The 288358-nt window shown below is 37.7% G+C and overlaps 7 protein-coding genes and 2 pseudogenes across 13 annotated transcripts; 1 reads left to right on the forward strand and 8 right to left on the reverse strand.

Annotated features, from left to right (window-relative positions):
* Nucleotides 1–7032: 7032 nt before the first annotated feature.
* On the reverse strand, nt 7033–12788 carry dio1 (iodothyronine deiodinase 1). Its single transcript, XM_051653561.1, has 4 exons — nt 12316–12788; nt 8392–8535; nt 8106–8305; nt 7033–7705 (listed from the first exon to the last, which is right to left on the reverse strand). The coding sequence occupies exons 1-4, from the start codon at nt 12668–12670 to the stop codon at nt 7640–7642; spliced, it is 765 nt and encodes a 254-aa protein (XP_051509521.1). The 5' UTR covers nt 12671–12788; the 3' UTR covers nt 7033–7639.
* Nucleotides 12789–14151: 1363 nt separating this feature from the next.
* LOC127415071 (zinc finger protein GLIS1-like) lies at nt 14152–143675 on the forward strand. Its single transcript, XM_051653560.1, has 11 exons — nt 14152–14296; nt 14473–14772; nt 55597–55786; nt 58529–59831; nt 90785–90946; nt 96666–96776; nt 98924–99065; nt 110394–110550; nt 137820–137980; nt 141987–142145; nt 142529–143675. Exons 2-11 carry the CDS (start codon nt 14517–14519, stop codon nt 142660–142662), a joined length of 2775 nt encoding a protein of 924 aa, XP_051509520.1. The 5' UTR covers nt 14152–14296; nt 14473–14516; the 3' UTR covers nt 142663–143675.
* Nucleotides 143676–147477: 3802 nt separating this feature from the next.
* Nucleotides 147478–154198, reverse strand: LOC127415203 (elongation of very long chain fatty acids protein 4-like). Its single transcript, XM_051653844.1, has 8 exons — nt 153825–154198; nt 151228–151337; nt 149598–149785; nt 149311–149391; nt 149035–149091; nt 148827–148941; nt 148449–148576; nt 147478–147991 (listed from the first exon to the last, which is right to left on the reverse strand). The coding sequence occupies exons 2-8, from the start codon at nt 151283–151285 to the stop codon at nt 147824–147826; spliced, it is 795 nt and encodes a 264-aa protein (XP_051509804.1). The 5' UTR covers nt 151286–151337; nt 153825–154198; the 3' UTR covers nt 147478–147823.
* Nucleotides 154199–154333: 135 nt separating this feature from the next.
* On the reverse strand, nt 154334–160497 carry mutyh (mutY DNA glycosylase). 4 transcript variants are annotated; one of them, XM_051653105.1, is made up of 16 exons: nt 160430–160497; nt 160080–160197; nt 159832–159959; nt 159651–159690; nt 159495–159568; nt 159369–159410; nt 159192–159263; nt 158454–158567; nt 158245–158342; nt 157997–158141; nt 156234–156324; nt 155942–156124; nt 155349–155494; nt 155009–155158; nt 154750–154791; nt 154334–154676 (listed from the first exon to the last, which is right to left on the reverse strand). In XM_051653105.1, exons 2-16 carry the CDS (start codon nt 160186–160188, stop codon nt 154512–154514), a joined length of 1599 nt encoding a protein of 532 aa, XP_051509065.1. In that variant the 5' UTR covers nt 160189–160197; nt 160430–160497; the 3' UTR covers nt 154334–154511. The 4 variants fall into 4 exon arrangements, 3 of the variants coding, with proteins under 3 accessions (XP_051509065.1, XP_051509066.1, XP_051509064.1); XM_051653106.1 differs by having other exon boundaries at nt 160398–160480; XM_051653104.1 differs by having other exon boundaries at nt 160080–160485.
* A 2453-nt stretch (nt 160498–162950) lies between these two features.
* LOC127415368 (armadillo-like helical domain containing protein 1) lies at nt 162951–166373 on the reverse strand (annotated as a pseudogene).
* Nucleotides 166374–170307: 3934 nt separating this feature from the next.
* Nucleotides 170308–180748, reverse strand: LOC127414827 (guanylate kinase-like). Of its 2 annotated transcripts, XM_051653161.1 has the most exons (9): nt 180654–180748; nt 178019–178134; nt 177891–177932; nt 177355–177432; nt 174113–174209; nt 173467–173605; nt 172048–172132; nt 171873–171958; nt 170308–170922 (listed from the first exon to the last, which is right to left on the reverse strand). In XM_051653161.1, the coding sequence occupies exons 2-9, from the start codon at nt 178128–178130 to the stop codon at nt 170890–170892; spliced, it is 672 nt and encodes a 223-aa protein (XP_051509121.1). In that variant the 5' UTR covers nt 178131–178134; nt 180654–180748; the 3' UTR covers nt 170308–170889. The 2 variants fall into 2 exon arrangements, with proteins under 2 accessions (XP_051509121.1, XP_051509122.1); XM_051653162.1 differs by lacking the exon at nt 177355–177432.
* A 2792-nt stretch (nt 180749–183540) lies between these two features.
* LOC127414912 (E3 ubiquitin-protein ligase RNF220-like) lies at nt 183541–230935 on the reverse strand. The gene is made up of 16 exons (XM_051653308.1): nt 230857–230935; nt 228675–229425; nt 227302–227309; nt 200424–200544; nt 196972–197017; nt 196791–196883; nt 196335–196377; nt 194762–194805; nt 194085–194196; nt 188629–188719; nt 188433–188521; nt 188298–188351; nt 188087–188168; nt 185046–185154; nt 184194–184268; nt 183541–184014 (listed from the first exon to the last, which is right to left on the reverse strand). The coding sequence occupies exons 2-16, from the start codon at nt 229307–229309 to the stop codon at nt 183943–183945; spliced, it is 1674 nt and encodes a 557-aa protein (XP_051509268.1). The 5' UTR covers nt 229310–229425; nt 230857–230935; the 3' UTR covers nt 183541–183942.
* Nucleotides 230936–273140: 42205 nt separating this feature from the next.
* LOC127415212 (DNA methyltransferase 1-associated protein 1-like) lies at nt 273141–284062 on the reverse strand. Of its 3 annotated transcripts, none has more exons than XM_051653858.1 (11): nt 283928–284062; nt 283380–283487; nt 281365–281456; nt 280965–281163; nt 280600–280758; nt 280260–280427; nt 277896–278081; nt 277255–277326; nt 276645–276717; nt 276153–276439; nt 273141–274256 (listed from the first exon to the last, which is right to left on the reverse strand). In XM_051653858.1, exons 2-11 carry the CDS (start codon nt 283476–283478, stop codon nt 274197–274199), a joined length of 1395 nt encoding a protein of 464 aa, XP_051509818.1. In that variant the 5' UTR covers nt 283479–283487; nt 283928–284062; the 3' UTR covers nt 273141–274196. The 3 variants fall into 3 exon arrangements, with proteins under 3 accessions (XP_051509818.1, XP_051509817.1, XP_051509819.1); XM_051653857.1 differs by having other exon boundaries at nt 283380–283512; nt 283928–284060; XM_051653859.1 differs by lacking the exon at nt 283928–284062 and adding an exon at nt 283764–283883.
* Nucleotides 284063–285790: 1728 nt separating this feature from the next.
* LOC127415369 (obscurin-like) overlaps nt 285791–288358 on the reverse strand; it is a 20204-nt pseudogene continuing 17636 nt past the window's right edge.

Raw genomic sequence — 288358 nt, forward strand, 5'->3', positions numbered from 1 at the left:
GATATTTTTGATACAACATCAGTATCAGAAGTAATAGATCCTAAAGTATCGATACTACCCCAGAGAACATCACTCCACCTCGCTGCTTGATGCTTCGCTGGTGAATGGGCCGCTTCAGCATCCTGATTCCCTGCAATGCTTCGGCAGGAGTTGTGTATCCTCATCAGAGCATGTGAGTGGAGCGGTGATAATTTCACCTGAGCGGAGAGCGCCTTTTTGAAGACTCCACACCGCTCGCCCAACCCAGAATGAGGTTATGGAGCTCAAACATTGTTTTAGTGAAGTTGCAAACCTTATAGCCTAAATAAATGCAAAGATAAGAACGAGGAAATCGAAAGGGAGTGTGGAGAGACCGTGAGAATTAGCAAATATTCTTTTTGGAATCGTATGCGTCACATTGCCAGAGAGCATGAGGCTGTGCTACGCGAACATGGTAGTGCAGCAAAAGGTGAGCTAGTAGGCTACACTTCTAATCGATAATAAATTAATAATGTATCTTGTTGTTTTGTCAGTGCAGCTGCCAGCTAGATGCAGGCCCGGCGAACATTAGAGCACCCTCAACTGAATATGTAAATTTAATAATACTGTCTATTGGCAAAGCATTTTCCTTTTAATCCCGGCGAACACACAAAAAATCCCTGCATCAAAACCAATAAACATGTATGATCTTGCAGATCAGTGTGTCCTAATTTGCAGGTGGAGCATTCTGGTTTTATCCCTTCACTGAACAATTCAGCATTTGATTAGTAAAGACAGTGGATGACGCTACCGCCCCTTACCCCAGCGAGGGCGAGGGCCATGTACGAGCCACTGACAAGGAGATGCTTCGCATCCTTTCAAGGGCGGTCGAAAAGCTCTATATCGAGTGGTCTCCTCCAGAGGAACCTACACAATCTCGCCTTGATGAATGGTTCCTGCAGTCTAGATGCTGTCAAGCGACCGTGTCCCATAGATCTTCCACGTTCTTCCCTGAAGTTCGTAATGAACTGTCAAAATCCTGACGCATGCCCTATTCAGCTCGCCCGTGCAGCAATTACATCCTCTCTAATGTGGATCATGGGGAAAATGGTTATGCCTAACTACCCCCTGGCGGTAGTGCCACATCTCTACCTGGCGAGTAGCAGGGCGTGGAACTCACTAAGCTCCTCAGATAAATGAACGAGCAAGACTACAATCCAGAGACGTTGAAAGAGCTCCGCACTGCTAAGGACGTAGTGCTGCGAGCCACGAAAGTCACTGCACAGGCCATTGGCAAGTCAATAGCAACCTGGTGTTTTTGGATCATCACATCTGGTTGACTCTCACGGAAATGTGTGACATGGGAAAAGCCACTCTATTTGATGCTCCGGTGTCTCCAGCCGGCCTTTACGGAGGCTCTGTGAATAGAATTGCTGAGCGCTCCCCTCTTCCCCACTGCTGTTTGTCGGGAAAGGAATATTGTTGTTCAAAATGTTGCTCAATATGTTGTTTTCTATGTCTCACATTAATCACATGCAGTAAAGTTTGCACATTATGCACAACAGCTCTCCAATGGTGAGCGGCCCATTATATCATGTATGAACATGCAAAGATTGTAAAAAGAGTACAGACTCTGTTGATTTGATCTCTCTAATAAGACCACACTACTGCTGGCTCTGGCCTCAGTAAAACGGGATGGTGACTTACATGCACTATCAATTGACAATTCATGTCTTGAGTTTGGCCCTGGTCTTTCAAAAGTCACTGTCAAACCCAGAAAAGACTATGTGCCTAAGGTTCTAACCATGCCCTTCAGAGCGCAGGTGGTTCACCTTTAAGCCTTCTTCCCTCCTCCATTTAATTTGGATGAGGAACAATCCTTGCATTTGTTATGCCCTGTGTGGGCGCTACACACATACGTTGAGCGCACCTGCCAGTTCAGACTGTCTGATCAACTCTTTGTGTGCTATGGAGGACGCACAAAATGAATGTCCATCTCCAAGCAAAGACTTTCTCACTGGATTGTTGATGCGATTGCCCTGGCTTACGAGTCGCAGGGTAAGATTTGCCCAGTTGGTTTTAAAGCACACTCAACTAGAGGCATAGCCTCCTCATGGGCATGGATGAACAGTGTGTCTTTACAAGACATATGTTTTGCAGCAGGATGGTCTTCTCAAAACACATTCGCAAGGTTTTACAAACTAGATGTAATGTCTCTCTGTTCACAAGTCCTCTCTGTTTAGAGTGCTTGCTATTTCGTTTACCAAACGTATACTTATGCCCCTCCCTTTAAGTACAGGCTCCCCATCATTTTACACAACCGCCTGCATTCAGGCCGTTATAATTTACCATAAAGTCACAAGCACTTTGATTATAAATAAACTTCCTTCCTGACTGGGTTTGTGAAGGGGTTAATTCATACTATATGACTATAATTCATATATCCATTCTGAGTGCTCCCCTCCTGGCCCAACATGAGGGTCACTCACAGCGGCATATTCATGTCGGTTGCTATTCCGCGAGACTGCGGTGTGATGTTTCCTCTCTGGGAGGTTATGTCGTGTAGTGCGGTGTGATGGGATTCTGTTCCCCATATGCGTTAGCAGGACGCAGTGTCAAGTGTATGGAGTCATAAGGGAATGTCTCGGTTATGTACGTAACTTCGGTTCCCAGAGACGGAAGGAACGAGACATTGCGAATACTGGCCGCACTACAAGACTCAGAGTTCTTTGAGGTGTGAGCGGTGCGCTTTTTGTCCCTCAGTCAGAAAATTCTGAGGAATGGTATATGCGCGCCTGCTTTTATAGCGGACAGCTTTGCGCCTAAAAGTGTGGGGATCAAACACCATAGCCAATATTAGAATATTGCCGCCATTGTAGAGGTTTCAACTAGGTCATGTGGAAGGACATTCCCCATATGCGTTAGCAGAACACAATGTCTCGTTCCCTTCGCCTCAGGGAACCACGGTTACGTACGTAACTGAGACGTTTTCACTTCACTCACTTACGGTGTACACGGTAGCTATGCAGAACCAGCCCCTCTGGTCTGTTTTCCTCTCCTACGTTCACCATGCACAGAGCTCTTTCCTCACCTCTTCTGAGAAAAGAGGCAGCATCAAAGTGGTCACTGTTCAGGCAGGCTGCCAGGAAGTTACATACCAGCTGTAAGGCACAAGTACCTGGAAAGAGCTCTACAGTATGTACACAACCAGCTGCCACCTGGAGATGGAAATAGAGTGGTGTTTAATTTAAAAGGAACAGATGCGAAAAGCCAAAGGTCTCCCTAAAAAACTGATAAAGCTTTCATTTCTCAGCAATTCTTCTGTGTCTGCTTCTTTAGCTTTCAATAGTTCATGCAAGCGTGTGGAACATTCACAAAACTTGGGATAAGGTTTCTTGCCAAAATGAGATGTCTAATGCTGCGTTCAATTCAAGGCAGATGTGGGATATTCCTACTTGATATCTCCGATCTCCGACCATTTAAATGCATTCCATTGCCAGATGATCGGAAGATGACGTTTAAGGAAACAAAACTGTAATGATCCCGTTAGCTTAGCAGGTGTTTGTCTCTCACCAGAGACGTCTCCTAACAACCCAATTCATAAGCAATTCTGCAACACTAGCATTTGTGCTACAGGTGTACGATTATCAAAAGAGAGTATAATTGATTATGATCTCTGCTAACGTTTTTAAACAAGCTTTAATATCATGTATTGTATATTTATTGTTTAATAAAAGTTAATGTATACCACTTATTTTGTACATTTTCCTGGGTGCCGACATGTTTGTGTGATGTGTCGCACCTGCATCTCGGCAAAATCGGAGTTAAAAATTTCCGCACGACTTTCCAAGTTGGAATTCCGACTTCAAGTGGCGTTCTCTCAAGCGGCGAAATCCGATTTTCCGTGTTGAATGGAACGCAGAATTAAATCAGTTAGGGTCTTTAAGCAACAGCTGCAGATGGGGCTACGGCAACCGGAAGTAAACTGTTCAACCGTCATATCTAAGAAATTAAAAAATCATTAAGCTACTATCCTACAGGATGGTGGAACAGAGCATTCAATCATTCAAGTACAAAAATGTAATTGAAAACAGCGAATGAATGGTTGCTTTTAGTGTTACATGATAACACTGTCAGAAGAAGAGTTGCTATTCTTGTCAAGTCTAAAACCTGTATATTATTATTAATAATATTATAGATTTTTTTTTTATTCAAAGTGTATTCTAACCAAACGTAGTTAGTACATATTTAACATACTGTATGTTTGAGGGGAATGTGTAGGTTACTTACTGTGCTGACTTCTCAGCATCTCTTATAAAACATAACAGTTTCCTATCTAATCTGTCATGTACTCTTGACTATGGCAAAGTAGCGATTCTCCTGTAATAGTCATTTACAGTACAATGTCAGGGAGAAGCGGGTTCCAAGTTGCGCATGCGCATAAGAACATAGAACGCCCTCGCTGTTCTTTTGCCAGCTGTTGCCTAAAGTCCCTATCAGTTCTGTCTACTTTGACAAGGTGGTTTCTAGGGCACTATGTGTGGTAAGTTAGGTATAGATCTATGTCATTCCTGACTAATACGATGTGAGAATCATGACTGGGAATAATACGAACAAGGCAAAGCAGTCCTACTGATTATATTGGCTTATTGCAGTCTAATTGGTTTTCCAATGCACCATCTTATGGACACCTCTTCTTGCTACATAATCCTGTGGAGGACAGTGGGCTATCATACATTTAATGGAAACAGAAACTTATTGCAAGATGCAACATGCAATATAAGTCCAGTGTTTAGCTGCAGTGTTAACACTTAAAGCTTGAGAACTGTTCAAACAGTTAAGATAGCCTATCAGGGTCAGAAATGCCCGCAAACTTAATAATGTGAGGGCCAAAAATGCCCTCATGATGAATTTACTGTTTTGTTTGGATCATCTGATATATTTTATTCTAGGGCTAGTTAAAGATATCATACAATATATGAGTTGATGCTGATTAAATTGTATAGGCAACACCTAATCACTCAGATTGAAAATGGATTTAATGAATAGATTAAAGGTATTTTTATATATATTAAAGGATTAAAGAAGTTTTTAAATCGTTAGAAAAAATGCCACCGAAAATCAACTTTAGGGGACAAATATTGAAATTGTTAAAAATTTTAACAAGGTAGCCAATTTAGGCCCCTATCTCTTAGCATATCATTGCTGAAATGTGAACTACTGAAATTTCATGTCAAGTTAAATTGCAAATACAACTCCAAAATCCTATATATTTCATATATACACTTTATTAGGTACACCTGTACACTATGTATTCATGCAATTATCTAATCAGCCAATCATGTGACAGCAGTGTAATGTATGAAAATAATGTAGATACAGGTCAGGCGCTTCAGTTAATGTTCACATCAACCATCAGAAAGGAGAAAAAATGTGATCTGCAGACGGAAACGCGTAGATGATAAAGGTCAATGGAGAATGGCTAGACTGGTTCGAGCTGACAGAAAGGCTACGGTAATTCAGATAACCACTGCAGCCTCAGCTTTCTGTTCTTGGCTGACAGAAGTGGAACCTGATGTGGTCTTCTGCTGTTGTAGCACATTCGCCTCAAGGTTCGACGTGTCGTGCATTCTGAGATGCTATTCTGCTCACTACATTTGTACAGAGGTGTTATCCGAGTTAATGTAGCCTTTCTGTCTCTGTTTTGGCACCATTCTAAATAATCTCTAGAGACTGTTGTGAGTGAAAATCCCAGGAGATCAGCAGTTACAGAAATACTTAAACCAGCCCATCTGGCACCAAATATCATGCCACGGTCAAAATCACTGAGATCACATTTTTTCCCCATTCTGATGGTTGATGTGAACATTAACTGATGCTCCTGACCCCTATCTAAATTATTTTATGCATTGCACTGCTGTCACATGATTGGCTGATTAGATAATCACATGAATAAGTAGGTGTACCTTATAAAGTGGTCGGTGAGTGTATATTTCAATATATGACACACTGACCATACTTTTACTGTCCTTCCCATAGGTTTTTTTGACTTCAACGTGAAACATGTTCCTACCTGACACTAATCTATTCAATCATATCTTAAATTAATTTTATTGTTGCTGTTATTATTGTGTGGCTTGGGAGAGGTCAAACTTAAAAATGTTATTTGATAACAGAGCAGTTAAGAATATACACCATGGTTGTATAGCATGAAAATATATAGGCCAATGACACATTGATGTACAGGGTTGGGGAGTAACGGAATTCATGTAACGGGATTACATATTTAAAATACAAAATATTACTAACTGTATTCCACTACAGTTACAATTTAAATCTTTGGTAATCAGAATACAGTTACATTCAAATAGTATCTTGATTACTTTGCATTTTACTGTCATTTGTTCCATTTAATATTTAGTCTGTTTAGTTTGAAAACATTTATCCATATAAATGATGCGATCCAAAGAGTGTTTATACAGTGGTGAAACACTTTCTTAAGATGTGTTACATTCATATGAGCAGACGGTGAAGCACGTTTGGAGCAGCAGAAACAGAAATAAACCTTGTGTAAATTGTCATGTGTACATTTAGCTTTATGCTAAGCTACAATACTATATCTAGCCATTTTACATGGACCTGTTACCAAGCACAATCGTATTTTTATTTTATTTTTTATCAAGAAAATCCACGTCAGATCATATTTTTCTCCCCTTTTCCCTAAGACCTTTGATATTAGTGCAAAAATCTTATTCTTGGTTTGAATTTTTCTACTGTCTTTCTGTAAAATTATCTAAAAATCCTTCAAACAAGATCCTTTTGCTTTATTTTGTTTTAGAAGCAACACTGCATAAGATAATTAGGCTTTTTTCAGAGAATGTATTTTTAACATGTGTATTTTGTCTTACTGCAGATTTTTTTATAGTCAAAACAAGTGAAACAGTGCTGAAGAAGTAATTCGATTACGTTACTGACCTTGAGTAATCTAACGGAATATCTTACAAATTACATTTTACAGCATGTATTCTGTAATCTGTAGCTGAATACATTTTAAAAGAAATCCTCCCAACTCTGTTGATGTATACATAACTCTTTATTTAAATAGATGTTGGAAAATCTGTATATTTTGTGAGCTCAGTACTTCGTAGTCTTGCTCAGAACTAATGACTGAATTATCAGTTTGCAGGTTACATGTTTACCCTACAAGCGTCATTTACAGTCACAAGTTAAACTGTACAAAACCAGAGAAGCACAGATGTCGTAAACAATCTCTGATAAGAGACATTATATGATTAATGAATTACATGCTGGAATGAAAATCATGTATTTGCATTGAGACAAAAAAAATATATAAAACACTTTGGTATACAGACAGATTAGGTTTTGTATCAAATATATATCAGCGACAACAGACATTCACTAATGATGATGTCCTAGGCCCTGCTTATTTCACATTCCTCCTTGTTTTAAACATTAAGTTACAGAGACCAGCTGGTTTCATCTGTAGCCTTCACAAACAAACACAGAGATTCAGAGAATTAGTTTGGGCACTATACACATTCAAGAAATCAGTACAAACCTGTAAATGCAATCATGGCCATAACTATCATAATTATATCTTGGAATTTTTTTCTTTCCATTTTTATTCTTTCCCCATTTTTCGCACACCCTCCTCTTTTGCTTATTTAATTTTCTCCAGAACTTTGCGAATAGCTGCAGGACTGTACCCCCAAGGTCCAATGCCACCCTGTTAGGAAGAATAAAAAAAGTTTGTGAACAAGTAAAATGTGGCTGAAAATCCATATTGTGGACTTATTTCTTGTAAATACGCTTGTATATTTAAAATATACAATACGCGAGCACTCAAAAATGCAACAAAAGCAAAATAAAAGACTCAAGTGGCTATAAAACCCTTTGACCTGGTGTTCCTGCCATGCTGTTCAAATCATTCCAAACCTTTCACTTCTATAAACACCTGAAATCTACTACTGCAAGAGGAAGAGAGTGTGTACTGGCCAAGGTTCAGAAATTCCAAAGCCTTCACTAGCAGCTATCTACTGCTCTCAAGAGAGTTGTTATGAGGTTTTAGAGGTATAAATATCCTGTACCGTTTACTTCAAATTTTCTCTCTATTGCAAAATACTTACTTGATAGATAATGTTCCCACCCTGAAGGACATAGAGTCGCTCAGGAAGGGCACCGTACTTGCTGGCAGTGATGTTGGTCATCTCGTCCACTACAACAGGACAGAGGGGGTCTTCTTTGACTAGGACCTGGGCTGCAGCCAGTCTTTCCTCCAAGCTGTTATGCACACTGATGTCTACATTGTTTACAAAGGCCCAACCATCTATGAGAAACAAACATTTAACTCAGTCACATAACATTTAGTTCCTCCTGGTTATATAAAATGTTTTGCAACATTATTGTCAATACCAGTCGCATGTGCCTCAGCAATATAAACAACAAGGAAATCTGCCACGTCACTGAAGTCCTTGACAAGTTGTTTGAACTCATCAAGTTTGAAGAGAAATGGGGGTCATGTGCAGCTTCCAAAACTCAGAACAAGTGGACGGTTACCTGTGAATAACCACACTAAGACTCAATTACAACAACAAACTACAACAACAACATTTAGGCCTATATACAATATATGTTATATACAGTATATGGTGAGGTGAAAATCATATAAAATCATTCAATTATAATTTCATAAAATGTTTAAATTACAAAACATTATTAGCATAAAATCTGAGTAAAAAACTGAATAAAATAAAATGTACATGATTTTCAGAATGTATGATCCATGATATCCCTGAATTGATTTGATATTCCAAAAAGCACACTGTGTGCTTCAATGGAAACTAGGAAATCTTAAAGGAATATTCTGTGTTCAATACAAGTTAAGCTCAATCGACAGCATTTGTGGCATAATGTTGATAACCACAACACATTTTTTTGACTTGCCACTCCTTTTCTTTAAAAATAAAAAATACAAATCTGGGTGACAGTGAGGCACTTACAATGGAAGCAAATGGGACCAATTCGTAAACACTAAAATACTCACTGTTTCAAAAGTATAGCCACAAGACAAACAATATGCGTGTTAACATCATTTTAGTGTGATAAAATCGCTTACTAACCTTTTCTGTGTAGTTATAGCCAATTATACAATCTTTAAGGTGCAGTATGTAAGATTCAGAAACCCTTGTTATTAATGACACCTGTGGCCGTTAAGTGAACTGCAGCCAGCTACACATTGCTTGTGCTCGTGCACACACTCCACAAGGACACCATGAACGTGATTCACTGGCACCGTGCTGACAGATGAGGTAGCATAATTAAAATTACAGTTATGATTGTTTTACTACAAACTTTGAGACTAAACTAAAACGACTTGTCATCTAACATAGCATACTGATACACACATACAGCTACATACTACCGAACTATACCAGACTGTTGCACTGCACTGTTATGTTGCACTATTGTATGTTTTGTATGTCATATGTTATACTACGATCAAGAAACCAGCGTAGTTGCTTAAATTTATCCTTTTAGTATAAAGAGAAGATCGTTGAAATTATTTGAAAGTTACAAAGCAAGGTAGCTGCAATTTGTCAGCGTTAGCAGGCAAGATCAAGTTAGCTAAAATTACACAGATCAATCCTTATGGCACTATATTTCACATGCTTTGCAGTTATGTAAGCTTACCTGTTCAATAAGAAGAATGCCAATTCAGGGTCGATTTTGATCCCCAAAACCGAATGAAGGTCCCTCCAGAAATCAAATGCCCTACCGTTGTTCACTCTAGTTTTCGCTCGACCACGATCACGTTCCCGCTTAGCCAGACAGGATTCAGTAGATAAATGTTTTTTTTTTTTTTTTGGCTTACTCAGAGTTTGTGTAGGAGTCGGTGTTGTGCTGGGAGCCAGACATTTGCTGGATTCCATCTCTAAGATAACGTTACCTAGTGTTGCAGTTTGTTGTCGCTGTTGAATAGTGGTAGAGAAGCTATTACTGAGGCAAGGCTCTCGGGAGCGCGCATAAACGTCACATCCTTTGGATTTTCCCGGCAAAAGCGACCCGCTCCCTTCGCATGAAAATCAGTCTACAGGCTTTCATAGGCAACCTAGGAAGTCCAGGAAGGGCTCATTTTTTAAGTTGCGTCACAAGTCCTTCACACATTGGCAAAAAAAGGCGAATATTACATGAAAATGGTTACAAACTGCACCTTTAAAATGACTGTACAAATTACAATTTAAACAACTTTACAGCTCAAATAATTTTCAACAGAAGAATTAATGGAAGTGTTTTTATAAAATTATAAGCTTCACTTTTCTGCCTTTAAACCCTCCAAAAATTGTCCCCATTCACTTCTATTGTAAGTGCCTCATTGTAATCTCGATGTTGGCATTTAAAAAAAAAATTAAAATTAAAAAAAGGAGAGACGAGTACATTTTTGTGTTAATCAATATTATGGCACAAATGCTGTCGATTGAGCTTAACATGTATTGAACCCGGAATATTCATTTTAAGGTGCTGTACCAGCAGACATGCCCCTCTTTCCAAAACACCACCCCAGAAAGAGTGTTGAGACCAAGTGCATCTTCTCACGGTTGTCAAACACACCAGTAGCAAAATAGCGCCCTCAGCTGACAACTGTTATGAATATGACATTAAATCTGAATATTCCGCTTCAACTACAACACTATAACAACGTGCAAGATTAATGGCAGGCAGAAAGCACATCAAAGTCTTCTGACTGGCTGATCAAAGGATGTGTCCGCAGCCCGCGGTCACATTTTTTAATTTTTTTTATTTGCTGTTTACAAAGCCTTGTGCTGTCACAGAGACCAGTGAGATATCTCAGGACACTTATTTCAGTGATATCTTTCAAGGAGAAAGAAATTTTTTTGCATACCATTCAATAGCCTAATAATAATAAAATAAAATGAAAATCGCTTGAAAGAATAGTTCACCCAAAAATGAAAATTCTCTCATTATTCACTTACCCTTATGCCATCGCAGATGTGTATGAATGTATTTCTTCAGCAGAACACAACTGAAGATTTTTAGAAGACAGAGCTCTGTCAGGTCCTTATAATGGAAGTACATGGGTGCCAGCACTTTGACGGTCCAAAAGTCACATTTAGGCAGCATAAAAGTAATCCATGCGACTCCAGTCGATCTATTAATGTCTTCTGAAGCAAATCAATAGGTTTATTTAAGAAACAAGTTGATAATTAAAATGTTTTAAACTTTAAATCGGGGCTTCCATCCAGGGCCCAGATGCTGTTTGAAATGGCTGAACTCTCACATCAGAGACTATGGGAGAAATTGGAACATCCAACCAAGAAGGTCGCACCCAACGTTCAACTGATGTGGAAAGGAAGTCCCGCCTTACGGAAGTGGAAGAGCCAATCACCTTTTAGATGCAGACATCGCCTGTCAATCAACTCGAGAATGGGCATGTGCATTAGCAAAACAAGCCATTAAAATGCCGTGTTTCAGTGTAATCTGAGGTAAAGAAGCACAATTTATGATACCAGTGCTGTTTGATTTGACTGCTTATTTGAAATATGTCGTCTAAATGTAAGCTTGGCCAACAGTTTTAGAGATTTCGGTGTTCCCCCATTCAAGAAGACAGGAGCTGCACTGTCATGACTGGGAATATCCTCCAAAGATGGAGCGTTCCAAAGATGGCCGACAGTGGACTGACTTGCTAGAGAGACTTTGTTGTAAATAAGTGCCACTTCTGAATTCTCGCGTGAACTCGTCGATGCGCTTACGTCATGCTTCGCATCAGCTGCTGGCAGGAAGCGCTTTTAAAAGTTAATAAAGTGTAATTATCGATTTATTTTTTACACAAACATATCGATTTGCTTCAGAAAACATTAATTGATCGATTGGAGTGTGGATTACTTTTATGCAGCCTAAATGTGACTTTTGGACTGTCAAAGTGCTGGCACCCATGTACTTCCATTATAAGGACCTGACAGAGCTCTATCTTCTTCCAAAAATCTTCATTTGTGTTCTGCTGAAGAAAGACAGTCATACACATCTGGGAAGGCATCAGGGTATGTGAATAATGAGACAATTTTCATTTTTGGGTGAACTATTCCTTTAAAGCACCTTTAATATTATGTTAACTTTTGATAATGATCTAGTAATACTGTAGAATATTAGATAGGCTACTCCTTGTTTATTTTACTTCGTAATTTCTTAAAGGTATTAAGTTTTAAGAGTATTAAATTTTTCACAATTTTAAAACTTTTTTATATTTATTTTTGTATTGTACAAATAAACAACACAAAACAAACACCTAAAAATGTGAATATAAAACAAATTAAACTATACCTTTAAGAAAACGATAAATACTCGTTTTCTGTCCATCCATGGTAATAACAGCTGTGTCTGGAGCTGCATGTCCCTCAAACGCATCCAGGCCCAGCGAGCACCAGTTTACGGAGAACACTGTTTTAATGAACGCCAAAGACAAGAAAGTCGGACCCCAGTCTTCGTATTTGAATTTGGGATTTTGGGTCATCGTCGATTTCTCTCCAAGTTTAAGGATGATTTTCTTTGTCAGGCCTGGTGATATGATTGATAAGATTTTCAACAGGAACATCTGCACGAGCGCAAAGCAGATCATGGCCACAGCTGATAAATACACAAAAAGTTTTCTGAACGCATATCCAACTGAGGTCCCCATCGTGAGATGTTTTCTGCGTTCAAGCGTAGTTGTGTCGGTATAACTTGAGCAACGGTATCGAAAACCTTTAGTTTTGTTGTGTCAATTTTCAAGGGGCGAAATTACGAATCCTACTGGACCAAGGGGGAGCTTATAAATATGAATTATGTTACGTTGACGTAGCTTCTCAACCAGTTGCCAACGTCTCAGCAAATCAGCAGGGCCTACTTTAAAAACGTCACGCAGCGTAATTAATATTCATGAGCCAATCCTTCGCCATAGTGGGATTCACAACTTCGCTATCCATGGAAAATAACAAGGACATCCCCTTCAGTTCACTACCATAAAGTGAAAATTATGAGTGAATAACAGCCGTTAACGTGACAGTTAACTATTAACTGAGAGAAATGACAATATTTGGGCGCTTTTAATGCGACAAAATGTATTCATTTGTCTTTCTTTAGCTGGATTTTAATTAGCCTATCGATTATAGACTGTAGATGACTGGCTGACAAAAAGTTGTTGGCTAAATCAAAGTAGCTATCAGTGAACACTGATCTTTTCAGTATCACCATTCATCAAAAATAAATAAATAAATAAATATAAATACACCACTGACACAGAACACTGCAGAATTGCAAAGCCGTTATAAATAGTAATTCAGTCCACAGGACGCCACATACAGTACTGTGTATATGTGATGCCCTTTTTAAAAGATGCTCTTGGTTGTTTATGTATTTTTACGTTTTAATGTATGTACTTTTCATAAAAATAAAATAAAATAAAAAAGTCCTTTATATCTCAAAAAGTAAAAATACTGCTATGATAACCTCGCTGGTATAGGGATATATTACATTTGAATATCCATATCCATCTTGAGCAAACGTGACTGAAAGGTACCTATTCTCGTTTTTTTTATAATGGTTTATAGACACTCTAGCCTAAACTTTACCTGAAAACTGCTACAATAATCTCAGCTAACGCGTAGTTCTTTTAAATGTCCATAAGATGTCACTGTTGACATGTTTGATGACAACCCTTCTAATATTCTTGCCTTTAATTTTCCTCCATTCACTCTGACTTTTTAATCACATCTCGTAAATCGTAAAAGTAAAAATGATTTATTTTTTTTAATGTTTCTGCCGCATCCTCCAGGTAATTAACATTTATGTAACATTTATTATTGTCACTGACCTGTCTAGTATCTACTCTTAATTATATTGTTTTCTCTATAATTATTAGTCCTACCCAACTTGTCCCTGTGTGATGATGAAGCACATTTATATAATTCCCTGTTTAAATCTTTACCTCCAGTATTATGTTGGTTGTGAAATTGCGAATTATTATTCCCAAAATGAAGTGGCTCGGAGATTCCATTCACATCGCATACATCCAGTTTGCTCACTATTGGTACCGCCCCTTTCAGCACCGAACACTCATTGGAACGTCGAGCTGTCACTCAAAGCAGGAACGCATGTTTTGGTTTTCAGAATTGATGCTATAGAAAACTCATAAAATTGCAGCCGAAACGGGAGAGAGGATGTGGTCGTTAAGAACACATAAAACAGCTTGTTGGACGCAGAAGTTGAGAGTCATCATCAGTCTTTCAAAATATCCTATCTTTCTTGCTTTGGAGGGTTTAAACAGGTATGTTTTAAATATCCACTACAACATGCAAGAACATGTCTTGAATAAAATGTTTTATTGGCTAAATATGTATAGCCTATTATCTATTTATTGCGTCAGAGTCCTCTATAGAGAGCTATACTAGTTTGTACCTTCAATTGAAGTTCAAGTTAATGGTGTTTTCCTTGATCCCACAGGTAAAAGAAACAATATAAAGGACTATTCGTATTCGAGGACTGACATGCACACTTGGAAGTCAGAGGTCCAGATGCAGAAATCTGCAGCTGTCTTTGGGATGGTCAGCCATCAGACTGATTTCACCGAGTTGACTTTCTCCATGTTCAGCAGCAAAGCAGACATCTGCCCGAAACGCGTCTCTGCTGACGGCTGCGGATCGAATCCCGCCTCGATACAGATGCGCTGCGGAGCTGAGGATCTCAAACTGCACGCGCATCACACCTCCAAACTTCAGCGTTTCAGCATGTCACCTGGAGAAGGTATGTACCAGCGGGTTTTTACACACGAAGTATGTTAACAGATGTAGTTTGTCGACTTTGACAGAGTTTTATATATATATATATATATATATATATATATATATATAAAACTATAATAATAGTAAAAAAAAAAAAAAAAAAAAAAAAATACCACAAAAATACCTACATGTAAACCTCAATCTAATTAACATTTTTAATTGGCTTTCTTGATTAAAACCAGAATCAGACCTACCTACGAGTAATTAAGAATGCCATATATAAAATAGCAATTGAAATTGTATTTAGCATTAGTCTAAAATGAATTTTGTTCATAAAAGTTTCTGTAGCCTAACTTCTGTCCACTGAACACCGGTGACAATATGACAGTCTCTTTTTAAATAATTGTATTTGTTTATTTATTTTTGTTGTGTGATTGACAGTCAGCCATGATTAATGTCATTTGACTGAAATTAGTTTATTTGAAGCGCTCATGTCATGTGCGGCATAAACTAAAATACACTTAAAATTTCGGAAGTGTATACACTTTTTATCGTAATTGTTTCAAACTGTCTCTATAAACTATACTGCGCGTATTAATATGTGGGTGTTTTTATGATTAAGAATAATAACGTATAAGGCCACTTAAAAGCGCAAGTCGCAAAAGTGCGCATGTCTCGTCGCGGCTGCCTTGTCATAATTTTAAATTCTTCATCGTTAGAGACTATTGTGCCTTGAAAAGTGTGTTAAATGTGCAAAAAAGAGCGAAAATGTCGTATACATACGTATTAAATAACATTTTTCCCACTTCATATTGTTAAAGCTTTATTAAACTTCCAGGCACAAGTAGTTCATCTTTTTTATTTGAAAAAAAAAAAAAAAAAAAAAAAAAAAAACATTGATTTTTAGGGTTGTGAGTGCAGAAACTGAATAAAAGCTTTCAAAGAAGTACAGTTAATAACAGAAATACATGAATTAATCAAAACTTAATTACATTAAGAAGTACATTAATATCACAGCATTTGATCCTTTCACAGAGCTCACAATATGCAAAACATAAAGAGTATTGTGGCAGATATTCAGTACTGAAATCATATGGCTTGACTGCTGCTGCATTCATTTAGTCAAAAAAGTATCTCCATACTTGCATTTCACTATTCTGTGAAACAGGAAACATACTTTATTGATTACATTCATTGTGTGTGCATATGTTTTTGTATGCATATGTGTGACATGGACTTTTATTGTAATCCATGTTAGTTACAATTAAACATGCATCCCACTAGCATGTGCAGTTGGCCAGAAACAGTGCTCTTTGGTGTTGGGATGGGGTGGCCACCCTGTTTAGATGATGTTAAAATGGCATGGGATTGTGGGGGCCGGCACAGTTAACCACTTGCCACAGCTTATGATTATACAAATCTGACTTATATTAGTAATCATACCTTGTCACAAAAGGCTCAGGGGGGGGTTTGATTATGACCTTTGCCTGCCAAATTCAAACCAAATGTTTTTAAATGTGTCTAGGCATAAATGGCTCTGCAAGACGCCCCCATGCAAACCAAAGAGAATCATTTATTGTCTCTGGGATCCATTTGGTGAACAATTATGTTTTATGTATTGATCTGTGTTCAGGTTTGATTTATTTTAAACTGACCACTCAATTAGTTGTTGGGGAGGCATTTGACATGTTGGAAAGAGGAAACTAAATGAGAGACTTTTGGTGAAATGTTTACAAGCAATGGATATAAGCAAAGACAATTGTTGTGTTACATGCTCTTTAGGGCTGCAACTAACGATTATTTTGATAATTGATTAATCTAACGATTATTAGAACGATTATTCGACTATTCGGGCGATTATTGCAACGATTAATCATTAGCTCTTAACCGATTATTCAGCTTGTGCCCCGACTTAAAAGGTTGTAATAAACGTGCTTACTAATAATGAGGACAAAATCATCTTTCAAAAATACCTCTAAATGACATTCACTGAATTAAAGGGAAAAAATACTTTTTATTAAGTTTAATTCAGTAAAGAAATTGTTATCAAGTGTTTTTGTCTTGTTTTCCATTTAAAATGGTCTAAAAATCCTTAAAACAAGATACATTTACTTGAGAAGCAACATATAAGATATTTAGACTTGCTTTAAGAGAATGTATCTTAAATATAAGTGTATTTTGTATATAAGTGTATTTTTTTCACTTGGTTATACTTCTGCGAGTGCAGTAAAGACAAAATATACTTATATTCAAGATCTATTCTCTAAAAGCAAGTCTAAACATCTTATATGCTGCTGCTCAGGTGAATGCATCTTTATTTAAAGGATTTTTAGATATTTTAAAATATTTGTATTTTTAATATTAACATTCTCAGATAACAATTTTTTCTTCTGCAGTATAGTTCCTAAAGCAAATGTACATTGTTTTAAAGGAGTTTTAGATATTTATATTGGAAAACAAGCCAAAACAAATCAAAAACGTATTTTGTTGCAGTGACTACACTCACAGACATTTTGTAATATTGTGATATCACACTTTTTTGTTCACTTCGATCCATCTTTAACTCACAAAAGACAAATGCTCTCTTATTAATAAAGCTGCATATTGCCGTTTTTCTTCACGATAAGAAATGCACAGTGACATATATTATGATTCAATAAGTCACAAGCCATCATGTTATAATCTAGCTGCATTAAGTGTGCGCACTCGAGGGATGAGCATCCCTGCGACAGAGTATGCCTCAGCCGGGTGCAGTTTCAATCTCTCCCCCTTAGATCGGGACATTCGCGCAACTCATAGAAGAGGTGCTGGCTGCACAGAGAAATGCCAGTATCGGAGTTTGTAGATATTTACATGACCTGCTTCTGTATTATTTGAACTTTAATAAAGCTATAACACATTAAATATAACTGCATTTATGATGTAATGCCAGGGTCCTTTAAAGAGCTCCGGCTCCACTTATTCCACAACGAGAGTGCTTCTGTATTTATTTATTTTGTATTTTTGTATTACAATTCTTACATACTTTGCGATCTACATTACCTGAAGCTGTTCGGAAAGTTTAGAGTGCATCTGGACTGTGAGCTGTCTTTTCTTCCTCTCCTCAGTCTGGCACAAACTGCAGTGCTGCTCTCACGTGTCATCATTAGAGTTTAATGTGATCTCATATTATGTTAAATGACATCAAACGACAATTCGACAACGAAAATTTTTGTCGACAATTTTTTATTGTCGACGTTGTCGATAACGTCGACTAATCATTTCAGCCCTAATGCTCTTGTTTACCTGCTGCAGACCATATAAATAAGAAATATTGTCTTATTTTTGTTGTTAACATATATGACTTGTTTCAGAAGCCATTAAAGGGATTGTTTGCCCAAAAATGAAAATTCTGTCATCATTTACTCACCTTTACTTCATTCTTTCGTTGAACACAAAAAATAGATGTTAGGCTGAATATTAGTCACTTTCACTGAATGGAAAACAAAAATGCAATGAAAGTAAATGGTGACTGGGGCTGTCATACTGACTAACATCTCGTGTTTCATGTGTTTCAGGAAAAATAAAAAGTCAAATTAGTTTGGTCACATGACGGTGAGTTAATGATGACAGAATTTTCACTTTTGAATGAAATATCCCCTTATTTTATTTTTGAAATGTTTGAACATAGTGGTACTCATAAATCACTCTGTAAGCAAGGGAACCAGTTTTGATTATGTTTCTGGAGCCATAGTATGTTAATACATATGCTGTTTGGCTCAGACTGGTAAGCAATCTTAGCCCCCTGACTAAGATTACCCTTTTTTATCTTTTTTGTTGCTTTGAAAATGCCTGCGTAAAATGTGTTTTTTGACAAATATTTTATGTAGCTGCTGTCTGTGGTCCTCAGCACATTTGTGAGTACAGACTAACAATAAGTCAGCATTTCGGTCCTGTTAAAAAGGGTTGCTGATCAGGTACTCATTCCACTTTCAGTAACTGTGATGGCAGAACATGCAGATTAGAGATTAAATACGACAGCACAATTTAAAAATAAAAATATATTTTTATATATTAAATATAATATAAATAAAAAAATAATGAATGCTCCAAGAAATTCCTCTATAAATTCTTTTTAAATTTAATGGTAATATTTATCTTTTTATTAAATAAAAATGTGTTTTTCACACATTGTTGCACAGGCTTTAATTTAAAGTAGTGCTGTGGTTAATTTTCTGGGGAACTGATTGCTTTAAATTAATGTTTTGAGAAATACATTTCTATTTTTTATGGACATTACTGAATTATCCAGAACAGTCCAGCTCCCAAAATATCGTCTGTTTAAAAGTGACCGACTGGTATAGGGTTTTCAATGGCTAATGCAAATATGTGATATTGGCTAATAAAATGTAATTATAGTAACTGAGATGTACACCTATACGCTATTGACCTGTTTCATGTGACGTCACTGTATGGTCTTCAATGTGCTGCGCTGTGGGATGTGGCAAAAGCCGACAACATTTTTGTTTGTATTTATAAACCATGAATAGGTGATACTGGTGTTTACTTACCATATAGCCAAAATGTAATTTTTCTTTCAGTAAAGTTTTATCTTTTAAGTGACATGGCTTCATTTAGCCAGTCAAGCAGTGTTGAAGGGGGAGAGCAGAGATAAAAACACTTGTGGGTCTTTGCTCATTTATTCAGACATGTCAGTTATATGTACACATGTCAGTTATACTTATAACATTATCGATTCAGATACAATTTAACTGGAAATGCGCATAGGACGGCAAAGGCCATTTTTGGCAAAAGGAACTGCAGTTTAGGCGGACGATATATATACACATCATGCACGTGCAACAAGGGCGTCAGAGAACTATGTCTCCCTGGGGATCATGTCTATTACCGTATACACACATACACATACGCACAAAACGCATTGGAACATTTTCACCAGCAATTAAGTCGTTCAATAAGCCAGCCAAGGCATTAGTTACATTCTACCATGTTCAATATAATTGTTCAGACAAAATTGTTATAAAAATGAACCCATATTATAAAACATTAAGCTAAATGTCCCACCTGTTACTTGAAGACCCCAAATGTGGCCTTGCGCTCAGGGGTGTTGCTCATAAATGTCTTCATGAGATTTTCAATATCCAAGGTGTCAATAATCTCCATGTGTACGTGCATTAATCTAATGTGTGAGTCTTTGCTAGCTCATGCTACTACTTTGTAGTCAAGTCTTCAGCCATCCCCAGCGATTATACAGGGAAGAATAAGTGAGGTATACAACAACAACAACACAAGCGATTCATTTTAAACATAAAGTTAGGGAGACAGTCTGTTGCTCAGAGGTTTTAGTGCCATCCCCAGGGCGACGAAACACAAGATCACTAAATCGCTATAGTTTTTTTTTTTTTTTTTGTAAATTATTATAATTTCAAAGGATGAGCTTACACATGAGTAAAGCACAGTATTCTTCTGAAGCAAAAAACTTAAGATTGAGGATTGATTCATTTGTTTTTATTCATATAAACTGTAATAATACACTACATTATTAATTATTAAACAGTAATTATACAAAAGCACAATTTAATCTTAATTTATTGTCAAATTACTGTTTCATTGTTAACAATCACTTTTATTTATTTATTTATTTTTTTTGCTTTTGTGAAAATAAAAAGGGTTCTCTTCAGTTCGGCAGGGTCCTGCCCACAAGCATGACAGATCTCTCTGAAATGGGACGCTGTTTTTATGAACACAAATGACAGATATACTGAAAGCGAAAATTGTATAATATACTGTATATATACTGCATAAATACAATGAAATATATGAAATCTCGTTGATACTGCTTTCCAGTCTTGCTCACTAGGGGGTGCTTCAAGACCCTCAGCACCCCCCTTCCCACGCCTTTGTAGGATGGTGTTATTCATAACACCCAGTATGTCATAACTTTAACACATTGTAATAAATAAAAAAACACTATAATGTGAATATATTGTATATATTTAATGTGTATATACTAATGTTAGTCAATAAACAACACATCATAAGCACATCATGAAGCACATATATTATTCACACCACCAGACTAAAATGTAAACATATTTGATATATTCACTCTGCCTCGGTTGCTTTCTGTGTATTCTTCAAGAGTTAAAAGCAGGTCTTACATTCATACAGATGGGATCATCACAGACATTTTGTAATATTGTGACCAAATCAGAGCAGAAAACAACACAAACATTTGTAACTTCTGAATGAGAGATTAGTTCCGGTAGGCGTGTGCACTCGCCGGTCACACTTCAGACATATTTAAATGTCCGCGAAAGTCAAATTTGCAAATATTATTCTGACCTCAGACCTGTATACATCTTTCATGGGACTTTGCATGGATCAAAAGCATTTTTTTCGGTTGTTCTTGATATCGTCTTATGGGTGTTTTTCCATTCACCTCCATTGTTTCCTCCTGCTGATGGTCACAAATATGGCGGCTGGGGGGAAAATGTGATGTCACTGAAACATTTCAATAAATTTTTATGCAATGTTTACTTGAAATTCACTAAAAATATTTAAAAACAGCAATTTTCTAATTGATCAAATAATCGAATAATCTAATTTTCTAATAATCGACTGTTGGTAGATTTTGGAACTGACACAAGTGAGAGGCTAAAGCTTTTGTTAATTGGCCAAGGCATTTTGATAAACTCAAAATGGCCAAATATTGGCAGATTTATCAGCCTGGCTGATATAGGTGTATAACTTCTTGTGACTGCCTTGGCTTTTCATCTTTTCTGTAGATAAGTCAATTACTGATTTGTGTTGATTCCTTGAATCAACAAATTGTCACCATCTGAACTGGAGGAAAATAATAATATGGTAAACTGAATATGCTAATCAAGGATGTTACTGAGCTTTTGAGATAATCTTAATTAGAGTTGAGGCGATTGTTCGTGCTTGTGTCCACAAATATATTTTTGAGCACAAGGCAAAACTCTGTTTCTCAGACATACACCCACATTGAAGTGCTGATTCATCTCATGAAAAAATTAGTAATGACTCTAAAGGGAGTCATTGCTTTACTGTTACAGGTTTCTATGGCAATGCATCTACTCCCACACACATATACCCACTCAGAAACATTTTGTCACTCTGTAAAATGTGGCATTTGCACTCAGAAGTTGAATTCCTGTAAGATATAGAAGGTTCCTGTGCTTTCCTGGCTGATATTCTGGACTTGTAAGGATGCTGTCATTATAGATTATCACAATTGCTTAAAAGCCCCAAACTAATCCTATTGTGTTGTGTCATCATTCATTTTCATTGTATGGAAAAAGATGCAATGAAAGTGAATAGTGACTGAGGCTGTCAATCTGCCTAACATATCTACCTGTGTTCACCAGAAGAAAGTAAGTAATTGTGGGTTAGAACAACAGAAGGGTGAGTAAATGATGACAGAATTTTTATTTTGGGGTGAGCTGTTCCTTAAGGGAATGGGAGAAAGTATTTTAACATATACAAAATGACACACTTCACCTTTGAAGTACATTCAAATGACTTATAGATGGATGCTTTGACAAACACCTTTATAATACATGCAAATAAAACAACTAGCCTTAATGTTGATTGCTGTAAAGGAGTGTCGTACAAAAGACTGCTTTGTTGTAGTTGCCTTTACTGACTACACTAACAAGGTAAAAAAAAATGTTGACGTCAGTAGTTGCATCAGCGCTAAACTGCTATTTGGACTGCGCCATTACCTGTTTGTTCAAACTGCTCTCCCCAGAGCGTGTTTCATTTGTTTCTCTTGTCTTCTCTAGGCTCTTTCTCTTGCTTTCACTTATTCCCACATATCCTCCTTGACTGTGACCCACGTCTTTTGGGGAACTCCTATGACATCAGAATGAGGCATGGATAAATTGATTATGTGGGAAAACTGTAATGTTTGCAGCTTGTTCCATTGATGTACAAAGTCCTGAGGATCATTGTGTTGTGGTATGGCATCACTGAGCAAACCTTTAATGAGTGAACATTTCTCAGTGTCAGTCACCAGGCATTTAAGAGCCAGCTTGCTGTAATGGAAGCCATTGTATCATTTCTCACAAACAGGTCTCAAGAGGATTTGCTTGACTGTTGATTCAGCTTCATTTGGTTTGAGCTTATTTTCTGAGAGAAAGATGCGGTTTGGAGAGACATGATCTTTGGAAAGTCTAAATATATGAGAAACAGAATATTCAAAAGTGAAAACATTTCAGAATCTAATAGACTTAGAGTAGCACTTGATGAAAAATACTCCTGTGGCTTTAGAAGATTACAGCATCTGACGGTAAATCGTTGTGGTAATACTTTTTCAAACAATCTGGAAAACCTCAATGTATTTAATCAATTCTAAGGTAAAACATAAAGACATCAGAGACCTTTATTACCGTTTGGATTATATCTACAGTTTATGATTTTTTAGAGCATCTGTGATGTCATAGCCCATGTCCAGTTTTGTTTTATTTATGTTTGAGGGATTAGAAAGGCTAAGGCAAAGCAACGGCCTGAATCATCCTTTATTTAAAGGGCACTAGAGCCCTGCCAATACAACCCTCAAACCAATAATTCTGTTAGAAAATATTATCTGGTTTGAATAAGTGTTGAAATATCTCTGGAATACCAGAGGAAATGTGCTCTGGACCTGGGCTTAAACGGAGGAAAAACAGAATTGGCTCTGATATGTCATCATAAAATGTATTTTTAGCTTGGACCTTGTCTTGAGAATCACTCATAAAAATGCACCCAAACTCTCCAATCTTTTTCCCTTTTGCATTTTGATATAGGAGTCAAATTCCTGCCTCAAGTGAAATGGATCTGATTGTTTTGCCTGCTCTGTCTTTCTCCTTGACTCCGTACTGAGATGAAGGGGCTACTCACTCACACCCTGTGCCAGGGGGACATGCCACAGCTAACCGCACATCTACACGGCCCAAATTACTCATGCATTTTTAGACGGCAGCAACTCTGTCTTCAGGCTCCTTTGCGCATATGACTGCACACACTGGTGGGTTTTTGATTTACATTTCGACAGTGGCACTTGCTGTTCTTGGCCCTGTGCTTGTTTGCTTCATCAAAGAAAAATCCTCTTTGTGGCGGTGCTGATCGGCAATCCCAAAACGGTCACAAGAGCCCCGGTTTCCTGTAGTAGGACACTTCATGATTGCTAGGTGGCCGTGACCCCTTGTCTCCCCTGTGGAGGACCATTTGAGTCAGGGGTCCAGTGGGGTGTTTATTTTCTGTTAAAGCTGACAGATGGTGATCAGCAACCAATACAGCTGTTTTTTTCTTCTCCGCCCACTTTATGTTTAATAGAACATAAATATGGAGACCTAAACCAGTGCCAAGTTCCCTGGTGGGTCTTTTATTAGAATAAGTATTATTCTTTTATATCAAGAAATACCACAAAGATTACAGCAGATTCTCAGTATAAACAAAAGCTCTCTCTGGCTGTACAAACCACACTAATATATACAGAGGACATAGTGAATGTAGACAGATTCATAAGCAACTACTTTTCTGCCATTCTGCCAGTCCTTAGACTTTGGATACACAGTGAAACAGCTTTTTACAAGTCTGGGCACGTCAGCTAACCAGCAGCCGGCCAATCGAGCTCTGGCTTCATCTGAGTGGTCAAAAACAAACGAGCAAACACCGATGCACTGAGTGCCATTTTGTTCCTTCATTAGCGGAGAGCAGAAATTATTCCAGTAGCGCTCAGTTATATTCTCTCTGTTGTTTGAAACACTTATCGTGCCAGGAAGCTGTCATGGGGCAGTGCCCATTCAGCCTGCTATCTGATTGGCTGGAATGACCCTCAAGGACTATAAAATACAATATAAAATCTAATAGTGCAGTTTATATACTTTATTACTGGTTGTTAATAAAGCGCAGGGTCCTGGAAAAATTAGTTATTCTCTGGTCCTCTAGTGATCCAACACCAGCCGAGTGTAAAATTACATTATGCTCTGGGATTTCTGAAGGCTAATAACCTGACATGGGCTCTGAATGCAGATTGTTTAGAATAAAAACACTTCGCTTTTATGAACAGATCTGGATTATTTGACGGGAGTCTTTCGTCTTTAGTAACTTTGAAGGCTATACCTTTTGTATTTGGGCTGTTTGTGAATTGTGTGCTACTAAGGTGAAAAATCTTTATTATGTATTTATTGTCTTCCACTGACTTTTGGTCTAGTAAAGTCCTACATCCATTCCCAGAAACTTGTGGAAGAAAAAAAAATTAAATGTCATTAAATTAAGTGTCAATTAAACTTGACCCTTTTCAATTAAAAGGCCAAAAAAGGAACTGACAGATATGGAATAAATTTTCTGTGCTAGACAGTTCATTGGGAGTACAACAAATACCATTAAAATATAATTCTATAAAAGATGTCTTTATTTTCCACAAAAGGGTCAAATATTTTTGCCTATGCTGGACATCATGGAATGGAGATAATAATTTTGTGCCATTACACAACATCTGAGTGTTACTTTCAAACAAAACCAATCAGATTCTTCAGACCTCAAGGCCTGCAAGTTTTTTGTTTTGTTTTTGTTTTTTGCATACAGGTAAGGGCCACGAGTCGGCTAACAACTGACTAGTCGATTACTGAGGTTGACCCATTTTTTTTTTTTTTTACAAATATTTTGACATTTTTAGTAGCAGTGCTGTTTTTAACCATACACATGCAAATGGATGTCTTTGGCTGTTGCATTACAAGTCGTGCTGTTTTTGAGCATCTCGAGTCATGAGCATTGCACGGTTTAATATCATGCAGCACTATGATATAGTGATTGATGTATGTCTTCATGAAATCAGGGACACTGCACTCAAAATCCAATCAAAAGTGGTCACAGGAGATGCATTTGAGATGCATGGTAATACCAGGTGTAAACAGCAATATGTCTTGCCTGACCACATGTGATGGGATCACCCATCACACCAGGTGTAAACGGGGTAATTTTTTGTAAAGGTCCTCTAAAAAACTTTTGATCGGGTCTGGTGAATCCCAAACTGACCTAATTTTACAGGGCTTCCTTAAGACTGTTTAACCAACTAGTCGTTCAAACAACCCACTGACTATTTGATTTGAAAATACGTAGTTTTGTACATCCCTAATCCAGCCTTTGCAGAACTACGTAACTGTCTACAATCTCAAATCGTTAAGCTTTTAGGGTTTTTACTTTCTGTTTCCGTCATCGGCTGCTGTAGGATTACTCTGACTTGAGGCATGCTCAGAGCGAGGTTAAAAGAACAGAGAATATTATTAAACTTTTGTCTGTCAGACAGCACTATCGTCTCATCTCTACTCAACGCTCTGGGGTATTTACTCAGATCTAAAGCATAAATTGAAATCAGCAGTTTGGCAGGTTAATATTTAGAGAAAAAGATGGCAGCAAGCGACAAGAGGACACAGTTTCCCACCACTCAGATTTGTCTGATCCGTTTTGTCCTCATCCCTCCTATAATTGTTATTGTATGGGAAATTTTCTGACCAAGAATTGGTATGTGCTCTGTTAAGCTTTACATTTTTAACACTGTGGGTTACAAATGGTGAGTCGTGACTGAAAAAACAATCCTAAATCCAAATGACAAAATGCAATTAATCCATTTAATAGTGTATAGTTTGGATAGCAAAATAAATAGGCTTATAAACCTTTGTGAGGAGAAAATGCTTCCCATATATTTTGTTATTGATGACAAAATCTGTGCATCCAATCAAACTACAATATTTTGGTACAAATTGACCTCTCACTTGTCTTAAGCTGATAAATCTGTTAAGCTGATTAAACACACTTGTAATGCATTACAAAATGTATGTTTTCCTATTCAGCTTGAATGTCATGTTAAATGATGAACATGCCATGTTAATAATTCTAGATATTTTTGGGACATGTTGATGTATGCAGCTGGTAATTTTAAGAAATGTCAGGGGGTTTTTTAGCCCTTAAAGGCATACCTCGGGTCTTTAGTTGTCCATACAACTCTTTAGTATTCCTCAATCTTTCTCTTATAAATAGTGTAACACACACTCACAAATATATATATATATATATATATATATATATATATATATATATATATATATATATTTCCCGCATCTCAGAATAGCATTCTGAGATGTTATTCTTCTCACCACAGTTGTTCAGAGCGGTTATCTGAGTTACAGTAGACTTTGTCAGTTCGAACCAGTCTGGCCATTCTCTGTTGACCTCTCTCATCAACAAGGCATTTCCATCCACAGAATTGCCACTCACTGGATGTTTTTTGTTTTTGGCACAATTAAGAGTAAAGTTTTGAGACTGTTGTGTATGAAAATCCCAGGAGATCAGCAGTTACAGAAATACTCAAACCAGCCCGTCTGGCACCAACAATCATCCATGTGATTATCTAATCAGCCAATCATGTGGCAGCAGTGCAGTGCATAAAATCATCAGTTAATATTCACATCAACCATCAAAATGGGGAAAAAATGTGATCTCATTTGGACTGTGGCATGATTGTTGGTGCCAGATGGGCGGGTGTGAGTATATCTCCTGGGAATTTCACACACAACAGTCTCTAGAATTTACTCAGAATGGTGCCAAAAACAAAAAATATCCAGTGAGCTGCAGTTCTGTGGATGGAAATGCCTTGTTGATGAGAGAGGTCAACAGAGAATGGCCAGATTGGTTCAAACTGACAAAGTCTACGGTAACTCAGATAACCGCTCTGTACAATTGTGGTGAGAACAACAGCATCTCAGAATGCTATTCTGAGATGCGGGTTGGTACTGTTTTGGTGGCTTGAGGGGAACCTTCACTTTATTAGGCAGGTGGTTTTAATGTTGTGGCTGATCGGTGTGTGTGTGTGTGTGTGTGTGATATATATATATATATATATATATATATATATATATATATATATATATATATATATATATATATATATATATAATTTAAATGGCTTAAGTACCCTAGATATGCAATAGTGTTGTTTTGTTTTTTTGTTTTTGTTTGCGCTTCCATAAATTACATTTTTGTGATTATTTAATATCTAAGATTACTACCACAGAATATCTATTTCTTTGTTTATTACAAGAGAAATGAGTACCATATTCATACAAATAAATACTATATCACTTTTATTTTTTGTGCAACAATGGTGAATTATCAGTATCCCATGTGCATGTACACATACATATCATATGCTATTTGTTGCTCAAGGTGGTGCTGTTGTTTCAGTGATGGACTTGATTTACATTTGGCATTGCTATTTGATGAATAAACAACATGGAAGTAAACTATAGCAAGTACAACACATGAACAGTGTGATTTGACTATTGTCATTTTGGTGTACTACTGAAATTATGTAAGTTTTGCATCCATTTAGACTCAATAAGAAAATACTTCTTTAGCTTATGTGTAGCTTATGTCTATCTTATGTGTTATGTGTAGCTCAATGTGTTTGACAGCCACTTGCGTCTCATGAGGTTTCAGTGTGAAAGTAATGAAGTAATGTTAAAGTACTGTTAGAGTGTTTGGTGAAGTTCCCTTGCATTTAAGGGTTAAAGGACATTTTCTTTTTTTTTTTTTTTTTTTTTTTACTTTTGCACACTAAACCAGTTTTTTACTGTGTAGGGTTGCTGCTTGATGTCCAATGAAAAATCTATGACCTAAAGCAAAACCGGTTGAGAATCACTGGTTTAACACACACAGAAAAGTTACCAGAATCCCTAATAAACTGTATAAGATATGGCTGCAACAGTGCAAGAGAAAGAAGAGCATTAAGGGAGAGAGACTAATGTGTCCCGGCCCTTTAACAGGCTGAGAGGAATTTGAGGAATGAATGTTGACTTCAGCTTTTTACAATTTGCACTGAGTTTGCTGACTTATCACCTACCACAAATATTTCCTCCACTATTTCACCCTTTGAGCCCTCACCACAATCTCACAGATGAGTTTTCCAGGGGGCAGCCCGTGCCAAACTTTCCACTGAAGTCACCCCTTGTGTGTGTGGGCGAGAGAGAGAGAACACACTCATCATGCTGCAGTAAATGTACCATGAAAGCTAAGATACTTCTCTTGTGTTTACATGGCATCAATTCCACTGTCATATGTGCCATTAATATGAGAAATAAGACATGCCATTATGGCAGACTTCATTTTGCTCAATTTTTATTTTTAGCTGGGCACACTCTTCTAGAATTAAAGACTAAATCCCTTTTTCTAGTACAATTTAGATCAATATGACTGTATCATCACGTTAGGCACTTAAAGTTCTCTAAGGGATGCTACCGTTGGCAGTCACAGGGAAGAATATCAACAATAACGCGTAAAAAGATCGTGGTGCAAATACGGTAAAGGGAGAAACAGGAGACGAACAAGAACAAGCAATAGCGAATACCCTTGGAGAGTTCCAGGTCACGGGGATGCCCGTCCATAAATGACGGAGCGCAGAATATGTTTTGAGCGCATCTGTCATGCGTAACTCTCATGTCTCATGCACTTGTGTTTCCTATTGAATTAACACATGTGAAGAAGGTTATACATTGCTGGAAGTTGTGGAAGTGGGTTGTGTGTATGTTTGTGTGTGAATGGAATGGCTCATGTGTGCTTTTGTGCGCTCAATATCACCGTGGAGAAAGTGGAAAAGAAAATAATCTCAGCCTAATCATAACCAGGTCACTCTGTTGTCCAGGCCTTGCCTGACATTTATGGCCTTCCCTTGGCTCCACACTCACTCTTTACCACAAACCCGGCCCATGAAGCTACGCTTCACCATATAACTGATTTGCTGGCGTTTCTAAATCTACACATAAAGCAATGCCTGACTTCACAAGGCAGCTATTTAAAGAAAAAAGATGACGTAACAGGAGGTTCTTATATATCACTGACAGTTTCTGACAAAAATTTTCAGAAGAGGGAAAGTCTGGCTTGAGCTGTGTTATGTGTTCTGAGTCATAGCATTTTGGATTTTCAGTTTTCTTTCTTTCATTCTCTCTTATTTTGTCCTTTTTTGCTATTTTCTTCATTTTTGCCCTAAAAAAGTTAATGAGAATATGTTGACTAAGACAAATAAAAAAACAAAGCAAATCAGGGAGTTGTGAATGATGTTACAGCTTTACCGTTTTAAAAACTTAAATGAAGTAAGGAAGCATGAAACTCCTGACAGCCAGGTGCTGTGGACTTGGCCAATGATTTTGTTTCCCAAGCCAGCTGGAAAATGAGTTGCAGAATTTATCTGCACCCTTTTTCCTTGACAAATTATTTTATTGTTCTCGCACAGTTGGTTTGCATTTATTCTTCTGGCTAATGGTGGGTTAAGGCAGAGCGATCTGCTTTTGCCGTGTTACATTGCAAAACGCCCCAACTGGGGCTGTTCCCGCAATGACAAAGCGTATTTGCTTTTAAAGTTGACAGAAAGATAGATTGTCAGTTTAATGCTAGCCGAGCCTCAGGAACTTGTGGTAGAAAGATTCATCAGAAGGGATTTTCTGATCTCCTATGACTGCAAAATAAAGACATTGCATTACAATGCAAAAATCTTGTAAAGGCATAACCCTTTTGCCCTTTTGCCCAAAGGTCACATCTTTTGCATGGCTTAATTGAATTACAAAGCCGTTTATGTTATAGGAATTTTGCTGCCCATTGTAGATGAGGAGATAACGGCATTATAACTGTCTGCTTACTGCACTCTACCTGACCTGAGCACAGTAGATGAGAGCTAGGCCGCTAATCTTTTACAAATGCTACTAGTCTCCAAGACCAGGCTTTCTTGAAGATGACAGAGTCAAAACAGCCTGTTTTTCAATGAGCCTCCACTGAAAATATGCCTGAATCAAACAGTGACTAACACATACCTTCTGTCTAGAGGGTTACTCTGGAAATGAAAGAGCCTTAGTGGAGATGTTTGCTATGTATCTGTTCACATTCATCTGGATGAACTGGTTTCTCTTTAGAATTGGCACACGTATTTACAAGGATGTTACAGAGTGGAGACAGTGGACTGCTCGAAGGGTTGTAACATCATAACAAGCTAACTACATACTGAATACTGTGCGGTATGTACTGTATACTGCCTACTTTAAAAAAAAAAAAAAAAAGGTGACAACAGTATTCCACGACAAACCTTTCAAAAAGTAGTATGCTACATTGTTATCACATGACTTCATTACGTTTAATTCAGTGAGTGGGGTCCAGTTAAATTACCATTATCCAGTAAATAACTTCCGGTTCATCCATTAAACTGGAAATGGAAGGTCAAGTGGAATGCATTGCAATGTGGAATAAAATCAGAGACATCATAGGATGAGACGGTCACTCATATATATATATATATATATATATATATATATATATATATATATATATATATATATATATATATATATATATATATATATATATATATATATATATATGAATGGGAGAAATCGTTGTTCTGAAAATGGCAGCTAAAGGAATGGAAGTCCCGCTTTACAGCATTAGCTGGATTAGCCTGAAAATACTGTTGTTGTTTTTTTTGTTGTGTGTATGTGTGTGATTTACAAAAGCACAATTTATGAAATCATTGTTTTAAGATTTTATTGCTGATTTGAAATATGTTATTTGATCGTAATCATGACCAACCATTTTAGATATTTTGGTCTTTTCTCATTCAAGTACACAGAAGCATGCAAAAAATGAGCATACAGTGCACAGTATATAGTACTGTTTACTGCAGCAATGAGTAACAGTAGTTTAGCTGTTTGCTATACCGAACATAGCCAAAGATTGATGTCAAGAGGAAGTACTTAAGGGAGAAGAGATCTGTGTGCTAGTTGGGTGTATCCATTTGCATCCTGACATTTCTTAATATGACTTACAGCATTTAAGCCAAATCAGTCATTAAACTAGCAATCCCCTCTTTGTAGGGTTATGTCATGTTTTGACAAACTTATCAGAGAAGGATATGGGTGGAAATGATGAAAGACACACAACTTCATTTGAAAAGCCTTTTCGTTCCCTGATGCCTGTTTCGAGAAGGCCTTTTCGATTCACTACATGTAGCTTTTGAAAGATGTTTTTCATTCCATGTCACCAGATTGTTGCCAACCACACATCTTGAAGAGGACTTGGAGTTGTATTTTCATATGTTCTCCTTGTTTAAATGGGGTTAGCCACATCTTCCGATCACTTTGTGCTTTAATTGACTCCATATAGTTTTGACTTGACTCCAATGACAAATGGAAAGATTATCTCTCAGGATAAGTTGATGCCAGAGAAATTCAGGCATTCCAGCAATAGTCTTGACTTGCATAATAACATTCGGTATAAATTAGTTGGGGTACTCAAGTTCGGACTCGGATTCGATTCCGAGTCACGAGTCCAATTTTAATGGTCTTGGACTTGTCACGGACTCTGATGCATTTTTACTCGGACTTGACTCAGACTCGAGCCTTTCGGACTTGGGATTTTTCCAGCCAAGTCCATGGCATTTGAGATGCAATGAAAAACAAACAAACAATAACGTAACATAGGGTCCTCTTTTTCAGACCTGAAAAAAGCGTCCAGTCGGGATTTCAAAATTGCCTCTAAATGTCCGGGATTAGGCTTTGTCTTCATATTGATGTGCTCTTTACATTTAGTCATACAGTTATTATCATACATAAGTTTTCATGCGTATATGTCCTTACGTATGTGTAACGGGTAAAGGATGGGCAAGGAGGAGGCGGGAACCGGCTGAACAATCAACATAACTTTTATTGCATAAATTAACTTAAACAATGAACATAAACATAAACACACACAGCGCGGCTGCATGTGTGTCTCTCTCTCTTGAACTGGCATCTCCGGCTTCCCTTTATCTCCCTCTCCCACTGATGAATTGACCACACCCTCCTCCTTGTCACAGTATGCTTATTCTGGCTGAAAACGGCAGCGCAAATTCATTCAAAGTACTTTTTTAACTCTCTCTCTCTCTCTCACCCGCTTGCATGCTGTATATGTGTGGAAAGAGATCGCCAGACCTGCTCTTTCACTCTCATCAAGAAACATCAATAATGTAAGTAAACTTTTAAAAGTACATTCCCCAACTCTGCAAATTATTAAATAGAACACGTTTTGTCAGACACACTTACTATGCAGTAATTTCTAACTGAAAATGTTGACTATATCGAGACAAAATCAAATTTACTACGTATCAGGGATATTTAAACTAATATGACGGATGAAATAGACCATAATGGAAATTGTGCTAGAACTCAGTCCATCACATATTTGTAGTTCAACTTCTGTATGTTACCTGTAAAGCTGGCAATTGCTTTTCAATGGCAAAGAAGTCTCTATTCACCTATTATCCATACTAAATATAATATGAAAAGAGCAAAACGTCAGCCCAAGGAGAGTTTGTCATAAAAATTGTATCTTGACATAAGGGAAGTAGGCTACACCTGGACACAGCAGGAGGACAGAAAAGTGTGAAGTATAGTAGTATAAAAATAAATTTTTAATGGTATCTGATCCTTTCTGTTTTTATTTTATGTTGTTGTATTTAATTTTATGGCCATTATTAAATGTTTTAATATTACCATTTATTAAATGTATTAAACACATTCAATGTATTTAATTAATTACATTAAATGGATTTCACCTATAATTTTAGATAAAACTAAACTAAACTGAATGGACAAATTGAAAATGAAGTTGAAATAAAAACTAAATTAAAATAATAACTCTGGTTGTAATGACTAACGCAGCTTTCACTTTCTTTTGTCTATGTCTGAGTGGAGGGGAAAAAGCAACAAATAATTGAAATGTCAACAGAACGGAATAAGAAGTGTGTTGAAGGACAGTTTTGTCTTCATACACCTAAAGCATATGCTTTCATTCTTAAAGGTGCAATATGTAACAATGTTCATGTAATATTCGACCTATTTTTTGCCAATGTGTGAACGGCTTGTAATGCAACTTAAAAAATTAGCGCTTCCTGGACTTCCTAGGTTGCCTGTTAAAGCCTGTAGACTGATTTTCATGCGGAGGGAGCGGGTCGCTTTTGCCGTGAAATCCAAAGGATGTGACGTTTATGCGCACTCCCGAGAGCCTTGCCTCAGTGCTTCTCCTCCACTATTCAACAGCGGCAACACTAGGTAATGTTATCTTAATGATGGAATCTGGCTCCCAGCACAACACTGACTGCTACACAAACTCAGAGTAAGCCAAAAATAAACCAAAAAAACGTTTATCTACCGAATCCCTTCTGGCTAAGAGGGAACGTGATCGTGGTCGAGCAAAACTAGAGTGAACATCGGCAGGGCATTTGATTCCTGGAGGGACCTTCATTCGGTTTTGGTGATCAAAACCTACCCTGAATTGGCATTCTTCTTATTGGACAGGTAAGCTTACAAAACTGCAAAGCATGTGAAATATAGTGCATATAAATATCTCGGGCCGCTTTTAAAAAATGCGGTGTCAAGTTACAACTCTGAAGAGGAGAAGTTCTCGATCATGGACGCGATTTTTTTCACCCATCTGTGCTATTTTTAGTTGTTGGTGTATGAAAACATGATGGAATGATACTGGAAACTGGATGTGGATGTGTCTTTAGCATATTTTATCATATCATACCAGTCATAATCAATTCAAGCTTTGCAAAGGAACTTTTATTGAAGGATGAGGCAATTAAAAACACTTGGAAGTGATCACAAAAACCGTGAGTAAACAGTTTCATTAATGAGTATTTCATATGTCACGACTGTGTGATAGTTTATGGTGCTGACACCCTGTTTACACCGGGCGCGTCTGTTGACGCGACACGATCAGGGTCCGAAATTAACACCCGTCAAGTGCCAAATGCACACTCGGCATGTGATTTTTACCTTTCTATCAGTTTGTGTCAGTAAAATAATTTTACATGTTCCAGCTGTCTACACCGGGCACATTGACACTAACTTTCTAAACCGTTTATTTGTGTTGTTGGCAGTGGTAGCACCACCGTGTGCAGCGCAATATGGAATGGATCTGTTTACTGTTGGCGTAGTGTGACATGTCGCAACGGACACTTCCATAGTAAACAGCATCATTGATAATAATGGGTTCTATTGCTTTTGACGTGACTCTCGCGTCCGGTGTAGACAGGGTGTGAGTGTTAACAGTTGTGCTTGAGATGAACAGTTTAATATATAAGAGTGCAATGTGTTGGATGTGCTTTATGTGTAAACCCTGACATTTAGTTTTATAATGTTTTGGTGCTTATTCATTTTCTTCTGATTGAGTTTAAAAAATGGCTCTATTTGAGGGGCTGCACGATGTTAGCCAGTCAGAACAGTGGGCGTTTATGTTGAAGTTTAAAGGAGGAGCTTAGGCCAAAACCGAGCGTTTCAGACAGAGGGCCAGAGACAGGGTGCAAAATGATCATATATTACTAAATTATGACTGTTTAATGAAAAAAAAAAAAAAAAAAACTTTACTAACATTATCAGTGGACCTCAGGGAAGATTATATGACTATAATAAAAGATAATTTCATTACCCCTTAAAAGGAATAGTTCACTCAAATGTAAAAATTCTCTCATCATTTACTCACCCTCATGCCATTCCAGATGTGTATGACTTTCTTTCTTCTGCAGAACACAAATTAAGATTTTTACAAAAAGATTTCTTCGCTCTGTATGTCCATACAATGCAAGTGAATGGTGACCAAAATTTGAAGCTCCAAAAAGCGCATAAAGGCAGCATAAAAACAATCCATACGACTTTAATCCATGTCGTCTGAAGCGATCTAATCGATTTTGGGTGAGAACTGACCAAAATGTAACTAATTTTTTACTGTACATCTTGCCATTTGCAGTCTCTAGGCATGATCAAGATTTCAAGCTCAATTACACTTTCTAGAGCTTAACGCATGCGCAGTGTTAGAGTGCTGATGTCAAGAATTGTTTTGAAAAAGGAGTTACATTTTGGTCTGTTTTCACCCAAAAACGATTGGATCACTTCAGAAGACATGTATTCTGAATACATGTATTACGGATGGAAAAACACAGGCTTCTTTGGTAATGTATTCTGAGAATATACAGTCTTTGTTAGGGACCACTATTCCTGATTCTACCACTGGTAGATGTCTGACGATTGAAGAAAGAAAGAACTGAGAAAGAAAGTCATATGGGTTTTGAACAGTGGCGGGCCATGCATCTAAAATCTTCATGTATTACACCACTGGAATTTTATTGATTACTTTTATGCTGCTTTTATATGCTTTTTGGAGCTTCAAAGTTTTAGTAATTATCCACTTGCATTGTATGGACCTACAGAGCTGAGATATTGTTCTAAATATCTTTGTTTGTGTTCTGCAGAAGAAAGATAGTCATTTTGGGGTAAACTATTCATTTATTTATTTTTAAGCTATTAAAATGATGTTAAAAGCTTATTTCATTACAGGAATGATAAATTAGTGAGTCATTGAGAGAATGAGAGATGGATTCGAAATGTGTGCTTGCAGCTGTTAAGTGTGTTGAGAAGTTAATATTTTAAGTCATTTTTAACTAGATGTGCCACTGTAAAATAAGTGCTTACCTTCATTTTCTCCTCAAAGGTCAGTTTCAAAGTCACAATATGCACATGCATGACCTTGACTGAACAAACAGAAATCTGCATAAAGGAAATACATTTAATATTTTTAGACCAAACCATACCAGCAAAATATGGTCACCTATAGCATAACAACACAAACTACTGTAAAATAACCTGGTTGTAACATGTCATCAAGGCTTATTAGACTTGCTGATAGACAGGCAGTTACATTGAATGCTGACTTGACCACCAGCTGCACTTCTCAAGCGTTTGTGAGGACTGTGGTTGCCAGCTTTCTACAAGCCTTCAAGAGCTCTGAAGCAGGAACCAAGTCAGAAATTGGCTAGCGTATCGTTAGGATATGTACACTGCTGCCTGCCAAAACTCACTCATTTAAGAGCACACAAAAAAGGCTGAAGTAACCTGCAATGGACTGTTTTTTTTTTTTTTTTTAAACCTGTTTACATTAGACATGATGTAAAATGGCAAGAATTCATATCTCACCTTGAATTTTGCTTTTGAAAAAACAATTTTGTTTTTTTGTTTTTCTCGCAAAGGAAACAAATATTTGCATTTCAAAGCCATTTCAGAGTGAAATGAAAAACAGACTCTATGGGTTTGGAGTCTATTTTGGAAAAGTTCTGGGATGAAATGAATATGATTTATAGTTCATAAACGTGTGGCTAATGCCAGGTTGTGTGAAAATGTTGAAGTTAAGTCATGCTTACAGCCCTAAGAGGGAAGAAAGGTCTATATAAAAAAAAAACTAGCTAACTGATTTTCAGTGCTGTTTAGAATACATAATCCAAAGTCCTCAAGAACCAAGAGCTAATTTTTTGAGGGAGCACCAGTGTCAGTCCTGACTCACTTATTAAAAACGTAGTTGTTTGTTATATACAGTATGTACAAAAAGTTTGTTGGTCTGAACTTGACAGCCAGTGATCACCATGTATTTTCATTGTATAGAAAAGGGCAGCTTTGACATGATAAAACCCCCCATTGCATGCCAATTTTGAACAGATGATGATGGGTAGATGATGGCAAATTTGAATTTTATAGCAAATGATCTGCAGAAGGTTCGACTCGATTGTACTGAATAAATTTAGACATGTGAATGGGTGATTTCTGCCACAACAATTTAGACAAACACTTTTAACCACAAAATGATCAAAGATACAAATAATGGTAACACTTTACAATGTGGTATTTGTTGGCATTAGTTAACTACATTAGTTATCACGAACTAACAATGAACAATGCTTTTACAACATTTATTAATCTCAGTCAATGTTAATTTCTACATATACTACTACATTTTTCAATGACAATTTTAATACTAGTTAATGCAATTTGAACTAAAATAAATAAACAATGAACAATTGTATTTTGACAAATTAACATTAATCAAGATTTATAAATGCTGATAAATATCATTGTTCATGGATAGTTTGTTTCCAGTGCATTAACTAATTGTATAAATAGAACCATATTGTAAAGTGTTACCCAAATCATTCTTTGGAAGTTACATTCAAAATCCACATGGCTCAAAAATCTTCGGGGGCATGTAGAGCTCTGGATCAGGAATCGAATCGTAAACTTGTTAGTTGAGCCATAACTCACAGTGTTTTGTTTTAGTGACGTTGTTTACCACATGTAGTAAAGTTAAAAACAGAGAAAATAGCAGGGCCTCTGACCTGCTGAATGCTTATACAGTGAAAATAGGCTTGCTCTTAAAGCACGCTGACGGTGGGCCCTTCTCCACAGCTGGATATGACTCGCTGTCTGCATAAATAGTCCTTAATTTTACACCTTCCTCTTCAAATCCTAAAGCTGGACTAAGATTGAAAGAATTTCCATTAAAATCCCTCCATGATGCCCTGCTTTTTTATGCATACCGCCCCTGTCTCCCTTCTCCTTTTTTGGGTTCGTTGGCCCTGATTCCTCAAACCGGCAGCCAGTGTGTTATTCCTGACCTGGGGCTCCTGTGCTGACTGATGCCCTACCGTCTGTTCTCCTCTCTGGGGACGTCTGTGTTGTGAGGGCCCCGTTTGATGTTTGATGTATATTGTCTAGTGATCTGTCCCCTCTCAGGTTACCAGGGGCCTGAGCGTGACAGGAGTTGGGGGGGGGGTTTAAACGGGGGTCAGTTTAGAGTGATCCTTTGGTTTGTGGGGACTACACTCCACAAAACAAAAAGAGTCAGTGTGATTCATGCCATTAAGAAAACACAGTTTCACAATGAATAAGACACCCTATGCCTTTGAGCATCATACATTATGTCGCTGCTAACTAGTAATACAATTGACATTTTAAAAACTCATCCACGCACGAAAGCCAGAACTTGAAACGACACTTAATGCTCAAGCAAGCCTAATTTTAACTGCAGCATGACTGTTTTGTGAAATGAACATCTCCCGAACAGACATTCAAAAATCATAATTTTTCATATGAATCTATCAAGGAGGTCTATAATACCTGGAAAAATCTATCTAATAATATTTGCGATTTAAATGTCGTTTTCATCAGGGTAAACTGTTATGCTGCGTTCCATTCAAGTTGGATGTGGGATTCCTACTTGATATCTCCGACCATAAATGCATTCCATTCCCCGATATTTGGAAGATGACATTTAAGAAAACAAAACTGCAACACTCCCGTTAGCTTAGCAGAGGTTTGACTCTCATTAGAGATGTCTCCTAGCAACTCAACTGATAAACAATGCTGCAGCGCTAGCATTTGTGCTTCAGGTGTACGATTATCAAAAGAGATTATAATGTTTTATACACCTGTTTCTGCAGGCATTCGTTAAACAAGCTTTAATATCATATAATGTGGAAACAAACTCATTTATCGATATTACTTAATAAAGTGAATGTTTATCACTTGCTTTGTATATCTCCCTGAGTGTTGACATGTTTGTGTGACATCATGCCCCTGCATCTCAGTTGAGAATTTCTGCATGAGCCTACAAGTTGTAATTCTGACTTAAAGATGCATTCCATTGCACTTTTCCTAGTAGGAAGTTGTTAAATCCGACATTCCGAGTTGAATGGAACGCAGCACTACTTTTCAAAACTTGATCTGACACTGAATGCTCAAGCAGCCTAATTTACACTTAGAAAACTCCTGATGTTGCTATAACAATGCAAAAAGCACTTACCAATTTGCTTGAAGTGAAAATCAGTCCTCCTTTCCTGTTTAATAAATTAAGCAATCTCACGGTCATGCAGAACATCTCGTGTTTGTAAATCCATAAGGATCTCTTTCTCAACGGCAATACCAGCAGTGATGACAGCCGACTGTTAGCAAGATCTCGCACTCTTCGCTTTCAAATTACGTACATCACTTAAAGCGTGATTGCGTCACTCAAGGCCAGCTAGAAGGCCTCGACCGGGACATATCCTAAAGATCACACCCACCAAGAACAAATAAATCAATCTGATTGGCTGATGAATCTGACAATCTGACTTCAGTTGCTCATTCATTTGCACTGTTGAGGGATTCTGAAGAAATTCTGAAGGCCTGACGGGTGGAGCTCAAACTCGCGCTGCTTCGGCTAACGAGTGATTTGTGAAACAGTTGTCACACTTTGCTTGTAAGCATCAAGGAATAAATTCTGACTGGATAAGCTTCATTTTTCTCTATTTGTTTGTAGATTAAGAGTGGAAAGCGATTAAAAATACTTAGGCAAAAAGGTGATTGAGAATGAAAGGATGAAAAATATTTATTTATTTGGCATGTTAGGCCAGCAGAGAAGGCTTTGCTGGCCCTGAGAAATCGCCACTGGTTTTAAACTACATAAGGGTCAGAAAATAATGACGGAAATTACATTTTTCATCACTTTAAACAGTGACCATTGACCATGCTTACATGCACAAGAATATTCTGATTTTATTCTGAATTTGATCACATTCCCATTATGAAAGTCATGTAAATATGTTAAGCTAGTTGCAATATCACTAAATTATGGTTCCTAGAAATCCGAATAACCTAGTGTAAAAACATCCATTGGAAAATAATATTCATCTACTTATATTTGTCCAGATGAAAGTAATTCTGGTTGTTACAAGACACAGACTGCAGTAAAAAGCCGAGCGACTAAAAAAAAAAAAAAACGAATTTTGGAGTGAGGAGGGAACAGATCTTTTATTTTATTTCATTTTTTTTTACAAAAAGTTAATAAATATATAGACAGATGCAAACATCTTAACAGTCTCATAAGCTACATTTATAATTTATATAATATGTTTAATATCTTTATAATATGTATACAATTATAATATGTTGCACTCTTGCTTTTTAATGTGCAGAATGACAAAAAATGCATTGTAATAAATGACGAGGGTGAGCATGTCTAGTATTTCCAAAATAAATAATGTATGTCTCAGTTTATTCTGGATGTGCTGTACTATATACAAGAATATTTAAATATCAGTGAAGCATGCAAACATAATTTTCGAAATAACTAAAATAAAGGCTTAACCAGATACTTAAATAAAATAAAAAAAATGATGTGCATGAAAACATGGTCATTGATTTGAACTCTCTCTGATGCAGTGTTCATATGAGAGAGATTCAAGAGTCAGTATGAACTTAATTTTGACGTTTATTTTTATGTTCATGGCTTGAATTACTTTATTGTGTCCTTCAAAGGCTGAAACAATCTTAGCCATGCTCATAATGCTTGACTGAGAGAGAGCTTTATAGAGACTAAGTTAGTTCACCATTGCGAAGGGAAGCGGAGTGCAGCCAGCACCGTCATCTGCTGTGAATTTGCAGATAACTTTTGTTTGGGGATATCAGTAGGGATTATGTTCTTGTTTCGACTTGAACTGGTCATCTCAGCACAATGTAATAGGAATGAGTGGGGCTTAAAGTGGGGGGTTTGAAATGGGAAACATGAAACAAGATGAATAACCAAATAAAAATAAAAGTCTTCCTTTTTAGAGAAACGTGGGGCCAAGTCATTTCCTAATCACCCAAGACTACTTACTACCTAGTGTGCGAGTCTGGTAGTAACATTTTATCCCATTCGCTGCCAGAGACTTTTTATACCAAATGTACCAATTATACAGAACGCTTTGAACGTCTGCTTCTGAAAGAAAGGTTCCATTATTTTTCCTCCACTGAAACAACCATAACAAAAATAGGAAATTAAATATGATTCTCTGTTGGGTCCATCATGTAACTGTCTGGTTTTCCACTGTCTAATAACAACTGTTCCCTTAGAGAATTGCAGGCAGCACTACACTGCATAGATAACGGAATAATTATTTTCAAATGTTGTTCTGTTTAATTATGACTCAATTACAGCCTCTTAAAAGCAACCTCTCGTTGTCAAGGGGGTTCCGAAAACATTCCTTGCCGCTCACAGTACTTCACAATTATCTATATTGTATTCACTGCCAGTCAAACATTTGGAGACACCACTCATTCTTTAGTATTATCAGTTTAGAATAATACCAAAGCCATCAAAATATACAATGAAATAACACAAATGGAACTATGGTGTTTTTATGGTGACAAAATAAAGTTACACAAATCAAATCAATTTTATATTATAGTCACCCTTTGTCTTTACCATAGCTCTGCACATAAGTTCTTGAGCTAAACTCTGTGCTACTGAAATTCGATCCACTGCCCCCACTGACCAAAGTGAGATGTGCTGTTGAACATATGGGCAAGTTTCAGAGTGAAATGTCCATAGAGGGGCGCCAAAAGCAAGTTGTAAAGCGAGTTGTTTTTAGTTGTAAATTATGTAATTCAGTAAAGAGGAATGTATATTTTATTTACTCTACCCCCAAACCCCATCCTTAAACCAAAGCGTCAATGGAGTAAAAATGTAATCTTAGATGGAAAACTAAAAATCCCATTTGATTATGCAAACAAAAAATTAAAATTGTGTCATTATTAACTCGCAAGCTGACAACCTTTAGTCTTTCATCGTATGGGGTAAAAAAGCGTTTTCATTTTTGGGTGAACTAACCCTGCTAGCATTAGCCTTTAGTGTGTCCAAACTTTTGACTGGTATTATATATTCATGAATTACATTTTGTTTAACCAAGTTCATGTTAATCCTAGACTATCAAACTCTTTAGCGTTCAGGCAAGTGTAATAGTGGATGTATATGTATAGGACAGGATAGGTGGATGTATGATGGGTGATATACTCTGCCTTGCAAGGTTACTCTCATGTTTGTGGATGAATTTGGCCACTGTCATTTGAGTGGCATTTCCTGTTATCTGCATTCAATCGAATTCTCTCACAGATTCAGCTTGCTTGTAAATATTGGAAGCAGCAAAATGGGAACTCTGTACTCACCAACGTGGGCCAATACGGTTGCGTATAGAGCGTGTATTTGGTGAAAGGACGGCCATTGCAGTCAAGACCCACATTGGTGGATTTGTGTCACTGCAAGAGCAGAGTGAAGAATTTGTATTTTGTTAATTTGCCTTTTATTTTCAGTTACTGAAAATGAACTAGGCTAATATGATGGCTAAAAGTGTAATGTAAAGCCCCCTCCGTCATATATTTATTTGACATGGCGTGCTGCTCGCTGACCATTAGCTGTAACAGCTAAGGAATGCACCAAATGAAAATATTAGCCTTGACTCATACAATTGAGGAATTTGTGCTTAGAACATTGGATACCTAACAAAACAGCATTTCACTTTTAATTACAAAGGCTAGTTTTTATAAGAGGGATTATGCGAGAACTGTATTATTAAGTCACAACCCTGACAACCTGATTTAATGTGAAAGGATATTTTATAAATTGAATTAATTTCACATAAGCTTCACAGGGAATACAAGAATATTTAAATATGACTTCTGAGGGCAAACAGAGAAACTGAAGCATTTTGTTCTAGAGGAAAGCTCTATTTCTGTTCAAACACGGGATGTTTATTTTGTCATAACAGATTTATATACTGTGGTTATTGTAAGCACTGACTTTAGAATGGAAGACAAATACACCAACGCATACAGACACAAAAATTAAGTTTCGACATGCATGTATACACAGACTGTCACATGTTTGCTTGAGTTGATAAACACACTGGCACATTTACACAAATGTTTTTTAAAGGGATAGTTCATCCAAAAATGAAAATTCTGTCATTATTTACTCTTATTGTTCCAAACCTGTATGACTTTCTTTTGTCCATAGAACAGTCACCATTCACTTTCATTGTGTGAAAAAAAGATGCAATGAAAGTGATTGGTGACTGAGTCTAACATTCTGCCTAACATCTTTGGAGGAAAGAAAGATGATTTTGGAACAACATGAGTGTGAATAAATAAAGTAAGTCAACAAGTAAATACAGAATTTGGGTGAACTATCCCTTTAAATCTAAACTGAATAAAGTAAACTAACATAATAAAGAAAAACAATGCAACAAGTTTCAGTGCGGTAATATCACAGGACCTCAGAGGTCCCAGAGTTCTTCTGTTTTAACAGAGCCCCAAAGAGCCGTCAGGATACCATAAAAGCCAGAACAGCAGCCTGATGAGGAACCCTGAGTTTTAATGTTAAAGCTGTACATTTTTACTACACAAGACACAGGAATGTACTGCAGCCCCACACTACTGATGCTTTTTACATTGTAATCACCCCAGTATTTCACAGTCTATAGACTTCAGTGGGCCTGATGTAAAATTGTTTCCAGTAACCTCACCCTGTGCTTAGACCATAAAATGAGAATGCCATTTATGAACCCATTTCATATTACTATTCATTGTAAAACAACCTTCTTGTTCTATTTTACAGTGTGCTATTTTTTTAAGAGAGCTGATGTGATTTAGTTCTTCTGGTGTGGATTGATGCTTCCTGAGACAGTGCAGGCTGATTGCTCTTTGAAGCCAGTGCCTCTTCGGACTATAGACATGTCACTAAGTCACATTGGTCTAAATTACAATTTAAAATTTTTCTTTTTTTTATGTGAGTGGTGCTTGCCCATGCAAAAATCACTGCCACCATGCCAGGGATTTATGAGTGGTTTCCAGGAAGTTCCTATGTGGTTGCTAAGGTGGTCTGAGTGATTTTTAGCATATTACAATGTAGTTGTATTCTGGGATGTTACTCACTGGCACAAGCCTAACCCCAAGTTTCTATTCTAGTCAATAGATATGGTTTGGATTCCTCCTCCAATGTAAATCTATTGGATTTTTGTTTTCTTTTTTTTCCTCTCCATTTTATTATTCAGCAGGCATACCTCTGATCGCTTAGAAAAGTCTGTATTAGCAAAAGCAGTGCAGAAATATAGATTTGGCACAAATAGTTTTGTGCCAAAGTTTAAAGGGTTAGTTCACCCAAAGATTACAATTATCTCATCATTTTCTCACCCTCATGCCCAGATGTGTATGACTTTCTTTCTTCTGCTGAACCCAAAGACAGTCTTTAGAAGAATATCTCAGCTCTGTAGGCCCATAAAATGCAAGTGAATGATGACCAGAACTCCAAAAGCTAAAAATGTGTTACATTTTGGTCTGTTCTCACCCAAAATCAATTCGATTGCTTCAGAAGACATGGATTAAAGTAGTATGGATTACTTTTATGCTGCCTTTATGTGCTTTTTGGAACTTCAAAGTTTTGGAGCTACAGAGCTGAAATATTCTTCTAAAAATCTTTGTTTGTGTTCAGCAGAAGAAAGAAAGTCACACATCTGGGATGGTATGAGGGTGAGTAAATGATGAGAGAATTTTCTAGCACATTAATTGTGTTAATGGCTTGTTAAAATCACTAACCCCAAGTATGAGCAGAAGTAATAGTAAAATTATGTGACAGTGGCGACATTTATGTAAAATTATATTATAATATAATTATCTAAAAGCGAGTTAAATGTTCTCTCAAACAGATGAGACATACACCTTAAACCTAACTGATAGTGTCATAAAAAGCAAATCTGAGATTAAAAAACCATTGAGTTTTTTAAGGTTGATTCTCTAAAACAAAACCTACCTCCCTACCCTAAACCTTAAACCTAACCAATAGTGTCATGAAGGCAGATGTGATATGAAAAACGCATTTGATAAAGCAACCACATAATTTTATGGTGTTTCTATGACATGTTTGTCTCCTTTGCATCGCAAGTGCAACACTCTTATCAGTTGAGCTACCGTGCAATGTAATCACACTTGAACAAGCTTGTAAATGTAGTCCTTATGTATTTAATGCAAAATGAAAATGTTTTGGCTGAAAAGTAAGGTTGCCACCTTCCAAATTGAAAAATACAGGACACCCCCTCTGACTGGACGACCTGAAACTTGTGATTTGTGTGAAAGTGAATAAAAGCTATTTTTGTTGTAGCACCTCTGTGTTTACAGATCACCAGGAAACTGCCGGAATGCATACAAATATTTTTTTTTAAATGTAGGTATAGTAACACAACTTGCCTGAGCAACACCACTAACATGGGCTCATCTCAAAGACCTAGACCTCTCTGTGAATCTTCCTTGCTTTAGTGAAACCACTTTAAGAGCCATAATGTAATGATAATTGTCGTAGGCCAATCATTTTTTATTTATTTATTTTTTGATAATGTTGATGGTAATTAAGATCTGATAGAAGATTTCTGCTGATGATGATGATGATTATTACAGCAGCAAGGAGAATTACTACGATGTTTCTGCAAAGGATGTCCTGAATTCTTTTGGTTTTTAAATGTTTTACAGGTCAGTTCGATTAATTTGTACTGTACGACATGATCTAGTTGCATTGTACCTTATTTGATCTGAGATGAAAGGGTATTCATCATGAACTAAGTCACCAATCCAAGGGCATAGATTTGGCCTGAACATTGAGGGGGTTGTAGCGTGAAGCATTTACCCATGTATTCATTGATCATGGTACAAATAATGAGGGGGTTGTACTTGAAAAGTGTGGGGGGGGGGGGGAATTGACCTCCTCCAACCCCCCCAGCACCCCCCCCACCCCCCGCCCAAAAAAATCTATGCCCCTGCACCAACACCATCCCTGGCACAATGGCCACAGCTCTGCCAGGTTATACAGTACCACCCTGACCCAGCCTCACCCACCGCTTACTGGAAACCAGAGCGATGGTGGTCCAAATCCACCCACATCAATCCACAGAGGACAGACTCGCAGGCTCCTCCAGTGACAGACAGTCACCAGCAGGTGGTGGCATGCCCAAGTGGAATCTAGTAATTATAATAAAGGTATGGAAAAAAACACTGGCCGTGATGTTTGGAAACACTTCAAGAAGTCATTGGCAGTGATCACAGTCAGGACTGATTATCTGAGTCCTGATCGTTTCTGTCTTTGCTAGGTGTGTGTGTGTGTGTGTGTGTGTGTGTGTGTGTGTACATGGGTTTGTAAATGAGTGTGCGCCACCATGGTCTGGAAATGGCCGTGCATCACTTTAATCACTGAGCCTTGATTTATAAGATTCCCTTGTCCAAGCATGCGGTTAAGTCATTGGACCGTAGGAGTGGTGCAGGCACTGTTTGGTATTTGTTTGTGTTTAGTAGTCTGCAGTCAGTTTCGGACTGTTTTAGGAGCTGAGGCTCTGATGAAACCAGCAGCCAGCTGCATCTGTCCCTCTCAGTACTCATGAGTAAATCATTCTTCTTTATTTGTGTCTGCGCTAATGAGCTAATTAACTCTTCTGTAGATTCCAATGGCGTTTGCTGTCAAACCTAGTGCAGCAACACACCATTTTCGAATTTGAATGCAACTGAGATTTCAGATGAGGAAGACTATCAGGGAATAGCGAATGAAATAATTTTTTGATATATTAAAATATATTTAGTTACTTTTTGACATATTAGTTCACCTTTTTAAAGGGTTAGTTCACCCATAAATGTAAATTCTCTCATCATTTACTAACCCTCATGCCATCCCACATGTGTATGACTTCCTTGCTTCTGCAGAAAACAAAGAAAGAATTTTCAGAAGACAATTTCAGCTCTTTAGGTCCTTACAATGCAAGTGAATGGTGACCAGACCTTTGAAGCTCCAAAAATCACATAAAGGCCACATAAAAGTATATAAAAGTATATATCCATAAAACTCCAGTGGTTACATCCATATCTTCAGAAGTGATATGATAGGTGTGGGTTAGGAAAAGATCCTTTTTTACCATAAAAGTGAAAGTGGAGATTTATTGTAAAAAAGGACTTAAATATTTATCTGTTTCTCACCCACATTTGTCATATCACTTCTGATATGGATGTAACCACTGTAGTCTTATGGATTATTTTTATGTGGCTTTTATGTGCTTTTTGTAGCTTCAAAGTTCTGGTCACCATTCTCTTGCATTACAAGGACCAACAGAGCTGAAATATTCTTCCAAAAATTCTTTCTTTGTTTTCTGCAGAAGAAAGAAAGTCATACACATCTGGGATGGCATGAGGGTGAGTAAATGATGAGACAATTTTCATTTTTGGGTGAACACTCCCTTTAATGTTGAATGAAAAATATATTAAGTTAAATAAAAAATAAAATAAAATAATAAAATACAAATAAAAAAATCCTTAGAAGTGAAACTCCATGATTTATCTTTATACATAAACTGCCATAACAAACCAATTTCATCCTCATGAAAAATCTCATGTTTGGTGGTGCCAATAATCCAGCAAAAAAAAAAAAAAAGAGTCATTTCAGTCCCTCGTAATTTAATCAAGTGTTTTATCATGATCTTACAAGACCGTGCACCTGTTTAAGGGAACCTTTCCCCAGACTTTATTTTTCATTTTGTTATACCCTCAGGTTTTCAATCAAATCTTCATTACTAAGCAAACAAATAAGTTCCGGGTCTGCGTGGAGACACAAATATAGACATGAGTTATGAGATTTAAACATGGAAAAAAATTATTATATGTAATGCACAACATCTGAACAGGACACTATAGTTATGTTGAAGAGCACAAGAGAATCCAGTATAAGCCCACTGATTAGGCGTCTGCTGACCTTTTCTCTTAGAATAAAAGAGAAAGAGAGGGAGAGTGGCATATGGTGGACTTCTAAAATGATTATTAAAATATTTATACTGTATGTTTTTAAAGATTTTCTACATTACTTAAAAACTATTAAAAAATGTATAGATCATGGTATGGATGTTGATTGGCCAATAGCTGTGCTTTATTCACAAAAGAAGTACACATGACCTCTTCACCGAGCTACTATTTGTATCATTACACAGCATATGAATATACTGAATATACAGAGGTGCAGCTTTAATTTAACCAAGTTAAGTGCTCACCAAAATCCGGCTCACTCACAGACTGTCATGTTCATTTTGATTTGGATGTGATAAGTAATAATGTCCATCCATTTCCACCAGTTTGACAGATGAAGGCCAATTCACTGCCTCATCTCACGTGACTTTTCGCTTGTAGTTTGTATATCCTGTATCCATATTTTGGATCGAGAATGTGGTGAGCTCAAGAGAGAGAAAAGAGACGCCTTGCTCTGAAACTTTATCCACTGGTTTCACTGTGAACAGTGAGACTTTAGAAAAATGAGTGCTTTACACACTATTTGATCTTATATTTTGTTATATTTGTTATGTTTTTGTACTGTCAATTATTTTGTCATCTGATTTTTTTCTGAGAAACTGCCCCTGAGATAGAAAGGGTGAAGAAAGAGGAGAGAAGCATGAAGGGTAAACAAAAAGACAGTGAGGAAAGCAGAGAGATGAAATTAGGCAATGAGGCAGAAAAAGACAAAAGATGAGAGAATAGGAAGAGTGTCAGAGAGTTAGCTGATCGTTATTAACTGGATAAGTGCTGATGCCATGATTTATGGCGCTAAAGTGGCCAGAGTAGAAATGTCACAGCACATTTCCAGACACATCTATCTTGCGGTTTTGGCAGATTGTTGTTTAGTGTGCTCAATGTTTGACACACATTAGAGTTGATACACACATACAGTACATGCGCTGGCATATACGCCCATATGAACGCCCCCTCTCGTCCTTTCCCTGAAGCCACCTCTTGTGCTACAGTATTCCTGCTAACACATGTCTTCAGACATCTGCTTTCCATTGCCAGCATCTCTGAAGACTTGAAAACATTAAATGCTGGCACAAGCTCGGTCTCGCTCCAACACTTAATGCTGCACTTAGGTGACTTGAAAGGCAAGAGGCGAGAATTGTAGAAAATAAAGTGTCACCGAAATAAAAAATCACCTGCGATTACCACCAATTACATTTAATAATGCCTGACCCATCTGCTGATCAGATGCACAGAGAGTCCACGTGGTCCAGTGGTGGGGTTATGGGTAGGGGGTTATGCTGTATTCTCTCCAACTGTACGGTACTGTACTGTAAAGAAAGCTTTGAAATCCAAAATGAATTTACTTTAATTCGCTACTTGAGCACAACAGGCTCACCAACAAGATGAGGTGAATCAAATACACAAGAGAATCAGTGTAGTTGTGCAGTGGCATAGCATTTTGTGCCATGGTGCTAATGTGGGTGGCGTGAGTTCAAATCCGGCTTGTGATATTTTCAGATCCTGTTTCCTCTTCACTGTTTTAACACAAAAGGCATTTATGTGACCCTTGTAGTAAATTTGCAGATGTGTCCATTAGGCTTGGGATCGATGCCTTTTTCACGCATCGATAATCGGAAGATATTCCAGATGATTATCGCTATATATCTGATATAAATTTTTCAGATATAAATAGGGCCACCCGTTGCACAATAGTCTTTGTCTTTTCAAACATGTTTCTCAACACAACTTTGGTAAAGTGTGGGCGGCAAGGTAACTTAAAGGGGGTCGCACAGCAGACGCGTCTCACCGATGACATAGCGAATTCTAAAATCGAAACAATTATTTTCTATGAAAGTATGTACGCACACCGCAGGCTCGATGTCTCTCGAGGCTGCTCGAAAATCTGCAGCGCCACGGAGCATAACTCGCATAGTTTTCCATTAATTTCGACCCAAATCATTATCAAAGGACAAAGATTATTTACACTAGCCATCAGTGGAAGCATGGATGAAACCTCTTCAAAGCTACATACAGAGAAATAGCATAATAATTTCTAATTGTTTAGTTTGTGCAGTTAAAACTGTTTTATACAATAACCTGCAAACTCATCAGCATCACTTTTGATTCTTGAAGAAGTACAAAAACCTTCATAACTTTTGTGTGTATGCGTCCTATTCAAGGAGCTCTAAAATACCGGTCCTGTGTTGTGATACCTGTGCCTTGCGACCTGCTTCAGTAAATGTTATATCACACCCTTGTGGTCTCCCAACGCTCTTATGCCAGACATTCAACAGAAGCCCAACTGAGTGAATTGGAAAGCACAAAAATTAAGCTTCTAATTTAAATGTTGGCTAATGTTAATATATAGATGCCTCAAAATATATTTAGATAAAGTAACGTGTCAATCAGTAATCGATATATCAATATTTTATGACATGCCTAGTGCCCATATACTGTACAAGTGCAGCAGTGTCAGAAAATAACTTTTGTATAAGGGGCAATATTTGCCCTGTGGAGTTGATTTTAAGGGTTATTTTTTACTAATACGAGGGCATCATTTTTTTCTGAAGATTTTTCTGACCAAACACACAGTGTCCCTTTCATTTATGTCAAATGTCTCAAAACCATACCAAACTGCTTAGGTAGAGATTACAATACAATACAATTTACATCAAAGGTTAGATTCATTCATGCATTCATTTCAGGGCATTTTTTGCTGTCTAATTTTAAATATTTGGGTCATTTTTGCAACCTGGTCTCATAGGATCACGTTGCTATAACCACATTTTTGCTAAATGATTTTTACATGTTCATTGTATCGCAGCAGTTCCCTGGTGGAATACACTAGACTAGAGGTGCTTAAACAACAACTATGTAAAACGGCAGATTATCAGTTTATAAACTTTTCCTCACACAATGCTATCTTATGATATCTAAACACTTTTACTATAGCTACATGACTTGTAAGGCGATACAGTATTTAGCATTTGCATAACGTTTGACTTCTGCTACAAAATGATGTGGTGTATTCAGTAATTGTATTTTTTTGGCCCAAATCTGGCCCAAAAGTTGTTGAGCGAGGGGGGGTTTGGGTGCGTCACTGTCCTTTTCTGCATATCGCTGCCCCCTTCGGCATATTGCGGCGCCATTTTGTGCCCCGTTCTGCATAATGCGGTGGCCCATTTGGCCCCGTTTCGTGGTCGGCCCTTCTGGAAAAGTCCCGGTTCTCCCGATGGCCAGTCCGCCCCTGTCATGAACCATGTAGTATCCTTTTGCAAAAATGTTGCCACAGTCACATAATTTTTATGATATCAATCTCTGTTTTTGTCACTTTGCCAACATGGGTTGGTTTGCCATTTTACATTTATGCATATGGCAGATGCTTTTATTCAAAACAATGTGCATTCAAGACATTCATTTTATCAGCGTGTGTTTCGCAGGATCTGAAGCCATTTGAACCCACCACCTTGGTGTTGCTAGCGCCATGCTCTACCAGTTCAGCTACAAGAACACCATGAAAACAGCTTTGATGTATGAAAACAGCTTTGTTATTTGCTCAGAGTCCAAATCCGTTCTTCTTCTGTATGTGTTAAACAATCGAGTGACAATGGAAGTGTTTTTCTCCCTCTGTTCTGTTTTTGGATGTGATCTATGTTCTTGTTCTTGTGTTTTTGTGAATGAGGCCAGCAAATCAGCCTGGTCTTCATCACAGAGCTCTGATTTGCCCTCAGGTGTTACTGGCACTGCACATCAGTGATCTATAAGATTGTCATTCCTAATGGCTCCTGAATGCTTGCAAGCCTGCTCCGTCCTTTACCCTAACTTGCATTTGGTCGTGGATGAGAGGTGAGAAAACCCTTTTGGACAGAACTGTGGAGAAACATCCTCTCTATATTCTGTCTGCTATCCAGATACTGATTAGAGCCAGCCTGTTGGAACTATCCTCCTTAGTTTGATTTCTCTGTGTGTGATGCAGGTGTGAAGTTTTGGAAAGAATCTCTTTTTCAGGTTTCTTTGATCGATATAAAGGCTTCTTGTGACATACTGTATCATTTCTAAGACTTGACCTAGCGGTAGGCACACATTCTCAAGAGACATGTGGTGCTCATGCAGGAGACACAGGTTTGAATCTGTTAATAATCTGTGGGTTTTACAACTGTTTGAGCATTAGTGCATTCAAACCGCTTTTCCTTTCTCCATCTTTTATCCCTGTTTTCACAACTGGAGCTTTCTGGGACTTCCTCATTTTGACCAAAAACCAATGCACAATGCCATACCCAAAACTGGATTCTCATAGCATATTCAGTTTTCCAAATGTGGAGAAGAGACTCGCCGTGACTAATTCTGTTAATGTAGCAAAGCATTGTATTCTAAACCTCTGCCATAATTCTCTCCATATTTTAAAGCAAGGCTTTTAGTGCAGACTTGGATCTGAATTGATGTAACTTGGCAGCACTTTTTTGGAGTTGGACAATGATATGCTAAGAGAGGAATAAGGAGTGTGAAGAATTCTGATGTCAAGAATTTTTGATGCAGAGCCATTTGCCTACTCCTTTGCAGGTTGTATGTGCAAATTCCACTGTTGCCCAAGAGTGATGATTGGGGAGGCACATCTAAACTTCAATCATCACCCTTCATAGTAGTTTCACTATTCATAATGTTTTGAGTTTAATAAATAACACCTCAGAGCTACACCTGTTGTTTCGAAATCCATTTTTGTGCCTTTTACCCCTCAAGATTCCTCGAATTAGCTGTTCCTGGGGCTAAAGAGACAACAAAACTGCTTTCACAAGCTGCCATTAGAGGCTAAAATTCAAAGAATCGTGTCCCAGAGATGATATTGGGCAATTCTGAAAATCTGTAGAACAGATCTGTGTTGAACATTCCTGTGGCTTCTGGCTGTATTCTCTCTGCACCTCAAATCAGCAGTATAGTTTACCTCCACTTGACTTTGTGGCATTTTGAAGGCTTCTTGTGTAACAGATTATCAGTTTCACATCAAAAATAGATTTGAAATATAGAATTTCCACTTAAAATAAGGGCACAGCATTATGGAGTACTAACAGACACAAGAACATTAGACGGTTTTTGTGTAAAACAAACTATTCCAACATCAATGACTCCAGATGAAGCAAGAGAACTTTGGCTTTTGCTCAGCGAGCGGTGATGTTATACACAAACACAGTTTGACATTCCAACTGTGGGATTGTTAAGCCAAGAAAAAATTATCCAAGATTTAATAAACAACCATTATTGTTCTTTGAATACTAGAATGAATGTGAAAAAGTGTGTTCCTTCTGTTTATAGAGTTGAGTGGATCCAGCATTTGCTTCACAGGAACTGCGTGTCTTATGACCTTGTGATTGCTCCACCTCTCTCTCTCTCTCTCTCTCTCTCTCTCTCTCTCTCTCTCTCATTTCTTCTTGCCTCTGAACACTTATTTCTTTGTTTCCCTTGTATTTTTGTTTAAAGTTGTGATTACTTGTCACTCTTATTCTGTTTACTTGCAAACAAAGCCCCTTTGATTTCCCTTACCTCGCTTGTCTTTGGTTTGGCTTTGTTCAAATATTTTTTTTTTTTAATCAAACCTCATTGGGTGTTACATTAAAAATATCATCATAGTGAGCAAATTAGATTTCTGAAATTAAGTTAGGAACACTTAAAATAAGATACGGTCACCCACACTGGAGTCAAAAAAGTGTCGAATTTCCTTAAAGGAAATATTTTCAAACATGGTGTAACATAATTATTTTGAGCTGCACTGTGTCACACTTTGTTTATTTTGATGAGATTTGCTACACTTGGTTTAAGAGTTCTCTTTGTGCAATGACACAGCATTAAGAGGATGTAAAAACTGACCCAGTGTGCTCAAAGATCCCTGTTTTGGCTTATTCTGTTGGGAAGATGTTTTCCTGGAAAGTGTCTTGGCAAGCATGATTTCATCAATCTCTTAGACACCAAAAGTATCTGGCTATGTTCATATTTCAGCATGGAATACTGGCTTACTGATAATGATACTGAATATGGCAGTATCTCAGTATATTGCATGATTAATTCATCGATTGTCATCTAGTTATTATATTGGAAATAATAATAGAAAATTATTATCTGACATTTTTAATTTCATTCTTGTTTTCCGATCAGATAATGAATAAAGAAAGAGATCTAAAAAATTGTAGTTGATATAATTTGTTGTTCATTTGCCACATTGAAAATGGAAAGTCAAGGCGCTTTGCATTATGTAATAAAGTACCCAGTGCAGTATGTTTTTTGTATACTGCATATTCTGGCAAATTTAGCTGGTCATCCATATTCTATGCATACTGTGCACAGTATACATACTAAATACTGCAGAAATATATTAATAATATGCTATTACAAACACAACCTCTGTTTCATTGCAATGGCATCTAATTTGTCTTGTTTTGACATGCATTTTTATGATTTTTAATCTTTGTTTTAAAAAAAATTGGCTTTTAAATGTAATCAAAATATCTTTGGTTGTGATGTGGCTCAAAGTATTGTAAATGATAGGGATGCACCGATGTATCGGCTTCCAATATTTATCGGCCAATTATTCACCAAATCAAAACCACGAAAATGCTGATATGAAAAAACAATGGTTTATTTATAATTAATTAGTAACACACTCTGTAAAAACTCTGTGAATTCAAATGCACAATACAGAAATAATAATATACAAAATATCTAGAAGGGCTTGCTCTAATTCTTATGTTAATGTGGAAAAATCACTTTGACTTCTGAGATATAATGCTGCATGATTGATTGAATTAAGATTGAAATTGCAACATGGCTTTAAGTGATTACTAAACCTGAAAAGCCTGCATTTTACACCGCAAAAACAGAAGTGCAGAAATGTTTTAAAAGTACAAAATAACTTTTTTCATATCTATCATCATATTTAGTAACTTTTAAAAAAAATATTTTTATCTTCTATTTATCTTTCACTGTGGCTTTTTTTCATTTTTTATTTTGGCCTGATATGTGTTCAACAGATCCAATTTTCAATGGAGATTATTTATAGTTAGAACAGTGAGAAAGCTTTTGTACCTCTTTGTGCATTCTTTAAGCATTCCTGAGTAAAACAGTGATCTGATGACAAAATAAAGTTAGTTGCAAAATATTGATAACTATATCAGTATCGGCCTATAGGTTTTTTGTTAAAATCGTTATTAATCGGTATCGGTACTGTCGACCAAAAAAATGTAATAACGGTGCATACTGAGTAAATGTTCAATCAAAAAATAGACAGATGGTTTAAAAATTTGCAGTTGCTACTGGATTGTTAGTATACCAATTGTATTTCTCACCTGTTTCAGTGAATGGAGGATGTATCTCATTCTGTTCAGAGAAGGAGTGCGCTGCTGAGTTAATAGGAGAAGATAGAACCTCACTTCGCTGTGGACAGAACCTACCAGTTCAGTCTGGAGCTCAGTATCATCACAGCACCCACTGTGAACAGCCCACACAGAATCTCCACCTGCAGGAAAGCCCCCATCAAGATGCCAGGTAAGACTTCCTAGCACATTTCCACACATCTTACTCAAAATGGTCTTGGATCAACATTCCTATCAAATAAATATAGTCTTATTCCTACCCTAACCCTAAAATCAAAATTGATTGGTAAGACTGTTGGGTAACACTTTACAATAAGGTTCTATTTCTTAACATTAGTAAATGCATTAGGTATCAATGAACAATATATTTTTACAGCATCTATTAATCTTGGTTAAATGTTCAGTTATAAAAATAAAAATGATTCATTGCTAGTTCATGTTAGTTTGTAATGCATAAACTAATGTAAACAAGTGCAATTTTTTTTTTTTTATATTTATTTATGAGTATATTTTGAAATAAACATTTACCAAGATTAATTTTTAGCAGTAGCACCACATTTTGAGGTTAGCTCCGTTGGTGCTACTGCTAACCCCCTTTAAAAATTACAAGTGTTAAACATTACTTAACCTAGGGTTAAAAATGACTTTGGCAAAATTATTGTTCAATGTATTATCCTTGTCAAGGCATTTTATGTGACTGGCAGACATTGTTATGAGGAACATCACAAGAACTTTATCGTATACAAGAGCCAACAATATTCACAATACCGAAATTCTGAGTTTGCTTAAGTATTACAAAAAATAGAGCAGAAGTTAAAATACAGAAGAGTAGAGAAAAGAGAGAACAAGAAAAATGATATTTTTTAAATATTACATACAGGAAATGCCTTTGTTTATGGTTATGTTTTAGTAAAAAGGGATAGTTCACCCAAAAATGAGAATTCTGTCATCATTTACTCACCTTCATGTTGTCTCAAACCTGTGACTTTCTTTCACAAAACAAAAGGTGTTTGGAAGAATGTTTGCCTAAAGGCGGCCGCACACTGGACGAGAAGCGCTAGGACACGGCACAGGTATTAAACACAGGGCACGTCGATGTGGTTCAGGTGGCAGACAGTACTTCTTGAAGAATAAACAAGGCTAAATAATGTATGTCCATTTATAATGATTTGGGTTGAATTTAATGGAAAATATGCAAGTTGCGCTCCATGGCGCGGCAGAAATGTGAGCAGCCTCCGGAGTCATATGTGGGCACCGCCGATGGACGCCGAACGGCGGCGATGTGCGTATATTCATAGAAAACAGTTGTTTCTAATTTTAGAACGTGCCATGTCATCCGCTAGACGCGACCCGTTACATTTACTTTCGTCACATCTTTTTTCCATACAATGAAAGGGAATGGTGACTGAGGCTGTCATTCTGCCTAACATCTCTTTCTGTGTTCCATGGAAAAAAGAAAGTCATACAGGTTTGTGAAAACATGAGCATGAGTAAAAATGACATTTTTTCATTTTTTGGGCGAACTATCCCTGTAAGAGCTTGCAGAGGGTTGTCATTAAAAGACAGAAAAAACAACCATTCAGCATAGTTTAAAATACAAAGCTGTGTGCTAGGATCTAATGAAGGCTCTCTAAATATGTGTAAAGCCTTTACAATAGCAATTTTATAGTCATGCAAATTACATTAAGAATGTAAACACATGCAAAGTCAGTCATTTGTTGTTTTATACAACTCAGTTGTGCTATGCGGAACAAGTTAAACACAGCAGTATTGATGGTGCTACTTGGCTGTATTTGTTTTTTTAAATGTCTGGGAAAAGAGACTGCCATCAATTTCTGTTGGCTTCTGTGCAGACACAGTGCAGTTGAAATCCATCGTTTCAGCGAAGGATGCTCAACAAAGCGAATTTACTCAGACATGCTGTCCAACTCTCCCAGTATTGTCGCTGAATGTCACTGCTGCAGCCAAACAGGAAGTGGTGAGCCTGAAAGAAGCGACTCATGACAAAGCTGAGGCTTCAGCTCAGCCAGTGTGCTAGCATTAGCGGTTTCCTGCACGGAGAGAACGGAGTGAAAAGAGGGCATAGACACATCCCTCACATGTTGAGGAAAGACAGAGGGGCCTTCTCAGATCATTCAGAAGCTTTGCACAAAAATCCATAATGAGCAAACTGACAGGAATTATTATGTGGAAGATCACAGCGACGCACTGGGAAATATGACCTCTCCCCCATACAAGGGGGCAAAGATTCCCACTATAATGGGCAGTATTGTAAACACAGAGCGTTTAGAGGCCCACTATTGTACCACCAAACCAGGTGACTTCTATTTAGCCCACATGTAGGCTTGGGTTAACCCCTATTGTGTCATCAAAGCCTGTCATACGCAGAGCATGACAGCTTGCCTGTATTCATCTTGCTCTTTTCTTATTTTTAAATACCCATTCATAACTATAGTTCAGACTGAATTTCCTGCATTATTTAATCATGGAATTGCTTGGGAGCATTTGTGGTGGATCTAACCTGTGTTTAAAGTACACCACAGTTGTGAAATCCATCCAGTAACTGTTTCATGAGAGAGCAGGGCTCATAAAAATACTTCTGATCAGCACAAAACAAATATAATGACCAATCATGACTCTAGACGGACTTACAAAATGAATCTCCAATTGAGACGCCTTTGGTCAAAGGTTGACAGATATGTTAGAGAGGGGAGTGTAGGTCAGCCAGGACTTGAGCACAGAGCTTGTCTGTTTCTGTGGTGTCTGAAAGTACAGCTTGTGGGAAGGAAGAGTTGGCAGAGCTTGGAGGAGCTCTGGCCTTTATCTTTCAACAAGCTGGGCTGCTAATATCGTCCTCCTGCATTCTGCCTGAATGCTGCTCATATTCCTCTGGGTGTGTTTCTTTCTCCCACAGGTCTGCTAGCTTTCAGACGGATCTCAGCTCATCCTCTCTACCCAGTGGATTCAGCTTAAGTGGGTGTCATGCATTACACTCGTACCCCATCAAACAGGAGGGCTCCATGGGATACAAACTGGGATCAGCACTAGGTGACTTTTCCGGAGGGCGAGGAGGGATGGGTGCAGGTCGTAGGGAATTGGACCGTCCGAGCAGTAGTGGCGGCGGCAGTGGTAACTTAGCAACTGCTCTGTCGTTGTCGGCAATGGCTGTGACTGTGTATCCTTTTAATAATGAAGATGGCTCCTCCCCGCTGGCTTTGTCCCCAAGCATGCGTCACTCAGCACTGAGCGCTAGCGGGCTGAAGAGACGCTGCCTCTCTGTGGCCTCCCAGTCAGCTGCCATTGCAGCATCAGAGGGAATCGATATTGCCGCCAACATCTGCTCCTCCCAAATGTCCATGGTGGCCTGTGTTAACGGGCTGCGCACCAATTCTTCCTCACCTACCATGACCACATTCTCTGGGACGCCCAACCACAAGCCGCTCCCCACACCAAGCCCGCAGGACAGCTGCCAGCTGCCGTCACCTTCAACCTGCCTCCTGCCCCTCTCCTCTTCATCCTCCTCCTCTTCAGTGTCATCAGTGGAGCAGTGTGAGGACATAGGCTCCATGCAGCCAGGGCCTGGCGTGGGCAGAAGTGATGGGCTTGTACGTCTCATACAGCCTGGTACTCTTCTGGACGGCTGTCAGCATGGAAATAGCACTGGTACAGCGACGCTGAAACAGGAACCTGTGGATGACTTCTCTCCAAGTGAGGAGGAGTTCTTTCAGCATCACTATCACCATCTGGCAAGCCATGGAAACCACCAGCACAGCCACCTCTGCAGTGGGCATTCCCACCACCACCACCAGACTGGCCCCACACGGCCACCCATGCCCCCTCCCTACCACCTGCACCAGTACATGGGCTCCAGCCCAGGAGCTCTGCTACATCTTCAGAGCCAGCAGTCTTCACCCTCAGGCCTGCTGGCACAACCCAAACCCACAAGCCTGGTAGAACAGCAGGTGGGCAACAGAGATGATGCCAGTGGAGTATTTAACGATAAGCAGACATGCCGCTGGATTGACTGCAGTGCAGCTTATGAACAGCAAGAGGAGCTGGTTAGGCATATCGAGAAGGTCCACATTGACCAGCGAAAGGGCGAGGACTTCACCTGCTTTTGGGCCGGATGCGTCCGGCGCTACAAACCCTTCAATGCACGCTACAAGTTGCTTATCCACATGAGGGTTCACTCTGGAGAGAAGCCAAACAAATGTATGGTGGGTGTCAACAGCTTACATATTTAATTGGCTGTCAAAGGTGCAAATGTTCTTCCCTGGCTAATTGTTCAATAATGAGTCCCTAAAAGGCCATTATGAAATTCATAAAGGCAATTATAACTGGCATCTCAGTGAGATGAAATGGCCTTGAAAAATGTATACAGTATTTTGGGCTGAATTGTTTTCATTGGAATCCTCATTGATTTTAATCTAAGTGGAAAGTCGGTGGAACCTGGTTCCAGTATAATTATTTTTAATTAACATTGTCAGTTTTTAAACATCAGCTTTTAAAATGTATTAGCAACAGAGCACTAATAATTCTTCTCTTATTCGTCTCATTAGGCTTTATTGTTCAAATCTCTTTATAAATGCCCCACAAAACTGTTTCACAAATCCATTTTTTGTCTATATGATTCAACAGTTGAATTTCTATGGAAATTCTCTCCAAGCATTTTTGTAACAGCCTTCAAGGGACCACCAATGCCTGTTTTCTTCGTAGTTTTTTTTTTTTCACAACCATATCACATGGCATGAGAAATTATGATTTCGACTGAAAGTGCAGCTAACTTTTCCATTGACGGGTTTAGGTATTTAATTGGAGCTGTAGTCTAGCTGTATAAATAGTGTTGTGGTGAAACCCAAGTCATCCAGGTAAAACTCTCAAATTCCACCAGTCAACACACTAATCAATGTCAAACTACCTCTTCTAACATTTTCAACCCAGATGGAAAAAGAGCTCCAACCCCAAATAAGTCCAAATACACAATTAGTCCACAATTTGTGTAGGGTAAAGCTATGTTTATTTTCTTAAGATCTCTCTCTCTCTCTCTCTCTCTCTCTTGCTTTCTCTCTCTCTCTCTCTTTCTCTCTCTAAAGAAATGATTGAGATCTTAAAAAAACCTACACATCTGTTTAACATAACTAAACAATGTGTGCACTTTAGCGTCCCACAAGTATTAAGCGAATTGACTCTTTATCCAAACTAAACACTTGGGAAAATGTAGTAGTCTATAAGAACTGAGCCACAGAGGAGATGACCAGCGTAATTCCCCTCTCTTGCTCAATCAGAGAATGTTTGATTTCTTGTCAGATATATTGTTACATATACAAAACCCTTCCCAAAAAGTCTTTTATTTCACTGATATTTAAACAGCTTGTTTTGAAGTCAGCCTATTCCTTCAAATCCCGGGATACCTTTTTGTATCCAAATAATCTATAAAGCCATGCCAATAGAAGACAGCTGTATGCTAATATGTAGAGTATGTTACTACGGTAACATTTGTATTAGCTAATATTAAGTAGTTCTGTTGAGGTTATTAATGACAACATTTGTTTATTCTTGAGTGGACATTGTTTTACTCTGCGCACAGAACAGCTGGACTGACGCAGATGTGATTAGATCTTGTAAATTCCTTCAGATGCTTGCCACTTCATTTTCAGCATTGCTGCGTACACTGCGGCACAAACTTTGCAGCTCTGGAAATAATTTTTGTGATGGTGTTCTTTCCCACTTGTTGCTTGGTTCAATGTTTTTGTGTATGTTTTTGTAATGTTTTTTAAAAAAATGAGAGTATAATCTCTTTCTCTCACTTGCTCTCTCATTCTTCTGTCTTGCTCTTTCTCTCGAACTGTCCCGCAGTGCTTTAAGGGTTCTGTTCTTACCCTCAAAATTTTGCCCAGAGAGTGTGGCATGATCAGCCCTGATGTCACAACTTTTCATGACAAACAAACACTCATTTTATTCAGGGGGATGCTAACCAGATGCTAAGATAGGAACAAACCAGTGTATTGTAGGAAAATAGCTGGACATTGTCGCTGTCCAATGAGGACCTGACATTACGTCACATACGGTCCTCCATTTTCAGGCAACTTCTATTTAGCATTTTTTCTAAAGGAGTTAATATGATTAATGTCGCAATTTAGCTTACATTTGTTTTATGACCTATAAATAGTAAAGAATCGTACATATTTCTTCTGCATTTCATGTCACTGTAAACGGTTCAAAGGAATAAGGAAGCGGGAGACGGCGATTCCGCTCAGGAATGACACTGTTTAAACAAACAAAAACTTGATCGCTTAACAGCGCAACAGTGCAGCTTCAATTCAACTCAAATAGTTCAGGTAAGTACACGGCATTGGCCAACACACACAAACAGCTTCTCAGCTGGGCTCTTTCTGGACTGCCGCTGTCTCCTTTCCTTAAAAGCCCCAATCACTCCTCACTGAAACACAAGACAGGTGTTAAGCACAGGTGGCAATCATTTTCCCCTCATTTCCCCCGCTTCATTCTCCACAGCATGGTGCTCGGCCAGGCCCTCGCCTCCACAGTCACTTTTCTTTGTTTTACATAAAATAAAATACAAAATTCAAAATATTCGATGTGGTCTCAGACTTTAAGACCCTACTGTATTTTGAACCATAAGTAAGCTATGTATAACTATTTTACCTGTCCAAGATTCTAAGGTGTCCTCATTTCAGAGAGTGTAATCTCTTTCTCTCACTTGCTCTCTCCTTCTGTCTTGCTCTTTCTCTCGAACTGTCCCGCAGTGCTTTAAGGGTTCTGTTCTTAATCTCAAAACTTTTCCCAGAGAGTATGTGGCAAGACCAGCCTTGATGTCACAACTTGTCATGACAAACAAACACTCATTTTATTTATTTATTTGTTTTACATTAAATAAATAAAAAATGCAAAATTATGTACTTGACTCTTTTACCTGTCCAAGATTCTAAGATGTCCTCATTTAAGCCTTGTGTCGTCCTGTGACCTCTGCAGGAAGAAAACTATGTCTGAGGCATGTCACATTTGCAGCCCATGTGCAATATTCAAAGATATTTTGGTATTTTAGCTATTTGTGCAGAGGAAACAGATGAGACAGCTAATCCCTTTATTATCTTTCCAACTGCCGTTTCCTCAGAGAGTGCATGAGGCACGATTCCCTTGCATCAAAACATAACACTCCCTCATTCCTGTCTCTCTCTCTTTCTCTCAATCGCATTCTCTCTCCCAGCTGTGCTGCATTTGATTTGTATCATGCAGCGCCTTGGCAGGAAAAAGTCATTATCACAAACACAGGACCAAGTTCTGACTCTCTGCTTTGTCACCGTCCATACCTGGACACGGTTTTATGCACCGGCACGTAAAACGCAGCTACATCTGCAAGCACTGAGCTCAGCAGACCTCTTAAAACTGCTCTGCGGAGATTGAGAGGCACTTTTTGGTTCACCCTCTCCAATTAAAAAGTGCCGTGGGCTGTTTTGTGGTAGTTGGACAACGGAGAGAGAAGGCATCTAAAAGGAAACAACATAATCTCACTGCAATATCCTGTTGTGTTTCATTCCTAATTCAAGTGTTGTTTTAGTTTATTGCTTTTTTGCCCCTCTTGTCTGCATTAATATTAAAAATATATCCAGCGACTGCTGCCCCGACAATGTCCCAGGGCTCTTATACGTCAATTCTGTACTGGAAGTCAACTTTGGATTTTTATTTTTGATCACTTAATCCAGTAACCTGAAATTCATGTAAATATTCATCAAAGCAGAAGTATCTTTTAAATAAAGCTCCTGCAATATTGCTTACCCAGTTGATCAAGTTTGATGAGCAGACCCATGTTACAGCATTGGACGTTAATGGTTGTATCTTGATTGAATTTCCTCTGGAATGTATTGATTTAATTCTATTACATGAATGTCTTAGCTTTGGTTTACAGTGCTGCTTGCACTGAACTTTGAGTATTTTTAGTGTAATCAACAAATAGATTTCTTGTCTTTTTCTGCAGGTTGTGTCTGCAATGACAGGTTTACATTTACATTTCCACATTTGGCTGAGTATTTTATCCGAAACGACTTCCAGTGCTTTAGTTTACTTTTGATCAGTTTGGGTATTCCCTAGAAATTGAACCCATGACCTTTGCATTAGTGGTGCCATGTTTTAACAATTTATACAGGAAAAGATTGCAATATGTGGGCTGTGCAGTTCTGTGTTTTATGTGGTTAATATGTGTTTACTACTGTCCTTAAGGGTCACTGTGCTCTCATAGTCATAATAACATTCTGAATTAATTCTTCTGAACTATTTTCAATTTTACTGTGCTACTTTGACTTTTCTTGCATCATCCATGCTAACATTTATTAAGGCATATGTCTGATGCAAATATGTCAGTTTATTGTGAAACTCAATGATTTATTTCATTTTTTGTCATCTAGTTTTCTTTTTTAAACACAACGTTTTTTTCAAGTGCATTTAAAAATATTTTAATGTTTTTAAATTTTGGTTGCTTTGTGACAGCAAAAGCATTCTGAAATCATCACTATATATAATTAACAAGATCAAATGTGTTGGGAGTGCAGGTTTTTGTAAATCATTTTCTATTAGTGTCTTTAAAATAAGTAATGATTCTGAGCAATACCATTTGCTTACATTTCTCATTTTCTTTATTGTCGCCATAATCATCGTAGACAGTTGGTCATTGAATATTTTCCTCTCAAAAAATTATGTATTTTTATTTTAAATCACGTTTTATAATGTTAACGGATATTGAGATGTACTTCCTGAACCACACCTTTTTGTTACTTCATCACAATTAAATGCAGAGCCACCCTCACTTGAATGAGAAAAGATGCATTAGTTTGAACAAACAGACATTTGCTTAAAGGAAAATTGGCTGAAACAACCTGCTGGAAAAAATATAGATCATGGAATTTCCTTTCCCCCCATTTGCTATTGTGAAACCGGCAAACGTATATATAAAGATTTATTAGGCTAATTTTTGGACGGGTGTCCAGAATTCTCCAGCAGCAGACGTTAAGACATAAGGCCCTTTGCATTTGCCAGAATGCCGTGTTTTTAGTAAATGGAGGCTTTTATGAGCAATCAACACAGATGCTTGGAGATGAAACGACTAGCGCCATTAGCTAATTAAAACGCACAGTCTGTGCATGAGCTGACTTTTTCCTCTGAATGCATGGTGAAACTCGAGCTGTCTGGGCTCTGCCCCGGCAAAGGCAGCAAGTGGCGTTGATACTAATGTGGGTGTACTAGAATGAGCTGCTGACATCCCTGCGCTGTCTACTTAACTTAGCAACTGCCAACTTGCTGAGCTCCATTATGCTAGCAGGTAGCACTGGTTACCTGCACTACATGCAGCAGCATAAATCGAGGACTGCTTCCTCTCTATATCCACTGCCAGTGATAGACTGGGTCTAAAAAACTGCCCGGGACCTAAATTGGCCCATCACAAGTTGATAATCCTCCACTAAATGCAGACAATTTACATATAATGCAGACTAATCCCTGATGTACTATGTAGTTGATACATATTTATTGATGTTCAACGTATTTTGATAAGTAGAGGCAGCATGTTTGACTACATTTTTTATTTTAATTTACCAGCTTTATTTGACCAGTAATGTATGTCGCTATGTCGGAACAATGTTGGAACTTTTTCTAACTTTTAAAGGTATGATCTTTTGTCATGGATGAGTTCATTTTACTATAAAAACTACGGATGTCCCAATACTTGTGCTCCGATACCAAAAACTGATAGCATCTGATGCACGAATATCATTACGTAAACATTCAGTGCACAAATGAAAATCCTTTTATGTCTTAGTGAGATTATTTAACCGCAAAAGCTGCTATTTATTTATTTTATTTTTTTGCTATTTAACAGTTTTTAATGATTCCATACATAAATCATACAAACATAACATAAAATACGGAATCAATTATATAGATTAAACCCCTCCCCCGAAACATTCCCCCACACCCCCCACCCGACACAAACATGCACAACAGTGGTCACTAACAATTAGAACATAAAAAATAACTATAATAATACAAAAATAAAATAAATAAATAAAACATTTAAAATATATATATATATATTTCAAACAACATCATCTATTCTAGAATAAATCTTATGGACTGATGAAAAGAATGTATAGTTCCTCCCAGATGGGTTCAAAAGTCTCCAAATATCTGTAAGACCAAGATTTTTTACACATCCTGTGAAGTATCAATGTTGCTCTAGGGGGCTTACACACTTTTGCTTCACTATGATCAAGGACTGAGTCCATCAAAAGATTTAAGTCTCCTCCCAATAATATATCATGAGGGGTGCCAGCAGCTTGCAACATCCCTTCAAGATCTATAAAAAAGCCCTGATCATCAGTGTTAGGTGCATAAATATTAGCCAAAATCAACCTTTGTCCCTGAATTTAATCTAAAACAATAATGACTCTTCCTAATTTATCTTAATCTGTTTGAGACATTTGAATTGTAGATGTTTGCTGCTCTTACTTGAGCCAGCACTAAAGAAAACATGTCCAAATTTTTAGCTTCCTGCGAGGAAAGATGCGTTTCTTGAAGAAACACTATATCATATTTCTTACGTTTAAGAAAAGAAATAACCTTCCTTCTTTTTATGGGGTGCCCCAACCCATTCACATTACACGTGGAGAGAAACAATCCACTCATATTAATATTTGACATTTTGACATATTAGAAAAAATAGATTGTGTGTCAAAAATACAATTATAAAGACCACGTTCCACATTGGTGCAACAATCAACCCCCGAACTTTCCCCAAAAAAACAAAAAAAAAACAGAAAAAAGTAAAATGTGCGCATTAACCCCGCGCACGACAGCGCCAACAAGCGTCCATCCCTCTAAACTCAAACAGTTCATGTACGCCTATGAGAGCTCCCGTGACAACTTTGCCGCCAGATTGCTCAAGTCCGGTGCTTCTATACAAATTTTGTGAGACATAATTACAAACAGAAAATATTCTATAAAACAAACTCCAGCCAATAAGCAGAAAAAACACATAAAAATGTGTAGATTGCCCCGAAGGTGTGTTCCTCCACAAAAAAAACCGTTTAGTTCCACTGGCAGTCAAACGAATGTTCAGCCGGTCCATTCGGTTGTTAAACATGTGCAACACATGCCCTAATCACTCCAATGACCTGCAAGAAATATTCCACAAAACAAACTCCAGCTGATAGGAGGCATAAGCACCGAGAACAAGCAGATTCATCCACAAGCTGTCCCGAAGAAATGATTCTATACAAAACAAACTCCAGCCGCTACGCGGAACCAACACAAAACGAAACGAAAAAGGCTTTCAGTTTCCTCGGACAGTTGAGTGTATGTTCAGTGAGACAGGTTCACTAGGCAGCAACATGAAAATCACCAAATGGCTTTATGAAGGTCAATGCTTGCTGGGGACATGTAAATACTTTATGGCCATTCTGAGTATCTATTCTCAGCTTGGCCAGAAACATCAGTGCAAAAGCGACCTTCCGTTGATGTAAGAGTTTCTTGCATTCCTTGAATCAATCAAGTTTCTCTCTTGTCTAATTCGAAAGTCTGGGAACAAGAAAATGCTGTGGTTCTTCCAAGAAAGCCTTAATTTACTCCTCGCCTCGCATAACACGAGATCTTTATCGGATGATCTCAAAAATTTGGCCAGAATTGATCGGGGCCTGTCTCCCTCAGCGGATCTGCGAGCCGGGAACTCTGTGAGCTTGCTCGATTTCCAGCTTATGGCCTGTTATATCAAGCAGACTCGGGAAGAGCTCGTCTAGGAATTTTGCCATATCTCTGCCTTTCTCATGCTCAGGAATTCCAACAATTCAGATGGTGTTTCGCTGACTACGATTCTCCAAATCCTCCAGTTTTTCCCAAACGCGTTCCAAATCTATCTTGGTCGCTAGCACATTAGCAGCTAATACCCTCTCCGATGACTCCAGATAATCGATCCGCCTCTCGACGTCCGACAATCTTGTAACCAACTCAGAGAATTTCGCCTCCATGGAAGTGATCAATCGATGTATTACAGCAAGATCCTCCAAGACTGCAACAACCTTCGTCAGCATTGCCAACACATTCATCAATTCACGCCGGATTTCTTTCAGTTCACCATCCGAATTAAATCTGGGGCTTCCGGCCTACCGCTGAGGGGAATCAGCTCGAGCACGTAAGTGTCTTTTAATATCTCCAGAGCCCGAGGATTTTGAATTCCTTGACATATTGTCTTCCCAAAACAATTAAGAATCAGGGTGTATTGAATCTTACTGGTTTGTGACACAAATATTATTAAAACTAGCAAAGTGCGCAGAGCTCGCCGTTCACACGTCCGACCCTCGCATGGCACCCATAAGACTCCAAAAGCTGCGATTTAATGAAATAAATGTTTAGTTTGGATGTGCGGCATGCTTCAAATGTGAGCACTTGAACATGTGGAGACAGTGTTGTGCCGACGCTGGCTGCACGTACCTTTTAATGCTCCACCTTGGCTCATAAAGGGAAAACACCTTCATGAGCATCAAGTGCTCTGTTTGTAGCAGCTATAAGTTGTATAAGCTATAGAATAAAATTCACTTTGTAGCTCGAGGCACATACATAATACATACTTATTTATTTAAATAGCAGCCTTTTGCAGTTTAATAATCACTTTGAGTCACGTAGCAACCAGCTTTTCCTGACTGAAAAGCTACCGTCATAGCAACACTGAAACACTGCAAAATAAAAGCTTAATTGAAATGAAAAAAAAAAAGTATATCACTATTGTAAAGTTATGTAATATTCACTGTATTACGACTATTACTACTACTACAAATAATAGTAAATCAATAGTAACTGTATTAAACTCAAGCAATATCTTACATCTGTGATGCTCTGTAGTGCAGCACTTTATTTGACAAAATATAACTCCAATGCTGTATTTTGGATTGTTCTGTGAGGTTCTGTATATAAGCACATCATCTGATAAAAAATAATACAATATTATGTTGAAAATTAATTGTTATATTTTCATTTGATTAATGTTTTAATGAATTAATTTATTTAAACACCATTTTGATGATAAAATTGAAATATATTGTTGATATGGAGGCCCCCCAGATATCCCCCCCCCCCCGAAAAAACAGATATCATACTCGGTATCGCGACTACTAAAAATGAAGTATTGGTACTCATTTAAATCTTTGTATATTTGCATTGTAAAGTCCATCCATGTTCATTGCCAAAGCTTTGCATTATGGGTGAATTGGTTTGAAACAGTGGCTAAGCCTCTACCTGGCTGGTTGTTTTGTTTTGTGCATTTAATGGGAAAGTTGGGACGAATTATTCCAGTGTAATCATATTGTTCATATGAGTTTTTAGAAATGTCATAAATCTCACTTAAGTTGTTGAGTCCAAGTTTCCAGATGGTACTGCTGAATTTGATCTCAAGAATCCACATGGTCAGAATCGTTTTTACAATTATGGCTTATAATTTGCAACCTTCAACTCACTAATGTTTCATCACATGAAAGTTACGGTTGAATTATGTTTAATTTCGTGATCAACATATCCACCTCCTTTTTTGCCTGCTGTCAGATTCAATTTGCGACTTGACTGTCTTTCCGTCATGCTAATAGCTAAGCAACAGAGACCATATGTGATACATATATTAGCATGATGAAACCGCTGGCATAAAATGTCTGAGACTTGTCAGGAGACTGATGTTTTGGCTCCGGAATGAAAGGCCTAGGAATTGATGGATCATGCTTGTTTTCCTTGTCAAATACGCCAGGCCAAGTTCTTGTCAAGCCATAAAAGGTTTCCAGTCATCCTGCAATCCAGTCACTCCTCTTCATTCTCTTCCTGTATTGATTGTACTACTTAAGCATTCGTAATAGCTACTTAATGCATAATCATTGAGAAAGCCTTACGATTTGAAGTATATTGCATTATGGGATGCATTTTATACAGCAAATTCACTTAAAGACTGTAGAGCTTAAAAATTGGGCAACTAGGTATTACAGTGTGATATCCATACTTGCTTTGTGCTAATTACACTTGTCTGGAATGCTATGTTTTGAGTAAGTAATTTCCCCTACATTTAATCATGTACCTGAAATACGAGGCAGTCAGAGGCTGATGGCCAAATTATTCTAAAATTGTGTCATAACTGTCCCAAATCCAAGAGTTTAATCAGTTTAACCCTGCAAGTGGGACGAATCATCTACTAATATATCGAGGGGACCAAATGCAGCTAATGCTTAAAGTTTTTTTTTAAATTACTTTTATCCAATACTCCCTATATAGTAATATTCATTTATATTAGCACCTACTTTTATTTGCTCATATAACTTTTTCTGTATTTACTGTAATTGTTTATAGTCTTTTGGTTTTACATGACCCAGCCATCTGACATTAAAAAAACTGGTGGACAGTGTGTCAAGAATATGTTAGGCTACTATAAAGTGAAGGGTTGCTTAATAAAGACAGAAATTTGGCCTTGTGTGTTCTGTTTGAACACTTGTTTCCTACACCTTTATCCATTTTTTTCTTTTTCTTTTGCCATTTATGCAACATCTTCTAAATATCTGCTATTTTTATCCATTGTTGTGCATTTCTCAGTCATACGTTGTAAAGTTTTGTATATGCATCGACTAGCCTATCGATTACACATTTGACAAAAAAGAGTATCTAAAGTTTTGGTTGCTAGCATAGTGTTAAACATATTTTATTAATTTTTAAGAGCTAATAGTGTTTTAAAGTGTTGTTTTTTCAAAAGTTGAAGTTTAGAGGTATTTGGCCCTCTTTAATCACACGATCTGTCTGAGGGTCATTCCTGGGGTTCGGTAATATTTCAACTTGGAAAATTTTGTTTTAACTGCATTTTATACATTTCTGAATACTCCACAACATTAGGCACATATTAAACCTCCAACAAATCATATTTTCCCACATCAGGCATTAAAGCCCTTTAATTATTTTGTGCTTTTTTCTGATTTGGACACCTTTTGCTCTAAAACCTGTCAAAGACTAAATTGAATTGGTTTGAAAAGGATTCTACACAATACTTTTATAAACTAAACTTACCAATTTAATGACTACAAATAAAATGACAGTTGTGTGTGTGATGAAGTTACAAATAGGCAAATTGTGTCTGTTGTCTCATTATTTTTGTTAAAAATGTTTTAATTCAGATTTTTAACTAAAACCCCAACTTTTTTGTGCCAGCCCTTACCATGTCAGGCTGTGCTCAGCAAACAATACATTGATTTTTAATTGTGTTTCCATTTTAATTATCCAATATTATCACTCTTTGTCTCAACCCCATCACTAGGCTAACCCACCACTGGGCTACTTGCACCCACATATTTTTTTTATCACTATGTACTGGATATTTCAAAGAATATTCAGGGTTCAATACAAGTTAAGCTCAATCAACAGCGTTTGTGGCATAATATTGATTAATTTCAACTCATCCGTCCTTTCCTTTAAAAAAAACAAGTTACAGTGAGGCACTTACAATGGAAGTGAATGGGGGCCAATTTTTTTACGTTAAAATACACGCTGTTTCAAAATAATAGCCACAAGACATAAACAATATGTGTGTTAACATGATTTTAGTGTGATGAAATCACTTAATAACCTTTTCTGTGTAAAGTTATAGCCAATTGTACAACTTTGTTACCATGATGATGTAATGTCAACAAACCCTAAAGCTCTAAAATGACTAAAAATGACTATTTAAACAACTTTACAGCTCAAATAATACATGAGTTTTAACGTGAAGTATTAATATAAGTGCATTTATAATAAATATTTTTTTGAAGTTACACTTTAAAGAGGTATTTTTGGCCCTCTGAAGTTATGTGTTTTTTTAATTTATTATATATATACCATTTATGCAACCTCTTCTAGCTGCCCTCTATATAAATTTTTTGTGCTTTTCAGCCATGCATTGTTTAATTGCGTTTTGTTTATGCATGAACTATCATTTACACATTTTAAGGGAAAAAACAGATTGGTGGAAAGTACAGTAATAAGCATATTTTATATATTTTAGTGCTAAAAGGATTTCTCTTTACACCTTAGAGAGGTAGTAATAAATGTTTGTACTATTCATTTAATATCTCATATACAGTATGTAATAGTACATTATTTATTAAATTTATGGTTTAAATGTATACTGGGCCATACATTAATGTGTTTAATGTAGATTATCTTCCTCATTTTCACAAGAGAGATTGTTGACACAGAGCTGATGCCAAATGCTAAACACTCCTTAAAATAAATAACAGTAGTCAGGGCACTATTTACATTGCACCCAGCCTTTCCGCAAGCATTCACCATAAACCCCAATGTTCAGGACTGAATACCCCAGTGTTCTCAAGATGGGTTTGTTGAGGTACGAATGAGCCCTGGGACTTAACAGCACAGAGAGCCAGGTTACAATCCCAAGTATCTCTCAAACCAAACCTACCCATTAAATAAACATTCACAAAACTGTAGCTTTATGGTGCTTCTTTCATCCAAAACCACGTCCCATCTGTGATCTGACCAGAGTCCAAACTTGGTGTTTCTGAGTGTGGGAGTCCTAGAAACACCAAGACACTTATTGACTGTGACACCGTTCGGTCTCATTTGTCGTCTGCTGTCACTCAGTTGGATGTAACCAGAGCAACCTCTATACCAAATCCCTTCCAATAAAATCTCAGTCACTGGTGCAGATTTAGGCTTCAGTAAGAATGTGGTGTGCTGGAAAGTTGCAATTTCGGGTTCCACATTTCATCCTGAGTGTTATGTAGAGCTCTGGCAGGCCGTGGTGTGCTATACTGCTGACTCACAGCTGGAATTCAACAGGCAAATTAGAGCTCTCCCCATGAAACTATTCATACCCTGCCATAAGAGCTGTCAGCATTCCATCAAGGCGCTTGTCTGTTTACATTGTCAAGTCTCAACATTCATTCCAACATTTGGTATGGAGGTACGGCTTAGAAACAGCCATCGCCATGATTAAACTGTGAGTGGCAGTGTAGCCTGCAGTTTCAAGGGCCTGTCACACTGTTAATTTCAATGCACCTAACAATTTTACACATACCACTGTTAGCAATATTTCTTGAGGGGGGCCTGGGTAGCTCAGCAAGCAAAGACACTGACTACTAAACCTGGAATTGTGAGTTCGAATCCATGGAGTGCTGAGTGACTCCAGCCAGGCTTCCAAAGCAACCAATTTGGCCTGGTTGCTAAAGTTGGTAGATTCCCATGGATTACCTTCCTTATGGTCGCTATAAAGTGGTTCTCACTCTCGGTGGGTGTGCCTACCAATAATACTTAATTATAATAATACTCTTTAAACTTATAACTTTCCAAGTGACTGTTGAAGGTGATGTGTGTAATTTGTTTGATGTTAAAATGTTTTAACCTTTTTGCTATCCCAGCTTAATATGCAGAGACAAATATAAGTAAGCCATATCAATATCAATACATTGCTGTGTTTGAGTATTCTGACCAGTCTGTCATGGCAACATAAGCTCAACCAACAGGGTGAGTTTGAAGCGGAACTATGTTTTTCAGATGAATGACAGATGGGGGAGAGTATTTTTGAAAAATTTTATTTATGAAATTTGGTGATGCTAGTGGCACAGAAATGACACCCTAAGTAACATTTTGCTCTTTTGGTATTACAAATCACATTCCCTAAATACTAGTTTAAAGGAATATTCCGGGTTCAATACAAGTTAAGCTCAATTGACAGCATTTGTGACAGAATTATGATTACCAATTAAAAATAATTTTGTTTCGTTTCTCATTTATAAAATAAAAGTTAAAGTGAGGCACTTACAATGGAAGTGAATGAGGCCAATTTTTGGAGGCAAAAATTTGAAGCTTATAATTTTATAAAAGCAATTACATTAATTATTCTGTTAAAACTTGTGTATTATTTGAGCTGTAAAGTTGTTTAAATGGTCGTTTACTGGGATTACAGGGTTTATGAGGTTATGTCATCATGGCAACAAAGTTGTAAAATTGGATATAACTTTACACAGGTACAGTTAGTAAGCAATTTTATCCCACTAAAATCATGTTAACATGCATATTGTTAACATCTTGTGGCTATACTTTTGAAACAGTGAGTATTTTATCGTTTACGGATTGGCCCCATTCACTTCCGATGTAAGTGCCTCACTGTAACCCAGATTTTTATTTTTTTAAAGAAAAGCAGGGGAGAGTCCAAATTAAGTTTTGTAGTAATCAACATTATGCCACAAATGCTGTCGATTTAGCTTAACTTGTATTGAACATGGAATATTCCTTTAATGCCTAATGCATCTTTTTTGTCACATTTTCAGAAATCATTCATTCTTACACATGGCACTGAATTTTTATCACACTCCAAGTAACATTTTGTTCCAGCACATGTCCTGGAAAGTGCCTTCTCCATGTGTTCTGATAGAGTTTTCGAGATATTGCAGTTTACTTTTTCGTCTGGCTGATTGTTGTTGTGCATTATGTAAAGATCATTAAAGGAATAGTTCATCCAAAAATGTAAAATTCAGTGATTATTGCAGATTTATTTTTATACAATGAAAGTGAATGGAGACAGAGGCTAACATTCTGCTTAACATCTCTTTTTATGTGCCGCAGAAGAAAAATATTTGACACAACATGAGGGGTAAATTATGACAGATAGATCTTTCATTTTTGGATGAATTATCCCTTTAAATGTTTGTTATTTTAGTGACAAATCATAGAAGACAAAAAAACGTATCTGTCTTTTTCGAAACAATGATTGCACTACTTCACTCAAGGTCTCATGCGGTATTCTCTGAAATATTTTATGTGACCTCAAAGCTCATGTCAAATTAGATCTGTTCACCCATTAAATTTGATTTAGAATGACAGAGGTTTCTGAAGCTATAAAGGATTCTATTTCTTAACGGACTTCAACATGACCATAAAGAAACCCTTTCAAATCTCTGTATAACGTCCAGCCATTGTTTCCACAGAAGTGAAAAATTATGAAAATAGCACGTTCTATGGCTCCTTGAAGACTCGATATTATCCACTTCAAAGCTTAAATAAAAGCAGAACAAGTGACATGGATGAGCCAAATTCACATTCAGCACGGAAAGCCAAAAATTAGATTAGGTCATGCAAAATGTAATGCGAAGATGAAAAATTAATATTACACCGCTTTCTAATAAGGAGAGTGTGTCGCTTGCAAATACCAAGAAGGGAGCAAGTGTCAGCCTCAGACTCATATTACTGCTTATGTAAACAAGTGCATGATGAGAAATTTCAAGTTAAATACTCCATAAAAATAAAAACATCTACTGTGGAATTATTAGTTAAGATATTGATTTCGTGTAAGGTAGACAATCTGAATGAAAATTGGATGTAGGCAATTGGCTTGATTATTCATTTTTTTACTATATTGATGAGTATCTTTTCTACAAATTCAGATTGTTTATTTTGTCCATTAATAGAATTGTTATGTTGTCCTCTATTTCTCTTTTAAATTTCATTTAATAATGATTTGGTCTGCATAGGTATTACATACCATTTATTTTCAGTGCAATACATTATGTGTATGATTCCATAGGATTTAAAGGGATAGTTCCCCCAAAATGAAAAATCTCTTATAATTTACTCACCCTCATGCCATCCCAGATGTGTATGACTTTCTTATTTGAAATTGTCTGTTGGTCCTTACAATGCAAGTGAATGTGACCAGACCAAAAATCACATAAAGGACACATAGAGAAACAGATCAATATTTAAGTCCTTTTTTTTACTATAAATCTCCACTTTCACATTTCAAAATGTGAAAATATTTGTATTATTTATAGTAAAAAATGATTTAAATATTGATCTGTTTCTCACCCACACCTATCATAACGCTTCTGAAGATTATTAAAGAATTAAACCATATTTTATGGATTTCTTTTATGTGGCCTTTATGTGATTTTTTTAGCTTCACAGGTCTGGTCACCATTCATTTGCATTGTAACGATCTACAGAGCTAAGATATTCTAAACATTTTCATTTGTGTTCAGAAGAAGAACGAAAGTCATACACATCTGGGATGGCATGAGGGTGAGTAAATGATGGGAGAATTTTATCTCTTTAAAGGGATAGTTTGCCCAAAAGTTATGTCATCATTTACTCACCCTCAGGTTGTTCCACAGAACAAAAAAAAAAAAGTCATCTTTACCTTCATTGCATCTTTTTTCCATTCAAATGCAAGTAAATGGTGACAGTCCCTAAAATTCTGCCTGACATCCCAACATTGTATTCTACAGAAGAAAGAAAGTCATACGGATTTGGAATGACATGAGGGTGATTAATTATGATAACTAAAATAAAAGTTTTGGGTGAAATAACCCTTTAATGATAAATCAAATGATGTATCAGTATTAAAAATGTGAGTAATTGGAAAGTATCCTGTACTGAACATGACCTGATAAATTGCCCTTTCACTGCAGAAAATAACAAAACTAGAGTGCCAAATGAGACTGAGTACTAAAGGGGAAATGCAACACTCATGCTCCCAAAAGACAACAATAGAAGCTCTCCATTGTAGTTGAGTTTCATCACATTTATGGAGCTCTGATCCCTCTGGGGCCGCGAATGTTCCGATTTTCAATCCAACTGTGATAGATGTCATGCGACTCTTCTACAGTGTAAACCAAATGGGCCCCTTAACTCAATTAAAGGGATAGTTCACCCAAAAATGAATATTCTGTCATTATTTACTTCATTGGAACACAGTAGGAGATGTTAGGCACAATGACAGCCTCAGTCACCATTAACTTTCAGTATGAGGATGTCATTCTGCCTGACATATCCTTTTGTGTTCCAAGAAAGAAAGAAAGTCATACGGATTTGGAACAAAATGATGGTGAATAAATGATGACAGAATTTTCATTTTGAGTTGAACTATCCCTTTAACACCATGCTAGCTTGACCTATTGTCCAACTGAACATTTTGTTTTCTTCATGAATCTGACAGAGCCTTGACGTCGAGGTGTTTGACTTGGCAGGCTGAAGGCTCTCTGAGATGTTTATTTGTTGTCAGGTTGGAGATATAGAGTAGCTTAGAGTGGGCATAAGACAGCCGCCAGCTGTGTCAACTTTCTTTCTACTTATACAGACGCTATGCCAACAGGGTGGAGGGTAAAAGGGAAAGAATTGGCCAGGAGGGCGTATAGCCTACGTATTACTGGGCGTATAGCCTATGTAATAAAGTAAGAGATGTTGTGAAATTTGGCCTTTTTTGGAATTCGATCTCAGAGTTTGGACGATGTTTGACGCAGATGAAGTATGGCATGACCTCGACAGCCAAGGTCCTTTTTTATTAAGAGAGATCATCGAGACACGCCAGAATTATGAGTTTGATTGTTGAGTTTAACTGCAGTTGTGCATGATATCACTAACAAAGTTCGGCAAGTGTAATTCCTATCAATAAATCAAGTATAAAGTGAAACTCGCACCAACATATTGAAGGCGACGTATTTCTCGCGCTGGCCAGTTAAAGAGGAAGTTTCACAGCGATTAAAGGTAAAGTATCTGTCACATTACACCATGCTTGTTCCACCACCGCTGAGAACGGAAGGCCAGCAGGTGTCAGTGATTAGATGGGGACTGACGACTCTTGGTGAGACATAGATCCCTGTGACGTCCATCGCCCTTGCATCAATCGCTGGATTTGCTCAAAGCGGCCCCTCCAAAGCCATGAACATGCAGCACATATCATGTTGAGGAGCTTCATTGCATTTCATGGTGTCCTGGTTCATGTTGCACGAAACGGGGAGATAATTGATGGCTTGGTGGTATTGTAAAGGCATCAGGCAAGTGTAATACTGTCTAATTAGCTATTAGAGATTCTTAGAACAGAGAGACTGAGAGGCTGGTTACTGGAGTGACAGATCATGCTTGGTGTCCATCAGCGAGTTTCCACAGTATGACCAGTGGACCTGAGAATGCCATTTGGCTTCTTTGGTGTTTGGTTTTACTCTTACTTTTAACAAAGAAAACACTGATTAAATAAATTTGACACTAAGTTAATGGCACACAGTCTTTAGGCTTATACTACTTGGCCAAAAGTATGTGGACTCCCAAACACTACACCCATATGTACTTGTTGAACATCTAATTTATTAACCATAGGCGTTGATCCCTCCTTTTGATGCTATCAAAGCTTCCACTCTCCTGGTAAGGTTTTCCACTAGATGCTTGAACATGGCTGTGTGGATTTGAGCCTGTTTAGATAGCATCAGTAAGGTCAGGCACTGATGTTGACGATGGGGTCTGACTTATATTTGGCATTCTAATTCATCCCAAAGGTGTTCAGTTGGGTTCAGGTCTGAGGTTTGTGCAGGCCAGTCAAGTTTTTCCACATCAGGTTCAGTAAACCATTTCTTTATGGACCCCGCTTTGTGCAAAGGGGCATTGTCATGCGGGAACAGAAAAGGGCCCTCACCAAACTTTTGCCACATCATTCTGTAAATATAATTGTATTCCATAGCTTTAAGTTCAAAAGTTTGAATAGGCCTACTTTTTTTTAAAAAATCTGAAATTAGCCTTAGCAAGACAAAAGAGTTGTCTAATTTTTTTTCAAAAAGATTAAAAATGTGTTTTCTGTCACAGAATTCTATTACACACAATACAGGATTTGAAGTGTGCTGTGGCTACATATCACAGCACAGCAATTCATCAGGGATACAAGTAACAAAGTCTTCGCCATATATGATGACTACCAATGATAGCAGAGACAGCACAGTATTTGGCAAGCTTCTTAGCCCCTTTTTTGACATCCCCAGAAGTTGTAGCCCTCTTACAACCAACCTATTTGTATGTCCTAAGCTGCCAAATATGAATACCAATAGTCTGCACCTATAACCCAGTTCTGAAATGATGTCCAGGAGTGATTGATATTTAATGACTTAATCATAAAAGCTTACTCTAAGCTATGCTAACTACTACAATACCAGGTGTATTGGCAGAAAGTTGAGAAAAAGTTTTTTTGTTAAGACAAAATTGGAAGAATTAACACGAGAGTGCTTATATATTCTTACTGAGGGTGGAATATGTTATGTTTTTTACTATAAGGTCAATTATCCTGTCATGACGTGACATGTGCAGTCCTTTGTAAGCATTACAGCCATTCAAGTTATGTGTTAAATCTCCTGAAATACATGAACAAACACTGCTGGACATTGTTAGTAGACAAATTAAATAAACTAGTGAAAGTGTTAAAAATGTTTTTGCTTTTTAGATATTCACAGGGCTGAATGTGCCAGAAGTTGAAGAAACACTCATACAGTATACACTCACTTAACACTTTATTAGGAACACCTGTACAGCTATTTATTCATGTGATTATCTAATCAGCCAATCGTGTGGCAGCAGTGCAATGCATAAAATCATTCAGATACGGGTCAGGAGCTTCAGCTAATGTTCACATCAACCATCAGAATGTGGAAAAAAATTTGATCTCAGTGATTTCAACTGTGTCATGTTGGTTGGTGCCAGATGGGCTGGCTTGAGTATTTCTGTAACTGCTGATCTCCTGGGATTTTCACTCACAACAGTCTCTGGAGTTTACTCAGAATGGTGCCAAAAACAAAACAGAAAACATCCAGTGAGCAGCAGTTTTGTGGACAGAAACGCCTTGTTGATGAGAGGTCAACAGAGAATGACCAGACTGGTTTGAGCTGTCAGAAAGGCTACAGTAACTCAGATAACCACTTTGTAATATTGTAGTGAGCAGAATAGCATCTCAGAATGCACAACACGTCAAACCTTGAGGCGGATGGGCTACAACAGCAGAAGACCACGTCGGGCACTTTATTAGGACCATAGTGTTCCTAATAAAGTGGTCAGTGTGTGTAGGTTCGGGATTCATGTTCACACTGACAATTACTGAGAAGATCCAGCATCTTACTGCATAGATACTGTAGCATCTTCACATTGTTTTTATATGATCTAGCATTAAGAAAAATTCCCTTCCCAACAAGATCCTTCTCTATTTTAAAATCAGAACATGGATTGTGTTGGTGTGTAGCCTAAAACATGGCAATGAAAATTCTAACTTAAATGATCAGATCTTAACTCAAGACTTAAGGTAGGAAGTTTTCTGTAATACAACCCCAGAAGAGTTGAGTATGCTTGAGTGTGCTTGGAGGTAATATACTTCCCTCAAGAAATTACTTTTACTAGGGAGGCTAATCTGTTTTCAGGATGTACCAAATGATGATACCTAGTTATAAATTCTGATTAATGTACCAAGTTTCACAGTTTCTGCCAGGGTGTGCAAACTTTTGAGCACAAATGTATATTGTCTATTGTGTATTCTATATATACTTTTACCTTTTCAATATTTATCTATTTTTTATTCAATTTTAATTATTTTTTAAAAGTCTTGTTGCTGTTTTTTTGTATAGTTGTGTACTGGAAGCTCCTGTCACCAAGACAAATTCCTTGTATGCGTAAGCATACTTAGCAATAAAGCTCATTCTGATTCTGATTCTGATTCTGAAGTGACGTAGAGCAAAGAAAGTTCATGCTGGAATTAAGGGTTAAGGACATCAGGAAGTAAGAGATCTTTTAGAAGCAGCAGTAAAGGCCCAAACATCATCTACGCAAGTACAAGAACGCAGACGCACCTTGCTACGCAAGCTCGATTTCACGTGTCGTTGCGTTGTGAAATGTGTCAGCGCTCAATTGTTAACACAACGCAAGTACACTGTAAAAAATTGCTGTAAATTTATGGCCAAATTCTTACAATCTACTGTGATTCTTAAATACAATAGTTTGCAGTTAAAAATGTTGCACAAGAGCAGGCTCACTGTGAAGTGACTCGTTTTACGGTAAATGGCTGTAGCTTGCAAGGCGTTAGGGGAAAATGAATATTCAAAATCATGATATCATCTTGGTGAAAGCTAGTGACATTTTGAAACCTATATTTTCTAAGGTCAGACTGAATGTCTGATCCTACCTTGCAAACGGCACTATATGTTGCAATAGTGATGCATTAAACAAAAACATAAAAGCAAAAACAGTAAAGGATATTTCAGCAAACTTATATCAGCAAATTGAGTGTGTGAAGTTTTTGATGAATTACAGCATAACACAAGTTGACAAGACACACAGAAATCAGCTCTCGGCACACAAAACACAAAAATGGTGACAATTAACAAACATGTTTTTATGTAAAAAAGTAAAAGCTGAACATTAAAATACAAGCAACTTAGACTGCAACAAAAACAACGTCAAAATAAACCAGTAAAAAGTAATTTCTTCATGCCGCAGTGCATGCTGGGAACTTAGCTGTTAATTTCAACAACCGTAGATAGTATGTAATTTGACAGCTATATGCTGCTAAATTACAGTTGTACTGTAGCTGTAAAAACAGGACCTAGCTGTTAATTTCAGCAACAGCAAGACACCGTTAATTTTACAGTATCTTGCTGGCAACCCTGCTGCCAGTTGTTTATTGTTTTTTTGACAGGAAAATCTTTAACAGTGTACACGCTGCATTCTCAGCATTGCCACAAAGAGTGCTAGAGTGGATTTTCTTCTGACATGGCAGACTCAGGCAGCAATTTGAGTTGAATCTTTCGAAAAATAGATACGACATTTTGTCCCCTGTCAATTGAAACTAACTAGTTTTTTCTCCTTGTCTCTCCACACTCCTCAACTATCGACTCATCTACCACATCCGGGCTGCATCCAAAAATGTATGCAGCTGACTTGCTGCCTAATCAGTTAATGGCTTAACTGACATCTGTTTTGAATGAATGGAACTCTTAAGGAAACTGGTCTCCAAACAGTTTGAAAAACACCTTATTTTCATCCTGCCGCCATATACAGCCTACGAAGGCAGCATTTTCCTGGTTTCGGACGCAGCATCGATTTTGTGGTTACGCTTAAAAAAATCTATTGCTCTCTTGTGGTCTGAGGTTTGTAACCACCAGAGCAACTCAAGAGCACATGTAATGTATGTACAATGGGACCATGCGTTGACCATGCGTTGGCCTAGCGCTCGTGTCTGCGTTTGCGTACTTACATGAAGTATGTTTTGGCCTTAATGGCTCCTTTTGACCTTTCATTAGTGAAAGAAGGCCTTCACCTGTGTCCTCTATCTCAGTCCTTTCCCTTTCAAGCAAATCTCAATCTATTCTTAGGTCAAAAGAAGATGTTAATATGTTAATGTTTTTAGTGAACACTGTGTCTTCTGGCTGGTAATACTTTGAAGGTACACCCCAAAACGATGCTGGGTTAAGTGCTGCCATAAAGACCCATATGTTTCCTGCATGTTCTCGATCAAGAGTCCCATATGTAGCGTAAGTTCCTAATGCCAGACTTCCACAGTGAAGGGGTCAGAATCCATAATATACCTTCAATTCAATTTTCTTAAAAAATAGAAGCCCATAACAGGGCTGTAATGACTGCGCAAGAGGCCCAATTTAGTCATCAAATGTTGCTTCCTGTAAAGGTCCCATCTACAATCTACATAGGTTTCAATCTGGTTTAAGCAGTGTTGCATGAGAACAAAAAGAGCTGTTCAGAGCAATTTTGTTAGTCATTTACATGACTACTTCCTCCACCAGTTTCTTCGCTCCCATCTGGACAACATTTGTCAGCTGAAGATTTGTGTACGCATCACATCATGTATTAATCAAATGTTTTGAAATTTTAAAGGGAACAGAGAAAAGTAAAGGAAACGGAGATTCATGCAAACAATCAAATGTGAATTCATTTCAGCTTCAAGAGAGTGAAATTTTTTTTTTTTAAGCAAAAAAAAAAAAAAAGAAGAAAAAAGACCTTTAATTCAAATTAGAGCTTAAATTTTCAACAGATGAAGTTGGCTGCTAAAAGGAGTGGCGTTTTGGATGTGGAAATGATATGTGTAAACTATGTAATGCGAATGTTTTAGCTAAGCTGTGTTTAATTTTGTACCCTGATGAAGTGCATGAGAAACCTGTCTCCCCTTAGCTGTCTCACTGAATCATATGGATATAATTTCATCCATTTATCCATTTACGTTTTTCTGCTCTTTGCTGTGGTTGCCAGGAGGCATTTGGAAAGAAGCAGATTAAAGGCACATGTTCACATTTGCCTGTAGTTTTTAGCCGCTCCGTCTGAGCTCCGCTGTTCTCCGTGCCGAAAGACGTGTCGGCGGTTTCTCTTTTACAGGTCACAGTTACTCCAGGCGCTCAGCAGTAAACCTCATAACACCTCTCATTCACCAACAGGAACCAGAACCAATTTATGTACAAGTGCTGATTATAGAAATATGCCAAAACCAAGAGATACAAACCGTGTTGCATATCTAAAAGTGCTGAAGCAATTTTTATGCCACAATGAATTACAGAAAACTTGTCAAACTGTAAGAAAACAAGTCATGGTGCTCATTAAAATTCGGGCACCCCTCGCCTTTTTAGCCCACTAATTACAAGTAATAATGTATTTAATGCTTGTTAGTTGCTAAAGGTTTTAATGTCAGACTAAATGCATGCCTGAGGGAAAGTGAGGTTGTAAGCAGTTACAGTATAATGGGGAAATATCTTTTATGTTCGAAAGCACCCTGAAATGTTAACGGGAACTGCAATGGACCTTTGAATCTATGGGAAAGAATGTGGCTTGAATGTGATTTCCATAATAAGTGCATTGAAATGTGTCCAGTTAGTTTAGTGAGCGAAACCCTCTGAAATCCTTATTTTCTCTTCCTCTCAATTCTTCATTTCAGTAAGTCACTCCATCAGAGCTCTGATGTCATCAAGCAACACGATGTGGTCTTAGTTTTTCACCGCAACTCAACGACGTGCAAGAATGGGTGGGTTGTATTCTACGCTGCACATGGCATCAAGGGTATTAATGAAGTGTTTTTTCTTCCGAGTGGCTGTGTACACCACTGGCTTTTAGCTGCCCAGTACCTCATTGGGCATATTCTGCCGCAATCACAGTTCATTTCCCACATAGTCATCAGGTTGGAGTTGGGCACTCTCCGCTGGCCTCTGCGGCTCATAATCATCTGTGATTGGCTCTATGCCCCTGACACAAATGTCAGACCGAACTATCACTCTCTGTGTATACAGCAAGTCCTGAGGCCCACTTTGGAAAGATGGCGTCAAATGCCTTACCACAGTCCACTTTCCTTAGTTATCACTCTGTTTACCGTCGGCCGGGCCTTCAGAGGGGAAAGCAAAACACGTTTATGGCAATTAATGTGATCAGTGTGCTAAACTGTTTACACAAATAAAATCAAAGAGTTTGTGGAGACTTAGGTGCTATCTTGGTGGTTTAAAATCCTCTGCAGGGTTTGTAGGATAAAATACACTGTTTAGTGTGTTTGGAATCTCAGTTTTCTTAAAGTGATAGTTCACTCAATTTGTTTTTAATTCTTGCATTATTTACTCCTCCTGTATGAATTGAATTCTTCTGTAGAACAAAAATGTAGACGTTAGACAAGATGTTAATGAGTAGAGGTCTAAAATGAAGTTCGAACTCGACCCAAAACCAAGACCATGTGACCTGACCTGACTCGACCGGTACTGTCAAATTTTAATCCCGTACCCAACTTTAACCCGAAATTGCTCACTCTCTTTATAATTTCTTCTCCAAGCAAGTAAATTTGTTGCAATAGGCAGTATTACATCATGAACATTGAAGGCAAAATTCGTAACTGTAGCCTATAGTAACATTAAACATAGACAGATTTAACAAGGCATCGCAAGCCCACCAAAGCAGAAGGGAAAAAACACAGGCTTATGTTTATCAAGCTCAAAAATGTTGCTGGATGCTGAAAAATCTGAAATCATGTTTAAAAGCATAACAGTCGCATGAACTCCTCTTTTTAGCCTGAACTTGTTCAAAATGTAGAATCTTTGTGACGCCTGAAATGCTTTTTAACTTGACACAGTATCTAGAAATGCGGTGGTCCTGCACGAGACGCTGAAAAAAAAAGAAAGACATGTCCATCCGGTGAAAAACGCACAAATAAAAATGCGCTCGTTGTAAACAGCCCTTAACTCATCTGTTCACACGTCTGTGAATGAGAGCTCATGTGCGAAACAAGTTACATAGGCCTATTTATTTTTTCATTATTTACAAACTCGAATCCAACCCAAACCCGAAGTCATACTTGAAAAACTGACCTGAACTCAGCCTAAACCCAACGGTTTGTCAGGTCCCGTCAGGCTCGGGTCGGCTTGCAGACCGTAAGTTAAAGGGATAGTTCACCCAAAAATAGAAATTCTCTCATCATTTACAGTACTCACCCTCATGCCATCCTCGATGTGTATGACTTTCTTTCTTCAGCAGAACACAAGTGGATGGTGATCAGCACTTTAAAGCTCCAGAAAGCACAGAAAATCATAGTAAAAATAATCCATACGACTCCAGTGGTTAAATTAATGTCTTCTAAAGTGATAAGATCGCTTTGGGTGAGAAATAAATCAATATTTAAGTCCTTTTCATTATAATTGTTTACTTCTGGTTGCTCTCCAAAGTGCATCCAGGAGGGGATTCGGTTTACGCTGCCTCTCACGTGATGTAAGCATGCTGGCATGTTTAAATGAAAGCAAAACCAATGATCATCCACTTGCATTTTATGGACCTACAGAGCTGAGATATTCTTCTAAAATTCTTTGTTTGTGTTCTGCTGAAGAAAGAAAGTCATACTCATCTGGGATAGCGTGAGGTTGAGTAAATGTGATAATTTTAATTTTTGGGTGAACTAACCCTTTAAAAGTAAATAATAGCAGAATTTCTTTTTCGGGTGAATTATCCCTTAAAGGGTGCTGTAAGCGATTTATTTATTTTTTCTTCAAGGAAAGGTATGCAGAAAATGTTCCTTCTGTCTGAAAGATATCAACGAAATAGGTGTCCTGAGATATCTCACCGTTCTCTGTGACAGTAATAGTGTTGTAGTTGAAGAAGAACATTCAGGTTAATGTCATATTCAGATTCATAACAGTTGTCAGCTGAGGGCGCTATTTTGCTACTGGTGTGTTTGACAACCGTGAGAAGATTAATTTGATCTCAACGCTTTCTTTAGATGGTGGTGTTTTAGAAAGTGGGGCTGTGTCTAATTTAATGGCACAGTCTTGTGGAAGTTCCACAATGGCTAAAATCGCTTACAGCACCTTTAACACTTCTGTCTGATTTTTATGATATTCATCTATACCGTTTCTATCTCAAAAACTTCACATTCCTTGGTTTACATTTGTGGGTGTTTTAAAAGATGTTAACAGCAGCTTTGAGGACCAGTTAGAGTAGAATTGTTTGGAAAGTCATGTTCTGTGCTTGGCAAATGCAGACATATTTTTACACTATTGTTAAAAAAAGAGCTGATTTCAGAATGGTATGTTTTCAAAGTGGAGAAAAATAAAATGCCAAAGACAGGACAAAATGGAGAAAAGCCAAGAGAGGAGGAGATACAAGGGGGCTAAAATTCCTCTTTGTCATGTGGATTAAACTCTGGCAGACTTCTGTGTTTGTATGGGATCCCAGAATGCATTGCTGTGTTTGTAAGGTATCCCAAAATGCTATGCACTTTGCTCCATTGGCAGCCGGTCTGCAAACTAATGGTGGGCTTTACACAATTAGCAAGCTTCTCTCTGTGGACCCATAAATTCAATTTAGTCTGAAATTTGTATTACGTTAAAGAAAGCACTGAAAGAATTATTATTTCCCTTATACATAAATACACACATTTTGGCACATTCATAATCACAATGTTTGTTTTGAAAATGTTGATTTTCAAGTCATATTTTAGGAGTCAGCTTTGGGGATATATCTCAGTGTGATATGCTAGTATGGCTTGCCTGGTTTTGGGAGATTTTATGAACTTCTGTGTTCTGGGTACATTCTGAGATGTTTTCATGCTGTGGAATAAAAAAATCGCAAGTTGATGTTGTGGGGACGTTCGGTAATGTTTTTGTGAGACACTGTCAAAAGTCCAGAGAAAGCATGTCTCAACCACTGTGTCATTCCATTGTGTGAGCTGATGATATGAAAGTGCTTGACTGACTACAGTACTTGTAAGGTGGTAATATATTCCTGAAAAATTCTGGTTTGGTGTTTTTCTAAACCCCTAAACCTAAATATTACAATTATGTAATTATTTCAACTTTAACCACTTAACATACACACTCCATTAAAACTTCAACATGATCACATGGGAAGTTGATATGTTGCTACCGAACATGTTGCAGTCCCATTCTGCCGAGTTACTGACAAGCGGCATCTCCCATCAGACATGTTTGCAAACGGGGTGCAGCAGTCAAAGACGTCCATCCAGCGCATAGAAAAAAAGGTCAGATAGACGCAAAAACACATTCAGTGTGAATGACCCCTTACAATGCAAAGGAGGTGTCGTGTTGTGTGTTGAATCTCGTGCACAGCTGACAGAAAAAAAGATGTGCACTCAAAAAGCAGCTCTGATGCAGAACTTAATTTACATAAAACCAAAGCCTAAAACCTATGCTTATCTAAACTTTAATACTATTCTTTTGCTTCCATGCAAGGACTGGTATTTCCTTTTGCAAATGGAAAACCAGTGTTGTTTTTAATCTACATACTGTATGTGTGTAACTATGAATATGTAATTCTGCTGGCCGATGATTTTGTTTGTATATTCCTTTTTATTTAATGTGCCATGTAACAGGAATTCTGTTTGCACAAAGATACACACACTGTATAATCCAGGTCACTCAATCCATCCTGACCGTGGCAGTCTAAGGTTTCGCACCGTATTAAATGGCCTTGCCTCAATAGCAAGCTCTTTGCGAGTGATTGAAGGAGACCAGAGCCCGAATGATGTTCTGAGGGCCCATTAGAAGAATGGAAGGCTCTCTCCTTCAGTGAAACTGGAGCTGCGATAGAAGCAGGGGCCTCAGTTAGAGGTCAGTGGACAAAGCTGCTATGTCAGGTTTCACTCTCTTTGACACCTCTAAGAGCTGCTACACTGGCCCATCAGAGACACCTGATTAGTTGTTGGCATTTGGGGGTGGAGCTAAGAGATAAGGTTGTATAGGATGTATAATCTAATGAGACCCTGAAAACACAAGAGAGCATGTACTGTGCCTTGCTATGCCTCATTACACAGATGCTCTGGAGATAAATTGTGCAGCATGGTCTGGTAATTAATTTAAGAGCAGGTGTAATTGGAAGGGGTGTGGCATAGTTCTCAGCCATCTATGGTCTATACATTAAAGGGATTCTAATTGACCTGATCAATGTTTACATGAAAAATTAGCTTATGAATCTGAAGTGCTACTGTATGTTTTTCTTCTGATTCAAATGCTGTTTGTATGACTGTACACATTATTTACACCGATGCACAGTAGCCACAAAAAGTATTTGAACTTTTATACAAAAAAAAAAAATGTTTTAATAATTATTTTAAAGGGATAGTTCACCCAAAAATTAAAATAATCTCATCATTTAATCACCCTCATGCCATCCCAGATGTGTATGACTTTCTTTCTTCTGCTGAATACAAACAAAGATTAAAGCTTCAAAAGCACATAAAGGCAGCTTAAAAGTAATCCATATGACTCCAGTGGCTAAATCCATATCTTTAAAAGCGGTATGATAGATGTGGGTGAGAAACAGATCAATATTTAAGTTATTTTTTACTATAAATCTCCATTTTCACATTCTTCTTTTGTTTTTGCCGATTCATATTCTTCGTGCATATTGCCACCTACTGGGGATGGAGGAGAATTTATAGTAAACAAGGACTTAAATATTTATCTGTTTCTCACCAACACCTATCATTTTGCTACTGAAGATACAGATTTTACCACTGGAGTCATATGGATTACTTTTATGCTGCCTTAATGTGTTTTTTTGGAGCTTCAAAATGTTGGTACCCATTCACATGCATTGTGAGGACCTACAGAGCTGAGATATTGTGTTTTACAGAAGAGCGAAAGTCATAGATATCTGGGATGGCATGAGGGTGAGTAAATGATGAGATCCCTTTAAGTCACACTTAGAAATGTACATTGGCGGCCAAAAGTTTGGAATAATGAAAAAAAGAAAAAAAATCATTTTTTGAAAAAAGTCATTTTTTGAAAAAAGTCATTTTTGATCAAATCTAGACAGGACCAATTCCAGCAGCCATCACTCCAACACCTTATCCTTGAGTAATCATGTTAAATTGCTAATTTGGTACTAGAAAATCACTTGCTATTATATCAAACACAGTTGAACGCTATTTGGTTCGTTAAATGAAGCTTAACATTTTCTTTGTGTTTGTTTTTGAGTTGTCTTTAAGAGCACCTATTATGGTTTTTCAAATATTACCTTTCATGTAGTGTGTTATATAGCTGTTTGTGAATGTAAAAAAATCTGCGAAGTTTCAAAAATCAAAGTGCACGACAAATGGAGTTATTGACTTCCAAAAGAAAGAACCGAGTCTGAACACCTGAAACGAGTCGTTAGTAATTCCAGACTTACTTCCTGTACTAACCTATGTAATTTGGTAACAAAAACCCGCCTCTGGTCTTCAATGGCTGCTCGCGAACAGCTTTGACCCACCCTCAAACACTACACTAAGCGGTAGACCAATCACAACAGACTGGTACATCTGACCAATCAGAGCAGAGTAGGCTCTCTGAAAGGAGGAGTTTAGAATGAATCCTTTAGAAAGGATCATTGAATGAGTCGTTTTTGACACTGGGAAAAAAAAGGTAATGCTGCAATTTAAATTATGAGCAAATAAAAGTGTTTTTTGACCTTGGATGCATGTAAATCTATTGTATGGGACCTTTAAAACAAAATTAGGCACATTTAAATACCATAATAGGTGCTCTTTAAGGTCAAAATTAGGTAAAAAAAAAAAATGGCAAAAAAGAAACAGCTTTCTCTAGAAACTCATTAGTCAATCATCGTTTTGAGGAATGAAGGCTAAACAATGCTTGAAATTGCCAAGAAACTGAAGATTTGATACAAAAGTGTACACAACAGTCTTCAAAGACAAAGGACAACTGGCTCTAACAAGGACAGAAAGAGATGTGGAAAGCCAGATGTACAACTAAACAAGAGGATAAGTACATCAGGGTCTCTAGTTTGAGAAAAAGACGCCTCACATGTCCACAGCTGACAGCTTCATTGAATTCTACCTGCACAACACCAGTTTCATATATACAGTAAAGAGAAGACTCAGTGGTGCAGGCCTTATAGGAAGAATTGCAAAGAAAAAGCCACTTTTGAAACAGAAAACCAAAAAGAAAAGGTTAGAGTGGGCAAAGAAACATAGACATTGAACAACAGATAATTGGAAAAGAGTGTTATGGATCTTAACCCCGTTGAGCTTTTGTGGGATCAGCTAGACTGTAAGGTGCGTGAGAAGTACCCGACAAGACAGCCACATCTATGGTAAGTGCTACAGGAAGCGTGGGGTGAAATGTCACCTGAGTATCTGGACAAACTGACAGCTAGAATGCCAAGGATCTGTAAAGCTGTCGTTGCTGCACATGGAGGATTTTTTAATGTCCTGACTATACATTGTGATCAGTTGAATGCCACTTTGGTGAATAAAAGTACCAATTTCTTTCCATAAGAGCAAAATCTGTACGTTATTCCAAACTTTTGGCCGCCAGTGTATGAATATTATTACATTAGCATTGTATTGCATAGCATAGCACACAATTAAAACTTTTCTTAACTTTTCTTAGCCATTTGTGCAATTACCTTTAACAAACTTGCCCCAAAGTCATTTTTAGTGAATGTATGAAGTCAGTTCCTCTCAAGTTCACACAGGTATCCTAGCACAATAACCACAGGTGTAGTTTATCACATTAACTATGGACATATGCCACTAACGTCTGACAACCAGAAAGTGTCAAAATACTTTTTGTCTTAATTTTGAACAGTTTATCTATTGTTTTATATTTTATAATTAAAAAGAAACAAACTTCTTCTGTGAAATGCTTTACTTGAAAAGTGTACATGGGCTGTCTTTCTTTGAAAAAATAAATGACCCTTGTTTTATGATTTTGTTTTCTAATGCAGTGACATTCATATTTTTTTAAGTGTCCCAATACATTTTGAGGCCACTGTATCATGTCAAGGGCACATCTTGAAAAATTATTTCATTTCTGTAAGCATTTGCATGATGTCGTTTATTAATGGCCCTTCCCGTTCTCTCCCTCAGTTTGAAGGGTGTAACAAAGCTTTCTCGCGACTTGAGAATCTGAAGATTCACCTGCGCAGTCACACAGGAGAGAAGCCTTACCTGTGCCAGCACCCGGGCTGTCAGAAAGCATTCAGCAACTCCAGCGACAGAGCAAAGCACCAGCGCACACACCTGGACACTGTGAGTAGACAAAAACAGCCAACTCTAACCTGTATGTCATAGCTGAAACCCGAAAGAAGTGATTCAAAAACACTCAAGAAAACACACACTGCTTTTTACTGACAAACAGTAAGTTAGACAGCATCCTGAAGGTAGACATTAGTCATAAGCAGGCCCAGACAGAATCTGCAGAATTCTGTGGAATGGATTTAAACATGGTAAAATGAGTTAAATTGACTAATTCCATTTCCATTTAGTGAGTGTACTCACTCAAAAATATTTTAAAGTCCTTTAAGAATTAAGCATTATGCTTCACTCTTGTCAGTGGTGGACCCATGTCATATCTTGCCTGGGGCACCAGAATTACCTCCAGATATTAGAGTTTTCCCATTTCCAAAATCTAAGTTTAACCCCTGGCAAAAAAACAAGCAAGGGACGGGGGTTTGTAGAACTTTGGGAATGTTCACACTTACGTTTTCAGTTGAAACTCAATCTCAACTGTTTTCTGTTCCCTGACGTCATATTTTTCCAAAGTATAAGGTACTAGAGAACATTTTCAAAAGTTTCTGTGTAGGAAAGCACCATTCAAGTCTGGTTAAGCAAAATAGATGTTTCAACTAAAAATGTATTAGTGCTGATCTGGTCTTTATGAATCACGCATGTTCTAATTCTGCTGAAATCTGTAGAGCTATTGCAAAGTTCTACAAGCCACGATTCTGTGTGGACCTGGATATGGGTGAAGAGCCTACAGTTTTTGTTTCAAATTCACAGCAAAAATCTCAACCTCTTGGTCCATATGGACATTACAAACAGACCCTTAAATGTAATGTTTGCTACATTTCTTTGACCCAGTTATTCATTTTCCATGCACAAAACTTGCAGTAGGTCACAAAAAACATCTCTCTATGGGTTGACGAGGGAAACATTGTTATATCACACGTCATTTAACACCGTGCTCCGTTTGTAATAGCAATGACACATAGCAGAGAGATAAAGAGAGAGATAGAAAAGAAAAAGAAACAGTGAAAAAGGCAGATGTCTTGTTTGTGTCCCATTCCCACAACTTGAGGAATAATAAAATTGAAGGAAAGCTTGATTTAGTCATTCCTCACTCTCTGTTCCTGGCAGAACTCTGCACTACATCACATCGCAGTACAGCTACCGCACTGCGCTACCACCACACTGCCATGGCCAATTAGCCCTTCGACTCCAGATGCCCAGTGCTGCACATTAGCACACCATGCACCCTGCCACAGCCTCCCCACACGCCTCATATACAGCGAAAAAATCACTCTGACTGTAATGATATTTATTCTTGACAGAGCTTTTTTCCTTTTTCCGTTCTTAACTTTCTCTTTTTCTGTTTTCAGTGTGTTTAGATGGCAGGGGGATTATATGGCATTGAACAGTGAAAACAAATAAATTCGCAGAGACTTGCTGCCCTGCGAGTGGCTTGTAAAAACAGCGTTATTTAGAGAACGAGGGAAGGTAGGAAAGGAGAACTAATAAAGGAAGCCTATCCACTTTCACTTTAATGACTGCCTCTGTTTTTGAAAAAAGAGAAATGTAAAATACATGGGAGAAAATTACCTCTGCATGTTTTGGACCAAAAATAATGTTTACCAATGAGAATCATGAGTTAAACTGATATACACTACCAGTCCAAAGTTTGGACACATCTACTCATTCTTTGTTATTATTGTTTTCTACATTTTGGAAAGATTTATATAGAAGTCATCAAAACTAGACATATATGGGATTTTTAAGAGAGAGCAGGGTGGCCGATAGGCTGATTTAGTTGTTATCGCAAAAAATAAACCGACAGGGTGATCAAGACTTCTATCACCCTGAAGGGGTTTATTTTGTGATAACAGCTTGCCGACTGTACATTATCCTGCTTATTACATGGCTATTAACAAAATAAATAAATAAATGGACATAAAATATTAATTTGCGTTGTAATTACGTGAGAAGAAATAAATCGTTGATCAGCTGAACTTCACTTCCAGTTTGCAACTGGTTCTGAGTTCTGTTGGTGTTTATTTTGTGAAAATGACCATCTGACTCATCATTATCCAGCCTATTACAAGAGTACTTGCCAAATAAATAAATAAATAGACATAAAACATTGATTTGAGTTGAAATTATTTCATTAGCTTACTTGTAGAGATCACAGAGTGATCTGAGAAGCAGGAAAAATGACTCGCAATTCCCGGATGACTGGTCTGATTCGTCTTAATCCCCAAATGTGCGGTTGTTACTTAGAGATATTAGACCACTAGATGGTGCCATTGACCAATAAGAATTGAGTTTTCCAGAGTGCCATGTAATATATATATATATATATATATATATATATATATATATATATATATATATATATATATATATATGATATTACACATAGTAAATGACATGTACATAATATTGCTAAAAATTACATTTAAAAAATGTTGTAAAACATTTTTGTATTTTTTGTATTACTATACATAGTAATCCAGTAACCAGGGATGGTATGTGTGCAATTCCATTTTCTCACATAAAGACTGATCAAACTAATTGCACTGTGCGAAGTGACTTTGACAGTAATAATGACCTTATAGATCATGACATTAGCGCACATGATGAACTTTCTTTCTTGTGCCGATCCAGTGAGAGCAGCTATCTGCTAAATGCTTCCAGTGTACACAGCAGCATCACTGCCTGCTTTCGTCACGGGCTGACCGTCACACAATATTCATGAATCAGAGGTACACAGTTTTGATTCAGGCTGATTTAAATGTACACTCAATAACTTTTGCATTTGTGGCATCTTGGACCTACAGTGACACCTAGCGGCATAGAAAATCAGTAGTTTTTAGTTACAGATGCGTTGTAGAAATTCACAATACACAGTCAGCCATGATTAATTTAATTCAAGAGTGATAGTGTCCAGTATCAAGGTGGTTACTGAGATTAAGCCAGTAGTATTTGGCTGGTCATGTGATTCTAACATGGCAGCCCCCCTGAGGAGACCTTCTCCATGTAGAACCTTCTCCATGTAGAATAAAACTTTTATAAGGTTACTGATATGACTGGAGTCTTCATCTCTTGTGATTGCTCATGATTTTATACCTATGTTTCAAAATTACTATTAATTTCTTTAGGAGTAAAACTTTTTTAATGAGGAAAAAATTGCTGGGTGCACCTTTTATGCTTGCTTCACAGAATGAAATCGCTGAATATGCATACGTTTTGTGAGGTTTGTGAACTAAATCTTTGAAAGATATTCAGTCTGCATTTTTGGAGACAGTATATGATATAATTTGTATTACTATTTGCCTTTTTATCATTAAACTGTTGAGGAGAGAGAGAGGAACTTTACCATAATGTGTCTACTCATGCATGTCTACTGATTCTGCGGTACTGTTTAAGTTATACGTTGTTTCATGGGGGTCTATTATCATGGTAACCCAATGGCACATAAAAACAAAAGTACTGTGATCAGTTATTTACATATCTCAGATGGCTCCTTCACATGCAAACAGGCAATTTTCAGCACCATCGTGGCTTGCGAAACTAATCAGCCAAACGGGAAAATGTATCTGCTGATTGGATCATTTAAAAATACCAAATATTGGCCAGTTTATCAGCCTTTGTGATCAAGGTCAAGGTCAAGGTTTCTTTATTAGTACCCGAGGGTAAATTTGTTGTGCAGACAGGAGATTCAGCAATCCATAGTTAAGACAAGACATCACAGCGATACAAATTCATAAGACATCAAAACATACTTTAAAACAAGTATCATTATAGTATCAAAATGGTATTAAAATATAGGGACTCCTAAAAAGGTCATGACAAAGTGCTTCTACACACACACACACACACACACACACACACACACACTCACCCACCCCCTCAAAAGCTTGAAGTGCCATGCATGGCGAAGTGCATCATCTCATACTGGTTTTGTTTAATAGTGCAATGGCTGCAGGTACAAAAGTATTCCTGTATCATTTAACCGATGGCAGGAGCGAATGAGCTGAAATTCGCTATGTAAAGGATGGGAACAGTCTTTAAAAATAGAGCTTGCCTTATGCTGCAGCTGTGTGGAGTAAAGAACTGATAGGTTGTGTTGAGACTCAACTATAAGCTTACTAGCCCACTTAACAATTTGGTTCAGAGAATTTTTATTTTTTTTCAGAAACAGGTTACCAAACCATGACACAAGGGAAAAGGACAAGATTGATTCAATAAAAGCCCGATAAAAGAGGGTCATCATGGTTTTATCAATGTGAAATCGGGACAGTTTTCTGAGACAAAACAGACGCTGATGTCCCTTTTTATGTACTGCCTCATAATTCTTCTCGAAGGTCAATTTGGAGTCCTAAGATACTTGTAGCTTTCTACACAGTCCACAGCCTGGTCTTTAATGATCGTAGTATCATAGATTGAAGCATGAGTTCTAAAATCTATGATAAACTAGTGATCTAGTGACTGATGTGGTCAACCACTAATCAAAACTATGAATTAACACAAATGGAATTATGTAGTGACTAAAAATATTAAACAACTTTAACTTATTTTTTATTTCTTGAGCCACCCTTTGCCTATTTTACTGCTCTGCACACTCTGGGCTTTCTCTCAACCAACTTCATGATGTGCCATTTGGGATGCGTTTTAAACAGTACTGAAGGAGATCCCATGTATGCTGGACACTTATTGGCTGTTTCCTTCACTATCTGTTCTAACTCATTGACTTTGTTTGAATTTATTTTAATTATTTTTTTACTAACATTTTCATTTTGTAAAGAAATTCTTAATAGACATTATTTAGAGGCTATTTTTCTACAAAACCCATTTCAAGCATATAAAAATTAGCCAGATCAAAGTGTTTTTACGATTGTGAGAGACATAGATTCAGTCAAGTGTGTCCAAAATGTTTATACCTGTAAACCAATATAAATGAGTATTTGTATAAGTATGCTTGTGTGACATTTACCAGAAAATCTCTATTCTTCTTTCCTCTACCTGTGTCCTCTCAGCTGAAAGGTAGGGTGCTGTCTTTCCTCTTCCACTATAACTCTTTACTCCATTGACACTCAATTTAAAAATGTAAATATTAAGGCTTATTGCTGGCTGATTACATTTTTGTTTTTGTTTTTTATTAAAAACATATTTATTTTGGAATTTAAAAGTAAAGTGTGTAATTTGTGTGCAGCACCAGCATTACCAAGGGGAATTGCTAAAACAATGACAAACAGGCTTCCCAAACACCATTGGGGTGACCAAAACCAACGCCAATGGTTGAATCAATGTTTCTGTGTTGGGCTGGTCAGGATGCTCAAGCAAACAGAAAAATGATTTGGAAGCGCCACAGAGCCACTTTTTTTTTTTTTTTGAGAAATCAACAAAAGAATAGCTTATTTGTCTCTGTACATTATTGGGGGATAATAGAAAATATTTTAACTTTGAAAAAATTACACACTTCACCTTTAATTAATTTGACTTGAGAAAAAACAAAAAAACACATCTGTTTTGGGAGTTACATTTTTTTTATGTCTACATTGTCATGTATTTTTGGTTTCCATGCCTGTTTAACAAAAATGTTCACCAATGACCCTTATTTCTTATAAAATATTATTATAACACCTCAGTTATAATTGCCTAATGGAATGATTAATGTTGTGTCTGTGTCCTCTTTGTGGCTAAACTGCATATAATTATGATTCCTAGACTCATTGTGCATTTCCTGTTTCAGAAACCATATGCATGTCAGATTCCAGGCTGCACTAAACGCTACACAGACCCAAGTTCCCTCCGCAAACACGTAAAGATCCACTCTGCCAAAGAGCAACAGGTGCGTAGGAAGGTAAGAATGACAGAACATCTCAATATTTGAAATAAAAATGTAATCTATTCAAATCATCTCATCAGCACATCAGAGTGCAATTAGCTCTTTGTCGAAGCTGGCTTTACCATCGGCCTTGAGAAAGTGGACATTTTTCATGGTCAATTGTGTCTTTATCACGGCTTGGTGCAGTTGGTTCTACTTAGGTTTGTCTTTGAAAATCATTTCCCCAACAATAGATAAATTCTGACCTTATTTCAGCATCTACATGGTAAAGAGTGCATTCTTCATTAAAGTGGGTAATTATAAGCAGAATAGCCTCATTGTTGCACTGGTCTAAATGAAAGCTGACTGATGCGTTCTTCTTGCTTGCCGTTGTAAGCGGAAACACATGTGAGCATGTACCAATGTTAATAAGCTGTGCAGTGTTATACCCCTGTGGCCAGATGTTGTGGGCCTATGTCAAACAAACACTCCCACTCGATCTATCGCAAGCCAGGCCAGTTAAAGCATGCTTTGGCAAAAATACTGAACCTCCATTACGTTCTATGAATAGCTGAGAGTACAAAGATTTTAACTGTAAGACATGCGTTTGTGTTTCTGCATTCGAGATGTTATGCTCATTGCATACAATTAAAATGCATTTGTTATATTTCTAATTTGCAAGTTTGTGATGAGGAAAATATAGAGATTTTATTTATTTTAAAATCTTATTTAATGAACATAAATATGAATAGCATAGATTACATTATACAACAGTTAATTAAAATTTAAAGCACCTATTATGGTTTTTAAATATGCCTAATTTTGTTTTAAAGGTCTCATACAATAGATTTACATGTATTCAAGGTCAAAAAACACTTTAATTTGCTCATAATTTAAATTGCAGCATTACCTTTTTTTTCTAGTGTCAAAAACAACTCGTTCAATGATCCATACTAAAGGATTCATTCTAAACTCCTCCTTTCAGAGAGCCTAATCTGCTCTGATTGGTCAGATGTCCCAGTCTGTTGTGATTGGTCTACCGCTTAATGTAGTGTTTGAGGGCGGGTCAAAGCTGTTCGCGAGCAGCCAATGAAGACCAGAGGCGGGTTTTTTGTTACCAAATTATGTAGGTTAGTACAGGAAGTAAGTCTGGACTTACTAACGATTCGTTTCAGGTGTTCAGAATCGCTTCTTTCTTTTGGGAGTCAATAACTCCATTTGTCGTGCACTTTTATTTTTGAAACTTTGCAGACTTTTTTACATTCACAAACAGCTATATAACACACTACATGAAAGGTAATATTTGAAAAACCATAACAGGTGCTCTTTAACAGTTAAAGTAAAAAAACAGTTAATTTGATTAGATGGATGGATGGATGGATGGATGGATGGATAGAGAGAAAGAAAGAAAGAAAGAAAGAAATTCCTTACTACAATTCGAGCTTTCAAAGTCAGTCTAAAAATCCTGAACACATATGGCCCCCCAAACTCTAAACAACTGTTGCATGTGACGCATGGTTACTCTCAGAACTTTGTATTTTAATGCCTAATGAAGGGAACAATCAGTCATGCATGCTAATTTCGATTGTTCACTAACAAATGGGACCTCTCCACCCCTCAGCAGCCAGTAACGGGGCGTCCCAACCTGTAAGCCGAACGAACGATGGATGTGTGAGTGTGGGTATCCCCTTTCCCTTGTCCCCTGATGTTTCCAATCAAAGGTTCCTGTTTGTGGTGAAGAATCGTTCCTCACTAAGCTTGTCATTTCCTACGCTGGGCAGTGGGGGATGTCACCACTGACTGATGTGTTTTATTTATGGAAAACTTTTGTTTGGGTCCCGTCCAGTTTACACAAGTGTGCCTATGTTCATTCTCTCCCTATCCTCATTTCTTCTGTCACGCCATTACACTCCAGTATAGACGTCACCGTACTTCAACACCTTGCACCGACTAGAGAGGCCATTAAAGTCTTTAGCAACAGGATGTTTAGTTTGTAATGTGAATTCTTCCTTTCAACATAGAAAACAAAATCTGTTTTGAGATCAGTTACTGTACTTTGCTTTGTGAGAATAGAATATGATGAATGGTGAAAATATCAAAAAATGGAGTGTGTTGCAATGTTAATACAATGTTTTGATATTCCTACCCTAAAACTTTCGCTTGTCTTTCTTTTTGATTGACAGCTGAGGGCCTGCCCTGTTTTAGAGCCAGATGCTCTAAACGAATGCCTGTCAATCCAGCATCTGCATGGCCCCGCCCCCTCACAGCACTCTCTGAATGGGAAAGAAGGACGGTCTCCAGTGCTTGGGCAGGAGATGTTCACAGGTACTTCTCACTTTATCCTTAATATTCACTGATCCATGTCAAACACCTCTTGTTTTGGAAGGATATGAAATGGGTGTGGTTTAAAAAAAAGAAACATAATGGATTTGAAGGATGGATATTTAGTTTCAATCATGGATTATAATTGTGTATGAAGTAATTAGTCGTGCTTGCCAAGGCAAGCATTACTATTATTATTGTTCATACTTAGGATTTGAGTGACCCCGTAATCCTACAAGATTAAAATTAAACTTTGGCTTGTGACTCATCCAAAACTGTTTGTGCTATGGACACAATCATGCCTCAAATCTTTCGGCTTGTTGTGTAGAGTTGTTCCATTACTTTTCTAAGGGATCAGACTCCCATAGACTTACATTAAAGAAGGGACCCAAGTCATGTCTAGGGACCTGAATATCATAGAGACTTAATAGGATAGACTCTTTTGACTGAAAGTTGATAACTAAGGGTTTTCTTACAGTAAGTGGTTTCTTGCAACTGGGCCCTGTTCCCTAAATATGGCCGGAGTCCCTCCTTCAATACAAGTCTATAGGCTGTCAGATGAAAATCTGAGATCTGAGCTTAGAAAATTAATAGCACAACTCTCCTCAACAAGCCAAATTATTTTACAATAGGTATCATTCATGTTTAATACTAAGATTAATACTTACAATTTGGGGTTTGTTCAAATCCCTAACACTGAGCAGTATCCCTAACACTTAGTAAGCACCACTAATAATATTTATAAAGCGATATTAAATGTGCTTAAAAAATTACTCTAAAGGTTTCTAAATTATTCTAAAGATTATGTTGATTGTAATTGTATACTTTAACTGATGAGATTAACTGCTGGTTTCCAAACCTTCACTTAAATTGAAGGGAGAAATTATTGTATATCTTGTATATCTATAGCATACATTACTGCGTGTTTTTGTAGAAGCGTATGCTCTTTCTAATTTATGTATCCTGGGATGTTTTGTGGAGATGGGTAGAGAGGTTAGTTCCCTCCACCCTACAATGTACCAAAACCCAGATGTGTTCAAGTGTGCATTCACTTGCAGAACCTTTTATGTGATCCAAAACCAATAAGCTACGATTTAACAGCTCAAATGGACATGACAGAATAAAGGGGATTGTAATGTTATGAAGACCATATGCTATGATAATATTGCAAACATATGCAATGCACAATCTGTGTTAGATGTGAATTTTCCCATGCTACTTCCAATGTTACGCAAGTACTGGAGGAGATTTACCTTAAAATACCCATATATGACTCATGACTTTTTTATTCAAACAGAGAGAGGTCAAAGGATAAAGCTTTGCATGTTTTGCATTGTGTTTGTTTTGCATTAGTTAAACCACAGTAGTTATGGCCCTCCCTGTATTTTGGAGGTAATTTGTCATATTCTATGGCTTATTCTTGTCTAAAGATTGCATACACACTACATGGCCAAAAGTATGTGGACACCATTGTTATGTGGTGGACTTTTGAAATGAGGGGGCAGAGTTTTTTGTTGTTGTTGTTGTTGTTGTTGTTTTGTCCAATGTAAATTCATATTTCAGTTACATTTGACATTTACTTAGTTTTCAGTTTAAATCCATTCATAAATCTAAAAGATCACAATATGTAAAAACATAGTCCTATAGTTTGTATGTTCATGTATGGTTTTCACTGATGAAGTCACATACTGCAGGGACTGATAAATGCACAGGCCTATCAGGCATTTGCCCAGGGCCTCTGAACAGCAGGGGGCCCTGGCGAGCTGCAGAAACTTTACATTAAACAGAATTTATTTATTTATTTTTTACAAATAATTATTATTTTAGAGTTACAGAGCAATGTCGAACACTTTATCATATGATTAGTTTTGCAATTGTTATTAATTAATAATTAGGTACCTTGATAAAGACTTGTTGCCGAAACGTTGGTAATAAAATAACTTGTAAGAGAGTGTGCAGTTATATATTTTTCTTTTGATAGTTTTTGTCCTAATTTGCAGCTCCAAACTTAAGATGTGAGTTTGCTCCGGTGTCTCTCTAAAAACATTTTTTTTTAAATGTTTTATAAATAATTGCCAATTAATAATAAAAAGGTCTTATGCTGCTTAGTCAGAGCCCTCTGGCTTAGTGGTGAGGAGCAGCTGGTGGTGGTGAGGGGAAATAATTGTGTTATACGAGTGTTAAGCAACACATTTTTTCAAACTAAACAAAATGAATTGAAAAACCACAACCAAGTGGATCTATTTAAAGAAAAACTAAAACAAAAAACAAAGCAACTTGCTTTTTGTAGTTGCTATAAAAAGAGAACTGGTGAGAGAACCGGACTTAATGATGTTGTGGAAGACTTTTCTTGAAGGAAAGCAATAAAGAGACCCATCAGCTAAGGTAAGAACACTTAATTTTACTGAGCTTGTTGATATGTTGTTAATGTTTAATGTATTGTCTTCTGATAGCACTTTAAATCTATAGTGGATACTGAAAATAAATGTAATAGTACATAAGCTGGTTTTTTTGTCTTATCTTTAAAACGCGGTGCAATTTGATGTGTACATTTCCCCCCGTCACGTATTCTTGTCATTAAATGAAGTTTAAAGGGTGATATACATGTAAACAATGCTGTGGAAAATGTGCTGCTATTGGTGACATCCATTCATCTACATTACACTAGAAGAAAGCACCCTGATGTGATAAAAATTGCTCTGATTACATTAGAATTAACAATTTCTACACTGCATGTGCACGACAGCACCGTTGAGATAAATAGAGAGATATTTGTCACGTTGTGACGTGCCACTCATTCCCAGAGTGGGCCCGTTAAGGCATCTGTGCCCAGGGAATCCCAACATCTTAATCCGTCCCTGACATACTGTACTTGCGTATGTGTGCAACAACATCTTTTTCAAAATACTACAAGAATGGCTGCTTTCATGTATGTTGGAAGTGACAGTTAAGTAAACGAACACCTTAGATTCAGAGGTGCAAGTTATGGAAAAGATTGTTTACGGAGCTGTACACAGACCTGTATATTTAAGAGTACGTGCTCACAAGAAACCGACTCACTGACACACCAGTGTTTTAATTCATTTCAAGTTCATTTTAAATTTGTACATGTCCAAAAGTGGAGTTGTTCTAGTTGGTTAGTTGCTTACTCTGTAAATATCTCTCTTCCATTTGCTCGTCCCATTCATAACGGTCTGTGGAGACCCACTGCGAGTGCAAGAGCATGAAAGGGCGGGCACTATCGCATTGATTTATTGACAGCGTATTGAACGAATCAGTGCAAAGTTGAGGCAATGTATCTCCTCACATGACTTTTCACCTGTACTCTGCGGTTCTCAGCTCACATTCACGCCACGCTTTAGGAGCTCAATATAATCGCAGTATGCTCAAGGGAGGTGTGAGAGACGCTGCCTCCCTCTGAAACTTTATCTGCTGGTGTTGCTGTAACACAGAGTTACATTGGAAATATGTCTGTTATACACATGAGCACTTGAGCTCACATTTCATTATATTTTATAAATTTTATTTATGTACAGTCGATTATTTTTCTCACCCAAATTTTTTGAGGAGTCACTGCCTCCCTTGCCTCCTTGGAGTAAACGCCACTGGTCAACACCTGGCCTGCAAAAACAAGCCTTACAGCAAGAAGGTCCCCGTTTCCAGTCCTGGCTCACCCTGGGCCTTTCTGTGTGGAGTTTGCATGTTCTCCCGTGTTCTCGTGGGTTTCCTCTGGGTGCTTTGGTTTCCACCATCAATCCAAAGATATGCAGGTCAAGTGAATTGTAGACTCTAAATTGCTGTAGGTGTGAGTGAGAGTGTGAATGTGTTTGTCTGTGTGTGTTAGCCCTGAGAGAGTCTGGCCAACTGTCCAAGGTGTTTCCCTGCCTTTGGCCAGAGAAAGCTGGGATAAGCTCCAGAACTGCCTGAGACCCTATATAGGACAAGCGGCTATAGAAAATGGATGGATGGATGGATGGAATATTCTGGGTTCAATACAGTATAAGTTAAGCTCAGTCGACAGGGTTTGTGGCATAATGTTAATAACCACAAAAAAATTATTTAGACTCATCCCTCCTTTTCTTTAAAAAATGCAAAAATTAGTGAGGCACTTACAACTGAAGTGAATGGGGCCAATTTTTGGAGGGTTTAAAGGCAGAAATGTGAAGCTTATAATTTTATAAAAGCACTCAAATTAATTCTTCTCTTAAAACGTGTGTATTATTTGAGCTGTAAAGTTGTTTAAATCGCTGTGGCTTTACTTAACATTTACAGATTGGCCACATTCACTTCCATTGTAAGTGCCTCACTGTAACCCAGATTTATGCTCTTTTTTTTTTTTTTAAGAAAAGGAGGAATAAGTTGAAATTAATTTTTGTGGTAATCAACATTATGCCACAAATGCTGTCAATTGAGCTTAACTTGTATTGAACCCAGATATTTCTTTCAAATGTTCAGCAAGCAGGGATTTGGGTTTCAACATACTTTTGGCCATGTAGTGCATTTGAAAATCAATAGTTTTCATTAAGATTTCATGAAAAGCTGATATTTGCAGAGTTTAGTGTAAAGATTCACACCAGAATACAAGTAGGCAAAAAGTACAACAGAACAGAGGTCTGTGTGAGAGTAATTTGAAGGACAATTGCAGAACTCCCCACCATTAAAGCAGCCCTGTACAAAACACACTTTGCACTGCAAAAGCTTCAATCACCCCTGACGCTCCTTGTGCCAGGGAAAAATAGAAGTCCTGGCTTACACCGTCTCTCATTCCCTCAGTTCAAAGAGGATAAGTTGTTGCTTCAATGTGCTTTAAATGTCTTTTGCCTGAAGGACCTGTTATGTGGCTGTTTGTTCTTGTTTAAAGGAGAAGTTGTGGTTGTAGCCAAGATGCCTGCATCTAATGTTCCTGATCATTCTGCTTTGTTCCATGGCCAGTAAAAAAAGAAAAGCGAAGTGGGGAAAGGGTACCTCTGTCATTTTGTAATTTGCACGTATATGCTGTAGGCCTGTGATGACTTGTGTATTTGAGTATGTACTGTATGTGTTTAGAGAAGTGTTTCTGGCTGCTCCATACAATTTTCTGCATTCTCTGGTTACTTGAACATTTGCTAATCATATGTTAATCGCACAATTGTGATTGGATGCGAAAGGATGTTTCCAGATTTCTATACTTTTTGTATCCTGTTGTATTTTTCATAATTTGCATTCACATTCTAGAAGGTGTGGTCTTTAGATAGATAGGTAGATAGATAGATAGACAGAGCCTGACCGATATGGAATTTTGAGACGATACCAATTTTAGAGGGGGAAAATTCACCAATTACCGATATGGTGGCCGATATAGTTAATTTTTGAGCTGGAATGAAAACAGACCTTTTCTATGTGGATTGTGCACTGATATGACTATGCAAAGGTACTCAGAAGGCTGCTTTCTTAAACATATTTTTATCAAAGAATATTTGACATTATTATTATACATTGTCAACAAATTCTAGAAATGAACACTGAGAAAATAAAGAATAAATAAAAATACAATAAATTGCTTAAAAAACATCAGTACAGTATGTTCAGTATCAGTCAGTTGCTGACCATTTAAATAAAGAATAAATTCAAATAACATAAATAGCTAAATAAACATCAGTACAGTTTAGTATAAGTTAGTTGCTGACCATTAAAATAAAGAATAAATTCAAATAAACTAAATAGCTAAATAAACATCATTACTGTATGTTTAGTATCAGTCAAATGCTGACTATTTTAATACTGCCAGTCAATTATTGGCAGCTTGTAAAACAAGAAGCATTTACACCCATTCCCAGATCTCAGTTTTATAAGTATTTACAGCTTCGCCACCTACTCTGCACTATTTTTGGGAGTGGCACGCACCCCCCTAAAGTGGCAGGTGCTTTGGGAGAGGTGATTGCTGCTTTTGGAAAAGACCATGAAGCATCAGTGTATTACTCCCTACTAATTCAGAGTCTGGGGGATGGAGCCTTGACTTCTCTCAAGAGAGTAAGGGAAAAAGATTTGAATTTGGTATTGGAGAATGGAGTGTGGACTAAGATTCTTAAAAATGTCAAGTCTGTATCTAGAGATGCAAGGGTTCGCCTTATGCAATTTAAGATTTTACATAGATTTTATTGGACCCCCTCTAGATTATATAGGCTTGGTCTTAAAGACACACCCACTTGCTGGCGATGCCAGTCAGAAGTTGGAGACACTACCCATGTCTTTTGGGGATGTGTTAAAATCCAGGAGTTTTGGTTGAGGGTTCAGAGGTATTTGTGCGACGTTTTGAACACTCAGGTTTTGCTTTGTCCCAGACTCTGTATTTTGGGTGATGGGGCGGTCATGCATTTAGGGGACAATCATATAAAAAATTGGGTTATGACCAGTCTCATGATCGGCAGGCAAGTAATTTTAAGGGGTTGGAAGTCAAATGGAGCACCCTCTTTTTCGGAGTGGTGTGTGGAAATGGGGAGGGTAGCTGCATTTGAAGAGGCGGTAAGTAGAAGGCTGGGGCTGAGGGACTTATTTGCTAAAAAATGGGGCAAATATTTAGTTTTTTGGGGGGAATCTCGAGGAGGGGATGTGGAGAGTGTAGTTTAATCATGTATGTTTATTATTTTATTTATTTGTGTGTGTGTGTATATATATATATATATATATATATATATATATATATATATATATATATATATATATACACACTATATTGCCAAAAGTATTCGCTCACCCATCCAAATAATTGAATTCAGGTGTTCCAATCACTTCCATGGCCACAGGTGTATAAAATGAAGCACCTAGGCATGCAGACTGCTTCTACAAACATTTGTGAAAGAATGGGCCACTCTCAGGAGCTCAGTGAATTCCAGCGTGGTACTGTGATAGGATGCCACCTGTGCAACAAGTCCATTTGTGAAATTTCCTCGCTACTAAATATTCCACAGTCAACTGTCAGTGGTATTATAACAAAGTGGAAGCGATTGGGAATGACAGCAACTCAGCCACGAAGTGGTAGGCCACGTAAAATGACAGAACGGGGTCAGCGGATGCTGAGGCACATAGTGCGCAGAGGTCGCCAACTTTCTGCAGAGTCAGTCGCTACAGACCTCCAAAGTTCATGTGGCCTTCAGATTAGCTCAAGAACAGTGCGTAGAGAGCTTCATGGAATGGGTTTCCATGGCCGAGCAGCTGCATCCAAGCCATACATCACCAAGTGCAATGCAAAGCGTCGGATGCAGTTGTGTAAAGCACGCTGCCACTGGACTCTAGAGCAGTGGAGACGTGTTCTCTGGAGTGACGAATCACGCTTCTCCATCTGGCAATCTGATGGACGAGTCTGGGTTTGGCGGTTGCCAGGAGAACGGTACTTGTCTGACTGCATTGTGCCAACTGTGAAGTTTGGTGGAGGGGGGATTATGGTGTGGGGTTATTTTTCAGGAGCTGGGCTTGGCCCCTTAGTTCCAGTGAAAGGAACTCTGAATGCTTCAGCATACCAAGAGATTTTGGACAATTCCATGCTCCCAACTTTGTGGGAACAGTTTGGGGATGGCCCCTTCCTGTTCCAACATGACTGCGCACCAGTGCACAAAGCAAGGTCCATAAAGACATAGATGAGCGAGTTTGGTGTGGAAGAACTTGTCAGGACTCTGTGCAGGCCAGTCAAGTTCTTCCACACCAAACTCGCTCATCCATGTCTTTATGGACCTTGCTTTGTGCACTGGTGTGCAGTCATGTTGGAACAGGAAGGGGCCATCCCCAAACTGTTCCCACAAAGTTGGGAGCATGGAATTGTCCAAAATCTCTTGGTATGCTGAAGCATTCAGAGTTCCTTTCACTGGAACTAAGGGGCCAAGCCCAGCTCCTGAAAAATAACCCCACACCATAATCCCCCCTCCACCAAACTTCACAGTTGGCACAATGCAGTCAGACGAGTACCGTTCTCCTGGCAACCGCCAAACCCAGACCCGTCCACCAGATTGCCAGATGGAAAAGCGTGATTCGTCACTCCAGAGAACGCGTCTCCACTGCTCTAGAGTCCAGTGGCGGCGTGCTTTACACCACTGCATCCGACGCTTTGCATTGCACTTGGTGATGTATGGCTTGGATGCAACTGCTCGGCCATGGAAACCCATTCCATGAAGCTCTCTACGCACTGTTCTTGAGCTAATCTGAAGGCCACATGAACTTTGGAGGTCTGTGGCGATTGACTCTGCAGAAAGTTGGCGACCTCTGCGCACTATGCGCCTCAGCATCCGCTGACCCCGTTCTGTCATTTTACGTGGCCCACCACTTCGTGGCTGAGTTGCTGTCATTCCCAATTGCTTCCACTTTGTTATAATACCACTGACAGTTGACTGTGGAATATTTAGTAGCGAGGAAATTTCACGACTGGACTTGTTGCACAGGTGGCATCCTATCACAGTACCACGCTAAAATTCACTGAGCTCCTGAGAGCGGCCCATTCTTTCACAAATGTTTGTAGAAGCAGTCTGCATGCCTAGGTGCTTCATTTTATACACCTGTGGCCATGGAAGTGATTGGAACACCTGAATTCAATTATTTGGATGGGTGAGCGAATACTTTTGGCAATATAGTGTATATATATATATATATATATATATATATATATATATATATATATATATATATATTTATATATATTTATTTTATTTTTTTGGATTGTGTGTGTGTTATGTAGGACCACAGGGGTGTTCATTAGGGGTCAGGGTGGGATTGTATTAGTAGGGTTTAAATCTAAAATGTTGATTCGTTTTATATGTGTTGAGTTTTTTTCACTGTCATGCACATGAATCAATAAAAATATTAATTACAAAAAAAGAAGCATTTACACCTGCCGAGACAAGAGATAAACAGCGGCAGCGGTGTTCCACTCAGCTGACATGTAATGAAAGTAACTACGTGGTTAGCTAGTTAGCTATAAGCTCATTGTCACGGAGAGTAAAAGATGGACAAGCATTGCATCTCACCAACTAGGTAACAACGTAGCGTGAAATCAACACTCAACAGACACAATCCACCACCGCACCGTTGTCTGCTGAGCTGCAAAAAGATGCTTTAATGTTTACCTTTCAATCTGCTACATTACTTACTGCACTGACAAACTATAGCTGGCTAACAGCAAACAGACATGAGTGACATGGTTGTCAGGGACAGGGTTAACATTATATTAGTTACATTGAAAAGGGCAAATGATGGGGTCATTTTTTAATAACTTTCCAGTATGTATTTCACAAACTAGATAGCAACTTACTGAGAAGAGACCGCTCAACTCCGCACCGCCTAACTCCGCCCTGTCTGCAGAGCCACCGTCAGTTCAGAGTCAGCTCTGTAAACAGTGGAGTCGGAGCGTGCTCTGCTGGACAAACTATGTAATGACACCAATTCTAAAGTATTGTTTTCTGCATTATATGTTCTGAAAAAAAGTTTTCATATCTGCGCATATTGGTAAAATATACGCCGATACCGATATATTGGTGAAATGCTAACTGATATCGGCCGACCGATATATCGGTCGGGCACTAATAGCTAGATAGTTAGATAGATAGTTAGGTAGACAGACAGACGGACGGACGGATGGACGGATAGATAGATACATTTAAATTTATACATAATCAATAAAATACCTCATAAAGCATTCAGAGTCCTCCTTTCATAACTTTATGCTTAAGAAACACTGTCCCAATTAAGCACGAGTGAGCATGCTGTTATACTGTATATAAAGATGGCTGGTATATGGCGTAGGAACAAGTCTACAGGTATTTTATACAACAGTTCAATAAAAACCAAGTTGATATCAAGTAACTTGGATTTTTAGATACAGTATGGCCAATTATTTTTTTTATTTTTGCCCCACCAATGAGAACATTTTCAAAAGAAGCCAAAGCAGGATCAACTGATCTTCATTTATCCCCTTCACCATCCAGAGTGCGTTCCCTCCACTCCCTCCAGCAGATAACAACTAAAGCAATCATGGCCATTACTTGTTGAATGCTTCCCACTCTGGTAGCAGATGTTAGGGCTAAAGGGGAAAGCATTTAAGGACTTTGATTGATGATTTCGGGTAATGAATCAAGTTTGTAACCAGTTCAGAAAGCTGTCAGATAGGCCCTGCTTCCACTGTAAAGCATCTGGAGAGGAACACTAAAGAGAACGAGTGCGGGGACGAGCCACTACAGGACTGACAATGCACGGCTGTCCCCCCAGAGGGCTTCTGGAAAAACAATCACTGGGCAAATTCAGAGGAGCACATTAAAAGAGGGAGCAACCGGGAATGGTGTCTGCCTGTTAGTCTCTTAGGCTGCACAAGAAGCCCAGGGACTGAAGAAGCTCTTTACATTATGAGCAACTATCATTTTCTGGCTTCAGTTTTGTACAGTAGTAAAATCTATGGTAGGATGACATTTGGATAAGTTAGAACTCTGATGTATGCTGTTATTTCCATTATAAACTGCGGATGGAGTTGATGTGTTTGCATTTTTTTGCTTCAGGGTTCTGTGTCCTTGGTCAAAGATGAGCCTACCTGCTTCATTCATTCATTAAAGACCCCATACAATCGCTTGACAAGCTCAGTTTTCTTGTCATGTGTTGATGTAATTCTGATTGTGACAAGAAGTTTAGATGTGGGACATATTGAAGGGATCATCACTTATTTCTTTAAATAGCCAATAGGCTTTATTTACGTCAAGACCATGAATAATTTTTTGCCTCTTACTAGTTGATGGCAGGTATTAGGGGGAGGGACATTATAATTTAAGAGAGCATTTGATTGGATAATAATCTGTCTAGTGCAGGATGATTCATCAATATTTTGTTCCATTTTCCCACAACTGTAAATGTTAAAAGTGTATATCTGCTAAAGGTTACTTTTGTCAACTTTTAAGAGTACCCTAGCATTTAAATTAATTCAAAGCCAGTCGACATGGACTTAAGCCAGAAAATTCCTATTGTCATTTCATTGGCTCTTTTAATACAAGTAGCTTAAAGTAGTTCTGTCTTTAGTTATTAGCTCTGCCGTTCTGTATTCCAAATCAGCTGCGCTATCAAAGATGTTATGCTCAAAAACCCCAACAGTCAATCAAAGCCACTCAGCACGGCAACACAAATGATGTACAATAAATTGCTAACAGCACGGAACAGGAACATTTTATTCAATCCAAAGGGTCTTGCTTGAATTTATGTTGTCATAACAAGTGCTTGTTGCCATGAAGATCTGTTTTGTGGAGATTTAATTTGGTCAATGTGCAATTCGCAAGGAGTCCTTGAGGTTGATCAGACATGTTTTGTGCATTAGTTTTGTTTGTCTTCCAGGCCTATATGCTGGCTCCAACACGACACACAATGGAGCCCCACTTGAGTTGCTCTCTCCTGGACCTGACCTGCCCCCCAGGCAGCCCCGCCTGGACCGCGACATCGGCAGCCCCCACCATCTCTCCCCGCTATCTGGCCTGGAGAACGGCCGGGAAGGGTGAGTACCTGATCCGAAAGTCACGTTTACTCCCACTTGCACTGACATACTTGTAAAGTGGATGAGATAAATTAAGATGATGTTAGAATGGAAAATGGTTGTCATCACAGATAGAGATATCACTGTAGTCATTGGCCACGTCCACACGAAAATATATTTTCAGTTGAAAAATGCATTTATTGTTTGTTGCATTTACACCTCTCACCTACATTGAAATGGCATTTTTTCTGCACCAAAAATAGAGAATTATGAAAAGCTCTCTAGTACTAGTTACTGTTTCCTATGAGAACATAAAAGGGTTTTCTTCATGTGCTTACTGGTCTAGAAAGACTAAACCTCTGTGGGTCCATGGCAAATCCGTCCCTGCAATCTCTATATATTATTTTTATCGAGGATCATTTTCAGGTAAATACAAACAACTGTGACTGGTCCATCCTAAACCAGCACTGAGAAAAGTAACAGGTACCATGTGACAACACTGAATATGTGCCACTTCAGCTGTGGTCAGGTCAATAATTTACACCTGATAAATAATACTGAGAAGCTTTAAAAACCATTGAATCATAAATAAGGACTAGTTCAATCGAACGCGCTCTTGCACTTATTAGCTAAACACAGCACAATGAAATGTACAGAATGCAGGGGTCTCAAAATGCGTTTTTATACATTTAAAACAATTGTATAACTTGACACTGCATCTAAAAAACACAGCGCTTCTGAGTGAGACGCTGAAAAACAGTGAGACACAGCACAAGAGTCAAAACATCCATCTAGCAGGGCTTCACATTAACACCCACCAAATGCGGGTAGAAATCAGCAGTGGCAGGTAACTCTGTCACTCATACCTGTCACTTTGGTGGGTGATGTTTACAGGATTTTTCCTGTATTGAAAATTCTGTGAATGTCAGGCAGCCGAAGCAAATTTTAGTTGTAATTATCTTGTGTGCAGCGCTTTATAAGCACTAAATACGCTTTTCATATTGGACCCACTAATATGTGCAGAGCAAAGGAAGAGTGGTTTCGCCCGAACCACCGCAGCACATATCAGCGTGCTTCAGAGATAGAGCCAGAGCTCTGGGATAGCGCAGAGTGGAACTTGCTAGTCAATCAGGCTTCATTCGATACTTTGGCGAAGACCACAAAACTTGTGAAACCCATTTGAATTCTACAGAGAATGTTCTACTTTAATGTGATATTAACATTTCCACTCAAACTGCACTGCACTTACACCACTGACGAGGTAAAGAGGAGACAATGTTGTGTAATGCACCAACATCAGTTACAAGGCTTTTTAAAATACACATCATCACCCTTATAAAAATGTTTTTCACTGCAGTACTGTAACAACTAACTGGCAACTGGTATAGATTCTTATAAAATATATAAGGGTGAATCTGTAAGACTTTTATTACAACTGTAAAATGTTAAAAGTTTCTAAATGTTCTTAGGCTATTAGTTTTTGGCTTTTTTTTTTAGGTTTTTAACAAATGTTTTTTATTTATTTTTTTATTTATTTTTTCAACCTATTATCTACATTAACCTAACAGTAATGGGGAGCCATCCATGGTCTTACCTGTGGTTATGGCTGTCAGGATCCTGTCACCTTTGTCAGTCATGTTTATTGTGGTGACAGGATCCTGACACTTCTGTTCTGTGTCTGTGTGAGCACGCGGCTTTGGTTGTTTTCCTTGCCGTGTGCTCTTCTGTCTAGTCTGTGTTCCATATTTAGTGTATGGTGTCTTTAGCCTGACTCTTTGGTCTTGTTTCTGAATAGGAATCCAGACACTCATGCTATATGTCTTGTCTTTGTGAGCGCATGGTTTCATGTTCGGTTTCAGTTCTCTTGCCATGCGCTCGTGTCTGGTCTTGTCTTTTGTTTGAGCACATGGCTAATGATGGCTTCATTCCCATGTGCTCTATTGTCTTGTCATTGTGTTTGTCTTGCCATGTGCTTCCCGACTCCGCCTCCTTGTTCCCTCATCACTCTCCCTCGTTTAGTCCTTGTTTATGTTAATTAGTTTCACCTGCTCCTCATGTTTCTTGCTGCCTATATATTGTGCCTTCTTCCCTTCTGTCTCTGCCAGATTGTTTTGTACCTTTGTGAATGTGTCTGCCATTTTAGCTGCCATGTTTTGTTCTTGTTATCCAGTTGATTTTGTTTTTGTTTGTTGGTTTCTCTCTTGTGAGTTTTATGTTTGCTTTTTGTTCTTTTTAATAAAGCCCTTTAACTTGCCTTCTGCGTTTGGGTCCTTCCTCAAAAACTGTGACAATGGCCTTATTATTACAAATGCCAATTTTAAAACAATAGATGAACAATAGTAAACTTTCCAAAAAAGCAAGTACAATTTGGATTGAGGGGTTTTAAATCTGGATTTCTGTAAATTATAGACAAATTATTGACAAAGTTATCCTCCTGTTCTAACTATGTTTGCCTTTAGATATTCTAAAAGGTGACTACCACCCCTGGAGTTGTGAGTTCGAATCCAGGGTGTGCTGAGTGACTCCAGCCAGGTCTACTAAGCAACCAAATTGCTAGGGAGGGTAGGGTCACATGGGGTAACCTCCTCGTGGTCGCAATTAATGGTTCTCGCTCTCAATGTGGTGCATGGTAAGTTGTGGTGGATTGCGGAGAGTAGCATGAGTCTGCACATGCTGTGAGTCTCCGCGGTGTCATGCACAGCGAGCCAAATGATAAGATGCGCGGATTGACTGTCTCAGAAGCGGAGGCAACTGAGACTTGTCCTTCGCCACCCGGATTGAGGTGAGTAACCGCGCCACCACGAGGACCTACTAAGTAGTGGGAATTGGGCATTCCAAATTGGGGAGAAAAGGGGATAAAAATAATAATAATAATAAAATATTCTAAGAGGTGTCCTGCTAAATGCATATTATTCTCATTCAAATAAAATGTCCAAACAAATGCATGCAGTCGCCAGCTAACTTTATCAGTTTTTGTGGGGTGGGGGTTTTTGGCAAGTGAAAATGCTGAGTTGCTAGTGACTTGTCAAGCCCTGCTCTCTACTGCATGTTTACAAAGAAACACTATTTAAAAACAGCACAGATGGTCACAAAAAATGCATTTGGTGTGAACAACCCCTAAAAAGTTGAAATAGGAAAATTATACTCATAGACTCATCATACATGAACAACAGAGAAGATGTCTGCTAAGCCCCAGCCAATATTCTGGACCCCCATTCTGATGTGTCTCTAGAAGAGTCTTTGAGTCATTATTGCATCAGAGTTTAGTTTTTATTTTAAAACCTAAAAACTACTAAAAGCACCTTCCCTTCCCAAGGCTCCCGTCTTGGTGGCTTCATGTTGCTTTGGAATTTAGAATATCAAAAGGATCAAACCTCTGGGATCTTTTGACTATTGCAAAGCGGTGAGGTCTTTCTCATAACAGGAGATTCTCTTTGGTAATGTGTACCATCTAATGTGTTTTTCACTGTGTGTAAGAACTATATTGATTTAGGGGCCTAGATTTATTTACAATCCAAAGCACCACCGGCAGATTTTTCTCTTGTCCATACAGAGCGTTTGTTTTTATTGTAACACGGTCCTAAAGTACACACCCTATAACACACATTATTCCTGCATTCGATGCATGCAGCTACGCTCTTCCCTTGCTCTACCACAGCCTACAGTGTGTATTTATCCAACAAATCTAGATTAAACTAATGTCACCTTAACACAACATAAACCATCCAACACCAACTCTGTGTGCTTGGCTTCAGTTTGGGGGTGTCAGTGCTGTGTAATTAAGGTAGTAGAGTGTTCCCAAAAAAGATTCTCTCTATCCTCAAGCTGTTTTTAATGTCCTGAAATGCTCAGAGGAGGAATACAATGGAGTGTAATGTGTCCCTAACAGCTCAGTGAACTGGGGCATGTTTCCCATTAAAAAAACCTGATTTCCCCCTGGACCAGCCAAATTGAGCTGCAAATCCAGTGTGTCATCGAGAGGCGCTATGTGTATAGTGACAGAGATGCTGGAAATGAGAGAAAGTACATCTGTTCTTTTTAAACATTAGGAGAAACAGATTTGAATGAGTTTTTTCTGTTTTTCATCATAGTAAACTGAAAGCAATAGTGCAGTGTTAAGTAAATTAACTAATTTCACCCACATTTGAGAATAGAAACGTAATCAGGAGTTTATAAACTACATGACTTTTATTGTAATAACAAAAGATATACAACTCCTTCTCTCCTTCTCCCTCTTTCCATTTTTGTTCCTGTAGCTCAACTGATAGATCATGGCGCTAACATCATTTAAGGATGTAGGTTTGAATCTCAAGGAGCACACAAACTGATAGACTGATCTCACTGTGAATTCAGCAACAGTAGGTCGAAAGTTCTTCAGCTGAATTCGCTCTGTGCTCATTGAAATTTAAACCACTGGCCAAAGCTGAAAATGTTGTTGAATGTATGGGCATGTTCAAGCTCCAGTTTCCGGGTAAAATATCCAAAGAGTAGCACCAAAAGTAAGTTGTAAAGCAAGTTGTTTTTAGTTGTAAATGATGTAATACAGTCAACAGGAATATTTTATTAACCATACACCTTAACCCAAACCCCAACCCTAGATGTCCAACCGTCGATGGAGTAAAAATTTTATCTCAGAGAGAAAATGCAACCTCCAAATCGCTGTTGTTTATTTGAGCAAGATTACTTCCTGGTTTCTGTCAGACCAGAACCTGTTTCTCGTAGGTTGCAGTAGCACCACAAGAAAAGAAAAACTCTTTTAAATTGATGCAAAAATGTCTGATGGGAGATGGCGCTTGTCAGCAACTCGACAGAATAGGGTCAATATTAGGATACTGGAACATTGTGTTAGCAATGTGTTGAGTTCCTGTGTGATCATGTTGGATAAAACGTACACTTAATGCATTAAAAGTCGCTTTGGATGTAAAGCGATGAAAAATACAGTTTCAAAAGCACAAACCAATTGGAATGTCATTTTGTAGCAAAAAAACTCCAACACCCACAAAATGTGCCCAACCAGCAGTGAGTTGTCAAGTTCTTTCAAAACTCTCTGGAAGGTGAGCTGTTTTTACAGCTCGCAAAAAAAAAAAAAAAATTTCCAGAAAATTAGCGAGCCGTTTTAGCAATCCATAAACAATTACTGCCTCTTGGAGGAGAATGAGGGCTGAATGAAACGGGCTCAGTGGATACTCATGTAACACTATATGTTATTGCGTTGAAGGTCATGATGACATAGAAAGGGATCTGCCTTTCACTGACATTTAAGTTCAAATTCTAAAACACACTTGCATGAATGCAACAACGTAAGATTATACACACCCTTCACACAAAGCATGTGATGAAGATGGACATACTGTATACTTTGGAAGAAATGAACATACCTTGAGCTAGGAATGCTATGGTATTTTATCCACCTAGTTATTATATCCATATATTATATCCATATATTTCTCAACACACCAAGTGTAAGCTGTCATATGAGAACTTTTCCATTCAGCTGTGTTGACAATGCAGTGTAACGAAAACTGCCAGCGTCTTATTTGCGGATGTCATTAGATTTGCCCGTTCCCAATTAAAGGATGTTTACTCACATTCACGTGCATATAGCACACTTTATCCTGTCCATTTAATGCAACATCTCTGCCAGGACCTACAACAAACCAGGTATGAAACGTCTACTTACATTTGCCTGAAGATGGAGCATTTTGATTTACATGTTTAAAGCCAAGAGTATACACTCAGCTGCCAAAGTCAACAGCAGTCGCCGCTCTTGTTTTTCTCAAACGGTTTAGCAGGACATTAAACATTTTGACAAAATTATCTAACTTGCTTGACTTGCTGCTGCAGCCTCTGACCTCATTGCTAAATGTGTTTACCCTGGCTGAAATGGCCCATTTAGACTCCTTTTACTTTGTAAATAATAGTGTCATTTTCTGAAACTAATATAAAAAAAATATGCCAGAGAAAATACATCTAGTGGTCTCTGTCGTGTGGATGGTGTGTGGAGTTTAAGGTGGAGGGAGGCAGAGGTGTTCGGTTTTCACTTGGGGGAGTGGCTGCAGAGGACTGTTGGGCTTGATGGGTTGCATTAGCGCTTCAGCGGCTTCATTTACATGTTTCGTCGGTGACAGTTTTACAATAAAATTAGGATTGGCTGTTTTTGGTGTTCCATAATGATAATGAATAACAGGTTACTTTTAGCGAGGGTCACTTTAATTTTACCGTATTTTTATTTTCTTCCTGCTGTACCTTATTTTAAAATATTCAAGATTGCTTAAAAGGATTTTTCACCCTGAGTGGTACCAAAAAACATTTGAACTTGGAAGCCATACTTAAAATGTATATATATATATAATAATAATAATATATATATAATAAATAATCAAACCAAAGTGGCATTTATTTTACAGACATCTGACAAAAGCACACTTTTCAAGCAAAGCATTTCATAACAAGACATTTGTTAGATTTCAAACTATAAAACAATATATATTGTTCAAAATTAAGTATTTGGACACTTTCTGGTTGTCAGATTTTGTGGAACATGTCCAAAATTAATGTAATGAACTATGTTATGATATGTTATGGTTATGTTGTGTTCCATTCAAAGTCAGATTTGTGATATTCCAACCATAAAGGCATTCCAGTGCTCGATAACTGAAAGGTGATGTATAAGGAATCAAAACTGCAATGCTCGCATTAGCTAGGTATTCGATTGTCACCAGAGATGTCTCCTAGAAACCAAATTGCAGAGGTAAAATCTAAAGTTCTATAAAGTATGATGTGCGATGCTAGCATATGCTCTACAGGTGTACAATTATAAAAAATAAAAAGAGTATCATTTACTGTGTTTTACACACCTGTCTCTGCTAACGTTGGCTAAACAAGTTTTATTATCATGTAATGTAGGAACTTTGACTCATCTTTGACTCATTGATTCTTTTTATTCGCTTAAAAGTGAATGTTTATCATAAACTTTGCACATCTCTTGAGAAGGCTATAGCTGCAGGCAGAGCTTCAAAAAGGGGCAAAGATATTAGAGGTCTGCACGGGCCTTAAAATGAAACCCGACTCGTAATGTACCTGAGACTGTGTGGCATGACCCTACTGGCCCGAACGATACTGTCAGATTATAAGCCCGAACCTGAAATCGCCTAGCAAGTACTGTTGTAATAGGCTATATTTTATGTAAGCATATAGGCAACATTCGTAACAGTATTGAAACAGTAAACACACAGTTTTAACAAGGCAGGGAAACCCCTCAGTACACTAGAGCAGAACGGAAAAAAGCATTGACTCACCTTGTGCAGAACAATCTGGAATAATATGTTGAATCTTTGTGACAACTGCGCTAAAAAAACAAAAACAATCTAGACACAGTGCATAGAATGAAACAGAGCGCAGGTGTCTCGACATGCAACAAGTTCTTTTTAACTTGACACGGTGTTTAAACAGTGCCGGTCCTGCACGAGACACTGAAGAAACAGTGAGACATGGCGCAACAGTCAAAGACATTCGTCCAGCATGCATTTGCATAGGAAAACAATGGGAAAACAGAACAGACATGCGCAAATACACGTTTGGTGTGAACGGCCCCTAACTCATCCTTTTGCGCGTCTGTGATTGAGAGCGCGTGCGCGAAACAAGTTCGGTAGGCCTTTTTTTTTTTTTTTATTAATTACAAACCCGACCCGAAGTCCTACTTGAAAAACTGACCCGAACCCGGCCCAAAACCCATCGGGTTCTCGGATCTCATCGGGCCCGGGTTGGGTTGCAGACCTCTAAAAGATATAAGGAGCCCCTAACCTAACCCTTTCCCTAACCATGAGTAGAAGTGATGCCCCCTTTTGGTGTCGTCGCAACCCGCGTTTTGAGTATCCCCACCCCCTTTCGAGAGTAACTCTGCCCTCTTTTGGAGATTGTGCCCCCATTTGGAGATCTCCAGCCTGCAGCTATACCTACTTGCATCTCTCTGGGTACTGACATGTTTGTGTGACATCATGCACAAATATTTCAGCTAAATCGGAGTTGAGGATTTCAGCATGAGTTTCAAATTTAGAAGTTCAACTTCAGTTGCTATTCCGTTGCACTTTTCCAAGTAGGAACTTGGAAATTCCCACTTTACGAGTTGAATTGGTGCTTTACTTTGCTAGGATACCTGTGTAAAATTGAGAAGAACTGACTTCATATATCAACTAAAATGACTTTAAGACTAGTTGGTTAAAAGTAATCGGAAAAAAAAAAAATGACTATGAAAAGTGATGTTAGTTCTAAGAAAAGGTCATGTAAAATGCCCTTTGGTTTGATATTTTATATCAAATGCAATGACATTCAGACATTTTTAAATGTGAACTAAATGTCCAAAAGTGTCCAAATACATTTTGGTGCAATTGTTATTAAATCGTATTAAAGTTATTCACAGATTAATTTATTGAGAACCAATTCTGGACTAGTTTATTGGTGGGGGTGCATTAGTCTCGTAAAAATATAGTCGTAAAACAAAACTGCATTCCTTGAACTACAGTCAGTTACAGTGGGTTTCCGTATCAACCCCAGAACTAAACAGTAGCACTAACACATCTACTCGTATCTTAAGCTAATTTCACCGCCTGATTGCATGCTGAGCTTTTGAGCACTTGAGTGTTTAGAGACAAGCTAGAGGCTCAGATCAACAAGGGTCTGATCTCTCACGAGTGGCTTTAGTTTGCTAACCAGAACCAGAAATGTTCCCACTGACCCATGCCAAGCCAGCAGCCCCTTCGCCTTCAATCTGAGTGGCTTATCGTGAGGCAAAGGGGATATCCATGCTTGCTTGTACACGCCGTCTCCCAGCGGAGCACAACCTGACAGGTGATACAAGACAAACTGGGAACAGAGCACTCATCCTCATGAATCTTCATTCAAAAAGGATATAGAAAAAAAAAAAAAAAACATCTTGATCTACTTTCTCCAGCCATGTCATCGGTTAGTCCTGGAGAATTTGTGCATGTGTGAGCGTAATGATTGCCTCGCCTCTTTCACGATTTGTAAGGTCTGTGACCCCTCTAACAGGGATTAAAATGGAATGTGACTTTACAGGGTTCACAAATGAAAGATTTTCATTACTCACAGCCTGCATTTAATAACAGTATATTTCATCATCCAAAATGTAACTTTTCAATGTGTGGACTGTAGGCACAGATCATGTCTCAACTTAAAGGGATAGTTCACCCAAAAATGAAAATTCTCTCATCATATACTCACCCTCATGCCATCCCAGATGTGTATGGCATTCTTTCTTCTGCTGAACATTCAAACTAATACAAGGGCTTGTATGCTTACACATACAAGGAATTTGTCTTGGTGACAGAAGCTTCCAGTGCACAAACAATACAATATAGAAATACACTATAGGACAAATATATATAAAATACATACATACACAAATCTGTTATATACAGAAGCAATGTAATGGCAGAAGAAGTGTGGTATGTTGGATAAATATATATAGACTAAGCTGTGTATTGCACATTAATTATTGCTCAGTGGGGCAGTTTATCTGTTCATGAGATGGATAGCCTGAGGGACAAAACTGTTCCTGTGCCTGACGGTTCTGGTGCTCAGTGCTCTGTAGCGCCTGCCAGAAGGCAACAGTTCAAAAAGGTAGTGGGCTGGGTGAGTAGGGTCCAGAGTGATTTTTCCAGCCTTTTTCCTCACTCTGGAAGTGTACAGTTCTAGATGGGAGGGCAGGGGGCAACCAGTAATCCTCTCAGCAGTCCGAACTGTCCTTTATATTCTTCTGATATCCGATTTTGTAGCTGCACCAAACCAGACAGTTATTGAAGTGCAGAGGACAGACTCAATGATTGCTGAGTAGAACTATATCAGCAGCACCTGTGGCAGGTTGAACTTCCTCAACTGGCGAATGAAGTACAACCTCTGCTGGGCCTTTTTCACAATGGAGTCAATGTGGGTCTCCCACTTCATGTCCTGTGATGGTAGTGCTCAGGAACCTGAATGACTCCACTGCTGCCACAGTGCTGTTTAGAATGGTGAGGGGGGGTCAATGTTGGGGTGTTCCTCCTAAAGTCCACAATCATCTCCACCATTTTGTGCATGTTCAGCTCCAGGTTGACTACACCAGTGAGCCAACCGTTCAACCTCCCTTCTGTATACAGACTCATCGTCATCTTGGTGAGGTCGATGACAATAGTGTCATCTGCAAAATTCAGCAGCTTGACAGAGGGGTCCTTAGCTGCTGCCTGTCTGTCAGAAAGCTGGTGATCCACTGTCAGATAGACGTGGGAACAGAGAGTTGGTGTAATTTAGGCTGGAGAATAGCTGGGATGATGGTGTTGAAAGCTGAACTGAAGTCCACAAAAAGGATCCTTGCATATGTCCCTGGTCTGTCCAGATGTTGCAGGATATGATGCAATCCCATGTTGATTGCATTATCCACAGACCTGTTTGCTCAATAAGCAAATTGAAGGGGATATAGAAAGCATCCAGTGATGTCCGTCAGGTGGGCCAACACCAGTCTCTAAAATGATTTCATGACCACAGACGTCAGAGCGACGGGTCTGTAGTCATTAAGTCCTGTGATTTTGGGTTTCTTTGGGACAGGAATGATTGAGTGTTTGAAGCAACATGGGACTTCACACTGCTCCAGTGATCTATTGAAGATCACTGTGAAGATGGGGGCCAGCTGGTTAGCACAGGATTTTAGACAAGTGGGTAAAACACCATCTGGGCCATGTGCTTTCCTTGACTTTTGTTTTCAGAAGTCATGGCACACCTCTTCACAGATCTTAAGTGTAGGTTGAGTAGCAGGAGGTGATGATGTTTGTGTGAAGTGAAGGTCAGAGCAGGTGTGGGGTGTGAGACTGGTCCTTTCAAATCTACAGTAGAACACATTAAGGTCATCAGCCAGTTGTTGGTCCACTACAGTGTTGGGGGTAGGAGTCCTGTAACTAGTAATTTGGCCACTCCACACTGATGCAGGGTCATAAGCTGAAAAACAAGTTTTCAGCTTATCAGAATAGCTTCTTTTAGCCACTCTTATTTTCTTATTCAGTGTGTTCCTGGCCTAATTGTACAAGACTTCATCCCCACCTCTGTAAGAATCCTCTTTTGCCAGACTAAGCTGCCTGAGTTCTGCTGTAAACTATGGTTTGTCATGGTTGTATGTTAAATAAGTCCTAGTAGGAATGCACATATCCTAACAGAAACTGATATATGATGTCACAGTATCTGTGACTATGTCCAGACTGGTGTCTGCAGCCTCAAAAACACTCCAATCGGTGCAGTAAAAGCAGGCTTGTAGTTCCAGCTCTGCTTCATTGGTCAATCTCTACTACAGGTTTAACTGATTTTAGTTTCTGCCTGTAGGTTGGAAGAATGAACCAGATAGTGATCAGAAAATCCCAAAGCTGCTCTAAGGACAGAGCGATATGCATCCTTTATTGTTGTGTAGCAATGATCCAGTATATTTCTGTCTCTGGTTGGGCATATAATGTGTTGTTTGTATTTGGACAGTTCACGTGTGAGGTTTGCTTTGTTAAAATCCCCAAGAATAATAATAACTCAGTTATTGTTGTTCCATGTCTGTGTTTTGATCAGCCAGCTGTTGCAGCGCTGCGTTCATGCACGTGTGTGGTGGAATATAAACACTCACCAGAATAAACGAGGAAAACTCCCGCGGAGAGTAGAAAGGCTTAGTTAATAAAGAGCACTTCCAAATTAGGTCAGCACATTTTCCTTTAATGTTGTTACATCTGTACACCAACTTTCATTGATGTAAAAGCATGTTCCAGCGCCTCAATTTCCTCATTAACTCCGATGCGATCTGCTCTGAACAGCTGAAAGCTCGGCCGATGTAACACGCTGCCTGGAATGGCTTCACTCAGACAGGTTTCTGTGAAGCACAAGGTAACAGAGGTTGAAAAGTCCTTGTTTGTACAGGTGAGGAGATGTAGTTCGTCTGTTTTGTTAGGAAGAGAGCAGAGAGTCGCTAGATGGATACTCGGCAGCGCTGTTCAAAAGCCGCGCTGACGAAGCATGACCAGCGCGCCAGCTCGTTACCTTCGCATGCGTCTCTTAAACAACTTAGCTGTGCCTCGACTAAAATGTCCAGCAAAGCATCCAAATAGTCAAAAACAGGGAAAAGATTGTCTGGTATGTGCTGCAGAATGTTCAGCAGTTTGTCCCTGGTAAAACTGATTGGAAAGAGATTACTAAACACAGGACAAACAAACAAACAACAGAATTGGAGAGCTCCACTCCGTGGCTGCCATCTGTTGCGCTATCTTAGAAATCATCCAAAGGCAGCATAAAAGTTATCCATAAGACTTCAGTGGTTAAAATAGAGAGCGGTGGATTAAGACAGTAAAATGGGAGATGTCAAATTTACGGTCACTCTCTCAGCAGCTGTAATTGAAACCCCCTCGCAGCGGTGGTAATTAGTTTTTTAAAACTAATTCCAGGGTAATATAACAAAGCATAAATGTTATAAATTTACACTCAATATAAAAAAAAAATAAAAAAAAAAAAAAAAAAAGAAAAAAAAGTTTCTCACCCTCTGTAACGAACTGGCCATGGAGATGGTGTTAGGATGCATGTGCAGGGAGTTTATTAAAAGAGACACAAGCAAACAATCCAAAACAGCAGGCAGAGAGACAGTGTCGAAAAGCAGGCAGATAAATCCAATAAATCAAATAGACAGTCCAACCAGGCAAAACAAAGGGTTATCCAAAAAGCAGTAAATCCAGAAAAAACAGGCAATGGTCATAACATGAATCGATAAACAGTGGCAATGGAAAACGCTCGGCAAGGCAGGGTAAACTGGCAATATGTCGCAAAGTATGAATGCATGGCTTATATACAGGAACAGGAAATGAACAGTGAAGAAATGGGTGATGATCAGTATTCGGGAGAGAACTCCCTCTGGTGAGCAACTCCTGGTGTTCTTCTGCTGGGATGTCCCATGGGTCATGTTGCTGAATGATTAGGATGAGCTTGGTGGAACTCTTGGATCAGGGATAGGTCCAGTATGTCCTTGGCGGCTACCCACGATCTCTTCTCTGCTCCATAGCCTTCCCAGTCCAACAAGTATTACATCTGGCTCCCTCGTCACCTTGAGTCCATGATCTCTCTTACCATATATGCAGGTGCTCCATCAACCTCCAATGGAGGCGGAGGCTCGGGATTCATGATTCCAGGGCCAGATGCCGGGTGGACTGGTTTCAGAAAGGACACATGGAAGAAAGGAGAGATGCGGTAGTTAGCAGGAAGCTCTAATCGGTAAGTAACTGGATTTAAGAATTATCCGTCAATCAACCCACATACCTTGGACTGAGCTTCCTGCAGGGTAGCCCCAACTTGAGATCCCTTGTGGATAACCAGACCCTCTGTCCAGGCTGATAGTTGGTGTGAGGGCACCTCCACCGGTCAGCCTGAAAGCATTGCGCTCGAACCGCTCGCTGTAGCCGGACATGTGCGCTGTCCCACACCCTCTCGCTCCGCCTAATCCAATCATCCACCGCTGGCACTGTAGAAGGTTCATCTGACCAAGGGAACATCAGGGGTTGGTATCCCAGCACGCATTGGAAGGGGGTTAGTCCCATAGAGGTATGAGTGAGGGAATTCTGGGCCGAATATGCACAATTTATCTCCTGGTTTAAACATTCCACCTGTCCGTTGGCTTAGGGGTGATAGCCTGAGGGGCGACTCACATTGATGTCCTGTTGCTTACAGAATGCCTGCCAAACTCGGGACATGAACCTAATCAGACACTATGTCTTCTGGTAATCAATAGACTCTGTATACTTGGTGAAATAGAGCATTAGCAGTTTCCATAGCCGTGGGTAAACCCTTGAGAGGGATAAGTCTACATAATTTTGAAAATCGGTCAATAATTACAAGTATGGTGGTGTATCCGTTGGAGTTTGGCATGTCTGTGACAAAATCGATGGACAGGTGGGACCATGGTCTTTGGGGTATTGGCAGTGGTTGGAGTAATCCTGTGGGTAGTTCCCTGGGGGTCTTATTGTGCACAAACTTGACAAGACTTCACATAGTTAGTAACATCACATTACAGATGGCCACCAGAAGGAATACCAGTGTGATAGTTCTTTGGATGCCAGGGTGTCCTGTGCTCGAAGTGTGGACCCATTGGATAGTTATCAGACTTAGAGCTTGTGGTACAAAGTGCTTGGTTGGGGGACAGTCAGGTGATGACGGTTCGTGCTGTTGTATTTCCTCCATGATCTCCCAACTAATCGGTGCAATGATGACAGATGGTGGTAGGATTGATCCAGGATGTGGTTGGATCACGCCTGCATGAAAGGGCATCTGCTTTGCTATTCTTGCTGCCAGGGCAGCAAGTAACGGTAAAATTGAACTTGGTGAAGAACAAGGACCATTGGGCTTGATGTGGATTCAGTCTCTTGGCTGCCTTGATGTATTCATGGTTCTTGTGATCAGTGATAACTTGGAATGAGTGGACTGCCCCCTCTAACCAGTGACGCCTTCATGGAAAGTAATCCTTGTTCCCCACATCATAGTTTCGTTCAGCAGAATTTAACTTTCTGGAGAAAAAAAGCACAAGGGTAAAGCTTGCCTGGGGTACCGTGACGTTGTGACAGGACCGCTCCAATCCCACAATCAGTAGCGTCTACTTCAATGATGAAAGGAAGATTGGGGTTGAGGTGTTTCAGTATAAGAGCGGTCGTGAAGCTTGATTTGAGGGAGACGAAGGCTTGGTATATGGCATTGTTCCATGGTAACTTTTTGGGTTTTCCCTTGAGCAATGACTTGAGTGGTGCTGCAATGATACTGTAGTTTCTGATGAAGCGGCGGTAGAAATTGGCAAAGCCCAAAAATTGCTATAGTTCTTTGATTGTGGAAGGTTAAGGGCATTCGGTAACTGCTGTGATTTTAGATACATCCATTTCTACACCTTGGTAGCTGATATTATAACCTAGGAATGTGGTATGGGAGATATGAAACTCACGTTTCTCTACCTTGACAAATAACTGGTGTTCCTGGAGACATGATAGGACTGTCCTGACATGCTGGATATGTTGTTCTTTATTTTGAGAGTAGATGAGGATGTCATCAATGTAGGCCACCACACACCGATTCAATAGGTCTCTGAAAATCTCATTGACAAAAGACTGGAACACAGAGGGGGCATTAGCAAGTCCATACGGCATGACCAGATATTCATAGTGCCCCCTGGTGGTGATGAATGCAGTTTTCCACTCCTCTGATTCTGATGAGGTTATAAGCACATCTTAGATCGAGCTTAGTATAAATCTTAGCCTCACGGAGTTGTTCAAGGGCTGAGGGGATGAGTGGCAGTGGGTAACGGTATTTCAAGGTGACAGTTCAGGCCTCGATAGTCGATACATGGACGTAGACCTCCATCCTTTTTCTCCAAGAAGAAAAAATCTGCAGCTGCTGGAGAGGTGGAGGGACGGATATAACCGGTGGCAAGGGCTTCCTCGATGTATGTTTCCATAGCTAGGGTCTCGGGATGTGGCAAATGGATAAGCCTTGCTTCTCGGTGGAGCTGTATTAGGCAGAAGTTCAATAGCGCAGTCCCATGGACGGTGAGGAAGTCGAGTAGCTTTGACCTTACTAAAAACTTCATTGAATTCTGCATATTCCTTGGGAATCATGGTTACTGTTTGGAATTAAGGGCTTTCAATGCTGGTGGTAAGACAAGGCATGGAGACAGCAACATGGAGACAATGTTCATGACAGAAACTAGACCATTTCGTGAGCTCACTCTGGTTCCAGGAGATAGGATTGTGGATGGCCAGCCAAGGATGACCCAGGATAAGAGCGTGATTGGGTGAGTTTGACATAGCGAAATGTTCTCCACATGAAAGTCCAATCTTGATGGTTATGGGAACAGTTTGTTGGGTTATACCAGTACCAATGGGAGCGTTGTCAACTGTTGTGATGTTAATCGTTGGAATGCATTAAATGGTGGGTATTTTGAGTTCTAGTACATTCTCTTGATTTATGAGATTCACAGTAGCCCCAGAATCCACTAAAGCTGTAACATTTTATATGATCACCAATGGAGATTTCTACAGGCAACAGAAAACTGTGAAGGATAGGTGATTAACTTTTGTAGTACTCACTTTCAGCCTTGATTCAAGGGAACTTGATTTCTTGTGTGGGCATGCAGCATTGAGATGACCTGATTCACCACAGAATAGCAAAGTCTTTAGTTACGTCGACATTGGCGTTCCTCCATAAAAACATGGCCGTAAACAACTTGCATAGGTTCGGGTGATTCAGTGGATGCCTGTACCGAGACTGTAGACTTAAAAGCAGAGTGAAACTGAGGCCGGAACGAAGTAGTCAAACGAGGTCTGGATTTGAGGATCTTTGTCCCAAACAGCGGCGGCCCAATCAAATGCTTTACCGGTAAGCAGAGCCATCATAAAAAGGTACATTTCTTGGCGTCTTGATTAAATGATTCAGGTTGATTAGAGAAATAAACTTTACACTGTTGTAAAAAACCCCGGCATTTCTCAGCAGAACCATCAAACTTGACAAAGAGCAAGGCTTACCAGTTTTGCATGGGGAGCTGGCAATGAGTGAATGTAGTGAGTCAAACATTCGTTGGCAGCTCGTATGTTGTTCAGCTGGTCTTGATAACCCTTTAAAACCTCGCACTAGTGTGCAAATTCAGCCTGGAGCTGTGAGACTTCCGCTGGATCCATGGTAGGTGAAGTATTCTGTAACGAACTGGCCATGGAGATGGTGTTAGAATCCAGGTGCAGGGAGTTTATTAAAAGAGACACATGCAAACAATCCAAAACAGCAGGCAGAGAGACATAGTCAAAAAGCAGGCAGATAAATCCAATAAACCAAATAGACAGTCCAACCAGGCAAACAAAACAAAGGGTTATCCAAAAAGCAGTAAATCCAGAAAAACAGGCAATGGTCATAACATGAATCAATAAACAGTGGCAATGGAAACCACTCACTAAGGCAGGGTAAACTGACAATACTTCACAAAGTGAGAGTGTGAACGCATGGCTTATATACATGGTGAACAGGAAATGAGCAGTGAAGAAATGGATGATGATCAGTATTCGGGAGAGGGCTCCCTCTGGTGGTTGGTAGGATGGGTAACAAACTCAGATGTTACAACCTCACCTATCATATCGCTGCCTTTATATGCTTTTTGGAGCTTCAAAGGTTTGGCCACCATTCACTTGCTTTGGATGGACCTACAGAGCTGAGATATTTTTCTTAAAATCTTTGTTTGTGTTCAGCAGAAGAGAGAAAGTCATACACATCTGGGATGTCATGAGGGTGAGGGATAGTTCACCCCAAAAAAACAAAAACAAATCTGTCCTCATTTACTCATCCTATGTTGTTCCAAATCTTCCAAGACTTTATTTTCTTCCATGGAACACAAAAGGAGATTAAAGGCAGAATGTTCAGTCTCAGTCACCATTCACTTACATTGTATGCAAAAAAAGATTCAGTGAAAGCGACTGAGACTAACATAGCGTCTAGCATCACCTTTTGTGTTCCATGGAAGGAAAAAAATTCACACAGGTTTGGAACAACATGAGGGTGAGAGAACGATGACATTTTGGGCGAGCTATCCCTGAGCTATTGGGTGAGTTCAAACAACCAGTTCTGGTTCGCTCTCATCCATCAAATTTTTTTTGTGGTCTAATTTACTATGTCCTGCTTGAAACACAGCTCTTAGATCCATTTGGTGGTTACATTCTGAGCCAGACGTAAAGTAAATGTGTTCTTTTACATGGACCACGTCCAGTGAATCATATCCAGAAGACTCAAGTTCACTGAATCGAGTCTGCTGAGTAAGGACTGACTCATGTCAACTGAGCTATGCTCTGGGATATTCACATGTTCCCATGGAGTCAAATTCACTGAATCACACTTAGCATTACACATTTCAACTTTATTACTCAATCTACTTTGAAGAAACACCATTTGTAAACAATTAGTTCACAAGTAAACTATGCAGGTTTAGGACATTATGATTTGACTTTCCTATGAAGTTATCAAATCTTTACCACTTTTCATCAGAACTCACATTTTCTATAGTTTCCCATCACTATTTAAAGCTTTAAAGTGTAATTTCAGTGCCACAAATGACACTAACTAATTGAAAAAATAATTAATTTTTCAAACAAGTTTCAAAACACTCCCCATTGTGGTGCTGACCATTGTGGCACTGACCAATCTTCAGGGATGCAAACTCATTACTCATGAGCATTGGAAAGGTGAGAAAGTTATAGCAGGTGTTCCAGATGTATAATTTATATTTATTTGTTGGTTGTATTTAAAGCTTTTTTTTTTTTAAAGGTGGAGTGTGTTGTTTCTGCTCTACTAGTGGCACCAAACGGAATTACAAAAATAAAGTATATTTTCAAACAACTTTTGCCAGCACCCCTCAGACTCATCACGCCCTTTCATACTGTCTGATTCCCTATGAATAAATAGGCCATTCTAAATAAAAGATGATAAATGTTTAACATTGTAATAAACAAGACCACTATAACATAAACACTCCGGACAGAAAGCATTGCAGAGGCTTGTCTAATAACATTGCCGGTGTTACAGTTCAACTGGTTTTCATGTTAAAGGTGGAGTTAGCGATTCCTGAGAAAGACTATTAATATTTGAACTCAGCCAAACAAACACACCCCTCCCTTCAGTGCTCCTTCAGAAGCTCCGCCCCCCCCAAATTCATGCACGCCCATTGCCAATGCTGTGTGATCGCAACAGTGTTGTGTGGATCGGTCTGATCCACTTTGTTTATTTTCCAATTTACAGAGCCAGGGCTGTGTACAAACACCAGATTTTTTTTCAGCACAAACACTGAATGGACAGCTAGTGGAACTTGAAGAGATATTCATGGAATTTGACAAAAAGTGTATTCGATTAATATTACACACCCCACCTTTAAGTGTTTAGGCTTAAATTAACCCTTTCAAGTGATTTTATTAAGGAAAATGTAGAACATTTCACCAAACAATTTGAGCAAATTAGCTTCAGAAAAGGTGACTTTAGCTGAAAGGTGAGCATTTTGCATCCCTGAATCTTCATTGATCAAACAAACAGGTAGTCCTGCCCTTAAACCCACACCACTGGTTGAGCCAATGTTGCTACTGCGTGTTGGGCCACTTGAACAAACAGACTGGAATTCTGTTTGGTGCAGCTAGGGCCACAGAAATGACACATGCCATCTTTAACTGTAGTTGTAAAGTAGAGTAAAATTGCATTGCTGCCATTTCGAACCCCATTCATTTTTCTATACATTTTAGCAGTGTTTTAAATGAAATACCAAACTTCAAGAAGTGCGTTGTAGTATCCACGCAATCACAAAACTAACACTGTGAAACAATGCACTGTGATAAGAATACATGATGCGACAAGGAATAATAGCTACAGTATCTCTTCCTTGAAAAGTTTTTGTCCTAATCAGCCTTGACAGTGATGAGTGACAGAATATTTTGTCAGTTGCTAAATTTCTATTTCAATGCCATTGCACCTAGCCTCGCCCATTGTGAAATCTCATTGGTCCAAAATCCCTTTCCACTTAACTGTACATTTAACATTAAATATATTTTCATTGGCTGAGATTGTGTAATGTTGCACAACAGTTTTGTGTTCAAGTGGACAACAAACTTTTGACAGTTCTTTGAGCATCAATCCTCCACTTCAAATCCACTTTTCTTTCCATATTTTGGTCTAGGGAGGAACTTTAAGCTTGAGTCTAGTGTCACACTTGAAAGCCACCATTGCAGACAGCAAGTCAAATGTATAAACCCTTTTCCATCACTTCTAAAGCTTCTATATGGATATAAACTTGTGGGTGATCTGCATCTCAGAGGCCATATAACTTTTACAAAGTGAGAGACAGCAGCCACAAGGGTCATTGTGTGTTGTAGCTAGAAAGAGCCTGCAAAAAAGAAGATGATCTGTGAGGGTACATATTGAAGGGAGATTAATCCTACATATGAAAGATTCCCCTCATTCCTACAGCCTTAGGTACAGCTGGCAGTGATTAAAGCATGATTCACTTTAGCTGCACATAGAGGCTGCTTGTAAAAATATGAACAGTATAACTGTTTCCTGAGCTTGTGCTGACAGCAGCTCTCAGGGGGAACGTTACTGCCGTGCTCTCCACAGAAACACATGACCGCGCATCAAATAACAGCCAGCGACTGGATCGGAAAAGGTTTACTACATACATTACGGACACAAGCTAGTCCGCTAATGCTAATTCCTAATCGTATATGTGGTGCAGGGTTTGTGAAATATGTTTCCGATGCCTTAGGAGAAATATGGCTGTGCAAGGAGAGACCTGTGACTCACAGGGTTACATCGGAGCACAGTTTAAAAATCTGTAATGTTTTATGCACTTGTGGTGAAACTGAGTCCTTGGAATGTGGATTTGGCTAACAGTGAAAAACGACATAATGGTTAAACAGATGTAACAGCCTAGGAAGTCCTTATCAGATTCTGGGCAAATTAATGATGTAAAATACAACTACCACACAAGGACTGAAGAATTAATAAAAATTATTATCAGGTCTTACGAATCCAAATTCTAAATTAGCGCTTCGCTGGGTCTTAACTCTGTGGGTGATAGTAAAACTTTAAATGCTATATATTATGTGTGTTTTATGTTTAATATACATTCTTTAAAGGAGAATTGTGGAATGTTTGTGCCATTAGCATCACCATTGGAAATTGCAAAAATAAGGACTGTTTTCAACCATGTTTCCTGAGCACTCCCCCATCTGCTATTGGTTGGACAAACAAAAAGTTCCGCCCCAAACTCACACCACTGGTTTAGCCAATGTTGCTGTATCAGGCTGGGGTGCGTTTCCAGTACAACTATGTAACTCACTGCTTAACCACCATAGTAAAATGCTAGTCATGACTGTTTCTACCGTACTTACTATGTCGCACATCCATCATTCAAACCACATTTGTTTTAACAATAGAGAGCTGTTATTAATGACGTTATGCGGGGAGATTTGCAGAGATCAAATTATATTAGCTCATTTACACGTACACCAGAAAGATGTTTAATCCAAGAAATTTGCTGAAGACATGAAAGCTGTGTTCACTATGTAAACATGACAGATACATTGCGCTTCAGTAGTGGGGTTTCCCTCTACAATAGACTTCGGGGATTTACAGACACACTTTAGCACATATGCACATGCAAACTTTTCAAAAACTTATAAGAACACCACTTATGCTTTAACATGGACACATAAGCTGTGTTCTCTGACAGAAGCCACGTGTGTTAAAGGGCTTTTCTCTTAACAGCCTTTAATCTCTTAAACAGCTGCATTTGTGTTTACTTGATGTTTCAGAACGCCACTTTCTGCCAAACACTGGAATAAGCAGTTTTCATTTAAAGTGCATGTAAACATGGTCAAAGGCTTGACAGAATAAAATATATATATGGAATGAAAGATTTAGAAGCCTCAGCGAAGTCAGATGACGTCCACACAGCAAACTAACAAGAAACTATGCTTCTAACCACAGGTGGAGAGCTGTAGTTCCAACCACAGAACTTTGCGATGCTGTTTGCGAATGTTCGTAGGAACTACGGTTTTTGGAAACACCAAATCGTTGAACTATGTTGGTAACGATGGAATTTGCGACCATACTTGGCTAACGATGCTTTTGGGAAACTCAGCCTCTGGTTGTGATGCTCAAACAAATAGAGCAATGTTTTGATAGCACCACAGAGACACAGTGTTTACACTTTCTAGGGAACTCAACCTACAGATGGCTAACTTATAGTTGTCTTTGCAAGTTAGGCTGCAAAGGGATATTTTAACATCGAAAATATTACGCACTCCAGCTTTAAGGTGGAATTGCCTTGAATAAGCCACCTAACAGGGAATGTTCCTTTGGATAACAGTTTAAAGGTTAGGAACAAATGTTGTTAGTAAATGTTAATGGAACATCATTTTGAGGTTATTAGTATTCGATAAAAGTTGTTAGAAATTTTATAAAAGAGTGTTAGAAAATGTTCTTAGTGCAGCAGTGTTCATAAGTCTTTTACATTTTCTTGTCTTTTAAAAAAAGTGAACAGTAATAAAGAAGTTGGCTGATTATGATAACTCTAAGACATTACAGACATTACAGCTTCATTTTCTCTTATAGCATAATTTTCTGTAAAGCTGCTTTGAAATTATGTGTTGTAAAAAAATGACTTGACTTGGCAAGGTGTTTGCAATTATATGACCGGCTCATCCTGGATGGACCAGAATCCAAATATGTTTCATCCAGCCAGTGCCGTGAGACATGCCAACAGATAACGCTCGAATCAAATGCCATTACTGTCATAATGAACGGAGCTGTACACCGCAAGCGCACATGGGCTTTCTAGCACCGAACTCGATTTATTTATGCCCTTTATCGCTCACTGCACTACAGTTGCATCTCGCCCTTATATTAATGTAAGTACTGAGTTGCAGACGCATTTTTTTAAATAACAGTAGACCATAGCAGAGATACAACAAACAATAATATAGATGATACCGGTATCTTTCAATAAAACACTGTAGAGAATGAAGCAAAGTTAAACTATCTGCACACGTCTGACTATGATGGTTCAGCTGAGCAGGACAAACTATGAGATAGGACCAGTTAACGTGCTGCCAGAGCGCCTTTAGACTATTATAATCAATTGTTATATAATCCGTTGTTTTCCTTGTTTATTTATTTATTTATTTATTTTAAGCAGTATGTTACCAGCCTTTCATAATAAACAAATGGAAAGATTGTAAAATTTTGTGAAAATAATTCAGAGACGTAATCATCTCTGGCATGTCATGGAAATACAACCAACACTTTAAAATTACTAATAGGTCTAAAGAGTTAGTTGTCAGCTGTTTATAATGAGAACAAATGCTTCCTTTATTTAGCAGTCAGACCATTTAACTATAGCAATTATGTTGCACTGTTGTGGTGTAAATTGTGCTCTTGTTTGTTGTTGGTAGATCCCCACATTAAGAAAAATATTTAAAAATTGTTCATTCAGACTTGCATTTTCAAAAAAAAAAAAAAAAAAAAAAATGGATGCCCCATAGATTATCTAAATGTAAAAATGTAGTGCCTGAATAATGTCTTTAAATGCACTCAAATTCAAATACTGGACTGCTCTTTCAGCTTCAAAACCAAAAGTTTTCGGTTGAAGATCTCTTTAACTGTGTCTCTGGGCACCCATTCTTATATTTAAGACCCTGGCGTATACTGGACAAAGCTGCAGATCTTGAGAGACTATTTTGACTATTTAGGATTTTGTATTTACTTATTATTATTGCTGCCAACTTGACATTTACAAAAGAAAACAATTCCAGAAAATGTACATTGCTTACCCTTTCATAGCTGTACATGCCATATTGGCTACTGAAATCATCTAAGTTATGATTGTACGGACTTTTGCTGGGAAGGAAATGTAGAGACCGGATATATCAAGCTACTGAATCACTGGGGGTAGAGTTAATAAAATATGCATTTCTCATCACTGCATTACATATTTTACACCCGCTTAACTTGCTATTGGCGCCCCTCTGTGGGCACTTCACCTGAAAACTGGAGCTTACATGTGCCCTTACATTCAAAAACACTTCCCTTTGTCCACTGGGGGCAGTTCTTCGAATTTTGCTAAGCACAAACTGAGTTTAGAATTTATACATACATTTAGTAATTTAGCAGATGGTTTTATCCAAAGCAACTGACAAAATGAAGAACTTAAATAATTATTCACACAAAAGCCAACAATATCTGCAACATCGCACTGCTAAGTTCTTATCGTAGCTGGTGTAGTAGCTCAAGCAATGTCAGCCTACTGTTGCTGAATTCACAGTGAGTTTAGGAAACTGTGTAGTGTATTCTTTTATTTCCGACACTATAAGACTTCTGTTCATGTCTTACATGTTGAGGTGTATACTGATCAGCCATAACATTAAAACCACTGACAGGTGAAGTGAATAAGATTTATTATTTTGTTACAATGGCACCTGTCAAGGGGTGGGATATATTAGGCAGCAAGTGAACAGTCAGTTCTTGAATTTCATGTGTTGGAAGCAGGAAAAATGGGCAAGTGTAAGGATCTGAGCGACTTTGACATGGGCCAAATTCTGATGGCTAGACGACTGGGTCAGAGCATCTCCAAAACAGCAGGTCTTGTGGGGTGATCCTGGTATGAAGTCATTAGTACCTACCAAAAGCGGTCCAAGGAAGGACAACCGGCGACAGGGTCATGGGCACCCAAGGCTCATTGATGTGCATGGGGAGCGAAGGCTAGCCCGTCTTTTCCGATCCCACAGAAGAGCTACTGTAGCACAAATTGCTGAAAAACATAATGCTGGCCATTGTAGAAAGGTGTGAGAACACACAGTGCATCGCAGCTTGCTGCGTGTGGGGCTATGTAGCCTCAGACCAGCCAGAGTGCCCATGCTGATCCCTGTCCACCGCCAAAAGCGCCTACAATGGGCGCGTGAGCGTCAGAACTGGTCATTGGAGCAATGGAAGAAGGTGGCCTGGTCTGATGAATCACATTTTCTTTTAGATCATATGGATGGACGGGTGCGTGTATGTCATTTACCTGGGCAAGAGATGGCAGCAGGTTGCACCATGGGAAGAAGGCAGGTTGGCGGAGGCAGTGTGATTCTCTGGCCAGTGTTCTGCTGGGAAACCTTGGGTCCTGACATTCATGTGGATGTTACTTTGACACATACCACCTACCTAAAGATTGTTGCAGACCATATACACCCCTTCATGGCAACGATATTCCCCAATGGCAGTGGCCTCTTTCAGCAGGACAATGCGCCCTGACACACTGAGCTGTTTTGGCAGCACGAGGGGGATCTACACGATATTAGGCAGGTGGTTTTAATGTGGCTGATCAGTGTATATCATTTTAATTTAGCTTCATAAGTAGATCATGATGAGCATCTGTTTGTCATACTTCTGTTTAAACAGGCAATTTTTGAGTTTGTTTTTGTTCTTTGTTCATTTCTGAAATTCTGAATATGACTCTTTGATATGTGTATTGAAGGCAGAGAGCCTCGACAAGGGGGGCAGGAATGGCTTCATGGGGCCGTTGGATTGGCACACTGCTTCTTGCTTAGTTTTGCATATTTGAAGACTCGCTTGTGACAACTGCATCTAATGCCACTAACAAAGCTTTTATTTGTTCCATTGTGTGCAAGCATGATCAAGCTATCCTAACTTCCCCAGAGCCGTCATAGTGTACAGTAAGTAAGGGGCATGTTATGTATAAGTGGCATCTGGAGTGAACAACGAACTTGTACTCGATCAAAACCAGGCTTATGACTTTCCATTATAACAAGAATTGGAAAAGGATGAAGCGTGTTAAAGAGTAAATAAAAAATAATGGATTGAATAAATAAATTATGTTTTGCTTGAGGCTATGTGACTCTTTTCTCAGTAATCTTTACAGATCATTCCCAGGGTTAAGGGTAGGATGGGGTGAGGTTATAAAAGACAGATAAATAGATACAGTGGCAAGGAAAATATATGAACCCTTTGGAATTACCTGTATTTATGTATAAATTTGTCTTAAAATCTAGTTTGATTTCATCTAAGTTACAATAATGAACAAACACAATCTGTTTTAACTAATAACATGCAAATCATTGTATTTTTCTTATACATAATGAATAAATCATTAAAACATTCACAGTGTAGGTTGGAAAAAGTATGTGAACCCCTAGGCTAATGACGTCAACAAAAGCCAATTAGAGTCAGGACTTCGCAAACCTGGCATCTAATTAATGAAACGAGATTGAAGGTGTGGGTTAGAGCTACTTTTACATAAAAAAGCACTCTAACATTCTGAGTTTGCAATTCGCAGGAAGCATCTGCTGATGTGGACCATGCCTTGCAAAAAAGAGTTCTTAGAGGACCTACAATCAAGAATTGTTGCTTTGCATAAAGCTGAAAAGGGTTACAAAGTTATCTCGAAGAGCATAGATATTTATCTTTCCACAGTTAGACAAATTGTCTATAAATTGAGATGATTTAGTACTGTGGATCTTCTACCTAGAAGTGGCCGTCCAGTCAAGATGACTCAAAGAACAACACACCGCAGAATGCTCAATGAGGTAAAAAACCCTAGATTGATGTCTTAAGACTTGAAGGAATCATTGGATCTTGTTAATATCTCTGTTCATGAGTCTACTATGCGGAAAACATTAAACAGGCATGGTGTCCATGGCAGGACACCACGAAGGAAGCCGCTGCTTTCCAACAAAAACATTGCTGCACGCCTGAAGTTTGTCAAAGACCACCTTGACACTCCACAACGCTACTGGGAAAATGTTTTGTGGATTGATGAAACTAAGGTTGAATTATTCGGGAAGAACACGCAGCACTACGTATGGCGTAAAAAAGGGCACTACATACCAACATGAAAACATAATCCCAATGGTGAAGTACGGTGGAGGGATCATCATGATTTGGGGATGCTTCAGGTCCTGGACCGTTTGCCATCATTAATTAATGATTAATTAAATTAATTTAATTTGAAAAATGAAAAATTAATTAATTTAAATTTAAAAAAAGATATCCTGGTGCTGGTGGCTGTGTGAAGCTCAGTAGAAGTTGGGTGATGCAGCAGGACAATACAATAAAGTACATCCAGTACTGAATGGCTTTAAAAAAAGAAAATCCACTTTTTGGAGGAGCCCAGTCAGAGCCCAGACCTTAACCCAATAGAGATGCTGTGGAATGACCTCAAGAGAGCCGTTCACACCAGACATCCTAAAAATATGGCTGAGCCAAAGCAGTTCTGTAAGGAAAAATGGTCCAAAAGTCCTTTTGAATGTTGTCCAGGTCTAATCCGCAGCTACCGGAAACGCTTGGTTGAGGTTTTTGCTGTCAAAGGAGGTTATTATATAACCAGTTATTAAATTCAAGGGTTCACTTACTTTTCCCACAGAACCGTGAAAGTTTAATGGAATGTGTTCAATAAGGAGATGAAAGATTATGATTGTCTGTTTGTTGTTAGCTTAAGCACATTGTGTTTGTCTGTACTTGTGACTTTGATAAAGATGAGATCACATTTTATGACCAATTAATGCAGAAAACCAGCTAATTCCAAAGGGTTCACATACTTTTTCTTGCCACTGTAGATAGATAGATAGATAGATAGATAGATAGATGGGAAAATATGGGAATTATAAAGTATAATATTTGGCCTGCTTATCTCTTACTATTCTATTGATTACCACTCATTCTCTCTATTCCAGGCTGTCTGGAGCTTTGCTTTCTCCAGGGACCAGTCTGTTGAAGGCTGCTACATCTCCTCCACCGACACTAGAAAAGCAACAGAACCCTTCTTTTACCCAGCAACATCTTCACAATCACCATAAGCCCTACACCACCTTCCACAACTTGCCTACAAGTGAGGGTACGATACCTTCTGTGTCATTTCTGAGTTTAGGTTGGTCTGATTACTGTATATTGGCCTTGTTTTGAGTATTCTCACCTTTACTTGAATCAGGGCCATAACCACAATATACTTTAAGGGGGAAAGTCCACTACAATAATCAGATATGGCCAGATTGTCTCTCCCAATAATTGATATCCTTGTTGCTGTTCTGCTGTAGTCCATTATGCCCTGCTGCAGGCATAACATAATGGTTTAAAAAAAGTTTCATTTTTACCACGCTCAGTAGTCTAACACCGCTCGTCAATGTCATATGAGATAGCCAATCAAATCGATGAAACTTAAGTTTAAGACGCTAAGCGGGAACCTTGTGGATTATTCCAGTGCCACGCATCAGCAAGCAGTTCAGGTTAAGAGTGTTTGTGTCATGTACAATGTAAGTATCTAACTAAACATGCAATATTTGACCACTGTTTTATGACTGAAATTTTGTACAGACCAACAGTAATTTCCAAGGGTGCAAACTAGTCACCATTTGGCGAAATTGCAGTTTTGAATTTAAAATATGTAATTTACAGTACGTGATTTGTATGTCATTCATAACTGTGAAAACATTAACGGATTCGTTTTCAGCGAATCAGGCTTAAGACAAAGAGTGAATGTGTGTATATTGTAAAGGAACTGAATGAGTGTGGTAATATGGCAGGCTTTTAAAGTAGCATTTTAGAAAATTCTCTTGATATTGTCTAAGAAAATTATATATATATATATATATATATATATATATATATATATATATATATATATATATATAAACCACAAAGTAGAGTGTTATCACCCTCAGATTAAAACTAGAACATGGGAAGACCTGTGACTTGACTTTTGTGCTTTTATGTTTAGGCAAGGACAGTGTCATATATTCTTAATGCAAATATTATTAGGTAATAATTAAAAATCAATTTAAGATTTAAAATAATTTAATTGTCTTTTTTTGTACAGCATCTCCTAAGATCCATCAGTTAAAGTAGTTCACCAGAAAATGGAAAACGTACTTTTACTCACTCATTTACTCACCCTTATGTTTTTCAAAACCCATATGCTGTTTTTTTTGTTTTTTTCTTGGAACATAAAAATTGATATTTTAAGCAGCTCTATTCCATATAATAACAGTTTATAGTGAGCACGAGCTGTCAAGCTTCAAAAAGGACAAATACTAGAAAGCACTATTATTTATTATTATTATCATAACAGTAGTCCATATGACAAGTGCACTATATTCCAAGCATTCTGGGGCCATACAACAGCTATGTGTTGTATGGACTACTTTTATGGTATTTTTATAATGATTTTTTTTTTCTCTCTTTGGACCTTGACAGCATTGGTCAATATGAACTGGTTTTGTATGGAAAAGAGCAGCTTTAGGATTCTTGAAGAAAATATTGTGTTAAGATTCTACTGGGAGAAAAAAACACTGAGGGACAACTTGAGGGCAGTAAATAATTTTGTGTACTTTCATTTTGCTAGCCAGCTGACACAGTCATGTCATTTTACAGATACATCAATGATGAAAATAAATGTAAATTATATTCATCTTTTCTTTGAGACAGCACAAAAAAAGAAAGAAAAGATGACTGAAACAGGCAAATTGCTAGCAGTGCAGACACAGTGTTTGTTTTGTACTGTGTGAAATACATGTATCTTTTAAAACCAAAAATTAAAAACTTTTGGGCCTTTATCACATTTCAAGCCTTTATTCAGAAAATATTTGCATTCAGCACCTTTATTAAAGGACCAAAGAGGACTATTATACTTGTGACCTCAACTCCCGTGACCCCCCACCCCCAAAATGGTTTGGTGTTTTGGGTGGTTGCGAGGTGGTTACTACTGGCCCGTGCCAAAGGAGATTTTGATATTTTTCATCCCAGAATATGGCTCTAGTCCCTTTTTCAGTGTAATTCTATGGGATTTTTTCCACGTTTTATCATCCACTTGGCATAAATCATACATACAGTCACCTAGAAAAGTAATAATACACCACTCTTCCACAAGCCACATGATATGAGGTGTCATTAATGTCAGTAACATAAACACTGCGGGGAGAGTTTAATACTTAAAATAATAGATTCCCCAAAAATGAAAATTCTCTCATCATTTACTCACCCCAAGCTAGTATGACTTTCTTTCTTCTGTGGAATACAAATGAAGATATTTTGAAGAATGTATGAGGTGTTTTTGTCTGTGCAAGTCAATGAAGTCAAAAACATTCAAGCTCCTAAAAGGACGTAAAGGTGAAAAAAACAAACTTGAGTGGTTTAACCCATGTCTTCTGAAGCGATACGATAAACTATAAACCTTGACATCTGCACACTTCTTGGCGCATTCATGAGAGAGACTCGTTCACACTTCCTCATGCTTGATGCATGTGCAGAATGCTGTACACAAACCAGACAACAGTGTTGCCAGGTTTGTGGTTTTCACATCCAATTGAACTATTTTAAAATTGCAGACACGAGTTAAAATGAGAGTCGTGGGTTGAGTTTTTTGGGCAATTTAAAATGTACCACGGTCAGCAAAAGGTTGATGGTAAACACTCGAAAATGAAAATGCAACATCTTATTGATGTACAGTGATACTGGAATTGAGTACCTGGCAACCATTGGTAGCATCAAAGAATCACTGTCTAAAAGCCTGCACTGTGTTCCAGTTGGACTGGATGTTATGATTCGTAGTGAATAAAGACTTACATTTTGATCTGTTTTTCATCCAAATCGATTTGATTGTTTCGCTTCAGAAGACATGGATTAAACTACTCGAGTCTTATGGATTACTTTTATGCTGCCTTTATGTTGTTTTTGGAGCTTGAAAATTTTGGACCCTATTGGCTTCCATTGAACGGACAAAAACACAATTTTTCAAAATATATTTGTCTGTGTTCTGCAGAACAAAGAAAGTCATACGAGTTTAAGACAGCATGAAGGTGGGTAAATGAAAAAAAAATTCATTTTGGGGTGAACTATCCCTTTTAAGGTTAGGTGTTTTTTGAAATCCCTTACAGTAGGTACTATATGGGCAATAATAATAGTGATGCTTGCCAGAGCAAGCACCATTGATAAGAGTCAAAACTCTAACAGCCCACGGTTCCCTGTCTTTACTCACGACCCAATGGAATATAGCCTACCTGTTTAAAATATCAGCAACTGAGTACTTCAGCATAAAGCAAACACATGGAGATAGACACATGTCAGAAAGAGCCACATCAGTATGAGAACTGACATTCTCTCTGCAGTACACTGTGCATTAGCCAGAACATGTGGACTGAAAGAGAAGCCTGGAACCACAAGAGGAAGCTTTTTGCTCTAAGCTTGAAACCACCCATCCCAACACAGCTAAACTGTCTGTCAAAAGAACTGTTCTAAGAGAGAAACTCTCTGCTCCCCTGTCAGAACACAGATGTACATGTGTGTACCACCTCAATTCAAAGACCTCCATGTGAGGGAGACTACTTGTTGAATGCTGTTGGAAGCCATTTTAAAGAAAAAATAGAAATAAAGACAATACTAGCTCGATGTGATTATTTTTGCCATTGTTTAACAACTATTTTAAAGTTGAAGTGTGTTTTTCACAATTTAAAAGTGAGAAATAGTTATAAGTAAACCATTTAGAGTATCACTGTGTATTTGTGGCACTTTTAAAACATTGCACTGTTTGTTTGAGCATCCTGACCAGCCCTACAGGTACATAGCAACATTAGGGTCAGCTAATGGCATGAGTTGAGGGCAGGACTGTCTGTTTTTTGTTTTCCAACCAATGACAGACAAGTGAGTGTTTAGTGAATTATTTTTGCAATTCCATTTGGTGACACTAGTAGTGCAGAAATTACACTTTAGCTTTAAGTTTTGACAATACAACAGAATTATTGACATCACACACTTATTTGAATGTGAATAACAATGAGTTATCTTAAGACGTCAAATTGATGAATAGTGTGTACAAAGCTTTTATATTCTGTTTGGGTGTGTGTTTACAGATTACCGTGGCAACTTTCAGAGCTGTTTTCATTTTGGTGACAGCTACAGAATGGAACAGTCCATCAGCGGCGGTCATTTACCTTCAGAGTCCCACATCTTCAACACAAACCCACACAATGGCTTCCACATGAGCTGTGCCACCAGTACCTCTTCTACAGGTACACACAACTACCCCCTCTTTAATTCAGTATACTGTATATGACAAAACATGAACTGATTGATTTCCTAAATAGTATTTATTTGAATTGTATTTGACTATCGGCCATTACAGTCATTTACATCAGGGTATTTTATTAGACAAAAATTGATACATTGGATATGAGTCATCAGCATATATGCATGTAATGCATATATCTTATAAAAGTTTATTTTGTCATCTTTTATGAGTACACTAGCATATTATGGCCTCAAGCTAGACATTATCTAAAAGCCACAAAACTCCATGTTTGATTTCGTGGGGTCTTTAATTTGAGATGATTGTATTAAACAAAGCAGTGTATACACATTCTTTCATACATTTCCCTTTTTTCTACATGCAAAGGTTTCAGCTTGGTGCCGGACATCATGGGGTCAGGTTGCCAGTTCTCGCCGAGCACAGAAGAGAGTGTTTACTTTCAGGTGGGCAGCTTTGATCGTGGCCTGAGCCAAGCGTCGTCGGTCTACACTGAGACGTAGAAGCAGGTTACTTTGTCAGCAATCGACACAATCCTCTTCTTTCAGACCAAACACTATTTTTCATTATTTTCATTCCTCCATGCAGTTTCAACCTGTCAACAGTTTTAACTGTTCTCAGAATTCTTAAATTGTATATTTCTTCAAGTAGATTTCCTTGAAGGAATAGTTCACTGAAAAATGAAAAGTCTGTCATTTACTCACCCTCAAACTGATTCAAACCTGTTTGACTTTCTTCCATGAAATACAAAAGAAGATATTAGGCAGAATGACAGCCTTAGTCACCATTCACTTTAATTGCATCTTTTTTCCCTAACATTCTGTTTAACATTTCCTTTTGCATTCCCCAGATGAAAATAAGTCATACAGGTTTAGAACAACATGAGGGTTAGTTAATGATGACAGATTTATTTATTTTTTTTAAGTTGACTATTCCTTTTTTTCCTATTCATATTGTTGAATCACCTCACTGGACTGAATTATTCTCTGTTCCCTTGACTACACTAAAAGCTACTATTCCACTAAAACAAAGGTTACACAATGAGGGATCTGTGTTGTAGAGCATTATTTGTGAGATGTTATTAAATTGTGCTTTTTCAAAGGGTTTTGAAAAATCTTCAAAGCCAACGGCCTCATGAGATACACCCTTGCCATCATCACGGCATCAGTAGTCTTAGGAAATCCATCTGGTCAGCTTTGGTCCAATTGTGACTTTGAAAAGTTGGATACAAAAAGAACCACCACCGTTCATCAGTGATGAGTTCCATATTGCCCTCTCAGAGCTCTTTTTCTGTGATGTGTTGGAAACAGTTATTTAATGTTGCAGTGTTTTGCCAGTGAACGTTTGCTTTGTTATTTGGTTGTCATCATCCCAGTTAAATGGAGTTCTTTATTTTGTATTGGTTGATGGCTTTGAAATCTACCAAACTTTCAATGCATGTATAAAATGTACAGTTTGTTTAATATTAATAATTATGTCATTCTCTCAATCTAAGAAAATAAATGGCTCTTAAATATTGCAGTAAAATGCTGGTTTTTGTGTCTGTTTTAGGTGTGGTAATTATGATGACTGTTTAATTGGATAAATATGGTTTTACTCAGACTTGAATAAAATTAAATTCAGTTTAAAATTCAATGAAATACACTTTGGAATTTGAAATTTCGAGATCTAAAATTACTTGTTCTCCCCATAACTTATTTAAACTTAATAGAAACTTGTCCCAAACATACAGTATGACTGTCAAATGGCATTAGCAGATTTTTTTCTTAAGTTTTAATAGACAAAGTCTGCCCCCTTTTGGAGAGTATGAAAGTTGTACCACTGTAGTAACAAACATTTTATGGACCATTTGGACAAACATTTTGAAATTGTACCTGTAATAAAAGAACATTAAGTTGCTAATATTTAATAATATCACAAATAAACAATACCATATTAAGTGTATCACTCTAAACACTGAGATTATATCTTTATTGAATGTGTTTCATGTAATCAGGGCTCTATGCTTACATTTTTTTTTAAAGTACCTGTGCCTTTAGGTTTAGGGACACAATCAAGTTTTTTTTTAACTGTAAAATTCCTATTTTTACAATAAAACATACACTCACTGAGCACTTTATTAGGAACACCTGTACACCTACTTATTAATGTGATATCAGCTAATCGTGTGGCAGCATTGCAATGCATAAAATCATGCAGATATGGGTCAGGAGCTTCAGGTAATATTCACATCAACCATCAGAATGGGGAACAAATGTTATCTCAGTGATTTCGAACGTGGCATGATTGTTGGTTCCAGACGGGCTGATTTGAGTGTTTCTGTAACTGCTGATCTCCTGGGATTTTCACTCACAACACTCTCTAGAGTTTACTCAGAATGGTGCCAAAAGCAAAAACATCCAGTGAGCAGCAGTTTTGCGGACGGAAATGCCTTGTTGATGAGAGAGGTCAATGGAAAATGGCCAGACTGGTTCGAGCTGACAGAAACGCTACAGTAACTCAGATCTGTACAATTGTAGTGAGCAGAATAGCATCTCACAATGCACAACATGTTGAACCTTGAGGTGGATGGGCTACAAAAGCAGAAGGCCATGTCGGGCACTTTATTAGGACCATAGTGTTCCTAATAAAGTGATAAGTGAGTGTGTGTATACTAACAGGCATGGGAAAGCTGAATTACAGAATTCAGGAGCTATAGCATTATTCATAATTTTACATGGTAACTTTTTACACACACTTTGCTTTTGGGTATCATATATTATGTTTATTAGTTTTGACTGGGTGTCAAAGGTCATTTGCACTTGTGTGTTCAAATAATTTTTTACCTTCATACACAAAAGGCTAATTTTCACTTGTAAATACTTGCACTGTAGAGCCCCAGTAATATTGCTCTAGTGTATTTGCCTTTCTTGGCTTTAATCTTCAGAAGATAGTCCTCACAAAAATTAGATGCAAGTAAGTTTACACTGTGACAGTTGTGATGCCATACTAGGACCTGCCTGACTTGTTTGTACAATGGGCATATGCGGAAAATACACAGGTACAGTTTAAATTTTTTTTTTTTTTTTTTTTTTTTTTCAATGATCATTTTAGCACCAAGCAGCTTCCACCAGTAAACTGCTAATCTTGCTCTTCTTCCTGCGTTCATCGATCTTCTTCTGAATCTTCTTTGACCACTTCTTTTTCAGGAACTTCTGGAGTATGTGGGATGATAATGCATACATACATTTACAGAGGCAACTCATTAAGATACAAAATGATCTCTTTATGTAGTTAAAAGCTTTATAAAGTTTCAGCAAAACTGAACCTCCTCAAACAAAACTCTTAAATATTTTTCAAAGATTTTATTGCATGAACCTAGCAAACTTTGGCCTCATTTCACACTGCCTGTAGGGTGCGCTGTCCACCAGAACAATGCAGATTTTAACCAGGGTCTTGGTTCTCACAAGCTCATTATTGGAGGCGTTGTATACAAAGTCAATTATCCTGTTCTTTGCTGGTACAACCTGTGAGACAGAGCGACAAAATTACATGTGCTTTTTAATTATTGCCCTAAATAAACTTTTTTCAACAACAGAAAACTACCAGAGTAGGATTTAGCCCAAGTCATGATTAGGTTTGGTCACAGAGAATAATAAATAAATCACTTGGCATGATGTATGCCATTTGTACAAACTGAAAAATGACCATGCAATCGAAAAGACAGGTTTAAGAACAGGTTAATTCAGCAGTTTCCTCGCTCAAGCAAATTGTTTTGTATAACAGTAATGTGCTACATTAGAGAATTCACACAAAATGTTTGAGAAAATTTCCAGCCACCACTTACATGATCTCAGTCTAAAGGCATCTCATGGTTTTAATACTTCTAAATGCACTGACACACAAGATGAATGTCCTAAAATAATAATAATAATAATAATAATAAAGACTTAAAATGTTACTTTGGAAACTAAAGAAAAAAGACTGCGGCAAAACACCCAGAATATTTTTTTTAGAGTTGAATTTGATATATTATTCAGTTAATAAGAGAAGTTATAAAGTTTACGTTAAGAGGTTAAGCTTTATAAGACTTTGCTGAACTCTCGGTCAGTGCTTTCATAGACCACAAGGACTTGAATTTATACATTTACCTGTCCACATATTTGAAAGGTCATTATTATAATTACGGGTCAGTAGATTTACATTTTGACTAGATTAACTATTAATAAAGGGAATACAAGGAATGAATCACAATTTAGTATGCAATTATTGCAGTGGCCTAACATTCTATTAGTGTAAAGACATCGTGAGATTTCATAACTTCAACCTTAAATTTATTATAAAATAAGTAAATAAATACATGTGTTTTTCCACTTGTTTTTCCATGTAAACACCCGCTGTCCAGTCTCAGCGCGCGGTATTTCTTATTTGATGCGTTGTAAAGGATTACAAAATTGTGTTTGCAGGAGTTCAGTCAGGAAACGATGTACAGTTGAATCACCTTTACTTTGAAAGCCTCTGAACAACGTATTTGCTGTGAAAAATAATACTGCGTGCGTATTTGCAATGCACATGCAGCGGACAGGTAGCTTGATTTGTTAATATTTTTGATGGCTCATTCTGACAAGTATAGCTGCAGGCCGGAGACCTCCAAATGGGGGCGGAATCTCCTAATGAAGGCGGGGTTAATTCAAAAGAGGGCGGAGTTACTCCAAAAGGGGGTTGCGCCATATCCAAAAGGGTTCAGGTTAGGTGCTCGCTGTATCTTTAATGGCGAGCTCGCGCCCCTTTTTGGAGCTATGCCTGCAGCTATACCGTTTTCATTCTGAGATCCGTCCATTGCTCTGAAAAGTACGTGATTATATTTTATGTCACCGTTAGTGGTGCAAAATGAATACTGCACAAGTTACACCAAATACAGCTGATCTCAGCAATAACCAGGTAGTTTAGATGTAATAATGCAGTAACGCAATTGTGCCAAACCTTATTCAGTCTATTCAATCATATTATAACAAACTATTATGTCTCCATAGTCCATATATCAATATATAGCTCCCATGGCATTAACATTGCTGGGTTATACACTCGTTAGAATAATTTACCCAGTCGATCGCGAGAACACCCTAACAAGAACATCTTCGGATGCAGCCATTGAAATAATCAGTTTAGATACTGCCATCTAATGCAGTTCAGGCTGCCTGCAACAGTCTATGTGAATGGACATAAAGCCGGTCATAAAGACTGGGGATTTAAACATTTACAGAATTAAGACAATAAAAAGCTGTCTTCAGCATTTTAGTTATAACTAAATCAATATTGTTCCATTTTACAGACAATAATGAGATTCACATTTTATTTACATTACAGTCATTTTGGTTGACTTACATAGCTCCAAAATACCAAAAAGAATAACAACATACTTGACATCTGTATTGGAAAAGTTCTAGACATTTTGTATAAAAATAAGCAGAATCAGACCTCTAATATGAGGCCAACTGTTTGAACAAATCCTTTAAGTCCTGCCGATTAAATATACTGTAGTAGGGTTGAGGTAAGCTGAGGTAGGATTGCAAAGTGAACACTGATGGAAAAATAGTAGTCTATTAATCATCAATGTCATCCCTCTGATGCAGACAATGGGAGATTCTTCTCTTTGGTATTTAGCATTTGGACTGACACAGACTGTTAAGACTTCTTGCTCTTTCTGGTCATGTAGCTCTGGTAGTAAAAGTTGCTAAACAGCACAATGAGGCTGATGCAGTACGCAAAAACAACCGAGTTCATGGAGTCAGGGAAGTCACACTCAGTGAAGAGGTTGTAGCCAGTGTGAATAGTCAGCAATACAAACTGGATCTGTAATCAGAGGTTGTACAACGTAAAAAATCTATACTAGATATTTCATGCAAAATATGTTATTTTGACACTTTGGCTATGAGGCCCAAATCTGATATTTATTTTTATTTTTTTCACACCCATGATACACAGATCTGTTAATTGGATGACCATGTGAACAGCCACAAGCGCACTGAATCTGACATTTTCAAATTCAATCTGGGCCACTTTCATATATGGAAATATATCAGATATGCAATATATTTACCATGTTTTTACTACAGTAACCATATTTTAACCATGATATCCGTAGTAATACCATCGTAATAATACAGGAAATTTTGTGGTTATTTTGGTTTTACTATACAAATAACATAGTTTAACAAGACCCCCTTATCCTCTGACTGAAGCACTTGCTATTTACTAAGCACAAATATGTTTTCTAATTACCAGAACACCAATGTTTTTGTGTATTTACCAGCTGAAGTGTGGTAAGGTAAGGCTTCCACCGCAGGTATTTCTGCATGTGTGGCCCCAGGGCTGCCAGGCCATAGTAAGAATACATCACAATATGAACAAAGGTGTTCAGCAGCCCGATGAAAAATGCTGAATGAATAGGCAAAAAGACAAACAAAGTTTGATCAAATAGTTATATAATGGTTTACACACACAATTCTCACTGTTCTCAACTTAATCCTTGCCTAGTGGGGGTGAGTGCTGTTTTTTAAATGTTAGAGTATCATGGTTGTAATGTTAACGAGTTCACAGTGAGAAGTTTTTTTAGTTGAGTGTTTTTTGTATATGTGCACTTCTATTAATTGGAAAATATACAGTATAAGCCATTTGTTTTACTTACATTGACCTCCTGCCACATATTTAACTCCTGCCCACCAGTTGAAGATCATTGTTCCGTGATGATACACATGTAGAAATGTGAGCTGACTGTTCTTCTTCCTCAAGATGAAAAAGACCTACATATGGAGAATGAGAAGAAAAGTGTCTCTCTTTGAACTGCATGTCCACAGTGGGTGTAAATATCTTGATTTTTGTTTTTAATTACTTACTGTATCACTAAGCTCAATGACTTTAGAGAAGAAAAACCACCAGCATACATTGGCCATCTAAAAAAAAATTATGTTTTGCAAATAAATGCATCTCTATGGGACAGAAACAATAATGTCAAAACTATAGACATTTATTTTGAAAACAATTAACTTTTTGCAATTTATAAATCTGTAATATAAGAATTACTGATTATTATCAAAGCAAAACTATTCACTGAACACTAGGCAGGTAAACAGATACTAAATTATCTGTTAGACAGAGAGAGAAGTAATCACCCTCATTCCCAATGGACTTGGGCTGTAGTCCACAGGTTGACAGAGATAACTGTAGTTTGCCTGCCAAGAAGTGACCAAGAACTACAAGCGAGAGAAATGCAGTGGCTTAGTGATAACAGAAGAACATAAGCAAATAATTCTTGAAGATTTGATGACTAGGTTATTATTATTTTAACACAGGACTCAATTTTTTTTTTTTTTTTTTTGCTTTTTCGCCCTTTTTAAAATGTACATATAATGAATTGAACTAAAAGAATTTATATAAGATAGTGAATTATATATTGTACCTCATGAAACATGTACACTGACAAACCGATCATGGCAAAGTTGTACACAATGAGCACTGCCCTTAGGTCCACCGGTTCCCTGTGTTTCATAAGTTTGGGTCCGATCCAAATAACACCAAGATAGCAAAGAAATAAACAGATGATTGGTACAGGAGAGTAGACTAGAAGCCATGGGTCTGTCCGCTTATCTGAAATAAAATGACAGGACACACAAGAAGCTTTGAATGACAATTAGGAGTGGGTAAAAAATATTGATCTCCCGTTGCATCGCGATCTTCATTTGAACGATCTCGATATTGATTCTTAAAGGTGCTGTAAGCTATTTTTTCATGGAAATGTATGCAAAAAATGTTCCAACTCCCTGAAAGATATTAATGAAATAAGTGTCGTAAGATATCTCACCGGTCTCTGTGACAGCTACTCTGTAAACAGCAAACAAAAGTGTGTCCGTGGGTCGCGGTCTGTGACGCTTTCGACCTTTCAATCATTTTGCGCGTTCTCATAGTATTGTAGCTAATTATTGAGGCTTAATGCCATTTTTATGTCATGTTGCTCTTAACAGTTGTCAGTTGAGGGCGCTGTTTTGCCGCTGTTGTTTTTAACAACCATTTCTGCACAATGTCGGTCTCAATAAAGCTAATTTGGTATCTTTGTGTTTTGGAAAGAGGGCCGTGGTTAATTCAATGGCTCAGTCTCATGGAAGTAAGGCTAAAATCGCTCACAGCACCTTTAAATTCCAGGATCGATCTTTGACTCTACGTGCAACCCACCACTACAATGAAAGGAAATGCATTTGCAACCAAATTTCATGCTATGTAACTGAAAATTTGTTTATTTCACAACTGGCTGGTAAATGTTTATATTTCACTGACCAGTGAATTAATTGTGTAGTATAGTGGTGGAATATACAGCAGCCAGATCCTTTCACTGTGTGTTGAGTGTAAAATGTGTTCTGTGTGTGTACAAAGACAAGATCCACATGACCCATTTGTCATTGAATAATGTCTCTTTTAAAACCCTTTCTGTTCTCTGCAGTCAGTTGTTCAAAAACAAGTCTCTTATCCTTCTCATGCGCTATTTTAAAGACATTATTTGCAGAAATGGTTTTGATAGAGACAGTATGGGCTTTTTGGAACGTGTTTAACAAATCAATGTAAATATCTCTAAATACTACAAATTATGCATTTAAACAATAAACATGTTACAAAATATAATATATGTGATATACTATCATATTTATTGATTTAATGCATTGATTTAAAAGCTAAAAATGATCACAAAGCTAATAAAATAAAATTAATATCTTCGTAATGTACCTTGTCAGAAGGTCCCCTGTATAATTTTCAGCATTAGCTGGGAGAGAATTGATTTCATATGTAAGCAAAAGAGACATTATAACTAAAATATACCCATATGAACTGATATATAATTGAATGTGAAACGGAATCAAATCAGGAAATCTGTATCAATACCCAGCCAGACAATACATTCACACATTATTCTGTTATTTATTGATTGTTATTTAACTGTTATTCTACAAACATTGATGCATGCTGCATACACACAAAAGGACAATTCACTTTTAGAATATCTGTTTTAAAAATAAATAAATAAATAAATAAAAACATACCCCCATTCTCCAAAATCCAGCGGTGCATGGATTCCATTCTCTGCCATGCTGATTCCATAGAGTACACTAATATGGTTTTGGCACCTATATTATTTAGGAAACTTGCAGAACTAGGATTCAATAGAAGAAAAGCAATTTAAGAAGAAACTGCGTTTTTGCTATACATATTGATTCACAAGGATACATCTCATAAAATATACTCAAACAGTTCTACATTGCTTCTGCATCTTTAATGTAGATCAAATTAGAGTAATAATAATGTAGTGCTTTTAGGAACAAACATAGGCGGAAGATTATCCTGTACCAAAAACATGCTTAAGCATGCTTTATTTTCGTAATAACCTCTCAGGAAAACAAACTCATTGAACTCTGTCTGTGAAGGTATTTTTGGAGCAAAACAACTGAGCGCCTGTGACACTGGAATTTGTAGTTGTAGAGATTAGCCACACATGTGTACCAGTAAATTTGAAGTCACAGAGAAAAATGTTTTAAGAGTTGCAAACTTGTAGATTTTTTTTTTCTCTACCACAAACACAACACAACAGTTACACCTTCTCAAATTCTTCATTGCAGGTGCACAAATCCTATTCTACGAATGACAAATTAAGAAATTCATACGCTCACATTTTTGCTACAGTTGCTGCAGTGAATATGGTGCAAAACACATTCACACACCCGCATCAAAAAACGTGAAGTCACGGACAAATTTCGCTCATCCGCAAATCAGTATGTGAATTCATCCAATGAGAGTTGCACACTTGTAGAATATTTTCTCACAAATATGTTTTTTTCTTGGATATTTTTCTAGCACAAACATAAGTACATAACTACAACTGCTTGAATCTGCTGCTACGAGTCTCAAACACGGGTTTTCACTTGCAAATGACAAGTTGCGCGCGCTCTCCCTTTTGCACCACATATCTGTGTAAAATATGAAGCAAAAGTGATTTGTGCATCTGTAGAAGCAGCGGCGGGCACTGTTCAGAGATCAGAGAATTTTGGCCAATCAGAAGAGCTAGTTATACCAATAAAGGTATGTTTTTTTTCTTTCTTTTTCTGAAATCACTCACCGTTATACATTTGTTTACAGTTTAAATATGCGTGCTGGTCAGCTACAGTTGGTAATCAGTGTTTCTTAGTTAGATTAGCCTTTCTTGTTTCACGAAAGATAAGCTAACGCTAGACTACCTACACTGTTAAATTTGCTATTCAGTCGTCTCATATTAAATGGTACTCTCACATTAAACAATTGATTCCTTATATTCCCTTCTGCTTTACCTTCTAGAAAAATGACAGAACAGGGTGGGTCTTCGCAGGTGAGTATCATATCATAATTATGCACCTAATGTAAGATTACCCTTATGAGAATTTACCATGGTCAGAAAACTATGGGTACCATTTTTTTTGGTGGATAGTAATTTTATAGGAATACCATAGTAAAGTAAAGGGATGGCAGAGTTTGCACTACAGTAGGCAATTTGTCCAGTAATTATTACTCCCATAAGGAAGCAGTCACAGATTTGAACTTCCCGGATCAATAACTTATAAGCGAAACGTTGTTAAAACAAAACGACGCCTTTCCCCAACCGTAGTAAGGTTTACAACGAGCTACAAACTAATTCTCATCAAAACGAGCCGTCCTCCGAGCTGTACCAATAACATTGGTCTCTACGTGCAGCCGGCTCAGACACTAGTGCGCAGGGACCGTCTACAAAGAGCAACACCGAAAAGTGATACTACAAAAATATTCTTAAAGAATTCTAGTAAAAAAAAATAAATAAATAAAAAAAAAACTTAGGGAAAAGATGCTTTTGCATAATTTGGGGGAATTTTGATTGGGAAAAATATTCAATAACTTCACTCTTATACAATGTAGTCACCAAAATCACTTAACACATCAGTGGTCTCCTGTTGGTTATAATACAACACTTAGTTTGGAAAAATGTGCTTTTGCATAATTTCCCCCAAAATTATGCAAAAAAGCAAATTTTTCCAAACTAAGTGTTGTAGTATAACCAACAAAAGACCATTGATGTGTGAAGTGACTTTGGTGACACTACACTGCATAAAAGTTATTAAATATTTTTGTAGTATCGCTTTTCGGTGTTGCAATTTGTAGATGGTCCCTGCGCACTAGTCTCACAACCGGCTGCAAGTGGAGGACGGCTCGTTTTGATTCAAACGAGTGTTTGTAGCTCGTTGTCTACTTTACTACAAAAGTCGGAAAGAGGCGTCGTTTGTTTTAACGTTTGGCTCATGAGTTATTGATCCGGGAAGTTCGAATCTGTGACTATATTTCCAACTTTACCGAACTCAATTTTTTCAGGTTTAATCCCAGATTAAATATCTACACCTACGCTTCATTGTGCCCTTGAGCGACATTCTGAACCTGTTTCTGCAGACGGTCCTTAAAATTATTGCAATTTAGTTTTAGATAAAAAAAAAAGAAAATAAAAAAAAGAAAAAAAAAGAGCATTTAGCTACATGACAAGCTAACAAAGAAGGTCCAAATAATCTGTTTTGATTGTCTATGTACGTAGATTATTTGACTTTTTCCACAATTATTTGCAATTCAACTATTTTACCGGTGCACTTACCTGACGAAAAGCACAAATGAATTGCGCTGTGTCGACGAGCTCAAATCAATAGTCCGACCGCTTTAACTCCGAAGCGCAGACTTTGAACTTCCACTAAATACTTCAGTTAAATAACATCGGACGCACGTGATATCAGCTATGCGGCTGTGAACGGAACTTTTGGGAAATTTTCACAGGACTGCGCAGTTTCCATAACTCGCACTTAAAAGTCCCACCACTGCTGAATAAAACACATATTACTGTGAAAATGAAACACAAGACGAACACAAACGTATGTGCTGAGGCTGTAAAATCTTCTTTTAATAAGTAAATAATGGTAGGTATCTTATAAAACGCCTCTTGGCTCTTATTTTGACGACTAGATCAGACAGGGGAGTTCCATTCAGAAGGGATCCTCCCTATGCCCTTCCAAAGCCTGAAAGGTGGTTTAAGAAAAAAAAAAATAATAATAATTGATTCGGAACTCACCTTTTAAGTCATTTTTTATTGGAAAGGGGGGGGGGGGGGGGGGGGGATAATTACAGTTATGATTATGATTATCCATTTAAAATATACTTTTTAATAATCAATTATCCTTTTAAAAAGGGGCTGAAGATAATATGTGGTGACTCTCTCCAAATATACATGATGACCTCAGAGTATAAAACAATCGACACTACTAGAACATAATATACAGATCAGCTTCCTTCAACTGCGTTTGCCATTAGCTTTGGCTGCTGGCTTTGAGGTAGAAAAGAATTCACTGAGGCAGAGTTGTTTGGGCCCTCCATTAGTAGCACTATCCTTGAGCCTTTTGGTTTTGTTGGATCGTTCCTCTTTTCCAACCTGAGGGCTGAGTTTTCTCTTCTTATCCTTTTGAAGAGAATGAGAAATGTTAAGATATAAATATAAAACATGTATAACTCTGGCAACTTATTTATCTTACCTTGCCGTCCACATTATTTGTAGATTCATAGTACTTCATAATCTGTGTGAAACATGGAGGACAGAATTGACAGCACAGAACAATCTTAAACCTGACTCAAAGTCAATGTCAAGTCAATGTAACATTTTATCTAAACTTTTAGTCAATTAAAAATTTTACACACTCTAATGTCTGCAGGTCGGTTTGGCTTGGCTGTAACCTAACAATCAAAACACACATGCGTGCATGCACGCACACACGCACACACACACGCACACACCTTTTTAACACCTGTTGATACAGCTGCCCCCTGCAGAGCAGATTTAGTGAGCCAGGATGTCTTCTGCTCTTGCTCTGCCACTGAGCAGTCAGATACACAACAAGAAAAGACAATGTAGGTTTGATGGATGTGGGAGAAAATATGCACCACCTGACAGAGAGAACATGGATGAATGAATATATATCACTAAGTTATGTGCACTGTTAGTTGCGACCAAAGATTATAATACTAAAATGTTTGAGTAAGCAGGGATTCTGAAAATGTTGATGACTTTAAAAACATTCAAGTCCCAGGAAGATACAACTTGTATTATCTTGGGGAGAAACCAGAAAACACTCACCTTTCCCACAAACTGAAGTGAGTCCGTGTCCAATGATGTTCCAAGCAATTTTTGCAACATACTACATAACAAGCCTTTATGTTTATTTTCTGAGACCCCAGCCTCCAAGAGAAAACTGGGTAGCTCCCACATCCCTGCCAAGAGTCCTGCAAAATTACAAGACAAACAGTTAAAATGAATAATTACTGTGCATTAAAGAAATATTCCAGGTTCAATATTAGTTAAGCTCAATCGATAGCATTTGTGGCATAATACTGATTATCACAAAAATATATTTCGACTTGCCCCTCCTTTTCTTTATTTAAAAAAAAAAAAAAAAAACCTTTACAGCTCAAATAATACAGGAGTTAACAGAAGAATTAATGTAAGAGCTTTTATAAAATTAAGCTTCACATTTCTGTCTTTAAACCCTCAAAATTTGGCCCCATTCAATTTCATTGTACATGCCTCACTAGAACTTCAATTTTTGCTTTTTTTAAGAAAAAGAGGGATGAGTCAAAATTGTTTGCGGTAATCAAAATTATGCCACAAATGCTGTCAATTGAGCTTCCTTTGCCATTTGATTGTTTCTCATATTCACCTAGTTGTTTTACCTTTGCTTGGCCTTTGAGTGAGCAGATACTCAATCTCCTTTCCGGTCTGCTGACGCTCCACTACACAGGTCAAGGTTTGCTCTACACGTGGAGCTTTTTTGAAAGGCTTTCTTGGATAATTTTGCACCCCCAATTGGGGGTCCCAGTCCTCTAACAGACACAAGTTACAATTGCCAGTGGCCGCTGTCGTGTAAACAGACAATAAACTATTTTGAATGTGGGACTAGATGATTTGATTTATAAATAAAAGGGAAATATTTGTGCAGGAATATTTTATATTCAGAGAACTTACAACAATTCTCTATGTCAGGAACTAAGGTATTGAGATTTGCAGCCAGTTTACTAAGAAGTCTTTTGGAGTCCTTCTCTTGTTTAATGCTCACCTAAAAGAACACATGAAATGTGATAGTTAGTATAGAGGATCTGAAGACTTTTTACAAAGTTGTATACAGTGCATCCGGAAAGTATTCACAGCGCTTCACTTTTTCCACATTTTATGTTACAGCCTTATTCCAAAATGGATTCAATTCATTATTTCACAAAATTCTACAAACAATACCCCATAATGACAACGTGAAAGTTTGTTTGAAATCTTTATAAAAATAAAAAAAATAAAAAAACCATGTACATAAGTATTCACAGCCTTTGCTCAATACTTTGTTGAAGCACCTTTGGCACCAATTACAGCCTCAAGTCTTTTTGAGTATGATGCTACAAGTTTGGCACACCTATTTTTGGGCAGTTTCTCCCATTCTTCTTTGCAGGACCTCTCAAGCTCCATCAGATTAGATGGGGAGCATCGGTGCACAGCCATTTTCAGATCTCTCCAGAGATGTTCAATCGGGTTCAAGTCTGGGCTCTGGCTGGGCCACTCAAGGACATTCACAGAGTTGTCCCGTAGCCACTCCTTTGTTATCTTGGCTGTGTGCTTAGGGTCGTTGTCCTGTTGGAAGATGAACCTTCACCCCAGTCTGAGGTCCAGAGCGCTCTGGAGCAGGTTTTCATCAAGGATGTCTCCGTACATTGCTGCATTCATCTTTCCCTCAATCCTGACTAGTCTCCCAGTTCCTGCCGCTGAAAAACATCCCCACAGCATGATGCTGCCACCACCATGCTTCACTGTAGGGATGGTATTGGCCAGGTGATGTGCAGTGCCTGGTTTCCTCCAGACATGACGCTTGCCATTCAGGCCAAAGAGTTCAATCTTTGTTTCTCATGGTCTGAGAGTCCTTCAGGTGCCTTTTGGCAAACTCCAGGTGGGCTGTCATGTGCCTTTTACTGAGAAGTGGCTTCCGTCTGGCCACTCTACCATACAGGCCTGATTGGTGGAGTGCTGCAGAGATGGTTGTTCTTCTGGAAGGTTCTCCTCTCTCCACAGAGAAACGCTGGAGCTCTGTCAGAGTGACCATCGGGTTCTTGGTCACCTCCCTGACTAAGGCCCTTCTCCCCCGATCGCACAGTTTGGCCGGGCGGCCAGCTCTAGGAAGAGTCCTGGTGGTTCAAAACTTCTTCCATTTACGGATGGAGTCCACTGTGCTCACTGGGACCTTCAATGCTGCAGAAATTTTTCTGTACCCTTCCCCAGATCTGTGCCTCGATACAATCCTGTCTCGGAGGTCTACAGACAATTCCTTGGACTTCATGGCTTGGTTTGTGCTCTGACATGCACTGTTAACTGTGGGACCTTATATAGACAGGTGTGTGCCTTTCCAAATCATGTCCAATCAACTGAATTTACCACAGGTGGACTCCAATCAAGTTGTAGAAACACCTCAAGGATGATCAGTGGAAACACGATGCACCTGAGCTCAATTTTGAGTGTCATGGCAAAGGCTGTGAATACTTATGCACATGTGATTTTTTTTTCCGTTTTTTATTTTTAATAAATTTGCAAAGATTTCAAACAAACATATTGTTTGTGAATTTTGAAGAAAATAATGAATTTAATCCATTTTGGAATAAGGCTGTCACATAACAAAATGTGGAAAAAGTGAAGCGCTGTGAATACTTTCCGGATGCACTGTGTATGGGTGAGAGCGGCTAGCTGGACTGTACCTTCCTAAATGCATTGCAATGGGTCTGAATGGGACACTGGCTGCAGAGAGGGGATTTTGGGGTGCAAACTCTGGCCCCTAACTCCATCATAGCCTGATTAAAATCTCCAGGTCTCAATGGTTCCACGATTCTATCTGCAATTTTCCTGAAATAGCACAATAAGAATCACAACTAATTTCACATTTTAAAATTTAGATATAGATTTAAATCATGCTGCCTGAAAGAGTAAATCAATTTGCTGGAAGTACCACAAAGCATCTGTTATGGTGGGACTGGTGCTATTTGCTCCTATTGCCCGAACACGGCACAGAACTCGAATCACATTTCCGTCAACTGCACCTGTAACCTGGGGAACAACAAACATCACTTTTATGGAAATTAATTAATTATGATTCAAGGCCTAATTAATGCAGGATTAATGAAGAAACAGTGTAGGATTCCGACTGCTACCGGTTACCTGTCCAAGTGCTATCGAGCCAATTGCCCCTGCAGTGTAACGTCCCACCCCAGGAAGCTGTTTCAAAAGTCCCTCTGTGGTCCTTGGCATCTGCCCACCCAGCTCTGATACCACCTATTTTAAGGAATCTTGTCAATAGCAAGTATTAACTGTGGATTATACTGATAATTTGGATGCATCTATGGATAATACACATTTGTAAACCAAGTTTAAAGGGATAGTTCACCCAAAAATGTAAATTCTCTCATCATTTACTCACCCTCATGCCATCCCAGATGTGCTTTCAATGCTAGTGAATGGTGGCCAGAAATCTGAAGGTCCAAAAAGCAGATAAAAGCAGCATACAAGTACTCCATAGGATAAAAGTACTTTCACATCTGAAAGTGAAAGTGGAGATTTACAGTAAAAAAGGACTTAAATATTGATCTGTTTCTTACCCACACCAATCAGCTCACTACTGAAGATATAGATTTAACCACTGGAGTCTTATGGATTACTTTTATGCTGCTTTTATCTGCTTTTTATACAGTAAGTATAGACAGACCTTCAAATTTCTGGCCACCATTCACTTGCATTGAAAGGACCAACAGAGCTGAGATATTCTTCTAAAAATCTTTGACTTTCTATCTTCTGCAGAACACAAACATTCACATCTGGGATGACATGAGCGAACTTTCATTTTGGATGAACTTTAATAAAATAAACATTGCACTGTTTTGTGTTTCCCATTAAGCCTACTTTCTTGGCTCCTTCATGTAGCCTGCGGCCCCGAGAGTAGTATCCAAGACCTGCCCACATTTGGTTCACTTCCTGTGAGGAAACACCACTATGTCAGAACATCATTATAAGGATGGTGCTTTATATTCTGAACCCTTTCTAAGTTTATGTTGTCTATTTCTGTGAATGTAACTTTACCTCCAGTGTAGCTGCAGCTAGTTTTTCCACACTCGGCCATCTCTGACAAACAAAAACATAAAGGACTATAAAAGATGAAATAGTTCTACTGTGAGAGGAGAAATCAGACCTAATGATCTTACATACCTTCATCCACTTGTTATAGTAGTCTATCACCGTGGCAACTTGAGTCTGTTGTAACATGATTTCTGAGACCCACACTGAGAAATGTTGAAAAGGAAAATTATTTAAAAATGTAAAATATGTACTCTTTCAGATTACGATCATAGCATTAAAACATACCTGCATATGTCCTGATATTATCATCTGGTTCTGTCATAGCCTGTATGGATAAAAAAAAAAAAAAAAAAAAAGTAATAAAGAAAAACACTCATTCGTAGAATACTACTAGTACTTATATACATTCATATTTTGCCTTGAACTGAACTCAGCAAGATTGTCTATAAATGTAAGATGACTTTACCACTGTCCTCCAGGGAAGCTCTCTCTTATTTTGATCATACCAGTGCAGGAGGCGAGAGCGGAAAAGAGAGATTTCAGATGGGTCATGGAAAATGTGATATGTTGAGGGTTCCATTTCAGATAGTTCCTCTGGAGAAAATGAGATTAAGTCATGACAAACCCAAATATAACATTTAGAAACACGTAACATTTAAAAGCTCAGCAAAAGCGAGTTGCCATCAATTTTAACGTCTATCAATTTAGGCATACCTTCTTTAACGGTAGGCTTAGGTTTCTTCTTTTTGCTTGATTTGATCATCTTTGTATTCTCCAAAGCTGTTAGTTTCCCCTTCTGCACCGCAGATCTTAGCCTGCTCATTGCGCTAAACTGTAAAAAAAAAAAGTTTAACAAATAAATAAAAATATAACTTATATAACTCACACACGACTGGTGGGAAACGTGATCACTGCTATTGCATCGGACATGCATACAATGTAAATGTAAAAACAAGGACAATCCGCTCAGAATATGATTCTAAATATTCAAAGAGTACGAAAAATCAAACATCAGTGTGTTTAAAATCATACAGTATTAATACAGCACGTATAGTATTCCTAACATTTGGGACGCAATCTTGTTTTCATAACAAGCATGCAGCAGCACTCCCGCCTTCTGTTTCACTTCCTGAGGGGCGGGGCGTGTTAGAACCAATAGCTGATTTTGGAACGCGCTCCTCACTGCATATATAAAAGTCTGGTGTGCTCAATGTGCAAGTGTCTCTAAAATGTTCACTTCATGCCATTGAGGCCAAGAACCCCTTGATGCATATAGGGATGGAGCAGGAACCCCCAATATTGATGCATACTATTGTTTGCAATTTAGTGTTGCATTTTAAAGGAATAGTTCACCCAAATGTGAAAATTCTCTCATCATTTATTCACCATAAATGTGGCTGTCTTGTCGGGCACTTCTCACGCACCTTACAGTCTAGCTGATCCCACAAAAGCTCAACGGATTTAAGATCCATAACACTCTTTTCCAATTATCTGTTGTCCTATGTCTGTCTCTCTTTGCTCACTCAAACCTTTTCTTTTTCTGTTTTCTGTTTCAAAAGTGGCTTTTTCTTTGCAATTCTTCCCATAAGGCCTGCATCCCTGAGTCTTCTCTTTACATGAAACTGGTGTTGAGCGGGTACAATTCAATGAAGCTGTCAGCTGAGGACATGCGAGGATTTTCTCAAACTAGAGACTCTGATGTACTTATCCTCTTGTTTAGTTGTACATCTGGCCTTCCACATCTCTTTCTGTCCTTGTTAAAGCCAGTTGTCCTTTGTCTTTGAAGACTGTAGTGTACACCTTTGTATGAAATCTTCAGTTTTTTATTTATTTTTTTAGCAATTTCAAGCATTGTTAAGCCTTCATTCCTCAAAACAATGATTGACTGACGAGTTTCTAGAGAAAGCTGTTTCTTTTTTGCCATTTTTGTCCTAATATTGAGCTTAAGACATGCCTGTCTATTGCATACTGTGGCAACTCAAAAACAAACACAATGTTAATCTTCATTTAATGAACCAAATAGCTTTCAGCTGTGTTTGATATAATGGCAAGTGATTTTCTAGTACCAAATTAGCAATTTAGCATGATTACTCAAGGATAAGGTGTTGGAGTGATGGCTGCTGGAAATGGGGCGTCTAGATTTGATCAAAAATGACTTTTTCAAATAGTGATGATGTTTTTTACATCAGTAATGTCCTGACTATACTTTGTGATCAGTTGAATCCCAATTTGGTGAATTAAAGTACCAATTTCCTTCCTTCTGTACATTATTCCAAACGTTTGGCCACCAGTGTATGTAAATAAAATGACTGAGAAAGGAGTAGAATAGCAGTAGTTTCAGCAGGACTGAAGCCTACTTGCTTCGTCGTCTTCTTTCTTTTGTGGCCCTGAGAAAGGGTAGTGGGCAAAGGAAAATAACCACCACAACAATGCAGTTTGTCACTGTCACGAACTCTAGGACTTCCTCACTCACCACCAGAGGTCTCTCTCACCCGAGTTCTGAGAGCTTCAGGAACTACACTTCCCAGCATGCTTACCTGGACTGATTACTCCCACACCTGTTCCCAGTTCCGAAGACTGTTTAGCACTACACTAACTCAACTCTTTGCGATGTCTTGTTTTGCCTTGCTGACATTTCTGAGTGTTTATACTGTTGTTACTGCCTGCCTGTGTTTGATTCTCTGCTGCATGCCTTTGATTACGTCTGTTTATCTGGATTTCTACTGTGATTGTTTGCTGCCTGCCCTGAACCTCGCCTGTTTATGACCACGTCTCTGAGCTGTCTACGCTGTTCCATTGCTGGAGATTTACCCTGCCTGTCTGTTTATGATTTGCACCTTTACTAATAAACCGCACATGGATCTAAACCTAAGTTCTTCGGAGTCTGTTAAGTCACCAGTGTTTTGGTTCATAAATGCTCATTATAAAATACCAATGCCAGTGATTCACATGACGGTTAGAGCAACCTCTGGGTTAGTTGAACCTCGGGTCATGTTGTGTTGATATAAACTTTGGGATTAGTACTGTTGACACATTAAATCTTTGACTGGCATTTTGACACATTTTGTTTCAGGAGAGCTCATGTAAAAATAAAATATCTGCTTTTAATATTAATTAGGAGGATTATGTTGATCATTAGTGTGATGATCACATTGAACCTGAATATTTTTTTGTTTTTTGTTTTTTTTAACTTGGTGGTGGTCACATCACTGATTATATTATTAATCTTTGAGTCCTGTTTTTGTAGTGTACCCATATTCAATTGAACCAAAGCAATGTAGAGAGAGAGAGAGAGAGAGAGAGAGAGAGAGAGTGTGTGTGTGTGTGTGTGTGTGTGTGTGTGTGTGTGTATTATATATAAAATATAAAACTACCAACAAATAGTTTAGTCCTTGAATGCCATCGATACTCATATGTAGAGCCTCAGCATTGTGGTGTGAAAACACACAGTGAAACCTTTTTAATAAACCATAGACAAACACACACACTTCAAAGATAAACATTTTACTGACCCTGTCTTTTATATTATTATTATTTATTTTATTTTTTTTAAGAGAAAGTGAAGCTAGCGATGCAAAATAATATTTACATGCACTCAGAAAGGTGACCACTAAGATTTTTCCAAACAATAAAGACCCAAACAGGAAATGACCTCACCATGAAAGACTCAAACAGGGCGGTGCCCATTGCTCTACATACATGCTCTTCCACCACTGGGTACATGCGCACAAAATGCCAAACAAACATTATAGCTCAATATTAGAGTCCCTTTATTGTTTATGCTTATATAGGAGATTCTGTAACACCATAGTGGTAGAAATATTTACTGATGTTTGATGCAGAATGCAGTGTTTGAGTGAGTGTGTGTGTGTGGTTGTTTTAATTGTACCTCTAAAGCCAGGCTTGCTTGTCTCTGGACATCTGCATGTTTCTGGTTGCCCACTGTATAGTAAGTGATGGATCACTCTAAGAGAAAGCAGTTCTTTAGGTATCTCCTCACTGCTCTGTGCCAGAATCCTGTAACATCATGTCAATATACTGTGCATGCAGAGCAACACATGTCTTCCACAAACTGAAGAAGGGTATCATTTTCAGTTGTTGCAACTGGTAAATATTTTACTTGCAGGCTTTCTTGAATGTATCCACTATTTGAAGTAATAGATTGACTTAACCTGATGGTTTTGGCAGCAGCTGCTTGCTGGAGGAACACTGGATGTGATTCAGTCGTTTTGGACATTTCTGGATCTAATAAAACATTATGCACTTTTTTCCAATTAATTTCAAATTCTCCACATAAAAACATCACAGGACTGTTTATGCCTCTGATGCCAGGCAAATCAATAACTGAGAATGCTCATTTAAGTCACAATACACAATTTGTTTATCGTCTCATCCACATTTGCGACAATTTTATGAACAAAGCCCAAAAGGTAAAATGTAAGGGTCAAATCCTGTTCATCTATGATGCAATTCGATCATAATACAGAGCAATATTATTATAGGAGAACCACTTTTTCAGTTGCATACAACAAATACCCTGGCAGTTACAGATGTTTTGTTTGTTGGGATTGAGTTTGTTGTGACTGAGGTTAAAGGAATGTTCTGGATTCAATACAAGTTAAGCTCGATCAATAGGAGTTGTGGTGGTGAAGTGGGCTAAAGCCCATAACTGGTAATCAGACGGTTGCTGGTTCAATCCCCACAGCCACCACCATTGTGTCCTTGAGCAAGGCCTTAACTCCAGGTTGCTCTGGGGGTATTGTCCCTGTAATAAGTACACTGTAAGTTGCTTTGTATGAAAGTGTCTGCCAAATGTATATGACAGCACTTGAGGCATAATATTGATTTCCACAAAAATGTATTTTCATTCATCCCTCCTTTTCTTTAAAAAAAGCAAAAATCTTGGTTCCATTGAGGGACTTACAGGGAAGTGAATGGGGGCCAATTTTTGAACATTAAAATACTCACCTTTTCAAAAGTACAGACACAAGACAAAAAGGATATGCATGTAAAAATGATTTTAGTGTGATAAAATCACTTACAAACCTTTTCTATGTAAAGTTATAGCCAATTTTACAACTTCATTACCATCACGATGTAATGTCAACAAACCCTAAAATGACTGTAAAAATGACAATTTAAACAACTTTACAGCTCAAATAATAGAATTAATGTAAGAGCTTTTATAAAATTATCAGCTTTACATTTCTGTTTAAACCCTCCAAAAATTGGCCACATTGACTTTAAAGGTAAGTGTCTCACTGAAACCCAGATTGTTGGTTTAAAAAAAAAAAAAAAGGGACAGACGATTCGAATTTTTTTTTTTTTTTGTGACAATCAACATTATTCCAAAAATGCTGTCAATTGAGCTTAACTTGTATTTAACCTGGAACATTCCTTTAATTGAGAGAAAATGAGTGACAGATCATGCTCTCCTAAGATCTTGTGTTTGAGGATTTCCTCTTTGGTTGGTTTCAGATAAGCCACCAGACCCCTGAGCAAAACAGGTCTCTGCCTGGATTGCTTACCTGGTTTTGACCTCTGCCTGTCTGAGTACGATTGTTATTATATCTTCACTCTGTGTCCGACTCTGACTCGTTACAGAAACGGGCAGCTGTGGTTGCCAGAAAATCACTGTACAAATATGGTGGCAATGGGACGGCATTTTGATGCATGTGTATTTTGTAGTTCATAATTGTATATTTGATTAATTTATATAATGTTAACATACCAACCTGTTTTAACTACCGAAATCTGCCTTCCAATACCTTAAAATATACTGATAACCACCAGAGTAAAACTAGTTTTATATGACTTAAGTTGTTTACAACTAAATTTTTACAGTGTTTTACTGTAATATTACATGTATTGTTCTGTTAAAAAACAATATTGGTAAGGTAACTAACAGTTAACCAGTTAACTTGTATAACTTGTGTATATATATATATATATATATATATATATATATATATATATATATATATATATATATATATATATATACACCCTATCGGTCAAAAGTTTTGAAACACTCATTCTTTATATATATATATATTACATTTTAGAATAATAGTAAAGTCATCAAAACTATGGAATAACATAAATGGAACAATGGTAATTATGTTGTGACTAAACAAAATCCAAAATAAATCAAAACTATGTTATATTTTTACATCTTCAGAGTAGTCACCCTTTGCCTAGAATTTGCAGACATGTACTCTTGACATTTTCTCAACCAACTTCTTGAGGTATCACCCTGGGATGCTTTTTAAACCATATTGAAGGAGTTCCCATCTATGTTGGGCACTTATTGGCTGCTTTTCTTTATTATTTGGTCTGTCACTTTTTAAATTAAATTTTTATTTTATAATGAAATTAATATGGTGGCACAATTATATTTTTGTCTACAAACCTAATTTCAAACATTTATGCATACACTTTCAGATCAAAAGATTTTTAAGATCATGAGAAAAATTTCAGTCAAGTGTTGACTGGTAGTGTGTATTTTTTTTTTTAAAATAAATTTGCAAAAAAAAAAAAAAAAAAAAATGCAGAGTAGTATTAGACATATTACACTTATATTCACATCAGCCCTTTTACCTGCTGTTGGCTGAGAGGAAGACATCCACAGCTTTTAGCTGACGGTCTAGACATGTTCCAAACATGTAGTGGGAGACACAACATGTAAGGATGCACACAAGGTATAATTCAAATCCCACAATTAAACATGTTAAAGTTTAAGTCCTACATATAGGATTTATCTGATACTTCAATCACACATAAAGCATGACCATATGGATACATCAGTCTCATCCATGCAGTGAGCTGGGCAAAGAACAGGCTGGCAACGTGCACAAACTCAAGCTCCAGTTCAGTACAAGTCTGTCCAGTGTTCTTGGCTAGGAAGTCAATCAGCATCTGACTGTGCACCGTCTTATTGACCTGGTCCCACTCATGGAGGAAACACATGACCTGACTAATGGCTGCTTGCTCCTTACTGCTGGACATCACTCAAGCATTTCAGAGACTGTGTGGTAATGATGAAATTTAGTGGCTGAAGATTTCTACATTTTACATTGTTGTGAATAAGGAATCATACAATTATGATATATATATATATATATATATATAAATCCTACAGTGGCACGGTATAGTAGTACACAGTATAGGGGGTATACTGTATATTTATATATATATATATATATATATATATATATATATATATATATATATATATATATATATATATAGTGCTGTGAAAAATAATTTGCCCCATCCTGATTTCTTTTGTTTTTGTGTATATCTCACAATAAATTGTTTCAAAAATTAAAACAAAATCTAACATAAAACAAAGGCAATCTGAGTAAACAAAAAATACAGTTTTAAATGAAAATGTTATTTATTAAAGCAAAAAAAGTTTTCAAATACCAACTGGGCCTGTTGAAAAAGCATTTGCCCCCTTAGTTACTAAATCCCCAATTCTATGAAACTGCATTCATAATGGGGTTCAGCTGGAATAGACACACCCAGGCCTGATTACTGCCAGTCCTGTTCAATCAAACCAACACCTAAATAATACTTTATCAGCAGCATGAAGTTGGCTAAAAGGTGTCAATTCCAGAAATGATGTGGAAAAAGGTGATTGAAATACATCAGTCTGGGAAGGGTTACAAAGGTATTTCAAAGGCTCTGGGACTCCAAAGAACCACTGTGAGAGCCATTATCTCCAAATGGTGAACACTTGGCACAGTAGTGAACCTTCCCAGAAGTGGCCGACCTTCCAAAATTCCTCCAAGAGCACAGCAACGACTCACCCAGGAAGTCACAAAAAAGCCAAGGACAACATCCAAGGAACTGCAGGCCTCTCTTGCATCAATAAAGGTCACTGTACATGACTCGACTATCAGAAAGACACTGGCCAAAAATGCCATCCATGGAAGAGTGGAGAGGCAAAAACCACTGCTAACCCAGAAGAACATTAAGGCTCGTCTGAATTTTGCCAAAACACACCTTGATGATCCTCAAACCTTTTGGGAAAATGTTCTGTGGGCTGATGAGTAGAAAGTGGAACTGTTTGGGGTTCCCATTACATCTGGTGTAAATCAAACACAGAATTCCACAAAAAGAACATCATACCTGCGGTCAAGCATGGTGGTGGTAGTGTGATGGTGTGGGGATGATTTGCTGCCTCAGGGACAGGGCAACTTGCAATAATTGAGGGAAACATTAATTCTGCTCTCTACCAGAAAATCCTAAAGGAGAATGTCCGGTCATCAGTCCATGAGTTGAAGCTCAAGCGCAACTGGATTATGCAGCAAGACAATGATCCAAAGCATAGGAGTAAGTCCACCTCTGAATGGCTCAAAAGAAGCAAAATTGAAGTTTTGGAGTTGCCTAGTCAAAGTCCTGACTTGAACCCGATTGAGATGCTGTGGCAGGACTTTAAACGGGCAGTTCATGCTTGAAAACCCTCCCATGTGGCTTAACTAAAGCAGTTCTGCAAAGAAGAGAGGGCCAAAATTCCATTACACCGTTGTGAAAGACTGATTTCCAGTTATCAGAAGTGTTTTGATGCAGTTGTTGCTGCTAAAGATGGCACAACTAGCTATTAAGTTTAAGGTGGCAGTTGGTTTTTCACATGGGTGATATAGGTGTTGGATAACTTTTTTGCTTCAATAATAAAAAAAATAATAATTTGAAAACTGTATTTTGTGTTTACTCAGGTTGCCTTTGTTTCATGTTATATCTCGTTTGAAGATCTAAAACTATTTAGTATGAAAAATACACAAAAATAGAAAAAAGAAATCAGGAAGGGGCAAATACTTTTTCATAGCACTGTATATATATATATATATATATATATATATATATATATATATATGTGTGTGTGTGTGTGTGTGTATTTGTCACACTTTTCACTCCAGTGAATATTTCTCGGGGTTATTTTTTTTTTTTTTTGGAAGGTTTTTTTAAAGTCAGTTTCGGCATGGCACATAAAGTCTTGACTACAAAATATGTATACAGTTATTGCCCAGAAAAAAAGAAAAAGAAAAGTTCATTCAACTAATATTAAGGAATGTTGGCACATCGGGTAAGTTGTCACAATGGGAACTTGCCATTAAAAAAAGCTATTGTTGGATATAAAAAATACCCTTGTCCTGAGAACACATTTCAAACTTTGGGTTGAAATCTTCCTTTATTATATACTGAAGCTAGTTGACTCTTGCCTTCATGTAACCCAGTGTGGTTCTGTTCACTTGTTACCCAACCATTACTAAAATAAAAAAATATTGCAATTTTTTGTTTGGAGGATAAAAATTTACACACACACACACACACGTTGGTGCAGCTATCCTTATGAGGACTCTCCATAGACATAATGATTTTTATACTGTACGAACTATAGATTCTATCCCCTAATCCTAACCCTACCCCTAAACCTAACCCTCACAAAAAAGCATTTTTACATTTTCAAAAAAAACATAATTTAGTATGTTTTTTAAGCAATTTAAATTATGAGGACACTAGAAATGTCCTCATAAACCACATTTATAGCATGATACCCTTCTAATTACCAGTTTGTTACCTAAAAAAAGTCCCCAAAAACCACTTAAACCTACCCACACACACACAAACACACACACACACGTTGGGTTTTCATGTTTTATGAGGACTCTCCATAGACATAATGGTTTTTATACTGTTCAAACTTTATATTCTATCCCCTAACCCTCACAGAATGTTTTTTTTTTCTCCCAATTTGGAATGCCCAATTCCCAATGTATTCTAAGTCCTCATGGTGGCGTAGTGACCCGCTTCAATCTGGGTGGCGGAGGATGAATCTCAGTTGCCTCCGCGTCTGAGACCGTCAACCCATGCATTTTATCACGTGACTTGTTGAGTGCGTTACCGTGGAGACGTAGCGCGTGTGGAGGCTTCACGCCATCCACCACGGCATCCACGCACAACTCACCACGCACCCCACCGAGAACAAGCCACATTATAGCAATCGCGAGGAGGTTACCCCGTGTGACTCTACCCTCCCTAGCAGCCGAGCCAATTTGGTTGCTTAGGAGACCCGGCTGGAGTCACTCAGCACGCCCTGGATTCTAACTCACGAATCCAAGTGTGGTATTCAGCGTCTTTACTCGCTGAGCTACCCAGGCCCCCTGAGTTTTCTGCATTTTTGCAGTTTTACATTTTCAAAAAACATAATTTAGTATGATTTATAAGCTGTTTCCCTCATGGGGACTGACTGATTGTCCCCACAACATCCCCAAAACATTTAATGTTTTACTATCCTTGTGGGGACATTTGGTCCCCACAAGGCAGTTAATACCTGCACACACACACACACACACACACACACACACAAACACAAACACAAAAGGTAAGACTTTTCAGCTAGGTGGGTTTTATTTTTAAATAGAGCATTTATTTTTAGTAAATTTTTACCAACATACAAAATCACTGCTAGTCTGCTATGGGCGCAATTAGCGTAAAGTTTTGACTTATAAGTCAAAAACAGGAATATAGCCCTTTTCAAAACATCTTCATGTAACTAGCCCCGGTCTCACCTATTTACAGTATAGAAAAATAAAAATTCTGTCTAAAAGATAAGCCAATAAGCCATATTGTCCGAGATATTCTGTAAAATAGCACACACACACACAAAAATATCTTGATCTATCTGTTATCTCATACTATCAATTTCACCATTATTCTACAAATAATTTATTCACTCAATTATTTACTCAATGACCTAAAACAGAATTCGTCGGATGTGATGTTTGTGGTTGCCAGGATAACATACACTTACGGCGTCCACTTGGGAACAATTCGAGGTCAGAAGTTTCATTGTTATATTTAATAGTTAACAAAGTTTCCTCTATGTGATGTGAATTAGTGTTACTGAAAAAAGACAGCAGACAATTAGTTGAATGTAATTTTGGTCTCATTTTATTTTTGCTAAACCAAAAACAAATACCACTTTTAAACAAATTCATTCACAAACAAGAAGATAAAACACAAACATCTAACTGTTCAGCTGAAAAGATTTAAACCTCTGTAAGGCTATGTGAGATTTTGAACATTCACACTCTATAATTAGCTCTCTAGAAATAACACATATATTAAAAACAACCATATCTCTATAGGCCCGTTGTACAACTAACAGCCTTGTAATTAATATTGTCATCAACAATAGTTTACTCATATGTTTACAATTTCCTCCCTTCTTTATTCAAGGCGCAAACATGCTCTTTTAAATGAAAAGTTTAAAGGGGGTTCTCAGCTGTGAGTGAGATGTTTTCAGCATATATGGCTTAGCATAGATTTGCTCTGACCCTTAGAAAAAATGTATAGAACAAACTCCCAGGAACGGAGCATTTGACTCAAAAGTTTAAATGAATAAAGTTGATAATGTCTGACATGAGAACCAACACTCTGATTGCACCGTGCAAGGCTGCAAAGAAAGGCGTCATGTCCTGTGTTGTCGGGCAGAAAAGGTGTAGTTTCTCCTTTTCTACTCCTTGGAATCTTGTACCTTCTGAATTTCCTATTTAGACAAAAGCAAACAACTTAGGTTTAATGTTTATTTATGTTATTTTAAAATACAACAAAGAACATGACACAGGTAAACACGATTATTTTAAGGGAATTGTTCACTTTAAAAATGAGAGTGCTCAAATCTAATTCAATTCAAATATGAACTCAAGCGCTCCTTTAAACATGTCGCACCAGGTTTGCAAAAATCAATTGGTTAAAGTAATAGTTCAACCAAATATAAAAAATATCAATCTTTAAGTCCTTTTTTACTAAAGATTTTCCTCCCTTCCCAGTAGGTGGCGATATGCACGAAGTATGCGAATTGCCAAAAACAAAAGAAGAAGAATGTGGAAGTGATTGTGAAAGTGGGGATTTCTAGTAAAAAAGGACTTTGGATTGATCAGTTTCTCACCCACACCTATCATATCACTTCCGAAAATATATATTTAACCACTGGAGTCATATGAATTATCTTTATGCTGTCTTTATCTCCTTTTTGGAGTTTTGGAGTTCACAATTCTGATCACAATTCACTTGCATTGTATGGACCTAAAGAGCTGAGATATTCTTCTAAAAATCTTCATTTGTGTTCAGCAGAAGAAAGAAAGTCATACACATCTGGATTGCCATGAGGGTGAGGAAATGATGAGAGAATTTTCATTTTTGGGTGATCTATCCCTTTAAGTTTGAATATGCGAAGCAGTGCGGAAGATTTTGAGTGAATAATGGCTTAAAGAATGACTTTCGGCCTGTTCCTCACACAAAGCTATAGTATTGGTATATAGCACATGAGAATATTTGCTTTCTTTTCTTTTTTTTTTTTTCTTTTTTTTTTTTTTTGGTCCTTTTTGTTTTGTAAAAAAAAAAGAGCATTGTTTAAAATGTATCCTATTTCGTTCTAGGGAAATAACAATAGCGCATCGGTCTGGAACAACATGAGGATAAAGAAGATCTATTTACCTCAATAAGAACACTTTTGAGTTTCTCATAGGCCTCTTCAAGGTCATCATTAATGATTACCATGTCGAAAACTCCAGGTTCCTTACCTATAATGGAGAAAATGGAATGGAATAATAATCCTTCTCTCAAGCACGAATGACTGAGAGAGTGTCATTTACTAAAAAAAATCACTCACTGAGCTCCATGTCAATTCTTGCTGCCTCAAGACGCTTCTGTAGACTTTCCTCGGTTTCTGTTTGCCTGTCCCTCAGACGCTTTTCCTGTAAGAAAAAGATACTCCAAAACCTTCATCCTCTTTTTTATGATGATTTAATAAACACTACCATAGCTAAGATTATTAATACATACTGTAACTGATATAGAGTCAAGTCATTTTTATTTGTATAGCACATTTCACAATACACATCATTTCAAATCAGCTTTACAGAAAATCATGCATTAACAGAAAATGAAACTGTAATATCTATAAAGTCTTAGAGTCATCATTTTGTAGTTTGATAAAATATAGAGAGATGAACAGGGTTGGGGAGTAACTGGAATACATGTAACAGGAATACGTACTTAAAATACTAAATATTAGTTACTGTATTCCACAGCAGTTACAATCTAAATCATTGTTATTTAGATTACAGTTCCATTCAAAAAGTATTTTGATTACTGAAGATATTACCCTGCCTTTTATTGTAATTTGTTTTATTTGTTTAGTTTATTCAGTTGGAAAACATTCGTCCATTCTTGCTTTTACATGCATTTGGTACCAGGCGTGATTATATTTTAAAATAAATTCTATGAAAAAAATTCATGCTAGAGGATACATTTTTTTCTCTCTAGTAAGCCCTTTGATATTAGGGCAAAGATGTACTGCAAAAATTTGATTCTTAATGGAAATTTAAATGTTGCTTTCCTTTAAAAATACTTTAAAATCCTTAAAACAAGATACATTTACTTGAGTAGAAAAACTGCATAAGATATTAAGTTTTTATTTATTTATTTATTTATTTATTTTTTAAGAAAAGTTTATTTTTACTGTGAAGTTTATTTATTTTTTTACTTTATTAACTTGTTTATAGTCAAAACGTGAAAAAATCTGGCAGTGCCGAAGAAGTAATCCAAAGTATTTAGTTTACTGACCTTGAGTAATCTAACAGAATACGTTACAAATGACATTTTACAGCATGTATTCTGTAGCGGAATACTTTTTAAAAGTAACCTTCCCAACCCTGGAGATGAAGTAGTAATAAATATACTGTGGGGTCTAAAAGTCTGAGCTAATTTAAAGCATTTAGGCCTACATGAATTTGAAAATTTCATAGTAATTGTTATGCCCCCCTTTTTCTTTAATGATAACATACATACACTCAAGCTGGGCTCCACTAGTTTGATCAAAACCTGATAATGCATGTTATCCATGAATGATTTGAGAATAAAGAGTAAACAAAAAGCCTCAAAATGTGCTTACATTTGATTAGTGACCTAGAAATCCTAAATCCAGGTTTAAATGAGAGGAAAAAAAGACTTTTAGACTCTACTGTAGGCTACAGAAATGCATTTGTATTGGTTCAAATGCAAATCTTTGTTTCAATCTGTGTCTTACCAGGATCTCCATGGAGGGTGGCTGGATGAAGATATATATGGGGTTCAGGTCAGTCTTCTTGATGTTTTTCACACCTTGTATGTCAACATCCAAGATGCAGATAAGATTTTGTGCTTGAACGTCCTCTATAGATGATTTGCTGCAAGATGAGGTGACAGTAGATTGTAGTGAGCAATCACATTTTATTTTTCTGTTTTACTACTTGTACCTTTGTTATACTCAATAATCAATAATATATATGATAGCCAACATTATTTTCTTATAGAAGTCCTTAAAAATGATTACTTTTAGACTTTGTAATGAAGTGGAATAGAGTTTAAGCAGCTCAGAAGCAGTGCAGACTGCTGGTACCCTGAATTAAGAAGCTCATGGGATTACAGTGTATGCCAGATGCCAATTTGAGTGGTTCTTTTCTTTACTGAGCACATGTACTAGACAAGTACAGGGAGAGCAGCAGATTAAACATGACTCTGTAACAAAAGGTGTACCATTCTGACCCATCGCAAACCAAAACAGATTTATTTTAGCTCCCCAATTTAAAGTGATCTTCAATGGATGACGGATGACACTAGTGGCTCACAGTGGCTGCCAATTAAAATGAACTTCTATGGGCATAGTCATTGTTTCGACCAGGAATAGAATTTACCTGGTTCCATACATGTTCCCAGAAAACTCAGCATTCTCAATGAACTCGCCATTGTCAATTCCATCTTGCATTTTCTCTCTGGTGACAAAATGGTAATCTGAGTTGAGGACAGAAACATATGGAGATTAAAACCAAGCAAATTATTACTGGAAGATACTTTAGAAATCAGTCTGTTGCAGAATATATGTTCCTTTGACGTATTTTACTGTATCGGGTACTTACGGACAATTAAATGATAGTTCACCCAAAAATGAAAATTCTGACATAATTCACTCATCCTTGTGTAATTCTAAACCAGTATGACTTTCTTTCTTCCGCAGAAAACAAAAGGAGATGTTGGGCTAAATGTTCAGCCTCAGTCACTATTCAATTTCATTAGCTGTGTTTCCATCCACATATTTTTATGCGCATTTTGGGATATCAAAAAACTGCTGAATGGAAACACCAAGATGTGTATAAAATCTCCAAAATGCACATAAAAAACATATACGCTCGCCTTGAGGTGTATGCATTTTTATTCGATAAGAAGAAATGTGCATCAACTATGATGGAAACACATTAACCAAATAAACTCCTATTGAATTTATTAGGAACACAAGATTGTGCATCAAAAAAGTGATGTGACTGAATGACTCGTTCATAACTGGACTAACCAGCGGATCAATCATCGCATCTGAAATGTTGCTCTGGTCATCCTGAAATAAAGGTGTCTAAAAAATTAAAAGCCTGCAACGAGTTTGCAGAGCAAATAATTCTAATACAAGCGTGAACTGTGCTGAAGAACAGGTTTATTGACACTTTTGAAAAATATTTTATAGATCTGCACGGCAAAGACATAAGAAAGGAGGAATACATTAATTAATTATATTTATTTATCACACATATACAGTGAAATTCTTTTTTTCACATATCCCAGCTAAGCTGGGGTCAGAGTGCAGGGTCAGCCATGATACAGCGCCCCTGGAGCAGATAGGGTCAAGGGCCCAACAGTGGCATCTTGGCAGTGCTGGGGCTTGAACCCCTGACCTGTAACCCTTAACTGCTGAGCCACCACTGCCCCTATACACACACACATAGTGCTCCCAGAACTGTGTAAAACACTGTCACTCCCAGACATGAGACAAAGTTCTTTACAGTTTTTTGTCTGTGCGCTCTAAACCAAAAGTATTTTATTTATAAAAGAGTCACACTGGCTAAAATTTCTCTACAAGTTCTTTTGAACACAAGGGATGAAAATGCTGCTTTATTCGCACATTGTTTTTGCGATATAATGGTTTTTCGCATAAATTACATTTGCGACTTGGATGGAAACATAGCTATTGTATAGAAAATAGATGCAATGAAAGTGTATGGAGACTGAGGCTAACATTGCCTAACAAATATTTTTGTGCTCTCCAGAAGAAAGTCATGTGGGTTTGGAACAACATGAGGGTGAGTAAATGATGATTTCTAAAGTCCTTCCACTGTTAAACAACACAAGATTCTATTATGCTCAGTAGGGGGCGTCAAATCTTCATTTCAGAATTTCTGTTAACAGTGAGAGGGTAAGGATCTGATAAAATACTGAAAATTAGTTTCTCATATAAAATATATTTACAGTCTCACAGAAACCTGTCAGTATAAATGACACAAGAAAGCTCCAGTTAAGGACTGCATGTTGCTGGATTCATACCATTCTGATAACTCCACAACAGCACATCAGAGGGGTTCTAAAGCGAATTGGTTCTGCAGACAACACAAGACAAACACTTCACAACCACAGCTACAGGAGAGCAATGCACTGACATCATCCATGGCAGCACTGAAAGGTAGACATCCATTATCATAACGTTCATCTGCGCTACAGTTATAGTTAAAATAGAAAGAAAAAAATAGAAAAACATCACAAGAATTTCAAAGCAGTGAAATTAAACAAATGTTGGTTGTAGTTACACGTAATCCTTAGATACAGTATTTATGCATTTAAAGACCCCATGTATCAAATTTGGAGTTTTGTGTCCATGTCTGTTAGCTTCAAGGCCAGTTTTGTGCTAATGTACTCCTAGAAGTTGACAAAATCAACCTTTATCAGACACATTCAATTCATGTAAACAGTCTTTCTCTTCCAGGAAAACAACCCAAAAATACTGATGACTCATCTTGCACTCAGGGGCGTGTACGATTTTTTTGTCCAATAATTTGCTGTCTAGAATGAGAATGCCCCTCACCTAATATAACCTGCCTGTCATTAGCAATAGCAAACAGCAAATCATGGTTAACAGCTATGAGATAAACCAAAGGCTGTATTTAAAAAAGGTGTTCAGCCCTTCAATATGTCATTCATGGGGGGTCTTTCGATCTAATTTATTTGTGTAAAAATAAACCATATGCTGAATTAAAGGGATAGTTCACCCAAAAATTACAATTCTCTCGTAATTTACTGACCCTCATGCCATCCCAGATGTGTATGACTCTCTTTCCTCTGCTAAACACAAAATAATTAGTTTTCAAAATAAACATTTTGGTCTGTTCTCACCCAAAACAAACTGGATCACTTCAGAAGACATTAATTAAACCACTGGTGTCTTATGGATTACTTTTCTGCTGACTTTATCTACTTTTGGAGCTTTTGGAGTTCTGGCCACCATTCAATTGCATTGTATGGACTTACAGAGCTGAGATTTCCTTCTAAAATCTTCATTTGTGTACAGCAGAAGAAAGAAAGTCATACACATCTGTGATGGCATGAGGATGAGTAAATGATGAGAGAATTTTTATTTTGGGGTGAACTAACCCTTTAAAGGAGTTCATTGTTTGCAAATTGCCTAAACAGATTGATTGATTGATTTTTTTCGTTGTCCTTTTTTCTTTCCATTTTTTTCCTGATAAAAATGTAGGATCTTTCAGTAATTTTACTTTTATTTTCTGAATTCTTTCTTAAGGATGTTGTTGTGCTAATGATTTGTCTATGAGTATTTATGCTGTGGGGAAATGATGTCCCAGAGTGTCTACCTTTCAGACTACACAGAAAACCACTAGGGAACACAGGGGGCTATTTTCAAAGGCTTTTTACTCCAAAGTGCACACTGGCATATATGTCATTGAGAAAACAATCATAGCTGTGTGATTATGGATGTAATTCGCTTACAAAGTTTTAGATTTTATGAAAAGATGAAAGTAACCCCCATTACTCTCTCATCACATTAAATATGCGAATAATCAGAGATAACCAATTACGATCAATAAGGAAACCAAATTTACACCTTCAGATGACACAGAGAATAGGACGTCTGCTACAGGAAGTAATGTAGCCCCCAGAAGCATTGGGAGACAATTCAGCCCTACGGAGAAAACAACAAAGGCACAATGGGGAAAAAAGAGAAATTTACCCCTGTGAGATGTGGCGAAATGTTTGGAAATTAATCAGCACAGTTCACTTGGGAGTAAGAAGCAGCAAGGCAGTGTAAGAAAACTATGAACAATAGGGTGGAGGGACTTGATTGGAACGTTGGTGGAAAAGGGTCCTTTTTTCATAGTCTCCAATGATACAGAAAATCTTTAAATAGCTCTTAAAATTATTCACTAATGGGAATCTTATGGGCTTATATTTCTTTGGAGTAATTTGTAAAATTTTTAAAGGTTTTTAATAGTCTCTTTTTCTCACTTATTTTCTAATCTTTAGGCACAGGTGTTTCTATATATTATTTTCTATTTGTGTAAAATCAGATCTGTCATTTGTTTTACGGATAATGCAAACCTCTAAATTATTAAAGTTGTGAAGTGGGAAATCCTGTCCTACCTTTTCCATTTTCTTCACCCGGTCGAGGATTTCTGGTGGTGTCTGCGAAACAAGAAAAAAGAGAGCAATCTATAACTTCCCATTTGGATACTTGTTTTGTGTCTAACTATTTTGTCGCTTATACGTACGAGAGACACTGAATCCAAAAACCCCTTCATATTCCTTCATGAGTCTCTTCAACAGGGTGCTTTTGCCAGCTCCCGAAGGACCACTGAGAACTACAGGCCTGGGTCCTGACATTTCTCTGTGAGAAAAGGAAAACCTGTTTTCATTTAGAGAAATTAAAGATTTTGTGTTTTTTACTTCAGTGCTCAGAAATTGCCATACAATGACAGATCGGTTATACCATGATGGTATATTCTGACATAAAGTGCTAGTAGGCCTTTGTAAAAATGTTAAAGGTTTAATTCACCCAAAATTTTAAAATGCTGTCATAATTTATTACGCTCATTTAATTCAAAACCCGTATGACTTTCTTTCTTCCGTGGAACACAAAAGGAGACATTTTTAGGAAATTAAAATAATTTTAAGACAAGAAGTCAACAATGAATAGGACTAGAATTTTCAAGCTCAAGCATCTAAAAGGACTCAAAAAGCACCACAAAAGTGGTCCATAAACTATAAATCCTAAAGTTGTCATTACTGGATATATTTACTTGAATAGTCATGTTTGGGGCTCATAACTCAAATATTTAAGTTAAATGAACTTATTTTCTTAATAATCCATAGACTTAAAGGTGCTGTAAGTGATTTTCGCATTCTTAAGCTTTCTTGTGACTGAGCTGTTGAAATAGTCACACCCCCTCATCCCAAAACCCCGCCCTCAAAAGATAATTTTGAGACAAAAAACGAGCAAAAGAGCAGCATTGTTTGTTCCTGTGGCTGTCAAATTCAATAACGGCACAATAGCGCCCTCAACTGACAAACATTATGAATCATAGCCTCAATGATCCGCTTCAAATGAGAACGAGTAAAATGACTGACAGGTGAAAAGCGTCAGTGTCCGTGGTCAGCGGACACATTTTTGTTTGCTGTTTGTCATTCTACAGTATATGGACACCAAGTTAACTGAACTTAATTACATACATATTGGAGACGCCATTACTCAATTCAGTGGAGGGAATGTGTTTACTCAATCAAATGAGTAGAGCCAACTATTAGGGTTTTCAGAGTATGATTCATGACCTATATTCCAAGCCATACGATAACTTTGGGTGAGGAACAGACCAAAAGCTCCAGTCCCCATTCACTGTTATTACACGGAAAAGAGTTACTAGTATTTTCTTCAAATTTTCTCCTTTGAAGAAATTTCTTCTTTGAAGAAAGACAGTAATGCAGGTTTGGACCACATGAAGTTTAGTAAATGATAACAGAACAATTTCTTTATGTTACACATAAAAGCCATTTAACAATCTCAAAAAAGCCTTCCATGTTGAACAAGGATTAGGTCAAGAAGGAAGCTTTTGTATTACATCCCAGCCTGAGAATGAGAGTGCTATAAGCTCACATGGTTAGACACTGAGCCTATTGCATGGCTGCTTCACTCCAAGAGAGAAGCTCAGAAACTAATCCACTGATCCGGGCATTAGTGCTTCTGTTTTAAGGTCTGTGGACTATGTCTTGTAATAGAGAACGAGGCACTAAAAAAAAATAAAAAATTTAACATTTTTAAAAAAGACAACCCTTTTTTCCTGATGAAGAGCTTTCTAAGCCCTCAAGAAACCTTCATTAGTATTTTCTTTTGGCATAGTTTATAAAACTGCATCGAGAAGTCTCATCAATGTGAACTGTGTGAATGATTTTTCAAGCAGGCTCAAAATAGATACTAAATATGAGTTTTTAAAATAAACTTTATTAGAGATTCTCTGTTTTTTTTTTTTTTACAATAACATAGCAAAGGATTATTTACAAGACCAAAGCAAGGAACTTGTTCATCTAAACTGCAATTAAAATGTCTTTATGAAGTCAAGCTAGTCAGATGAAGAGGATTAGTCAGCATAAGCCAAATGGAATGACAAAGGCCCAGTGACCTGATGTCTTTCTACAATGTGTCTGAAATTATGTCCCGGCCCAGTTTTTTTGGGGGTCTCTTTCAGATACTAGACCAATAAAGTGGACACACACTTTGATCTGGAAAAATTTAAGTAAATTTACAGTTGTTCACAAACAGTTTTCATAATCATGTTGTGGTTTCTCTCTGTTCATTCTATTAACTATTCCAATCAACCTGAGATGTGATTACAGTAATATTTTGATTATGACCACTGCCTCATCTTTAATATTTAGTGTGCTTACATTTTCAAGACATTCTGAAGTATCAAACGCCAAATTCACCATCAATTTTCTGATTTCTGATCTATCATCTAATGGATTCAAAGAGACAAAGTGATCATTTTTTTTTAATATGGATCATAAACATTATATTTTATATAAAAATATTATATTGGAGACACAATACATTAAACAGTAAATTACATTTTCTTTTCATAAAGGCAAACCGAATAATTAGATTAAAAACAAACATTTCTGCTTTTGATTTTGCAAGAACACATTAAAAAATATACTATTATTTTATTATATGTTTTATTTGTTTCCTGGAATTCTTTTAAAAAGGAGACATTGCATGCACCATTAATACTACAAAATCTTCTTACCATGAGGGCACTACATTCTTTCCTATTGCAATGTAACTAACATTAGAACAAACCACAACATTTTACCTTTAACAGAAAAACCAATCAACTCTAAAAAGACATGTCTTACCTTGTCTGTTCTGTGCAGCTTAGACTGTGAAGTGCAGAAGACTATATATGTAAGTATGTGTGTTTGTGCAACTCACTGACTTTCAACCACAGCTTACTGCCAGCAACAATTACCACCTCCTCCATTCAGTCTCAGCCAATCAAATTGCGGGTAGGATAAGGGGTTAACCATCATACCGAAAATATAAAAGGCTTCAGTACATTAGTATTGTTTCCCTGGGCAACAATGGTGGAAGCATTCAATTGATTTTTATTTTTATTTTGTCTACATGCAGAATTTTTTTTTTTTTTTTAATGACAACTATCACCAGTCTTCCCAATCAATATCTAAAATTGGAATATATTTTAAGATATACAAATCTGACAAAATAAATTAATTATAATACAATGAAGAAACAACTTATTAAATATAGATTTACTGTACACTGAGAATGTTGCACATTCTGAGAAATGAACTGCAATAGACTGAGTGGGATCTCCTCAAAGTTGGCAGTCAGATTAAATTGTGCATTTCTCTCTGTCCTCTCTGATCCGAGCAACCATTAATGGTCAATTTAAAATGGACACTGAAGAGTCAGAGTATTTCTGCACCATGTTTTTCCAAGATATTCATTCCAAAACATTAACTTCAAAAATTGCATTAGTTAGGGTTAATGGAAGCATAAATATCCAAAAACAGAGAACATTGTTTATATATATATATATATATATTTTTTTTTTTTTTTTTTTTGTTTATAGGTGAAAATCTCAGATAAGGAGTGGACTTAGGGCGGAGAACTGGTGCAGGTAAATTTCTTTGCATTAGAAGCAGGATTGAGTGACCCAGTGTCACCCTGACCTATACAGGGCTGGGCTAATCCAGCACTAACCTAAATCCACACAGACAAGTGTTCGTATACTGCTGCTAATTAGAGAAATGTAAGGACATCAACGTCGGACATCCTTTTTATGAGGTGATCCGTTAAATATAGCTTTAGAATAGTTGAAACGAACTGCCCAGGTGGTGTTAAGATACTTACAGTACAAGCAATGTGATAAACAGACTGCAGGATATGTGCAACTTCTGAGGTTATGATTAAACATGATTTACCTTCCAACAGATCCATATCCATATTTAAGTCCAACCCAATTATAGTGTCCTGGTGCAGACTCATGTCATGTGATTGAGTCTGACATGTTCAGTAGATCATTTTAGGGTGCAACAACAACATATCTTTTATATTGTCAGACAACAAATATTGTTTATTTTGTCAAAGAAAAACAGACGAGTCTGTACAAAATACATTATCATAAAACAAAGCTGGTTTTATTTTTCAATCTATTTATATCATATAACTATCAAAAGTGCTTTACGAGCTTTCAGTTACTCGTTGTAACTTGACTAAAGAGACTAGACAGTAACAAAACTATTGCTAAAATACCACAAAAGGAAATTCCTCTTCTGTTAGTTGTGATCTTAGTTCCTTTAAGTCACAAAGGCCTTAGCCTATAGTTACTCAGAGTCAGGAGACCTTTGTTCTGATTGGCACTGGAGAGAAGTGAGGACTAAGCTGAACATAGCGTCCCTACCCTGCACTAAGAATCAACATTACCTGCTCCTAATTGTGACTCTTCTACATAAGACATATATTAATACAGCAACTAGCCAATCACCTGTCAGGGGTTAAATGTCAATGTGTTGATATCTTTGTTTTGAAGTAAATTTGAAGTAGAGCTAAAAATGTAGTAAATATACAGGTAAGTCCTTTAAGTCAGAATATCTGCTGGAGGACCATGAAATAAAAAATATTTTATTTATGTTTATGAATAATTTGAGAACTATTTGATTACTGACTCTTTAAATCTACAAACCTTGGGGAAATGGCTTTGCAATTTTGTCTCTGTAACTATAAGCATGCTTAGGATAAGAGTAACAGAAAATGGGATCATCAGACAAAAAATATTTTTTTAAATGCATAAGATAAACAAATACACTATATTACACATAGCATATTACATTGAAGGTAACATAAGATAATTTATCTTAAACCATATTTCAAAGATCCCATTAAGTGATAGTTCTTACGGGGTAAACTATTAAATTACAGTATGGAAAATAAATGTACAAGATTCAATGCTTTTTGCACATTCTATACAAAACACATTTTAAATGATTAAAAGGTTTAAGAGATAGTTCACCCAGAAATGAAAATTCTCCCATCATTTACTCACCCTCATGCCATCCCAGATGTGTGACTTTTTTTTTCTTCTACTAGACACAAAGAAATTTATAAGAATATCTCAGCTCTGTCGGTCCACACAATGCAAGTGATTGGTGGCCAGGACTTTGAAGCTCCATAAAGCACATAAAGGCAGCATAAAAGTAATCCATACAACTTCAGTGTTCAAATCCATGTCTTCAGAAGCGATATGATACGTGTGGGTGAGAAACAGATCAATATTTAAGTCCTTTTTTACTCTAAATTCTCCTCCCTGCCTAGTAGGTGGCGATATGCCCAAACAATGCGAATCACCATAAACAAAAAAGAAGAGTGTGAAAGTGAAAGTGGAGATTGATAGTAAAAAAGGACTTAAATATTGATCTGTTTCTCACCCACACCTATCATATCACTTCTGAAGTTATGGATTAAACCACTGGAGTTGTATGGATTACTTTTATGCTACTTTATGTGCCTTTGGTGCTTCAAAGTTCTGGTCACCATTGACTTGCATTGTATGGACCAACATAGCTGAGATATTCTTCTAAAAATCTTTGTTTGTTCTGCAGAAGAAATAAAGTCATACACATCTGATTTGATATGAGGATGAGTAAATGAGGATAGAATTTTATGGCGAACAATTCCTTTAACTCTTTTCCATTTCAGATCAGAACACTGCTAGATGCAATTTTGGAAAAAATCTATTCAGTGTTTGTTGCAAACATTTATAAAGCTGTTGGACAGATTGCTTTATATCTTTCTTTGTGAGAATAACTTAAAAACAATATTTTATTCTTGATGAAAAGATTCTATACATTGAAACACCATTTTGTGATCAGTTTTACTGTCCTCACATTATTGTTATGGCACATTATTGTGAAGGTTTATACCATAACATTTTACCATTTCATCAAGAAATGAAAACTGGTCACAGTGGTCTTCATCTAACTGGGTTGCATTTTGACAGGAACTTATTAAATGTCAGCATTCATTCCTCTGTTGTGCAAGGCGTCATTGGCCAGAAAGGGTCTCCTCAGTAAAATTGATCAGTTTGTATAGAGTGCAAACAGGCAGATGACAGGCCAGCTATTATCACAAATACACTCGTCTCAGGTCCCCAGGTGAGGTGATAGTGTTGCACTGTGGACACAGTTTCTTTGCTCCCTGTGAAAAACAGGAAAGAATTAAATAATTTAACAATCGAAGACAATAATCCTCTATGAAATAGTTTAATTCTCAATTTACTTCACTTCTTATTAACAGATATAATGTTGTTCAACACTTGTTGTACTAAAAATCCTTTCTTGTCTATTTAAAAGATTTATGAAACATGTTCAACTCACCAGAGTGCGAAGCCAGCATTCCTCACAGTGGACATGCCAGCACTGGATAGAGGTGAGTGGTACTGTGTAGGAATCCTAAAGAAAAAAAAATGCATGTATGCACGTACTTATTTCCTATGTAAAGACCAAATATGTAAACTAATAACTTTATAATAATAATAATAATAATACATTTTATTAATAACATACCATTGACCATACATTTTAATAAGTGATACACCACATGAAGCACATTTAGAAATATATTTGGAAATATATTAAATATTAGTATTGTTTTTAAACCCTTGGCTTAAACATTTCTACCAATGGAAATTCTACATGAATAACAAGCACCATGTTACACATATTACACCTACATGTTACTATAATGGATAGTAATAACAACAGCGATGTAATTAAGAGCAGCTCCACAAAATATATACACAATAAGACCATGTACTTCATTAGTATTACAGTACATATGTTAATAGACAGTAATACAAAAAGATACTGTGCAGATACATTTTTGTTCACAGAGGAACAATTCATATAAATGTACCTTTAAAGGTACACAATATGCTACAATTATGAACCCAAAACAAGTTATAAACAATCTTTTTAAATGAGTTATAACTAACTAGAGATACAAAATATATCCCTTTGAGGGTACCACCCCAGTGACAGCCCTTGTATCTTAAAAGGTACAGTTTAGTACTTTGTATTGTATGATAACATTTCTAGGAATTTCTGAACACAGTACATTTATATAACTGGGCATACCTGTACATGTTACAGGAAATTTGTGTATAGGGCATGAATTTCTCTTGGATTAGATTTTAAACTCAGACATTTAAACAGCAAGGCCAAGCTTACCATGCAGATGAGACACTTGTATCTGTCCCCTCGCGTGAGCTGCTTCTCCAGATCTCTGATCCGTGTTTTTAGGGACTCCAGCATGCTGAGGGAGGGGTTATTCGATACACTAAACAAAACAAAGAAGAAATCCATCAGAGATTGATTAGAGAGTCACAGTGTGCCCAAGGCTGTGTTGCTGAAGGCCACATGCTATGAATTCTAAATTACACATGAACAGTAATCACAAGACAGATTGCATCATTAAATGAGATGCATTCAGAAGCACATTAAACATTGTAATACATGAGCATGTGCCACCCTAAATTCTGCTGTCAAATTTGATGAACAGTAAAAAACAAAGAGTTTACACTGCATATGTGCACGTTTGACATGTAAATCTTGCCTGGTTTGCCAAAAGAGGGATATCAGAAGGCAAAAAAAAAAAAAAAAGGTCCATCAGAAATGTGTAGTAACTTTAGAGTCAATCAACCATCTTGTGTTAGACAAAGTGCAGCATAATTCCATATTATGAATAAAATAAAAAATACAGTATATACAGTATATATCAAAACAAGCATGGACAAGGTTCATAAATTAACCTGGGCATATCCAGGATTGGAAGCTAAAAGGTTTTAGGCGAGTGTTGTTGAATGTGTTGCTAACATGAAATGTTATTTGATTAACTTAAAACTACTAATAGATCTGAATGTGAAGAAAACATTCCCAACAACTCTTAAGTTTCAAACAGCAATCATATCAAAATCTCCTTTAATGGTGGACAGTAGAGAGCTATATAATCACAAAACATACTGTAGCGAATGTACAATTGTTTAAAATGTATTCTAGCAGAGCGTTTATTGTGTTCTACTGCATATCTTGTGCATTATTTACAGCTACTTTTATATTTAATGTTCAGTTGATTTTATTGGTATTGCAATCATAATTGTTAATAATGTACTCCAATTGATTTGAAATGTAAATTATCATGATACAATGTGTTTTTATGTGGTTAGGCAAAATATGCCATCATCAGAGAAAATAAAATCCCCCTGAAAATCAGTTCCAGGGGGCAAATATTGCTCCTTAAAATAAGTTCATGTTTCACACCGGTGTGGACAAAATGGCATAGGATTAGAAACTGGATGGACCCTTGTAGCGGCATTCGCAGCAGCAAGTGAGGGACAGAGGTGTAACCACAGTGTGCAAACATTGTCCCAGTGTAATTGCTTTATTAGTGTGTCCACACAGGGCCGGGACGCGAGCGCCCCGCGGCAGACTGTCATTTGTCAGAAACGGTCTTCCTTCTTGGCTCACTAAACTGTCCTCACTCGAGTGTTCCCACTTTACCACAATTAAATAACACTCGCTCAGAGCCCCCTAATCCCCGACAGGAACATCCTGGCCAACGCAGCAGCATTTAATCAGCTCACAGGAATTGAACTATGACAGCAGGAGGTTTAAGTGATCCATCAAAAATGCCTCATGTAATAGTCGCCAAATATAAGCATAATGAATGCTGTTTTTTTCTCTCGCGACTGTCTGGAAATGTAAAATATCTGGCCTCATCCTCAGGCTAAATACCCATTGGAGAGTGGTGATGGAGAGCAAAAATCTGCTCCAAACCAGAAATGTTACAGAGGTACACAGCTAATATATATACAAATTATTGAGGATGATGTCCAACCAAAATAGCAATTTAAAACAGAATTATTGACCCAATTTACTTTCTTAATGCATATTCCTGGTATTATTGCGAATGATTCATCAGTGCACATTGTTCAAAATAAAGATTTTTTTTTTTGTCTTCATAATCTTTGATCAAAATGCAATCAAATTTAATTTTCAACTTAGTGCCGGCTATTGGATAATGTTAACTAATAGCCAAACTAATAGCTATTTGGGCATTGTTTTAGGAAACTCGCTATCAAGCCCGTCTCCATTCTAGTAGAAACACCCCCTTTTCACGATCCAATAATTTCCTGATTTATAAATGCCCTACTGTGCTTTTTATCTTGTTATCCTGTAAAGTGGGTTTCAAACGGGGTTTCTTGTTGACTTATAAATAATACATTTCATGAGAATTCGAAATGCCAAGATTTGCAAACCAACATATACAACGAACAAGAAATATAATGACAATCACCGAATTGCCCCTCTGCGTTCATCATTGTGAGAAAGAATGGACTATTGCCTTATTTATTGTAATATATGAAATCGCAATGAAGTTTCAGTGTGTGTGTGAGAGAGAGAGCCATTTAAGAGTGAGAATTATTTTAACGGTAACGATGCAATCTCTCTAACCTGTAAGCGGACATGCAAATACGTATGTACAAATCACTTGCAAGTAAAAAATTTGAATCATTTAAAAAATATTTCATAGTTTCATAGCGATCTGACCCTCCCTGACTGATAAATGAATCCAACAAGCTGATTAATGACACACTCTGAAACGTGTGGCACACACGCTTCAGTTAACCTGCCAAAGTGTAACCCCACTGAGAAAGAAGTGACATTGTTATTGAATGGGTCAGCCAATTTATAATTCCTCATGTGTCCCTTCTATGTGCAAACATGACCTCAGCTGCACATTTAGTAATGCTTAAAAATCTGTCCAAGTGCACATGGAAAGAAGTTTAAATCCCTTTTTCCAACAAGGTTTAAAAAGTGCTGCATCATAATCCTGAAGATATTTACTTCCAAAAACATGACAGAGATGCAGAGGAGGGTGGGAGAGGAGAAGAGATGAGAAGAAGAGTGGTGGGTGGAGGCACCTGAATCAATAAATTATTGGCTAAAGAGGGTGGAAAGGGATCAGCACACAACACAGACCAGATTCGAACTTGCCTCTCCCACATAAGCGCCATATCCACCACTCCAATAGTATTTGTGTTTTTTTATGTGAGGTGGCACTTATGAAAGATTTCAAACTATTTCAGTTAAGATAGCTCAGTTGTAGTTAATCTGAGGCAAATGTCAATACTGTGATGAACAAACATTTTGTGACGTATACACAAATGATGCATTCAAAACTGTGTGTGTTTTTGTTAAGATACACTTACATCTCTAATTCGCTGTTTTGGCAGGTTCTTGGAGATGTGCTTCTGTTGTTGTCAAACTCTCCATTACTTGTAGTTGGAGCTTCTACACACAAAGGACAACTATTATTTATTCAATTCATGCATTAACACAAGCAAAAACAACTAGCTTTACATACTGTAGTAGAAAACATACAGAATATGTTAAAAACACATGAAAACTCACAAGGCTCACCTGAGTTTGCCAACTTGGTTTGCTCTGGAGATAACCTGTTGGATGTGTCCCCACTTTAAAAGGATAAAAAAATGGTTTTGAGAAATGAGAAAGGTATGTAGGACTCCTAATAAAAGTGTGCAATTTGTGTCTGAACATATTTTAAAACAGCTCTAAGTGCTTGCCTCTCCTCTGCATCTCTGGGTTTATTGTCTGAACAGGGAATCACATCCGCCTCTGTATATCTGAGACAATTGGCTGAGGAAACTTATCATCAGAAATGCTTTTATTCATACAAACAAACAAAAGCTGTGCCAGAAACTGTGCTGACTGACAGCATGAATAAGGATACTGGGCTTTTCCATAATCCATAGTATCATCACCATCCACATCCAGATCTGCATCGCTGTCGTGGTGTTCTTTCAATGTGTTGCTCACCAAACCTTAAGACAGAGAACAACAAATGTTCACAGGCAAGCCTGGGGGCAGTAATTGAGAGATACTGGCCAATAAATAAAAGCCTCAAATGTGTTTATGCAGAATTAGAGCACAAAGACTGTGCACAAAGTGCCAAAATAGATTATAGAGTGTGCATTCATTGTGTTAGAGGTTAACTTCAGAAACACAATAGGTAGAGATGTAAGTTGTCGTACTTATAACAACACAAGGGTCTGAATGACCTCTGAGTCTTGTTTGATCGGCTCTACCTCTGTTTTTGACCCCTGGATCAGTGCTATTACCGTAATCCCCTTCTGAAAAGGTTAGCACTCCAACTACCTCATGTGTCTGCTGTGTACTCAACACACACACACACACACACACACAGACTTGGTTCTTCTCTGATTTTATCAGTTAAGTGACTTTTAGATGCATCCTTTTTGCGCATTATTTCCTGATTTCTATTCAGATTTCTATTCAGATTTTTTTGGGTAAAACTTTACAGTAAGGTTGTATACATTCACATTACACGTTAAAGGAATATTCTGGGTTCAATACAAGCTAAGCTCAATCGAAAGCATTTGTGACATAATATTGATTACCACAGAAATAATTTTGACTCATCCCTCCTTTTCTTTAAAAAAAAGCAAAAATCAAAGTTACTGTTAGGCCCTTACAATGGAAGTGAATGGGGCCAATTTTTGGAGGATATAAAAGCTTATAACTTTATAAAAGCACTTTCACTAATTAGTTTGGCTTGAAAAAGCCTACTGATCTACTGTTTAAACGTATTATTATCAGTGGTGCTTGCAAAGCAAAGCATCACTATTATAATCTCACATACTTATATTATTATTATTATACATCTAACTCGTCCCGCACCGTTTGTCGTAGACCCACAAATGAGGCGTCAAAATGACCGACCTATTGAGGACACCTGTGCTATGGCTTTTCTAAGGGATGGGGGGTACGCTGCACCCCTGGGGGGCAAAAAACTGTCTCAAAAAGTCCCATAGGGTACTATGGGAAGGGATTATTTTCCTACTGTGACATCAATGCAAGAAATTTGTCGGATCATATCTCCCAATCAGAATGTCGTAGAGACATGGGGGCGGGCTCATTTCACTCGGGCTACCAATCAGTTTTTAAGTATCACTTTGGAAATGGCGTAGCCATGCCCTAGCAACCATTTACGGCACCCTAGCCACCACACTTCATATTCATTCAAAATGGCTCAGAAGGATATCTTCAGAACAGAATATCGTAAAGACTTGCAGATTGGCTCTTTTGAGTCAGGTTAGCAAGCAGCCAATAAGAATCACTCTTGTCACTGGCTAGCCACACCCTAAAAACCATTTAAAGCTCCCTAGCAACACGCCCTATTGACTTAAATTAAAAATGGTTGAGAGGGATATCTTCAGATCAAAATGTCCTAGAAACATAAGAGTTGGCTTGTTTTACTTGGGTGAGCAATCAGTCTTCAGGTATCCACTTGGAAACTACTTAGCCATGCCCTAGCAACCACTTAGAGCACCTAGCAACAAAAACCCCTTTGACTTCCATTCAAAATGGCTTAGATGTGTATCTCTGGATCAAAATGTCATACAGACTTCAGTGTTGACTCGTTTGATTCAGGCTAGCAAGGAGCCTTGTTAGTATCACACTGGCAACTGCCTAGCACCAAGATTGGCTTACCCTAGCAACCGTATTGCAAAACCCATATCTCTGCACCACAACATCGTACAGACTTCAAATTTGGATTTTTTGAATCAGACTAGCAAACAGCCTTTAAGTATCACCCTGAAAACTACTTAACCACACACTAGCAACCATTTAGAGCATCCTAGCAACCAAACCCTATTGACTTCCATTCAAATTGGCTCAGTGGGATATCTTTGGATCAGAATATCATACAGACTTCAGTGTTGAATCATTTGATTTAGGCTAGCAAGGAGCCTTGTTAGTATCACCCAGGCAACTTCCCAGCAACCAAATGAGCTCACTCTAGCAACAAAGTAGCAATATACATATCTCTGCACCAGAACATCGTACAGATTTGGGGGTGGCTTGTTTAACTCAGGGCAGTGTACTAAAGCCCCTCTGTGATGAGTTTTGGCAAGACATGCACCACTTCCATTTTCTTGAGGAAATGTACATATATAGTTAATAGTGCTTGCGAAGCAATCTCACATACTTATTATTATTCTTCCGTACACTTTTTTGGCACCTAACTCAACCCCCACCATTTATCGTAACCCACAAATGAGGTATCAAAATGACCGGCCTATTGAGAACACCTGTGCTATTACTTGTCTAAGGGATGGGAGGTACGGTGCACACCTGGGGCGCAAAACACCATCTCAAAAAGTCCCATAGTGTACTATGGGATGGGATTTATTCCCTACTATGACAAGTCAATGCAAGAAATTTGACGGATCATATCTCCGGATCAGAATTTCGTAGAGACATGTGGGTGGACTCCTTTCATATGGCTTAGCAAGCAGTTTTGGAGCATTACATAAGATTGGGGTAAGATGTACCCTTGGGGGGTAAAACTGGCCCAAAAATGCCCCATAGGCATACCATAGCAAAGGTCTCGCCCATGAAAACAATTGTTTTTTTCCAACTATGACAAGACACTGATATTTGTGGGATCATATCTCCCAATCAGAATGTCGTAGAGACATGGGGCGGGCTCATTTCACTCTGGCTACCAATCAGTCTTTAAGTATCACCTTGGCAATGGAATAGCCATGCCCTAGCAACCATTTACGGCACCTAGCAACCACCTGCATAGACTTCCATTCAAAATGGCTGAGAGTGATATCTTTGGATCAGAATGTCCTAGAGACATGAGAGTTGGCTTGTTTTACTTGGGTGAGCAATCAGTCATCAAGTATCATCATGGAAACTACTTAGCCACGCCCTAGCAACCATTAGAGCACCCTAGCAATCAAACCCCACTGACTTCCATTCCAATCGCTTAGATGGGTATCTCAGGATCAGAATATCGTAGAGACTTCATTTTTGGCTTGTATGACTCAGGTCAGCAAGCAGCCTTCTTTGTATCACCCTGGCGACTGCCTAGCAACCACATGGGATTACCCTAGCAACCAAGTAACAAAACACATATCTCTGCACCAGAACATCGCAGACACTTCTGGGTTGGCTCATTTGACTCAGGCTGGCAAGGAGCCTTTTGAGTATCACCCTGGTAACTGCCTAGCAACCAGATGAGGTTACTCTAGCAATCAAGTAACAAAACACATATCTCCACACCAGAACATCGTAGACACTTCTGGGTTGGCTAATTTGGCTCAGGCTGGCAAGGGGCCTTTTGATCATTACCTTTGTAACTGCCTAGCAACCAAATGAGCTCGCCCTAGCAACCAACTAACAAAATACGTCTCTGCACCAGAACATCGTAGCCAATGACAGGTTGGCTCATTTGACTCAGGCTGGCAAGAAGCCTTTTGAGTATCATCCTGATAACTGCCAAGCAACCAAATAAGCTCACCCCAGCAACCAAGTAACAAAACACATATCTCCACACCAGAATATCATAGACACTTTTTCAGGTTGACTCATTTCACTCAGGCTGGTAAGGAGCCTTTTGAGTATCACCCTGGTAACTGCCTAGCAACCAGATGGGTTTACCCTAGCAACCGAGTAACAAAATACAAATCTCTACACCAGAACATCGTAGACACTTCCGGGTTGGCTCATTTGATTCAGGCTGGCAAGGAGCCTTTTGAGTATCACCCTGGTAACTGCATAGCAGCCAAATGAGATCAAACTAGCAACCAAGTAACAAAACACATATCTCCGCACCAGAACATCGTAGACACTTCCGGACTGGCTCATTTCACTAATGCTGGCAAGGAGCCTTTTGAGTATCACCCTGGTAACTGTCTAGGAACCAGATGGGTTTACCCTTGCAACCGAGTAACAAAACACACATCTCTGCAACAGAACATCATAGACATTTCCGGGTTGGCTCATTTGACTCAAGGTAGCAAGAAGCCTTTTGAGTATCACCTTGGTAACTGCCTAGCAACCAGATGGGGTTACCCTAGGAACCAAGTAACAAATCACATATCTCTGCACCAGAACATCATAGAGACTTGCGATTTCTTTCATTTCACTCAGGCTGAAAAGGAGCCTTTTGAGTATCAACTTGGTAACTGCCTAGCAACCAGATGGGGTTACCCTAGCAACCAAGTAACAAAATATCTCTGCACCAGAACATTGTAGGGACTTCCGGTTTCTTTCATTTGACTCAGGGTAGCAAGGAGCATTTTGAGTATCACCTTGGTAACTACCTAGCAACCAAATGGGGTTTGGTTTCCCACACTGCTGATTTAAAACAAGCAGGCGGGTCTTCGAGCTCTTGCGTGTCATCTGAACTCACCATTCTTGTTTTGGGTTGGTGTTGTGGTGGTTAGCAAATAGCATTGCATTACCGCGCACGCCCCCTTCTGGATTGGAGTGTGGATCGCCTGTGACTGACTCAGATGTATTCTTCGTCTGACTGCATGCACCGAACCGTGACATCAGTACCGTGACGTTCGGGACGAATACATGTACCGTTACACCCCTACTATTTAACAATATGTACTTACTATAGGGTTAGGGTAAGGGTTTGGTTTAGGGTTAGTTGCTTGTAATAACACATAATTGACTGTTATTACTATAGTAAATATTTGTAATATGTGTAAAAAGGACACATTAAAATAAAGTGTTACCCAAATCACATATCTCTGCACCAGAATATCATGGAGAATTCCTGGTTATTTCATTTACTCAGACTAGCAAGGAGCCTTTTGAGTATCACCCTGGTAACTGCCTAGCAACCAAATGAGCTCACCCTAGAAACCAAGTAGAAAAACACATCTATCTACCTATCTATCTATGAATCTATCTATCTATCTATCTATCTATCTATCTATCTAGTTCTTCAGTTGTTTAAATCGATTGTTAAAATATGGTTGTTTTAGGGTTTTAGCGTTTACAGCTTTACGTCATCATAGCAACACAGCTGTAAAATTGGATATAACTTTAGTAAGTGATTTTATCACACCAAAATCATGTTAACATGCATATTGTTTACATCTTGTGGCTATACTTTTGAAACAATGAGTATTTTAATGTTTACGGATTGGCCCCATTCAATTCTATTGTAAGTGCCTCATTTTAGCTTTAGATTTTTGCTTTTTTTTAAGGAGGGACAAGTCAAAATATATATATATTTTTTTATTTTATTTTTTTACATGAATCATGAATATGTTGATTAATATTAAATTATAAATAAAGTATTATTGTGTTTTTATAATCTGATAATCTGTATCACTAAGCTTGTGTGTTTTGTACCTCTGAAACCTCTGAGAACCGAAACCATCTGTATTCTTCTCTGTTCAGCCCATTCAAACTCACTGCCGGCTGACAGCACAGAGCCATCTTCAGCAACACACATGCCGTCTCTCTGTTAAAACACACACACACACACACACACACACACACACACACACACACACACAAATATATATATATATCAGTATCTCTGGTAAAAATGTCCCTGCCAGCCTTGAGAATCTGCTACCTGCCCTAAATGCCCTCTTGAAAGAAGTGAAAAATAAAAACAAACAGACGTTTCACTTGCTGGTTCATAGTTTACCTGGTCCTTCCGGGCCCCTCTATCACCCACATCTACCTATCTTATCCTTTATATGACTGACTGAGCTGAACAAGACAGCTGCCTGAACAAACAGCATGTCTTATCCCACCTGCCAGTCAAAAACAGACATCACAAACAGGGCTGAATGTTGAAAACAGATCTAGAGGAGCTATAGACACAGGGGTTCACAGTGGGCAGTAGGGGAAGGTTCATTATATGGCCACGAGTATGTGGACAACCGAACACCACACCTATATGTGCTTGTTGAACAATTTTAAAACAATTGGCATTAATAGGGAGTTGGTCTTCCCTAACAGTTTCCACTTTTACATGTACAGTACACAACGACTGAATGACTGAATGGCCGTCATACCTGATCCTCCTCAGCTTTCCGTCTTTTCAGTTTCCCAATGCGTGCTGTAAAAAAATTGAATTTTATGTAAAACAGTAATAAAAACAGCTGCTCAGATAAATAGAATTTTAGTGCTGCTTGTGACAATGTTGGTTTTAAGTTTGTTCTTATCTAAGAATACGAAACATAAATTATATTTTTTGATTTGATTTTTTTCTAGTGGCAGTTTTATGATGGAAATAGATAATGCAAAACGCCAGAGTGCGACAGAAACAGGTCAGAAACGTATGATCTCAACCTGATATAAGCCGATAAGACAAAAAGACCTCTATCTCCAAAAAAAATTAAAATAAATATATATATATAGTAAGGGAATTGAATTGATCTGTTTATCTGATTATGAAATAAAGACAAATAAAGGTTTTCCAGTATTCTCTCTGACACACAGACACACACACACACACACACACACACACACACACACACATACATGAAGTAAAATTCAGCACAGTGGAACAGAATCCACCATTCCATTAAAATCACTCTGTGGTTTGCTAAGCTGCTAATGACGTTAAGGGACATTAAACTTTAGGGGCCTCCGCTCATAATAGAGTCAAAGAGGACTAGTAGAAACAGAGAGAAGGGGCCCTTACAATCATAGTGAAGTTGACCATAACAGAGAGAGGATCATTAATTAGAAAGCGAATCTGATCAATTAGCTGTGACCAAACCTCCAGTGCACCTTTTTTGGATGTTAATGAAACAACATAAAAATTAACAGTCCCGATAAAAGATTCATTGTGATAGAGTACCAATCTTTCACAGTACAAAGATTCTATACTCTGTGTAATATCTGGTTGTTAATCAACTAAGTAGGACCTGTGTAATTTTAACCATCCCGTAACTCTAAATTTATTTGCTCCTTAAAAAATTATTTTAAATCAATGCTGATTATTATTCTGGAAGACTATTCAAGCTTAATAAATCTCTTTTTTTTCCCCATGAATTATTATTATTATTTTTAAGAAAATAATAAAAATCTCAGTACTGAATCCGCAGTTGTGTGCTGTGTGTGGAGAACATCTTACCAGCCAATGGACATGAAGATACATGTGGGAATCCATAGTCATGAATAGATTTCACTTTCTGTTTGGCATAGCACCTGCACCAGCAGAGCTCCTTAACTGTTAACATATCAAAAGGTTAAAGGTCAATAATCCTCTGCTTGCGAGGGTGCTAGGTCAAAGGTCAGGGATGGTGCTTTAACTATTTGATCTTGTTTGTGACTAAAAGTGTGGCTGAGTTCTATGGCAGCTATGTCAGAAATAGTATGGGTAGTATGGTAGTATGCCATTCTGAACTCAGCCAGAATCATTACTGTTTAAGAACAATTTGTTATACTGAGTGAATATCTTCCCCTTTTTATACAATTTAGAGACTTTTAATCATAAATGTCTATATATTAAATAAAGCTGTTTTAATATTTACATAGATTTGGTCATATTCAAGCCCCTCTGAAATCCCATACAAGAAAGAATAATTTAAAAAAAAGAGAGAAATGGAATTTTGTAAGATACTGATATTTACAACATACCATTGAGTCTTGCTTGCCTGTTTGCTCGCACTCGCAAAAATGTCTGAAATGAAAAAAGAGGGGAGGGAAAAAATGAAACTTCAATTTAAATATTCTCAGTAAAACAGAATTTGAATAATCTTGGAAAAAATTGAATCTCAATATTTATAATCTCTTCAAGAATGAGCATAAATGTTAATCAAGGATTTTTATTTTTTTTATTCACTTAAAGTCCAGTAGGTGGCAGCACTATACTAAGGGCTGTCTCAAACACTTGATTGACATGTCATGGAGTCAGGGACTGGATTTGTCTACCCTGAAATAAGATCTTAACTGTAAGTTTTGAAAGTTGCATTTAATCGCTATTATAGCCTTATTGATTTTGCATTTCTCATCCTTTTAAACCTAATAAGAGAAATATAACCTTATGCTGTTATTCATGCATGAAATATTGTGCATTGTCTGCCCTGTTCTCACCTGGTACCTGTCAGAGTGTACAGCCTCATCAGCGGGACGTGGAGAAGAAGCGGAGGAAAAACCCTCTCTCTTTATGTGCATAGAGAACAGAGACTGAGAGAGAAAGAGAACAATTATTATTGCCTGTGGAGATAAATGAATTATATATAACAAGTGTTGTGAAGTACGTTGGTGTCTGTACCTTAGGCGACCCAGAAGCGAGACACTCTTTTTGAGCTGGACCCTGACTATAAATAAGAGATAGCGTTATTAACAGGACTCAAATCGTGAACTCATATTTCACCACTGCCCCATTACAAACAACACTTGCCCTTGCTTTAAAATCACTCAAAGCAGACATGCTCTGAAACCAGGGATCAGGTAGCGTACTGATCTCAACCGACATTTCCTTCACAATAAGATAAAAAAAAAAGAAAGTCTCCACTCAGGTCCTGTACAGCAGGAAGGCTCTAACACACCCTAGGGCCGAGTTCAATTTGACACAATTACTGTCCACAGCTCTGTCACTAAGCAGATTACGGTTATAATTTCTTTATTGGAGAAATCTTTCATGTGTTCAGAGTGGCTAATGTGCCGCCCTGCCTCGTCTGATGCTGATAGCAAACACTGAGGAAACGCATTATTAGCTTGCTATGATTTTCACGGGGACTGCCTTGAGCTCGACTGGCTGCGAAATGTCACGAACAATGTAACAGCTTGTAATTTGTGATGTTGCAGTGATGGAGGAGACAGAGAGAGGGGTGGAGGCATGGTGCAGATAGCCTGAGGGTGTAGATAAATATGCCATCAAGACCTGGAAGCATTTAATGTGCCTAAGGAAGGGACAGGCTAGAGGGAGGGGGTTTTAGGGAGTTTACGTGTGTGTGTTCTCGAGCGTTCATTGTCTCAATCTGTCTTAACTCTGCCCTTCCTCCATCTTTGCATCTCTCCTTCTCTTGTCTCCTCTTTTGATATCTCTACTAAGTGCGGCGATGCATTTTCATGAGCCTGGATGAGATTTGAATTGGAGTGACAGAAGAGCATGCTGACTGTCAGCGCCACTTTACTGTCTGCATATCCTGGCCGAAACATATAGACGGAGGCAGCTCAAAACAATCAAATCTACCCTCGACTGATGATCTCAGATCTGAACTGGACGGATAGAAAAACAAGAGAAGGCAGGAGAGAAAAAGAGGGATGCTTAGTGAACAGAGTTTATAGATTATTGATCGTCTCATAGGGGCTGTATTGATTGTATCATGTTCATTTCAATGGAAGATGACAGGTTTCCTCTTTCTCTCCACACTGAATGTTATTCACATTTAGTCACTTAGCAGATGCTTTTATTCAAAGTGATAGTGGTTAATGTAATTTCTTGAGAGGTAGTGGTGATGATTGAGATGATGGTGGAGAATGAAATATTAAAAGAGTGTAAGAGAAGGTGTAAATATGGTAAACACTACTGTTATTTTTATTTGTTTGCATTTTAATAAGAATTTGGATTATGATGACAGCAAAACACAGATAAGAACCACTATGGAGTAAATGGTGCTGCAGAATATAATAAGTAATCACGGTGAAGGACGGCGCAAATTAAAACTTTAGTATTTATTTATATTATTTATAATCAATATTTTGGGGGTTTATATTAGACAAATACAGAGGAGAGTAACAGGAAATTATTCAACCTGGTCTCATAGAATCACGTTACAATACCTACATTTTTGCAAAATGATTTTGATGTGGCTCCTTGTACGTATCGCGGCACTTTTCTGTTTAATACACTCATAGGTTATTTTGGGTTCTATATAGAACCATAGGGTTCTTTACTCATCTTCAAAGAACGCTTTATGCCAAAAAGGTTCTATTTACAAAGATTTATGGAAAAACAATAACCCTTTATTGCACAAAAGGGTTCTTTGGGTTGACAGTTGCTTAATGTGAGTATACTGTATGTATGTGTATGCATAAATTACATTATTGAAAGTTTTGTTTATAAATTGTTTTGAAAATTACACTACATTACTTTTGCATTTGCATTTCATACTGCAGAAAAATCTACTTCTACAGCTTTGGGTTTGATTAGAAAAGGATAAATGACAGATTATCAGATCCATTGTCCTATGTATTTTAGACGACATGTTTATCTCAGTATTAATATACAGTCTATGGTATAGTCTGTTCTTTACTCATATTTCAGCAAAGGATGCAAAAAATTGTGTTTATCATAAACTGCAAACTACTTGAGCGTGTAGCGCTGGTTATTTTTAAGCCACGCGCTCGCAGACGCTCGACTCACGTGAGTGATCAAAACTTGTGAGCATCCTGTTTCAAATTTTAATGGTCACGGAAAGTCGGTTGAGCTGAAAGCTTGAGGCAACGTTACCCCGGTAAGAAAGAAATATAAATTAATTTGTTGATTCATTTGATTTGATTTTTTATTTATTTGGACTTTTTGCTATTTATGACTTGTTTATTTACATTTATGCATTTGGCAGATGCTTTTATCCAAAGCAACTTACAGTGTACTTATTACAGGGCCAATACCCCCAGAGCAACCTGGAGTTAAGTGCCTTGCTCAAGGACTCAATGGTGGTGGCTGTGGGGATAGAACCAGCAACCTTCTGATTACCAGTTATGTGTTTTAGCCCACTACGCCACCACCACTCCATTTCAGCAAGCTCAAAGAATAAATGTCGATAAAAATGTTTTGTCTAGGCCTGCGATATTCTCCGCCAGGAGGTAAGTAATTTCAAACTTGAATCACTAAAATCTCTGTTGTGGATTGATTAGTAATCCTGATACAAGGTTATGTTATAACTGAATGTTCTTTGCATCTAGAAAACAAGTTTCCAGGAGCACATCACAGCACTGAATTAAGCCAAGCTCTATTCAAGAGTGTGAATATGTCAAATGTCCAAAGTCAAAGAGAGGAAGTGATGGACATGTTTCAGTTTCTCAACTTGTGAGTATTTGGTGTTTGTAGTTTTATTGTCATGTACAAAAATATGATAATTATGTTGTTTTTTATTGAAGATGCCATATTTAGTTAACATGGGTTTTAGCAAAGGCCTTCACCTAACTCAGAGCACTTCTAAAGTTCTGGCTATCAACATCATCAGATCCATAAAAAAGTGAAAGTCAAAGGGGACATTTGACTTCAAAACAATGGCTTAAACAATGGCATAAAAGGTACATATTTTTCTATTATTTCTCATTATTTTGCATTGCATCAATGTTTTTATGATACTAAACAATGGTTAATTTCTGTCTGCAGTGCAGTTTGAGTATACGGCTTAGGGTAGGGAGTTTGGTTGGACATTTAACTCGCTTTTAGTGCCACACAGTGTTTTCACCTCTGAACTGCTACGAATGTGTAATGAACAACATAATGTTATTTGGCAAAAATGTGACCAAAGTCATGTAATTTTCATGAGATCAGGCTGAAATTACTGGGGGTGGAAGGGTGAGAATTGGATGCTGTAGGGCAGTTTTGAACCTGCATCACCCACATAACACCCAATGTGTCTGGAGCACATGAGCTAACTGTTGCACCATGTCTCCATTTACCAAACACATTTAGAAAGAATAAAACAATAAAGAGAAATATGAAAGACTGTTACAGATAAGTTGAGTAGGAATTGGAGTAAGTACCTGTGGTGCATCTGCATAAGTCGCTCCATTTCTTGTTCCATGTGTTCCTGCAGCTCTCCTGGCCGCAGCACAGTCTGACAGATCGGACACACTGGCGTCTGAGTGTCATACAGGCCCTTCACTTTACCTAGAGAGACAGTTGAGGAAGGGGCACAAAAAGGACAAATATAAGAATTCCCAAAACCAATAACCATGTGGCAATAATTTAACAGACTGTACATGTATCACTTACAGCCATGTTTTAATTTGCATAATATCTATCTATACTGAACTAAAATTTGGAGTTGGGTTTACTTAAAAAAAACCTAGGAAACAATTTCCACACAGAAATTGCAAGTAAATTTAAGCGACCATATTTTCAAGTAAAAGCTACACACAATTGTACCACATGACACAAAGAACTATTCCACAAGGAAGCTTGATGCATATGCTATGTAGTCTATTAGACAATATTTCCTTGCATTACTGGCATAAGAAACAAGATTTACAGCTGCGCACACAGACCTCAACACTTGGTGCACAAAACACAGTGACGGTAACAATCAACATAATTTTTTTAAATTTTTTTAAATTTTTTTTTATCATTAATGGGTAATTTTGAGTAGAAAATTAACTTAAGACTCACCAAACAAGAAGTTACCAAACGTTACAACAAAATCAATAACAAAAATGGTTTAAATCAACTTGCAAACAGTGAAACCATGCAAGCTCATAAATTATTCAAGCTTGGTGCATGCTGGGAACACCAGCTCTGGAAAGTTAAGTAAATGTACTTATTTTGAATCTACTTGTGAAATGTAATCAAATTATTGAATAAATATGACAAGGTTTACTACTTAAAGATGACGCATTGTAAATTAGATTAGATTAGATATACTTTACTGATCCCGCAAGGGAAATTGAAGGTAACAAAACAATCATAAATAATATTTACTAATAAGCAAGAGCATTAATTTTTACATGTTTGAATTGAGTACAAATGTAGGATTTACTTAATATTTTCAGGTTCATAACACATTCAATGTAGAAACTAATTAATCTTTTCTGCAATTTTTACTTCACCACAAAATCATTTTTTTCAGTGTATCTATCCATCTTGTTTCAGCTAAACCTATGAGACTGAGAATTTTTACAATGATGAAAATCATTTACTCAAGGCTGATTCAGGCAAATCTATTACTCAAATAAAGCTCATCAATACAGTCACAGACAGCTACACATGACAGCAGAGAAAAGGGCAGCAGTCCCGGTCTCCTTTTCCCTCAGTGAACACATCACAGCCTAACAAGTGACCAAATGAAAGCAAATAGACCTGAATAAAACATGGATCTGCATGTAAGTGCTACTTGAAGCCATGCCCTTGAGAAAGTGATGGTCGGTCCCCCAGCGAGTCCTCTCTCTTTTCAAGTTTCACTCACACTACAGCTCAAATAAATTCACTGTCAAGCATTAACTGCTTGCTTCTCTGCCGAAAGCCAACCAGCATCAGTAAACAACGGCCGAAATTGAATTTATAACCACATTACCTGCACAGATAACGTCGCCAAATAACAAGATGATAAGAGGAATTTGATTTGATTCTGGGGTGAGCATGTCCTCTTTTTCTCTCCTCATGCTGAGGGGGCTCTAACCAGGGGCCTTCGAAAGAAATGCCAAAATGATAACAATACACCTAGACATGGAATCATTGCTTCCCAAGACCCTTTTGTTTTCTTCATCAGTACTGACCGCTCTAAAGGCTGAATGGTTAAAATGTAGACACTGTTTTTCTACCAGCTTTGATCTATCCAGTCTGTTAGAAAAGAGCATATTAAGTGTTAGAATAACACTCACAATTGTTTTGTTTTTTGGCAGGACGATTTTTAGTGTATGCATTTGTAAAAACTGCTTTCTTCAATCTTTGTTGACCCATATTATCCTACATCTTATTACACAACACATCTACTTCTAATTATACAAGAGAGCTGATATTTAGCATAACAGCACTGGGACACTTCACTGTTTAGGACAGGCTGTCATTGCATCTAAAATCTATGTTATAACTTTTTGTTAATAGAACTGTTGTATGATTGCAATATCACTCACAATTGTGCTGTTGTACTAAATGTCAGCATGGCTGTGATTACCTACAGCCGAAAAAGTATTTTACATATAAAAGGAAAGAGCAGACAGGAAGCTCTTTTAAACTCCAAAATGTCACAAGAGAACAGGCAGTCATCATACTTAGATGGCCCCTTTCTTTATTTGTAAGTTATAGGATGACTGCACATGCCAACATCCATATGACAACTGCCATCGTCATGAAGGCAGATGAATTCTGAGACGGCCATGAACTGACCTTTTTCAAAATGCCACATTTCATCCTGGCTTTCTGTCACATTATGACAATATGTCAGTTTTCTGAAAAAAGACAATAATAAAGGCTTGCATTTCACAGAAATGCATACAAAGGGGTAACCAGTCATTTTACTTGAGGCCAGAAGAAATAGGCTCTCTCCATAATTGATTGACATGAACTGTATTGGTTGCAACGAGTTTTTCAAAATGTCATAATTCACATTGGTGATTGGGTGATTCAGATAGCCAAAAGGGAAAATGCTGGTGTGTACTTTTTTATGGTAAGACTATCCACTTTTTAAAGGGATAGTTCACCCAAAAATGAAAATGCTCTCATTATTTACTCACCCTCATGCCATCCTGGATGTGTATGACTTTCTTTCTTCAGCAGAACACAAACAAATATTTTTAGAAGAATATCTCAGCTGTATGTAGGTCCATACAATGCAAGTGAATGGTGATCAGATCTTTGTAGCTCCAAAAATCACATAAAGGAAACATACATGTAATCTATATGACTCATCTTTTATGTTACTGTTTTTCCTTTCCTTTTATGTTCATTTATGTGATTTTTAGAGTTACAAATATTTGTTCCACAGAAGAAAGAAAGTCTTAAGGGTTTGGAACAACATGAGGGTGAGTATATGATGACAAAATTTTCATTATTGGGGAAACTATTTTTTTGCATTCACTAATCCGCAAATAAATGAATTAATGGCTTTGTGATGTTATCTGATTCTGGTTCTATAAAGAGAGAAAAAAACAGTACTATTTAGTAGAAAACGATATAGAATAGAATAGGTCACATTTCATGCCAAGTAAGGGAGGTCCCTTAATAGTTTCTGCCATGATTTTGCCTTTCAATAACTCCATAATGGGTGCGACCTTTCAGTAATCTGAGAGCATGCAAGAGGCAGGCAACTGGCAGGGGGCTTGTTCCCTGGCAGACTTTCTAAGGAGATTGGCAGTTATAAAAGAGAATTGGCCTACTCCACACCTGCCATGAAACTCCGTCAAGTAGCCTGTGGCCGTCTGGTTCGTATTTAAGACATCAAATGTTTCATTTTATACAGGGGATTTCATCGTTCCTTCAATATGCTTTCTGATGTGCAGGGGAGTATGCAAGCCTCTGTGAGTGTTTTTATTGAGGAAAATAATGGGCCATTGAAAAAGGCTATTTAATAGGCAACATAATAGGCAATGTAGCAACACATCTGTTGAGGAAAGTAATTTCCTTCATTTTCAAAGGTATATTCTTGATTCAGACTTTCTTTCATTAATCAGCTTAGAAGCTGCTTAATCACTCTGGCACAGAACCAGGTACGAGTGAAAAATCAAAGTTCACTGTTATTGAAGGTAATCAATGTCTGAAATAGGAGGTAGAGTGGAAATATTACTGTGATAAATTCTACATATGCAAGAGAGACATCACAGACTTGCATGTTCGATACTATAAACCAGTCTATTAGATTAAAGCGAAAATGGCTCCTATTAAAATCCTTACTGTTAAGCCAATGAGCTCATTCTGTGCTTTTCCCGCCTCTGCATGTTTTTACAGGCCAATCAGTGTCTAATTAATGAATATTTATTGAATAATCAAAACCCTCTGAAACATTTCTTGCTGAATAAAAATTATGGCATATAGTCTAACATAAAATATAACATATAATCTGATATACCCTCACTGAGAACATTATTAGGAACACCTGTAAACCTATTTATTCATGTGATTATCTAATCAGCCAATCATTTGGCAGCAGTGCAATGCATAAAATAATTCAGATATGGGTCAGGAGCTTCAGTAAATGTTCACATCAATCATCAGAATGGGGAAAAATATGATCGACCGTGGCATGATTGTTGGTGCCAGACGGGCTGCTTTGAGTATTTCTGTAACTGCTGATCTCCTGGGATTTTCACACACAACAGTCTCTAGAATTTACTCCGAATGGTGCCAAAAACAAAAAACATCCAGTGAGCAGCAGTTCTGTGGACAGAAATGCCTTGTTGATGAGAGAGTTCAACAGAGAATGGCCAGACTGGCTCGAGCTCTCAGAAAGGCTACAGTAACTCAGGTAACCACTCTGTACAATTGTATTGAGCAGAATCGCATCTTAAAATACACAACATATCGAACCTTGAGGTGGATGGGATACAACAGCAGAAGAGCACATCTGGGATTTTATTAGGACTATAGTGTTAATATTTATTCATTAATAAATGCTGTAAAAATATATTTTTCATTGTTAGTTCTTGATACCTAATCATTTGTGGATGTCCGTGTGTCGAGGAGGAGGGTGTGGCTGGGCCGTGACGACGCATGTCCGGTGCTGAATTGTCGTAATCAGCTACGAGGCGGATAAAGATGAGCCGGGAACACCAGTTCGAGAGAGAGAGAGACACACGCGGTCACTGTGTGTGTGTTTATGTTTATTTTATGTTCTTTTAAGTTCAGTTACGTCATTAAACTTACGTTGACTGTTCTGCTGGTTCCCGCTTCCTCCTTGCCCATCTCTTATCCGTTACAGTCCGTTTGTCAACTTCCCATAAACATGTCTTTTCCAACTGTTAGTTTGTCAGCAAACAATACAGAATCTTACAAATCAACTCAGTTGACCATTCTTACACCCAAAAAACAAGACACACACAAACACATTCAATCACACAAAAAACATGTACCTCTAGGTTGCGTATGACTGCTTGTTACGGTCTCAGATGCATAGAGAGTGAATGCATTCAGAGTCTCTGAAATCCTCTATCATAAATGCCCCCATAAAGATGAGGGATAGACATCTATACAGCTTCCAGATAAAGCTGTGGCACTCATAACTCCAGAGAGCTGATTGCTGTCTTTAACGGTGCGCTGTAACAAAGAGATCAGTCCTGGAGAAACATTAAACACCAGGTTCAGTTCTAATCATTCAACTAATTATCTGAGCTCAGACTCAAGCGAATCTCTTATGAAATGTCTTTTAATTTCTAATTTTTATTTTAGATTCGGCAGATGCTTTTATTCAAAGTGACTTACAGTGCATTTAAGCTACACAATTTTATCAGTATTGTATCATGCATTCATTTAAATTCAAAGCCATGACCTTGTGAATGCTAGCACCATGATTTAACAGAGAAACAACAACAAGAAAATATTTTATTGCTCTTATTTTGTGTTGCTGCTTTAAAAAAAGAGAGAGTCTGTTAAATGTAATGACTATTAAGTTAATTTACATAACACACCTCAAATGTAAGGTAAACAGCTGAATAAAAGTTGAAAATGCTCAGGAATCATAGATGTAAGAGAAGATTAAATAATCCCTGCCCCTGTGCACCGGTCCTAATATGTTATGCATTTTTAAGATAACCTGTTTTGGTATAACAATACATTATTATTCTGGGTGTATTCTCTTGAGGAGTATAATAGAGTCATCAACTCATTAATCAACAATTACATGGCTTTAATCTTCACTATTACATAGCTAAGTGATTTACAGTCAGTAACAGTATTACACTTGATCATGTACCTGCAATTAATTCATTATCGTTTTGTGATACTCCACAATTCTAGCCATGGAGTGACATTTTTAACAAGCCTCTTTAACCAACACTCTCCAGCTCAGAAAATAAATACAGTAAGTCCAGATCTTCAAAAGAAGCAGGTATTTAAGCAAGCAATCTTTTAAGATACTCAGGAGAGCTGGGAGGTGACAGTGATTGCATCTGTGAAGTATTTACTCATAATTAAACACACGGCATAACTGGTTATAGTGTGGCTACAAATAAAGCAAAATGCTGCAGAAATGGAGCTGGCAGTTAGTCATCAACCAGGCTGCAGTGAGTCTCATCAATAGGATATTGTATTATTGTGATAGCCAAGTAAAAGCAGTTGATACTGAGGATGAGAATGATTCTCTAGATGGCTTCAACGGGCTTAATTAATGCATATTCAGGGAATCTTAAATAACAGAGACAAGCTGATCAATAGTAGTGATGTGCAAGAGACCACTGTGTGTGTGTGTGTGTGTGTGTGTGTATACAGGTTTGGCTATACTTGTGAGGGCCACATTATTGAAAATTATTGAAAATGTCCTTCCTTACTAATATAGTGTGACGAAACGTGAAGAAATCCAAATGACATTTTCAGTGGTCTTCACTAATTAAAAAGCCTCATAAATTGGCCAAATCATGTTTTGCTTAAAATCTATTGAAATTAGCCAATTTCTGTAAGGGTTAGTATAGAGGTAAGGGTAGGATTAGGGTATATAAAATATTTTTAACTCCATATAAAAACCATTGCGTTTATGATATTTCCTTACTAATAGTGAAACAAACATGCGTGGGCGACCCAGATTTTCTCGACCCGCGGATGCGGTCCTCGTCTGTGCGCATCTTCAGTGCATGCACCGGTCATTGACTGTACTAAAAGAGTATCACAAAGCATTTGTTGTGGGCACATGTCGAACGCATTCATATTCGTTCGCGGTCAGAAAAGTATACTTTAAAAGGCAATGCGGTCGGCGTTCCGTTCCGGAACTCAGAAAACTGTATACCCGAGCCTTAAGTGTGTGTGTGTGTTCCACAAAAACACATAATATGTTGTGTGAGGTCAAGTCAACAAAAGAGCCTTTTAAGAAATAGAGGAAAAAAAGTGCAAAACACATTACGACATTGGGTGAATTCCATTCAAAAGGGATCATCGCTATGCCCTTCTCACTCCGAAGGACAGAGGTCTGGATGTGGGCACTCTGAAAGGCACATGGCATTACTGTATGAATGTACCCTTTGCTAACAGTCTTGTGGTAGGGCCCTTCGTGAAAAAAATAATTTTCGAACTTTTGTTTGGAACGACGCTTGGAGTGGCGTCCCCTTCCAGCAGTACCCTTCAAGTGTGTAAAAATGTAGTTTGGAAAACGGCCAATATGATGTATTTAGCATGATATTCTAATGACACTGAAGAACCTTCATCTTACCCTGTGTCATGACTCAAACTGTAGTCTGATATAAACTCCCATTATTTGATGGGTAGGTGCCAGTGGCGGACTGGCCATTGGGAGAACCGGGACTTTTCCCGGTGGGCCGGCTGCGAAATGGGGCCGCATGGGCCGCTGCGTTATGCAGAACGCGCCACAAAACGGCACCGCTGGATTCTATGTAAAATCCCGTGCCGAATTTTCTTCCCAGTCTGCCCCTGGTGGGTGCTGGTTTTTATGGTCTCCCCAAGAACTCATCAGCTGGAGTTATGGGTCTGTGCAGACAGACACTTCAAATAAACCAAGTCTGAGTGACAGAGAAACTGGCCAAGATGAAGACACACCTGCATAACAGAGGATCAGAGAGAGACAGTACTGTCTGAAGTCTACACAGTAGAGGGACTAACTAAAACACACCTGTGCATGCAAATGCATTGCTACAAATGTGAAAATATGTATGACTGATTGAGTGCGAATGTCTATGTATGCACATTCTGTATGTGTATGTACATATTTGTGTATGCACTTGTGCAAGTGTGTGAGCAGGGGGCCAAAACTGAACTCTGCACCTGAGACAGCTCTGTCTGCATAGAGCGTCAATGAAGTCAATGAAGTGATAGCTAACACCTCATAAACCCTATGCTTGAGGAGCTTAACTGCACTTAGCCTCACTGTAAAAAAATAAAAAAAACACACTCACACACACACACACAAACATTTAGAAATGCACACACTTCTGTATCATTCCGTATCAAAATAACTTTTAAGTAACAGTCTCGCCTGCCCTCATTCAATACATCCTTATGGAGCAGGTGTGAGGAGCTCAAACTAATAAGCCCAACAGACCATAATAAGCCATTTCAATGTTACACGATGTACTCCCACATACAAGCTGATAAGATCAGATGGCCTTGCACTCGCTCTTCAAATACAGAAACTCTGACAAGGAAAGAAAGAAAAGGATCCTTTGAAGTCATCTTGTTTTGGAATAATACAGATTTTGTGACAGCTTTCAAGCTTTGGAGGATGTGATTAAGAAGATCCTCAAACAGGGAAACAGGGCTTTCACGAACACAGGAAGCACTGTCTGACCAAGAAAATTAATAATAAGCCAATGATGAAAGAGCAGAATTGATTACCCTTACTGAGCACACCTGCAAGTTACAGTACCTGCACCAAAGAGCTTAAAAAAAGTTGTGGATTTCTGAATTGGTTAAGCTTTCCTGTGCCAGTTTTTGGACATCTTTGGATCTACATAGCCATGCTTACACTCATTCACACAGAGACAAGTGTATCTATCTGGCTGGCCTGTGTATGGTGGCACAGTGGTTGATTTTCTCATTTTATTGGCCACCGGGGTAGAACAGGTTGTTCTTGCTCAGAGCCAGCCAGTGAGACAGAGTCAGCCTAAGCACACATCTGCCTTGCTGGAGTCTCTACCAATGTCAAACAGAGAGAGAGAGAGAATGAGAGAGAATGAGAGTGCATGTCTAACTGTGGACAACATGGTTGTTTGGTTGCCCTCCACAGAGAAAACCTGCTGGTGTCAACTTTTGTTTCCAACTCTCTATTTTGAAATGAGATGATTGGTTGAAATAGAATGTTTGCTCTAAATTTTTTAGATTCTGAAACATTTTAGAAGAATTTGACTTTAATTTTAGTCCATTTAATATTAGTAAAAAAAACAAATAAAAAAAAAAAACAGAGAAATGATATAACATTTACATAATCAACATAATCACCTGCAATCCAGTTCAATTATTGCGCTGGTAAAGCACTGCACCATGTATAAATAAATTAAAGTAATTGAGTGTGTTTACATGCACAATTTTACACTAATTATGCTTAATAAGCCAATATTGTGTAAAGTCATGTAAACGGCTTAAACGGGTTTCATTTATCGGGGAATGGTCACAAACATTTTAAGCAAAAAAGGATCGGCACACATAGATTTTTGCCCATAACCCAGATTTTGCATTGCATGTAAACACCTTTGCAGGCATTCTTACCTGTGCATGTCTATATTTTGACGTCAAAAGCAGAGAATAATCTGATGAATAATCATATCTCATGTAATCGCGGGTTTCTTTCGTTGTCTGATTTTCAGCATATTGTTGTGCATGTAAACACACCCACTGCCATTCTTTTCAGCACAAACATGCCTTCTTTCTATTTAAATTATGCTAAATTGCACCTTATTCACAAAAGTTGGTGTCATTCGCTTGCCGCAACAGAGCGCAACAGTGCCCTGTCTGGCTTCCGGAAGTATTTTTAGAATTCATTTTTTCATAGGCTTTTAATTAAATCCTTCATAAAAGAGTTCTAAGCCATGAACTAAACCACCCAGCTCTGAGGTAAATCACAGCATTACAAACTTTGTTTAGAAACAAAAAAGGGAGGCAAAAACTAAAATCCCATGAAGCATTGCGAATAACATAATAGAATAAAAAGCAAAGGAAATATATGGTACACTCAATGAGCACTTTATTAGGAACAACTGTACATCTACATATTGATGCAATTATCTATTCAGCCAATCGTGTGGCAGCAGTACAATGCATAAAATCAAGCAGATACAGGTCAGGACCTTCCGTTAATGTTCACATCAACCATCAGAATGAAAAAAAAATTGATCTCAGTGATTTCGACCATGGCATGATTGTTGGTGCCAGACGGGCTGGTTTGAGTATTTCTGTAACTGCTGATCTCCTGGGATTTTCACGCACAACATTCTCTAGAGTTTACTAAGAATGGTGGCAAAAACAAAAAAACATCCAGTGAGTGGCAGTTCTGTGGACGGAAATGCCTTGTTGATGAAAGAGGTCAAAGGACAATAGCCTGGCTAGTTCAAGCAGACAAAATGGCAACGGTAACTCAGATAACCACTCTGTACAATTGTAGTGAGCAGGATAAGTATAAGTAGTTTGATGGTGAAGGGAGACCGACTCAACTGCGTCATTCAGAGTGCGTAATGGAAATGGGCGGTTGCTGCTGGGATCATTTGTTGGCTCAGATTTCCTGATTGGTGAATCTTTTACTGCAGGACCATGGGTAGTGTACCGGTAGCTGTTCACCAGGAATTCCACTATTAATCAAAGAAAATTATTAAACAATGAAGTTGAAATAATGTGGACAGATGGCTTCAACATATACTGTACCATCGATGAACAACCTCGGAGCTCATGGTAGATCTGTCTTTAAAGGTTTATAAGTTAGCTTTAAAAATCAATTCTAACACGTAGTGTCTATAACACTTCTGGAACCCCAACTGTTGCACTATATTAATGCTGCACTATTGGCACCCATGGAAAGAAGGCAATATTTTTTATAAATGTATATACATTTTGTTTAAAACAGATGTTTGTGTACATTTTCTAGCAATCATGGTAGCAATAACTCATCAAATGGTAATCAAATGATAGAGAAGATTGTTATAATGGTGCATTCATCCAGATACATGTAGTCAAGCCCACTTTCGGAATTTTAAAGAGACAATTTGGGTGCTTGGATCACAGTGGTGGAGCGGTGCTATACAGTAAATATGCCAAATCGTGATATTCTGCTGCATCCTCTACAACCTAGCACTCAGGACCAGCCTGCAAGATGGGGAAATGCACCTGGAAATAACCTGATTTTCATAATTATTTTAATGACTTGGGTGCTAAAACGATGCACACAGCACATGCAAATAAATGATGCTATCAGCGGGTGTAACTTGGTAAATTTCCACCAGAGTTTTGTGTCAGATAATGAGCATATGCCAAAGAAGCAAAGCAGTCATGGTCTTTAACAGCATTCCACCAAACATCAGTTCTGTAATTCCCGGAACCTCACATTGGCTAAATCTGTAGAGTGTGCCTTTCTTCACTTTGTTATTAATGACAGTCCTCTGACCTCCTTTTAATAGCAATTCTCGGTTTCCACCTGCTGTGGGAGCTGTGGGAGAACTGGGCCACCCAGTCTGAAGAGAGTTTAACACAGACGAGCTCCTGCAGCACAGAAAAACATGACTTCATCTTGAACGTCTAGCAAACGATTCTTGGCTGAAATAGCGTCTGTGTTTTGGACAGCATTCATCCATGTATGCTTGGGAATTCGGTTCCTAACTCAAACAGACAGTTTACGTAAGACATTATAGGTCGGCACTGCTTTGGCAGATTTTCATCCTAGAGCCACAAAACTGAAAACAAAGTTTTAGGCTTCACTGACTTGGAGTAGGAATGCAATTGCTCTATGTATATTCATTTGCGTTACATGCAGTATTTCATTTGAGACACTTAGTAGTAAGTAAACTAAATTTCAATAAGCAGAACTACATAATTCAGTTTTTTTTATTTTTTATTATGTCTGTGTAATAATCAATACTTATTTTTCCATTCTGGTTTATTATTGTGGTATCATGGATTTCAGATTTACCTGCCCATAAATGTTGTGTAAAAACAAATGGAATTGAGGTTGGTCGTTTTCCATCTTGGTCTAGTAGTCTCTTCCTGTCTAAGTAGGTGATTATTGCCAAAATAAGGTGAAAATTAGACCAGATTTTATGCTGAAACCTTTCTCATAACAAGAAATTGACTTTTTATCACTAGAATGTTTGTGTGTACCTTTGGCTTGTCTAAAAAGCCAGTTCAAATCTTTTTTGTCCATTTTAACTCAGATTAAAGCAAATTCAGGTGTAAAAAACCATCACCTTATAAAACTTAATTCTGAGACAAACCATAGAACAAGACATAACTCAAGCTACCAATGGAAAGACAGCCACCAGGCAACCAGTTCAGCACAACATCCAAACATCCGTAACCCTAGCCCTCAAACAAGCCCTGAGCTTTTTGCTCCACTAACGTTGCATTGTTCAGCTCATTAAGTAGCTAAAGTCTAATTAGACAGCTAATGAGTGGAGGGCAGTAGGGCTAAGTGGGGAGGGTCAACAAAATCAGGGATTTCTGCCACAGTGCTTTGCCTTGGAGGAAGCAAAAAATGTGGCCCACCAAAAGTTTGAGGTGAAGGAGACTGACAAACTACTGATGCAGTCAGGCGAGATCTAGTGCAAAAATTATAATACATTGTACTATTAATCTATGGTAATGTGTGCAAATATTTTACTATGCATCCAGTTTGTCTTCTTTTTAAATAGTGGACAATGGGTGACATTATTTCAGGTCATGGCCAGAAAGCCAAGGATAACCAAACATACAGAGCCTTCACACAGACCTGGATAAATACAATAGTTGATGCTCTTCATCTGCCAAGCCTGCCAAAGTCATTCTCTGGGTATGTACGTGTGTGCGCACCTCATCATTCCCCAATCAATACCCCAGCAATCTCACGAGCCAATACTCCATGTCTGCAAGCATAGAGGAACAAAGGCCACTGGAAGCTGAGCTGATATAGATCCACAGGTCTCTATTCTTGTTCAATTAGTTCATAAAACAAATCAGCAGTAAGGGCACTTTGAGCTAAAATTTCAGTCTCCCCATCTCATCTGCTCAGGACACAGCTTTTGAAGGCCTGCTTAGCATCCGCTCTTCCCCGGATGCCTAAATTAACAGAGCGTAACATACCTTTAAAGGAGTGGTTCATCCAAAAATTCTGTAATTATTTACTCACCATCATGCCGTTCCAAACCTGTATGTTTTTCTATGACAACATACAGTATGTCACCTTTGCTGTCCAAAATTGTAAAAATATGGCACATCACGTTTGGTTATTATACATGTAAAAATCAATTTTACGTAAATAACATCAATGTGCCATTTTTTTAATCTGGATGCAAACACAGGCTAGATGCGAGCATCAGCAGTAGGAAAGATTATCAGTGAAAAACGGCTTAAAGTTTTCACTCTTTTCCTCACAAACAGTATCAAAAGCTATACATTTACAAAAATATATAACATTTTTAAAAAACATATTACTGTATGTATATGAAATATTATGTATACAAATATTAGAAATGGTAAAAAAAAATTATATACAAAAACCTTTCAAAACTTGGAATATAGCACACAAGTTAAATGGACTATTTTATGATGACTTTTTTGTTGTTCTTTTTGGAGCTTAATAGATACGGTCATTAAACTGTTGTTGAAAAGAGCTGCGTAAACATTCTTCAGAAATATCTACTTTCGTATTCTGCAGGAAAAAATAACAGCATATAGGCTTATATACTGTATATATTTTAGTGCTGTCAATTGGTTAAAAATTTTAATCGAATTAACTACATGGTATGCCTATTAATTAATTGAACTAATCTCAATTAATCGCATATATAAATATTTGCTGAGAAATCCCCTCAAATAACAATAATCCAACAATGACTAAATAATTATAAATAATATATATATATATATATATATATATTATAAAAATATTCAGATGATTAAAATGCATTACATTATTGTGGCAGACGAGTAAAGAATTTATAAGACAATAAAAAAATTGGCTGTAGAATTCAATGTTTTGTTTATTTCCACATTACAGTATTGAACTTAAGCCAATCACTGGCCTACAGTTCACAGCAATCCATTTTGCAACTGAATTCATCAATCAGTCCGAAATTTATTTTAAGGTCTTGTCTAAGGATGCATCAATTTACACCTGTGTCAGACGGATGCTTTTAAAGTGTCTCACTTTGGTTGCGTCGCATCATCAACATACCATTTTAAGGTTACTGTGTCAAGTTAAATGTAGTTTGAATCTTAGAAAAGCACGTCTTGAGATCCATTCGTTCGGATTTGCGTTCCATAAAGCTGTGTTTGAACACAAGAACGTGTTCTCAACTTGCTGTTGGTTAGTGTGGTTTGTTGTTCTCTGTATAAGCTGCGCATTGCCTATGAAGTTTCGCTTTCTGCCCCCTGGGGAAAACAGGTGGTACTTCAAGCTTGAATTGCTCAGATGGTAGAAATATTCCTTATTATGGTCTGGGGACATAATTATTGTATACATTTTTCCAATGAATATTTTTTCAATATAATTATTCACACTGAATTAACACATTAAAGGTGCTATAAGCGATTTTAGCCGTTCTACTTACACAAGACTGATCCGTTAGATTAACCACACCCCCTCTTTCCATAACCCTGTACTCCAAAGATACCAAATGAGCTTTATTGAGACAGACATCATGCAGAAATGGTTGTTAAAAACAACAGCAGCAAAATAGCACACTCAACTGACAACTTTTATGAACAACATGGCTTAAAAATGGCAGTAAGTCTCAATAATTTGCTGCCACAATGAGAACGTGCAAAATGACTGACAGGTCGAAAGCGTCATTGTCCATTTTCTGTGGACACATTTTTGTTTGCTGTTTACAGAGTAGCTGTCACAGAGACAGGTGAGATATCTTGCAACACTTATTTCAGTAATATCTCTCAGGGAGTAGGAACATTTTTTGCATACCTTTCCATGAAAAAAATAGCTTACAGCACCTTTAAATCGACAGCCCTAATATATTTATTTATATATAGGTTAATAATGACAAAATTATCATTTTTGGGTGTACTATTCAATTCAGACTTTCAATTGCATTTCAGACCAGCAGAATTGATGGCTACACTTATCAATCTGGGCCTGTTGCACAGATATAACAAAAAAATAAATAAAGTTCTGACAAACTTCCCTCAAACTTGCTGCAAATTTCCCACTCATTATTTTAACATGCAAATGAGTCTGTGATTTGCTGCAAATGTTTGCAAGAAATTTGCAGCTCTTTACTGGTAGTGGTGAACTTGCAGCACACCTTTGGAGAGAATGAAGAGTTTGCCACAAAGCTCATTTGCATGTGAAGTTGCGGCAAGTTTGCCAGAACTCTCGATTTTTGTAAGGGTAATTTTCCAGAGTACGAGAGTTTGGGGAAAAAAATCTTCACTGGGAGAAACCACAGATATGCTCTGAAGGGTGTGATGGCGTTTTGATTGCGGAAACTCGTGGGAATTGTTGAGTCATAATAAGACTGAACCTTTTAATGCTACAGTGCTTGTGTGGTCCCATGGGCTAATTAGGAGCAATTAGCATATTAACTGCCACATGCAAATGAGCGGGATCTCAACCAAGAGAAGCTGAATCACATCCACACACTGAAGCTTAAGGACAGCAGCCATCTTTCAGGCAAATCCCCTGTCCACCCTGTGACATACAGCCCCTCATTAATACTGCCATAAAAAAACATAAGAGGCACATAAAACGTTATATACTGCTTGACTGTTGTTGTCCTACCAATTAGCAAAAGATTGATTTATGGTTATGACATTTATTCCCAATAGGATTTGAACTACATTTCCCCAGGCTCTTTCACGCTCCAATACAAACACACACAAGGCACAGAGGGGTCAGATCCTGACCTTAAGTCACAGTAACCATATCAGAGCAGACTTTGTAAAACACAGAATTAAGCATTTGATGTTATGATGATTTTGAAAGCCAATGTTTCAGAAAGTTGTTGATGATATTCTGACATGGATTTTGACAGTACAGTAAAATACATAATACACATGGAAGATACACTGGCCTAAATTGATTTTTATTCAGGGTTTAATCAAAGTACTTGAAAAAATCCATAGGAAATCAAAACTATAATTGTATTTTTCTATCAAATGAGTTAAGCTTTGAAACCTTCAATGCTAAATACGTACGGCTCTTTGGCAACATCACTTTAAGTTTTAATGCAATGCTCTATAGTACCAAGTGAAATCAGTACACACATACACACAGAAAAAGTGCTGATAAATACATTTATGATAGGTCATCTGCTCTCAACACCAGCTAAAAACCTTTAAACCCCAGCTCAACTTTGGTTTGTGGTAAGCCAGCAAGGTGTTTAGTGTGACTTGTGTAAAAAGGCTGAATAGCAATTTGGATATTATTACAAGCAAACATCAGCCAAGCATCAGTCACTAATGACAGCCCCAGATGTTAGAGGCCCTACAGGTGGACTAAGTTTCAAGGGTCATTCACAGAAACAACACTGTGCCCGAATCGTTGCTCTCTACAGACCTCTCTAAACAGAAACACGTCAGTCAGTCATGAACAAATATAAAACATTTTAATAAAGACCTGATGTTGTATCAATTAAAATCCAACTGCCTTTTTAAATACATTTAACAATATGTTTTCAATTGTTCTCTGAAAGCAAGGCTGTGGTCCTATATGCACAGTGCACATCAAAAAATTGATTTTTGCTGCTTTTTCAATTTAATTCATTAAAATGAGCTTATGCAACACAATTCTTATATATTTTGTCAAATTGATTTCATTGCATGAAGTCAGTTTAAATGTGTAAAACTTAAATTTGCTTAATCCATTTGCATTTCCTTATTTCTTGTTGTATGCCAGAAGAAGAAGAAGAAGAAGAAGAAGAAGAAAAAAACATTAGCCAATGTTTGGTGAAATAAATACAGATAGTGTTTGTGGTCTGATATGTTATGTGGTGGTGCATATGTATGACCCAAGTTCGAATCTTTCAGCTGTATTTATTTTCATTGCATAATTAAATTGTTCATCAATTTAATTTAGGTCATTTAATGTTTTTTTTAAGTGTATGCTTAATCGCTTATAACCCTGCTGGTGCCCGAGCGTGTCTGTTGTGTGCATTTTTAATTTCCCTTTTTGATTTGTAAGTAGTAACACCTAATAAACATGCAAAATAAATAAATAAATAAATAAATAAATAAATAAATAATCTAGAACAAATTGTTTTCTTTAAAATTCATGTCCACATATGTGTACAGTTGTGAAATTTTAAATAATACCAAACTAAAGAAAGTCAGATTTTTTTTAAATTAAATTGTTTATTATGTTTCCAGTAGTGTTGGTTATTCATGTTTTTGAGTCGTTACAGACATTACATCAGACATTAGCATAATTAATTCTGATTCAAAGTAATGGCCAGCATCATCCAATCACTGCCGCCAACCACATTAAAATAAAATTATACATTATAAATTCTGAATCTATGTACTGACTACCACTTGTCCCAAGTCTGCCAAACATGCTGAGTGGTCCAATCATCATCTGCAGCCTGAAACTGAACTTTTGATAGGAAGTTTGGATTGAATGCACATAGCTGCATACAGAGTTATAGGATGCTCCCTTGCTCCCTATTAAGTGAATGACAACCTCCAGTGTGCGGTCTGTCTGCACTGGTCACAGAACAGTTCGAAATGCACATTATTTTCATCCTAACTCCTTATAAAGCCTCTAAAAGCAACATTTTTAAACTTTTGGATGAACCATTGATTCTCAGTGTAATAATGCACAATAAATATAGGATTTCTATGAAAAAAGATACGCTAAAGTACACATTAGTGTAAATTGTGTTTAGCAGCGTGGTGTATCGCGATAAATCGCTCAAATGTAAAAATAAAAGGCGTATCGGCTGAAATTAGAGACTCTAATCTTTTGACTCAAACAGTTTTCAATGTAAAAACGTAATTAGGTTTCTTTTCAGATGTAGTTTTGTTGGCATTTCTTACAAAGACAAACTCCGCTGTGGTCAGCGCCATGTTGTTTTGTCACATGACTCTGTGCGTCTAAAGTTTAACCCTGCACTGACAGCCCAGAGTCTCATGAACTGAGAACAGTTGGTTTAAATGAATTTAAATTATTCGTTGCATATAGCGAAGCCAAAATACAATGTCCACACATGTGTAACCGAGGTCACATGAGGTTAAACTGGAGGGCGCACACAGTTAAGCAGTATACAGTGAGAGAGAATATGAAAAAGAGCATTGGATAGAGAGACAGAGTGAGACATGTAGACGGAGCACAGTTTGCCCGTGAGGTAGATGTCAAGCCATAATCTGGCTGTTGACTTTGGCTCTGCTGGCCCTCTTTAATGACTTTTTAAACCCACATTCTGCCCTTCCTGCCCTGTTGCTTGACTGATTAGTGGGCTCATGTGACTTGGGATGTCCTGTTTTGTACTGAGCCAGCAATCGTCTTCAATGTCCTCCCTCTAAGCCACGTTGCTACATTAGGGGCAAGTGGGGCTAAACCCCGCCAGAGGTGGCGCTGTTGTGCAAATTGCATGGCATCATCATAAATTAATTTTAAGAAATAATATATTTTCTGCAACTTAAACATGTTTTATGTCCATTATACAAGAAAAAAGTATATATTCTTTTGAGAAATTCTATTATTATTAAGATATGTTGCATAAAAGCCATTTAATCGTTCTCATTTGCTATGCATGGGGCTAGCCCTTCATCCTCAATGTTAATCAATGGAGATCTGGAGAACGTCATGCGCATGTGCAACGAGTATTCAACGATGGCCTGAGGGGCTAGTTTGTCTTTGCTCCTGAGCCAATCAAAAGCTTCAATCATATTTATGTCAGCTGTTGACATGAGCATCGGAAGTTACCTGGTGTAGAGTAGTCCTGCGTAGTGAACTTCATTGGTAAGTTTTAAACTAATTTTTTTCTAATGTGCTGCTGGTTGGATTAGTTAAAGTGCACCGTTCATCATTTCAGTGAATTGTATGCCATTGTGCTGAGGTGTTGTGTTGTTGGTGCATGGGTTTGTATTAGATTACAATGGCATAAATACTGGAAGTCTGTCATCGTTTTGATTAGTTTTGTTATGCTGTTCATTCGAGTTAGTGAGATAATATGCACACCCTTTGACGATTTGCATATTTGTGGTTTACTTTCACGTTTACTTGAGCTTTTTGACTTGGATGTGCACATCTTAGTGGTGTTTTGTGCTGAAATTACGCTAGAAAATAGTTATAAAATATAAATAGTTGCACTAGAAAAGAGTCTTTATTCGTCACTCTCTGTAAAATTTCTGTCATGATCTATTTTTATCAGTCATACTTGTTTACATTTTATTCAGGGACGTAGCATCTATTATAATGGCACATAAATGAGAGTAGATCAGCTTTTATGCTAGATTTTTTGGCTACCTTTGTTTGAGTCCTGTGAAACCTATGAGTTCTAGTGTGAAACTTCTACCTGTCAATCAATCGCTGCGCTAAAACAAGGTTTTTAAACTTTGCCGGTTAAAGCGCATACACACATGCACAAGTTCACAGAACTTCATAGTCCCTGATGTGAACATAATATGTAACATGAGAAGCACATATGTGACAGAATTTGGAATTATTTGTCAATGTTTCAAAGATCGTCAAATAATTGATTGTTAAGTGACTGTTTGTGCCCGACACTAAATAATAACCCTGAGACGCCAGTGCTCCCTCTCCACCTTGGCCTACCCCACATGCTCCCAGTCTCTTTCCTGCTGTCTTTGATGTGAGATCAGAGAAGGCTGTTTTGGAGCACACCATGCCGGTCGATCAGGTGCAGTACAAATGTACTTCAGTCCTGTCTATTGCCTAAATGTCCAAACTGCTCTTAAGTAGCATTTAACGCTTAGGGTGTGTTCACACTTGGCAGGTTTGTTTCAATTAAAACGAACTCTGGTGCGATTGCTCTGTTAGTGCGGTTCATTTGAACAAGTGTGAACGCTGCCATCCGAACCCTGGTGCACACCAAACAAGCGGGCCGAGACCCCCTGAATAGTGGGTCTTGGTCCGCTTCCAAACGAACTCTGGTGCGGTTTGACTGATATATGAATGCAGCATGGACCAAAGACGTCTAAACGGACCAAAAACAGGAAGTAATTTGCCTAATATTGATCTCAAGCATACCTGGTTCTTCTCATCATAGGAGCTATGTTGCCCATTACAGTTCGGTACAGGCGTCGGAACTGCTGTCTCCTTGCAGCATATCTTCGTTTGTGTGTGCAACGGAGGAATTCCTGGTGCTGTTTTGACTCCATTACACATATTAGCTCTTCCTTTGTTCTCAGCTGGTAAAAATACCACCATATATACATAAGTCCAACGAGCGCATTTAGCCCTGCAGCCAGCATTGTTCTGGATGTTCGGCAAGTTCTGTCGCAAAATATATGTCATAAAAGCTGTCCAATCAGGTTGTGCCTTTTGTTGGCGTAAGGCTAACAATTAATTACCATCAATGATGAATTATCAGTATCCCATATGCGTGTACACATACATAGCATACTTGATATTTCTTACTCAAGGTGGCACTAATGTTTCAGTGATTGATTTGATTTACTTTTGACATTGCCAGCTGACGTAGAAACAACATTGAAGTAAACTATAGCAAGTGTAACACATTAACAATATGATATGACTATTGTCTTTTGGATGTACTACTGAAATAATGTAAGTTGTTCATCTATTTAGACTCAATAAGTGCCTTAGAAAATACATATGTGTAACATATGTGTAGCTGATGTGTATCTTATGTGTAGATTATGTGTTATGTATAGCTCAATATGTGTTTGACAGCCAGTTGCATCTCACGAAATTTCAGTGTGAAAATAATGAATCCTGTTCTAGATTTGTCTTGATTTATTGCATTATCTCTTTGATTTATAAAAAATAAAAATTCTAAATATATTTTATTTTATTAATTTCTAATTGCCTTGAAAATATTTTGAAAACGTGACAAAATATGGGCATTTTGTCCATGAATTTTTGATAGGTATAAATTCCGGGTCTCTAAAGACCCGAATAAGTAAGAGTGTTTGGGAAAATTACCATGCATTTACGGGTTAAAGAAATAGTTCACCCAAAAAGGAAATTTTTTCATCATCCACTAAACCTCAGTGTTAGCCTCAGTCAGCATTCACTTTCATTGCGTCTTTTTTCAATACAAGTAAATGTTGAGTGAGGCTGTCATTCTGCTAAACATCTAATTTTGTGTTTTATGGAAGAAAGAAAGTAATACGGCTTTGGAATAAAATGAGGGTGATCGAATGATGACAGAATTCATATTTTTAATTTCTCTGGCCAAACTATTGGATTATATCATAAAAACATACTGCAATGACAGCATAATGAAACTTTATTTGATCTGGTTTGGAGTACAGATTACTTATTAAAAAAAAAGTGGAAAAAACACTGAAACTTATTTCTGCATAATGGTGTGCAAGAAACTGTTATCGTAAATCTGGTTGATCCCCAGGGAAAAAGAACCTATTTTATTTGACTCACGTTTCCAATAACACATAAAAGCCTAGGGTGGAGTAGTGCTGTTTTAACGAGAGCCCCCAGAGCCTGTGAAGCCCTCAGACGACATGCATGCTGATCCTGCCAGTAATGGGCCTACAAGCCCCTTGTTAATGCATCTAATCTGCAGTCAGCAGCTCAAAGTGAGATTTCTTTATGCCAAAGGTTTAAAAGGATACAATTATGACTGAATGAGAATTTGTGGTAAGCTATAAAAAGGTGTGTTTGCCATTGATGCCACTGATTAACACAATTAGCTGAGTAAAACAGATTGCTGTGAGTGAATCTAACAAAAACCTGTCCAGGTTACATTTCCATACACAATCAAAGGAAAAAATAGAACCTTAATACATAAGCCATAATGTTGATTACCACAAAAATAATTTTGACTCATCTCTCCTTTTCTTTAAAAAAGCAAAAATCTAGGTTACAGTGAGGCACTTACATTGGAAGTGAATGGGGTAAATTTTTGAGGGTTTAAAGCCAGAAATATGAAGCTAATAATTTTATATAAGCACTTACATTAATTCTTCTGTTAAAACCTCTGTATTATTTGAGCTGTAAAAAAATTTAAATCATCATTTTTATAGTTGTTTTAGGGTCTACGGCGTTATGGAAAACTAGATATAACATTTATTGTGTTAAAAAAAAATTATTATCAAAGAAAGCTGACATCACAAAAAACAGTAACTAAATAGTGACTAAGAAATAACTGAGCTGGGCTGATTGGAGTTTGTTTGAAGTCCACTGTGATGAACAAAATCAGACCTCCCCTCTCATTCACATTCCTTCCATCCGGAGAAGATGAATGAAGAAGAAAACAAAAGAAGAACAGCAAGCCCCCTGACCAGGATGAAAGCTCTCCCATTTAAGAGAATATTAGGAGAGTAAACTACTTTCGCAGCAGGTGAAAAAATATCAAATTTGTCTCATTTAACATCAAATAGAATCATTGATAGTAAATGACTTTTTAAGGATGTTTTGAATAAATAATAAATAAAAATAGATTTATATACAGCGTATACGTATAGGCCCATATATACAGTATTAATAATGAGCCTTTTTCTAGGGTTTCCTAGGTAGTACTAAAGTTTAAATAAGGGGTATGTATGTATGTTTGTGTGAGTGTCTATTCAAATTCATCTTTGTGTCTGCATGCATGCATGTTTACACACAGTATGGCCATAAAAAACCTGCTAGCCAATAAATATTGATCTTGACCCTTAACAAACACGTTGTCCTTATTCAGAACGCAACTTAATACCAAAAACAGCCCTATAGCAAACCTCTAACCTTAAGGACAGGGAGAGGATAAGACGAACATTCAGCAGATCAATACAAGACTGTTGCCAGCTGGACAATCTCCACAGATTTATGATCTCTATAGTAAATACAGTCTGTCTGCAGTTCTCACAATGAGCCACATTTTATAGCATCTGCCAGCTGTAGCTCATACATATGCTCATTTTGTCCCATCAAGCCCCCCTTAATTAGGCTGCCCATGATGCCCAATCAGTTTGCTTCATAAAGACCTTACTGCCATAAAGACAACAATCAACATCTCTTGGTACACACACAGAGGATAGCAGGCAAAGCAGTGATAACATTTTAAAGCTGTGGACAGAGATTTATAATTTTACTCTCCCCATGGGGATCAGAGATAGTACCTGCTCTATGATAAGAAACAAAAGACTTGATATTTACAATGGCAAATTCAACACACACCAAAAGCAATAAAGTCAACCACAACAGGGTAAGGCCAACAAGGGTGATGTACACCAAAATCTTTTTTCAGTTTTACCTTGGCTGTAGATTAGATGGCTATGTATTCCAGCTTGTCTAGTAATAAGCAGCAATAAAGGGAGCCATTTTTCTTGTGATACATTATTCTCTTGTTAAACACCAGTCAGGAGAGCTGCCACTGTCTTTCTCATAAGCTTTATATCTTCTGACTTTTGTTTGCCTCTGTCTCTCTCTATGAATGAAAGACTGGTCAAAGATGGATATTTATGGTAAAAAAAATAAAATAAAAAGAATTGATCTGTTTCTCCCCCACACCTATTATATAGTTTCTAGGAGTATAGATTTAACCACTGGAGTCATATGTATTACTTTAATGCTGTCTTTATATGCTTTTTGGACCTTAAGACTTCTGGCCACCATTCACTTGCATTGTGTGGATCTACAGGGCTGAGATATTCTTCTAAAAATATTCATTTGTGTTCTGTCAAAGAAAGAAAGAAATACACATCCGGGATTGCATGAGAGTGAATAACTGAAGAGAAAACTTTCATATTTGGGTTTACTATTCCTTTAAGTAAAGTACCTTTCTTAGTTCAATCAACTTAATTCAAATTCAGTTTAAACTTAATATAGAAGTTCAATTACTAGAACTAATATTACCTTTTGAAATCATTGCTAACCATTGAAGCAGTTGGGGCCAACATTTGATGGTAAATGGCCAGTTGATGATCAGAGACCAAGGTCTGATCTTATTCGCACTTAAGCTTGTCAAGGAGACACGAAAGGGCCTCTACACTTTACATGCAAATCACAATGATGGTGGCAAATCATCACATCAATCATCACAACACATCAGTGTGAAAAAAGATGAGTTTTGAATTATTGCTACATGACAAATAACTGAAAATGTTAACAAACACAACCAACAGCATAATTAAAAGCTGCAAACAGTAAAAAAAAATAATAATAAAGTAGACAGTAACACTGCAATTTGCATAATTTATTCATGCCACAGTGCATGCTGGGAATCCGAATATGTGAGTGTGATGTGCATAGTTCTCTTGACTTATATTTTTTAGTTGAATAATTAATTACAAGTTCAGCCAACAAAAACTTGGATAATTGAGTTATCTCAACAAGATCAACCCAGGGTAGTTATTCTAACTCTTCATTTTAATTTATAATAACAAAAAGGCAAAATCATTTTTTACAGTGTTGAAGGCATTGTGTCAGCAAACATGTTTGCTTATTTCATGTTGAATATACGGTAAAGATGTTTTCTACATTGCTGTAACACTAATAACTATAATTATCAATGTTTTAAAATAATTTCTGCCACTTTTTAGACTTTCTACGTGATTTTTTTTCCACAGTAATTAAATTTAAAATGGTTGAAAGTGCAAACAAACTACAGCCTGTAACTTTGGCACCACCTCAACTTTTATTAAAAATTTAAAGCAGCAATTAAATGTCATTTTTCAGCTTTAGTGGGTTGCTTTTTTTGCCATGTAGAAGAGGCAAATTCATCTGGGGAGGATGCTTGAGGAGCAACTGTAGACAACTGGCAATAAGGGACATTCCATTTTGCTTCATATGCCCTGATGACAGTCAAGATAACTGAATAAAGAACTATAATATTCCATCTGTGTTAGATGTAATTGTGTTCATGTCCACAGGACCAACAATGCATTATAATATATTACATTCTAAACCAGGCCTATTCAACTGGCCCGTTTGAAGTTTTCAGAGGCCCGCTTGAGGTTGTCAGTTGTCTTAATGGAATGTATTTTGTGTCTGTTCGCACTGTTTTTCAATTGTTTTCCTATGTAAACTTGCACTAGATGGACGTTGCGCCACATCTCGACGTTTTACAGTGTGTTGTGCAGAAGTATTTTTAGACGCTTTCAGAGGTTACGCTACAAATAATCATTATCCATCATTTCGACAGAATAGGAAAATTAAAGAACTAAATCATCAAAATGACATCCTAACTTTTTAGTTGATTTATTTCTTTATTTCAGAATTTCTTGCTGGAAATTCTTTCTCATTATAAAAAAATTAAAGCTATAAACACAGATGTTTTATTTACATGGTGAACAAATATTATAGGCCTACTATAACATGATATCTGAAAGAAACTTTTCGTTAACAAAATATTCTGGCTTAGATCGCATGGTCCGAAGATTTTTTCCATCTGCCCCACTTGTCGATGAAGCTGAATAGCCCTGTTCTAAACTATATGACTGGATCAAATCAACCCATAACATCCACACATGTTGAACTTTGAGGTAATTGATAGCAAGAACGTGAAAGTCACTTTTTCAAGCCTATAATACCAAAGAATTCTTCTGAAAGCCTACGGAGGAATTTGTGTGCTATTGATTCCATATGATCACAGAAGTTTTCCACTATCATTTTTCACTCTGTGGAGTTTGTTGGCTTGTTAGCCCAATCTATCAGGTAGCAAGTGTTTATCTGTAATACATGGCAGCCTATCAGAACTGCCCCATTCCTGTCTTTACAGTTTTTTTCCTCCTGTTGATCTTGCCTTGTCTGATTTTCTGGCTTTTCATTGTATTATTATGGTGATAAGGTAGAAACATGGCTCATGTTGCAGAGTGTGTTTCTCTAAACCATCTTTTACAATCCCTGCTTTCTTCCTGTAGTTTCCACAAAATATGGAAAAGCATTGTGGAAACCCAAGCACAACTTGGTAAAAAGTGAATTGGAACTTGCCTTTACAGTCTGAGCCTGACAATGTTGTGTGAACTGGCAAATTTCAACAATTACGCTGTCTGAGGAAGATTATGCCAAGCACACACAGCGTAAGCCCAGAAAGCAGCAGGACACAAGACATTAAGCCATAGTTACTGTTAAACTTACTTTCTCATCATGTCTTGACCAAAAAAAATTAAAATGCCTCCCAAAGGAAAATAAACACGACTCGGCCCAGTGAAGGCATCTGTCCCTCGAAACGAATATAAAAGATCTAACTGTTTAAACAGCTGTGAGGATACTTGGTGCTTTTGAACATTTTGAGAGACAAGCACTGAAATAACACAGTGCTTGGAGTCACGGCCCAAGGGTCAGATATTAGACAAATGACAAATCTCTTTCTGATGACACAACAGCATGTGCGTGAGGTTGTTTACAGGTTATCATGCCATGTGAACCTGAACTTTGATTTTCACATTTAGTTCAATTATACATTACCAGTCAAAAGTTTCTGGGATGAGTTGGACCAGATAGTGATAGAAAAGCAGCCGACAAGTGCCCAGCATACTGTTTAGAAAACAGTAGGTGGACACCTCATGAAGTTGGCTGAGAGAACGTCCAGAGTGTGCAGAACTGTAATATAGGCTACTTTGTGGAATCATAAATATGAGATAGTTTAGATTTGTGAACACTTAATAACAATTCTACAATGTGAAAAACTGTGATAATAGTGAATGAGTAGGTGTAGCCAGACTTTTGGATGTTCAAGCTCAATACACTTATACGTATTAATTATGTTACAAGCACAGCCATAAACACCCCTCTATAACCCAAAATAAAACAATAGTTTTTCTTATGTACTGTAACTAAGATCCAATCTTTAAAGCACAAGGACAATTGTCACAGCCTCCAACTGCAAACACATTCACACACTCACATACACAACCAGACATCATTTGGTGTTTTGAGGTGAACGGATATGCGTCATATCCTCTGCCACTCTCAAAAAAGCATGACAACAACCCACTCCTAGATGAGGCAAAAACGGAAACGCAAACTTTTCTTAAACAACCTTGATGTGGGACTCTTTTTCCTTACAATCTCTCCTCTACTTGTCAAAGTCAGTCATTATTTTTCCAGCTGACATTCGTCTCTGATATAGCGTGGCTCGTCAGCACCTCTGTCGCGTCTTTCATGTCGCAGGTTCTCTGCTATGCCCCCTCGAGAAGTTCTGATGTCCTCTGAATTTAAGCTCAACCGCCTCTTTCCCGCCCCGCCAAGGTGCACGAATGGAGGTCCTTCGCCTCGGCGGCCAATTACAGAGCAAGGTAATGAGCAGCCACGTTCTCCTTACAGCTCAGATTGACACTCTCGCCCACTCATTTGTCAACAAATCAGGATAGATGGCATGGGGGCGATACTGAGCCAGAGGTGTCGCACTCAGAGACGTGGTTGCCGAGCAGCATCTCCTGCTCGTTATCACTGACAAGTTGTCTGGCACTGAGAGATTTGCGAATCCTCCGCCTTTGTCATCTCATGATCAGTTGTTCCTGATTTGGTACTTATTCCATGCATAGCCTAACTGTTATAGCCTACTCAGGTAGACTAGGCCTACTCTTGGCATTTGTCTGTGGACTGCATGTGAACAAGGCTTATATAACAAAATCAGTGGCTGTAAGTTAGACTTGAGATATACAAAAATTGAGTTTTATGTGTTGGTAGTTGGCAGGGCTCAATAATAAGGATGGCCCGGGGCCCGTGTAAGAGAATTTAGGACATTTGAATTGTTGTTATTTTTTGTAATGTATTGAACATCACTGTTGAATTATGCTGATTTAAATGTCACCATAAAAGCATTATCTAGCTGGCTAACATTGATGAGGACTAGCCGAAATTGCGAGAATGACTTGACATAGTCTTGGAAGCATCAGTATAAAATTTCAGTAATGTTTCACACTGTATCGTCATTTTCCAGCAAAAGTATATGAATTTATAACTGTTATGGAGTTATAATGTCTCTTTTTTTTTTCTTAGGAAAAAAAAATATATTTTTTTTTTATGGAAAATATTGAAATATGTCACTAAAAATGTAGCATATTTGTGGTGGGGACAATCAAAACAATGGCAGGGCAAGTAAAAATCTGAACTACTGGACTCAATGAGCTAGCAGAAAAAAAATCTTTATGTTGAGTCCTGCTTATAGAGTCCTATTTGGCAGACCTGCATCTTGATTTTTTTTTTTTTTTTTTTTTTTTTAAGCTTTAAACTCTTCAAAACACAGTTAATTATTCAATAAGAAAATAGAACACCCTCCCTCATCTCGAAGGCCAAAGGATTGTATGGTTGATTGTTTGTATCATATGAATGCAACAATGCACTGTGCAATAAAATAACTGTTTATTCGGATATTCAATCATGTTGTTGGCTTGAATAAAGAGACAAAGATATTGTGAGAAACTTACATGGTTCTCTGTGCTCCTCTGGGCCGGATGAAGCCTGTGCATCTGCCAACAGCCCAGACAAGCCAAAGAGCTTCTTCCCAACATCCTCAGTTACCTTCAGGGCACTTGGAGAACCAGTAGGGACATGAGTGACCCCAAAGTCAAATTCTTTTCCCTCCACATCAGTGTAGCGGAGGTGGGGTGCTGCCTCTGGTTCCAGACAGCCCTTAAAGCGTTTGGCAGGGAGGAAGGCAGACTGGTATCCCCCACCGTCACGCTCCTCGGGTGGAGAGGAGAATGGCCGGAACGCCCCCACCCTTCCATGGTTGAGCATACCGAGTGGAGAGCAGTCAAGATTGGGTGGAGCAAACTGTGGGTGAAGGTGGAGAAGAGGGGTGGGAAAGTCTCGAGCAGGGAAACCTCCTTGACGGTGGTACATGGAGGTGAAAGTGTAGGAACCACTGGGGAATGGTAGGTGCATGTCTTTTTCCAGAGTGACTGGAACTCCAAAGGGCCTGGGAGGCTGACAAGGTACAGAGGCATCGCGTCCAGCCTCAGCTGTTGAGGCCAGGACCATGAGAGCAGGGGTGGTCAGCGGATTGGGCATGTAGGAGGAGTTTTCTATCTTAAAGGCAGCCCGATGGAGGTCCATTTGAGCTATGTAGTGTCCACCCAAACTCTGTGTAATGTTTTGAAGAGGCCTGAAGGGCACTGGACTAAATGCTTATAGGCTTAAGCCTTAGAGAACAGTCATTCTCTGACGGAAATCTGTTAAAATAAAAAAATTAAGTCAGTATTCTGAGCCTGAAAACAAAAATGTAGTTGGTCAAAATAACAAAAAGTCCCTAATAGTTTGTATTTCAATACTACTTTTTTTTAATTGTCACATGGCTAAAACGGTACAGCATTTTGTTGATAAATTAATTCGACCACATGCGTGTCCTTAAGAAATGCGTAATAAAAGGCGCGAGCCCATGATATGTCTAGTGTGAGTGCATACTGCACAATTTTATGTGATAGGACATGTCAACAACACATATAGACTATTATATTGCCTTGAAGTAACAAATTAAACGGATTAAAATTAAGGTTGGTCTTAACGCAAATAAAAGAATTACCTCCGTCTATGAGGTAATTGACGTTGACTCTAACCTAGCATATAAAATGTTTAGTTTAATTATTTTTATTTAAGTTTCTCATGTGACATAATGGTGAATACTGGCGTTTATCAATTTTAAACTGGTCTACAATTCGATCCCAACCATTCACTTCAAATTTTTACTCTTGCTGTTTAAGTTTCGTTTAAGTTTCTATTACTGGTGTTTGTAAACTTTTTGACTGAAGGGCAATGGTCTTGTTATCGGCCAGTTTTCATTAGGCTACATATAAAAAGAACTAGTCGTTACTACGGCAATAATTTAAAAATTTAATAGGCTAAATACATTTTAAAAAGGAACTAAATTAAATAATTACATATTTATTGCGTTAGTAATAATTATAATTATTTAATTAATTAATTATTATTATTATTATTAATAGTAATATTAATAATGGTCTAGATAGACTTTTGGATTAAGTGAACCCAAACAGAAATTATATAAATAACTAATTTATTAAATATGCTGGTATTTAATATTTTTACATTTCTACTGTACATCACATTCATAATTAATATAGTTTTATTACGAACATATTGCCTGAATCACTTCAAGGTTATTTTTTGACAGTTCGTAAATAAGCGCAGAAACGAGAGAAAAAAAATAAAAAAATAAAAATAAAAAGTGGTGCAAGAGCACGTGCTGCTTTTAAGGTGTAATATTAACTAAGTTTGTCTTTGACTAAATTCAGAGTAGCAAGTCGTTCAAAAATAACTAAATATTTTTTCTTTTAGTGTCTGCAAGATGTTCAATTTACGTGAGAAGTTGTGTTATTAATTATCTAGTTGAATGGAATATTTTTGGCAGAAAAGTCGGTTAATGTCAGAAAACTGTCCTTGAAGCATCTTACATTCAAAGATGAACTCTTAAAAGTAAACTCATAATACTTAGCCTAAAACAACAACAAAACGTAGTAGCCTAGATAAACGTACACATCTAGCACAAAATCTGTTTAGAAAAGCGTGCACTTGCTAAGACATACAATTTTTTTTTTTTTAAATCACATACGTAAAATATAAGAAAGACACACTGTAATACTTACAAAAGTTTCGCAAACAAACATCTAAAAGGATTTCAAACTGCTTTTTGTTTTATCCATGAACAGTTCAGATGCAGCGCAGATTATGCCAGTCAAAAGAGTTAGCAGAAGACTGAAGACGAAAAAAGCAGCTTTTTGCGACTTTGACAACAATCGTGAAGGTTTAAAGATTTGTGTTGTGGGGTTATGCAGAAGCGCGTGGTGTGCCAAGATCCGATCCGCGCGCACATCTGTTAATGCGCGCGAGCCACTCACTGTACAGCCATGCTCTCTCTCTCTCTCTCTCTCTCTCTCTCTCTCTCTCTCTCTCTCTCTCTCTCTCTCTCTCTCTCTCTCTCTCTCACACACCCCATAGCCCGTCCCGCTCTGTTAACTTTAAATTTATCATCTTCCACCTCCCGTCCGACTTAGATATTTTATCAAACGCTTTTAAATCTAAATTTACATTCTGCGCGTAAATAATATTAGTTGATCAGCATTTAAATGAACACCAAAAATGTGCCTAATGTTTACGATGCCGGGCGCTCTGTATTAGTGTTTCTTAGGACAGGCTCGGTATGTAGGCTACTACCGGTGTCCATCTACTGGTTAAAAATCAAATAGCAATTTGGTGGTAGGGTTTTCTTGACGTGATGCACAGTATTTGTCTAGTGCTCTGGTTAAAAATGAATCATGTATGCAAATCCAGTGTTTAAATAAGACAACGCACAAACAGCTCATATAATATGTGCACTTGTTGAATTGGAATTCAGGGGTCTATGAATAATACATTGAGAAAAATGTGAGACAAATTCTAATATCACGTTTCTATTTCTTTCTCATATACATACAGTATGTATTACTAATATAAAAAGGATTTAAATAGGACAATATGCAATAAATGATTTGATATTTGCAAACATGCAAACATTTTAACTTGGGCAAAAGAAATAGAAACACATGTACACATACATACATTTACTGAAAACTCATGTAAAACTGTTCATATGGAAAGGGAACTCCATAAAGTTACTCTCTAATGAAGAACTAAGATATTAGCTCAAGTAAATTAAATCATAGTTTAATAAAGGTTCCTGACTCGCTAATTATTACTTCCAAGATCATTAACAAAGTATTTTAAGTCTCTTGCTTCATAATCAGAGTCCTTAAATGAAAATAAATAAATAAATCTGAATGCTAGAAGGCATGTTTTTGAATATTGAGTCTTACCCTTCTTTTTGAAATTCATTTCTTCAGTGGCAAATCAAATTACTTGAGTTAATTCTGAAAAGGCATAAACGTAATTGGAGTTTAATTGCTGTTTTCAAGTTTTCAGGACAAGCAGAGTAGCAAGGACAAGCAGGAAGTCTTTCATGGTGGGTAAATATGCATAATTTAATGTCATGCAATGACAAACAGCTTTATTTCCATTGTGTATATTCAGTTCTAGAGAAATTAAAAATAAAATGTTATTTCTTTTTTCTCTCTTTTTTAAAATGGATGCAGACAAAATTGTGAGTTATGCAACACACACACACACACACACACACACACATATATATATATGTATATATACACACACACACACACACACACACACACACACACACACACACACAAAGATAAGTCAAAACACAAAAGACTAAGAGAGAGAGAGAGAGAGAGAGAGAGAGAGAGAGAGAGAGAGAGAGAGAGAGAGAGAAGACATTGATGGCAGACTAAGGATGGAGAACTGTAGTGAGTGTCAAAGTGATGAGCTGTCTGCAGTGCCTCACCATCTGTATGCATATGTGTGTGTGTGTGTGTGTGTGTGTGTGAGTGAGTGTGAAAGAGAGAACTCCCAACACAGACAGAAGGCATGAGTGTGACAAGGAATACAGCGAGACACATTATGGTGTCCATCATTGATCGCTTCCTCCCAGGAGTCTTGGCGCCTGCTACCAGGAAACATAAGGTTAAAACACGATACTCCCAAGTTCTCTCCTCCTCAGTGTCCCAATAGCATCACTGTTTACAAATTCACTGTGCTTTCTCTTTTACATATGGCAGCCCGCAACCGCATCTGTCTAAACCCATTGAAACCAAACATTTTGATGCCTGGATCTTAATATCTAGGTCTGATAATGGAGCATGTTACATTTTACATTTAATCATTTAGCTTTTATCCAAAGCCAGTTACAAGTTTATGAATGACACCGGCATAATATCATTAAACAAAAGCGGACATATAACTAAAAGTAAAAACCAATCTTTAAAGCGGCAAAGTAACATCAAGATATAATAATAAATCTACATATGAAAAGTCCTGTTGAGGTATACAGTCAAAGGAATAAAGGATTTCTTGTATGCATTTTTTGGGGGGGTTAATCTAAGGCTAGATGGAAGTATTTGAAATGCAAAAAATAAAGAGGATGACTGGATTCCTTATAGATCTAAACACATAAGAAGTGCACAATACGAAGTTCCAATATTCTCCAGAATGTACAGGCCAGAGCAAATACAAAATTGAAAGAATAGTTTGAGAATTCTTTTTGTTAAAGGAATATTTCGGGTTCAGTAAAAATTAAGCTCAGTCAACAGCATTTGTGGAATAATGTTGATTTCCACAAAATGTAATTTTGACTTGTTCCTCCTTTTCTTTTAAAAAAAAAAAAAAAAGAAAAACAAAAAAGCAAAAATCGAGGTTACAGGTAGGCACTTATAATGGAAGTGAATGGGGCCAATTTTTGGAGGGTTTAAAGGCAGAAATGAGAAGCTTATAATATCATAAAAGCACTTTAAAACTCATGTATTATTTTAGCTGTAGAATTGTTTAAATCATAATTTTTACAGTCGTTTTAGGGTTTGTTGACATTACATTGTCATGGCATGTCATTGTATGTATTTTAATGTTGTTGCATTGTACTTACATTTAAAGTACCTGCATTTAATTACATCTGTAGTTACACTGTTAACTTTACCCCTAACTCTAACCCTAACCTAACCCTTATCCTAAACCCCTAACCCTACCCGTACCTCAAACTCAGTAGCAGCAAATGTGAATCTTGTTATCATTGTGCAGAAAAACACGTAGTTTCACAATCAATACATTGTATTGTATGTATTTTAATGTTAGTACATAGTTAAAGACACCTAATATAAAGTGGGACTTTTTTAATTGTAATATGGTATTTACATGGTACTTGTATGTACATGTCCAAAACACATGGTAATGAGCTGGACAATAGGTGCTTTCATGTACCTGTTAGTGTATTTTCATTTGAAAATGTCTTCAAAAGAGTCATTCAAAAGCTCCACGAGCAGATCTTGAACTCAATAAAGCGCTTCATCACTGACAAACTGCAAAATGCATTTAGAAGTTTTGTTTTAAATGATCTTAGGTAAATATTTCACTTCATCAAGCACTTTTGCACTTTGTTCTCTGTGTTCTGAAGGATCCCGTTACTATTTTACTGAGTTAGATAACATTCCAAACGATTCAGTGCATCAGTCAACTGTCCAAATGATTCATACTAAACCGCAAACCAATTCAGACTATTCAGTTCATCACCAATTCAGGTTTGGCTAACCCAATTCATTGAAAAGAACTGACTCAAAACAGTGATTCATTCGCAAATCAGGTATCACTAGTTCTGATTATAAACAACCGACCGAAACATGGGATGCACAACATAACTGCTAAAATATTGTCAGGGAAAATGTTTCTCAGATTGGTATACGGTAATCGTCCTTGTCAGACAAGGATTTACGAGTACAATTTTGCTGGGGCACAGAATTTAAATAGAGTCTAGCACTTACAGAAGGGACAAAAAATCTGTGCTCAAATTGTTATATAGATTTCTATGTTGCTCATTTGAATAACATAACAATATCGGTTTCTCAAAGGACAAAGACATATAGCAAAACCTCTTGTATCTGTTTGGTCAAGGAAAATAGTCCGGGCACACAGAGCTTAGGGGGCTGAGCAGGAGTGTATGGGCTGTGAAGTGAGTAACAGTGAGAGGCAATGACAGGCTGAGACTCCAACCCACTCCCTCCTCCTTCAACCCTTCTCCTCCTCCCTGCCTCCCTCTGTAAGCTCTGTCTCTCCTCGCCACAGGGCTGACATTGACATGACACTCCCAAAATAATTATCAACAAACACTCTTTGCCTGAGCGCAAACGGTCTTCTCTTCTCCTCACTGTGTCAACAGTGATTAGCAAAGACCCCAGCATCACTACAGAGGAACTATCAAAGAATGGTCTAAGGTTTTAGGTGTAATGTACCAAAGCTTCTAAGGTTTTAGGTGTAATGTACCAAAGCTTTTAGGAAAGCTTAAGATTGTCCAACATAAAACACATATAAGCCATTAATAAATGATGCCCTCCATGACCAACTTTCTTACATAGGGTTATTGTGTTTATAGAGCATATGATACTGTTACAGGAGGGACTACAAATAAAAATGCACAAGAAGTAAAATGTGTGACTATATTGCTTAATAACACAAATGAAGGAGAACCGTACAAGAAAAAGTCATTATCCAGTGTTTTTCACCTGAGAACCTCACATATTCGTGTCTTCTAAAGCCCTACAGACATACTGGTCCTCGCTTCTGTTCTCTCATTGTACGACATGTTACCTTTAGGACACAGAGAAGGAGAAAGAGCAATATTATGTCCCTCCACAATTACCCAGCTAAACGAATATTAAAATGTCTGGCTACATCAGTCGGGGCTATCATGATTGGTATTTTAACCTTTGACTACAGTACAAAGGAACCAGCTCTTGGAACCAATATTGGAAGGACGGAATCTAATTCTGGAATGATCCGTAGTAATGAGGGGGGTGCCGTGAGGGCTAGATATTGCATATATGAGATATTATTTTGGGGCTGAAAGTGTTGGGGCAGAAGGGGCTCTCAGAGAGCTGAATAATCACAGGTAATGAGGTGTGGCCAGCATGATAGAAACTCCTTATGTCTTGCCCGAGGACAGCGCTCTTAATTCAGACAGGAAGGATTTTTATCAAATGCAAATAGCCCAAAGGTTTTTGCATCATCAGGTTCTATTTCCAGATTTGGAAAAGATTTGGTGACATAAAAATGGACGTTATAGGCCTTGGTATGTCATTAATCATTAGTTTCCATCAATGTATCAAATGTAATTTATGTGAAAAATCAGAATATCGCAAAAACAATTTGCACATAAAGCAGCATTTACGAGAACAAAATCGTCACTTCTGGGGAAATTGGTGCAAAATACAAATGAAAATGGAAGTTGAAGTCTTTTTTAAATGTAATACATTTCTTGCGGTTTTGTGCAGACAAAACGCTCTGATGAACTTAATGTTTACTAGCATTCAGCGATAGATGCCTTATGTCTGGGAAAGAAAGCATGTCAGACAGTTCTGGGAGGTAGTAGCCTAAGATTTTCATGACAGGCTTTGGCTCTGACATTTCAGAATTACCAGAGTAACAGTTCAGATGATGTGCGAGGATATTCTCTGAATGAATTATGTATTCACATGGCATGTCGAGGCAAAGTAACATGATTACATTTTTTATTTTTTTTACTTTTTCTATTGGAACATACTCGGTAAGTGTGTTTCCATCGTATTTTGTGCATATGCATTTTTACCAAATAAAAAATGTATCCACCTTAAGTGAGCATATAGAGATACCTTCATCTGATCACTTTTTGAAGGCAGCATAGATGTATCCTTTGTTGCCTATCTTGTCCCACAATCTTGTGCATGCGGATATACAGCGATGAACTGAAGAAAGAAAATGTCGGCTGAAGAGGCAGTTTTTTTTCCCACTTTTTCCAGCTTTTGATTCCATTTCTAGCTAGAAAGTAATATAGTATTTATTAAACATATGCTTGGATATTGCCAAAACTCTCTTGATTTTGTTGACCTTCGTGGTTTGGTTGGACTGAATGAATGCTGGTATCCTAGCAACGATGTGACATAGCGCTGCCTAGGAAGCCTGTCCGAAACAAGTTTCCAGAGGTACGTTCATACATTTTCTGTTAAGTCACTGACTGATAGGTCAGCGAGGCAACAAGGTAGCTACCTTTGGTTTCGGATGCAGCCATTTTTGCAATTTCGTTTGGTGACGCTAATGGCGCAGACATTACACTCATCACCTTTAAAGGGATAGTAAACCTAAAAATTAAAATTCTGAAAATGTTTCATGTTGTCCCACATTTGTATGACCTTCTTTCTTCTGTGGAACACAAAAGGAGATGTTAGGCAGAATGTTAGTCTCAGCCACCATTCACTTTCATTGCAACTTTTTTGTGAATGTTGACTTGAGAGAATGGTGACTGAGGCTAACATTCTGCCTAACATATCCTTTTGTGCCCCCTTATTATAATAATAATACGAGTTTGGAACAACTTGAGGTGGTGTAAATGATGACAGAATTTTCATTTTTGGGTGAACAAATACACAGTAGATTTTAAAACTCTCGTTCCTTGCACTTCTTCATAAATCTCTCTCACGTCAACAACTCTTACTGTCCGCAAGTCTGGCTTCACTCCGCCTGCTGGCCCAATTAAACAATTCCGCCTGTGTGAGTGACTGGCGGGGGCAGCGGAGACAGGTCTGAATCAGTTAAAGCCACACTTGACTAGTCTCCCATCGCCCAGGACCACCACCGCTCTATTCCCAGCCCCTAATCAGTGTGTGACTGTAATAGCAGGCTGGGTAAGGTGTCACCATGTTAGAGGCATTAATGGAATAGCTCCATCCACTCAGTCGGGTAGACGGCATTACTGCAGGCTGTCACAGTTCGCTGAGGATTGGGACAGTATTACTGCTGGCTTTTATACAACGTTGGTCACTAAACTAATGGGAGTCCCAGTGGTGGAGACAGAGCTGGGAGAGATGGAGATGAGATGGAGAGGCGTGGGGGAGGAGAAGAGAAGAGGAAATGAGAAGGGGGAGTGCTAAGAGAGAGAGAGAGAGAGAGAGAGATGGAAAGAGAGGAGGAGAGGGCAGTCTAGCACCTTCTCCTACTGTAAACCCTGATAAGTTAATATAACTCAAAACATTTGAAGAAACTGATTACCTCAAATCTTTTAAGTTGATAAACATATACATATTTTTAATCAAGTACACTTAAACATAACAAATGATTAACTCAATATTTTGGTATTTTCTAACTGAATTAATTTTATCAGAACTTTTAAGTTTTTTTATTTTTAAGTATGCAATACATAATAAACTAAACTCAACTATACTCATTACTTAAAAGTAAAAAAGTTATCATTTAAAAAAAGCCAATTACCTCAGAATTATTGAATAATAGTACCTCAGAATTAGCATTCAAAAGCATTCCTTAAATATTAAGAAAGAATTTTTAAACATCATATGCAAAAGCAAACATTTTATTTTGCAAATGGAACAACCATTCAATACTGACATTTTAGCACCTGGTATGTTCATGTCAATACTTCTAATTTCTATTACCTTTTGAGAGCAAAATTAAATGTCATTGCATATTCCCCAGGCAGAACATAACTAGGCCAATTTATGTTCCATACATTTGCATACAGTATATTTGTAAACACTAAATGTAAAAAACTGTATTTAAGTGTTTACACTGTTGAAGTCTTTTTGTAACAAATCCAAGTCAATGCACAAACAGAACAGTTTTCTGCCCTTACAGAAAAGTGCTAAAGTGCTGTTTGGTCAATATTTACCAAAACAGGGTATGGTTCAATTTCAAATATGCAGAAGTAACATTAACTATGAAAGGTAAACAAACACTAAATTCTGTGTCCTGGAAAATGTCAGAACTTAGCTCTGTATAACTATAGAATATATAACTGTATTAGTGACAACAAACTAAAAGTACAGAAAAAAATGTGTACTGAGCTTGTGCATCCAGAGATGCAGAAAATCTCTTACTCCTTAATCAGTAGATCATTTTTTAGACTCAGCAATCTGGGTGCTAGTGGCTTAGAGTCCTTGGATGAAGTCCCAAGACTTTTTGGATGAAGTTGAAGGTGTGTGACAGCTCTTTAGAATAGTCAAGATGTAATGCATATATCAAACCAAACATCAAAAGTAAAGCATCAGTCAACTGGGGAGGTCACTCAGAATAGTGTCACCCTTCCAGCACAATAGCAATCCTAGCAAGGTCAATTGGACCTCTGGTCTTCATTCACCATGCTTACAAGATATGGCTAAATCGGCAATGTCTGGCTCATCCACCTCTTCAGTCTGAAAAACATGACTGAATTTCATGAGTATTAACATATAAATAAATGTAATTCTTAAATTAGATGTGTAACAACCTGCATTCCAGTTCCGGAATTCTGCACAAATCTGCAAGCAAGCATACAGACAATTAACATAATAAATGTAAAACAAGAGAACGAAAGTGACAGACATCAACAACACAAATGGAAGATAAGAGATGAAAACTAAGAAAATTACCTGAGACTCCAACCGAAGCATAGGCCAGTTTTCCAAAAAGTCCTTCACTGGTTGTGGTGGTTTGTCTACAACAATCTGTTTGCGACGCCGTGCAAAGGTAGTTTGCATCAGCCTCTCAATCAGCCCAAGACTTCTTTCTGTCTTAGAAACATCCTCAACTATTTGCAATCTCAGCCGTTCCAGGCTTTCGGCATCCTCTCCTTTTGGAAAGTTTGATAGGAAGTTCACTACAGCTAGACGGGCTCTTTTGATGTTGGAGTGGGAAGACTCTCTCTCTCTCTGGATTATTTCGGCTTCTCTTCCCTGAGTTTACAGCTACCTCTTCACAACCAGATCGGCCGAGTTTTGTGCGGTAGTTACCCATCTTAAAGTTTAAACTTGTGTAGCACTTCCTTCACTCCTTTGAAATGAAGTGCTCTGGGTTTGTTAAAGTATTAAGAGTTATTATTTATATTTGCTAACAGGCAGAGTTGGGAGGGTTACTTCTGAAATGTATTCCACTATAGATTACAGAATACATGCTGTAAAATGTAATTTATAACGTATTCCGTTAGATTACTCAAGGTCAGTAATGTATTCTAAATACTTTGGATTACTTCTTCAGCACTGGTGGATTTTTTCACTTGTTTTGACTATAAAAACTCTGCCAGTACAGTAAGAAAAAATACACCTTAAAAATACATTCTCTGAAAAACCTAAATATCTTATGCAGTGTTGTTTCTAAAACAAGATACATCAAACTGATCTTGTTTTAAGGATTTATAGATATTTTTACAGGAAAACAATAAAAAAATTAGCATCAAGAATACGTTTATTGCCCTAATATAAAAGGTCTTACTAGAAAAAAATGAAATTATGATCCAACGTGAATTTTCTTAAAAAAATATATGATCATGCCTGGTAACACATGCATGCGAAATGGCTAGAAATAGCATTTTAGCTTAGCGTAAAGCTGACAATTTACACAAGGTTTATTTCTATTTCTTCTGCTCCAAACTTACTTCAAACTTACTTCTCTGTCTGCTCGTATGTATGTAACACATTATAAGAAAGTGTTTCACCGCTGTTCAAATGCACTTTGGATCACATCATTTATATGTATAAATGTTTTCCATCTGAAAGGACTAAATATTAAATGAAACAAATGACAATAAAATGCAAAGTAATCTTTTCAGTAATCAAAATACTTTTTGAAAGTAACTGTATTCTAATTACCAATGATTTCAATTGTAACTGTAGTGGATTACTGTTACTTATATTTTGTATTTTAAATACGTAATCCCGTTACATGTATTCCGTTACTCCCCAACCCTGCTAACAGGTATTCACTCTATATGGACTTATATAGCTATTAACTAAAGGCTTTGTTAAATAAAACAACAGGACTTCAATGGTATGGTTTTATAGAAAAAAACAACAACTTTTATTTATTTATTATTTTTCTTATCTTTTAAATGTAAATAAAAAATGAATTTGTGTCTGGTTTTGGTTTTTTGTGTTTAAGACCAATGAATCAACAGAAGTTTCACAATCACTTCCAATTAATACAGTTCCCAATTAACAATGACTATAGCTGTAACAAACCTGACTTTCAAGTCAAAACAAAAAATATGAATTACAGATTTAAGAGTTCACATTAGGAATCAAATATTTTGTAAATGAATCAGTTATTCACTCAAAAGTTTCAAATAGTTAGTTTGAATAAATCAATTTAGATATAAAGTCAAATATCTCAATAGAGAATTGAATGGGGAATTGAATCATTCAAATAGGGAGTCAAATAATTCAAGTAACCAATCAAAAGATTCAAACAGCGAATCAGCTACTCAAAAGAACCTTTCGTTCAAAACTCACAGCTTTTCAATGTCAAAACATTTATATAAACACATTTGTCAACCAAATTCAAAGGTATACACTCTTAAATACTCTTTTCTTTGGTATAAACAGATATTCAATGGACTCTTTTAAAGTGTATATAAGCCAGCAATTAACTTAGATATGAAAATAAACAAACCAAATATCCCGATGCAGGCCTGTGCGAAGCTTTGGTACATTGAGGCGTAAAACTATGTCGCCGCTTCACTCTAACAGAGTAAGAAATAAACTAACTTTACTCACGAAGTATAATGTTGTCCTGGAACCATTGGCAGTTCTTATGATCAGCAGGGAACTGAGAAGAGCAGCAGCAAGAGAGCAGCAGGTGAGAGGGTGATTGCAATCTACGTGCAAGTCGGCGCCTCCCGCATCGCCACAGGAACTCACAGACAAACCCGGTAGCCCGGAGCTCTACCTGGAGAAGAAAATCCAGCGCTACCAGGGGAACTCGGGGGTATTCCCGGTTACCCAGAGCACTACCTGGTTAACATCTCCAATGAGGCCAGAGGAGGTCAGTCTCCAGTTAATCCAAGTCAACCTCGCGCTTAACGAGAGAGTAATACACAGTCTACACAAGCAGTTAGGGCTGCCACTTTTGAAGATTTAAAAAATACAGGCGGTAAATCACGGTGAATCACCCTTAACACACCCTCCACAGTATTAGCACGTTTTAGCACAATGTGTGGACATTTCAGATGGTCCCTTACCCACTGTAGGCAAATTTTCCATCTTATATCAATGTTAAATTGGCGATCTAGAACAATTTCACAGTGACGCCATCTGACCAGATTAAATATGGGACAAATCGCGTCCCGTACTGATTCAATACGGGACGCATCATTTTATCTTTAAATACGGGACGATCCCGTATTTTATGGGATGGGTGGCAACCCTAAAAGCAGTGCACTTTTAGTTAACACTTCTCTCAGAAATTATGAAAGAAAAGAGAAATAACACTTTACTCAAAAGTATGAGAGAAATAAAAATGACCAACACTCTGCGTGTCTAACTCTGAAGTTCTCATCTTCTTTTCTGCATCACTCTGATCTCACACACACACACACTACCTGACCTAAGTCCTGCCTCCTAACCAATCAAAATTTAAAAACAAAACTGACATGTAGGAAACCAATAAGGCTTTAAATAAAATGCATTGCAGACATAAAGTTAGTATGAAAAGTCACATTTTCTGTACACAAATATGTATTAATGAAAATAAAAATGTGAACATCCAAATAAATGTTTTGCTATAGCTTTTTTTTTTTTTTTAAAGCAAGGGCTACACTTGTCTTCCAGCTATACCTTCCACACTGATTTCCTGGTTCTGTGAGGCAGGGGTGCTTATTAATAAGAGCCTCAGCTGCTTTAGCTACCTCTTTGTCACTGGGGTAAGCCTTAAAACTGTGCATCGTCTTGGCCATATTTTACAGAATGTCATGTTTTTGGGCTTTTGTTCATTTTAAGACTTTTCCACTATTTGCATAAACTGCATTTCCAGCTTCTAGACTGTACTCGACATCATAAGAAATTAAGGGAACTGGGAACATGTCAGGCCAACTCTGCAAGTGTTCCAGGGCATGAGGGAGTATATCTGTGTCTGAAGTTGAGGCTGAGCTGGGATGCCCCAGTACAAATATCTGTCCCATCAATGGTAATTTTAGATGTGCAGTATATAGTGTTACTATCAGTCTTCTGTTTAATGTACTGTTTTGCCACTTCTGGTAGTGCTGAAACTAAAACAGAGGTGACAGTTGATGCCTGCAAATGTGGTTTGAAGAATGCTGGAGAACTTAGATGGTAAGCCATCATATGCTGGTGTCTGCTTGCCAGTGTCTTTAGCACATTTTTAAAGTTCTGTGAGTCATGCACAACCCGTTTGAAGAAGCGGTGTTTGCCTTCAAAATGCACGGTCCATAAGTGTACAAGAGGCCCAAAACATCTGATCAGCTCTGGATAATGTTCAATATAATGATGCTGGAAGGACTTCAAGAAGAATTTGCCTGTAGTCCCTAATTTTACTCTGTAGATACTGAATAGTCTCTTCAGTAAACGTTGAGGACAGCACTAACTCCACAGTGTCTTTCAATTCCATTAACACTGTCCATGCACTATCTCCCTCTGGTAATACATTGCCAACCATAAAGGGAAGCAGACGAAGTAATGCAGTGCTTTCGTGCCCATTCCCACCGATTGTCATTTTTGTGGTATATGTTTTGGAAATTGGCTTTGGTTTATCAATGTTTATGTTGATATGGGAATGATTCTATTTTCCTGTTCAAATAATCAAGTGTAAAGTGCTTCAGACAAATCACTGAATCAGGTCATGAAGAATACCAGGAGGGAAACCAGTTATTGGCATGAAAATGCTGCAGCTTTTGTTTTAAGATACAGTCTCTTTTCACACCGCATTGACTTTCACGATTTCCATTTAAGACATTCTGGAAATGCAGATCATGATTGACCTTAGATGTTAGACTAAATTCACCCTCAGTAACATCATGGGACTGAAACTGGTCTTAAGTTGCCATGAGCTGCAAGATTATCTGCTGCAACAAAAAGAACAGTGCCTTTGACAGACTGACCAAGAGACTCAATGAACACATTGTCTTGTTCTAGTGTGCATATGTCTTACAATAAAGGGCTAAGCACACATTCATAGCCACATTTCTGGACATCAGGAACTTTACATAGCCCTGCCAGCTGTATCACATGCAAAGCTGATTGGTATTTGCTAGGTAGATATGCAAGAACCCAGTACACTGAACAGAGTTTGTGTATTTTCCTTGAAGTACCTAAAGGATTTGCAACCTCTGTCTCATCAATGTACAACAGCAGTGGCAATTTTAACTCCCCTGATGCTGACAACAGCTCATTTTCTTGAAAATACAAAACATCTCGATGACTTGTGTATTGGCGGGATCGTGGTGAATGTGCTTCTTGAATTCGATTAAGTATATCAGTATGTTTAAACAACAACTGAATCATAGGAAGTATAGGGACATATACAGCTGTCTGCCCAGGCTCTAGAACAAACTGAAATGGCATAACCATGGGGTAGTTTCTCTCAATAAAAGTTTTTTTCTGTTTATTCAAGGATAATTCTTCTCCTTTAGCAGTTGCACTGACTAAAACATTACTGTCCATAAGAGCACGAACCATTTCATCAAGAGCAGCTTCACTTACAGTACTGCAATGTCTCTGTAATACATCATTAATAGCTTCTCTCAGCAGAGGCCTCAACAATGAAAACACCTGACACAAATGTTCAACTAACTACTGTGTAGCCATGTCTGAGACATGAAGTATAGCCTGCATCTTTAAAAACAGAGAGGCTAGATTGTGTTGTGGCTGCACTTTTAATTGGCTGGTGTCACACTGACTATCGTCAACATCCAATATGTCTGCACTCTCAGATTGTGTAGGATCCTCATAAACAGGCTCTGCAGCTACAGAACTGCCCTCATCTGCAACAACATCTGCATCAACATCATCAAAGAGGTCCAACAAAATTGGACTATCAAACTATCATCTACTCCATGGACCCTGGTTTTGTGACCATTAAATGATGAATAGACATTTGTGCTATACCTACAATTCTTATATGGGCATTTAACCATTTCATGACTTCTCAAATGCCCTCTTAAATGACCAAAAATAGTTTTTTCTGCAAAAGGTTGCTTAAACACACATAAAGGACATGTGTACACCACCTGTACTCCTTGACATGTATTCCTCTTATCTTTCTCATTATGAAATTGTGATACATGAATTTTCAGTGCATTGAATGGAACAAATGTGCAAATGCATGAGTCATAGAGACAAGGTAAAGGCAAAAAATGGCTATGTTGCAAATGATAATGCCTAAGTAACGCTGTCTGGGTAAGTGAGGAGGAATCACATAACCTGCATTTCCAAACCATCGCCCAAAGTGTATGGAAATGATCGGACACGTGAACAAGTTCACGTTATGCCAACCTCTTGCTTGTTTTGATTACTGAGGGGGTTACCTCCCACATCACCCCTGGAATCTATGCCCCTGACAATCGCATGGCATCTCCGACGTGTCTGGTGGGCATACAAGTTAAAATCTGAGCGCGCAATTTCAAATGGGGATTCGGTTTACTCTGTCTTTAGTTTTACAGTCATTTGTGTAAAATGTGAAATAAACTGATGTGATATACTGCATAGCTTTTAATTAGTATGTTTTAAAACTAGCCTAATGAATTGCATTTGTGCTGTAAAACGATTATCCACCATGTTTGATCGAAAATGAGCATATGGTAATGAGATGACGTCATTTTTAATGTTATAATTTTTTAGTTAAGTGACTTTTTTGTTTTAAGTTGAATTAACTATTTAACAGTTTTGAGTATAGTTCCCTCATTTTAATGAGTAAGTTATACTGTTCAGGAATACAGTGAGTCTAACGTAAAGGAGAGTGGGAAAGCTCCCAATGCTAAGAGATTCAATCTGATGTAACGGAAGAGGGTGAATGAATAATTTTCTTGAGAGTGCTGGTCTTGGCCGAACCCTGTTTGCAACAGCAGGACAAATGTTAGGCCTGGGACAAGGAGCATTTCAGAACGTTCTGACCGAATGAGTTCTTGCGCTACAAAAAAGCTAGATGCAACCATGTCTCGAGACAAGCTTTTAAAAGCTTACATACTTCTTTACCTGACACGGTGCTCCTTTGCAATACGCTGGAAAAAACAAAACAGCGAGAAGTTGCTCAATGGTCTAAAACATCTAGCACGTGTTTACATAGAAACACATAGGAAAACTGATGCAAAAAAGCGTTCGGTGTGCCGTATACCTACAGTTCACATTGCACAATCTGGCAGGCATCAGGCTCTCTGAAGCACTGTGAAAGTTAACTCTATGCAGGGAGCAGATATGCTGATTCATTTTGTGTCCAAAGATTTGACAAGCTATACTGCGTCTGAACAGTGTCGGTCAAATGCTCTGCTGCCGCCAGTCTCTCTCTCCCTCTCCTCCTATTCCACCCTGACTCTTCAATCTTCTTTTCTCCAGAGATCCTTAAGCCGTTCCCCAAGAAATTGAAAAGTCAAGCCAGCAACAAAGACTATAATATCGGGAAAAAAAGTTAATACCATTTTAAGTGTCAGGAATTAAATGAAAGCCTATATATGCAGCTTCATAGGGAGAGATAACACCTGGAGAATGGGTGACATCAAGTGAAAAAGAACTGAGTTAAGGGGGAGGGGGGGGGGGGATCAGTGGCCTAGGCTCAGAGGAACTGACACTGTCTCTAATACAAGTGTTTAAATATTTGATGCACTGGGATAAAGAGGGCTCCCCTTTGAATGAAATTGAGTGTCTGGTGGAGAATCTATTACCAAGAGTCTGATGCAATTTGACAGTGGCAAAGCAGCCTGGGTGTTATTTTTCAATGGCTTCCCAATCTCCTTTCATTACTCCTCTTAAATGTTTCTCTGTCGTGCTTGACTTACCTCTGATTACAGCCTCTTCAAAGAGAGGAAGAAAAGGGGAAAGAGAAGGAGAAAATGCAAGGTGTGTGTGTGGGGGGTGGGGGTGGGGGGGGGGGATGATTGTGTACACTCATTCAATCATAGAAGACAGATATTTGTTGTAGTTTTATAGTTTTGTCAGAATCAGAATCAGAATCAGCTTTATTGCCAAGTATGCTTACTTCACACAGGATAACATTTGGTACCCTGGTTCTTTCTATTCTTAAGAGGATTCTTGGTGCCCATCATGGCTTCTATTACATCCGCAGGGCAGAAAGTGGACAATTTCTTTTGTTTTTGCATTATATTTTGCCAAAAAAAAAAAAAAAAAAAAAAACTGAATTAGGACAAATATGTAGAGGGGCGTTTAAAAACCAGGGTGGAATTAGGTGAGACATGCCATTGGAAAGACCAATCACGAATAAGATCTCTTTAACATCTCAATTGTTTCTTCTAAACAGTGAAACAATTGAGATGTTAGATTAAATGGTGAGCAAATTTAGACTTTTTGCTCAAGTCTCCTGCTTTTCAGATATTTCTCCTGACAAAATGTAATCTCACATGTCTCCCTTTAGAGTTTCAGAAGTTTCACAAACTATGCTTCGATTTGCCAAGATACAAAAGTCTGTGATCAAAAGTCAGAGCTCTTCCTTTTTAGCCATGCTGCTCATTAATTTTATAGCTCTATAATCTTACTGTATATTAACAATTGTCTTATTTGAATCTTTTTTGTTGTTGTTTCTCTACTTTCTCCTGGAATATTAATATAAGCATCTGAGACATAACCAGAGACAGCTGAGAGAGACTACATGTATTCAAATAAATGTGAAAAATTGGAATGCCCAATATGGTAGTTGAAGAAAAGGAAGTCTCACCTTACAAGTAAAAAAGCCAATCGGCATTTTTGTAGAGACATAGCCTTTCAGTTAACCTAGAGAATGCACATATGCATTGGCTGGACCAGTTTGAAAATAGCTTTTTTTTTGTGTCATGTAAACGAAAGGAGATGATACTGTACCACTGTTGTCAGATTTTACTTCTTATTTGAAATATGTTATTTGATTGTAATCTTGACCAACAATTTTGAAGATTTCAGTCTTACCCCATTCAAATAGATAGGAGCTTTACTTGTAAACTCCCTAGCTGTTTGGGAGCATTCCCAAGATGGTCACTGAATGGACTGACTTGCCTTGAAAGGGACTTTAGATATCTCCATCAAGTCTATATCAAAGCTTATGTTTTGCATGATCTTCATTGTGGGAACAGCGGTATAACAGGTCTGTATGGCATATGCCACAAGGTTCCTGACAATTCTCATCTTGAACACCCCCCACCCCCTTCTGTGACATTGCCTTTAGGGTCAAAGTTGGCCTCTGCTAATTCATAGTGACGTATGATAAGGCCGCCCTTGCCATGCATTGGCAAAGGCCACAGGCCTCATTATGACAGTGAAGTGATGTGCTACAGCAGCTTGCATGTGCTAACATGCAGATGTCCTTAGTATTGTGGTAGTTAGACAGGAATAGCTTCCCCTGAGGTTGTGCATGCTCCCAATTAACATTTCACACAAGCCTGAAAAAGAGCAACAGACTAATGCTGAGACACAATTCCTTAGATATGGTGTTAGTATATGTGGCTAAGAGGAACTTGAGCACTGAAACCCAGGGGGAACACGGCATTAGTCACACACAAAGACAAAAAGTTTAAAAATGGATGTGGTGTCAAGCCTTCTACATATGAATTAAACATGCTGAGGAGTTGCTTATTGGAATGGACTGCGAAACGACCAAAGCTATTTGGACACAGAGGAGATGATAAACATGGCATTGTTTTATGCATGGTCGAATGAACCAGATAATTTGCCTTGTCTGTTTTCATGTAGTTCAAATATTTTGCATCTACTGAATCCGTGCATGTCCTCGTCCTCCTTCTCGCGTGATCGTCCTGTCTCCTCTCCTCACCCCGTTTTACTGATTATCTGCCACCATCAGCCTGTAACGTTGTCGTCAGTAAAAACAGATGTGGCACCAGGCAGGAAATCAAAGCTGTAGATGTAGCACACTGCAGTTCAAAGGCCTTCGCCACTTTGACCACTCTCTCTAAAGGCAGATGTATTTTAACACTGGTTGTTGCGCTGTGTAGATTGCATATGACTGTACTTGGATACAAGCTATAAAGTGATGATCAAATGTCTCTTTACTGTGGGCATACAAGAATGTGTGTGTTTGTGTATACAGTATGTGCTTGTATGTTTGTGTGTGTACATGCAGTGAGGAATACACAGTACCGTCTCACTTTTATTGTACAGAACCAGCTGTGCCTTTTTTATTGTGAAAAGCACAATAAAACAGACAGAGCAAAAAGTAATCTGCCTCCACAGAAGTCAAGCTGAGAAATAGTATAAACTAGTAGACTCATCTTATGTTGTAGATTAGTGCGGTCAAAGACAATTCATATGGTAAAACATATTAAGGATACAAAAAGAAAAAAAAAAAGGATTCTTGTTCATGGAAGGTTAAGGAGACATGCATATTAGTGACAGTGATGTGGCACATGATCAATGGCTTTTAATTGCTTTTCCTGGTCTGTGCAGTAAAGTGCCATTAACTATTGATTTGCTGAAGAAAAGGCAACTCACACGCCAGGACTGCGTGAAGCCTGCCATAATGAGTATCAGACAGGATACGAGAGAGCGGCAGTGTTAACAAGCCATACATCAGTGTCAGTCATGGAGGATGCTGCTGTCTTTTTATGCACACCTGTGTGAACTGGTTGACTGCACGCACACTGCCACACCAGGTGCTGCTGGGTGATAAAGAGAAATCCAAAATGCTGTGTATTGCAGTAACTTGTTGAAGTGCACAACGACAACTCACAACACCAGAGCAGAGACGATATGAAGGTAAATGAGGACACTGCAGCATTGAGAATATTACGAAACATGTAGTGTGAAGGTTTTTCTCCTGCACTGTTGATATGTTAATATGCATTGTTATTTTTTTTAAATTATTTTATACTTTTATTTGATAATAGTACTTGTTTTACTTTACCTATTTTACCTATAAAATGTAAACTTGTCTTAAAATATATATTATTTTATATTCTTAATCAGATCATGCAACATAGTAAATCAAAGTTTCAGTCATTCCTGAAAATAATATTTGCATACATACATACATACATACATAAAGTACATCATCATATAAAAATGTTCATATGGTATGATTGTCTGAAACATGTTTTTCTTTACACATAATTAAAAAAGAAAAATGTAAACACAAATGAATAATAATTTTTGCGTTTTAAATACACAAACCTTTAAATTTAAAGTCCATTGATTGGCAATGGTTAAAATATCTTTGTCAGAAAAATGTTTAAAATATGGTGTAAAAAAAATTTTTTTCAACAGGTTTATATATATATATATATATATATATATATATATATATATATATATATATATATATATATAATTTTTAACACTTTTTGTAGAAGTAGTATTTATTCAAAACAGAAAGAACAGATCTATGGATATCAGAAGACCAAGAGGTGAGTTTTACACTCTTATTTTACTTTAATTAAATGACACTCAATGTTCCAATTTCATGATCAGTTTTGTGCCATATTTTGTGTCTAATATCACATAAATGCAGTAAATTTTACAATTGTCACTGGTCCATTGTTAATCATGTGGCAATCATTGTGTTATGATAACTGACCTACAGTAACTGCACAAAAAAACATAGTGTGACATGAAATCATTTGTTTTATTGTATTTTGCATTGTTATCATGCAACAAAATGTATAAAATCTTAGTATGTAGAATATGTATTTAAGACAATAAAAAATGTGTCATCATATTATTTCTTGAGAGTATTTGCTTCTGTAAGATTTTCATGTCTTGTATGCTAAGATTTAGTTTTGTTTTGAAGTACACTCATCAACAGGGGTGTAGATTCCAGGGGGGATGGGGGTGAGGTAACCCCCCTAATAATCAAAACAAGCAAGTAACCCCCCCCCCCCAACATTATTTATACCATGATCAATGGAAACATGTAAATGCTTCATGCTGCAACCCCCCAATTCAAGCCAAATCTACATCATAATATACATCATGATGGCACTGTGGATGGCAGCCTCAGTGTGGAGCGCTCCTATTGTTTTGTTGTTTTTGTTTGTTCGTCCTGTGTTTAGTAATCCTGTACATAACAGATAACAGATTTGTATTAGCTTGCACTACGTATGTGTATGTGTGTATGTATGTATGCGTGTGTCTGTGTGTGTATGTACGTATGTGTATAGCTATTTCTATTTTTATTTTTTATTATTATCTGTGTCTTGCTGCTGTTTTTGTATTGCTGTACACTGGAAGCTCCTGTCACCAAGACAAATTCCTTGTATGTGATAGGGGACGGTTTAGGGGGAGGGCTGTGAGAGGTAGAGAGGCATTACATCTCCTCAATTTAATTGGCAAGGGAAATGAGTAGGGATGTGGTTGGTATGTACCCAGTCAGTCAGTCAGTCAGTCACATAGTCTATTACTGGCACACTGGCATTCCGTACTGGCTCATACTGTTCTGATGGAGGTGTCAGGTCAGTGCTGAGCATGCCCACTGTCCTGGCTCTGTGCTGTCCAGGTGACGGTGATTGTCTCCTGGATTCTCGTGGCGGGGCAACTCACCTGTCACTAACTGGTCACAAAGCATTTACCTTGTGACAGAATTCCAATTAGACTGTGATAGAGGTGACAATAGAGAAAAGAAGGGCTGAGGTGAGATGCAAAGATGAATGCAGTCACAGCGTGAGGGACAGAGAAGAAGAGAAAAAATTTATGTTTACTGACTGAGAATGCATATTACACTACCTATTTAATTGCCATAAATAAACTTTCTACATACAACCTGCAATGGACCAAAGCAAAATTTCCTGAGATGTATTGCAGGAATCCCATGTCTCATTGCAGGAATCCCAATACCACTGTTGACAGAGGAACTAAATAATCCATTGGGTTTTAAGGTGGCAATAGAGACAACCCTTGAAAAATGTTCCCCCTGTCTTTAATAGGCCTCCAGTAGCAGATGAAGTTGATCCTCCCCTTCAGAATGTTAAGCCGTGGGTTTGTCAGGAAATTGTCTGACAGTGTAGTGTCAGAGGTTAGCGTGCCTCTGTGTTTTGACGATTGCTCATTTACTTGGTGACACAGTTCTAATAATAGTTGACAGGATGTCACCACCTCATGCAGATAGGGTCATTGTGGCAGACTATACATTAATATAACTGCAACATGTCTGTATTAACACAGCAAGATTCTGTATATTCTGACAAAACTAAAAATGGCCGGCACAAACAAACCAGGACTTGAAAGAATAGTTGAATGAATGAAACTTCTGTTATCATTTACATCCGTCATGTCGTTACAAACCTGTAAGACATTCTTTCTTCTGTGGCTTAGAGCGAAAGAGAGAAAGAGGGAGAACAAGGGCACTTTTTAACAGAAATTTAAATACATTTAGGATATTATAGGCATTGTTTGTCATTGTTCTCCAATGTAATCAGTGTCTTTGTTTTAATTGGTTATTTTGCTGTGGTAGCCTGTACAGCTCTTTAAAATAACGGAAATAATTTGGCGGAGTGATATGGAGCCGTTGTGCAGTCAAAACCTGGAACTACTTTATAGCCAGTTTACTGAAAAATGATTGCATGCCATATAACTTCTGTCAACCAATCAGAGCATTTAAGAGACCTGTGGTATAAGTTTAGCAGAATGTTGACGCTGCTCTTTTTTATACAATGAAAGCATACAGTGACCAGGGGCTGTCAAGCTCCAAAAATGACAAAAAACACAGCATATAAGTACCATAGTTCATTTGACTTGTGTGCTCAAACTGGTGTAATAGAATCACATTACTTACTATACCTACATTTTTGTAGGCTCTTTGTACGTATCACGGCAGTTTTCGTGGTGAAATAAACAGAGGTGCTACAACAATTACTTTTATTCCCTTTCACAAAATTCACAAGTGATACCGCAGTTTATCAGTTCGTAAACACTTTTTGCTATGTTCCATCAGCGTGCGCTACCCCAACGGCTTTTGCTGTTTATGTGTTTATGTCCGTGTCTACCGATGAACGCGTTTAGATGCGCTCTACAATTTGGAACAGGTTTTCTGTGGGCCCCCCCTCTGGGCCACCCTCAAGCCCGGCCGCGGGACAAAAGGTCCAGTTGTCCCCCCTTATCAATGGCCCTGCATATGTGTAATAAACTTCGGTGCATTAAAGAATGCCAAAATGTGACACTAAATGGCATTGGTTCTCATCTTGCTTGTAACTGAACAAGATGCTCCAAGTTGAAATATGCTGAAATGCCAAAGAGATTTGAGAGTTACAGAGTGAAAGATTTTAAGCAAATAACAATTTCAATAAGGAATGTGCATGGTAACCATTTGCAATATTCGGTTAACTGCGAGGGTTCACATTTCTGTGAGGCAGCAAATGCTAGTATTGTCATGTGCATGGAGTTACACTGCTGCGGTTTATTAGCTTCTTCAGGATGCTTTGATTTTTAAATGGTTTAGCATTTAACTGGTACAATTATTGTCTGTACACCAGAACCAAAGGGAAAAAAAACATTTATCAAGCTCTGAAACTTCTGGAATCACGTGTAACAGTCACATGAAATCCTTTTTGCAACCTGAATTTCTTTAGAAAGTTGTACTTATCTTGTGACACCTGCGCTAAAAAAGCGAGATGGTAAGATGTCTTACCGAGAATGGTAAAACAGAACACAGGTGTCTCGAGATGCCCTTATAAATATTTATATTAATATATTTATAAATATAAATATTTAAATAAAAAAATTATATGAATGTATTTATAAATCTAAAAAGCTCTTTTTAACTTGACACAGTGTCTAAAAATGCAGCTTTTATGTGTAAGACGCTGAAAAAAGTGAGATTTGGCAAAACAGTCAAAGAAGTCCGTTCACCGCATTTACATGAAATAACTTGTACAACCCCTAACTCACCCTCTACTTGAAAAACTGACCTGAACCTGGCCCAAAACCCGATGGTTTCTCGGGTACCATCAGGCTCAGATTGGATTGAAGACCTCTATTGTACTTTTAGAATAACCAAATAGTGATATTGGTTTTCGAATACAGGCACATCGAACGATTAACTGAATGCTGACTATCCATGCACATCCCTAATTTCAATTTCGGTAAGTTCCTCACACACAGCTATTGTAAGGCTCTTTTATTTACTTTTTGGAGCTTGATAGCCCCTGGTCACTGTATGCTTCCATTGTATGAAAAAAAGCAAAGTTAACATTCTGACATCAGAGTTGCTGAGTTAAATTGAACTATTTGTAGTGAATCGGCAGCTTCAGCGTTCTCCTCGACGCAGCGTTGTGCTTCCATCAAGCGTCCATCAAACATGGTGGGCATAGTTCAAACAGTTTCAACTTTTACCCTGTTGGCGCTGACCTTTTAAAGCATCAGCTAATGATTGTCAGACAATATGCATTTATACTAAGTCTGTCTTTGCAACAAAAGGTCCAACTGAACACACATTTTTACCTCACTAATGATGTCTTTTAGAGTACAAAGCAACAGGAAATATTTAAAAACTGTCCAACTTGCGCAGATATTTAATGTCTCATTATTTTTATTAATAAATATTTACCTTAGTTTCCAAGCATCCAGAGACCTCAGTTCTTGAACTAATTTAAATTCACCAAGAACATCCTAAGACCTTAACAAAAACAATTCTTCATATGACTTTCTGCAATTAATGTATCAAAGCAATTGCCAGGACTTTTTTCCTCTTCTCCAAAAACATGCTTTCAATGTTTACTTTACACACCTCCCACTTTCTTGCCTAGCAAACTCGTAAAGTTGCCCCTCTGTGATGCTTTCTGAAGCACTTATCATGTGGAGGGTAAAACGGCCCTTGATGCTGCTGTTGAGCGGAGAATTGATGCCCTGACGTGAGTCATGTGGAAGCCGCTTGACTCTTCATAAACTAAGCCCATCTGTATAACTAAATTTCTAAGTTCAAACCATTACAAGCAAAGTAACAAAATTACTGAGCCTAGATGTTAATCAGAGAGTTGATTCCAAAAGATACTTTAAGATCAGGAGCTATTTGTGGGACACAACATACTCTCTCCATCTCTTTCTCTTCCCCGGTTTGAGAACTGAACCATATCGGATACTCCATAACAACAGAAGAGAGAGAAGTATCGCTCCATGTCCAGATCGATAGTGAATTAGCCAGTTCGCTCATCTCTTCGCTGGACTGTTTTGGTGGATCGATTTCTGTCTGCGTAGGGCAGCCGAGGTGACGCTGGTCAAGAGCAGTGTAAAACTTTCTTGACCAACCCACTGGCTGTATCCTGACCTCACCAGTGAGGGGATATGCTTACATCCTGTTTCAGTGTAAGGGGAACAAGTTATAATGATTCCATCCATCTCACCACACATGTGAATGAGAGCGTGAAAGTGAGCAAGTGTGACATTAAGCAATTCCCTCTGTTTTCATGGTTCCTCTGGTCCAGAGTCAAGTCAGGTGCATATTTTTGTGTGTGCATGTTTGTAGTTTTTGATGGATGAGCAGCAGGGGAACTGATGGATGAGTCAGTTCTCTGTTGGGACAATATGATGAAGACTATGAGCCAACAAACCCCAAGAAAGGAGTCTCATCTCTGGCCCTTCCCACAGTCCATTACACACACACATGTACTCTCTCTGCTCACTGGTGATGGAATAATGATTCACTGAGATGTATTGACATGTACTGTATACTGGCCTGAGCTGGTAAAGAACATACCTTGTGACTGCACACTGTTACGAATTCCCATGCAATTAACAGCATTATTCTTGTATCAAAAAGTAGCTATGGGGTGATTCTTCAGTCAGGAAAATGTCCTGGTCCTTTTTTACTCCAAAATCAGAATAAACAAATAAGCAATTATATTTTGCATTACTGCAATGCGGGAATAAATGTCCTTAAGCCCTTAGTGAGCAAGTCAAAGACGACTGTGGCAAGGAACAAAAACTCCATAAGATGTTAGAAAAGTAAAATTGGTGATTCTATTGTAAGGAATGTGAAAATAGGGACTCCAGCCACTATTGTTAAATGCATTTCGGGTGCCAGATCATCTGACATCAGATCAAATTTACAAGTGCAGGCTAATAGCTAAACGTAGATTTTCTAAAATTGTTATTCATGTCAGCACTAATGATGTCCGGCTTTGCCAGGAGATCACTAGAGATAATGTTAAAGAGGTGTGTGAACTTGCAAAAATGATGTCAGACACTGTAATATGCTCTGGCCCCCTCCCTGCTCATCGTGGTGACGAGGTTTATAGTAGATTAGTGTCACTGAATGGCTGGATGTCTGAGTGGTGTCTGGAGAATAGCATAGGATTTACAGACAATTGGAAGAATTTTTGGGGTAGACCTGACCTGCTAAAGAGAGATGGACTCCATTCCTCCAGGGAAGGTGCCATTCTCCTCTCTAGTAATTTGGCTCATAGTCTTAATAATGATAGTATTTGACTAACTGGGGCCCAGATCATGAAGCAGACAAACTGGTTAATCCGAGCACCTGCTAGCTGCCTTGAGATGTTACACAGGTCTCATAAACTACAACACATAGAGACTGTATTCCCTGAACTATCAAACACAAAACTCGCACTAAATAATTTAGAAATGTTTTTATTAAGGTCAAATTGAACAAAACAAAATAATTAAAGATAACCATCATATGAAGGTAGGGCTACTAAAAATTAGATCTCTTTCTATCAAAGCACTAATTGTAAATGAAATTATTACAGATCATAGTTTGGATGCGCTCTGTTTGACTGAAACCTGGCTTAAACCGGATGAATGTATTAGTTTAAATGAATCTACTCCCCCCAGGTTATTGTTATAAACATGAGCCTCATCTGAAGGGTCGAGGAGGAGGTGTTGATACAATTTACAGTGATGTTTTTGGTGTTACTCAGAGGACAGGATATAAGTTTAAGTCTTTTGTACTAATAATGCTTAATGTGACACCGTCAGATATAAATAAATAAAAAACTCTGACGTCTTTTGCCCTTGCTACAGTATATAGATCACCCGGGCCTTATTCTGATTTCCTTGGTGAATTTGCTAATTTTCTATCAGATCTAGTAGTTACTGTAGATAGAGCTTTAATTGTTGGTGACTTCAACATTCACATAGATAATGAAAATGACACATTGGGATTCTCTTGGAGTTTTCTGACTCTCTTGGAGTCAGAAAAAACGTGACAGGACCAACTCATCACCATAATCATATGCTAGATTTAAGTCTGTCATATGGAGTTGATGTTGATACTATAGAAATTCTACCACAGAGTGATGATATCTCAGATCATACCTCGTCTCTTGTATGCTGCGATCAGCTAATATTACTCAATCTACACCACTCATTCAGGTAGAACTATTCTTTCAACCACTAAAGATAGCTTCACTAACAAACTTCCAGATCTATCTCATACACTCAGTAAGCCCCAAAGTCTAGAAGAACTTGATGAAATAACAGAAAATATAAATACAGTCTTCTCTAGCACTCTAAATAGTGTTGTCCCCCTTCAATTAAAGAAAATTAAAGAAAAAAGCCCTGCACCATGGTACAATGATCACACTCATGCTCTCAAGAGAGCAGCTCGGAAAATGGAGCGCAAGTGGAAGAATACAAAATTAGAGGTATTTCGCGGCGCATGGAAGGATAGTGTCTGTAGCTATAGACAGGCACTTAAAGCTGCCAGGTCAGCATATTTTAGCAAACCCATAGAAAATAACCACAACAATCCTGTTTATTCATTACTGTGGCTAAATTTGTTAGGAATAAAGCCTCAACTGAACCAGATATTCCGTCGCAGCACAAGAGTAATGACTTCAGGAATTTCTTTACTGATACAATTAAAATAATCAGAAATAAAATTGGAATTATGCAATCATCTGTCACAGTACCTCAGAAAAAAGTGTCTCATAATTTTCCTCACATGCAACTTCAATCCTTCGCTGTCATAGGTCATAAAAGCTAACAAAACTTATTGAAACATCAAAAGCCACAACATGTATGTTAGATCCAATACCAACAAAGCTCTTAAAAGAGGTATTCCCTGCAATCTCATAACCTCTTCTTAATATTATTAACTCCTTGCTATCCTAAGGACATGTCCCAAGAAACTTTAAAATGGCAGTTGATCCTGGAGAACTGGCTAATTATAGACCGATTTCAAATCTCCCTTTTATGTTGAAAATACTAGAAAAGGTAGTGTCCTCACAACTATGTTCTTTTCCACAGAGAAATAGTATATATAAACAATTTCAGTCAGGATTTAAGCCCCATCACAGTACAGAGACTGCACTTATCAGAGTTACAAATGACTTGCTCTTATCATCTGATTGCGGCTGCATTTCACTTCTAGTGCTTTTAGATCTTAGTGCTGCAATCGACATGATAGATCACGACATTCTCTTGAATAGGCTAGAGAATTATGTTGGCATTTGTGGACTTGCATCAGCATGGTTTAGGTCCTATTTAGCAGACTGCTACCACTTTGTCTATGTAAATGAGGAATTGTCAAACCAAACAAAAGTTAAGTATGGAGTGCCACGGGGATCAGTTTTAGGGCCTCTGTTTTTCTCCTTGTATATGCTTCCCCTGGGAGATATTATCAGGAATTGTGGAATAAGTTTCCACTGTTATGCCGACAATACCCAACTTTATATTTCTTCAAAACCTGATGAAATTTCACAATTCTCCAAATTAGCAGAGTGTATTAATGAAATAAAAGATTGGATGGCCAGAAATTTCCTTCTACTCAATTCTGATAAAATTGAGAGGTACTAATTATTGGACCAAAAACCTGTAAAACAAGCCACTAAAATATAATTTGACTCTCGATGAATGTTACATCATCTTCAACAGCGAAGAACTTAGGTGTTATATTTTATACCAATCTGTCCTTTGAAAATCAAATTACCAATGTTTGTAGAACAGCATTCTTCCACCTAAGAAATACTGCTAAATTACGACACATGCTCTCTGTTGCTGATGCCGAAAAACTAATTCATACGTTCATGACCTCAAGACTAGATTATTGTAATGCATTACTGGGAGGATGTCCAGCAAGATCAATAAATAAACTTCAATTGGTTCAAAATGCAGCAGCCAGAGTGCTGACTAGAACCAAACAATATGATCATATTAGCCCCATTTTATCATTGGCTACCTGTTAAATTTTGTATTAATTTTAATATTCTGTTAACTACGTACAAAGCTTTGAATGGTCTAGCTCTGCAGTACTTAAGTGACTTCTACCACGCTATATTCCATCACGTTCATTACGTTCACAAAATTCTGGCCTGTTAATAGTTCCTAGGACATCAAAATCCACATAAGTAGGTAGATCCTTTTCATATTTGTAACCCTGTTCGAGCATCTCGAACAGGGTTACAGAGTGTGTCTGCATCAGACACACTCACTCAGTTTAAGTCTAGACTAAAGACTCATCTATTTAGCCAGGCATACACCTAATTATACTTCAACTCACAATTAGGCTGCTTTAGTTAGGTCTGCTAGAACTAGAAACCAGAAACACTGATCATTATCTATAGCCCTGCAATAAATCGAATGGCATCTATGCTAATATTATTTTATTTGTTTCCCTGTCTCAACCTCGGGACTCCTATCTTGAGGTCACCAGAACCGGCTGGATCCAGCTCCATTCCTGCTTCGTGTTGGTCTCCACTGCTACGTGTCTCTGAGTGATGACGAATGATAGCAGCCGGTGCCAGCCAAACATCATTTCAATCTATTACGATGGACTTCAGAGGATGAACTGATGCCAACTCCAACCATAAGACATGGGATACATCATATGCCATTGAATGAACCTTGGACTTAGGATAGACCTCACCGAAATTACCAGCCGGTTGAACTGCGATGCACCTCACTGATCTCTGCCTGCATCACCTCGGTCAAATGATGGACTACACTCTTATAATGGAATATATATACTATCAATTAATTGCCAACAAAACCCTTCATAAGCCAACTAACAAGGACAATACATCTATGTGAACTTTTGCAGTTAATCAACGATGAACTTCAAAGACATTAGTCATTAATCTTACAGTTCATACAAAATCTTTGTTTAAACACTGACCCTTAACACTTACATAGTTTAATAATTTTAAACCATGACTTGCACTATAAATAAGTAATATTGGCAATATATTTATGTTGTTTAGCCAGAGGGGAACTGGCCCCCACAGTGAGCCTGGTTTCTCCCAAGGTTATTTTTCTCCATTAACCAACATCTTATGGAGTTTTGTGTTCCTTGCCATAGTCGCCTTCGGCTTGCTCACTGGGGATCTAAATACAATTATTATTTAATTACTTATTATTATTTTTAAACACAATTCACATTCATATTTTATGAAACTATGCAATGATGATTCTAAGACATTATAAATATAACAGTTTCATTTTCTGTTAATGCATGATTTTCTTTAAAGCTGCTTTGAAACTATGTGTGTTGTGAAAGGCGCTATACAAATAAAATTGACTTGACTTAAAATGTCAAGATGTGTTACAGTAAAGATAATTGGGGAGGGGGGTTCTTAATGGTTCATATTCAGGTCAGATGTTTTCAGGTGTGATGTTCTATCAAAACGAAAATGTTAATGGCTTTGTAAGGCAACAAATATATTTTATGCATGCACACGTGCACACACACACACACACACACACACACACACCAGCCTTAAATGCAAGCAGTCAGATAAGCACTTTTATCTGGAGAGGCAAAGATAATGGCTTTTTACAAAATCCCTCTGCTGTCCTAGATTAAAAATTTGGGACTGGGGACATGTTTGCCATCTTTACTTTATCTAAGTCTCCTCACAGTGTCTCATGCCATCAGATTCTTCAGTGTCTTGGTGGCATCAGATTCCTCAGCCAATCTATTGTGGCCTCCCTCGAAGCCACACAAGGGGAAGTAAGGGCCATTGTTCCATGTTGTTCTATCAGTGATTGCTCTTCATGCTACTGATCGAAATGCTGTTGGGTTGTTTGTCACCTTAGTGATAAATTATAAGTATGTGTGTGTGTGTCTGATGCGTGTGTCAATGCGCCCTTTATCTTTCTCAGAATTTGATCAAATGTGATTGATCTCTTTTGAGGTTGCCAGAAGCTAAACAGGCCCTAGATGCAATTGTTTTATCATCTCATAATCAGATAATTCCCAAAAAGGAAATCAAGGAACCATCTTTTATCACTCAGAAAAGTAAGGCAAAGAACTGCATTACTTAGGGAGAACCATGGAGGAAAATCATCCATTCAACTACATGGGAGAGACAACAAAAACACAACCTGGTCTCAAAGAATCACGTTACTATACCTACATTTTTGCAAAGTGATTTTTACGTGGCTCGTTGTGTGTATGTTTCCTTGTGAAATAAACACAAGAGGTGCTACAACAATGACTCTTATTCCCTTTCACACAAGTCACAAGTAAAATGGCAGATTATCAGTTCACAAACACTTACTTTTTACATTTTAATGTTTACATTACATAACCAACTACATTTACAAGCTTACTCACAATGAAGTTTCACGGTAGCTAAACTGATAGATTGTTGCGCTTGCAACGAGAAGGACTGTGGCATGAGTCAAGAAGAGCCGACAAAAGTCGACACGTGAGATAAAAGTGTCAGCAGCACCTTAAAATGCTGTGGTTGCTTCACCAAATGCGTTTTTCATGTCATATTTGCTCAGTTAGGTTTAGGGTAGGGAGGTAGGTTTTGTTGATTTAAAACCCGATAGTGCATTAACCTGAAAAACTTAATATGTAGGGGAGAACATTAAACTTGCTTTTAGCGCCACACAGTGGACATTTTACAGCGATGCTGTTGTGATACAAGTAATGAACCGTGTAATGTAACTGAACAAAAATGTCACCACAATAACGTTTTTTTATGAAATGAGGCTGACAAAACCAGCTATTTTTGTAGAAAATACAAAGGACTAACACTACCCACTGTTTTACAGTAATGTAATTAGAAATTATTTTAAAAATCAGCCAAACACTGAACTAAAACTGAATCAGATTGACTCGGTACCAAACAACAAGTTTAGAAATCTGTGAAACCCTATGAAATCTGTTTTATTTTTTCTCCAAATTTTCTCTGAATTCCTGGTTTTAAAGTTTAATTACATTTAATAATTAAAAAAGCTCTCTAATCAAATGAATTTTTTCAGTTTCACGCATTAGTTGAATGGAGCTTTTATTTTGGTGTTTAGGCGGAACATTTGATGTTTTTGACAGCTTCACTTCTCACCTCCGGAAAAGCAGTTCGCTATATGGGCTAATGTGCTTATTTAACCGCAAAAGGCAATGATTTAATTATATAAATATATAGTCTGCATGTGCTATACACTTCACAGTGAATAAAGTGCCCTGTTCGTTGTCATTAATACACACACAGAGTGCACGATGTTAATAAACCTTTTTCACGCTCCGGGTTTTGGAACACATAAACATTTGCACGGTAAACTTCGATAGCAGTGAATGGGAGTGAATGGGAGATCACAGCAAATATTATTTTCACTTACCCATTTGCTCCAAGACCAAAAGAAAAGAAAAAAAAACACTGTTACGTTTTAATGACTTTCCAGAAGAGTTAAAAAATAGAGAGAGGTGGATTAAGACAGTAAAATGGGAGATGTCGTCAAATTTACTGTCACTCTCTCAGCAGCTGTAATAGAAACCCCCTCGCAGCTGTGGTAATTCGTTTTATAAAACAAATTCCAGGGTAATATAACACAAAGTACAATGTTATAAATTTACACTCAATATTTAAAAAATTTATAAAATAAAAAAATGAGAGATTTACACTGATAAATAAGGTGAAAACACATCATCACACTCTGTGAAAAAGGTCTATGATGTGGTTCGTACATGTATAAGCAGAAGCTTCTCACATTCACTTACTGTTAAAGCACGCAGCACATGCAGATCGTAAATCTCAGCCTTTTGTGGTTTAATCAGCATACTAGGACATTTCACAATTATAAATTGATTAATTGTGCATGTATATTTCATCCCAAATATGTCAAATTCCGTGACATTCCACATTTTATAGTTAATTCAGTTTTCAGACTAGATTCCGCGATTCCGTCCATATTTTCCGCAATGCGGAAATCATAGGGCCCTACAAGTTTTGAGAAACTACACAAGTTTGAAAAGATGTCCTGAACAGAAAACATTTTGTGAAGCTTCTTAGACCACTGACTACCAAAATAAATAAAAAATAAAAATAGAGCCAATTACTTCAACATCCTCTTGAAGGATGTCATGATAGGTTGTCAATAGCCAGGCTAAGTGAATGAGTTTGCATTGTCAGTGCATTCTAATTGACTCCATCTCCTCCTAGTGGCAGTCTGATTCTGAAGTGGGCAAATTCGAGTTTCTCATTATAGTGCAAGTAATTGTGGTCAGAGTGGGTTTGTGGATTCAGTCCTATAGCAGTCTGCCAACCTCTGAGTGTGTGAATGAGTGTGTATGTGTATGTTTTAGGGGACAGATTGGCTCTTCTGTGACTGATTGTGGAAGTAAATGAGTCTTCATCTACTAGAGAATGTCTGTCCCTCAGCCAGAGTGACAGAGAAGCAAGAGTTGTTAACTTTCCAATCTCTCTGTCTGTTACTTTTAGGGCTCTGCAATGCAGATTGAAACTTAAAATAAAGTAGCCATACGAGATGTGCAGCACAGTGTGAAAAGTTAACTTTCTTCATATTTTGTCATACTTATAGAGTAAGGAGTGTTTCAGGGTATCAGCATGCAACTATATGACAAACAAGTATTCCAAATGTTTAGAAACATAACAGACTTTATCCTAAAATCGCAGTACAGCTATATTTTCCCTCCTAACGAGACAGAGACATTTTTCAACAGTTGTAAATCATAAACAATCCACAGAATGTGATGCTGTATTTCAATAAACCACAAGCCAGTTCCACGAGAAACCCACAGAAAGCCCTCCCATAAACTCACAGGAGATGACAATGAGGAAATAAATCAAGTTCTCTCAAAAAGTGTGCAAATGGCATCACATTGCAGCATAATAATAAAGCCAGAGCATAGGCTACATGTTGTTCAGCTGGGAGATGCTTATAGGGTATGGTTGCGATGAGCGTTTCGCTCCTGCCTTACAGCCATGACTGTCATTTGGCTATTATTATGAAGAGTGAGTGTAATGCCTGGCTGTATGAATAGAATTGTCCCACTGATTGTGATGTATAGTTTTTCATTACCATTCCCTGGCCTTTGCCATCCGGCATGTAGGAAATCCTATTTATCCCCTAATTTGTAAGCCCCCCAACCTTGGCTGATAGCAATCAGAGCCTGTAATTGTGTGCGCCGTCTATGGATAACGTAGAGGGTGACAGCGCGAGAAGGCAGGGGAGGGGTATTGAGAAAGAAATAGAAAAGTGAGATAGAATGAAAAAAGAGCTTGAGAGATAGAAATACCAGCAAGAGTCTGACCTGAAAGCACTTTTGAAGCACACAAAACACATCATACTCTTCAAAATCTATCATACATGTTTTTCCCAAACAGAGAAAGGATCTATTATCCAGCGCCCTGTCACAGACCAGAGAACAGTAATAATAAGAAATATGAAAAAAGTATAGCCACCTCTCATACACATCCACAAAATGTACTCGGTTAACTTAGAAACTCTAGCGAAAGTGAAATACCCAATGTATCAAGTATATTAAGTAATTATTTTTTACCCAGCCTTCAATACTATACAATATAGCCTAAATCAGGATACAGCCAGTGGGTTGGTCAAAACTGAACAGTTTTTGTATCATTTTTATTAGTAGCTTTTTAAACAACACTATCAAGACAAACACTTCATGCAATTCACACTGCACTTGCAGTCTAGCTGTACTTCTAATGAATACATAATTGACTCATTTCTATGCACTGTGCCAAAAGGGACCTTTGCATTAAATGTGTGATTGCGCCCTCTATTAGACATCATTAAACCAATTCTAGATCCACCTTAATAAGGACTTTATGAGCCTTTCTTAAACTCTAATTCTCCTCTCTGCCCTCATTCAATATGTCAAATACTTAAAAAAAAAAAAAATGGAAATGGCAAATTATATCCTTATTTTGTCATCATTTTGTAATAGCTGAATAATGAACTGTGAATGTTTAAACAAAGACGTTTACTTATGAGGTTTCAGATGTTTAGCACGCTAAAGCTCTGTCCCAAAGTATAATCTAAGGCTATTGTAGATTTACAACAACATGCATGGTTATTAACATTTGTGCCGTGTTAATTGTTATATAGCATCTTTAAAGGAATATTCCGGGTTCAATACAAGTTAAGCTCGATTAATAGCATTTGTGGCATAATGTTGATTTCCAAAAAAAAAAAAAAAGAAAAAAGAAAAAATCTTGGTTACAATGAGGCACTTACAATGGAAATGAATGGGATCAATCTATAAATGCTAAAATACACATCATTTCAAAAGTATAGACATGGAACGTAAACAGTATACGTGCTAACATAATTTTAGTGTGATAAAATCACTTACTAACCTTGTGTAATGTTATATCCAATACTACAATTTGGTAGTCCCAGTGCTAGATATAACTTTACACAGATAAGGTAAGCAATTTTATCACACTTAAATCATGCTAACATGTATAATTTTTACATCTTGTGGCTATAATTTTGAAACAGTGTGTATTTTAGCGTTTACAGATTGGCCCCTTTCACTTTAATTGTAAGCGCCTTACTGTAAAGGCTTTTATATACATATATATAAACAAGGGGTGAGTCGAATTTTTTTTTGTGTGTTAATAAAATGATGCCACAAATGCTATTGATTAAGCTTAACTTTGAACCCAGAATATACCTTAATTTTTCAAAACACACATGCATGTAAATCTAACCAATCTAAGGTCTGAATGCATCTTTTCTGTCTTTGTGCACCCTTAGCTGTGATTAACCCCTCTGCTCAGGATTCCAGCAGAAAGTATTGATTTTCTCACATTGAGAAGGATTGAAGATTACACTGGACATTGCCTTTAGTGAATTGATAAGTCAACCTCACCTCACCGGAGGCCTTGTCAACAACAATCTATTTTCAAGTGTACACAGAAAAGCAAACAATATCATGGAATTCAAAAGTGAAATTTAAATTGTGTCAGATGTGGAAAGACATGACAAGAGGTACCAAAGTCTTTCATATTTTATGGCCCAAGCTTTTATTCTTGGGTTTAATCTCTTGCTGAAATTGACAGCAGAGGAGGAGGTTTGTCACCCAAGATAGCTCAACAGCATCTTGGGGTGGAAACCTTTAAATCTGCCACTTTCCTTGGGCTCAGCCCTGCGATAACCTTCCTCAGTATACACACAAAGCCTGTTTTAACACCAACTAAATTTCCACAGAATTTAATAGCAGATTCAACCCTGGCTTAGTTATTTTTGGATCAGCAGGGGTATTCAATATAATACTTTCTAAAACTAGCAGCTGGCGAAGGTCTAGATTTAGCAACTAGCATGAGTCGTTTTTACCTTCTCTCCTCCCCACCACACTTCAGTGCTCCTCCACCGTGGCATCAGCTGCAGAAGCTAATGAAACATCAGTCTGATAATTGAGGCAGTGCTGGTCAAAGAGATGGAGTAGAATAACTACCCTCTGTCTTGCTCATAGCCATCTGCTTCACTGGCTTGGGTGGTATAGATGGGACAGAAACAGCCTTCATTCAATGAACTAAACAATGTTTTACTTAACAATGTGAGTAAAAGCTTGTCAATGTCACTTCAAACACATTCCCTTTATACTATTTTAATACCCTCCAATGTCACCTACCAGAGAGTTTACAACTGTCTGCCACTCAAAGTCTTTCTAGCAAGTCAGTCCACTAGCAGGCATCTACAGAACTCTCCCAGGCAGCTATTTTCTATGTAAAAAAGCTGCACACAAGTGCAGTATCATCATATTTTTGTTTTAGCACTTGAGTAAGCAAGTGTACATAACCAAACCACACAGGCGTACATGAAGGCAAGGGTCAACTATATCATGAAGGCAGATTTTTGCTGAGGTTTAAATGTGTTCTTAGGACAAATTAATCTTTCTTGTCAGGTTGGGGCATGTTATTATGATATTTTTATTGAGGCAGGTTGTTGTGTGTTTTAAAGTAATAGATTTATAAAATGTATAAATTACAATATATTTTAGCCAAAACATTGTTTTGATATTTTTGTACATTACCTTTTCCAGTTTTTGTTGTTTCATGAATTCATGCATGTGTAGATGTAAAGAGAAGCGTAGATTTTTTTTGGGTGGTTGTGATGGTGAAGACATCTTTGGTTTAGTGCCCCACATAGTGTTACAATATGCACTGCTAATGGGGTATGTTGTCACAAAAGGTCAATGTGTGTTTAATGAAGTGTATTTTTTTTCCTGGGTAATAACTGTGAAAATGTTCAATACCTTTTTTTTTTTGTAGCCAAGACTTCAAGGTGTGTGGCTATGCAGAAACTGACTTTCAAAAATAAACCTGAGAAAATATTCACTGGATTAAAAAGTGTGACAACTAGCCCCAGTCTCCTCTAAATACTGTAATTTGAAAATGCTAAAACAAATTTAATCAGTTGCATTCAGTAAAAAAATAAATAAATACAATTTTAAATTTCTCCTGGAAATGTGCATTATGTCTGTCCCCAGTTTTTTCCCCACCTCATACCAATGTATCCTACAGAGTGAACAACTAATTTTTCCCCAGAGAGACACAGTGTCCCCCCATTTAATCACATTCTTCTCTAAATGCACTGCTGTCTTTAGGGCATGTGGAAACTCTCTCCAAAGCAGACTGGGGTGGTTAAAACTGGCCGTGAGCATGACTACTAACAGGTGACTTGGACAGTAACCTCATCTATTTGGTAAAGGAAGCTGAAATGATCTATAATGTGTCCTTTCCCCGTAGCCAGCCACTATCACTCCTCTAATAAGTCAAACAACCTCAGGTCAGAGTGGTTCACAGTAACCAGGCCACATGAAACTTGAATAAAACATTCATTTGATTGTCTTTCCTGGTGATGTATGCACCTGTGTTATTAGAGAGAAATTCAAAAAAGAACAATTCAGCATTTAGGGATCAGATGATCATTTTTAAATGAGTTTCATCCTTGCAGAACATGTGCTTTGGAGTTTAATGAAACCTCATTATCATCATCCTACTGTGATGGAGATCCATACAATTTGATAGAGTGATGAAAACTGTATGAAGCTTCACTCCCTTGATGACAGACCCGAAGTCGTCTCTTTCTTGACTAACTCGTCTCCATCATATCTCTACCACATCTGCTCCTAGGCGTGCTCGCAGACAATGATGTATAGCCACAATTAGCCCTGGAAAGACTTCAATTATGATAAAAACCCTTCACCCCTCTTAGGCCATGATTAAAAAGCTCTCCTCCACTCCAGTGCCTCTGATAAAGAGCTCTCGTTTCACACCATCACTTCTTCGTTGGCATAATAAACCACTCTGCAAGGGTTCTGACTGCTGCCTTTTACCTCTCCATCCCCTAACTTCTGGTGTTCCACTGAGGAGGAATGTTCAGCCATTTACATCATTTTCACATGGGTAGCAATGCAATGATCCTGTTTGTGCAACCAAATTTAAATTTGGCCCAAGACATGAATGCAAGACTCATATAAACAGTGACCCTCAGAAAATGCACAAGAAAAGGGAAAGAACCCAGAGACTCACCTGAGAACGCCCATTCAACATTTTAGAATGAGATTTGCTTAGTAACACATCTGATAAATGGATATACTGTAATGAGATGGAGCCATCACAAAGTCATGAAAAGAGACTTTGAAGAGAGGAAAAGAAGGATCATCTTTCGGCTGTGTTCTGTCAAGGGAGAAATTACACACTTACTGATTTTTTCCCCCCAAAGTATGGCCACCATAGATTATAATGCAGGATTTACGAGCCAATTTCCAACATGAAATATAGACACCAAGAATCAATTTTACCACTGTTTTTCACTTTCTCTCCTCTCAACAGATCACAGCTGCTGGCTCTTCTCAGGTACCATTGAAGCCACTTATTATCTTCAGTCAGACAAGGAAGATGAAGAGGATTAATTCCTTCCCAGTGGCCACTCATATTTAAAACAATGTTAAGGGAGGTTTCTAGAAATAAACACTTTTTAAAAAAAATATCATCTTCACTGAACGATCTTTAATCCAGTTCACTACTTGAGTGTAGTACCTGTATTGGCTTTTCTGAAAAGGATGAAGGTTGTGTGAAGAGTCCCCTTTTTTTTTTTTTTTTTTTTTTTTCAACCTCTATACATTTCTTCCACGGGCCACTGCTTATATTTGTCCTGAATACAGGATGAAGGGCATAGATTGGTGTTAAAGGAATAGTTCACCCTAAATAGAAAATTCTCATCATTTACTCTCATGCCATCCCAGATGTGTATGACTTTCTTTATTCTGCTGAACACAAACAAAGATTTTTAGAAGAACATCTCAGCTCTATAGGTCCACACTATTCAAGTCTATGGTGTCCAAAAATGTGAAGCTCCAAAAAGCACATAAAGGCAGCATAAAGGTAATCCATAAAACACCAGCAGTCTCCTTGGTGATCATGATTTTAAGCTTGATTACACATCCTATAGCACCAGGAAGCACTAGGAAGTGTAATCGAGCTTGAAATCATGATCCTGCCTAGAGACTGCAAAGGCATGATGCACAGTGAAAGTTACATTTTGGTCTGTTCTCCCCCAAAATCGCTTAGATCGCTTCTAAGATGAACAGATTGACAGATTAAACCATTAGAGTTTTATGGATTACTTTTATGCTGCCTTTGTGCTTTTTGGAACTTAAAAATTTTGGTCGCCATTCACTTATATTATATGGACCTACAGAACTGAGATATTCTTCTAAAAATCTTCATTTGTGTTCTGCAGAAGAAAGAAAGTCATTCACATCTGGGATGGCATGAGGGTGACTAAAGATTTTCATTTTTGAGTGAACTATTTGTTTAATGTGACTGAGGCCAAATGCATTCTACAATATAAAGGTCAATAAACTATACATGAAAAGTCTATTTATGTATAGTAAAGTTTATTAGTCTTTATGTCGTATTATATCCACCTTTTTCCTGAATGTGGAAGTGTTCCACAATTCACCTGTTTTCAATTTCCAGTCTCCAGTGTTTCATCCGTATCTGCGTTTATTCTTTGCGGGTAAAGTATTAGATTTGTAGAAATTGTCAAAAAACATGTGGCTCTATAGTGCCAATACTTCACAGAGTCAAGATGATCATTTTGTTTTACAGTGCCTCATCTGAATATAGATGACATGAAATGATCATCCAAGGTTATATCATTCACTACTTTGAGTTATGACAGCTAACTGCACAAGTTGAGCATGAAATTCATTTTTACTCCAAATAACTTATCAGCCAATCGTGTGGCAGCAGTGCAATGTATACAATCATTCAGATACGGGTCAGGAGCTTCAGTTAATGTTCACAGCAACCATCAGAATAGGGAAAAATCTGATCTCAGTGATTTCGACCGTGGCTTGACTGTTTGTGCCAGACGGGCTGGTTTGAGTATTTCTGTAACTGCTGATCTCCTGGGATTTTCACGCACAACAGTCTCTAGTGTTTACTCAGAATGGTGCCAAAAACATCCAATGAGTGGCAGTTCTGTGGCCTTGTTGATGAGAGAGGTCAACGGAGAATGGCCAGACTGGTTCGAGCTGCCAGAAAGGCTACAGTAACTCAGATACCCACACCCCCTGTACAACTGTAGTGAGCAGAATAGCATCTCAGAATGCACAACATGTCAAACCTTGAGACGAATGGGCTACAACAGCAGAAGACCACATTGGGCACTTTAGCAGGACCATAGTGTTCCTAATATAGTGCTAAGTGAATGTATTTCCTCACACTTCTGTATTACACGGAGGACTAGCTAAACATTCGACCTACATCTTTTGAATATAACTGCTTTGACAAACTTCCTCAGCTATCAACTCATCCTACTGAGACCATAAATTTTCATCTAAAAATCAGCAATTCCCCAATTTATTCACATTACTTAAACTATATATTAATAACACATTAATATGGAGTGTTCATAGTCAGGAGTTAAAAAGACAAGGAAACCTGTCAGTCAGAGGGTTACGTTATTTTATGAATGTTGTGAGAGGCTGACTTACCGCTCTTTACTGTCTGGGATGAATTTATCTCAGGATGGGCAGAGGTGTCATTTAAATTATAAATGCTTCCTGTCATTTTCAATATTGTTATGAATTTACTGGAGATGTCTTTATCGTGGTGAATTCATGAAGTGGTGTTGACGAGCGGCAAAGCGGTTCATGTTATTGATGCGCACGCTTGACAGCTAGATTAAATGTCACCACGCGCTCTACTAACATTAAGCAAGATACTGATATTTTACGGAACAATCAACGCCTGGGTCTCTTGACTAAGTTTTCCTTATCAAACAATGGGGAGAAGTATAGTTTCTAATTTTTTTGGTATTATATTACTCAATCTAAACCAGTCACCAACTTACAAATTGTAGCTGGGAATTTTTAGGACCAATTTTTTTCCTTATTAAATTTCTCTATTAGGGTAGTTGACGCATAACATGTCAATTGGTTTTAAACTCAACATCAAAACTTTAGGCTAAAACGTATACGAATATATACTGTAAGGCAAAGTGAATACCTCAGGATCCTGAAACTAATCACCTCCTGCCATGTGTAATTTGTCAAAGTACAAATATCCCAAATAGTCTCGTTAATATGAGATGCTACAGTTGTGCTCAAAAGTTTGCATACCCTGGCAGAAATTGTGGCATTGATTTTGAAAATATGACTCATCATGCAAAAAAACTCTTTTATTTAATGATAGTGATCATATGAAGCCAATTATTATCACATAGTTGTTTGGCTCCTTTTTAAATCATAATGATAACAGAAATCTCCCAAATGGCCCTGATCAAAAGTTTACATACTCTTGAATATTTGGCCTTGTTACAGACACAAAAGGTGACACACACAGGTTTACATGGCAATTAAAGGTTAATTTCCCACACCTGTGGCTTTTTAAATTGCAATTAGTGTCTGTGTATAAATAGTTAATGAGTTTGCTAGCTCTCACGTTGATGCACTGAGCAGGCTAGATACTGAGCCATGGGGAGCAGAAAAGAACTGTCAAAAGACCTGTGTAACAAGTTAATGGAACTTTATAAATATGGAAAAGGATATAAAAAGATATCCAAAGCCTTGAAAATGCCAGTCAGTACTGTTCAATCACTTATTAAGAGGAGGAAAATTCGGGGATCTCTTGATACTAAGTCAAGGTCAGGTAGACCAAGAAAGATTTCAGCGACAACTGTCAGAAGAATTGTTCGGGATACAAAGAAAAACCCACAGGTAACCTCAGGAGAAATACAGGCTGCTCTGGAAAAAGACGGTGTGGTTGTTTCAAGGAGCGCAATACTTGCTGACCCCTCTCCAAACATAGTGCTTATGGTTGTGATCATAAAGCTCTATTTTGGTCTTGTCACTCCAAATTACAGTGTGCCAGAAGCTGTGAGGAGTGCCAAGGTGTTGTCGGGCACATTGTAACCGGGCTTTTTTGTGGCATTGGCTTCTTTCTGGCAACTCGACCATGCAGCTCATTTTATTTCAAGTATTATTGTATTGTGCTCCTTGAAACAACCACACCGTCTTTTTCCAGAGCAGCCTGTATTTCTCCTGAGGTTACCTGTGGGTTTTTCTTTGTAGCCTGAACAATTCTTCTGGCAGTTGTGGCTGAAATCTTTCTTGGTCTACCTGACCTTGGCTTGGTATCAAGAGATCCCCGAATTTTCCACTTCTTAATAAGTGACTGAACAGTACTGACTGGCATTTTCAAGGCATTGGATATCTTTTTATATCCTTTCCCATCTTTATAAAGTTCCATTACCTTGTTACACAGGTCTTTTGACAGTTCTTTTCTGCTCCCCATGGCTCAGTATCTAGCCTGCTCAGTGCATCCACGTGAGAGCTAACAAACACATTATTTATACACAGACACTAATTACAATTTAAATAGCCACAGGTGTGGGAAATTAACCTTTAATTGCCATTTAAACCTGTGTGTGTCACCTTGTGTGTCTGTAAAAAGGCCAAACATTCAAGGGTATGTAAACTTTTGATCAGGGCTATTTGGGTGATTTCTGTTACCATTATGATTTTAAAAAGGAGCCAAACAACTATGTGATGATAAATGGCTTCATATGATCACTATCCTTAAATAAAAGACAGTTTTTTTGCATGATCAGTCATATTTTCAAAATCAATGCCAAAATTTCACAATTTCTGCCAGGGTATGCAAACTTTTGAGCACAACTGTATATGCATAATAAAAATAAAACAATAGCAAATTTCCGTTTAAAATAGTTTTATATGGAGTATAGCATGTCACTACACAAGATATGTAAACTTTCCAAAATTTTGTCATGTCAACTACCCATTATGTATTATTATGTACAACAAATATGACTCACCATATAAAGTGTACATCGAATCAAGGACATAACATGGAATTTACATTCTAGCTCCAAGATGGTCATGGTAGAATACAAAAATATATTTATAATTTAAATTTACACATAACTGGAGCATTTTGAAGTAGTACTCTGGAATATATTATTTTAACTGATTAAGGGAAAAGCACATGAACAAAAAAACAACATTTATTAAACCTCTACACACGGACATTTTACAGGCCAGGATCTGGATATAGAAGACTGAAGAGACAGAATTTATTTGAGATTGAGGTGACCCTCTCTGTGCAAGGCTCTTCTAAGGCAATGCAGGATTATAGGTGAAAGTCAGCACATCAGAATGGCAGATGTACAGATGCCAGTTAGACAGGGACAAATTTTTCCAGAGCCTGCTGTTTCGAGAAGCAGCCAAGGAAAAAGCAAACACTCTTTCAATACATTTCCCAACAGGATCCAGACTCGCTCATACCAGCTGTCCAGCATACGTTTATTTCAGACAGACAAGCAGACAATTATTTTTTACGCCCTCCTTGCTTCGCTCTTGTCATGTGCCGATTAGCTCTCTCTGCCAATTTACAGTTCATCTGGTTTTCGGGCCGCCTGGTAGGAGACAGGAGGCGGTATAATGGAATAGGATGTCAAGGGTGGTCTGTGTCATGGCACAGGTTTGGCCCAGAGAATGGAGAAAGGAGAGAGGCAGGCAGGATTGAGGGGTGGACAAGAGGGGTAGTCATTCTGCTGAATATATTAACGGAGAGAGCCAGACACTGGTCATCAAAAGAGCAAATAACAGATGACCTACATCTTCAACCTCACCCTTTGAACCTGACCAAAGCAGGCAATCACTTAAGAGAGACCCAGAAACCTCTCTCTCCTCTTCCCAAAATGTCCATCTGAGTTAAAAAATCATTTATATTTCATGGTTTCTTCACCTTCTTGATAGATGAGGAACTGGAGGCAGATTCTCTGCGTTTGCGCTGTGCAAAGAGGAACATGCACAAAATCATATTATAGTATTGATGCCATCAACACTGTATTTGTACTGAATTTTGTAAAAGATTTTTTGGAACATTTTATATTCACCTTTATTACAACAATATTAGCAAACATTTTATAATGCTTAACAGATCAGTAATTCATGTACAAATGAATATATTGTATATGAATCCAAGTTTCATTATATTTCTAATTAACTGAATGTGCATAAATGAAATGATCGTTTGAGCATTATAATGTGTGTTAATGTTATTATTGAAATTAATTGTGTAAACAGTAACTAATAAAAATTATACCAGGAGCCGGATTCATGAAACGCTCTTTAAGAAAATTCTTCTTAACTACCATTTTCTTCTTAATTTAATCAGAAGTCGCAATGTGATTTTAGACCAAAACAAGTTTGACCTTTTTGTGTTTTATGTTTTTTTATTTTCAACTTTCAAACCATGTAAATGTTATAATGAAATTAAAAAAATAAATGTTATTTTGAAACTCCTTAATGTGGTGACCAATCAAGTTAGTCAATTCAAATGGATGCGCTGCTAAGCACTCTCTCTCCGCAATCTTTAGAGTACATAGAAACATAATAATTATTTCCCATGCCTGCTTCTTACTTTCCGACATGATATAATTATCAAGCTTCCCAAGGAGAACTTTTTTCCTTGTAGTAATTTCTTCAATGAGAACCTCCAGCTCTTGTCTACTAAAGTGTTTGTTTCTTTTCTTTTCTTCCATGTCAAATTAAAAGTTGTCAAATGGTTAACAGCAGGTAAATTCTCCTATGACGGTTTATGTTGTTAAATCAACACATCTCACGCACTTTACTTTTAAAAAAAATGATCGCGAGATGCTTGCTACATAAAAAAATAAATAAATAAATAAATAAATAAATAAAGGTTACATTTATTGTACTGATTTACCAGTGTTGAAGTATTGAATTTGTTGTATATGACACGGAAACCTCATGAGCAGGCTAGTATGATCTAGACAATGTTAAAGACATTCTTAAGAAAATATTTGAGAATTGCACTTAAGAACATTCTTACAAACTTCTCATAATTTATCATAAAATAACTGTAACTTTTTTTTTCTCTAAAGAACATTTTTGTCAATCCAGCCGCAGGACTCAATTGATTGAGTCTGTCCAACCCTACACATTTGCTACATAGTGTTGAATAGTTTTTTAAAGGTATATTTCAGGTTCAATACAAGTTAAGCTCAAGCGACAGCATTTGTGGAATGCTGATTACCACAAAAGATAATTTTGAGTTGTCCCTCCTTTTCTTTAAAAGAAAAAGCAAAACTCTGGGTTACACTGAGGCACTTACAATGGAAGTGAATGGGGCCAATCTGTAAACATTAAAATACTTTAAAGTAATTTAGTAGTCAGCCACTGCTTTACAGCTCAAATAATTCATAAGTTTTAACAGAAGAATTAATGTAACTGCTTTCATAAAATTGTATGCTTCACATTTCTGCCTTTGAACCCTCCAAATATTGGCCCCATTCACTTACATAGTAAGTGCCTCACTGTAACCTCCATTGTTTTTTTTGTTTTTGTTTTTAAGAAAAGGAGTGACAAGTCAAACGTAATCAACATTATGCCACAAATGCTGTAATCGAGCTGAAATTGTATTGAACCCGGAATATTGTATTGAATTTTACAATATATTTTACAATACAATTTTGTATTGAATTTTAAAAAAGTTTAAAAGGTGATCTAATTGCATTACAATGCTTGCAGAACTTTTTACACGATGCACTACTTTAATCTCCAACCTCTCTAAAATATTATATAAATTATCACGCCAAAACATTTACCAAGTCATGACAATTTACAGGGTGGTGCCCGTAGGTACTTTCCTTCGAATACTCACTGAATTTGGAGTGAGCGGAGCTCCAACCACATCGATAATCTGTTCTTTGGCTTCGGTTTTGATGTCATCAGTGCCAGGCCAGGATTGACTGTCAGGGGCTCCACCGCTCTCGCTCTGTGGTGTGACAGCGCCCCCTGCTTTCAGCAGAGCATCATAGCGATGCCGCAACATCTGCTGTTCGTACTCACAGTTACTGTAGGCCTGCTTCAGCTCGTACACCAAAACCAGGTCACTGCGGAGTTCATTGAACATCTGCACTATCTCCTCTGTGGGCATAGGGTTAAGGTCTGTGTTTGAAAGAGAAAAGGGATAAGTTATTAGATGGTTAAATACAAAATATGGGTTAAGAACCGTTCTCTTATTTTGTTTTAGATTACATTTCAGAGGCCTTAGATGAGGAACACTGATGCATTAGAAGCTATATGGAAAGTAGGAAGTCAGAAGAGAGAAGGTCTTTCAAACTTGTAATCAGTCCATTTAAATGCTACTCACCCACTCCTTGCTCTGTCAGGATCTGTTCAATCGCTTTTATCTTCTTCTGTCCAACTGAACTAGGTAGCTTCATCTACAAACAAACAAAAAAATCCACTCAAGTCAGCAAAATCTACAGATTACATTTTTAGAAAACTTAAGTCTTGCTTATGTGCCCACACTGAAATAGGGAGTACATCTTCGGTACAAATCAGACAATCTGAATTCCATGAGAATTCTAGATGGAACATTAACACCTTTAATCTCAGATGGCTACATGGTGGAAAGAAGTGGGAGCAATGGAATAAAAATGGGGTCATCTTTCATTCGTAATACCCCAGAAATGCACTTCAGAGAGGGCAGATCAAAACACGTTTATGCACCCAAGTCTGACTAACAGATGACCAGCCAAATCGGAGTCATACACTAGCCCCAGTACCGGCCTTAATGTGTTTTACATAGAGCGACTTCCCTTCATTACTCTTTAAGAGAAATGCCTTCCTGTGGGTAGATTAGTCTACCTATGACTGTGTGAATCAATCAACTCCTGGCTAATGAGAGAGAAGTTAAATGCATATATTAAGAAATGGATCAAGGGTCAGCATCATTGAAGCGTGTAGGTTGATCTCACCCTCTGGCTCCGTAGTGACACTCCAGCAGATTTGAAGTCTGGGAATTTGATGCCTGTGGTTTCAGGGACTGCCTGCAAGTGGACAGATAAGAGGCCATTAGAAGTTCTGCAATGTTTCTTGTTAGATAGCATGGAGATTACAGTATTTTGCAATTAAAATGTATAACTAAATATATGCACACCAAACTACAGAAAGGTCATGCATGTGCTTGATTGCACAAACAAGATAATAGCTTTTGAAAATTCGGTTTTATTTTTATTTTATCAATACTATTACTATGATCATTGCAGCAAAAAACATGCGTTGTCATGCATTATGCCCTCGTGCATGACAGCTTTTTGGGGCAGTTCACACAGAATGTGTTCTTGTGTTCAAAAAACAGCTAAACAGAGCGCTACAGAATGGAACAACGCAGACACATTTTTAAAAGTTGAACTTTTTTTTTTTAACTTGACATGGTGTCTTAAGAAATGCAGCGCTTATGGCACAAGAGATGCAAACTGTACATGTGTACATAGACAAACACTTCAAAACTAGCACAGACCAGACACAAGAAACATCTTGTATAAACAGCCCCTTACACAGGTAGGTTAACTTTAAATTTCAAGTTTGTGCAATCAGGATATAAGGAGTTAATTACTGTTTTTTCTGTCTCTCGTTTTTGTGGCAGCTTCTTTTTAGTGGCTTTGCGTTCAGCTCTGCGCATCTCTGTGGTTGTGTCAGCAGCTGTAATGAGCTTCTGCAGGTCCTGGGCCTTCTTTTCACGCTCCTTCTTGCGTGTCTCAATCTTCCTCAGCTCCTGGACCAGATACTCCTCTTCTGCCACCTACAGGAAGGAAAAAGACGACCATGGTCTAAATGAGAAAAGGAATTTGTACTTGACACAACACTGACACCCATTAAATAGATCACTGTTGTAATAATTGTTATGTAGGCTGGATAAAAAAACTGCACAAAAAGAGAATAAGGTAAATGGTAGCATTAATTAGCTATATGATTTTGCATTTGACAAGAGCATTGAAACAATACTTAAAGGTGATGCATCTGCGCCAACGGCATCACAAAACGGAATTGCAAAATGTCAAACAATATACCTAAACACTTCTGCCATATATGAAGTTACTGTTTACAAACAAACGCTCCGCCCAGCCACTTCCGGGTTCTTTTGGGAGCCCAGAAAATAACTGCTGTCTACGGGCACTTCACTGAAATTGCTCTGAAACTGCCCAAAAAGTGCTGTTTGTAGGGTTGAAATGCCCTGTTTTCCACAGATTATTGGAGATTAAGGCTTCTTTCAATTTCCACCTGATCGTTCCATCAGGAAAAAGTCAGGATTTTACATAAATTATGATAATAATGACGGTGACCCGTGAATTATCATGTCTGCTCTATTAGACACAATTGACCCACAGCAGCTGTTGATGGATATTAACTTTTTTAACGAAGAAATCACACGAACTCTGATTGCAAACAGCTGTTTTTAATTTCCACAGTACAGATATGAGGTCAAATATGATCTAAACGATGATCTTATATGATCGAGACCACCATATACTATATAACGGAAGGGAACAGGTACCCGTCTCCAACACTGCAGCGCATGGGCTACTGTTTGTGAAAGGATGAGTGAATATAAATAATGTCATACTGTGAAAATGATATCTTTGCATTTATTTTGAATGCAGTAAATAATATTGTTCAATCAAAAATCGTTAAGTTTTTATATGGAATATGATAATTGTGACGTCAAATATTATTTATTGCATGTGGGTTAATAATTTAAGCAGTTAAGACACATATTGTATGTCTGATGGTAGTTTTAATTTCTTGAGGATGTGTATTCATCAACCTGTTACATGTGCGACATAACCACACAGGCTCATGGAACCAAATTTAAACTTGATTTGCCGATATCTCAGAAAAGAACCCACATACTTTCTTCACCGTAAACCATAGATAAACCATTTATAATAACTTTTATTATCATTAAAATACATTACTACTTTCTATAAAGCTTAAAATATTATTAAAACTGCCTAATTCCACCACTGAAATCTGCTGCTCAAAAGAACCCGGAAGTGTGGTTTCCTGCAGTGTGACGTCAGAGTAATTTCATCTATTGGTAGAGCCAGTGTTGCGGTGTCGGGTTGGTCGGAATACTCAAACAAACAGAGCAATGTTTTGATAGCGTCACGGAGCCACAGTGTTTACACGTTTTGGGGGTACACATTTAAAATAAAAAATAAAAAAACAGACAGACATCACTTTTAAGGACTGAAGGGATGTAAATTTATATGTGATTTTAATCACATAGCTCAATCGAAACTGCATTTATACACATGCAAGTTGTCTTCTTGAAGGAATATTCCGGGTTCAATACAAGTTAAGTTAAATCGACAGCATCTGTGGCATAATGTTGATTACCACAAAAATGAATTTTGACTTTTCCCTCCTTTTCTTAAAATAAAAATAATAATAAATCTGGGTAACTGTGAGGCACATACAATGGAAGTGAATTGGGGCCCATTTTTTGATGGTACAAAGGCATAAATGTGAAGCTTATAATTTTTTTAAAGCAATTACATTCATTCTTCTGTTAAAACACATGTATTATTTGAGCTGTAAAGTTGTTTAAATTGTAATTTTTACAGTCGTTTTTTAGTTTGTTGATATTACATCATCATGGCAATGAAGTTGTAAAATTGCATATAACTTTTCACAGAAAAGGTTAGTAGGCGATTTTATCACATTAAAATCATGGTAACATGCATATTGCTATGTTTTGTGACTATATGTTTAAAACTTTAAGAGTTAAAATTAATTTCGTGGTAATCAATAATATGCCACAAATGCTGTTGACTGAGCCTAACTTGTATTGAACCCGGAATATTCCTTTAAGACTTTTAAATTAGTTAATTTAGTGATACCACCTGGAGCTGGCACAGATGTCAGTTATTTTTATTGACTTTTTTTTATGCTGAGCAGCTGTTAGGTACGGTCTCACCTGCTCTGGAGTACGGTTGAAAAGTCTTTCTAGCTGCTCTTTCCGGCGTCTCTCATGACCAGCGTCAAATATGTAGATCTTGGGCTCTGTCCCTGTTCCTGATCGAACCTTTGTTAGCTTGCCACAAATGTTGTAATAACGCTCCTTAAGGTCCTCAACAGAGCGTTTCTGCAAAAATAACAAATTGAAATCAGATCAGCCATCCTAATACATAGAGCAAGTATGAAATTAAATGTTCACAAATAACCAAAATATAATGTGGTCAGGTTTAATTTTTATAGTGTGCTTATTTAATCTTATTGTTGAATATAATAATGCAGAACCGTGACGTGAAATTTACTCTGTGTTGTTGGTGGTCATAGCGATCATGGATAACAATGAAGCGCAGGTCGAAACGTTTACACAAGTCGAACAGATGATCCGTTTCAGCTTTCGTCCATCCGTCGTCATGGAGATACATCTGATACTCCTGCTCTGAGTACACAGGCACCTGAACAGTCTTGGAACAGGAATAATACTTTAATTAACACTTTCATAGAAACAAAGAAATACCGTAAAAAAAATTTTATGATACAGATAATCATGGATTTACTTTTTCGCATACATAAATAATCGCTTTCATCTCTCCTCACTTGTTTTTCAATTTTCCACCATTTCATCCCTCGTTTCTTCTCTTTTGCTACATGGTCTTCTCTTTTTCCTTACCTTGTTGAAGCGAGCAAATGGATAATCCTTTCCCTCCTCTGCTGCACGTCTCCAATGATGGAAAATGGCTCCATCTTTTCTGGCTGGATTACTAAATGGCATCCACTTCCAAGGCCGCACCTTCTTACAGCCCAGCTTTGCCTTCACTGTCCGATATCCTTGTGTAGTGTCACTCGGCAGTAGCGGAGGAGCATCTCGACTGAGAGAAGAGAAACCATTTGAAAGTCAATGAAACAATGACAGCTTCCAATGACAGAAAACAGGAGAGCATTTAACCTTTAAACAGCATCAGTGCAGTTATGCATCATGAAAATCATAATTGTTAGAGACCAATTATGCAGGTGAAATCTCATAACATGGCATAATAGGACAGTGATGTGTTATTGAAAAAAGGTCATACTTTTTGTCAGAATAGAGCAAGGCATAAACTTCTCTGTGCATTCCTTCCGGTCTCTTGAATGTCAAGGTCTCTGTCACTTTCTTGGCTTTTTTCTACAAAAATGAAAAGAATGACAATCGTTTCAATTGTACAATGTTATAGGAATATTCCGGGTTCAATACAAGTTTAGCTCAATTAGTGCCCGACCGATATATCGATCAGCCGATATTAGCCTTTCACCGATATATTGGTTTCGGCATATATTTTACCGATATGCGCCGATATGAAAACTTTTTTCAGAACATATAATGCAGAAAACAATGCATTAGAATTGGTGTCATTACGTAGTTTGTCCAGCAGAGCGCGCTCCGACTCCATTGTTTACAGAGCTGACTCTGAACTGACGGTGGCTCTGCAGACAGGGCGGAGTTAGGCGGTGCGGAGCTGAGTGGTGTCTTTTCGGTAAGTTGCTAACTAGTTTGTGAAATACATACTGGAAAAGTTAATAAACAATGACCCTATCATTTTCCCTTTTCAATATAACTAATATAACGTTAACCCTGTCCCTGACAAACATGTCACTCATGTCTGTTTGCTGTTAGCCAGCTATAGGTTGTCAGTGCAGTAAGTAATGTAGCAGATTGAAAGGTAAACATCAGAACATCTTTTTGCAGCACAGCAGACAACGGTGCAGTGGTGGATTGTGTCTGTTGAGTGTTGATTTCACGCTACATTGTTACTCAGTTGGTGAGACACAATGCTGGTCCATCTTTTACTCTCTGTGACGACGAGCTTATAGCTAACTAGCTAACCACGTAGCTACTTTCATTGCTTGTCAGCTGAGTGGAAGCTAATGTGTAAACATGTATTCACCAAAGTGTTTTGTTCAGGATTCAGTTTGGTACCCCCTTCAACCGAACAATTCCAGTCATTGCATTTATACAATGTAATATATAAAAGTCTGGTTTTCCGCCATTGAAAGTTTCCCCTGAACGTGTATAGCGGAATACGGTGTAACACCGCTGCCGCTGTTTATCTCTTGTCTTGGCAGGTGTAAATGCTTCTTTTTTTTTTTTTTACAATCTGCCCCTAATTGACTGGCAGTATTAAATTAGTCAGCATTTTACTGATACTAAACAGTACTGATGTTTTTTAAGCTATTTATTGTATTTTTATTTATTCTTTATTTTCTCAGTGTTCAGTTCTAGAATTTGTTGACAATGTATAATAATAATGTCAAATATTCTTTGATAAAAATATTTAAGAAAGCAGCCTTCTGAGTACCTTTGCATAGTCATATCGGTGCAAAATCGGTGCACAATCCACATAGAAAAGGTCTGTTTTCATTCCAGCTCAAAAATTAACTATATTGGCCACCATATCGGTAATCTGTGAATTTTCACCCTCTAAAATCGGTATCGGTCGGGCTCTAAGCTCAATCAACAGTATTTGTGGTATAATACTGATTACCACAAAAATTGATTTGGACTTGCCCCTCCTTTTCTTTAAAAAAAAAAAAAAAGCAAATCTGGGTTACAGCGATGCACTTACAATGGTGAATGGGGCCAATCTGTGAATGTTAAAATACTGTTTCAAAAGTATAGCCACAATATGTAAATAATATGCGTGTTAACATGATTTTACGGTGATAAAATCAATTACTAACCTTTTCTGTGTAAAGTTATTTCTAATTTTACAACTTCGTTGCCATGACAATGCAATGTAAGCAAACCCCAAAATGACTTTACAGCTCAAATAAATTTTTGAGTTTCAACAGAAGAATTAATGTTAGTGTGTTTATCAAATTAAAACCCTCCAAATATTGGTCCCATTCACTTCCATTGTAAGTGTCTCACTCTAACTGTGATTTTCGCTTTTTTTTTTTTTTTTTTTTTAAAGAAAGGTTGGGATGAGTTGAATTGTGTGTTAAAACTGTTGATTGAGCTTAACGTCTAAAACCTTTAGTAAAATCCTATTTATCTAAAACATGCAGTATCTGATGTTGTTTGTTCTCATCTGTGACAGGGATGGGTTACCTTGTCTGAGTTGATGATGTCTTTCTTGCTGATGGGTCCTGAATCATTGTCTCCTCCTGCCAGCTCCAGAATATCCCTCACATCAGCACCGGTCGCCATGGTGAGCACCTGTTAAAAAAGAAATGACCTAAAACTACAGAAAGGGAAAGCGTATGATATAATGATCCAGTTGGTTTAATTTGATAACAGACAGATTAGGACAGTGTTTGTTGAAAAGTGTACTGCTGCCTGTTCATTTATTTAGCCTTCATTTACCCATCATTACTCCAAACACTAGTCTATACATCACCGTTAGAAGTTCAAACAATATAATGGGTCTGATTGAGTAGGTAGAGGGCAAGGGTAATATATAGCAGGGGACCAAGATGTCACAAAAACGCTTACAGCTGCAGTGTAGTAATATTAGTTAGTCTGAGTGCAAGTGTAGTCCAACACAACGAAGCTCGAAATCAATGACCTTACAGGCTAACTGACAGGCGGAATCACCAAGAGCTCCCAGAACTATATTGACAAACTGCAAGTGTATCTAAGGCAAGATTTATTCTTACCTGAGAAAGATACACGCAGTCTGTATACCTAAAAAATAATACGTGTTTGATTTAAATTACGATATAGTGTTAGCTGACATGCTAAAGTCTACGGTGAATCCACGGCGGATGTAGAACTCTTCTTCGATCCTCTGCGCCTTTGGTCACCAATGTACATGATCGCCCCGTATTGGCCAAATGGGGTCTAGTGCAAATCTAAATGGCAGTGTCCTAAACTAGATAAAAGGCTTTGAGAGTGCCATGTTTAAAGGGATAGTTCAAAATTCTCGCATCATTTACTCACCCTCGTGTCATCCCAGATGTGTATGACTTTATTTCTTCTGCTGAACACAACTGAAGATTTTTAGAAGAATATTTCAGCTCTGGGAATAATCGAGCTTGAAATCACCAAGAAGACTGTGGTCAAGATGTACAGTGAAAAAAAGGAGTTATATTATGGTCTGTTCTCACCCAGAATCAACTGAATTGCTTCATAAAACATTGATTAAACAACTAGAGTCTTATAGATTACTTTTATGCCGACTTTATCTCCTTTTTGGAGCTTTTGGAGTTCTAGTCACCATTCACTTGCATAGTATGGACCTACAGAGCTGAGATATTCTTCTAAAAATCTTTGTGTTCAGCAGAAGAAAGTCATACACATCCGGGATGGCATGAGAGTGAGCAAAAGATGAGAGAATTTTCATTTTTTGATGAACTATCCCTTTAATGTGTTTTTGATAGACCCCTTGTCATTGAAGGAAGTATCAAACAAACTACAAAAGAACAGGTTTAACAGTGTCATTAAATCCATTTATTTGATCAAGCCATTTTGGGAAAATGTTGTAAAAAAAAAAAAAAAAAAAAAAACATGCATGTCTGGGGCATTTACAATGGAAGTGAATGGGGCCAATCCATAAACGTTAAAAGACACACTGTTTCAAAAGTATAGCCATAAGATGAAAACAATACATATGTTAACATGATTTTAGTGTGGTAAAATATCTTACTAACCTTTTCTGTGACGATGTAATGTCAACAAACACTTAAATCCTAAAATTACTGTAAAAATGCTTTTATAAAATAAAATAAAAAAATGGCCCCATTCACTTCCATTGCATGTGCCTCACTGTAACTTTGATTTTTGCTTTTTAAAAGAAAAGGATAGACGAGTCAAACATTTATTTTATTTTTTTTTTTTTTTTTTTTTGTAATCAACATTATGCCACAAATGCTGTCGACTGAGTTTAACTTGTACTGAACCTGGAATATTCCTTTAACAATATCATTCAAATCACACAGGAAGGTTTTCAAAAATAAAATGCCAGTGAAACTTATTAACATTACAAAAAAGCTGTTTACTGCAAAAACAGGTAAACCACCTTCTACATTCTGCCGTGATAAAGCTATTGTTCTATAATATCTCAATGACAGTATCAGTGATGAATATGAGAAATGGACTGAACAGTATTTAAGATCATAAAATATTTCTGGTGTCTCTTCAGTAATATAAGATTACTCAAATAGCATCTGCTTTTTTAAATGCTTGAAGAGCCATAATACCAACATACTGTATTTACACTATTGTAAAATAGTGTTTCTGTTAGTAATGGGCCACTAATTTAATTATTGCAATGCAATAAACAGCCATGCAGATTGTCTGATTATATCGTAAAAAATTTTGACAAAATGTATTAAATGAATATAATTATCATTATTGCTAAAACTCCCTATGTGTGAGAGCAGCACAAAATAAACTTGACTGTGCATAAAATGTTTTTTTGTTTGTTTTTGTTTGTTTGTTTGTTTGTTTGTTTGTTTGTTTTTAAAGCACTTTCACAGTTCCTTACTTCCATACATTCTTTTTCAGATGCATCTGAATTATCAGAGGGGTCGTTTTATTTTCGTGCAGGTGTGGTCTCGCTTGACCTCTCTTTCCCTGAGATAAGCCTGTAGCTTGTCTGTTGAGAAACAGACCACAGGGTCACTGTGTTTGCAGGGAGGACGCTCTCCTTGTATCCAGGGGTTTTGAAGGCACTCTTCAGCTGTTGGTCTTGCCCTGATGAAACATGGAGCCACGTCAAATACTGCATATGTCTACATACTTATTCATTCAGTATGTAATTTATTCATTATAGAACAATTTCCATATCTAAATTGACAGATTTACATGATTTCCTATTTATCTGAAGTTTGATATCAGGATATAATCAACCTTTATGTTTTTTAATCAACCAAATATTTCATTTGATTAGCTTTCTCCCATAAAAGCAGCATCTACACATGATTACAATCATAGTGTCTGCCATTTGAATATAAACATTATTGAAAATAAGCCACCATCTACACTGTGAATCTGTTTTACCAGGCTTTAGTGCTCAGGTTGTTCTTCATGAAGCTAGTGGCTCTCTCTGAGAGGCCTAGGTAACAACAACCGAACTGGATCTTGCATTTTTTAATGTTGCGATCTCTCTCCCACTTTAAATCAACATGGAAAGGACTGTCTGCACTTAACCTAAAGAGGCAACAGCATGCAAGGAAATCAATGTTTTGGTAGTAAAACTTTCTTCTGTATCAATCTTTCTCTATATTTATAACGATTTGTGAAATTATAATAATGCTTTAATGTCTGTGTTCTCTATGAGTACTTACATGATAAAAGCCAAAACACTAACAGCCCATATATCAGTCTCAGGTCCAACTCCTTGTCCTTCAAAAATAGCTTTAGGAATGACTATATAAACTAACAAGCAGAACAGACATCATTTTTCCTGAATTAATTTTTTTTTAATGTTTGATAAGACACTGGAGACTTTTTCTTTCAAGATGCCAAGCAGTCCTTGAGGCAGAAAATCAAAAGAATCCCATGCATAACGCACATCTAAAACAAGCTAATCCATAATTCCTATATCATAGCTCTAATATACCTTTGATATCTGACATTTCTTTGAGGTGTTCTATGTTCAGGGCCTGTCCTGGAGTAAAGGGCAGAGCGGAGCCCAAATCCACAATCTTTACTACATTTCGATCAGTCACCAGCATGTTGTCTGACTTTAGGTCCAGGTGTACGATGTGTCGACTGTGTAGGTAATCCACAGTGCTCAGAATCTGCTCTAGCATATAGATCCCTATTGGCCACCAAGAGTAAAGGGATATGGTCATTTTTTTCCACAACAATTGTTATACATACAGTTTACAGTTCTTAAAACTACCAATTTTGACTTGTATTTGTGGATATGGTTATGTAAATTCACACAGATTTATAGCCAAGTAATACTTAAAGGTATAATTCACCTAAGATCACCATTTTCTCACTTTCTTGTCATTCCAAAACCATGTGACTTTCTTTTCTTCCAAAGAACACAAAAGGAGATGTTAAGCAGAATGTTAGCCTCAGTCACCATTCACTTTCATCCAGTTTGGAGCAACATGAGAGTGAGTTAATGACAGAATTTTCATTTTTAGGTGAACTATCCCTTTAAACGGTATTCTTTTTGATACTCACCTTTCTGCAAGGTTATACAGAAGCTCTCATCTGGAGCACAATTCCTCTATAAGTACCAGGCAGGTGGGGGTGAGAATGGCCAACTGTAGCTGGACGAGGCGAGGGTGGCTCAGCCGGCAAAGCAGTTGATATTCCCTCAAAACCAGTTGCCTCTGCTCTGGTCTGTAAGGGGTCATCTTAGCTGCAAACATCTAAAAGCTGCGCTGAATGAAATGAAATGAAATGGCCTCTGTTGACAGAGACACAAAATAGATTGTGATTATTGTACTGTTATTATTGGTCTGTTCCTCACACAAAGTTATCATATGGCTTTAAAACAGTGACTCTCAACCTTTTTGACTCCAAGGCCCCCAACCCCCAAATAAATGTTAACCCCAAGGTTAAAAGATATTAAATGTTCGAGTAAGAGATCAGGGGTGTATTTTCATAATAATGAGAAATATACTGTAAGCTTACCTGTTGTTGGCCTACATCTTACAGTATATAAATAAATTAACTTATTTTAAATGATTAAGTCATTTTGAGGCCCCCTTAAAAGTTTGCTACTGATTGATAACCGCTTCTTTAAAAGACTTGAAGAGCTCAGTTCTTGGTGAACTATCCATTGAGCTGTTTGTCTGGATTCATGCAAGGTAAATAAAGCTGTATTTGTTCCCAGAGTGAAAATACAATTAGGCTGAATTTATATACAGTAACCATATTTATATATACAGCAGAGAACCTTCTGATTGCGGACAGAAAGTCTTCTCACTGCCAAGAATCCAGGTACAGTGATCTTTGACCCAGTGGATGCCATCTTAATGAGAGGAACGTGAAAATTTGCAAAAAACATTTAACACATGAACAATGACTATAGGTTTTAACTTTTACATAGTATAATCAAGTTAAGACGATTAACTTTACTAAGTTGTTATTGTCTCAGATTGACTTTGACTGAGTTTGACTTT

The sequence above is a fragment of the Myxocyprinus asiaticus genome, chromosome 24, assembly GCF_019703515.2.
Source record: "Myxocyprinus asiaticus isolate MX2 ecotype Aquarium Trade chromosome 24, UBuf_Myxa_2, whole genome shotgun sequence".
NCBI classification, from domain to species: domain Eukaryota; kingdom Metazoa; phylum Chordata; class Actinopteri; order Cypriniformes; family Catostomidae; genus Myxocyprinus; species Myxocyprinus asiaticus.

Coding starts and splice junctions, on each gene's coding strand:
- LOC127415071 (XM_051653560.1), top strand. CDS start 14,517: ATGCACACTTGGAAGTCAGAGGTCCAGATGCAGAAATCTGCAGCTGTC. Junction 99,066..110,393: donor TGGGCAGGAGATGTTCACAG/GTACTTCTCACT, acceptor TTTGTCTTCCAG/GCCTATATGCTGGCTCCAAC. Junction 142,146..142,528: donor CACCAGTACCTCTTCTACAG/GTACACACAACT, acceptor CTACATGCAAAG/GTTTCAGCTTGGTGCCGGAC.
- LOC127415203 (XM_051653844.1), bottom strand. CDS start 151,285: ATGGAATCAGCATGGCAGAGAATGGAATCCATGCACCGCTGGATTTTG. Junction 149,786..151,227: donor CTGGATTTTGGAGAATGGGG/GTATGTTTTTAT, acceptor ATTTTATTTCAG/ATAAGCGGACAGACCCATGG. Junction 149,392..149,597: donor CAGTGTACATGTTTCATGAG/GTACAATATATA, acceptor TCTCGCTTGTAG/TTCTTGGTCACTTCTTGGCA.
- mutyh (XM_051653104.1), bottom strand. CDS start 160,299: ATGCATGTCCGATGCAATAGCAGTGATCACGTTTCCCACCAGTCGTGT. Junction 158,568..159,191: donor TACATGAAGGAGCCAAGAAA/GTAGGCTTAATG, acceptor TCCTTAAAATAG/GTGGTATCAGAGCTGGGTGG. Junction 155,159..155,348: donor CACTTCAGTTTGTGGGAAAG/GTGAGTGTTTTC, acceptor TCTCTCTGTCAG/GTGGTGCATATTTTCTCCCA.
- LOC127414827 (XM_051653161.1), bottom strand. CDS start 178,130: ATGTCAGGACCCAGGCCTGTAGTTCTCAGTGGTCCTTCGGGAGCTGGC. Junction 174,210..177,354: donor ATTCTCTGTGTCATCTGAAG/GTGTAAATTTGG, acceptor TCCTCAACTCAG/ATTACCATTTTGTCACCAGA. Junction 170,923..171,872: donor TCAAAAGTGTTCTTATTGAG/GTAAATAGATCT, acceptor TTGTCTAAATAG/GAAATTCAGAAGGTACAAGA.
- LOC127414912 (XM_051653308.1), bottom strand. CDS start 229,309: ATGGACCTCCATCGGGCTGCCTTTAAGATAGAAAACTCCTCCTACATG. Junction 194,806..196,334: donor CAGGCAAGCAAGACTCAATG/GTATGTTGTAAA, acceptor ATTTTTTTACAG/CACGCATTGGGAAACTGAAA. Junction 184,015..184,193: donor AATGCTGGCTTCGCACTCTG/GTGAGTTGAACA, acceptor TGTTTTTCACAG/GGAGCAAAGAAACTGTGTCC.
- LOC127415212 (XM_051653858.1), bottom strand. CDS start 283,478: ATGGCGACCGGTGCTGATGTGAGGGATATTCTGGAGCTGGCAGGAGGA. Junction 280,428..280,599: donor ATGACCACCAACAACACAGA/GTAAATTTCACG, acceptor TTATTTTTGCAG/AAACGCTCTGTTGAGGACCT. Junction 278,082..280,259: donor TCAACCGTACTCCAGAGCAG/GTGAGACCGTAC, acceptor TCCTTCCTGTAG/GTGGCAGAAGAGGAGTATCT.